General features: G+C 39.4%; 8 protein-coding genes across 24 annotated transcripts in view; 5 read left to right on the plus strand and 3 right to left on the minus strand.

Annotated features, from left to right (window-relative positions):
• Positions 1 to 1053, plus strand: part of LOC121873658 (tetraspanin-2A-like) — a 21138-nt gene extending 20085 nt beyond the window's left edge. For all 4 annotated transcript variants that reach the window (XM_042377305.1, XM_042377307.1, XM_042377306.1 and 1 more), the window contains one exon: positions 1 to 1053. This exon is cut by the window's left edge. The gene's annotated coding sequence lies outside the window, so the exon portion shown is untranslated.
• Positions 1054 to 22961: 21908 nt separating this feature from the next.
• LOC121873659 lies at positions 22962 to 88450 on the minus strand. 3 transcript variants are annotated; one of them, XM_042377309.1, is made up of 6 exons: positions 87508 to 88450; positions 44512 to 44556; positions 35348 to 35542; positions 32410 to 32614; positions 25469 to 25581; positions 22962 to 23305 (listed from the first exon to the last, which is right to left on the minus strand). In XM_042377309.1, the coding sequence occupies exons 1-6, from the start codon at positions 87949 to 87951 to the stop codon at positions 23222 to 23224; spliced, it is 1086 nt and encodes a 361-aa protein (XP_042233243.1). In that variant the 5' UTR covers positions 87952 to 88450; the 3' UTR covers positions 22962 to 23221. The 3 variants fall into 3 exon arrangements, with proteins under 3 accessions (XP_042233243.1, XP_042233244.1, XP_042233245.1); XM_042377310.1 differs by lacking the exon at positions 44512 to 44556; XM_042377311.1 differs by lacking the exon at positions 35348 to 35542.
• Positions 88451 to 89840: 1390 nt separating this feature from the next.
• Positions 89841 to 106709, minus strand: LOC121873721. Of its 3 annotated transcripts, none has more exons than XM_042377423.1 (6): positions 106646 to 106709; positions 106039 to 106104; positions 104795 to 104900; positions 97595 to 97747; positions 94929 to 95057; positions 89841 to 92405 (listed from the first exon to the last, which is right to left on the minus strand). In XM_042377423.1, the coding sequence occupies exons 2-6, from the start codon at positions 106060 to 106062 to the stop codon at positions 92296 to 92298; spliced, it is 522 nt and encodes a 173-aa protein (XP_042233357.1). In that variant the 5' UTR covers positions 106063 to 106104; positions 106646 to 106709; the 3' UTR covers positions 89841 to 92295. The 3 variants fall into 3 exon arrangements, with proteins under 3 accessions (XP_042233357.1, XP_042233356.1, XP_042233358.1); XM_042377422.1 differs by having other exon boundaries at positions 106626 to 106705; XM_042377424.1 differs by lacking the exon at positions 89841 to 92405 and having other exon boundaries at positions 94921 to 95057; positions 106626 to 106705.
• An 11176-nt stretch (positions 106710 to 117885) lies between these two features.
• Positions 117886 to 121575, plus strand: LOC121873661 (zinc finger MYM-type protein 1-like). Its single transcript, XM_042377312.1, has 2 exons — positions 117886 to 118211; positions 118786 to 121575. The coding sequence occupies exon 2, from the start codon at positions 118834 to 118836 to the stop codon at positions 121510 to 121512; it is 2679 nt and encodes an 892-aa protein (XP_042233246.1). The 5' UTR covers positions 117886 to 118211; positions 118786 to 118833; the 3' UTR covers positions 121513 to 121575.
• A 1715-nt stretch (positions 121576 to 123290) lies between these two features.
• LOC121873662 (lipoamide acyltransferase component of branched-chain alpha-keto acid dehydrogenase complex, mitochondrial-like) lies at positions 123291 to 141818 on the plus strand. The gene is made up of 10 exons (XM_042377313.1): positions 123291 to 124121; positions 127118 to 127335; positions 127609 to 127787; positions 128247 to 128398; positions 129084 to 129228; positions 131212 to 131348; positions 131934 to 132137; positions 133362 to 133553; positions 135075 to 135146; positions 136280 to 141818. Exons 1-10 carry the CDS (start codon positions 124038 to 124040, stop codon positions 136445 to 136447), a joined length of 1551 nt encoding a protein of 516 aa, XP_042233247.1. The 5' UTR covers positions 123291 to 124037; the 3' UTR covers positions 136448 to 141818.
• A 1460-nt stretch (positions 141819 to 143278) lies between these two features.
• On the plus strand, positions 143279 to 150489 carry LOC121873663 (cytochrome c oxidase subunit 7A2, mitochondrial-like). The gene is made up of 3 exons (XM_042377314.1): positions 143279 to 143394; positions 148311 to 148412; positions 150155 to 150489. The coding sequence occupies exons 1-3, from the start codon at positions 143380 to 143382 to the stop codon at positions 150296 to 150298; spliced, it is 261 nt and encodes an 86-aa protein (XP_042233248.1). The 5' UTR covers positions 143279 to 143379; the 3' UTR covers positions 150299 to 150489.
• A 4812-nt stretch (positions 150490 to 155301) lies between these two features.
• On the plus strand, positions 155302 to 218558 carry LOC121873664 (RNA-binding protein 25-like). Of its 10 annotated transcripts, none has more exons than XM_042377320.1 (19): positions 155302 to 155391; positions 157237 to 157335; positions 163260 to 163301; positions 163580 to 163617; positions 174510 to 174798; positions 175851 to 175988; positions 176867 to 177141; positions 180068 to 180166; positions 186776 to 187092; positions 189665 to 189785; positions 201512 to 201601; positions 208022 to 208188; positions 209725 to 209875; positions 210574 to 210811; positions 210929 to 211054; positions 214237 to 214299; positions 214417 to 214550; positions 215700 to 215846; positions 216258 to 218558. In XM_042377320.1, the coding sequence occupies exons 2-19, from the start codon at positions 157257 to 157259 to the stop codon at positions 216351 to 216353; spliced, it is 2610 nt and encodes an 869-aa protein (XP_042233254.1). In that variant the 5' UTR covers positions 155302 to 155391; positions 157237 to 157256; the 3' UTR covers positions 216354 to 218558. The 10 variants fall into 10 exon arrangements, 9 of the variants coding, with proteins under 9 accessions (XP_042233254.1, XP_042233255.1, XP_042233256.1 ...); XM_042377321.1 differs by having other exon boundaries at positions 174522 to 174798; XM_042377324.1 differs by lacking the exon at positions 155302 to 155391 and adding an exon at positions 155552 to 155651.
• A 64129-nt stretch (positions 218559 to 282687) lies between these two features.
• On the minus strand, positions 282688 to 283458 carry LOC121873707 (50 kDa spicule matrix protein-like). The gene has a single exon (XM_042377410.1). The coding sequence runs from the start codon at positions 283456 to 283458 to the stop codon at positions 282688 to 282690; it is 771 nt and encodes a 256-aa protein (XP_042233344.1).
• Between the last annotated feature and the right edge of the window lie 4900 nt (positions 283459 to 288358).

A 288358-nucleotide genomic window follows, 5' to 3' on the forward strand; every position in this document is an offset into this window, starting at 1 on the left:
ATTAATTCTTTTGAAAATCCCGCCAAGAAAAAGAGCGCCACCACGGGCAGAAAGGTGGAAGAAGATCGCCTGGTGCATGATTCTTCAAGAGTATGGCTGCGGACTGGAAAAACGAAACGCCAGGCACTGCTGTTTTCTTGTGCTGGCGTTGCTTTAGTGATAAAGGATGAAGGCTCTTGTATTGATATTCACCACGAAGAACTACCAGTATTATTTGAGTTGTCTTAGGACGTTTCTTTCTTGTTAAAATCTCCAGAACTTGTAATCAGAACCATCAGTATTGTGTTAGCGGCTGTAGAACCACTGTACCTTATTAGAAGGTTCAGAACTACCAAACAGAACTGTCAATGTACTGTCGTGTTTGTGTTCGGTCATCGTGTCTTGGTAGAAACTTGTAGAACTAACCGCTAGGAACTGCCAAGACATTTATCTTTGTTAGGACCTCTTCAGAAACTATCACAAGACTACTATATCATTCTAGAACCTCAAGAACTATCGCTACATCTTCATAATGCCTAAAGCAGAACTCAAGAGCATACTATCTTGTTAAGGCCAAGTACTAACCCCCTAGAACAGTTCTCTCTGGCTAGGACCTCTATACAGTACCCTTCTATTTGGTTAGGATCACCATCACCTATACCTGGAACCTCTAGATTAACTTGAAGGGTCCCTGAATCTTAGCTTTGCCTTAGGTCTAGGTTGATAGTCCATTGGAAGTTCTGTATAGATAATGATTTTTTTTTCACCTATGATATGTATGTCTGTAGTGTTAGTAGAATGGTGAACATTTATATGCATCACCTGTAACTTAGTTTTATAAACGACTCGGACTGTTGTGTAGATAATATTATTTAGTTATTAAGTATATGTAGCTAGAATGTTTACTTTAACACCTACAACCGTGAAGGATAACTACAACACTCTCTTGGAGCATCTGCAACTCTTTATCTTGTACCTCGACATCACAACTTGCACTGTTCCTCCTACCTCCTACACACACTGTTACTCTACCTCCTACACACACTGTTCCTCTACCTCCTACACACACTGTTCCTCTACCTCCTACACACACTGTTCCTCTACCTCCTACACACACTGTTCCTCCACCTCCTACACACACTGTTCCTCCACCTCCTACACACACACTGTTCCTCTACCTCCTACACACACTGTTCCTCTACCTCCTACACACACTGTTCCTCCACCTCCCACACACACTGTTACTCTCACCTCCTGTTCCTCTACACACACACTGTTCCTCTTACACACTCCTACCTCCCACACACACTGTTCCTCCACACACACTGTTACCTACCTCCTACACACACACACTGTTACCTACCTCCTACACACACACACACACACTGTTACTCCTACCCCCACACACACTGTTCCTCTACCCCTACACACACATGTTCCTCTCCACCTCCACACACACACTGTTCCTCCAATTCCCTACACACACTGTTCCCTACCTCCTACACACACTGTTCCCTACACACACACTGTTCCTCCCTCCTACACACTGTTACTCTCTACATCCACCTACACACACACTGTTCCTCTACCTCCCACACACACTGTTACTCTCACCTCCTACACACACTGTTCCTCACCTCCTACACACACTGTTACTTACCACTCCCACACACACTGTCTCTCCACCTCCCACACACACTGTTCCTCCTACACACACTGTTCCACTGCCCTCACACACACTGTTCCTCTACCTCCCACACACTGTTCCCCACCTCCCACACACACTGTTCCTCCACCCCACACACACACTGTTCCTCTCCTCCTGCCTTCACACACTGTTCCTCCACCTCCCACACACACTGTTCCTCACCTCCACACACACTGTTACCCACCTCCTCCTACACACACTGTTCCTCCACCTCCTACACACACTGTTACTCTACCTCCTACACACACTGTCTCTCCCACTCCCTACACACTGTTCCTCCACCTCCTACACACACACTGTTCCCACCCCACACACACCACACACACTCTACCTCCTACACACACTTCCCCCACACACTGCCCCACTCCCACACACACTGTTCCTCTACCTCCACACACACACTGGTTCCTCCACCCCCACACACCTCTACCACACTGTTCCTCTCACCTCCTACACACACTGTTCCTCCACCCTCCACACACACACTCTCCTCCCATGCCACACACTGTTCCTGCACACTGTCTCCCACCTCCCACACACACTGTTCCCTCTGGCCTCCACACACACACTGTTCCTCCACCTCCCACACCTCCCACACACACTGTTCCTCTCACCTCCTACACACACTGTTCCTACCTCCCACACACACTGTTCCTCCCCACCTCCACACACACTGTTCCTCTACCTCCCCACACACACTGTTCCTCCACCTCCTACACACACTGTTCCTCCCCACCTCCACACACACACTGTTCCTCCACCTCCTACACACACTCCCCTCCTACACACACTGTTCCTCACCTCCCACACACACTGTTCCTCCACCTCCTACACACACTGTTCCTACCTCCTACACACTGTTCTCCACCTCCCCACACACACTGTTCCTCCTCCCACACACTGTTACTCTCCTCCCACACACACCTGTTACTCTACCTCCTACACACACTGTTCCTCCTACCTCCTACACACACTGTTCCTCCTACCTCCTACACACACTGTTCCTCCACCTCCTACACACACTGTTCCTCTACCTCCTACACACACTGTTCCTCCACCTCCTACACACACTGTTCCTCTACCTCCTACACACACTGTTCCTCCACCTCCTTCACACACACTGCCACACATTGTTCAATAACTTAATCACACTCAAGAGTTTACAGTATAGATTGTGAGAGTTTCCTTGTACTGTACAGTATAGTCACAACAGCTGTGTTATTCTATAATAGTATCACCTCCTCCTCTTATTCTTCGTTTTTATCCTTCATTTTCTTCCATATTCTAATTACTTCTTTTCTTTCTTTACTTTATCTTTACCTTCCTCTTTCCTCTTTTTTATTTAATGTCTTTCTCACATCTTTACCCGCTGCTCTTATTCTATTATTATTCAAGTCTGTCTGAGCTCACATCACTTTACACAATATCAGAAATAATAACATTACATAGCAACAACATGAGATACAGTACCATCTTATATCAGTACACTTTACATTCAAAACGTTTAAAAATGCTAACATTAAACCCAACCACCAAATCGAGTGTGCATACCAACACACACGTAGGTAACCACTCAACTATACTTGTAACACTTCCATTATGCGTGAACTTACTCTGTACCTGTACTCCCTTAGGTTTAAGACGGCAACACTGCTTTGTTGCTGGTGTTGTGAAACTATGTTGTAATGTGTGTTTAGTTTGATAACATAAGGAATATAATTAATGTTTTTTCCCATTCATTATTGAACAAAACAGTTTTTAACCTGCACTCTCTTGCCTTTAGTCTGAGAAATTTGTGGGCGTGTCGGTGTTGTGGTTATATTTAGATATTTTATGTAAAGATTTAAAAAAAAATAAAGACATAAGAGTCTAGCGTCTTTTATTTTCATGGTCAGTTTGTGAGTCAAGCAATTTTTTGTTTGTACTTCCTAGTGCGGCGACCGAGTGGAGAGAGCGCTCAATTCCTGTTCTAAGGGTTACTGGTTCGATCTCGACGCACTCCCAGACCGCAGTCTACCCAAATTAAAACTGGTACCTCATTTAACCAGTTGAAAAGTGAAGGTGGTCGAGTTCAGTGCCTGCCACACTGCCTTGTTGTGTACCAAAAGCTTAATATACTGTACACTGTCCTTATTAGGCCATCATTCATCGTCATTCCATAGTGTTCAAGACGGCGTCCCTGTCCCGAACTCTGATTCTTAAAGGTTAATAAGAATACATTTATTGTTTTTTTGACAAATAAAAACCAGGCCATTGTTGTTGTCAGATCTATCCGCCATGCCTACTCCTTGCCATAGACTGGAGACATCTGAAGCAGGATGAAGTGATCAGGTTGAGGTTATACGATATAGGAAAACACATTGTGACAGGAAGCTCTTTAGATCATAAGAGAGTTTTGGCAGACATAGGTTCTGCAGAATGGACTTTCAACAAAAATATCACGAGATCTCCCAGATGCCCTCCTGATGGTGCATAGTGGTGACCCTACTGAGTATAGCTCGTCACAACACTGACTGAAAATATCTTTAAAACAGAGAAAGTTACAAGATTATCCCCAGGAGTGTGGCAGTGCTGCAGTTTTCTCACATTACTGTTGATTGTTTTATGTTTGTTTTTCTGCACCGACTCGAGGAGGCGGAGTGCTCCAACACCACAGCCAGCCTTCTGTACCCCTACACCACACCCAACCTACTGTACCCCTACACCACACCCAACCTACTGTACTCCTACACCACACCCAACCTACTGTACCCCTACACCACACCCAACCTACTGTACTCCTACACCACACCCAACCTACTGTACCCCTACACCACACCCAACCTACTGTACCCCTACACCACAGCCAACCTACTGTACCCCTACACCACACCCAACCTACTGTACCCCTACACCACACCCAACCTACTGTACCCCTACACCACACCCAACCTACTGTACTGTACAGATAACAGTTGGGTCAGGTTCTGAAGACGAGTCCAAGACACAATGAGGCAATTTTGACCTGAATGCATTAAGTTCTGAAGCGTTTGTTGATATTAATATTTAATTATAGAAAAATTAGGAAGCAACAGAGAGAGAGAGAGAGAGCGAGAGAGAGAGAGCGAGAGAGAGAGAGAGAGAGAGAGAGAGAGAGAGAGAGAGAGAGAGAGAGACTGTTTCCATCCATTTGAAGTTGAATTAATTTTTGATTAGAATAAAAATGCTGGAATATCTTCGGGTCATTAATTAAGAGGAGGTGGTGAGGGTGAGGGAGTGTGAGGGAGGTGGTGAGGGTGAGGGAGGCGGTTACTGTAAGGAGGGTGGGGGAAAGGGAGGGAGATGGTGAGTGAGGGATAGGGTAAGTTACGCACGCGGGCGGATGAGGGTGGTGAGAAGAGTGAGGGAGGAGAGTGAGGGTGGTAGGGAGGGAGCAGAGAGTGAGGAAGGTAAAAGGGTGCAGAAAGTGTGGGAGGTAGGGAGGGAGCAGAGAGTGTGGGAGGTGGGGAGGGAGCAGAGAGTGTGGGAGGTGGGGAGGAGCAGAGAGGGGGAGGGGAGGGAGCAGAGAGTGTGGGAGGTGGGGAGGGAGCAGAGAGTGTGGGAGGTAGGGGAGGAGCAGAGTGTGGGAGGGGGAGGGAGGCAGAGAGGTGGGAGGTAGGGGAGGGAGGAGAGTGGGAGGTGGGGAGGGAGGAGAGTGAGGGTGGTAGGGAGGGAGCAGAGAGTGAGGAAGGTAAAAGGGTGCAGAAAGTGTGGGAGGTAGGGAGGGAGCAGAGAGTGTGGGAGGTGGGGAGGGAGCAGAGAGTGTGGGAGGTGGGGAGGGAGCAGAGAGTGTGGGAGGTGGGGAGGGAGCAGAGAGTGTGGGAGGTGGGGAGGGAGCAGAGAGTGTGGGAGGTGGGGAGGGTGAGGAAGGTGGGAGAGGCGGGGTGGGAAGGGGTTAGAGTGTGTCAATAGCCGTGAGTGGGTGGCGTGATCCCCGGGACGCTCTCAATGGCTCCCTGAAAACCCACTTAACTTTCATTTCTTAGTATTCATTATTTTCCCTTCGTTTCTGTTATATATTGAGTTTTTACTTTTTAATTATTCGTTTTTTACCAATTAATTTAGAGCTTTTCGTTTCTTTATCGATCGTTTCCCGCCCTCTTCACTGTTCTTTATATCACCAAAGTTTATATCATTGGAAGAAGAAGTATTTACAATAACTTAATAATAAAATGAATATCAAACATGGAGGAGAAGATACTTGGATACTCGGCAAGATTTGGAGGAGACAGTTTAGAGAACAGTGAACATAAAGTGATTCTATAAGTTTTCTATTCATTGCATTGTGTTGTATACGACGTGTATCTGTCTGACTACACAACAGGCTGGCGAGGGCCACACAAGGATCGGTATTCTTTATGTACTGAAAGTGAAAATGGATCCCATAGTTTGATGGATCGTTAGGAACAATGCTTACACAGCATCCTGAAACCTAAGCCGGCACTGCACCCGACTGTCTTCGCCTTCTCATCTGTAAGGTTAGGTGTCCGTTCACAGGTGGGGTGGACTGAGTGATTCATTAACCAGGTCGCTGTATGTTTTTTACACATAGACGACGGTATGCAATTGTCTATTTATCAGGTGGTGATCTTGTGTCAGCAGAAGAAATGTTAGATGTTGATTAAAATATTATCTGTGGCAGGAAGCTACACAGAGCAGATAATCGGGATATGTTCTCTCAGGGTCCCAATTGGATGGTGATTGGGGGGTGATGGGTGAAACAACATAAACGAAGCGAACATTATGGTTATCATTAAACTACTCCCTATAAGAGTGAAAGAGAGCGAAGTCGTATCTTAAAAGAGATGGAAAGGTATTTGTTATATATTTATGAATATTGATCCAAGTTGTATTATTGTAGGTTAGGTCGAGTTGACTAAGTACAATCCCACAGCGCAGCCGCCAACCCGAGGCGGGATGTTCGTCAATAAAATAATACCCGATTCTGTGACGAACACCAAGCTCTTGAGTAATATTTTGTCAAGAGTCTTACACAAACACCCCAGGAGAAACTGTAGTGTCAGTGAGATGTTATTCACAGAGCAATACGCTAAGTAACAGACCATTCCATTTGTTGCTTAATTGATTTGGTTTTAGCGACGTTGTCTCTCAAATCCACGTTTTAATTTATTTATATTTATCTTCCATGTTCCTCCCTCCTGTAGCAGAGGAGGCTAAGATGGATTATCTATCAGCGTCAGCGACCAGCCATAATCGTCTTGAAGAGTCTTGTTGAGCCTCACTGACACCCAGGTTAAGAGCCTCTGTGAAGTGCTTGTAAAGAAGGTATCACCTCCGAGACTAAATCACTGCACCCTGAAGAAGTCCTTTAGCATCTCTGGAGTGTGAAGATTTCGTTTATCTCTACCTGAAGAAGTAAGTGTCTTATGCGCGTACAATAAAAACGAACACCAACGGATGGCTACGGTAACTAAACGTTCTCCTTGTACAAAAGTCGTAAACTGCTACTATGGGTAAGCCGAGTAGGATAAGTCACTGTTGATTCCTTACCCTGGTGGTACGGGACTTAACTACAGTGTCTATGACGGTACGCCATATGACCATCCACTTCTGAAGAAATAATTGCCTATAACTTTATTTCTCGTGTCCTTCAGGTCATGTCATGGGTCATTACTGTTCTCAAGACCTGATTAACACCTCCACCGCCAGAAGGATGAGATTTTAATTTTATTCTGGACGTTGTCAATAGCTGTGTTTATATTCAGGACCCCTTAAAGTGTCCTCTGGTGAACAAAAGACACCTAATTATCGTGATATTATCTATGTGAAATAGCTTTAAGCCTCTGAGTCGAGACTGAGTGGGACGAGAATACCGGTTGAGTTTGTAGCTCACTCTCACCGATAGTTTGTTGGTGTTTATAGCTCGAGGTGAGGCGGGGGGGAGAGAGAGAGAGTGGGAAGTTTCCTTACTCTGATTGACACTACCCATCATTACGCTATAATCAGTTTTCATATTATAACAAACAGCAACAACAACCACAGTGGCACCTTAACACAGAACACACAGGAGACAGGAGGCATGACTAAGGTGGAGAGGCGACTGTGTACTTGACGGCGGGAGCATTTCATGTGTGTGTGTGTGTGTATGTGTGTGTGTGTAAGAACGGGGGCTTCGTATGCATTAGGCATATGTAAGGTTCAGCTGAGATTCATCATGAGTTCTAGATCCATACAGGATGAGATACTTCACGTCCTTCTTGACTCAGTAAAGGATGATTCCTTTAGGCACTAACTAAAGTAAACAGACACCTACGAGTCATCAATATTTCTTTTTCTAGTCACCAGAACAAGTCTCTCATACATATTGTTGACAGGGAGAATTCTTCATCGTTTTCTCCACCTTATTGTGTGACACAGGAACCCACGGGTCTCCTGGTCGCCGTCAACAGCCACACGCCACCACCATTCAATTACCGCCAGTCACAGGTAAATTAGTAACTGCTGGGAAGGAGCGACAAGTAGAGTCATTGGAGTGACTTATGAGCCAGGTCGCTGCCCCGTGCCTCTATATCACCAGATATTCGCGCCACTGCAGCATACCCTTTAGCCTACGCTCTAAATGTGGGATATTTGTGCCAGTATAACAGAGAATGATGGAGATTTGCACCTGCATAACTGGAGACGCCATTAAACCACAACCCAGAGAGGTGTTATGTGGTACAGGTCTGTGTGTAATCTAAAGGTGATATTTCTTGCCTGGCTGATGGTGTGTGAGGGTGACTGTGGTTGTAGATAATTAATTAAGTCATTTGTGGTTGTCGTGGTGTGCGTGGGTGGTGAGGGACGGCCACCCGCTACCGTGAGTGAGGTTCTTGGCTTATACAGTGATCATGTGTTTTAGATCTTGATTAATGGAAGAAAAATAAAATCTCTCTCTCTCTCTCTCTCTCTCTCTCTCTCTCTCTCTCTCTCTCTGCCTAAACTAGTAGTCGTAACACATATGACAGACGCATGTACGTTCACCACACACGAGGAGGGGTCGATACTGAGACCAGTAATACACGCGTTAAGCCAGGCAGGAAGACGTTTACCTGTTGACCTGTTGACCTACAACCATGCAGTGTGTTTGTGTGTGTGTGTGTGTGTGTCTCTACTTTTCAGTCACTCACCTGTGGCGTTCCCCAAGGCACCAAGATGAGACCGCTTGATGGTCTAAGAGAAACCTCTGCTCGCTGGAAATATGTCGGCGACTCCACCACTGGGATTAGCGTGAACAACTCGGCTCCCAACTACACCGCCCTCCAGAATATATTGAACAGTCTCCAAAATTGGGCCACCAACAACCACGTCACCATCAACCATTCCAAGACCATGGTTATGCACATCAACCTTGTCCCACCTCCCTCCATTACTTTAGGCCCCAACACACTCCAGGTTGTGGACTCCACTAAGCTCCTCGGCGTCACTATAGATAACAAACTAAATTGGAAAACACACGTCAGTACAGTTGTCAAATCCTCCAGTTTTCGTCTCCACCGACTCAAGTCCCTCGGAGTTCCTGCACACGAGCTCCTCAGTGTTTACTCAACATTCATACTTCCTTAGCCCACCTATGCCTCCCCTGCCTGGTCTTCCCTCCTCGTCCGTGAATTGCTGTTCGACACCACAACCGCTTCCAGCCCATACGAGCACGTATTGATCGTTATAAGAACAGCCCAGTTCCAGCCAGTATAAAATTATCAACAACTCGTAATCAACCAGTGTGTTCACTCCCAGCCATATCTACCTTTTTGCACTGTTACTATGTTCAAATGCCCTGTAGTATGACCTTCTTCCCACCGTGTTAATATATATCATATATGTATCACTTATGTTATTTGTATAATATTTGTCAATCAAGTGTTTCATTCCTCAATTAAGTAACTGTATATTTTCAGCCTTTTGGCTGCCATGCTTTTTCAATAAACAGTTAATTATTATTTATTGTTATTATTATCACACACGCACACGCGCACACACACACACACACACACACACACACACACACACACACACACACACACACTCGAAACAATATCATAGACACATACACAGTTGCCATGTGTGTCTGCCATAAGTCAGTTGAGCGGATATTACCCGTCATTAAGTCGTACCACCTGTTGTTATTCTCACCAACACATATTACCCAGGGTTTAATTTCACAGGAACGATTTTTTTTTATTCATATTTTTGTTCGATATATTATATTCTCTCTCTCTCTCTCTCTCTCTCTCTCTCTCTCTCTCTCTCTCTCTCTCTGGCAGGCCGTGGTCCATGGGAGAGGAAGTGTTACATCTGGATTCTGAAAATGTATTTTATGGGTGAAATATGATAAATTCATTGATGTCTTGATGAATATAAGTAGTAATGAAGGAAACAGTATTAAATCATTACTGACATCAGGAAAGTGTAGTGATTGTAACGAGTTAGTTCAAGGTTAGACAGGGAAGTTAGCCGAGGCTGAGTCCTGTGTTTGACAAAATTTTCAACGAGCGAAGTTGTAAATTGCCATTAAGGTATAAAAGTTAGTAGTAAAGTTATATTAAATATTAGTATGTAGATGATACCGCTCTTATTACAGTCAGTGAAGAAGTGTTACAAAAACTGGTCGCCAAATTAATGGTCAAGATAACCCGAAAACTATTGGTGTGGTGGGCCAAGGTCGCCAACCCTCAGGTGTGAGTAAAGCACCTTGATTGATGACTGTGATTATCCACGTATGAGATATGTACAATATCCACGCATTACTTCTGTAAGGCGTCTTGACTTAGTGTCCTTGTACTCAAACTATTTCTTGACAGTAGTATGCCAGGTGGCATCATTCCAGGTGTGATTGTCCAATGATTAGATTCGTTTTTTAATTATTTATTTTCGTGCTGATGTTTGATGACTGTTTCACTTCTGTCCATTTTTTCAGGTCTTGTTACATCGTGTGTTTTGACTTCTTTGCTATAGATGACACATAACTCTGTATATTCGTTTGTATTCGGTGATGATTCTTCTCTAATAACAAAATTATAGCGTCTCTTCCGTCCCTACACAGTTGAGGCTGTTAATATGCCCGTACACACCTCTCACACCACCCTCAGGAGTATTATGACGTCACATATAAATAACGAATTTCCACGTAGTTTTTTACAGACGATCACTTGTGTAAAGACACTTGCCACACGGTGTGTCTGTGACTGATCAGGTGTAAACAAACAGTTGCCACACTATTATCTGACAACGCTATTTATATAAATAATTTGATTCGTTATTTTATCTAAAGTTTATTCATCACTATTTCTTATTGGATGATACTATTTTGAGATCTATTAAGGTAATTATGAGTTGGTGTTCGCACACGTGTGTGTGTGTGCGCGCGCAAGAAAGAGGGCTTCGTACGCATGAGGCATGACGAAGTAAGGGATCTCACCGCAAATATGTTGAAGGAAATCTGTCATGATATCAGGGTAGAATCGCTCCTCCTTCCATTGGACGGTAAGAATTTCCATCGCAGGACTTTAAACACATCCGACGAAGCCCGTGTGGACGTCAGTGCTCGAGGATTCTGGACGCGGGGACAGCGAGCCTTATTTGACATAAGGATTTTCTATCCCAAGGCTGCATGTCACCGTAACCTAGCTCTCGATGCTGCACACAGGAGGAACGAGAACGACAAGATCAGGGCATATGGGGAGAAAAATCTGAACGTTGATCAAGGCAGCTTCACTCCTCTGGTGTTCACAACCTCTGGTGGGATGGGACCAAGTGCAAGATGTTTCTACGCAAGACTGGCGGAGGTGCTATCCGAACAGAAGCAGCAGCCCAGAAGCCACGTTACAGCCTGGTTGAGATGTCGATTGTCTTTCTCTCTGCTTAGGTCTGCATTGCTTTGCCTCAGGGGAACGAGATCTTCGGCCCCAAAGCCGACTACGGTCGCAGATATTGATTATGAGGCAACAGTCACTGAATGCCGCATAGATCTGAGGCTTAACTAACTCAACACAGCTAAGGTAGCACCTTTTTATTAGTATATTTAATTTTAAGGTAATATAATAGAGGCGAAGGTGTGGCTATTGGGGGAGGCTGGAGGCCACGTTGTTAACGTGGTGGTAGTAGTAGTAGTGTGGAAGGCCTGCCTGTAGGTAGGTATGACTCACACACAAACACACACCATAAAATTACATGGCTTTATTTACTGTGTGTGGGAGTGAAAGGAGCGTTAGGGGGAAGGTTGTGACGCTGTATTACTGCCACTGTTAAATGTTTGTGATACAATGTTTAAGGCACTGTGATGCAGCATAAGTATGTGTGTAATCCAATGTTAAAATATTTATAGTACAATGGTATTTTGTTCATAGTACAATGTTGATAACATTTTAGTATAGTGTTTAAATGTTAATATGTTTGTGGTGTAATGTTGGTATCGTGTGTTATGTTAATACGTTGAAGAGCGTTAACGTGTTTGGTAGATTGTGATGTTACGATGTTGTGGTACAGTGCAATATTAATTCGTGTGAGTAACCTAACATCTACACCTTCACTCCTTGCCTCCCATTTACATCACGCCAACACTATTTTCCTGCGTCCTAATACAAAAATGATGAGAGAGAGAGAGAGAGAGAGAGAGAGAGAGAGAGAGAGAGAGAGAGAGAGAGAAAACTTACCAGGATTCAAACACTCTTTCTCTCGCCAATAAACGTACCCGATCAGTGTAAAAACTATCCCCTTCTGAACCTAAACTACTCGTTACGTTGGTCTCCTAACTGTATCCAACTGACTCACTTCAGACACGGCACAAAGACAACGACCAAAGGGCGCTAAATGAGCCACCCGTCCCCAGTTTGAGGGAAAATTATGAAGCTTGAGACACAGATTCCGTCCTTTATTCTGTCTATTAAAAGGTCGTTGATTTATCTTAGACTGTACGATCAAGAAGCCTCTAGTTCTATTCAATTTCACTGGTGAGATCAAGACTGGTTGACTGCAGGTACTCCGAGCGTCACTCTTAATCTTTTCACTAGATGACTGTCAACCTTTCGGCCCTTACCAGCCTTACACTTGGGTCTTGGGTTGACATGTCTGAAGTCCTGTTAGTATCCCTTATGAGACCTATTGACTGTGAGTCCATCTCAGCCTTACTCCTAAGACTCACTCTAGAACCTGGAGGAAACGAAACAATTCCTGACCTTCTCAACGAAAAAAATTTCTACCCACAGGAATGGAATAACGATACACTGACACTTATGGCCGAGTTCCCCCAAACTCAGGAGATTCCTTGAAATCCAGGGAGCGTGGGAGGGTTAGCTGTTCCCTGAGCTGAGAATGTGTGCTGCGTAAATCACAAAACAAAAAACTAAAATAAAACTGAGATCACGTAATCTCGTCCTGGCTGCGGTATCGTGTAATTTTCCTCCATTACCGACCACGAGGCGTCTCTGACTCGTTCTTGTAGTGTATAATAATTCCATCTGCGAGGACTTCCCTATCAGACCCCGCTGGCTCGTACAAACGCTTTTTGTCATCGTAATTTGATTTGGCTTCAGTAATTTGGTGAGTTTACAATAGAAATCATCAGCGTTTATTCTAAGTTAACTCCGGTAAGGACCCGGTGTTAGCGGCCTGACGGCTTCATGCAAGATTGTCCTCCTGCCAAAAATAGTGACTATCGTCCTTTTGTGGCGGCAGATGGAAGTGTTTGGGGTGAGTGACAGCCTCTATTGATTTACTTACCACTGTTATTAGAGCGATCAGTTTAAATATATATATCGCTTAAGTGGGAGAAGGAGGAAACCCCTCTTTTATAGGGGTTGGCTATGAGATATTGTCACACACACACACACACACACACACACACACACACACACACACACACACTTCCTCCTCCCTATGTATCTATGTATAATATACCTTCATATTTTTGGAGTGGTTTGTTCTAGTTGCCACAAGACGTCATCCATAAGTGTCTCAACTATAAAAAATCTTCGCTTATCAACCTTAGTCTCTACACAATAATAATAACAAAGGAAAAATAAAAATAAAAGAAAAAAGTGAAAAAAGACCAATAATAAACAAAATACAATGAGAGAAACAATATTATGCATTTTCTTCTACCTGTTATGAGAGGTCACAAGCACCTCATTAACCTGTGCGAGAAACATAACCTATGAAGATCTCACCTGTAATTAAGAGCGGTTCCTTTGGTTATGTTCTCTTATCTCTTACTAAATGAATCTTTAATTTATTAGTTTAACTGGATATTTTTGCCTTCATGTGACGAGATTTATTTGGCGTCTAATTTGCGTATATTTGGCGGTACGTCTTTACTTTTAATTCAATTTTTTATTTGGCGTCTCTTTTATATCCATGTCGCGAGGATTTGTTTGGGGTATTACGTTAGGTGAGGAAAAAGAATTACGTTCAATCCAGATGCTTATTTATGTTAATTTTGCAAGTCATTATTATGTTAATTTATCAAAGTATTTTAAATTCATTTACATTTGAAATATTAATCAATACAAATTTTTACATATTCAAAACTTCCCCATCGGTCAAACCTTTCTTTTAGGTGAACATCTTTACAGTAAACTTTGACCCTTGACCTATTACACCACCTCTCCCTCTCCTGACCCACCTAGATCTATCAGGTTGACCCATGATGGTTCTGACGCACCCGGGGCCCCCAACCAATCAGATGCACGACGGGGGTTCTGGCGGGTGAGAGTTCTGACCTCTGATATATTACTTGGTTACTATCGACTCTTCGGTACACCATCCACGGAGCTTTATGGCAGTCACGTGTGTGTGTGTGGGTGGGTGGGGGGGGGTGTATATGTGAACTCGTGTGTGCAAGAATATATGTCCTTACATAACTAGAGTCTATAAACCCCCTACAAAATGTTATACAAACAAGAACTTCTAGAAAAACTACACCTAACCTAATCTAACCTAACCTAACCATCAAGACTAACCACTCAACCATCCACCCACACACACACCTACCTACCCATGTACTCACTCATCCACCCACACTCACCCACCCACCAACCCCTGATCTACCTACACCCACCCACCCATTCACCCATCCACCAATCTATCAACCCACCTATGCACCTACTCACTGATCCACCCACCCACACACCCACCCACACACCCACCCCTTTAATTCACTTATAACATCACTGTGCCTCCACCTTCCATGGAAACCAAGAGAGGAAAATAATGAACACTATGAAAAGAAACCACAGTGTCGCTCCACACAGTCACCCACACTGGCAAAATATGTGTGACGCCATACGTACACAAAGGGGGTATTATCTTTCGGTTTCTTTATGTGTTGAGCTTCGCTAGTGTGGCGTTATTTGTGTCGAATTATACCGGGAAATATGTAGAGCGTGTGTGTGTGTGTGTGTGTGTGTCTGTGTGTGTCTGTCCGTGTGTGTGTGTGTGTGTCTGTGCGTGTGTGTGTGTGTGTGTGTCTGTGCGTGTGTGTGTGTGTGTGTGTGTGTGTGTGTGTGTGTGTGTGTACAGAGAACAGAGTCGTGACCTGTACATGGCCTTCATGGGCCTAACCAAGGCCTTCGACTCAGTCAACAGGAAAGCCCTCTGGCGGACCCTCAGTCGTTTTGGCTGCCCATCAACATTCATCGCCATTGTGAGGCAACTCCACGATGGCATGAACGGGGCGGGTAAAACAAGAATGTGTACTGGCACCAACTCTCTTTTCCATTTTCTAGACTGCCTTCCATACTCGTGCCAGTGCCAATTTAGACGGCGGGGTGGACATCCAGTCCTGGATGAACGGTCTTTTCAACACAAGGAGACTCCAGGCAGGAATAAAGGTGTCGGCAGCTTCCCTTACTGAAATTCACTATGCATACTACCTCGCCCTTGTCGCTCACACTGAACGCGACCCACAGGAGATCCTGAACACCTACACAGATGCGTTTGCACACTTAGGCACTTGAGGTGAATGCACGTAAGACTCAGGTTCTCTTTCAACCTGCCCATGGTTCAGACACACCTCCACCATCCATCCAGCTTAACGGTACTACCCTCTCTAATGTTACCTACTTTCAGTATCTCAGCTCCCATCTGTCCACCACCGCAGACATCGATGAAGAGATTCAACATCGGATCAGATGTGCATCTCAAGCCTTTGGCAGACTCCACTTGGCCCACTGATGTGGTGGTGGGTTATTCATGTGGCCCACTTAGATGATGGTGAGTCATTCATGTGGCCCACTTTAATGATGGTGAGTCATTCATGTGGCCCACTGAGATGATGGTGGGTTATTCATGTAGCCTACTGTGATGATGGAGGGTCACTCATGAGGCCCACCAACTAACCGGGCTGCCCACCACTGCTAGATTTACATAATGTGAAATCTTGCGTGGTAACGTTTCTTTATACTTTCACGATAAACGAGTATAGTAATATTATTTTCTACAGTAGTGGTTTCATAATTATATGCTTATAATGTAAGTGAATCTTGCTCTTACATTAGTGAGTTGTGTATAAAGTCTCCAGGCATGAACAGCTCCACCTGTTAGGACAGTGCCGGCAATTACATCAGACGTCGTGTTGTTTAACTCGTGCTGTAAGAAGCGCCATCTATGGGTTGAAAATAAAAACTGAACCAGAAGACACACAGGGTTCGCTTCAGCGGTTCATTCTGATTGCCGAGGACACGGACTTTTTTGAGGTGACTGTACATAAAAATATTAATTAACGGTTTGTTGGAAAGGGTAAAGCAGCCCAAAGGCTGGTTTCTTGCCCTTCTGTGTGGTGTCACCGAGGCCACGGGCGCTAAGGCGTTCAACAGTCACTCGTTCACAGGTCATGAGGGATTTTATTGATGCCCTTGTGGGAAGGAGAGGTTGGGAGGAAGCAGTAGGGGCAGGGGGCCAACAGCAGCACCGAATAGGTCCTGAGTCTCTGGACTTGTGTGTATGTGTGTTTGTACGTGTGTGCATGTGTGTGTGTGCTTCAATATATGTGTTTATGTATATATACATTATGTGTGGGTGTAAATGTGTATGTTTATATTTGTGTATTTTGTGTGTGTCTATATGTGTGTGTGTGTACTGTGTGTGTTTGAGTATTCAACCTCACCTCTAGGAACAACAAATTTCTGACATGGAATTGTCGCATTTTTGTGAAAATGTGAAGGGATATTTGTACCAGATGCACATGCAATTTGAAGGTAAAATTGCAATATTAACAAAGTAATAAAGTTTTAATGTTGATGGAAAAGCTGATAGAAAAACATTATATAACATTCTTTTCATTACTCTCAAAAATTTGCTGATCTAATCTGTATTATAACGTTGCCTCTGGTGACCAAACACAGCATCACAATGTTAGTCTTAAAGTTACCAAGCCCTGCCACGTGAAGGCTAGTGAATTGTTATAAAGCTCCCGGGTCCTTCCTCTGTCTTAATAATGTTAATGAAGTCAAGACTGGAGCCCTCGGTGCCGGGAGTGAGAGCGGTCCAGGGAAACAAAACCCACACCCTCTCAGCACAGGACCACCACCACGTAGACTCGACCAACCCTGGAGCAATCGACCGCTGAATAGACGAAGACCAGTTCTGTCTGGTCATCTCCCACTCACTAGTAGCGGAAAAGTTGATCCTCTTTTGTTATTATTATTATTATTATTATTATTATTATTATTATTATTATCATTATTATTATTTCCTTGTGGTTATCAGCATATACCTAGATCAAGCGCACCTAGCAGTGTTCGTTAGTTTGAGTTATATATCCAGTATGTTCATCGGGGACAGTACAGCACATATTATTAATACATTGAAGTGGATGTGGACATGTGGGTACATGAGTGTTGTGGTGTTATGGGTGACAATGAATCTGTGTGTGTGTGTGGTGGGGGCGTTGTTCAGTGTTGCCAATTGTAAATGGTGTTTTTTATTTTTATCACTGTATTTGTTAATGATTGTAATGGAACGTGTACTTCTGAGTGTGGCTTATATAAGGGTTATGTATCTCCCTTTCTTCTCTTTCTTCTCTCACTATCTTACCATACCTGTGCTTTGATAATTTGAATAATTTGTAAGCTGCTTTTCCCCTTAGCTTGTAAGTTACACGAGTCACTTAATATCTCTTTGTTCTTGGTTGAGATTGATGACGCTCACACATAGGCAATATGTTCCTTTTCTATTATTAGCATCAAATAATAGACCCAAAGACTATTCCTGTAATGACGAATTAACCGAAAATGGGCTATTGTCTAATTACGAAAGAATTAAGGACTTTATTCTCAGAGTTCCCTTAATGACACATCTATCTTGATACAGGTTTGGACTGAGGCAGAGAAGACAGTTACTTTAATCTGGCCCTTGACCTAGAGGTGTGGGGAAAGTCATGTGAATGTCATTTGATACGTGACAAGAAAGTGATAACCATTGATTCATTGATCATTGTCTAATTAACTTGAGTGATCCAATCTATATAATTTCAAATGTAATTAACCCACATGTATATAATTGTTACTGTTAATATATTTGACAGAGGCTAATACATCGGTGTGGGTAGTTGTGTGTTGGTGTGTGGGTGTTGTGTGGGTGGGGGTACTTCTGTGGGTGCATTAAGATACCGTAGTGGGTGTTGGGTGTCTGTAGTGTGGGCGTGGATAATATTCATGTCATGGATAGTAATGAATATTGACGCCATAAGCATTTTAGTCAGTCTTAACCCCATGAGGACTAGGGATCTCTATGTTGAGTCAAATTTCATCATCTAAATCAAATAGTAATAGTGACGTCCAGTAGTGAAGATGTTAATGGAATCTACAGGTAATCTCATATAATAAAAACTAGAAGACGTAATTCCGCAAAAATATATTCGAAATTAATGATCTTTTGCTCATTCTCCATATTCCCTAATTTATTCATAATTTATAAATCTGTATCTCTCTACTTCTTATTAAGCCTACATCCTCAATCACCTCATAAGCGTATCTCCAAACTCAATTTTGCGTAGGAGAAAGTTTACGCTTCGCACGAACTTCTTAATTAGGCAGCTTGTCGTGGGCAGGTGAGATGAGAGCGAGGCCCCTAAAGAAGGTAGTCATTAGGTCAGCAGAAGAAGGAGCTAATGACGACGAGTTGTGACATGACGGAGTGGTGGAGGGGGGAGAGAGGGAGTAGAGAAGAAGGTAGTCATTAGGTCAGCAGAAGAAGGAGCTAATGACGACGAGTTGTGACATGACGGAGTGGTGGAGGGGGGAGAGAGGGAGTAGAGAGGGGGGAGTAGGAGTACGAGAGAGGAATGGGGGACTAGGGGGAGGAGAGAGGAATGGAAGAATGATTTAGAGAGGGATGGAGTGAAGAGAGGGAAGAACTGAGTTAAAGGCAGACAGACAGACAGACAGACAGACAGGTATAATATGTGCCGCAGTCTTATGTGAGCACCTCAAACCCGTTTCAACTAAATGGACGCCGCCAAAAAGATCATCAAAGAAGTGAAAGACCATATATATATATATATATATATATATATATATATATATATATATATATATATATATATATATATATATATATATATATATATATATATATATATATATATATATAAAATCAACGACCTCACCAGCCAGGACTCGAACCCTGGACCTAATGCATGGGACCAGGGAACGTTACCGACCATACCACAAATGTTCTTGTAGTATGGTCGGTAACGTTCCCTAGTCCCAGGGTTCGAGTCCTGGCTGGTGAGGTCGTTGATTATATGTTCAAAGTCCGCGTGTTATATGGACTAAAAATATAACTCGGGACCCCTACTCAAGGCACTGAAGGCGACCCACCAAGAGGATCTCTCGCCCCCACCCTAACAGGTTGACCGAAAGATGAAAAAAAAACCCACGGAAGTAGATATTTCTTTTTCCTCTTAGCTTAATGATGGCAAAATAGGGGAGAGCTTACCTTCCTCCTTTCTTTGATCATGGTAGATGAAGTCAAACGGGAGAATGAAGTCAGGGAGGATGAAGTCAAACAGAAGGGCGAAGTCAAATAAAGGAGGGGGAGTCAAACAGAGAGGTGAAGTCAAACAGGGTAGGATTAAGTTAAACATAGGGGGTTGAAGTCAAGCAGACGAATATGAAGTGACACAGTGGAGGGTAACGTCAGATAATGGTGGAGGATGAAGTCAAACAACAGAATAGGAGAAAATCAAGCAAAGGACATATCCATACTTCAGGAATGAACTTGTTACGTGGAAAGTGTAGTTTAATAACGAAGAGGAGAACCAGGGAAAACACAAACATCTTGACTAAATTGGGTTTCTTTAATTACTAACATTTCGGAAACAGTTGATAACAATAGATTAGTCGGACATACACACCCACTTGTGAAGTCCTGTTGGGAATCATTGATCAACTTGTGCTTCTCAAGGTGATTTCGAATAGTTTGAAATTACTACTTCAGCAATTTGCCTACAATTGATTTTAATGTGATTGGACAGTAGTTAGAGGATAGTGATCTATCTCCCATCTTGAAAATCGGTATCACCTTCGCTATCCTCCAGGGTTCTGTTACTACGCCCGACTTTAATGACTTGTTAAAAAAATTTGCTAATGGCATACTTAAAGTCTTCCTTACATTCCTTTAATACTCTGGCAAATATCTCATCGGGAACTGGTGACATATTAGGCTTTAGCTTGTCTATTTGTTTAATAATATCGTTACTAGTCACTACTATCTCGCTTAATCTATTTTATTTACTATCTCTGTATATAGTCGGTGCCTCAGGTATCGTGTTTAAATTTACGGTGGTTTTCTTGTCTCGTGTTTTAGTTTGATACATTTGGAAGAATCCCTTGGGGTTTGTCTCCGCCTCCCTTCCTGCTTTCAGTATAATATTCCTCCTTGTGTTTCTTATCTCGGTCTTAACCCTACCGGCCAATACCTTATTATAATCTCGGAGGTAAACTTCACCACGATTTATTCTCCTGCCTATAGCCTTTCTTTGTCAAATAATATGTTTTAGATAACTATTTATCCATTTGGGAGTATTGTTATTTGATCTGAGTTTTCTATATGGTATATTCTGCCTTTGTGCATTAAGTAACTCGTTATTTAAATTGTTATGAAACTCATTAACCTCAGATCTCGTGGGCAGATCACCCTCAACTGTCATATTTTGTGAGGATATCGTTGTAAGGTCACCAGGTAAAGTAAGGTCACCCTCTGTGGGTACATTGTGTGAGGTTAGCTCACGTGAGGTCATGTAATTCACCCCCAAACATAACACTCCTTCTCTCAGCTGCCTTTTCAACCTTTCAAAGTTTGTCCTTCTGAAATCAGGGACTTTAATGGAAATTTCCTTGCGACTGACATCAAGTTCTAATTTGATTCTCACTTCTGTGTGATCGCTATTAGCGAGTTCGATCCCTATCTTGACATTACTAATGAGGTTTTTTCTGTTTGACAGAACTAAATCTTGTATACGAGTATTATTACCCCGGGTAGGTCGGCTATATGTTAGATGATCTTCGTATTTCATCCCAAATAAGTTGCTCATTAACCCTATCCTAGATTAGAGGGTCTATATATTAGTCCTATGATTAATTTGTCCATACCATCGGTTAATTCTATCCAAATCGTTTCTGTATTCCGTTCAGTTTATATTTCTTTTTGATTTCACACTTCAAATTATCTCTGACTATCCCGCCTCCTTTCCTATTCTGCCTATCGGTATGGAATAATTTGAAACCTTTAATTTGGTATTCGACAAGTAACGTGTCAGTTAGCTCGCCGGTATTTGACTGTATTGGTCCAATCTTGTCTCATGTTTTCATTTGATACATTTGATAGAATCCCTTGGGGTTTGACTTCACCTCTATTGCTTCCTTTAGTTCACCATTTATCTTTGTTTTTCTTATCTCGGTCTCAACCCTACTGGCCATTACTTTAAAATAATCTCGGAGGTAAACATCACAACGATTGATTCTCCTCCCAAGAGCCTTTCTTTGCTCAGTAATATTCTTTAAATAACTATTTAACTATTTAGGGTCATTGTTATTTGATGTGAGTTTTCTATCTGGTACATGATGCCGTGTGGATTAAGTAATTCATTATTTATATTGTTATGTATTCGTCAACCTCATACCTCGTGGTCAGGTCAGCATCAGTGGTCATAATTTGTGAGGTTATCGTGGTCAGATCACTTGGTAAAGTTGAGTCACCCTCTGTGGACACATTATGTGAGGTTATGTTATGTGTACCCTCTCATGAGGTCATGCAGTTCACCTCCAAATGTAATGCCCCTTTTCTCAGCTGTCTTTTCAACCTGTCAAAGTTTACCCTTCTGAATTCTGGAACTTTAACGAAATTTTCCTTGCGACTGACATTAAATTCTACTTTGAGTCTCACTTCCTTGTGATCGCTGTTCGTTAGCTTGTTCCTTACATCGACATTACTAAAGGAGTTTTCTGTTTGACAGAACTAAATTGAGTATATTATTCCCCCGGGTAGGTTCGGCTATATGTTTACTTGGAAAACATTCTTGAACTGTTTCAAGGAAATCCTCTGATTCCCACTAAAGTTAAAGTCGCCTCCTACTTGTAGTTGGAATTGACACCGTTGATGGTCGGTGGTGGTCAGAGCGGGACCCCTGAAGGTTGTTTAGGAAAAGATCCGTAATATCCTCCTGTTGGTCTCTTACTCTATTACCTCGAGCGTCTAGTGTGTTTTTCCTGGAGTTGTCTATGGGAAAGGTTTCTTCCTTTTTTTTCTAAACATATCTTTCAGCAACTTCTTTTCTTTCTCACTCACTACTTCACGGTAGAAGGAGTCATGCTGGGGGACTGTTCATTGAGAATCAGCCAATCACTGTATAGTAGTTTGTTATCTCCTTCATCCTCGTGTGTGTGTGTGTGTGTGTGTGTGTGTGTGTGTGCCTGTGTGTGTGTGTGTGTAATAATAATAATAATAATAATAAACGGTTTAGTAATAGAGTTGCAGCCGGTGGCTGAAAATATACAGACTTACATTTGATTTAGATGTGTGTGTGTGTGTAAACATCAGAAATTATATAATATTTCAGGATGAAGTACTTGCACTACGATATATTGATAGTGTCTGACGCGTGTTTAGTACATGTTGTGTTAAGTTGTAGCTGAGTTCTTACCATAAAGGAGCTGGTTGGGTTAGGTTAGGGTGGATAATCTTTAAGTGAAATAAGTTAGGGGCTTCTCTTGAGGTGATCTTTTGGTCGGTCGGAAACATCCAGTAATAAAACAACAAGTCACTGTTAAGCATGATATAATTTGTCATACAATTTACAAAACCTGGAAGTAAACAGTGTGTCAAATTACAGACCAAAATGCTCGAGTCATCATCATCAGTCTATCCTGTAAGGGGAACACTTAATGTATGATACAACAGGATAAAAATAATCATATCCACTGGAGTGTTTTACCCTCGATGGCCTAGATATATCAGGTTTCCCTTAGTACCCCTCCCACGGCTGGGTGTGTTGAGTCTTGCGTCAGGCAGCGGGGTGAATCAACGTGGTGACAGGATGATAACGTCGCCTGAGCGCACCAGGAGCTCAGAGGCGCGAGGCAGACAGGTGGAGTCCCACACCACCTGTTGGAGGAAGGTGTGTGTTATGTTACCTGAGAGAGAAGCGAGTACTATGAAGGGTTTTTATATCTGTTCTCCAAGAATCACTCTTGTAAATGTTAGTTATAATAAAACTTGATTTTATATTTGTTACTCATGTCATTAAACATTAATGATAAAAAGTGGCGCAATTCAATCCCAAAACACCTCAGTTTATTTTCCCTTTTACAATGTTTATGAATAAAGAGGATGACAAACTCAAGCTTGGACGGAGATACGAGAGCTTTTTATCATTAATGTTTAATGAAATGAAAAACAAATATATAATCAAATTTGTTTAGTATATCTAACACACACACGAGTATATGAGATGGTTAGTGAACAGCAGACCACAGTGACGAGGCTTGACGTTGTGAACTGAACACGATAATTATACAAATGAGATGCCGTAGAGTGTGTGTGTGTGTGTGTGTGTGTGTGTGCTAACGAGGACATGATTCAGTGTACAATCATTATTTTCTATCCTCACAATCAATTGATGGGACGGGAAGGAAATAACACAGCCTAATATATTTTAAACAAAATCTTCCTGTGGATAGTTACTTTAATATTCTAAAATCATGTAATGTAAAATCATGTAATGAAGCACATGTTGGTAACCGCATTTATGTTGGTCTGGAGACGGTTCGTATATGAGGTAAAGGCAGTATAATCGACATTCAGGAGCAGCAGAAGCAGTGTGTATTTGTGTGTGTGTGTGTGTGTGTGGAGAACATGACGTCGAGTAATGTCTGAAGAAGGACGTTCTAATATTGGGTGTTGCTGGCTTGTGGGGAGGTCCAGGGGATATAATTGGCCCAGGCGTTGTGGAAGAGAAAACAGTTACAATGAGTGAGTGACAATAAAGGAAAGTCTCCTATGTCTTAGTTCCGGTTGCTTGATGTAGTGACAAATAAAAATATATATATTTTGTTCTTCTTCCCTATATTTATTCTTTATTTCTATTTCTGTACTTATCTATCACCCTTTACTCTGTTGCCTTTGTTTCTTTACTTCCTCCTTCGCCTTTTTATATTTCCCTTTTAGACTTAACTTTTCCTCTCACTCCACTTCTGCATCTTTCCTTCCCTTTCTCTCACTTGCTTCTCCTTCCTTCCTTCTCACGCCCCTGTCCCTTTATCTTCCTCGCCTTTCCTCCTGTCTCCTCCTCCTTCTCTCTCTCTCTCTCTCTCTCTCTCTCATATATCCACATCATCCAAATCCCTCCCTCCCTTTTCCCCTCCTCCCCAGACACCACCTCACACCCACGCCAGAGAATCATAACAAACACGTACGTTCCCCTGTATTGCTTTGGAAGACAGAGGATCCCATTTAGAGCAGCCATTAAGAGCCACAGAACAAGAGAAGGGGGTATGGCGTCCACCTCACACCCACACAAGAGAGAAGACAGACGGACGGCCTTTGTTCACCACGTTCCCTTAACATCAGTACATTGTTCACCGCCTCCTCAATAACACCATAAGTTCTACACCTTACCTGACATTCACGAACTATGATAACAATGATCATCAGTGATAATTACTACTTCAACTGATAACGACAACAATAACATCAACTACCCTGGTCTTTGTAATGCCTCCTACACTGTTATGAGACGAACAGTATCTTCACACTTTAACCTCTAGTGACCTCTACGTATTGTGAACTCACTTGCCCTAGCTGAGTGTCTTAGGAGTAAAAGCGCCTGTGTCTAGGGAGTGACTCGGGCTTTCTAGGTGTTGCTAGTAACACTTATGCTAGACATGTCTTCAAAAGTGCTAGTACTCGGCTCACCTGTTCTAGAGGCCGTGTCTGAGTGACCTCTAGTACTCGGCTCACCTGTTCTAGAGGCTGTGTCTGAGTGACCTCTAGTACTCGGCTCACCTGTTCTAGAGGCCGTGTCTGAGTGACCTCTAGTACTCGGCTCACCTGTTCTAGAGGCCGTGTCTGAGTGACCTCTAGTACTCGGCTCACCTGTTCTAGAGGCCGTGTCTGAGTGACCTCTAGTACTCGGCTCACCTGTTCTAGGGGAATCTAGTCACATAATAACCACCTCAAATACTACACCTGATCTAGAGATCCGCTACACCTGCTGTTGGAGACGATTGGCTTCTAAGGGGCTTAAAAAAAATGGTGAATTTGACTCACCTCTTCTAGAGGTCGTGTCCTGGTAACCGAGATGAAGATGGCCGAGGTGGGCGAGGCCTTCACGTGGCCCACAGACTGTAGTCCAAGACACATCTCTGACTGCATCCGCCGCGCTGTAGGCAAAACAACACTTGTGTTAGTTGTAGTGTTTGTCAGCCTCTGTTTCGTCATTAATTAAAGATCAAAGAATTGTCATGTAAATTAACAGGTTCAGGTCGTGGGTGTTTATGTTTGTATGTAAGATTATATGTTTGTTAGGCCTCGAGATATTCATTACATCTCCACGATAATTTCACAGCTGGTCGGTCCAGACCCAGAAGAGACAGAGCATATTGGATGAGACAAATATCAAGGTTATAAGTCACTGATACAGCTCATTCCATTATGGCAAGCTACCACAGTCATCATTACCCGAACATTGCTACATGTTCACCCATGTCGGGGACCACCTGTGTCTAGCGCCGCGCCTCCACCATAACACTGCAGTAAAGGTTATCACAAGTTCTACCAATACCTCCAACAATAATGCTCCGATTTTTACGATAGTTTCATATTCAGTCATCAAAGGCAATTTATGGTTACTGAAATTCTTTGATCAACATCAAACAAAGGTCAAGATCAAAGGTCACCTGAAAGGTCACATTCATTTTATAATAATTGTAATTACTAATAGATGTTGACTGAATTCCCCTAGCTGATTCCACGAGAGAAACGCTGGTCATCAGTAAACTTCAGTCCACCTTATTTGATGACCACCTTACTCCAGCAACCACCTTATATCAACGATCACCTTACTCCTTCGACCACTTTACTCCAGTTACCACCTTACTCCGGTTACCACCTTACCCCAGGGCTTGTCTGCCTCGATATGCAGTCGGGCAAACTCGAAAGTACTGTCACCGTGTGTGATGCTCCTCCAAGCATTACGGTGTGGAGTGATAGCCTCCCAGGTGAGGGGAATGATTTGGCATTTTTCAGGTTTGTCTTAAGACTATCCTTTTACCTTTTCAGTTGCCCGCCGGCGTTACGTTTGCTATTCATTAGGTGACTGTAAAGTAGCTTCTTTGGTAGTCTACTGCTGTCCATGCGGGTAACATGGCCAGTCCAGCGTAGTTGTTCATGGATAATGGTAGCCTCGGTGTTCCTACAATTGGTGTCAGCAAGAATACTGGCATTTGTTCTCTTGTCTTCCCAGCGAACTCGGAGGATGGAACGTAGGCTACCTTGGTTGAAAGTTTCCGAGTGCCTTGAGGTGCCTCCTGTATGTGACCCATATCTTGCTGCCATATAGCAGGGTGGGGAGGACCACTGCTCGATATATGTACAACTTTTTAGATAATTTCAGCTCCCTACAGCTGAAAACACGGGGACGGAGTCTGCCAAAGGCTTGAGATGCACATCTGAACCTATGTTGAGTATCTTCGTCGATGTCCTCAGTGGTGGACAGATGGGAGCCGAGATACCGAAAGTGGTCAACATTAGAGAGGGTAGTACCGTTAAGCTGGATGGATGGTGGAGGTGTGGCTGAGCCAGGGGCAGGTTGGAAGAGAATCTGAGTCTTATGTACATTCTCCTCAAGACCGAAGTGTGCATACACATCTGCGTATGTGTTCAGGATCTCCTCGGCGCCACTATAGATAACAAACTAAATTGGAAAACACACGTCAGTAAAATTTCGTCTCCAACTCCTCCGCCGACTCAAGTCCCTCGGAATTGCCGCCCGAGCTCCGCAGCGCTTACTCAATATTTTTACTTCCCACGCTCACCTATGCCTCCCCTACCTGGTCTTTCTCCCTGAATGCCACACAACGTAAACACATAGAAAAAGAGTAGAAGAGGGCATGCAAGATTATTCTCTCTTCTTACTCCACATATCAAGAACAGCTCAGCACACTGACCCTCTCGGCTCTCTCTGATCATCACCACGACCACATATGCAAGTTTAGTGAGAAACTTCTGCACCATTCTCAACTTCGTGCTTGAATTGCTGTTCGATACCACAGCCGCATCCAGCCCATATGAGCAAGTATTGATCGCTATAAGAACAGCCCAGTTCCAACTAGTGTAAAATTATCAACAACTCGTCGTCAACCAGTGTGTTCACTCCCAGTCAATCTTACCTTTTTCCACTGTTACTACTTTGAAATGCCCTGTAGTATGACCTCCCCAGCTTGTATCATTTAAGTTACTTGTATAACTATTATCTGTCAATCAAGTGATGCATTCCCTAATTATGTAACTGTATACTTTCAGCCTTCTGGCGGCTATGCTCTTTCAATAAACCGCTAATTATTATTATTATTATTATTATTATTATTATTATTATTATTATTATTATTATTATTATTATTATTATTATTATTATTATTATTATTATTATTATTATTATTATTATTATTATTATTACACACGCTCCTCCTTACACACCCTCACCCACCCTCCTATATTATACGTAAACAAACCATCAATTCACAGACCATTATATGAACACATTCCCAACGTCTCACGTGTCGATAAATAAAAGCGTCGGTGTCAGTGATGGTAAAGGGGTGTTATGTGCTATTATAAGATGTCAAATGACTTGGCTACGTTGAAACCTTGACATACGTATACAAGGCGTTCTGTCGTTATACAAGATTTTGTTATTTAAATCATAAAACAAGATTTATTCTGAGCCTGTCTCTATACGGTATTCTGTTACTATATCAACCCTTTGTTATATAATTTTGCTTACAATATATATGAGTGTGTACCGGAATATCTAACCCGTATAAAGAAGCACAAAGTCGTAGTTCTCCTTTACCAGTAAACATTAAGTGTATAATAATTTCCGTATTTTAGTGACCATTAAAGAACTGACGACTTGTGGTCTACGTGATAAAGGTGTGAGGAGTCGTGTTTGTGTTGATATTGTTGTGACGACTTCGAGACGACCTACTGCCCGAGCTGATAGAGGCGCGGGGCCGTTATGTAGTCATACCCAAGTACCATTAAGTACAGCGAGAGCACGACAGATCAAACAGTGCCTGTCTTCAACCATCCACTGTGTAATGGCGTATCTATGAAAGCTACGGAAAGATAAACGAAGATGACTGAAGTTCGTCCATTTCTCAAACCACATCGCCAGCACGAGAGATGAGACAATGCCTGGCGTTCCCTTCCATCCCGCTCACCTCTCTGCTTGTATTGGGTAAAGATTAATTTCTGGTTGACAGGTGGTGTGAGGAGCTGCCAGTGAGGATTCACAAGAGAGCACTTTTTATCATATGTGATTAATGAAAGGTGTGTGTGTGTGTGTGTGTGTGTGTGTGTGTGTGTGTGTGTGTGTGTGTGTCGCCACCCCTCCCGCACTAGATGTAGCCCTCCACACAGGCAACGTCTGTGGACGACCCTGTCGATCCTGTATCGGCCTCTCGAGTCGCCTCAGAGCTCACCAAAGAAGGTGACATCCTTAATAATTCATATCATTGTATCATAGCTGGATGATCGTCGTACTCGATTCCGATTAACAACAAAGTAGTAGTAGTAGTAGTACAAAGTTGTGTGCACTTGTGACTAGGTATGATACCATTATGCATATCTGGAAGCGGAACCTTTCTAATGTTATAAAAATATCTCTATATATCGAAGCATAATTAATATACATATAGTTAATAGCCCGTATGTCTATTTTAAATAATTTATATCAATATATCAAACTAACATCCATTTATATGGTTATAGTCTTTTGCTTCAGAAATATTTATTTTTACCATCATTCACCAAATCGTAAAAGAAATTGGGTTCTTTAAGGCACCTGAAAAGGCTGTGTCAATCTTGTGATGCCTGGCAGACGGTGAACGGAAGCTGGCCAATGAGGGGACAGGAAATGTGACTCTGGCATATCCGTAGAGCCAGTGAGGAGAGAGAGAGAGAGAGAGAGAGAGAGAGAGAGAGAGAGAGAGAGAGAGAGAGAGAGAGAGAGTGTGTGTGTGTGTGTGTGTGTGTGTGTGTGTGTGTGTGTGTGTGTGATTTAACCACACATAAAGCTAATATATCTTTATAAAACTTCAGGAGTGTTTTATTTACTTTCTAATTAAATAATGGTTCATCTCCGGGTATTTCCTGTCTGCGGTTGAGAACACAGCTAACAACAATTGCCTGAAATACCTCCTTTATAACTAACACACAATCTCTGGTTTGGTGAAAGACACGATCGATCATTGATGAAATATGAATATGTCGAGATATTAAGAGTCACTGACATTACTTGTGTATGTCAATAGGTTAATTGATTTTCTATAGCTTTAGTTTTATATTATTTCTCTATTAATCTGAATTTTATCACGAATCTCCATCAGCAGTGAAGTTAAGAGTCAGGATCGAGCTGAAGATTTCCCTCGTGTGTATTTAAACTTTTCATTTTCTTTCATTGAATACAAGTAACAATCATCTATTACTTACAACTGTGTCTTAATAAATATCGCCGTTTCTTTGGTCCCAACTGACTCCTACTTACTGTACGTGTTAGTGTGGAGACGAGAGTTGTTTACGGTGTGTGTACATGAGGGACATCATCACCTGAGTTTGTGACTAATGGCGCGTCACCCAGCTGGAACAATGATCCTGGGGGCACACGACCACAACATCCATTACCTGTCTCTCGGGCGCTTCCTGCTAAACTAATCGCCAGGGAGGCACTCAATACAATGCCAAATGCAGAAGGGGCCCCCGTTAAAGTATAGGGTATGGATTATCAAACCTTCGTAACTGGTGATGTAAGAATAATGGTCGAATATAACAAAATTATACCGAGACGATGGCCAGATACGTTCATTTAGCACCAATTATGAGACGAGATTAAGATGACAGTCTCTCGATTCTGTTCTCTTATTGTTATAAGTGAACGTACAGTATTTACTTAAGGTAGATTCTCAGTGTAATTCTGATGTTAACGTTGTGTTTTTGTTTCATTCTATCAGTTAGGTACATTCGCTTATCTTCATTCACGAGGTATATTCATTGTTGGAATCTTTGGGAATCTTGACTGAGAATTACATCCAACACGAGTAGTTTTAGTTGTATTCATATGTGTATGGTGGAGTCTTATTTATTTTTGTTACCTACCACTTGTCTTCGTATTATGATACTGATGTGTAAAAATTACCATTGAGACACTATTTGCAGTCGATGATACCGAAAAATATTCCAAGAGAAAATAAGTTTCCAATGCAAAATTTGTTTTAGGCACGTGAAGAAATTATTAGGGAATGTCTCATTCAATTTTGGAAGGATGTGTCACCCTCTTGTGGCCGCCACAACGAAACCTTTTATCCGACGTAAATTACATCGTCACGCGTGAACGCCAACACCAATTCGAAAATGGCTTCGGCGTTTGCTTCCTGACACAAGTGTTAACACACACACACAAAAAAACATACAAAAAACGTACACACAAAAACACACACACACACACACACACAAGAAACTAATGTGGTAAATTATTCTCTGAATACTGAGCATTATGTAACTCAATTGGCTCAGCCGTGTCAACATTATTATTGTTATCCACTCTGTATCTGTATTCTTCTGGCTACATAAATTGTTTCAATATTATTCCAAACACAAAACTGAAACAATAGTAACAATAATAGTAGTAATAATAACAGTAATATTAATAATAATAATAATAATAATAATAATAATAATAATAATAATAATAATAATAATAATAATAATAATAATAATAATAATAATAATAATAATAATAATAATAATAAACAAATAAGACTAATCAGCACACCTTCAGCTGTTAAGCTCTGGTGAGTCATTACAGATAACAAGCGTTAGATCACACTCTTTACTTCAGAGAATTTGATATATACTGTAGCGTCTTTCTTATACCGGGAATAAGATCTATCTCAAGGAATTTCATAAATAGTGTTTTATTCGTATCTTGGAATGCTCTTCGCTTTATTGATGTTTTGGGATGACTTCTCAGGAATTTCATATGCCGAGTTTATTAATAAAAATGTCATGTTTACTGAGTCTTAGTGTTACGGGAGCCTTTAAGCACATGGATACAGGTGCTGTACCCTCATAGATACAGGTGCTGTAGCCAATAAGCTGTGTTACCCAACTTTGTCCGAGGGTTTTGAGATATCTCGGACAACGAGGAGCCATTCACCAAAGTTGTCGAGAGATGACTCAGAGTTGTGAGCTCGGGGAGGAGAGGAAGGAGGAGGAGGGAGCTGCACTGGAACGGCTCTCGCGATACCAATATTGTGGATCAGAGGTCGACTTCTCCTTTTGTGGAATTTCAGTGAAACTATTTGTTTGAGTTACTTCCCATAACGTCAATTATGGGTGAATGTGTGAGATGAAAGTTTTATTATTTTGGTGGGGATAGAAGGATCTGCTTATTTTAGTGAGGGTAGAATGATCTGCTTATATTAACGGGGGTAGAAAGATCTCCAGTCGAGGAGTAATGCTGAACAGTGAGGGTCTGCAGAGTTTGAGCAATATTGCGGTGATTTAGGAAAATATTTATCTACAGTTAGTTTAGGAATGCCACTTGGGCCATGGCCATCCTTCTCATAATTATGAGAGGCGATACTGTATGCTACTGGTGATGGGTACAGGAAGGTGAGGTGAGACTGAAGGAAGAGGCATAAACGTTATTGGTCAAACGAGTGTACTGGATGTTAATTTTCATCTATTAGAAAATATGAAAAAATTCGAAAAGAAATCCTACAGACATGAAAGAAAATATAATTTTGGATTTAAAGTTGTTTATGATATAGAGAATAAAACTATTTTATTACTATAATTAATAAAATGAGATTTGAAATTGACTTCATCAACATCACTTACAGGGTAGGTTACCAGATGTTACTTGTATAGAGACTCGTTATGCTCATAATGTAAACAACGTCTCACTAGTCAGAGTACAGCTACCGTACCTTTGATAGCGAAGGGGTTTTGCAGATAAGGGCCATTTTTGAGAGCGTAGACTGACTTGGCCTCTTTCAGGACATCAAGGAGGGCCATGCGGGGTCCCAGGTCAACCGGGGTTCGTGCCACTTCACTTCTGGAGGCGTCCACCACAACAAGCAGCGCCCGTGGCAGCGATGACACGGGCAGCCCACGTGGCGAGACGGCCGGTACCTAAAATGGCCAAACAGAGGGAGTTAAATGTACTGATATAAAGACAAGGTATACGAATTAAGATTATGCAATCTCACACACACACACACACACACACACTACGTCCTTGACCACCGGAGGGTCAAGATCTATCGGGCGCCCGCTCTTGCTGGGGCAGCTGCCCTGCCAATGTTGGCTCATTCCCCAAGTCCATCTTCACCACCGGGATATCAACATAATCCTGCTAAAAGTGACAATTTCATTTTGGAGAGAAATGGGATCAGTGTTGAACAGTGATGAACTGTGTTTAAGCACCAGTGAGAGTCGTGACCCACCAGTGAGGTCCACACCCAGAGATAAGCGCCCCTGGGAACCGACCACCATCTTCTGACCAGGTGATGTTAATCAATCCACCCTGGGAACAACCGTGGGTCGGCTCTACACCTGACCATAAGATAACACAGTACCACCTAGTAGAGTGAGGTATTGTGACACCACACCACACCACTTGGTGTCTCCATGACCACGTGAGGTCCTTCATGTCAACACCCGAGGACGAGTTACTGCACCACGAGACCTACATAACCTCACACAGTATGGCAACAGACCAGCCCGGGCCATCAGCTGCAAACTATAATAATGTGTATGATCAATTCATGTTCCTTCTTTTAGTAATGAAAGCTTTTGTTAAACGACCCAACTACCCCATGTCTTTGTATATAATAAGTCATTTCTGTCCAGTGTATATTTTCAGCCTTTGGGCTGCTGAACTTTTTTTTCAATAAACCGTGTGTGTGTGTGTGTGTGTGTTGCAGCTGCTCGAAAGAAAAATAATGGTAGAACCTTTAGAGCATAACCAGCTTATGGTAAGCAACTTTTGCTAGGTTATATAAACGGGGTTTCCGGGATAAAGTGGTTATAATGTACTGATGTGTTTTGCATTATAGAAAGAGATGTCACCAGAGAGTGGGTTTCAAAACTAATAAAGTGAACTTGGTTACTGCTTCTTCACACAGACCCGCCCCTGGCAACAGGCCGAGCCTCGCCTCCTCTAACAAGGAAGTGGAGAGTTAAAGTTGCTCAACCTTTTGGAATCTGGAAAAGTTTGGTGAATTATCTGATGATAATATAATTTATAAAGCCATCGTGCACGGCGCTGTGTGCACACGCAGAGTTCCACATTGTCCCCAGAGAATTATTAGTCTATTCCGTAATATAGAGAGACATGAATGTTACGAGTGTGACAATTAGATTCTCGTTATATTGGGAACAAAAGCATTTATATAGGTAAGCTGCGAGACTTTCAGAGTGGCGAAAGAAATTATTCACAGCTAATAAAAACTTTTAAAAAACAAATTACAGTTATGTGCTTTTGATAAAAGAATGAGTTTTTGAAGGATCTTATAGGTCTGGCGGCCTGTACGGGACAGTGTGGATATAGTATATTGTATACTGAACCTTCGGTACACAAGGAAGCAGTATGACCGACACTGCACTCGACCTCCTTCGCTTTCCTGGCAGTGTTTGTGCTCGGGCAATGTTCGTCGCGGTGATGGTCCTCCAAAAGAGAACCCAACCCCTCGGCCCTCCTCTGTGGCTGGGCTAAGAATTTTATCGTCATCGTGCAAGCCGTGTTAAGTCACGCCACCCTTTTCTACTTCTACGACTCACTTCCATCCACCTATTATCCTTCTATTAAACCTTCTTTACCCCTTTCACTTGATTCTTTTGTTTTGTTTGCTTCTCGACCCCTCCCCCCCCCCAGAACACACTCCCATCAGAGTTACTCTCTACCCTCCTCCTCCCTCCTTCAAAAAAAGACTGTGTGAACTCCTCGGGCTAAGTGAGCTTTGTGTATTTTACCTGTATCGTCTTAACAAAATTACTGCTGATACATGTTTAAGTACCCTCCCCATATCTGATATATGAGAATTACTGATGCTTATTGTTCTGAGAATACACTAACTTGTTCACAAGAGGAATTTCTAGTTAACTTCTTAGTTACATATATCATCACTTTGTATTCCTTGGAAGTTTAAAATACTTGACTATATATATAAAAATATATATATATATATATATATATATATCACTGTATATCCAGGTATATGCTGTGATATATATATCAGCATATATATATATATATATATATATATATATATATATATATATATATATATATATATATATATATATATATATATATATATATATATGTATATATATATTCTTCACTTATTTAGTTGCTTTGTATAGAGCCTATAAATAGTAAAGTGGCAGCATATAATGGGGCCACTAACGGTAACAAAGAGACCTGAACAAAGGAAGGCGAGACACATTAAGTATTACACATCAACAATCCAGACCATTAATAACCAGCCAGTCGTAATAAACGGAATTTCAAGAAGAACATTAGCGACATTTTAATAGACGGCAGTAACTAGTGCAAGTAACTGTAGGAACACAACAACTGGATGGGCTCTGTGTTGTACAAGCATGATGATGCGTGTAAACATTAAGAGTCCAGATATACAGTACAACGATTAACAACACCACAAAATGGGAGAACAGATAAACGACAAGGAACGAGGGGGCCACAAATATATGATAAATAGGGGAGGATAGCAGATGCACTATAAATTAGGGTAGGATGACAGGTACACGGTAAATAAGGGCGGGTAGCATGATAACAGACGCACGATTAATTAGGGAGGGACACAAGACTATACACACTGGAGGACATGGCAGAAATACCTCTATGGCCAATGGGTCAAACAATTGCTCGTCTTCACCGAGGGGTTGCCAGCGGCCGCCAAGGGGTGTGTCCAGGCCGTTGGGGGGGCGTCGGAGGTGCAGGAGTGGGCCCTGGGGGGACGCAGCCACCCCCTGGAACTGAAAGTTGCGTAGCGCGTCCGGGGAAGGGGGCGGCAACGACCCCACACGACCAGCCTGGAAGTCCAAGAGTGTTCATTTTATGTACGATGCTTTATTTCGCTCATATACGATCATTTTTGTTACGCCTCGTAATGTTTTTGTTTACATAAAGTTAAGCCCTGTGTAATCTAATTAAGTTTTATCTTCTTTATATCTATGCTTTGTATATAATGTATGTATGTATGTAAAGTCTTAAGGGATAAAACACAAATATTTTACATATATCAGCTAATTTTTAGTAGTTGCCCTTGTGTGTGTCTGGCTGCCAGCAACAGCCATTGCTCTTAAGCCGATTCACTCACAATTATCTCGTGGAAGTGGTATAAACAACAGGGCCGCACGGCATTGCCTATCTTATCCCTCCTCCTAGTCACAGGCCTGGCATTTGACATTATTAGGGACCTGCCACTCTTTGCCATAAACAGATAATATGTACCGGGAACTTTCCCCCCACACACTCATCATTCTCTCACTTTATGTAACTTGACAAAACCTATGACCCTTCAGTCTTTTACGCCCTTAATATACGAGTCATAAAGGCAAGTATGAACTTTTCATACTTCCCTGTTGGGCGCTGTAAACGCTTCTGCGCTCCACCTTGCACAGGATGTAAGGGGGTGCCCAATAAACTAGCCCCCTCGGGGGCAAATCTGAATCTGGATTGCCTATCTTAATAGAATATAGCCTATAAGTTTATAATGGTTGTTTTCTTGTCTTTAGCATTTTGTTTCTTCCTGTTCTGTGGCATTGGAGACACACACACACACTATATATATATATATATATATATATATATATATATATATATATATATATATATATATATATATATATATATATATATATATATATATATATATATATATATATATATATAGTGTGTGTGTGTGTGTGTGTGTAATACATCAATGTGGATCTGATCATTTAAAATATTAGTTTTACATAATGTAGTATTACTGATACGTAATTTGTCTTAGTATGCCTTAATTTGGGTAAAAATAAGTTTATATTAAATGTGCCCCCAAAAGCGTGAATTTGCTACCAGAGTTTAACAGTTAATTCATGTTTAAGATTTATGATAAACTTCCTACGTGCTAATGTTTGAAATAATGAATGTATGTATCTTTATATAATTTAGCTAAATATCTTTCTCGTCAGAAACGGTCAACCCAACGATTATGAATAAACTCATTTAGAAATACATCAATACTTCAGGACGAAATCGGACAGATTTACAACAGCGAATCAGCTGTAACTCTTGAGTGGGGGGGGGGCACCTCCTCTCACTGGGAAAAAACTCACTATAGTTAATTCATGTGCATTATCTTCCTTCTGCCTCGAGAAACTTTTGCTAAAGATCATTTATGAAAAACATAACATTGCCATCATTTTTAATTAGAATCGAGTTAATTTAACGAGCACATTTTGTAATTGGAAATAAATGAGTTAACCAACCATATTTCAGCTTGGTAACGGGTAATTTTCGATTTTGTGAGACCTAATTAGGCAAAAAATTAATTTAAAATTCCGACCTTATCCCAAAATACCTCAATAATTTTCTTTTCAGAACACCCGACTGTTCTACCAGACTGTTCTACCCGACTGTTCTACCCGACTGTTCTACCCCATATTTGTCTCTTTGAATCTAATGTCTTTCTAACACTTACGGTATATTTACAGTCTCACTGAACAACATTTGTCATATTTACACTTGAAGACGCCTTACAACTTTAACTTAAGAAACATAAATGTTTGGAGAAATTTACAACTAAGTTATAGGTACAGGCCACGTTAGTGTTTACTACTATTTATATTATCAGTTATAAAGTAAAAGACATATAAACGCTTTAAATTATTGAAAGAATTAAACTAAAACATAGAGTGATTTAAAGTGAATATCTCATCCCAGCGTGTCGCAATGTTATTCACATCTGTTTTCGACGATAACAAGTTTTACCCATATTCTTTTTAAGTACGGCATATATGTTATTTCAGTACTCTCTCTCTCTCTCTCTCTCTCTCTCTCTCTCTCTCTCTCTCTCTCTCTCTCTCTCTCTCTCTCTCTCTCTCCCATTATCCATCTTTCTTTACCCAGAACACTACAGTATCATCCCCGGACCAATCTCGTCTTGTCAGCAGCTGAGACAGTCAAACCTGGTGTTCCTCCGCTATAGAGTTTCTCGGGTGGCTGAACTAAATCTATATTGAGACCCCACCACCCAATCTCCTCACTCAGCTTCCAATGTATTTTTACAATTATGTTTGCGGGTATTTGCACGTTATTTAAGTCTGAGTATCTGTGTGTATATCGGGTTATCAATATGACGAGAGAGAGAGAAAGAGAGAGAGAGAGAGAGAGAGAGAGAGAGAGAGAGAGAGAGAGGAAAAAAGTGACATCAAGCCGAATATATAACATTGGTGAGATACTTATCTGTACGGGTGAATGTTTCAGTCACCTTTTACCCCAAGAACATACAGTAACTATTAAGCATTAATGAACTATGTACTTATGTCATTAAGCTTTTCATGTGTGTTTTACTAACTGAATAAGTTATTTTTGTATGAAGACTGTCAATTACTGATGTCGGCGTGTGCAACTGTTACTGGTCTGTATACAGTACATGTAAAGGTATTGTGTAATGAAAATGTGCTAATGTAAAATGTGATTCTATGAATGAACATCTTTAGAACACACCTGTGAACTTAACAGGCTTATTAACGAGTGTAATGACATATTCAAAATAATTACTTAATGGTGACGTAGAGACCCAACATCGGACACAGGAAGCAACATCTGCCAACTGGGAATTTTTTTTTTTTTGCAAAGTACCAACAGGTGTCACGATTACGTGTTTATATAAGTATAGCAGAGGGCTGGTGGCTTCACAATCCCGTAGTGTAGTGTACATGAGTGAAACTGTAGTGTACATGAGTGATAGAGCAGTGTACATGAGTGAAATTGTAGTGTACATGAGTGATAGTGCAGTGTACATGAGTGAAATTGTAGTGTACATGAGTGAAACTGTGGTGTACATGAGTGAAATTGTAGTGTACATGAGTGATAGTGCAGTGTACATGGAATTATGTTTGCCTTTTGTTCGTACTAGGTGGCAGTGCCAGGTAGCAGTGCTAGGAGGCAGTGCTAGGTAGCAGTGCTAGGTAGCAGTGCTAGATGGCAGTGCTAGATGGCAGTGCTAGGTGGAAGTGTAAGGTGCTCGTGCCAGGTTACAGTGCAAGGTGACAGTTCAAGGTGCTCGTGCTAGGTGGCAGTGCAAGGTGCTCGTGCTAGGTGGCAGTGCAAGGTGCTCGTGCTAGGTGGCAGTGCAAGGTGCTCGTGCGAGGTGACAGTGCCATATTATAATGTCAGGCGATAACATAAGAACTTAAGAATGGAGGAAACTGCAGCGGGCCTATTGGCCCATACTGAGCAGTCCATCCAACCTATGTTTAAAACTATCCAGCGTATTGGAGTCAATGGTGATATTTGGTAACTTGAATCTCACTTCTTTGTGATCGCTGTGAGCTAGTTCGTTCCCTACCTCTACATTACTAATGAGGTTTTCTCTGTTTGACAGAACTAAATCGAGTATATTATTGCCAGGTTATAATGTCAGGTGTGACAGGTGCTTTCTTGCAATACCGAATGACAAAGACAAGGAAACACTTGACTAGACACAATAACTCGCATCCAACACCACCAGAGAGTTACTGAACGAGGTGAAAACTTTACAATCGTTCCATCATTACTCACTTCCTCAGAACTCTTACACGAACACAACACAGAGGCAAGAGACGATACTAATGGGCAACAGTTCACGAGGCGAGTGATTTGTTATTAGTGTGAGGGAGAGTACCAGGTGCAGTCCTTACACTATGCTCAAGAGCCAATTAGGGTGTTAGTACAGTCAGAGGTGTGATGTCTCAATGGACTCTCGTTATAGTATTGATTCATGTAGGTTATCGAATTACCTTCTCTGAAAATCCTGGCTAAGGCCCTGTTAATACTCTAAAATATTTATGTGTTTTAACAAGTACGACCTTTAAGCAAGTAAAACAAGTCACTTCACACACTAAACAAAAACATTTAAGAAACAAACAAATGACAGACCCAATGGAAATTTTTGAGGATTTAACAACTATAAGACCCCCTGATATTAGACCCCCTGATATAAGACCCCCTGATATAAGACCCCCTGATATAAGACCCCCTGATATAAGACCCCTGATATAAGACCCTGAGCTGATCTGGAGCCCTGATATAAGACCCTGATCTAAGACCCCTGATATAAGACCCTGATATAAGACCCTGATATAAGACCCTGATCTAGACCCTGATATAAGACCCTGATATAAAGACCCTGATAAAAACCCCTGATATAAGACCCCTGATATAAGACCCCCTGATATAAGACCCCCTGATATAAGACCCCCTGATATAAGACCCCCTGATATAAGACCCCCTGAATTATAATGTAACATAATATAAAGTAAATTATTATAGCATATTAACAAACTATACTGAAATTACCAGACAATTAACAGTAAATTCCCTGATTAACAACGAAGTCAGAATTATAGATGACTGTTGTGTCTATAATGAAACAGAATCATAACTTATCATATAGATATAATTAAAGTAGAAGGGAGAAGGAATTATAAGAACACATGTGTTTTACTGAAGAAGAGTCATGGGATAATAATGGAAAATATAGAACTATGAATGAGAAATAGAAAGTGATTAAGAGGAGAGAAAGAAATAGGCCAATGGCGAGCCTCAGATTTCAGTGTGTCTAGAGAAACATTCAGAGTAAAGGGAAGAATAACAGGATACGAGGTAAATCATTTGACCTAGTTTACCCTATAGCTCCCAGTCACGTTTCTAATATAACTGACGTAAGTAAGAACATAACATTAAAATGAAAACATGACATTAAGAAACGTTGGCCAATATAGAGGATAACTAGAGGTCTATTACACCCCATCACAAGGAGATTAACCCACCCAGCACATCGGAAAATAACTAATTGCAAACTAGAGAAAGAAATATCGTTAATCAGGAGGACAGAGAGGATGTGGTAGATGAAGGAACCTGATCATAACTTACTGAAGATTTTGGTTATGTAAACGACAGTAGCGAGGGTGAAAGACGGTTTTTGGTTATTACATCAGTGGGAGCAATTACCAATAGCTCATGTGAGGCAGTTAGTGTGTGTGTGTGTGTGTGTGTGTGGACAGCTGTTATCATGAGAGGTTTAGATACCTAACCTAACCTAACCTAACCTAACCCTCCCTCACACACCCCCTCTCATACACTGAAAAGACGAAAAAGAAATTATGATCAACTTTTTTTAACACGTTCCCATTAAGCGATAAATGTTTTAATACAATTAGGAAATCTCTTTATAAACTTTCTATAACCAATTCATCAGAGATTGCAACAACATTAATGATGATTGTGACTAATTTACTAACAAGTCTTAAAATGGTAAAATAATTTTATTATAGATGTGGGTTCTGAAGGACGTGTGTTGATCACTCTTATTATAGCCTGAGGTGGGACCATTAGCTGCCACACGACCTAAGATGGGTGAGAGAGAGAGAGAGAGAGAGAGAGAGAGAGAGAGAGAGAGAGAGAGAGAGAGTCATTAATACTTTATCTATATGTAAAAATGGACTATTAAGACAAGCTCCCGTCTCCATTAATGAGGTTTATTATCCGTAGGCAATTAACTATTACGGCCCAATTTGTAACATTTCTAAACTTTCATGAACTTCCCTTTGAAACATATATTTTATCATCTCTGGTGTGTGTCAGAACAAGGCGGCTGGGCTTTGCTACTACCATAATTAATTTACTTATTCTCTAGACTTCCTTAATGACACGTGTGAACAGTTAACTGAACACGTCTGGGACAGGTTGCTGAACGAAATCACACGTTGATTACCTGATCTTTAGCACATAAGCACATACACCTTTGGGATTTTGTTGACATTGAACAGCTGATCGATAGTAAACAAAGAGGGGGGGCTCTCAAAGGAATTGTTGATGTGAAACAGCTGACGAATAGTAAATAAAAGTTTGCTAAAGAGATCTTGAAGATGGTTAAGGTGTGTTGGTGAATGACGGCCTTATCCAGGTGGTATTTTTATTTGTGAAAGTTGTGTACGTCAACATGTTACTGCTAATTGTGGTGGTTGTAACAAGTATCGTGCGTGTGTACTTTGTTGGCAGTTAGAAAGTTTGGTGTTAAGACCAGACATACATACATACATACATACATACATACATACATACATACATACATACATACATACATACATACATACATACATACATACATTACATAGCACACACAAACACATATACACACACAGGTAAGTCATTAAACATTCTCGCCTCTGGTCTAGTGGTTATGTTATCTGGCTACCAATAGTGATGACTCTGGTTCGAAACTCAGCACACAGGTGATTTTTTTTTTTACACACCTGTACATACGCGCATACACAAACTCACAACCACAAGCCGACATAACTACAATTACCCACACATACCGTAAGTTTACCAGTGTTGTGTGAGATGAGTAGAGAAGATATTGCCTTTATATTATGGCTGGCATCATTCTCGTATGGTGACACTGGACTAGTACAGAGAAAAATAGATTCTATGAAATTTTGGTTCATATCAGATGGCTCGCGGACAAATTATATTATTGTTATTTTTTTAAGATCTCATACGTCCCCATGAGGAAGCTTCTAACCTTAAATTTCATCATTAAAAAATAAAATCTTAATTTAATATCTTCTGTTCCCCATCAGGCGGGCGATTACCTCCATTGAGAAACTCATCACTCTCTGAGGCCGTCGTGATGAAGGCGTGAGAGGTTCTTTAACGCGTGATGTAGTGTACATTATTATATTATATACTGTACAGACAGACAGACACAGACAGACAGACACAGACAGACAGACACAGACAGACAGACATAGACAGACAGACATAGACAGACAGACACAGACAGACAGACACAGACAGACAGATAGATGGGTAAGGTTGTATACAGTATATAATTATTAAGTGTCAGTCAAGTAACGAATAACGAAGTAATTATAATCTATTACGTCAACGTCTAGCAGTAATCTACTTGTAGCCCATTATATTTTACAACGATTACATTTATGTGTAATTAAGTCGAAGTTCACCGATGAAAACTATTGTGAAAATTTTTATCCCATATTAATTTATCTTTTTTTATTTTTAGTTTTTCTCATGTACTGTACCAGAGCTGCCTATTATGAAGGAGTCCAGCTAGTCAGTACTGCAGTAACCTTACTGTCTGACAAGAGTTTATTAAAATAATTAATAGACTACTTGTGGTCCCCAAACAAGGGGTGGTTAGTGCAGAAGGACCTGTTGACTCAGGCAGCGGGATCTGGGTAGACAAGAGGCTCAGTCAGCGGATCATGGTAGGTTAGAAGCTCAGGCAGCGGATCAGGGTAGGTTAGAGGCTCAGGCAGCGGATCAGGGTTGGTTAGAGGCTCAGGCAGCGGATCATGGTAGGTTAGAGGCTCAGGCAGCGGATCAGGAGGCTAGGAGGCCCAGGCAGCGGATCAGGTAGGTTAGGAGGCTCAGGCAGCGGATCAGTGTAGGTTAGAGGTCTAGCAGCGGATCAGTGTAGGTTAGAGGCCCGGCAGCGGATCAGGTAGGTTAGAGAGGCTCAGGCAGTGATCAGGTAGGTTAGAGGCCCAGGCAGCGGATCGGCAGGTTAGAGGCCCAGGCAGCGGATCAGTGTAGGTTAGGAGGCCTGCAAAGCACGTGCAGGTTAGAGGCTCAGGCAGCGGATCAGGGTAGGTTAGAGGCTCAGGCAGAGGATCAGGGTTGGTTTGAGGCTCAGAAGACATGCGCCAGCAGCAAAGTGACACAGTACATTACTGTTCTAACTGATGGGATTCACAACTGAACTACTGCTACGTGGTCTTGTTCTTCCAAAAGTGTTTTGACGTAATAGCGTTTATGGGGGGGTTGGAGGGGACATGTTGCCTCTCTGCTCATGATTATAGACTATTAAATATAAAAGAACAGTAATATAATTAGTTCTACGGCTCGGATGTTTAGTTATACGGGACTAGACTTGACACTCCGTCGATCACGTATCAGGGACAAGAACTTCAAACATCAGCTGTCGATTATTATACTCGTATATATGTTTACTTATTTATTTTTTTTCTTTATTCATTGAGGCGTGCTGCGGCCGAGTAGATAAAGCGCTCGTGTCCTCTCCTAGAAGTCGGTGAAGGCGGTCAAACACAGTACGAGTTATTGTTTAAGAGTAATATTTAGTTAACATTAATGACTCACATGAATTATTTAACGCTTAGAGAAGGATCTCATTTCAACAGAGGCTATTAGACCAACTTCTACTGTAATATAATTCAGTAAGGTTCAGGAAAACATTGAAGTCAGTTGATTACATCTGCTGACGTGTTACCATGTATTGCCAACTAAGGCTTTTTTTTATCGTGTTAAATCGTATTTTTTTTTCTTTTTTTTAAGGGAAATACTACTCGTAGGCCAGATGACCCATTAAGGGGCAGTGAGGGTAAAAACAATGAAGACCAAAACTGTTTTCAGTACACAAGCAGGCAGTCTGGTCGATACTATACTTGACCTTCTTCATTTCTCCAGCTGTATAGTTAGGTACCCATTCACAACAGGGTTAACTGAGACTGTCCAGGGAGCAAACCAGTAAACCTACATACAGCAGCAAGTACTGTGCTCACTCGGCTTCTGCATCCCTATTAAAGCTCTTATCATGGTGACTAAAACTACATTCATTACAAAGGAAAGACTTCACTTTAAAGACTTCACTTGAAACTAAGGAGGAAATAATAACCTCACCGTTAGCTTAAGAGGTCATACGTGTAACTCTCTCTCTCTCTCTCTCTCTCTCTTTCTCTCTCTCTCTCTCTCATGGCGAATATCTTACCGCAAAGTCTAGCAGAGGCTTCTTCTGGTGGTGTATTTCCTTATCCTGTGGGAGAAAGACCAAGGTGTAAACATCTATAGAATACATTGAGGTTTATTTATCGGAACACCTGAAGATTTAAACCAGTTTATTTTACCTTCAGATAAACCGCACTGGCGTTCACGTAAAGTTACTCAACCTAACATAATATTACCAAACCTAACCCACCCACACCCTCCAAACAACCCACCCACACCCTCCAAACAACCCACCCACACCCTCCAAACAACCCACCACCCCCCTCCAAACAACCCACCCACCCCTCCAACACCCCACACCCTCCAAACAACCCACCCACACCCTCCAAACAACCCACCCACCCCTCCAAACAACCCACCCACCCCTCCAAACAACCCACCCACCCTACAAACAACCACCCACCCTCCAAACAACCACCACACCCTCCAAACAACCCACCCACGCCCTCCAAACAACCCACCCACCCATCAAACAACCACCCACCACTCCAAACAACCCACCCACCCTCCAAACAACCCACCCACCCCCTCCAAACAACCCCCACCCCTCCAAACAACCCACCCACCCCTACAATCATCATGCATCCTCTCCAATTATCTGTTCCTATGTTCCACGTCAATAAAATTATCTAAATCTCTGACCCATTTACAGTAATGAATTCAATTATATTTTCTATTTAATTAAATTTGAATCTGAGGCATTTTATAAAATTTCACAAAATTAGTTAATAATGAATTGTGGAAGTGTTATCATTTGTGTTTAATCTGTTTGTGTTACTCTTTATTTGATGATGTATTTTATTGAACTACGAACAATTTTATTATTATTATTACTATTATTATTATTATTATTATTATTATTATTATTATTATTATTATTATTATTATTATTATTATTATTATTATTATTATTATTATTATTAACTACTTTCAGAAGTTTTATATAGCCATAATGACCCAGCCGCCACAGTCACCAGCACTTTGATCACCACAGTCACCAGCCGCTTCAGTCACCAGCCGCCACGGAGTCACCAGTCACCACAGTCACTAGCCGCCCCAGTCACCACAGTCACCAGCCGCCACAGTCACCACAGTCACCAGCCTCTTCAGTCACCCAGCCGCCACAGTCACCAGTCACCACAGTCACCAGCCACCACAGTCACTGGCCGCCACAATCACCACAGTCACCAGCCTCTTCCAGTCACCAGCCGCCACAGTCACCAGTCACCACAGTCACCCATACCACAGTCACTAGCCGCCACAGTCACCACAGTCACCAGCACTGCTTCAGTCACCAGCCGCCACAGTCACCAGTCACCTGATCACCAGCCACTTCAGTCACCAGCCGCCACAGTCACCAGTCACCTGATCACTAGCCGCCCCAGTCACCACAGTCTGTGCCCCAGTCACCACCAGTCACCAGCCGCTTCAGTCACCAGCCGCCCCAGTCACCGGTCACCAGCCGCCCAGTCACCACAGTCACCAGCCGCTTCAGTCACCAGCCGCCACAGTCACCAGCCACCACAGTCTGATCACCACGGTACCAGCCGCTTCCAGTCACCATACCACAGTCACCAGTCACCACAGTCACCAGCCACCACAGTCACCAGTACCACAGTCACCAGCCGCCACAGTTTACCAGCCGCCACAGTCACTAGCCGCCACAGTCACTAGCCGCCACAGTCACCAGCCACCACAGTCTGGTCACCACAGTCACCAGCCGCCACAGTTACAGCCGCCACAGTCTGGCCGCCACGGTCACTGAGTCACCACAGTCACTGGCCGCCACAGTCACCAGCCGCCACAGTCACCGGTCACCACGGTCACCAGCCGCCACAGTCACCAGCCGCCACAGTCACCAGCCGCCACAGTCACCAGTCACCACAGTCACCATCCGCCACAGTCACCATCCGCCACAGTCACCATCCGCCACAGTCACCAGCCGCCACAGTTACCAGCCGCCACAGTCACCAGTCACCACAGTCACCAGCCACCACAGTCACCTCGTCTACCTCCATCGATTAAGTCGTCACTCAGCCCGTTATTGTAGTCTCCCCTAAGAGCTCCTGTAATTATTCTCCCTCCTTCCTCCCCATTACAGCACCTCCCTTAATGGTAACCCTTAGCCAAACACATCTCCCCTCCCCACCCCTTAGAAGAGGAGGGTAATCAGTCGCTCGCTAGGGGGTGCCACGCCCCCTAGGTGGTAACGAGCGGACCAGACCAGCAATTAAGCGACACTGGCCACACGGAAGAGTTTAACACGCGATTAGTAATGTGTGTGTAATGCTGGCTATACAGTATAACCTCAGTTGCCATCGTTCTTCAGCAAGTGTAATTTGTCCTTCCCATCCACCTCAGTGTCATAACCCCGGGGAAACATTGTGTGTGTGTGTGTGTACGTGTGTCTGTGTGTGTGTACGTGTGTGTGTGTGTGTGTGTGTGTGTGTGTGTGTGTGTGCGCGTGTGTGTGTGTTGAAGAAGCAGAATGAGAAAAACTAAATGTGTTGATTTTTTTGTGATAATTATATCTAAGAATAAATAAAACGTAAAATGTGTTACAGCCGCTGGTTGGTGTGGTCAGCCGGTGGTCCAGGCTACAGGTACGAAGGAATGGGAGGCCTAAAACTTACTTCCCTACTTATTCCCTTGTGTCACTGTTATCGTTACTTCATCTCCGTAAAGTAGACAAAACTTTAAGGTAAATTTTCGACGAATAATAAAAGAAATATACAAGAGAAGTACTTGACAACCCTCTCCACGGGGAGATAGTCTCGGTGTAACGCACTTAATAACAACAATATTCAAAATAACTAACAAACCTCACTGTAACTTTCCGTTATTAACAACATATATAATAAATTCAATATAAAAAAGCACTATATTTAGACATCCATTAAATGCTGCCTTAGCTCATGGTCGACCTAAGGAGCACAAATACGAGGCAGAGACAGAACAGTTAACTCTAATGAGGTCAACACATGAGCAGGCGCTGTTACAATAAATATTAATGGATTCACCGTTGAAGACAGTCTTATGCCTGGCGTGAACCTTAACAACACCTAGTTAATTATAACATCATTTGTACCATAAGTTTAAAAGGTGTACCATGTCATGTGTTGGTCAAATCTGCCAAGTTTAGTCCTATTCCACAAACCCGTTCTCAAGTTATTTACGGGAAGGGGTCATCATACCCACAGACATGGGTGACATATTTTTTTTTTTATGGGGAATAGCCCACCTGGGCACGGGTCACCGACCCACACCGGGGCCTAGGGGCGAAAAAATAAGAGTAAAAAGAAACTGAAAATATAAGAGAAAAAGACTATTAATCTACACCACGAATATGCTGGAAAAACCATCTTTTTAAAATGAGACAGATTATAAGAGTATGGAAACACGGAAGAAGGCAGAGCATTCCCCAGTTTGGCTGTGTGAGGAAAGAAGAATGTACTTGTACTATAACGGGTTATTCTAGTGTGACCGACATCCGGCGAAGATAAAAGGAAGAAAGATTATCAACTAAAGGAGGAGAGTTAATAAGACGAAATGCCATTGATTCCACCCCATCTAACAGATGAACAGAAGAGCCATCCCAGATATGAGAGCAGTACTCCAAGTTAGGACGAATGAATCCCTTATAAACTTGAAGCAACTGCTCAGGCGTGAAGATAATGGTAGCAGTAGTGGGTACAGTATTATTATGATTGTTAATGTTATCATCATTACTACTACCGGTGTTAATCTGTCTTTGTCATAGTGTTTTATTATTATTAGTGTAGTTGTTGTTGTTATTATTATATTAGTCTCGTTTCCCTTCCTCGTGTGTTTATGAACCTAAATTATTTAATCTGCCGGTCAACTGGAGGACAAAGGTACCAAAGGTGAACTTCCTCAGACGACCACGAAAAGAAAGGACCCTTTGAAGCCTTTAAAAGAACCTCTCATCTTTACCCTTGACCAAGCGAAGCCCCTAAGAGACTAAACCTTTCATCGTGGGTCGCGGGAATCGTTTTTATTCTTTACCGGGTATTTTTTCTCTTAGTTATTCACATATATATTCCGTTCAGCATATATCGATTTTTCTCTTTATTTATCTCTCAATTTCTATAAGCAGTATATCCTTAATCACTCTTCATTTTTTTTCTTTTTTCAAATCTTTACTATTTGGTCGAAAAACAGATCTATACGGTTAGGAAAATGTAAGTCGACAGTAAGTCCTAAAGTTCCCAAATTACATGTACACGGTGGAGCGAACCAAGATGGTGGCTCCTGGGAGAGATTGATCATGTCTCGGCCGTTAGATCACTGACGTATATTGTCGTAAATGAGACGTAAATAAGGAGTTCTCTTTGTACTTCAGATAATAATTTCACACCTTGTCGCCTGTGTTCCGCGAGAAAGTGAGATCGCTTGAAGATTAACCCTCCCCAGCTTATTTCACCTGATGATTAAGTACCTGAGCGCTACCTGGGGTTGGGTTAGGTTAGGTTAGGGTGATTAATCTTAAGGTAAGATATGCTGGGGTGGCTAATCTTCAGGTAGTCAAGACAGTGTTTATGATCATCACCTAATTTGGACCTTCATGTCAGATACAAAATGACTGGTGACTCCCAAATAATGCAAAACAATATAGTAGTCAAACATTTCAGGAACCAACATGAAAAATACATTGTGACATTTTATCATCCTTAGAAACTTTGTTCTAAACTGAGAGATGAGGTGATCAGAGATGGTGGAGAGAGCCAATACACTGATCATCTCTTTCTAGTGTCGTGAAGGCCCTCGGTTGGTGTCCATGTTGTGTAGTGGTTAAGGGATAAGACCCAACAGGAGAGGCAAAACTGACTTTAGAGAGTATGAATGTTGTGTAAATATTCATGAGCTCAGACGTAGGAAAAACGAAAAATGTTGAGACGATAACAGGGAAATCTGATATGTACTTTTCAGAAAATTTTGTTATATTATATATAGTGATGCCGAGGTACTTGGTGGAATCCACAACCTGGAGTGTCTTAGGGCCCAGTGTGTGTGTGCGTTTACACAAGGAAATGTGTACGTCACACTTCTAAACAAGTTTGCACCAGCCCCTCATTTGTATACATTGCATACGCGTACATGTAGCTGTGTGCGTATTTTCTACGCACGTAAAAAAATGCGTGTACACTGTACAGGTTGTCGCCAATGTGTGTTCATCATGTAAGAGGAGGTGGTCCCTTGACTCCTATTATGTGTAATTATTATTAACATTAAATTATTGTTGGAACAATGAGGTGTCGGGTACCTCCAGGCCACAAGCTTATTATAGTCCATACATTTTTTATTATAAAATGTTAGTTGGCGATAATAATATTAATAATAATAATAATAATAATAATAATAATAATAATAATAATAATAAAAGGAGGTGTCTGTCTGTCTGTCTGTTCCAGCCACGTCTCCAAAACAGAAGTAGTTAAAGACCTGAAACTGTACACACACATTAGATGGGTCCCCAGGTTGTGACCTTCTTATTACTATTGACCACCGACCTCCGGGTGGTCCGGGCAAGAACCAAAAATTTTATCCGACCGATACATCACCACGGCGGTTGTGGGAGGTTACACGTGTCAGGGAGGGCAAACTGTGACGATCAAAGTTATATATATATGGCCTGGTTCTGTAATTACTTTCATTAATTGTATAATTCCTGTTATCCACTTCATTCATTGATATTTCATATCTCCAATTCGCGTAACAGAGAGATTGTTTTTCTTCTATTTATTCGTATTAAAGTCAGTCAGTCTGTCAGGTGAGTTAATCAATGTTGATACTACTGGACACACACACACAGGCTTGTGTGTTAAGACTTTACTACACAAAAAGAGTACTCGACTACCACCACTCGTCCAACTGTAAAGGTAGATACCCATTTACAGCTTGGTGAACCAGCGACCCTCAGGACAGGAAGTGAGCGTTGCATCACCCCGGCCGTAACACCCGTCATAAAACAAATACCAAGAGAATTACATAAATGAATAAAACAACAACAAATAGTGATGAAAATTATTACCAAAAAGAGTTAAATGGATTAAATAAATTACAAAAACAAAACTTGATTAGTAAAGTAAAAAAGTTAAAAGAATTAAGGATTTTTCATATATGATTAACAGAACCCGGATGTAATTCATAAAACTAAATGTCAGAAGCTTCACAATATTGTAGTGTTCTGTAGTGGATTACAAGATAACACCTACACAGTTATTAGCCGAAACATTTCTAGAGATGTATGAAATATTGAAGAAAATTCACTTTAGAAGTATCATTTAAGGCCCGATATTGATGAAAATATTTCTTATATTATCAAAATAAAGAAACATATACAGTGTTTTATTTGAGCAATATTTAGATACACTCAGGTACACTTATTTAGTCGTTAATACACTTAGGAACACTCTGATACATCTAGGTACACTTAAGTACTCTTTAAAACAGTCTGGTATACTTACTCTCTCATACACTCAGGCACAACTGATACTTTTTTGATACAAGCAGGTGCACATTGGTATTATTTACTATATTCAAGTACATTCAAGTGTGTTATCTTCCACTCAGGTGCGTTAAGTTACACTCGGGAACACTAAGGTGCGTTATGTTACACTCGGGAACACTCAGGTGCGTTATGTTACACTCGGGAACACTAAGGTGCGTTAAGTTACATTCGGAAACACTCAGTGACACTTAGATGTTGATGATCACCGTAGACTTGCGGTCAGTGAACTATGTTGTCTTCTCCCGCATGCGGCTATGGCACAGACCTATCTGATAAATCTCTGGCATTGGAAGATTGCTTTGATCCTCCCACTGTCACAGACCTACCACGAGGAGTCACTATTTACTGAGGGACACTAACCTGATTACACTTTGCTTGTGTGAACTGAATTGTTTATGAATCACTTCCAGGTGCAGTTGACCAGGTGGTGTTATACTGTACCTCCAGTGGGCAGTAATAAATTAATTAAAACTCAGGTAGAATCATATATACTCATATAGTTAGTCCCTTACTGTTCCTGTAGGGGAAGTGTGGGTAAGTTTATGAAAATGTATGTATGTATGTATGTATGTATGTATATATGTATGTATGTATGTATGTACTGTATGGGGAATGTATGTATGTATGTATGTATGTATGAAAATGTATGTATGTATGTATGTATGTATGTATATATGTATGTATGTATGTATGTACTGTATGTATGTCACCAAAAAAAACCTCCAATTATACGATATTGAAAGATAAAACAGTTAAACTTGTCACATACAAGATAGAGTTGGCAGTTTTCAATAACATGACAGAATCGAAAGACCAGTTCACACAGTCAGTTCAGTCAAAACAAAGAAGGAGGTGAGTAATCTTGTTTTAATTATGTTTACTGCCATATCACACCACTCCCCCCCCCTCCGGGTCACTGTCCACCCAATCTTTCTCTATTAAGTAAAAAAAAAAAAAGTTTTAAAATAACTCACATTACCTGAGGTCCAAAATAGACGGTGACATTTTGTTTGATTTTTCTTTTTTGACGCAGTTGAGACCAAATTATGGTAATCATGGGTATTAGTGGTGGGCAGGGGAGCTATTGTTGGCTCTTGGTTAGCGGAAGACCCGGCTATTTATGACATAGGTAAATGGATAGTACGTTAGTCTCTCCTTGTACGTGTGACGGACGATTATTTAGGTGTAGGGGTAACACACACACACACACACACACACACACACACACACACACACACACACGGGTTCAGGACACAGCGCCACCTATCAGCATTACTGTTTCCTTCTCCTCTCCGTCTATATAAACACCAAGGACCGACAACTCCGGAGTCAATCAACCTGTCGAACATAGAGTAAAGGGACGGCATCAGCTACCAAGTCAGGTAAATAGTTTCAAAGAGTCTGATCAGTATCTCTCAAGTTTGATAGCCAAATGTAATACCGTCTGAAAGTAATAAAAGGATAGGCAAAAGAATAAAATAAAATGCTTTACCAAAACTCAAAACAATCTTAAGTTAATGGAAGACGTTTCCCTCGTTTTTCTTTTGCTGATTGTTTACTAGAAGAAAGAAGAAGAAATGTATTCGTTCAGCCACTAACAGACACGAACTGTTGTTATACGCTACCTGATAATCTTCTTTATACAGGTGAAAAAGGGGAGAGAGATCTTGGTGAAGTTATAGTGTTACCTGGGTGAAGTTATAGTGTTATCTGGGTGAAGTTATAGTGTTACCTGGGTGAAGTTATAGTGTTACCTGGGTGAAGTTATTGTGTTATCTGGGGGAAGTTATAGTGTTACCTGGGTGAAGTTATAGTGTTACCTGGGTGAAGTTATAGTGTTACCTGGGTGAAGTTATAGTGTTACCTGGGTGAAGTTATAGTGTTACCTGGGTGAAGTTATTGTGTTATCTGGGTGAAGTTATAGTGTTACCTGGGTGAAGTTATAGTGTTACCTGGGTGAAGTTATAGTGTTACCTGGGTGAAGTTATAGTGTTACTGGGTGATTATAGTGTTACCTGGGTGAAGTTATAGTGTTACCTGGGTGAAGTTATAGTGTTACCTGGGTGAAGTTATAGTGTTACCTGGGTGAAGTTATTGTGTTATCTGGGTGAAGTTATAGTGTTACCTGGGTGAAGTTATAGTGTTACCTGGGTGAAGTTATAGTGTTACCTGGGTGAAGTTATAGTGTTACCTGGGTGAAGTTACATTTGTTACCTGGTGAATAGCTACATTAATAGAGAAAGCTTTTAAATGAAAATAAAATATACAAAAATCTTAATTACCAAAATGTAAACACAAACTGTCTAGATACAATAATTTTGTTAACGTAATCAACAAAACAAAACAATATATTTCATTATTTTCAAGACCGTGTTTAAAGACCTTGACCGCTGAGATATGAATTAATTAAAACACAATCATTATGAAAAAAAAATTCTCCTCTTTCTAAACCTTTTTGTATTGTAGAGAATCTCCTTAAGGCTTACTGAACGATGCTTAAAGAACTGATCAATCAACTAATGCTTTAAACAACAACCATCAATTGTTTTCCCTTTATTGAGAATAGTTGTTCTTTAGCGTTGACCCCCAAAAAAGACTTAGAGTGAGCGGTGTTGATAAACTTTAACCATTGGAACATTTATTTACATTACCAAAACAGCGACTAAAAAAAAATTATTAAACAAGAATCATTTATAAATAGTGGTGGGGACTCCATAATGTTCATCGGTTCATAAAACATTGTAATTGATTACATCACCCAAACTTTATAACACTCACTGTTTAATACGCCCAGTCCTTTGTGCACAATTACCTGAATTAATTACTCGAATAATGGAAATGAAATTGCCGCAATAACTTTTTTTTTCTGAAATTCCAACAGAAGATTAATTTGTCAGCGAGCTGTCAACACCTTCATTGTGTGACACGATAGTTAATAAGTTAGCTTATATGAACCGGATTTCAAGGTCTTTGCTAGAAGGGTTGAGTAGGGGAGGGAATAGGTGAGAAGGGAGGAGAGTGTGGGTGAGAGAGTGTTAGTATGGAGGAGTGTGTGGGTGAGAGAGTGTGTTAGTATGGAGGAGTGTGTGGGTGAGAGTGTGTTAGTATGGAGGAGTGTGTGGGTGAGAGAGTGTGTTAGTATGGAGGAGTGTGTGGGTGAGAGAGTGTGTTAGTATGGAGGAGTGTGTGGGTGAGAGTGTGTTAGTATGGAGGAGTGTGTGGGTGAGAGAGTGTGTTAGTATGGAGGAGTGTGTGGGTGAGAGAGTGTGTTAGTATGGAGGAGTGTGTGGGTGAGAGTGTGTTAGTATGGAGGAGTGTGTGGGTGAGAGAGTGTGTTAGTATGGAGGAGTGTGTGGGTGAGAGAGTGTGTTAGTATGGAGGAGTGTGAAGAGAGTACAAGCAGTGCTCTCAGGATAAGTAAATACATGAATAGATATTATAAGGTATTGGCCAGTAAGGTTAAAACAGAGATAAGAAAAGCAAAGACGAATATTATACTGGAAGCAGGAAGGGAGGCGGCGACAAACCTGAAGGGATTCTTCCAAATGTATCAAACTAAAACACGAGACAAGACTATACAGTAAATCATCCCTTCTCAACTTTTAAAGAAGAATTAGGAGGAGAGTGTGTGTATGAAGCTTGACTTTGGTGACAGATGTGACCCGGAAGATAGAACAATTACCAGTCAAGACTACTCGGACTTAGACACTAGTAAAAACTGTCAAAGGTCAAACGAATTTACGTTGTGTATGTGTGTGTGTGTGAGTGTGTGTGTGTGTGAGTGTGTGTGTGTGTGTGTTGACCAAGTGAGAGGAGGTAGGTAGCCAGCCACAGGTAATTCACACAGGTATGTACTGAGGTAGCGCCGACTATTCCTCGAGATTGCCTCTCTTCTCACCTAAGTCACAACCAATGGACCTTCTATTCTCAGTCGTGTTAATCAATAGTGGAACAATTTGTACCCAGTGGACCTCTCCTTCAATGATACATTTACCTAATCGTACCTGTTGACTATATGTATAACGCTGAAACGAATTAGTGCAGAGTTTATGTTAAAAATAGATGTAAGATTATGACACGCGAGGTAATATGTATTACTTTTCTTTTTATTCGGAGGGAATAAATTCAAATAAAATCAGAAATGACATGTATGTTTTATAGTCACTCTCCACCAAGTGTTTTCTCCTTTAATCTGAGGGATAAAAATTATAAACGAAGGTCAACTAAACATACTAACTAAAAAAAATAAAAGAAACAGTCTTCCTTCACAGCTGCTCCCAGGCAAGAGTTTTCACCACTTAACAAAACACATTAAAATGAGTTAACTCATCTGCCACCTTAAACAACGTAACTTTTATCTTTTTTTTTTTCAAGAATAGACTTTTAGAAACCCCCAAAAATATTTTCAGTTTATTTCTGGAGTGATTTTTGTCTAATAACGTGAAGTACAGAAGAGAGAGAGAGAGAGAGAGAGAGGTGGTGTGTTGTGACTGGCTAGTATTTAATTGACTCATTAAGCACTCAGGTCCCTACTGATTTACCCTGAAATGTCATATAAACAGGTTAACACACAGATAACTTGATTCTTATATTTATATTTATGTTGTGTTTCTTGTACTCCATTCAATAACAATTAAGGAAGAATAAATATTAATAAAAAATATAAAGTTATTCAGGGGTCATAGATATCTAATTAAAGTAGAGATATATAGAAAAAAATTCATTCTTAGAAAATATATTGGTACGTACAGTATTTATTTTGTATTTTTTTCCGTAGAACTGTTGATGAAATAAAAATTACTATTTAGCCGCAAGAAAAGCATTGACTTTTATATTAAGTAGTTTAACCGCCCACCAGTGTTGCTCGGATTCCTGTTTAAATCCAGGCATTATTTTAGGGAGAAAAAGATGGCTACTATTATGTAAGCTAGATGGAACACTACTGTCATCCGTAGGCAGTGTGTGGTGCAGCAAGAAGACCAGAGGCAATAAACAATGATTATCTGACCAGAGTTTTCAGTACTGTAGATTCGTCATATCACTCCCAGGTTAATACACACACACACACACACACACACACACACACACACACACACACACACACACACACACACACACACACACACACACCAGTCAGTCATCAGTGAGACAAGACGTGTCCTGTAGGCAGCCTGGCCAGGTTTGTTTGGACCTGCTCCTCTACTCCACCCCAATTCCTTACTAACCTCACAACACCGTTATTGATCAGCAAAACATTCAAGTGATCAGTGCATTCCAAGGAAAATAACAAAATTAAACGTAATTCAAGCAAATCGCCAGTGAGCAGTGTGGCACTAGACCAGGGTACTGTGTGGTCGACCCTCAAGGTACCAGAGACAAGGACTACCGCGGTGTTTACGACTATACAAATATTAACAGACGTCAACCAGTGAAGTACTCCTACAGCTTAAAGCGAGGGAACGGATATCCTTATGGTAGTGTTATTGCACTACTAAAAATCACGAAACATATTCCTTGTTCATAGCCATAGATAAAGACGTCATAAACAGAAGCTCGTCAAGACTATCACCGCCAGTAGAAAACCAGAGAAACTCACTCCTGACAGACCGTACCAATACACTGAAGCTCGCCGAATATGGTACACATCTCCCTCCGCCGTACAACAAATTTATTTTAAATTAACTTGCGTCGTAAGGATACATCGAAGATTCAAGTTTCAGTGTAACGAACCACCTCGTTTTCTACGAATCTATCTATGGCCATAAATAAAATTCATAGATGGACTGTAATTATTAACTAAGTACAGGGTATGAACTCATAAACCCTTATACCAAGCTTATTCGCCTTTGAGCGGTGCTGGTAGATATTATTCACTCACTATAGTAAACAAACTGTCTGTGAAAGAACTCCGTGTTTCTTTCACTTCGGCTGGTTCAGCACTGAGTCTGCTAGCGGCTAGTCGGCTACCCCCCTCTCGAGTTTCTCCGAGCCTCCTGTCATTTTACACTGACGTCAGTCGAGGATACCAATTACTCAATTAATCATTAAACTATAATAATAAATTATTTTCATATTGATTTATTACTAACAAATATGCAATATCTAATGAGTAATTATTAGTTTTTCTGTAGAGATTATGTAGCTAGATATTATTTATTGTAACTCATGAATTTAATTTAGTGTTCGTAATCAACAAACATGATTGTGTTGGTTACTCATATTTTCGCAGTTTCTGTTCTGACTTAAGGAGTAGAATTTTATATTATGTACACTAGCCTCTCCTGCCAGGGATATTTTTCCCTTAAACATCACCATATCCTTATTTATTATACAGTTTCAGTGCAATCCAATACAATTTAGATTATTTACAATCTTAAACTAATTTTACCCCTTCCTGTCAAAGACCCCTGACAGACTGGGTCTATGCTGATAATGCATGCACCGTAGATCCTCAGTAATTTGGCAAAAGGAAAACTTCCTTCATGACTCATTGTCTTGTCAGCTTTCTCGACTACATATACCGCTATCTGGAATAACGAAAGACTTCTGTGGCTGTCGCCTTCATTGACTTCACCAAGGCATTTGACCCAGTCGACCACAATTTAATCATCAACAAAGCTATTGACCTCGGGTTTCGGAGAAGTCTTATACCATAGCTTACAGACTTCCTCAGTGACCGACGTCAAGCCGTATGCTTCCGAGGGGCTGTCTCCACTTTTCAGTCACTCACCATTGGCGTCCCCCAAGGGAGGATTCCGGTTTAAGGTGTAGGTGCTTTTAATTTTGGTCGATTGTTATGATGTTCCTGTCATGAATCACGGACCATAAGTACATCAGTTCTAGCCCCATTACCCTCTTCTACCCTTTCAATTTTCTCAACCCTTTATACCCTTTCTCACCCCTTTCTAAATTTTCAAGGCAGTATTTCTCCATTACGTCTTTCTATATTGCCTTGTAATTTATATTTCTAAGAGATCTAGTATTGTCAGTGAACATTACAAGGCGATATGCTTGTTTTTGTCTTTGGTTTTAGTGATATAAATTTTTCCGATTTGGTAGAAATTTTCGTCAAAATATCGAGATAAACTATTCAACCAGAAATACACCTTACGAGATTAAACAAATTGGAGGATGGAATTATGTTGAAAAAATATTCTTTTTGTACTTGAGAACGATAACTAACGGGAGAACGGCCTGTGTAAGAAGGTCAGGACAAGAAAATACACAATCAGGGGTCATTCTTAATTGTCTATTGTCATGGTTTGTTGTCATGCGTCACGTCTAGCTGTCATAAGTCACTGTCACGTCATCTTGAAGTCATTATTTTACCCACCATTTGAGTCCGTCTCTGCCGTCAATACCTAGAGTACACCGCGCTAATCTCCTTGTTTATTAGTCACCAGACGGTTCAGCCAAAAGGTAGAAACTCCAGCTCAGAGCCGCTGAGTTTAGTTCGTCACTGTATCAACAGGTTAACATACCAAGACGTAAATGATTCACCCACAAATATCTTCATTGGAGACTAACACTGTGATTTCCTGTAGGTTTGCTCGGCGGCTTAAAACGCTAAAACTAGACCAACATTCATCTTCACATCGGTGTCTTAAGTACTTCTCTCTGTCAACAGGTTAACATACCAAGACGGGTAAATGCAGAGTCACTAACAAAGCCCTATTTAGGTCTTCATTCTACCAACGCTATCATTTCCTTTACGATTACAGGACCGCCGTGAAAGACTAAAACGAGTACAGTAAAGATCCCGTGTACAGGACCTTCCGTACACCCACCAGAGAGGTCTTTATTGAGCATTGTCTGACTAGTCTGTCTGGTTGTATATCCCATTCTTCTCGGGGTTTTTTTTTTAGCATTAAATGAAGGTGTTTATGGTTGATAGAAGGGATGATATTTAGGATGTGCGTGTTTAATGGCCTTGTTCCAACTGGTTACAGGAAAGATTAGCTTGACGATGATCTTAATGTAAACAGCAGATCCCTGGTTGGTGATGATGGATGATGACACACACACACACACACACACACACACACACACACACACACACACACATCAGGCCAGGAACATTTAATCATCAAGAATGTCAAAGTTCTATTCAGATCTTTTGAGACAGATGCAAATTTTTCTAATCAAGGCGAGTCAAGCCCGATCTCAATTACTGAATATGAATCCCTAATTCCTGCTGGCTGACGAAGGGATTCAGGGGAGTGTGGAGGTGGTAGACAGGTGGGAGGTGGTTGGTAGACATGGTAGACAGTGGGGAAGGTGGTAGACAGTGTGGGGAGGTGTGGTAGACAGTGGGAAGGTGGTAGACAGTGGTAGACAGGTGGTAGACAGTGTAGGGAGGTGGTAGACAGTGTGGGAAGGTGGTAGACAGTGTGGGAGGTGGTAGACAGTGTGGGAGGTGGTAGACAGTGTAGACAGTGTGGGAAGGTGGTAGACAGTGTGGGGAGGTGTAGACAGTGGGGAAGGTGGTAGACAGTGTGGGGAGGTGGTGTGGTAGACGGTGGGAGACAGTGTGGGGAGATGGTAGACAGTGTGGGAAGGTGGTAGACAGTGGGGCGGTGGGCAGACAGTGTGGGGAGGTGGTAGACAGTGGGGAGGTGGTAGAGAGTGGGGAAGGTGGTAGACAGTGTGGGAAGGTTGTAGACAGTGTGGGAGGTGGTAGACAGTGTGGGAGGTGGTAGACAGTGTGGTAGACAGGTGGGAAGGTGGTAGACAGTGTGGGAAGGTTGTAGACAGGTGGGAGGGTGGTAGACAGTGTAGGGAGGTGGTAGACAGTGTGGGAAGGTGGTAGACAGTGGGAAGGTTGTAGACAGTGTGGGGAGGTGGTAGACAGTGTGGGGAGGTGGTAGACACACACACACACACAAACACACACACACACAAAGAAACACACAGACACTGCTTTATGCTGTTGTTGGTCGTGTGTGTGGGTTGTGGGTTTAATTGGTGGAGGTTCATTTCTTTTTCCGGTTTGTGGGTTCGAATCTTCCACCTCAGAGGCTGTTGGTCGACGAGGCTCCTTTGATAGTATTTGTGTAGTGGAGAAGAAATGATTTTCTTTATCACCAGAAATCTCCCGTTTCTGTGATAATGATGATAAGAATAGTGATAAAAAGATGATAATAATAATAATAATAATAATGATAATAATAATAATAATAATAATAATAATAATAATAATAATAATAATAATAATAATAATAATAATAATAATAATAATAATAATAATAATAATAATAATAATAATAATAATAATAATAATAATAATAATAATAATAATAATAATAATAAACTATTTCTTATGCATATATGAATTTTGCTTTTATGGTTGAGAAACAGGAAATAACAGCTATTTAGGGGAAACGATAAGTAGGAATCTTAAACCAAGATAATAATGCGTATTTGCTCGAAACAAGGCTAACAAAGTACTTGGATTAATACAAAGGACTGTTAGTTACAAGACTAACGAGGTTATCCTTAAACTATATATTGCGCTTGTGAGACCTCACTGGGAGTATGCAGTTCAGTTCGGAGAGACAAGACTAATCCCGGGCATTAGGAACCCTGAATTTGCACTCCCTAGAGAGACGTAGAGTGAGGGGCGATATGATTGATGTGTATAAATGGAAGTCAGGGCTAAACAGAGGTGATATAACAAATGAACTTAAACTATCCAATCAGAAGCGAACTCGTAGCAATGGTTTTAAATTAGACAAATTTGCATTTAGGCGCGAAATATGGAAACATTAGTTTAGAAATAAAGTAGTGGATGAGTGGAACAAGTTACCAAACATCATCATTATTCGAACACGCTGGGTAGCTTCAAACATAGGTTGGATGGATATAGGAGCAATAGGGGTTGGGTGTAAACGGGACTGCCCAGTATGTGCCATAGGCCCGCTGCAGTTTCCTCCATTCTTATGTTCTTGTACAAAGAATTTTAGAGAATGGTAAATCAGATATTGTTGGTAATGATGCCGACAGTAGAATGGATAGCTCTTTGGTTTGATATGTAGGATTGGTGGCAACGGAGGAAGGAACAGCAGGTGGGTGGTAACAGGCATCTGGGGTAAGGATGAAATTGACTGATGATAGTTAGTGATGGAAGACGAAGGTTGGAAGGCTCAGTGTGGTGAGACCATTTTGTTAGGCTGATTACTGAGATATTCTTCCACACTTCTCCAGTAGAAGTTACACAGTAGAGTTAATAAAATAGAGCCAGTCATGTGAGTTGTTTGGGAGTATCAAGATTGTGTGAAGATTTATTAGATTTGAGTTCTCAGCGTCTCATGTGATAGCCTCACCTGATAATTAACCACCCTTCTACTACTGGAGATGGGAGTTTAGGTTTGCTTAGGTTAAGGTAGAACAGGTTAGGTTAAAATAAGGTTACGTTACGTTACGTTATTTCCAGTGCAGTTGTTTGTCAATAAAAAATCTGACACAGAGGGTGTGCGTTGCTATTCGAGGAGGGACAAGGTTGTTTGATGTATTAATGATCGTGACAACTGGTTTACCGTGACTGATGGTAAATTGATTGACTGTCGCCCAGTTCTGTAGAGTGTATTGGTCCAGGAGGGTTGTATTAAGGGGCATAGTTGACGTCTACACTAATATTTGACCTATAAATGAATTTCTAGCAGCATGGAATCACTGAGGACATTCTTAATAACGATAAAAGGTTAGGCGTTGTAACTCACTCCACAGATGAGTTTCTGGCATAAGGAAATGATCCCCGATACCTGACACCCTGCCGGAGTCCGTAACCCCTGTGATGATATTCAGCCGTTTTCTCAATCGTTCGGGGGCTAGGTGAACCGAACGTGTTCACCTAGCCCCCGAACGTGTTCACCTAGCCCCGAACGTGTTCACCTAGCACCCGAACGTGTTCACCTAGCCCCCGAACGTGTTCACCTAGCACCCGAACGTGTTCACCTAGCCCCCGAACGTGTTCACCTAGCTCCCGCATGAATGAGAAAACGTCTATGCTCTTAGGTCAAGTTTCAGAGTCTTGATGTGTATGGTGAAGTGAGTGAATGTGAGAGTTACTGAAGCACTTCGCTCTTCGAGTTATTGTGTGTGTGTGTGTGTGTGTGTGTGTGTGTGTGTGTGTGTGTGTGTGATGGTAACAACAGTAGGGTGAGGACAGTTTCACCAGACACCACTGTTATCATCACCCTCGGTTACCACAATGGCCCACTTCACCTCCTCTGTCCTGCAGTCACTCAAACTTATTGTTATTGTGACGTGCTCATCCTCTCTCTCTCTCTCTACATAATAAGTCTACATAAATGGTGTGTGTGTGTGTGTGTGTGTGTGTGTGTGTGTGTGTGTTTTATCACATCTATGGAAGTACATAAAATATACTACTGTACACTATTATGTACCTTCTCTGACTATGCCCAATACGTTGTCCCCAGACCATCGGCATTCAATCATCTTTATGGGTGGAGAGCCTCACTTACTTTACCTGATGTGAGGATTATGGTGGGGGTGAGGGGGGAGGAGGGACGATTCTCTCCGTGGAGGGTAGTGGTTGGGTGCGTGATAGAGGTAGGGTGGATAGGGCTTTTAGTAGGGATGAAAGGTAGGAGAGAGATTGGGGTTGAGGGTCGGAGTATAGGGCAGGACTTCCCTTGGAGATGGAAGGTACAGGAGAGTTTAAGGGCTTTTTTTGAGGTATATTTTCCCGGACATTTCCAGTTCACCCAGCGGTCGATTGTTGCTTCTTTGTGTACCGAAAGTGTTAGTATACATACATACATACATACATACATACATACATACAAACATACATACATACATACATACATACATACATACATACATACATACATACATACATACATACATACATACATACATACATACATACATACATACATACATACATACAAACCCTCCCCGACACACACACACACACACATCCTGCTTGGTCAAGAAGAGGGTTGTCTCACCATTACTGTCATTCTAATATAATCTTGTTTAATTTCCGGATTACTTGATGAACTGGAGGGAAGAGGTGAGTTTTATGCCATCCTTTTTTAACCTGTCCCCAGCTGTCCCTGTTATAGGAGACCGAGAGGAGATTATAGGAGACTGTATGATTATCTGACATCGACAAAAACACCGAGTTGCTGAAAATAAAATGATCAACGGAAAGTGATGACTCTAGTCTTTTCCGGGTTTATTATAATACACATCAGGTTGATCCAAGGCGAGCGTTTCGAATCTGAGTCATTCAATCATTCACTCATTCATTCAATCACTCACTCATTTACTCGTTCTTTTACTCATTCATTCACTCACTTACTCACTCATTTACTCGTTCTTTTACTCATTCATTCACTCACTTACTCACTCATTTACTCACCCATTCACTTATTCATTCAATCTCACTCTCCTTACTCGTTCTTTTTCATTCATTCCTTCTTACTCACTCATTTACTCGTTCTTTTACTCATTCATTCACTCACTTACTCACTCATTTACTCGTTCTTTTACTCATTCATTCACTCACTTACTCACTCATTTACTCACCCATTCACTTATTCATTAACTCACTCACTCACTCGTATTTGTTTATTTCCCTTAACCAGATGCCTTAATAATGGAGACAGGTGTTAGGTTAGGTTAGGTGAGATTTAATTAGATAAGATAAGGTTAATTTTAAAGAGGTTACATTAGGTTTGGGAAAGATACGTTACTTTAAGTTATTTAAGAAACAAACAAAAATCTCTTATTCGTGGATAATAATAGTTTATATATTATAGTTGCAGAGAACTTTTTGGTCCGCTATCCTACTGTGCCAGTACGTTCTTGCATCTTAAGTGAGGGATAAAATACGTCCACGAATCTTTCAGTATAGAGAATCACTCATAAGGTTAAGCAAACGTTGAAGACGACGCAACTTACTAAGACATACTCGATAATTACATTGTCAGGAGGTAAGCATTTTCCTGAACAGAGGACAAAGTTAAACGTAGTTGTTGTGAGAGATTTATATGTTCTTGTTATAGCTGACGTAGTTGTGTTTTGTTTTGGAATATTTCACTGGTAGTCCAACTGGAATTCATTTCGTAAATCCACACTCCATCCCGACCAAACTTACATAATTCAAAAACAAATGTCAACAGACAAGAACACGTAAAATTCTCGGACGATTTTTAGCTGCCGTCCATATTTTCTCATTCACTTGACAGTCTTTAAATGTTGGAGCGTTTGAGTGGACAGTGTGTTACCCTTGGCTCTTGTCATTTTATGGGAAAAATATATAGGAAGTCGAATTTGTGTATATATATATATATATATATATATATATATATATATATATATATATATATATATATATATATATATATATATATATATATATATATATATATATATGTGTGTGTGTGTGTGTGTGTGTGTGTGTGTGATTTGAATAAATTGAAATCATTGAATTTTTATTTTCATATAATTGAACCTCAAAAAAGACATGACATGTCTTAAAAGTTTTGACCGCATTATTATTACGTGAAATAAACATAACGATTTTTAGAGTAACAATATCATCCGGGACACCGGGTGTATACGTTCACATTAAAGGAACACGTGAAGCACTGCCCTCACCTACAGTAACCACCTACAACAATGGCCTCCACATGTATTGTGTCTCTGAGCGAAGAAGAGTTTACTTATATCTGCTCTGCACGACAACACGGCCGGCTTGAATCAACGGATTTTTTTACATGAACAAATGGTTGGGGGTTATAATACTTTCCATTTTGTCCAGGATTATAAGTGACAGCGTGAAATATGACTTGTCGTGTCTCGTTTGGGGAGTTGTCAGCCCCAAAGCCTTTAGCCAATCTGAATATTCGAGATTGTGGTCATTTTGTAATGTTCACAGGGATGGTGTCTCCGTGTAGGTGTGGCCTCCGTCAGTAATTCAGGTGGGGACGTACCGGTGACTCCTACACTTATCATTATCTTCTCGTTTATCAAAAAGTACGATAATTCTATTCCTAGATTACAATTCAGTTATTTTCACCTCTGCCGTCCCCCCCCCCCTCCCCCCCACTCTTTGCATCGTTATCAGTAATGGTCAGTTACGAAGTCTAGGTGTGTCCAGGTGCCATTAGAGTACTGCACTGTCGAGGAACACAGTACTTCTGCTCTGAATTGTTGTGGTTTAAGTGATCTAGCAACGCCGAATATCAAACAACAGTATTTTCACGCTAACCTGGCCCGTAAGCCACGCCTCTCTTCTATACTCTTAACTAATTGGTTCATAGAAAATTAAAACTAAATGTGTTCACAATTATTGGTAAGCAGATCTGGTATTATCTAAAATAATGTTAAATATCTGGACTATCAAAACGTACATGATTTCAAGGCATTGGCATTTCAGAGAGGATGTTAGAAAATTTTTAATATTTATCATAAACGGTGATATAAATACGCGCTCAAGGAAACGAGTTTAGATTAAGTACAATATCTTCCCATTCATAGATATGTATATTTTGCAAACAATTGTAATGCTAATATTGTATTATTTTGTGCTATAAATTGGATAACATTGCACTGACAATGAACCCATCCAACATTTATAGGCCTCTGTGTGTACCATATAAAAATGTAGAGTGCAATGTATTGGGAATACGGTTGTTAATTGCAATGAATATTTAGTGAGGGGCGATATGATTGACTTGTATAAAAGGAAGGTAAGGGTCAAACAAAGGTGATATAACAATGGTACTTATATTATCCAACCAGGAACGAACTAGTAGCAATGATATTAAATTAGACAAATCTAGATTTAGGCGCTAGATAGGTAAACACTAGCTTGGAAATAGAGTAGTGGATGAGTGAAACAAGTTAACCAAACATCATCATTAACTCGAACACTCTGGATAACTTCAAATATAGGTTGGGTGGATACACCCCCCCCCCTTCTCCCGGTCTGGTTAGGACAGCTCAGCCCGACGCACAAGTATAAAAAAAAAAATCGGGGAGTAAATTGGAGGCCCACTACCTCGCATTACACATTAAACTTGAAACATTTGGTGGGTGGAGAAAAACGTAATGTGAATTAGGCAGTAAAAAATGTTGGTATTCGGCCCTCTCGACTTGGTGAATTCCTAGTCATGTTATGTGGGGGCGTTTAGGATATTATGTGAACTCCAGTGATGGTAAACTACGCCAGGGTAGAGGTAGGCTAGGGTCGAGTACAGTTAGGGAAGGGGGTGGGCTTTGGGTGAGGGTGGGCTAGGGAGAGGGTGGGTTAGAGGGAGGGGTGGACTAGGGTAGAGTACAGCTAAGGAAGGGGTGGGCTAGAGTGAGGGTGGGCTAGGGTGAGGGTGGGCTAGGGTGAGGGTGGGTTAGAGGGAGGGGTGGGCTAGGGTGGAGTACAGCTAGGGAAGGGGTGGGCTAGGGTAGGGGTGGACTAGGGTAGAGTACAGCTTGGGAAGAGGTGGGCTAAGGTGGAAGGGTTCAGGCTAGGGTATGTTGTTCTTACTCTCTTGTGTTCTCTTGTTTGTGTTCTCTTGTACTCTCTTGTGTTCTCTTGTTTGTGTTCACTTAATTGCATTCCCTTGTTTGTGGTGTCATGAGGTGCTGACCCCTGGCTACCCAAAGCAGTATAACTCTCAACACCAGACACTAATGGTAATAATTGGTGCGATAAGTTATGAGACTCAGAGAGGTTAATGCTCCTTATACTGGCGGTTATAGAGCTCTTGTCTACAAAATACTTATACTTTTAATGTAAATTGACTTTTTGACATAACAAAACTTAAGTTATCTAACCTAACGTAACGTAACCTATCCTAACGTAACCTAACTTAAGCTATCCTAACGTAACCTAACTTAACCTATCCTAACGTAACCTAACTTAACCTATCCTAACGTAACCTAACTTAACCTATCCTAACGTAACCTAACTTAACCTAACCAAATCTAACACTCTTAATTATGAGTTAATTTAAATAATGTTGGGTAGATTAAGTTGGATTTAGGGGATTAGATTTATTAGAGTGCAAAGAAAACCAAAATTAAGTTCGAAATAAAATCCTAAAAATTGTTACTTGAGTGTCATGTATAGGAGGTGTAATAACTGTTGTATCTGATAACAAAGTGAGTGTGCAATTTATTCTTTATGACGATACCCCAACATCAAGCTGCTTAGATGAAGGTGTACAGTCGCCCGCACTTACACCTGGTACGGTGGTTGGCGCGTTTTATGAGATGTGGCACTAAGGAATCTGGTAATTGCAGCTAGACTAAGGACACTAGATAAGCAATAGACAGAGTTGCCACATCTTACAAAACGAGCCAATCACAGTCCCAGGTAAAAGTGTAGGCGACTGTACAAGAATTCTATGAAGGAGTAATGAACTTTCGTAAAGAAGAGGGAGTTAAGCTCACTGTGTTCACGGGACGCAAGAATAACACAATTTGAAAATGTTGGATGTCCACTCCACTTGCAAGGTTAGTGCAGCGCGGTACTACACATATTCACTGCAAAAACAGAATTAAAATCATTCAGTATTTCGGGTATATCAGTAAACTATTCTAAAAGGAGAATCAACAAATTGTGCCGGAATGTTCTTGCATGTTAAATAGCTTTGATGTCAATAAGCATTTGTTAGCATAGTTACTCCAGGTTCTTGGGTTGTTATGGGATAATCGACCATAATGTATTATTACTTACCATAAGCTTAACATACGGGTGTATTATGCGGACCAGTACAACAATTGTACCATTCCTCCCTGAATTATTGCGACCCGAGTGCTACAGCGGCTCAGCCTAACATTGATATTCCATTTTTTTTTCAGTTGAATGAATGATTTGTTTTCTTCAATATTTTCCATGTGAATAAAAGAACAATTATTTTACAGTATTATTCATTACTCTACCTTTTAAAGTATACTACCTTCCACCTTCCCCCTTCCTCCCCTCTCCCCCTACCTCCCCCATCCCCCTACCTCCTCTACTTCTCCCCTACCCCCCTACCTCGTCCCCCCCCTTACTCACCCACCCCTAAAAAAAACGTGGAAAAGGTCGACGAATAAATTGTGAAACCAAACCTGTGAAGAAAAAGACGATTTTCCTTTGAACTCTTTCTTATTTTCTTTTTCCTATGTGTGTGTGTGTGTGATGCTGTACATGTTTATTTCATCATAAAAACAACACAGTCAAAAGAATTGACTAACTTAACCATGTATTTGGAGGGACATTATATTCTTAGCTTACTGTAATTAAAGACATCCCTCTGCCTAATGGCTGGTAAAACATGTTGTCATTCACGTATCCAGTAAAAAATATACATATATTAATTACGATTGAAACTCTTTTGACTCATTGTTTATCCTTTACAAATAAATGCCATGTAAAATTCCGGTAAGTCATCTGCCAGGTTACTGTAGTGAGGTGGCGCGACAGTCACCGTGCACCTGGACTTACACTACAAAACGCGGACCAGTTACTCCAATAAACTACTCTTATATTACTCAGTTTCTTACTTGGTTTTATTCTGGTTATTTGACGTTCAAGGTTATGTAGGCGAACGTAATTCACCGATCTCTAAGAAGCCCACCACCACCACCACCATCACAACAACAACAACTCCTTATGAATGGTAGAAATATGGATGTAGAATGCCCAAAGAAAAGTGTTTGGATATCACGATAAAGTAACTCCTGTAAGAAGCTGTACCGGTATAAGAAAACATCATTTTAGTTGACGGTGTCGCATCTCTCTTCTTCGCTTCTTATCAGGTCTCTGTTATACACTGTTGGCAGGGTCTGGGCATGTACAGTCAGCAAAAGAGGTATCTGCACCTTTTCAGTGTTATATAACATGACACACTGGACCAAGAATGGACGAGTTGTCGGTTCTGAATCAACATAAGAAATACACTCTGCCACGTTCGTAGAGTGATGCGGTATACAGTATACCTAAGACTGTCACTTGATTGTAAGTATTTCGGTAACTATAAGTTAAGTACTGCTGTAACTATCAGTGGCACCACTGCTGGAGAGGTGTACCAGCTGTGTAAGGGCTGTGAGCTCTTCTTTTGTTTACTGCCACTTGAGTGAGTGTTTCGTGTCAGCAGGTCCCGCCAGGTCCGCTGCGTGACCACCGCTACCTCCTGGCCGCCTCCACCCAGCCAAAATGTGTATTTTTAGCGTCACGATCTTTTTGTGTGTAACTTGTTGAAGGAGTTTTATTAACCCAGGAGTTTAAATATATCCTCTGGCCATTGCTCACTTGTCTATATCATGAGTTAGATGGCATGTGGATGGCTGTGTTGACGATGTGTCATGTTAAATGAAAGGCAGAGAATGTTATATGTTACCGGGGGACAGTCTGTCATGTTAAGATCACAAGGTGTTCTCTCTAGGAGTTGATGGTCGAGGAAGGTGGTTGAGATGGTCGGCGTTACTCAAGTATAAAGCTGTATTTACTGACCTCATTCTTCTACCTTAATTCTGTGTGCTAAGTGGTGCCAAGTGAAGCTATCTGGTAGAGTATCAGTGTAATTTTGATACTATTTTTGAAAGGTATTTTTGTGCTTCAGGTGAAGTGAGCCATTTTGGTGCATTCTCATATGTTCAATTACGAGGAATAATCATCTTCCGAACCTTTGAGAACGTTGTCTGTTGTAGGAAGTTTTGGCCAACCACTTAACACTAGTTGGTGCACCAGACTCACTGGAGACATTAAACGTACAAATATTCCTCTCTTTTTGGGGGGGAGGGGGGGGGATCTAAATAACATTTAAAGAAGAAATATCAAGCCAGACCTGGACACAAATTCTGAAAAGTTCTTACGTTAACTTCTAACTGGAGATTTAAGAAGGTATCTAAATAGCCCACTTAAGCTGCCACATATACCTGACCACCAAAATCGCATCAGAAATTCTCTGGGAACCCGTCGTAACTAGATGCGTTTCTCATTCCCAGGTACGAGGGAAGAATTAGCGCACAAATCTTCAAGAAGCGGGATATATACAGTACACGTTCTACATACAAACTGTGGCGCTGTTTAAGGGGCAGACCTTTACCGTATGTCCTTATTACTCTGGTACAGTGAAGCATCGTATCTGACAGAAGATCATCCTTGAGTCGCTTAGGATGTCAGTGTCAAATTCTCATAAATTTAGTTTACAATGAATCATAATATAATTCCCACAACATATTACAAACGTTGCTTAAGTGAACCAGTATTACGTGCACGCATATCACCAGTTAGGTTAGATTAGGTTATACATTATTTGCTTTGAGTTAGGTCTGGTTAGGTTGGGGTGTTAATCTTAAGATGAAATAAGCTGGGGCGCTAATCTTCAGCTGACCCAAACATACCAACAGAATTGACATAACTAAACAGTTAACAGAGTAAACACAGAGGACTGACACATTAAGAAGAAAATAAACAAATTACCCGAGGAAGGAGAAAACCAGGAAAGAGTAAGGAAGAGGAAGACTAGTAAACTATTACCCGGCCGCCAGGTTTAACACTCGCCTCGCCACACGTATGCTCAGGTGATGAGTTTCCAAGCAGCGTTTTCGAGGAGCGACTTCAATAATATATACGGGATTGATCTTATGGTCTTTGGTCAAGGCTTCTGTATAATTCTCCATAGCTGGAATTGTCTGAAATTCAATATTTAATCGTATAGTCGTCCAATCATCCTTGGTCTTTCACTTAGATCATTTGAGCTATTTGTTTACATCTTTACCGTCGAGGCCAACTGGGGATATACTTTTTGTCGCTCGAATCTTAGTATAATATTTCTGCTGTCTAAGTCGTTTGCAGTTTAGCGTTTGGAGAATAGGTAGTAATGGGGGGTCCCACAGACCCCAGAGGAACAAAAAAAAATTAACAGGAAGTTTCATTTAATGAAATTTAAAGGAATATACAAACATTCAAAGGTCTGAGCTGGGCTTCTGACTGAAAAAAAAACAAATAGCTGAGTGTATGAAAATATAGATTGATTTTTATTTTACCCTTCTACACTTATGTTCATATTAGGTCGGCGTGGGGATTTTTGGACCCCGCATTACATATCTCGGGTTAAAGAGTTTTTAGGAATACAAAGGTGGTAAGATGTTATTCTTTTAACTTTATCTAAGTATGTACAGGAAACGTTATTAATGTGTCTAAGTACAGGAGACATTAACAGTGTGTCTATGGACAGGAGACGTTAGCAGTGTGTCTATATGTATGTACTGTACAGTTACCTTAAAAAATCCGTGTCCTCGGCAATCAAATTGAACCGCTGAAGCGAACCCCGTGAGTCCTCTAGTTCAGTTTTGATCTTAAACCCATAGATGGCGCTTCTTACAGCACGAGGTAAACATCACGTCCCTAGTATACTTGTAGTTGCCGGGAGTGTCCTTTACAGGTGGAGCTGATCATGCAGACCGACTTTATACACACCTCACTAATGTAAGTACAAGATTAAATTACATTAAGACATATAATTATGAAACCAATACTGGAGAAAATAATATTTGGTTACTATACTATACTCGCTTATCGTGAAAGTATAGAGAAACGTTACCACGCAAGTTTTCACATTATATAGCGCAGTGGTGGGCAGCCCGGTTAGTTGACATGAGTGACCCTCCATCATATCAGTGGGCCACATGAATGACCCACCATCACATCAGTGGGCCACGTGGGTTCTACATCAACGAATCAGGTATTTGGTAAATTCAAAGAGAGAGATACTGCACAAACGAAGTCTTCTCACAGTAATGAGACAGGTTCATTAAATCCCATGAAGCTCCGATACCTGCTTCGAGATGTTCATGAATCAGTGTCATGAACCGTGATGATCAGTTCCGTTCCTGCTGTTGCCGCGTTAAGAAGTGCTACAGTGAAGTGTTAAAGTGTATCGTTGGTGAGGAATATAAAATCAAAGAGGTAAGTGGTGGGCAACACAGATCGTATTTGTTGAGGTTAATGTGTTAAATAATGTACAGTTACAGTGAGGAGTGGAGCTGACTCGACCTATAACAACCAACTGCTAAAGCTATATATAACATTCCCTTATTCCCCGTCACTAAAAACTATACTCAATCAGTCCACGAAAAAAAATAACTCATCACCAGGCTTGTACTGACTGGACCAATTGTACGACTTAAATTGATTTGGGAACTGTTTGCTTCTCTGGCAGCCTTGAGGGCAGGAAGATGATGCATTCAAAGCTCAGGTATTACATCACCCTACTTACTGGAGTGCATCAATACATTCCTGGAGGTCATACAGTGCACACGTATCATACTCCTTTCACAAGTCTCTTTTCAGTGTTTGCTTTTGACATTGATGATTTTTTTGGCAAATTTGAATTAAGATCACCTGTAATTGCGTGAACAGTGCAGATTAGGAAAGACAATCATCTTTATTTGGGTTTTAAGATTGGAGAGCAGGACAAGAGCTGCTAGCGTGTCCGTCTGTATTAAAAAGAAAGATCAATCATAATAAATCACAAACATTAAATACAAATACTTTTAGTTTGAATTAATAATGAAAAACTAAATTTTAAAAATCCATCAATCTCAACCTATTTCTTTCATTTGTATTTTTTTAGTCTCGATTTGGCTTTAGAAATTCTTCCCAGGTTCCCGGAGGTTGAGGGGACCCGTGCCTCTCCTGGCTGGCGTGACAGTGAAAACCTTTAAGTCAAGTGAGTCATTATGGAGACAGGTCTTCGTCCAGCCGCTCTAGCGAAAGGCTGTCAGTTAGAAAGTTGAGAGTTTTAAATATTTATCTCTGGATCGTGTGTGTGAGCCTGGTATGACAACGTTACCCAGCTCCAGCTTGATGCAGGACTGTGTTGCACATAACATTAACTCCTAAGTTCACGCTGTCTTTGACATTCTTCTAACAGAGGGAGAGGTTCTATAATCAGAAAGCACATTTCTGGATTTAGTACCCCGTGTGCAGGCTGCATAAAATGAGATCTGGTTATTAAGTGAAGCAACAGCGATACGAGTGACCACGAGCGGTTGCCAGAAGTATTTGTGTAGCATTTGTGCTTCAAGATTAATGAATAACAACAAACATTTCATCTTAAGACTTCCATGCTGGAGATGACAAGCATGACACCAACACTTTGACAGAAAAAATCCCTGCCTCAGGTTGTGTTTACCAGCTAACACCAAGGTAGAGGAGAAGGTGAGGGAGGATGTGATGACACCGATGCATACAACCCAACAATGAGAGTGGCTGTTGTCAACGTGACTTATTGTCCTTGTTTACATAACGTCAGATAAGCGTCGCCTGCTACTCTATTATGTGGCTGGACTGTATCATAGTCACGGCCACGCTGGTAATTTAGGGGGACTCAACTGCAGTTAAATGAAAAGTTGAGAAGATAGAAGTTCCAAAACATAACTAAACTTACGAGAACTTATTGATGACGTGAATATAATACTCTTAGACATCTTACTTGTAGAACTATGAGACTTTTCCCCTTAACCACCGTCCCTCACAACTCCTTATATTCGAGACGCTAACCCACCTTTACCCATCTTGATTCCATCTCAGCCCATGTTTGGTTGCTCTTGGCCACACATCCTACCTACTCATATACAGGAATCAGTCTCGGTACCAATAGTGTTCACCGTCGTTGTTTATCTACGGTATACAGAGGAAAATGTTTACTTGCAGATCTTGCGAGAAGATTTTTATACAAACTTGTTTTTGTCTTCTCTCAAGCAAATCCCGAATCCATGTATGCTGGTTTTTTTTGTTCTGTTTTGTCTTTTATTTTCATGGTGTTCGCCGAAAATGGAAACAATCATCGTTCTTTAGTTACAGTATTTTATCGCATCGGGTCTAATGAGGTGCATCCATCAGCGGTTTATATCTTACACAATAGATGGCGTTAATGTCCAGGTAGCACCATGTGTTATTTTGTTACGGAAATAAACATCATGTAACCAGATATTCTGTGGTCTTGGATTCTAAAATTGTGTTTAATAAATATCTCTACACGACTATGGATGGGTAAGAGACTGTACCCATTTATTGCAGAGTTTCGCTGTAAAGTTGACTTTGTATTTCCTTCTCTACTTTGCTGTAACTTAACTGAACCAATAATTACGTTTCAATACCTCTAATGAGGGGAAAAACTTAATATACGCGTCCCTAACAATCCAAACTCTGATCATATTAGTTTAGTCAACATTCGCCAAGTCACAGCAGATCACAGTTGCCAGATAAAAACACTATTTACATCAACATTCGTCAGGTTACAGCACACCACAGTAGCCAGATAAAAACAATAACCCACTAACTCTAAAAGACTCAGAATCATCCCAGAGACACAAGGACACCGTTGTTTTAGGTAGTATCATAATTATTGGTCAGGTAAGAGTAAAAAAATAACAATAAGACCATTTTTTACTCTACTATGTCTCAAGGGAAATAAATCATCAGTCCGTAGATACACAGCTGTTAGCACACATACTGTATGAGGCAACTTAGCTGGGATAGATACTTTTGTTTTCGGATAGTTAGGTAATAAAATGGTGGAGACGGTATGGCTGTCATGGGAGGTAGGAGCCCCCCAAAATTAGCAGTAGTAGTAATAATAATAAGAGCAGTAATAATAATAATAATAATAATAATAATAATAATAATAATAATAATAATAATAATAATAATAATAATAATAATAATAATAATAATAATAATAATAATAATTCCGTATTTTCCAGTCAACATAGTGAAAGGTGGAAGGAAATGCTCTTAGACTTAACCCCTATTAGATAACATATCGCTTGTACAGAAGGAATTTATATTTATTTTAATAAATATTCCGTCTATTTCCTTAATTATACCTGGAAACAATAGTAGTAGTAATTAGGGAATCAGTTTATGGTTGATTATTTAAATGTAGAGTTTAGTGGAATTTTCCCTGGGTCTTCTGTCACTATTATTACGACAAACACACACACACACACACACACACACACACACACACACACACACACACCATGGAAGTGCCACAAAGCAACACTGACATATATTTTACATCACCTTGACAACTAGATCATAGACCACTTAATATGGCAGACATCATCCATAATTCTCAAAGGTTCCTACTCCAATATATTCCTATTAACGGGGGATAAAAGACACCCTGATTTAAGCAGGAGTCTCAGGGCAATATCGACGCCATTTTGAAGTCAAGATTGCGCCTCTGGGATATCTGGTTATAACACACGTTCTCATATCTCCAATTAGGGGTATAATGTTTGATGAGTCATCTTTTGATAATATGAATCCAGAGCTTTGTGTGTGTGTGTGTGTGTGTGTGTGTGTGTGTGCGTGTGTGCGTGTGTGTGTGTGTACATAAATAATGTCGTAAGGTACATATATTGCCATGTACTGTACACAGGTTAAGTGTGTGTACGTATTTACAGTATATACGTACATATATCTTTTGACTAAGCGCTCATGGAATAACGTTCAAGCTTTTCTCGTTCAGCTAACACTTCACTTTTAATATGTGTCAGTGTATTCATATCATTAATGAGTCCAAAGACAAGCCGTAAATATACCAGCAAGGTCAGCCCGTACCTGATAGTTCCTCGATAACACCTTTTTAATTACCTGTTTCTAGGTCAACTCTTCAATTGCCGTAATTACGTGAATGTAAACGCTTCAATTTTTCCGATAGATTTCTCTTTTCAAAAGCTTTTACTTTAATTGGAGTAAATTATTATTTTTCTTTTCTTTAATTCGGAGTTAAATATTTATATCATAACATCGTACTTTTAAGTCTCTAACTTCTCATTATATGATATATATTTTATATATATGTTGTTCATTCAATTTTTTTCTTAATCATCTTATTTGTAAGCAATTTCAATATTTCGAAACAAGGAAACTTATATAAAATATCACTATTTTGCAATTACCCCTATTTAGCAACACACACACACACACACACACACACACACACACACACACACACATCACGTTGAATTCGAAGACGTCAAAAAGTTATTATTGAATACCTTAAATGAAGAAACCAACTTACAATTAGAGAAGCCACGAAGACATTTAAGAGATGAGTGTATGACTTTAACGCTGCTTAACTTAACCTTCATTTTGTTGACTTGTCTTTTACTGCCTCTTGTAATAAAGACTCAAATACGTGAAGTGGACGGAAGACACAGCCAATGGTATATTACTGGCAGGGTATTGAAGGTGTGATGGAGGAGGGGTGATGGAGAGGGGTGGTGGGGTGATGGAGGAGGGGTGATGGAGGAGGGGTGATGGAGGAGGGGTGATGGAGGAGGGGTGATGGAGGAGGTGGGGGTGTTGGGTGCTGGAGGAGGTGGGGGTTTTAGGGTGATGGAGAAGGGGTGCTAAAAAATTTACGGTATGATTCTGGTTGAGAAAAACTCATCTGCTAAAGTCTTGGAAAATCTATGAAAATAATGACACAAATAATCTATCATATTAAAACGTATTACAATTATGAGACGAGTGAGTATATTTATTTTATCACAAGAATTTTACACTTCAAGATTGACGCAACAAAACGATCCTTCATTAACCGACAAACAGCATCATAGGGGTTCAGAGCCTCCTTCTTTAACGACGCTTGTGTGTTGTCCCCTGATGCTTTTAATATGTTAAAGAATTATAAACCTTTCTGTCCTACCCTTTTTCAGCCTTCAGTCATTCTAATAATAGTCTGGAAGGTTCAACTAGTCTGTTGTTATTTGCTAGTCTTTGTATTATGTCATTATACTTTATATAATGTTTTCCTCGGTTGCTGTGTGAGCCGCGGGTGCCCTAGTGAGCAACATAATCTAACGCTGCTTTAATATAACACATGAACACGTACACAGTCTCTCACTTAACCTAAAATTTTGCCGCAATTTAGATCAATTTTGGTGTTGATGATTTACCTGTAGTGTGTTTCATGTGATCAGGTGATGTACCTCCACTTGGTCGGTGTTAACATGGGTGGATGTACTCGCTTTCTTTGTCGGGAGATGAACACAGCCTCACTTTTTATGAGTTTCAGATCATGTTAACTAATTTAGTCGTCTTCTGTCTGTGTTATACAAGACTTTGTTGACTGTCAGTGGTAAAATTGAAACAGCTTTGGTGACACTAATGGGAGTAAGATCATACACAGTGTTAGTGGAGGTGAGAGTGTCTCAGGAGAGCTTCTTCACCAGACAATATAAATCTGAATACAGACGGGTACTTCGTGCCACTCTACAGGCAATGAACGTCCCATCCTGGTAGAAAATATTGTACTGTGCAGGCGACCTGAGAGGAGCTTTGAACAAGGAGTCACAATGGGCGACATCGAGTCAATATAACTCCCAGACAGCAATATTATGTTCTCGAGTTAATATTTGTTGCCCTCTAAAAAGCAAGTACATGATTTCAACATTGTCGAGTGCCTCAGTGTCTGTTCAAATGTTTAGTCTATAATGTAGACAATACCGTACAGCTGACAGTCTCCTCAGGTTACTGTAACTTAATGGAAGTTATCAGCATCTGGTATGAGGTTTTCCACAACACGCTGCTACTCATTATATCAACTTACCAAAGTCCGGAGTTTAGGATTATTGGACGGAACTGAACCATCTCAGTTACTGAGTTTAACGGTAATTAAAGGCTTCTGCAAGAACACCGGTTATATCACTGGTGATTTTTATTTGTAACTATATTAGATACACCATCGAGTGCTGATGCCTTTTTGACTAGAATTTCCCTGACTCCATAAATAACATGTAAACAATCGTTCTTGGGGCTGGATGACAAGGTGAGAGTACTGGAAACTGTACTGGTATTACCGTTAAATATTCAGTACATATATTAATGAAATAGGTTTGAATGGTTACAGCTACACCATTATCCCTAACATCACCTCTTTCAGGGTAAAGTAACCTTGACAAAAATTTTATTATGGTCTCTGTGTGTGTCTGTATCACTTAACAAACTGTTGTTTATTGTGAAGTATTATCTCCATACACCCGTATGTTGTTCCCTCAAGAAGTTATCTCATCGCTAACTTGACATAAGCAATAACTCATGGCTCTTCACCTGACCTCACGTTAATATTCTTTTGTTGAAAACTGCCAAGGTATTAATTCACTGAGGAAGGCTTTAACGTGTAACAGGCCATGTTGACGTCCATTTACCAATAAATTACGTCACTGCAAGTCTTACACCATCTAGTGAGCTGAGTGTCACAGTGAGTCCAGGTGTGGCGGTGGTGCTCTTACACTATTGACTGTACACACACACACACTTATATATATATATATATATATATATATATATATATATATATATATATATATATATATATATATATATATATATATATATATATATTATACACACACCACTGCAGTAAATTAATTTCTATCCGATATTTGGGAAGGTTAGGTTAGGTTAGGTTAGGTTAGCTTGAATTTCTTACATGGTAGGTTAAGTTAGATTTTGCTATGTTAGGCTTCATATTTCCGTCTTTCCCTCTATATTTCTAAACTAACTCTTAACCTTAACTTCATAACAATATTTCAACAATTCTCCTTAAGTTAATGTCTATATTCTCAAAGATTCGTGACTTAGTTTGTCTCTTATTCAGTGTAGGAAAACACACCTAGTACGGTAGTCTCAGTGTAATTGTTCTGCCAAACCTACAGTATTGTATGTTGTGTTTATCGCTGTTGCAAGCGTTCTCACATTCTCAGATGAATTATTACCGTAGTCTACGCGATTAGGAACTTTGAAAATCCGATCCCAAGCCTGAAATATGATTCTCAGAGGTTCGTTCGTTAAAACATCGCCAAAAGTGCACTGAGACTCAATCATGATTTAAAGCTGGGTGTTTTTTTTTCACCTCTTGGTACGAATTTTTTTTAAAGTAAACAGTTTTAAGGATCCTGCTCCTAGTAGTATTGGTCATCCCGTTTACGATATCAAATTTTCATTTTGTAAAGGTCATAATAATAATAATAATAATAATAATAATAATAATAATAATAATAATAATAATAATAATAATAATAACGATGTGTTCTTTTCGAAGACCAGTGTTGGACTACCGTGTCTGGGAAGAGGCAAGGAAGCCGGCAAGTTGTCCCACAATTATGTTTGGATATTAAGAAGTTAGACACAACAACCTCTGGCCCTCCTGTGTGTGAGAACTATTGAGTAGTTATTGGTGTGTTATTTATACACACATAACGGTGCTAAGACATCCCCGTTAGCATCAATCAACTCTCCTAGTCAAAGCGATGATTTTTTCAACCAATAATATTTTTTTACATACATATTCATTTATTTGCACACTTTACCCATCACTATTCAGTTTCGATTGAAGTTTGATAAAGTGTCTGTATCACAACCCGGTTTTAATATTTCCTACAATATCCATCTACACAGCAGCGATGGCTCCAGGTGCCCTGTGTTATTTCAGCAAAGGGTAACTGTAAACTTGTTCGTTTCAACCTTTTAGACACAATATATTGCCTTGGTAGAATAAACGAGTGAAACGTGAGTGAGAGAACTTATGAGAGACAGTGTGTGATGAGAGACAAAGACAGAAAGATGGTAGAGTGTGTGTGTGTGTGTGTTGAGATAGACAAAGAAAGATGGTAGAGTGTGTGATGAAAAAAAACAAAGAATGACTTAGACCTGGAAAACGTAGATAGACAGAATTGACACCGACAATAGAAGAAAAGACAGAAAAAGATATGAGATGTAATGAGAACGACTCTAAAGGTATATGAGAGGAGAGTGAGAATTACTAGCAAGAGACACATACGAGACTGAGGTGAAAGTGAGAACTACTAGCAAGAGACACATACGAGACTGAGGTGAAAGTGAAAACTACTAGCAAGAGACACATATGAGACTGAGGTGAAAGTGAGAACTACTAGCAAGAGACACATACGAGACTGAGGTGAAAGTGAGAACTACTAGCGAGAGACACAGATACCAAAAAAAAAAGTGAATGATTAAGGAATATAGAAACGTAGAGAGAATCACACCCAGTAGAGTCAGTATAGCTGTGCACATATCACAGAACACACAGGCAGATTTTTACTTTGTCTTTGAGGTAAGAGAGAGGGTGACCTTTGACCTGACTCTATCACAGTTAATAATTTTATTTATCTTTCATCGACCAATCCATCTGTTAAATTTGATAAAAGTCCTTCCATCCATATTTCTGTGAGTCGTTGTTTCCTCGTCGCTTTTGTTGTTTTAGGATCGTTGTTGTTTTAGGGTCGTTGTTGTTTTAAGATCGTTGTTGTTTTGGGATCATTGTTGTTTTAGGGTCGTTGTTGTTTTAGGGTCGTTGTTGTTTTAGGGTCGTTGTTGTTTTAAGATCGTTGTTGTTTTGGGATCATTGTTGTTTTAGGGTCGTTGTTATTTTAGGGTCATTGTTGTTTTGGGATCGTTGTTGTTTTAGGGTCGTTGTTGTTTTAGGGTCATTGTTGTTTTAGGGTCATTGTTGTTTTAGGGTCATTGTTGTTTTAAGATCGTTGTTATTTTAGGGTCATTGTTGTTTTAGGGTCGTTGTTGTTTTAGGATCATTGTTGTTTTAGGATCGTTGTTGTTTTAGGGTCGTTGTTGTTTTAGGGTCATTGTTGTTTTAGGGTCGTTGTTGTTTTAGGATCGTTGTTGTTTTAAGATCGTTGTTGTTTTGGGATCGTTGCTGTTTTAGGTCTTTGTTGTTTTAAGATCGTTGTTGTTTTAGGGTCATTGTTGTTTTAAGATCGTTGTTGTTTTAGGGTCGTTGTTGTTTTAAGATCGTTGTTGTTTTTAGGTCATTGTTGTTTTAGGGCCGTTGTTGTTTGGGATCGTTGTTGTTTTAAGATCGTTGTTGTTTTGGGATCGTTGCTGTTTTAGGGCCGTTGTTGTTTGGGGATCGTTGTTGTTTTAAGATCGTTGTTGTTTTGGGATCGTTGCTGTTTTAGGTCTTTGTTGTTTTAAGATCGTTGTTGTTTTAGGGTCATTGTTGTTTTAAGATCGTTGTTGTTTTAGGTCGTTGTTGTTTTAAGATCGTTGTTGTTTTAAGGTCATTGTTGTTTTAGGCCGTTGTTGTTTGGGATCGTTGTTGTTTTAAGATCGTTGTTGTTTTGGGATCGTTGCTGTTGGGTCATTGTTGTTTTAAGATCGTTGTTGTTTTAGGGTCTTTGTTGTTTTAAGATCGTTGTTGTTTTAGGGTCGTTGTTGTTTTAAGATCGTTGCTGTTTTAGGTCATTGTTGTTTTAAGATCGTTGCTGTTTTAGGTCTTTGTTGTTTTAAGATCGTTGTTGTTTTGGGATCGTTGCTGTTTTAAGGCCGTTGTTGTTTGGGATCGTTGTTGTTTTAAGATCGTTGTTGTTTTGGGATCGTTGCTGTTTTAGGTCATTGTTGTTTTAAGATCGTTGTTGTTTTAGGTCTTTGTTGTTTTAAGATCGTTGTGGTTTTTAGGGTCATTGTTGTTTTAAGATCGTTGCTGTTTTAGGTCTTTGTTTTTTAAGATCGTTGTTGTTTTAGGTCGTTGTTGTTTTAAGATCGTTGTTGTTTTAGGTCATTGTTGTTTTAGGGCCGTTGTTGTTTGGGATCGTTGTTGTTTTAAGATCGTTGTTGTTTTGGGATCGTTGCTGTTTAGGGTCATTGTTGTTTTAAGATCGTTGTTGTTTTAGGTCGTTGTTGTTTTAGCCGTTGTTGTTTGGGATCGTTGTTGTTTTAGGTCGTTGTTGTTTTAAGATCGTTGTTTTAGGTCATTGTTGTTTTAGGATCGTTGTTGTTTTAGGTCGTTGTTGTTTTAAGATCGTTGTTGTTTTAGGTCGTTGTTGTTTTAGGTCATTGTTGTTTTAAGATCGTTGTTGTTTTAGGTCGTTGTTGTTTTGGGATCGTTGTTGTTTTAGGGTCGTTGTTGTTTTAGGTCGTTGTTGTTTTAGGGCCGTTGTTGTTTGGGATCGTTGTTGTTTTAGGTCGTTGTTGTTTTAAGATCGTTGTTGTTTTAGGGTCGTTGTTGTTTTAGGCTCATTGTTGTTTTAGGGTCGTTGTTGTTTTAGGCCGTTGTTGTTTGGGATCGTTGTTGTTTTAGGGTCGTTGTTGTTTTAAGATCGTTGTTGTTTTAGGGTCATTGTTGTTTTAAGATCGTTGTTGTTTTTAGGTCGTTGTTGTTTGGGATCGTTGTTGTTTTAGGTCGTTGTTGTTTTAAGATCGTTGTTGTTTTAAGGTTGTTGTTGTTTTAGGGTCGTTGTTGTTTTAAGGTCATTGTTGTTTTAAGATCGTTGTTGTTTTAAGATCGTTGTTGTTTTAAGATCATTGTTGTTTTAGGGTCGTTGTTGTTTTGGGATCGTTGTTGTTTTAGGGTCGTTGTTGTTTTAAAATCGTTGTTGTTTTAAGATCGTTGTTGTTTTGGGATCGTTGCTGTTTTAGGGTCGTTTTTGTTTTAGGGTCGTTGTTGTTTTAGGGTCATTGTTGTTTTAAGATCGTTGTTGTTTTGGGATCGTTGTTGTTTTAGGTCGTTGTTGTTTTAGGTCGTTGTTGTTTTAAGATCGTTGTTGTTTTAGGGCATTGTTGTTTTAAGATCGTTGTTGTTTTGGGATCGTTGTTGTTTTAGGGTCGTTGTTGTTTTTGGGTCATTGTTGTTTTAAGATCGTTGTTGTTTTGGGATCGTTGTTGTTTTAGGTCGTTGTTGTTTTTAGGTCGTTGTTGTTTTAAAATCGCTGTTGTTTTGGGATTGTTGTTGTTTTAGGTCGTTGTTGTTTTAGGTCATTGTTGTTTTAGGATCGTTGTTGTTTTAGGTCGTTGTTGTTTTAGGTCATTGTTGTTTTAAGATCGTTGTTGTTTTGGGATCGTTGTTGTTTTAGGGTCGTTGTTGTTTTGGGTCGTTGTTGTTTTAAGATCGTTGTTGTTTTAGGGTTGTTGTTTTAAAATCGCTGTTGTTTTGGGATCGTTGTTGTTTTAGGGTCGTTGTTGTTTTAGGGTCGTTGTTGTTTTAAGATCGTTGTTGTTTTAGGTCATTGTTGTTTGGGATCGTTGTTGTTTTAGGTCGTTTTTTTAGCATTGTTGTTTTAGGATCGTTGTTGTTTAGGTCGTTGTTGTTTTAAGATCGTTGTTGTTTTGGGATCGTTGCTGTTTTAGGTCGTGTTGTTGTTTAAGATCGTTGTTGTTTTTAGGGTCATTTGTTGTTTGGGATCGTTGTTTGTTTTAGGGTCGTTGTTGTTTAAGATCGTTGTTGTTTTAAGGTTGTTGTTGTTTTGGGGTCGTTGTTGTTTTAAGGTCATTGTTGTTTTAAGATCGTTGTTGTTTAAGATCGTTGTTGTTTAAGATCATTGTTGTTTTAGGGTCATTTGTTGTTGTTTTGGGATCGTTGTTGTTTTTAGGGTCGTTGTTTTAAAATCGTTGTTGTTTTAAGATCGTTTATTTGTTTGGGATCGTTGCTGTTTAGGGTCGTTTTTTTGTTTTAGGGTCGTTGTTGTTTTAGGGTCATTGTTGTTTTAAGATCGTTGTTGTTTTGGGATCGTTGTTGTTTTTAAGGGTCGTTGTTGTTTTAAATTCGTTGTTGTTTTAAGTCGTTGTTTTAGGGTCATTGTTGTTTTAAGATCGTTGTTGTTTTAGGATCGTTGTTGTTTTAGGGTCGTTGTTGTTTTAGGGTCATTGTTGTTTTAAAGATCGTTGTTGTTTTGGGATCGTTGTTGTTTTAGGGTCGTTATTTGTTTTAGGGGCAGATTTGTTGTTTTAAAATCGCTGTTGTTTTGGGATTGTTGTTTTAGGAACCGTTGTTGTTTTAGGGTCATTGTTGTTTTAGGATCGTTGTTGTTTTGGGGTCGTTGTTGTTTAGGGTCATTGTTGTTTTAAGATCGTTTGTTGTTTTTGGGATCGTTGTTGTTTTAGGGTGTTGTTGTTTTAGGGTCGTTGTTGTTTTAAGATCGTTGTTGTTTAGGGTCGTTGTTGTTTAAAATCGCTGTTGTTTGGGATCCGTTGTTGTTGTTTTAGGGTCGTTGTTTTAGGGTCGTTGTTGTTTTAAGATCGTTGTTGTTTTAGGGTCATTGTTGTTTTGGGATCGTTGTTGTTTTAGGGTCGTTGTTGTTTTAGGGTCGGTGTTGTTTTAAGATCGTTGTTGTTTTAGGGTCATTGTTGTTTTGGGATCGTTGTTGTTTTAGGGTCGTTTTTGTTTTAGGGTCATTGTTGTTTTAGGATCGTTGTTGTTTTAGGGTCGTTGTTGTTTTAAGATCGTTGTTGTTTTAGGGTCGTTGTTATTTAGGGTCTTTGTGGTACCTGAATATAGTATCTCAAAACGAGGTGATTAATTTTTATGAAACCCTGCAGGCGGGCTCAAAATTTTTACCAACAAACTATACAGAGTCAAGTCAATTATTTTACTCTTAATCAAGTCACATGAAAAGCGATTGAATCAACTTAATGGAACTTAGTAATTAGATTAAAAGACAACTACCTGTTTATGCCAAGGTTTTATTAAAGTGCAAGGTAAAAAAAAGGATTTGATTTGAAAGACACACATACATAATATTACTTTTGCAAAATATCTTTAAAATTTTCATGTAATCAACCCTTGACAGTTCAATTTTAACTATCGGATATAATGGAAGTTGCTAAAAAATTTACACTTAAAAAAATGTTTTCTGACAAAATACAGAATTCATAACATCGATATCTTAAAATAAATAAATAAATATATATATATATATATACATATATATATATATATATGTCCTCAATTTAGTAACCATGATAATTAATGGAATCTGAAGGCACAAAACAGCGGTACCCTCTCTACCCTCCCTCTGGTGACGAGAATACACACCTGTTCCCACACATTTCATTTGCAAGATTCTTCTTTTCTTTTTATTTACCTGATGTTGATAAAGAGGTGTCAAAATATTCTTAAAGTGAATGTATTCAATCAAACTTAGACCTTTGATTGTTAGGTGCAGTATTTCCCTATAGAGATGTTATTTACCTTCAGTTTCTCTTAGATGGTTGATATTTCCTCGACTTCCAACACGATTCAGTGTTCAAGTCTTCAGCGAACATCCCGTCGACCTGAGCTGAAGTACCATAAGCTTACTTAGGTTTAGTGTTGTGATATTAGCTTCACACACACACACACACACACACACACACACACACACACACAGTGACAATGATAACCTCTTTACGCTGCCAAGAATGTTAATAATTCGATATCTTTCCCCTATTAAGCCTCCTACTCCACCATAACCGCTAATACTGCACCATAACCACTCCAACTGCACCATAACCACTCCTACTCCGTCATAACCGCTAACACTGCACCATAACCACTCCAACTGCACCATAACCACTCCAACTGCACCATAACCACTTCTACTCCACCAGAACCACTCCTACTCCGTCATAACCACTAACACTGAACCATAACCACTCCTACTCCACCATAACTACTCTCCTGCTCCATCGCAGCACTAACGCATAACCACTCAACCTGCACCATAACCCTCCAACTGCACCATAACCACTCCAACTGCACCATAACCACTCCTGCCTCCGTCATAACCACTAACACTGCACCACCAACCACTCCAGCTGCACCATAACCCCACTCCAACTGCACCACCAACACTCCAACTGCACCATAACCACTCCTACTGAACCATAACTTCTCCTACTACACCATAATCCGTCCTACTGCACCATAACCACTCCCATAACGCAAGCCGCTCCTACTCCACCATAACTACTCCTACTACACCATAATCCCTCCTACTGCACCATAACCACTCCAACTGCACCATAACCACTCCAACTGCACCATAACCACTTCTACTCCACCAGAACCACTCCTACTCCGTCATAACCACTAACACTGCACCATAACCACTCCTACTCCACCATAACTACTCCTACTACACCATAATCCCTCCTACTGAACCATAACCACTCCTACTCCACCATAACTACTCCTACTACACCATAATCCCTCCTACTGCACCATAACCACTCCTACTCCACCATAACCACTCCCACCGTACCATAAACCACTCCTACTGCACCATAACCCCACCCACCACACCATAACCCCACCCACTACACCATAACCCCACCCACTACACCATAACCCCACCCACTACACCATAACCCCACCCACTACACCATAACCCCACCCACTACACCATTACCCCGCCCACTACACCATAATGTAGCTACTCCACCTACACAGGGGCGCGGTGTAGTGAGCCTCAACACGTAATATGACGACCTAATGATCCTCTTATACTCGAGGTTTTTATTTAATCCCGTGAAACATTGTCTTGTCTGGAAGGAAAATTACAAGCTGGTAGTGTGTCGTCCCTATGAGTGAGAATAGCAGCGCTCATCCTTACTGACTGTTGGGTCATAATAGGGCCAGGTTATAGTCCCTCATCTCGTGTGATATTAGGTTAGGACTTGTGCCTTCCCCAAAACAAAATCCGAGTTAATGATAATATGTGGAGAAGCGACGAAGGTTGGTCTTTAGAGTTTGGGTATTAAGGTGACAGCGATGGTGATAGGTGGTGGTGGTGAGGAGATGAAGATGTTGATAAGAGATGTGATGGTGATGAGGTAGTGATATAAGGGAGGTGGGGGGTGATGGGATGGTGGGGATGGTGATGAAATGGTGATAAGGGAGGTGATGGTGATTGGGGTGGTGAAGTGACAGGGCTGGTGTGGTGAGAGAGATGATGAGAAAGTAGAATTGGTGAAAGATGATATAGGAGCAGGGATATGAAGGAGCAGTGAAAAATGGTGATGTACAGTGCAAATAGTGTCTGGGTGAGGATCGGTGTGCTCTTACCAGTTCTCTCTCTCTCTCTCTTATAATTCACACACACACGTGTAAATTTGCTTGAAAAGTTCTCACATGTCTATTTTTCTCGAACTGCTCGACGTTATGATTCAATATGTTTTTCTTTTTATTTAGTTAGTCCTATCTATAGTACCTGTTTTAGTGTAGCGCATCTAAGAAATTAGTCTGTAAAATCGTCGAACACACAAAATAATGATTCCATCTCTTGACTTGTGTGTTTCACAGAATAATATCAGGTCTCCCATTCCTTTTGTACTATTTTCTGTCTAACGCTAAAGTTTTAAATTAGTTTCGCCAGTAACAAATTACATAACTTCCCTCGTGTCCTCCCAGCATCTCCCATAAGGAAATTCTCCTTTCCTCTAGTTTCCTTCACCACTTCACTAAGGCGCCAACAGTCACAAAATAAAACACAAAAATCAATATTATTTTGTTTATCGAGTTTATCCTTACACTGTGGGTCAACTTTTCAGGTTGAGTATACTATACAGTCAGGTGTCTGTTGCGTTTGTTAACTTTGATACCAAAACATGACAAATATCATAATTATCATCCTCTGTGCGTATGAACTAGAGAGGAAGTGACTTACCTTGAGGTGTAGGCCGTGCTTGATAGCCAGCTTGAGTAGGATCTCCTTAACGCTCTTCCCCTCCAGCTTCGACACAATCCTTATCACTTTGTCCAAGTCCTCCATGTTTAGTATACTTGCTATGTCTTCTGCAGTACATGTGAGAGAAGGAGAAGAGGAGGAGGATGACGACTGTGGATATATAGACGAGGATGATGATGAAGAGGAGGAGGAATCTGAATTAGGGACAGGGAGGTAGGTGGACCTCGTGGCAACTTCCATTCTCTGGTCGTCGTCAAGACGCGGGTCCTGGTACTCGACCAGGGAGTTGTGTGGGAGATACTGTACGGAGGGGAAGTCGTACAGAGGGTAGTCGTTGCCTTCAGGAGGGAGCAGGATGGCTAAGGAAGAAGGAGGAGGTACCACCGCCACTAGGAGGAAGGGTAGGATGGCGGACAGGAGCATCGTCAGATGAGTTTTCCTTGCGCGAGGTAGGGGGAGAGGGCTGAGCTGTCCCTGCAGGTTGTTGTCTGTCTCTCTCGTACGATACTTTTCAGTTCTTCCTCTCTGATATACCTTCAAACTCGCAACGCCTCCTGCAGCAATGTTGTGCCTCTATTTGTAATCACTAGCGGACGTTTATTGCATAATGCAGACATAAAAACATTAACCGAAACTTGAGTAATAGTTTGTAGTGCAGTTTACAAAAGAGGCACTACCACTCTTCCTTACAGTTAAGATCTAGTAAACAGCAACCGACTACTTTTTTGTATCCATATACCCAGAGTAACTTTTATGACAGTATATTAATCTCAAGTCATAGAAGCTCCGCCCGTGTGAGCCATCAGTAGCAGCAGCAGGAGTAGCAGAAGCAAAGTGGCGGAGGTCGGGGGAAGCGTATCAGAGGCAACAACGTGACCGGGTTACACCTGGCGCGTCTAGGCAGTCCACCGCTCGCGAGTGCAGTGAGTAAAGGCCTGTGAGCGGGTGGCTCCACCTGTATATATAACCCAGTCTCCACCCACACCAGCGTGCGCAGGTAGCCAACTGCCTCCATTCTTACCACTTCCATTCATTCAGGTCCCCGGGTTGGCCAAAATTACAAGACCACATTTTTTAGCATGTAAGGGATTAGTTTTTGTTGAATCTTTTTTTAACTTGATGAAATGTTTCCTTCAAAATAATTTGTTCTGTTTCTTGACTCATATTTATAGATGGAAGAGTCAATGTGTGTGTGTGTGTGTTTGTGTAGAGCCGCCGATATGGTCAATAAGGGGATTGATTAATGAGGAGAGAGAGAGAGAGAGAAGAAGGGGTAGAGGAGAAACGATGGGAGAGAGAGAGAGAGAGAGAGAGAAGAACGAACAGAGACAGTGGGGGAGAGAGAGGCAAAGAGAGACGGAGAAAGAGAGAGAGGAACGGGAAGAGACAATGGAGTTTCTTTTTTAGTTTAACAAATTTATTGACAAAGCTTGGAGTACAGTTTGCCTATTCTGAGTAATGCCGTCAGGTCTTGACACTGAGGGTGGTATCACTTAGATAGAGGGAGACGCCTGGGAGGAAACAGAGAGAGACGAGACCTAATCTTACATAACCTAACCTCACTTAGTTTAACCTAACCTTATCAAACCTAACCTATCCTAAACTAATCTTACGTAATACAACCTAACTTACTTGGGTTCATACAAAGGAGTGTTAGTTACAAGACTAGCGAGGTCATCCTAAAACTATATCTTGCGCTTGTGAGACCTCACTTGGATTACGCAGTTCAGTTCTGGTCACCGTATTACAGAATGGATATAGAATCCCTAGAAAGAATTCATAGGAAAATGACAAGACTAATCCCGGGCATTAGGAACCTTGAATTTGCACTCCCTCGAGAGGCGTAGAGTGAGGGGCGATACGATTGAGGTGTATAAATGGAAGTCAGGGCCAGACAAAGGGGACATTACAAATGTACTCAAACTATCCAACCAGGAGCGAACTCGTAACAATGGTTTTAAATTAGACAAATTTAGATTTAGGCACGAAAAAGGTAAACATTAGTTTGGAAATAGAGTAGTGGATGAGTAGAGCAAGTTACCAAACATCATCATTAACTCGAATACGCTGGATAGCTTCAAACATAAGTTGGATGGATATGTGAGCAATAGGGGTTGGGTGTAAATGGGACTGCCCAGTATGGGCCAATAGGCCCACTGCAGTTTTCTCCATTCTTATGTTATGTCACCTTTGTTTAGCCCTGACTTCCATTTATACACCTCGATCATATCGCCTCTCAATCTACGTCTCTCGAGAGACTGCAAATTAAGATGCTTTAATATGTCTTTGTACTCAAGTTTCCTAATGCCCGGGATTGTCATCCTCCCTCTGTCTCAGACGGATGGGGGATGGCTGGCTGTGGTTGACGGAGGTGGGGCTTGCCTGTGATCACTCCCCCCACCAGAGGGTAACCGACATGAGGGGACACTGAGAGAGAGGATGACTGGGGAATAGGGATAACATGCGATAACCGAGACACTAGGGAAACAGGTGATAGGTGTGTTGTTACTCAGGACTCAATATATCACTGCATAACACCAAAGACATGTATGACAATGTTTACTCAGCACCAAGAGGGGGGGAGGGCAATTTATAACACCCCTTAGCGGTTCTTTGTTTATTGAACACCTTCTATTGAGATTGACAATTATACTTCAAAACAATAAACCTAATTTCCTAGCTAGTTAAACAGGTGTCACATGAATCACAACACATTTCGTGAAACAGATAAAACCGGCCGACCAGTCGTACGTCTACACTGAACCAATTTTAACCAGACTCTGTGTTTGAAAACAAAGACGGCCTACAAGGCACCACATCTTCATGACGTCACGTCTTACAGGCTCTCCTTATTGGTTCAGACCTAAGGCATTCACACTCACAGGTCACTGCGATTGGCTCATACTTGGCGGGATATACTCACTAACTCGTGACATTGTTACAACATCAAAAACTGCCATTATTAACATCTCACTGGGGTTATTTACATTATCTTGGTATATATTGGGATATATTAACATCTTCATGGAATTATTAACTTATGACTAAAGCATACATATAATCATCAATACAGGTATAGTTAGATCTAATTTACATCAAGAGAGTCGATATACAGTACAAGTAAATATATAGAAGGAACAAATTAATAGTAGCCATAGTGTGATCTATAAAAGACGGGGTGAGTTTTTTCTCGCCCAAAACGTTTTATTGACATGTGTGCAGTTACCAATAAGTTCAGCCGTCGATCTAAATATTATGTTCAGCTCACCCAGTGCTAAAAATAGTTAGAAATACATATATTTACTGAAATCCGATACTCTTATACGTCAGTCAGCATATGTAAGTAGAGAGTCGAAGGCGTAATTTATAAGCATCGGTGTGACTGATGTTGTTGGCACCCTTTGTGGAGACTTTGTGAGTATCTGGGCGATTGAGGGGCGTTATGATAATGGTGGTGGGTGAGAAGAGCGAAGGAGGGAGACAGACAGAAACAAGTAGAGAGGAAGGAAAAGAGAAGGACATAACAAGTGGATGGGAAAAGATGAGATAAACTTAAACCAAAAAATAAAACCGATAAACAAGGAAAAAGAAAACAGAGAGAGAAAGAAGGAACCATACAGTGCATCTAAACAGTTAAGAAGACATACGACTAAAATATGACGGAGGAAGAGGGACATACAGTACATAAGGATATTAAAAAACTAGAAAAAGTCACAAAAATATATATTGTTTTATGTCTCAACCTGACCGTGACATTTTCAGTGCTGTGGTCACTACCGAAACACCGTGAAAGGTCAGCACAGCTCAAATGACCCCCACCCCCTCTCCTCCCGGGGTCTTACTCTGAGCACTTCACCCAAGTTTTGTGAAACAGACTTTAAACAAGTAAATTCTCCTAGACACACTAGCACTAAGGCGTCTCATCTCGTCTCAAGTTGAAGCAAAGGAACGGAGAATAAATAAATGATGTGTGAAAAATCAGAGAAACAGGTAGAGTGAGGATAAGAAGAGCATAATGTTGATGACGTCACAGTGTGGGCGAGGCCCGAGTGTAAAATCTCACTCACTCTGTTTACAAAGGGTGTCAACCGTGACTTCACAAGCCTCTGGTATCACCCCTTCACGTCCATTTTACTATATGGTGATAGATATAGTGATAAAGGAAGTCGGTGATACAATAAAGCAGTCATACAGTGAGGCAGTCATACTGTCAGTCATACAGTGAGACAATGATACAGTCATACATTCATACCGTGAGGCAGTGGCAGTCATACAGTCATAATATAATTCTTAATGTTAAGCGGCCCTCTGGTGAGTTTCCTGCCATACTCTGTGATCCTGTTAGTTCTTTAATAATAATAATAATAATAATAATAATAATAATAATAATAATAATAATTAGAAGAAGAAGAAGAAGAACGGAAAATAATTTCATATAAAGCACTTGTGAGCCTCTAGAGTGTCTAGACTTTTGTCTTCTGAGACGTCCTCGCTGCATCTGGTATTATTACACACACACACACACACACACACTTCCATATTGGACAAATCCAATATGCCCCCCAGGGTAAGGAGTGTGTTAAGGGTAAGGAGTGTGTTAAGGTATATTTGTTTCATTCACCACATCATTATCTCTCACTTATGCCGTCATTCTATTCTCTTTTATTTCCACCTCCTTCTCTTTCTCCCCTTTCCTCTTCATCCCCCTTCGACTTCCTCTTCTAACTCCGTCTTCTTCTTCCTCCTCCGCCTTCCTCTTCCTCCTCTTCAGCGCTTTAGCTTGTGTAAGGCACCCGTTATAATGTTGGAGACTCGCCCCTTCAGGTTGGTGATGGGGCCCTCCGCTGTAGCAAGGCGCAGCTCCTCCAGTGATACTCCTGTCGGGATACAGTGATTTATTGTAGCCGTAATACAGTGAATACTCCTGTCGGGATACAGTGATTTATTGTAGCCGTTATACAGTGAATACTCCTGTCGGGATACAGTGATTTATTGTAGCCGTGATACAGTGAATACTCCTGTCGGGATACAGTGATTTATTGTAGCCGTGATACAGTGAATACTCCTGTTGGGATACAGTGATTTATTGTAGCCGTGATACAGTGAATACTCCTGTCGGGATACAGTGATTTATTGTAGCCGTGATACAGTGAATACTCCTGTCGGGATACAAGATGGTAGTGACACAGTATTGAACGTGATAGAAAAATGTGTAATACAATAATGATTCAGTGGAATACAGCAATATAGGAATTGTGATAGACATACAGTAGGATACGGCTATATTGGAATTGAGTATGATATAGTTATATAGTATGATACAGGAATACAGTGAGATGCAATTATGCAATGAAATACAGTAATACAGGGGTAGAGTGATACAATAATGAAGTTGGGTACAGTATTGCAATAATTATTTAGTGTTTTATGATAATAAAATTTACAGGAATACAGTAGCATACAAAAATACAGTTTGATACGAGGATAAAATGATACATGAACAGAGAGATACAAAGTAGCACAGTAATATATAGATACAGTAATACAAAGATACGTAAAGATACAGTGTGATACAGGAGTGCAGTGAAATAATGATGTTTTTCTCTGTTAACTCTGTCTTCGTGAGTATGTCAGTTTGGCTGTCAGTGTCTGTGTGGGAGGGGCGCCGTGATATACACAAGGCTGGAGGTATCCCCGGCACACACACACACACACAATGGGGGGCGGCATTATATTGCTGAGCCTCTGCCAGGTTGGTGTGGCTCAGACCCCGTGTGGTGACGCAGTGTGGTGTGAAGAGGGAGGGACGGAGGGTAGGAGAAGAGAGAGAGGTAGTGAGGGAAAGGTGGACGGTGGAAGAGGGAGAGAGGGATGGAAGGGAAGACGGAGGGAGGCGAGGAAGGGAAAATGGAGGGAAGGAGGGAGAGCAAGAATCTTTCAAAGACTCCCACCTGACAATGAACAACAACAATAAATGATTCTCAAAAAGTTATTAAGCCTCAAGAAGTCCCTTACCACCCCTGATCTATACAGCCAGGCATAGATTCTTAGACCAGCATCCGCCAGTAGGGACGGCGGGAGGGAAAGAGAGGGGCGAGACAGATTAAGATGTCCTTAGGGAAACAGCAATTGTTTACAGGCGCCTTAACCCCAGCTCACATGCCAGCATCACAAGATGTTCTTTAAAAACCAGACATCTTAAAAAATTATATCATAGAATACACGATACTGTGACCACCAAGGTAATTATGTTCTATTGTGTATCAGTAAAAGTATTTACCCTTAACATAACTTAACATAACCTAACCTAATCTAAGACTAACCTAACCTCAAAATAGAGCTAGGGTGGTTTATCTCCAGGTGAATCCAAAAGGTGACACAACATTAATATTCCTTATAAACATGTATTATTTTCTTCAGTATGTAAAGTTGTGTGTCTGTATAGACGTTTGACTACCGTATCTTAATTATCACTTGAGGGACGATGGAAGGTAGTGTCTACTCAGCAGCGTCAGACTGGACAATGGCGACTGGCCAATCAGCGTCTAATGGGACAATGGTATAACATCGTAATGGGTGTCGGTCTTTGATGTTCGGTCAGTCAGATATGTCAACAACAACACCAAGTATATCCTGTGTCCTCGCTTTTGGAAATTGTCTCTCTGTATGTATGTACTGTATGTATGTATGTTTGTATATATGTATGTACTGTATGTATGTTTGTATATATGTATGTACTGTATGTACTGTATGTATGTTTGTATATATATATATATATATATATATATATATATATATATATATATATATATATATATATATATATATATATATATATATATATATATATATATATATATATATATATATATATATGTATGTAATGTTCGTGTCTAATGTGTGTATGACTGTAATATACATAATACACAAAGCTTAATTAGCATTTACGAACACTTTTTATGGATCTGAATCCTCAATTTCTTCAGTTAACTAAAACCTCGAATTATCCTTAATCGAGGCTTCTAACTCTTTATGAAACTAAAGCCTTGATTATTAAGATCACCTGCAGATTAGCGTCCAACTTAAGCTACATGATGATTAAACACCTTAACGCTACCTGGGGGTAAAATTAGGTTAGCTTAGTTAATGTTGGGTTCCGTTAGGTTAGCGTTAGGCTGTTAAGAAAGTGCAGTTCACTGAATGCCCAGTGGTGAGAGTGTGTGCAGGGTCCCCAGTGGTGAGACAGTTCACAGGTCCCCAGTGGTGAGACAGTTCACAGGTCCTCAGTGGTGAGACAGTTCACAGGTCCCCAGTGGTGAGACAGTTCACAGGTCCTCAGTGGTGAGACAGTTTTAAGTCTATATTCTGGTGCAACATCAATAAAAATAATTTCTACTCACCAATGTGAAGTTCTGAACCCTTCCTGTAGGTGGGGGTGCCGGTGGGGGTGAAGGAGAGAGTAGAGAAAGCTTCAGACTGCGCCAGGCTTCCAGAGTCTGCTCGAAGCTCTGCCCTCAGCCGCTCCAGGGCTGGCATATGTGAGAACAATTGAGTGATAATAAGAATAGTAATGGTAATACCAGTAACAATATCCATAATAATAATAATAATAATAATAATAATAATAATAATAATAAACTTCTTCCTTCATAAGTTACCAGTAATCTTACACAAAACACCTTGGTAATTCAACAGGTCACACATGGTAAAAATAGGAACATAAGAACATAAAAATAGAGGAAACTGCTGCGGGCCTATTGGTCCATACTAAGCAGTTCCGTTTACACTCAACCCCAATCGCTCATATATCCATCTAAAATATATTTGAAGCTACCAGAAGTGTATGCATGAGGCATGACGAAGTAAGGGATCTCACAGCAAATTTAATGAAAGAAATCTGCCACGACGTCACGGTGGAATCGCCCTTCCTTCCATTGCACGGTGAGAACCTCCGTCACAGGATTTCAAACACATCCAACGAAGCCCGTGTGGACGTCAGTACTCGAGGATTCTGGACACGGGGACAGCAAACCTTCTTTGACATAAGGATTATCGATCCCATGACCGAAATGTCACCGTAACCTTGTTCTCGATACTGTACACAGGGGGAACGAGAATTACAAAATCAGGGAATTTGGGGAGAGAGTTCTGAATGTTGATCAGGGCAGCTTCATTCCTCTGGTGTTCACAACTTCTGGTGGGATGGGACTAAATGCAAGATGTTTCTATGCCAGACTCGAGGAGGTGTTATCTGAACGGAAGCAGCAGCCCAGAAGCCACGTTACAGCCTGGTTGAGATGTCGACTGCCCTTCTCTCTGCTTAGGTCTGCATTGCTCTGCCTTCGGGAAACGAGATCTTCGGCCCCAAAGCCGACTACGGTCTCAGATATTGACTATGAGGCAACAGTCACTGAATGCCGCATAGATCTGCGGCTCATCTAACTCAACACAGCCAGGGTAGCTACTTATGTATTAGGATATTTAATCTTAGGGTGATAAATGGCGACGAAGGTGTGGCTATTGGGGGAGGCTGGAAGCTTGTTTAAAAAAAATTATACATTTGGCAGAATCCCTTGGGGTTTGACTTCGCCTCCCTTGCTACCTTTAGTTCATTAATCCTCTTTGTTTTTCTTATCTCGGTCTCAACCCTACTGGCCAATAATTTATAATAATCTCGGAGGTAAACATCACAACGATTGATTCTCCTACCAAGAGCCTTTCTTTGCTCAGTAATATTCTTTAAATAATTATTTGTCAATTTGGGGTCATTGTTGTTTGATCTGAGTTTTCTGTATGGTATATGCTGCCCTTGTGCATTAAGTAACTCGTTATTTAAATTGTTATGGTACTCGTCAACCTCATTTCTCGTGGTTAGGTCACCCTCTGCTGTCATGTTTTGTGAGGTTATCGTGGTCAGGTCAGCTGGAAGGGTGGGGGTACATTATGTGAGGTCACGTTATTTACACCCTCTCGTGAGGTCATGTAATTCACCCCGAAACATAACAATCCTTCTCTCAGCTGTCTTTTCAACCTATCAAAGATTGACCTTCTAAAATCTGGAGCTTTAATGCAATATTCCTTGCGATTGACATTAAATTCTACTTTGAATCTTACTTCTTTGTGACTGCTGTTAGCTAGTTCGTTCCCTACCTCGACATTACTAATAGATTTTTCTCTGTTTGACAGAACTAAATCTAGGATATTATTACCTCAGGTGGGTTCGTCTATATGTTGATTTAGGAAACAGTCCTGAACTGTTTCAAGAAAATCCTCTAAACCTGAGTTACCCGTAAGATAACACATTTTTTCAACAGCAAATGAAAAGAACGGGAAATTGTATTGAGACTTCATGAATAGGGCGGTGCGGGAGAGTTCTGAGATCACCTGAAGATTGTTCCCCACTGCTTATTTCACCTGATAATAATTAAACACCCTGGCGATTGTATTGGTTTTGATTGGGTTAGACTAGGTTAGGTTAAGTTATTTTATTATAGGTTAGGTTGAGCTTGGTTAAGTTAGATTAGGATAGGTAGGTTAGGTAAAGCATTAGGTTAGGCTAAATTAGGTGAAATAACTTGGGGTACCTAATCTTGGAGTGACCCGAGATATGTGTTGTTAACCCCTAATTACATTTTTTTTTGGGGGGGAAAGGACATTGGCTTATAAAATAAACATATCATTAAGGAAAACTGGAAATATTAATGAGTATAATCAGAAAGTCATTAAGGGTGGTAAACACAGGCTAAGAGAGGAATGATTAATTACTTTGTTTACTGGTAAGCTTTGACTTCACCCATGATCCCAGTCCTTCTATGGCCTCTGAGCTTATCCTTGACCCCTGACCTTATCCATGGCCCTGACCTCATCCATAACTCCTAATCTTACCCATAACCCTAACCTTATCCATGACCCTTCTTTAAACCCTTTACATTACCCATGACCCCTGACATTATCCATGGCCCCTGACCTCACCCATAGCTCCTGACCTTACCTATGACCCTGAGCTTACCCGTGACCCCTGACCTTTCTTTAAGCCTCTAACCTTACCCATGACCCCTGAACTCACCTTTGAGAAGATCCATTTCGTCCATCTCAGAGTTGTTGATGATGTTCAATTGGCGACGGAACTTGCGGGCCAGCTGACGTCGTATGTAGTTAGCCTCTATCTCCTGCTTGGTCCTGGGAACACGACACTTGAACACGCAGCAGAAGAACATGGCTGAGGGCAGAGACATATTAAAGCATCTGAGTCTGCACTCCCTCGAAGGACGTAGAGTGAGGGGCGATATGAATGAGGTGTATAAATGGAAGTCAGGTTTAAACAAAGGTGATATAGCAAAGGTACTTAATATTATTCAACCAGGAGCGAACTCGTACAAATGGTTTTGAACTAGATAAATTTTAGATTTAGGCTCGTGACCACAGCCTGACAACCTAAATTTATTGATCCTGTTAAACAATGTGAAATTTCTCTGACCAGTAAATTTTATTTTACGGTGTGCATGGGACATGTGCTTAGGAAGTGTACGTAGGAGGTGTACGTGGGTGGTGTACATGGGAGGTGTACATGGGAGGTGTACTTTGTTTCTGTACGATAGAGATATTCCTAGCAAGTATAAATGACAGGTGCGAGTAAGAGGTGAACCAGGTGAACCAGGGATTAACAAACTTTGTGGGAGGAAGATCAGGTAATTATGTTTACCTAGATCGTCTTTATCATTATTTTTATCTCATTAAAGGATCTTATACGAGCCAGAAACTATATACTAAAGTAATAAAATTAACTTCAATTTAGGCTTAAGGTGGATGGCAGGTGTTTCCACTAAGTTAACCTATAGGGATCACCTGAAGATTAACACCCCAACGCTACCTGTCGTGGTTAGGTTAGTTTAACTTAATGGTGGTTAATCTTAAAGTTATCATGCAGAACGAACATAAGGAAATATGTCTTCACACAGAGGGTAGTATGGAACAGTCTACCAGCCCAAGCTGTGGAGTTGAGAACAGTACTGGGCTTCTAAATAGACCTTTACAAAACTATCAAGAACAATGGAGGGATCCTGCACAGGCCACTGACCTTCCCTCTGCATGATCGCCTCTAGTGAGTAACCACTAGGTAAATAAGTTAAGTAAATAAGGTAATTTGCCTGTTACATACCTGCAGGCTTTAAATACGTTCTTAATTTAACACTAATTTAACCCTTATATACGTGTGCGTTATATCTTGGATCACGTCACAAATATTTGTTAATCAACTGTGTGTCTGCTTGTGTTTTTAATCTTGACCAGTGCCCAATTATACCTATATTTCTTTCCTTTAGTTCTTCCTGTTCATTTTTCCAGTAAAGTTAATCATTATATGATACTAAACAATTTGGGATGGTGATTGCTGTTTTCAGTGTTGTTTATGTTGTTTATATTGCATTTCGTTGTTATGGTGGGAAATATAAAATCCCACAGAAGTATAACTTCTCGTCACTAAAAGAAAACAGATCTATAAGGTTCGATAAAAGTGAAACAAACTGAATCCATTGAACCAATTACGACAGAGGTGGCGATACTTATGTATATATGTAAATAATTGTGTATATTTTGGGTTTGGTACTGTAAGTAATTAAGAATTACTTGGCTTAGTATTATTAGTACTAATCACAACAATATGTAAGAACATGACGTGGTGTGTATTCCTCCACGTACTTCATACCAACAACGAGGCACGGAGACGTGGGGCTGAAAGTTGAAACTGAAAATGGCAGTGTGAACCCATAATCCGAGGAGTGTGGTACCCAACGTTGAGTGTAATCACAAACCGCCGTGAGACGTAGACCCTCGAGTGTACCTAATTACAAGGCCAGCACGGAGTGATTATTTAGAAACTTAACATTATAAACTTTTTGAGTGATATACATAAACTTTATGGCAATTAATATAATAAATACGAAATATTTACAACATACACCGAGACCTGGATCCACCATATGGGCGTTACTCCAGACCCAGTAAGCAGGAGAAGAGGCTCGCTGTCCACCAAGGCTAAGTACCCTATATTATAACTTCTGGCCAGTAGTATATATTATATGGGGAAATTATAGGATAACGTTATGTCGTATGATAATCACACAACATCTAGCAATTTCTCATTTTAATTCAGTTATTATGCCATAAAAACATACGAAGAAATATGGTCAGTATTTTGGTTAACAGGCAGGCTATAATTATCTACAGTCCAGTATTTACCTTCTTTCAGTGAATGATAAATGCCATCACGAGAGAGGTTATTACAGTGAGTACTTGTAATTCAATTTCGATTAGTTAAGTTATCGTGAATTATACTCGGTACTCTAGCCCATCTCATTTTACGTAGGTGTGTTAATTTTTAGCGTACGGAGGGGAGTAGGTCAGTTGCGTCGAATATATAACAGTTATTGTTGTCATTGTTATTATCGTTGTTTTTGTTGTCATTATCGCCTTTGTTGTTATTGGAGTCACTGTTTACTGTCTTTTGTTAATGTTATTGTCGTCTCTGATGTCAACCTTCTCCTGTTTCCCTTTCAATAATTGTGTTCCGTCTGCCTCACGTCCTTATCAATTTACCACACGTTACCTTGTTGTGGTTCTACTCGGTGTTGTCCACCAAGGGTTCAGCGGTCAATTAACTGGTATGATAGGATTTATTTTCCTATTAAAGCTGACGTACCAAGACGGGGCTGTACCGCGATAAATCCCATTCTGGATTAATCAGAGATCACTCTACACGGAGGAGATTAATTTAGGCCAGTTCCCTCAGGATCTCATTACCCGTCCGAGTATCACGTGTGCCCTCACTCTCTGCCTCAGCTGATTATATTAAAAATCTCATTTCCTTCACATTCGCGTCTGGCGGGACTTCATGAATAGTTTCATTGACGTCTTTCACGTTCATTATTACTCACAGCTCGACTATTTCCTCTCTAACTGTTAATTCTTACTTTATTGTCATATAATGTTCGTTTGTTTTTCATTATTTTCATCACAAAATAATCATCGCCCCCATCTTCCCCGTATTTGACTGGAACTGATACACATCTTATGATTCTACTTTAAAATTATTCAAATCTGGGTGTCACTTATACAACATCTTTCCGTTCTTAATAAGCGACTTGATAGCTTTACCAAGTCGTTTGTTGGTCACGTCTAAAAATAAATAATTCATTCCTCTCTTTATTGGTTAGCGCTAAGAAATGGAGCACTAAGAGGTGTTTACCTGCGGGTCTGGAATACTCTGAATATATTAACTCGGTTTGACTTTTTTTTTCATTATTTTGACTTCGCTTCAGTACGGGATATGAGGGTGATCGTTCGACTGACATAGTCACCTCAGACGCTCTTCCTGCGATGGGCCTAGTGCTAGCGCTGCTCGTACTGGCGATGGTAACTGTTCGACTTAGCGTTGATACCTGCTTGTATTAACAATATATTTTCTCAAGGTATGGGCTGTCTGGTTGAGACCCTGGTTGACATTATTAAGCCTGGCTCAGCCTCCTCCTACTACCAGTATCCCTCCTCCGCCGGCTGACACAGAGACTGACTCGGGATTGAATTCATGAGATTAACAAAATTAACTAACGGTGAGGATGACAACAACGAAAAAATCATTAACACAAATAAACAAACGCAGACAACCACCAATACCACCAAAGAAAACTAGAAAACCACAATAATTAACAAACAAACCTATACAACCACTCACACAACCAAACACACCCACACAACCACTCACACAACCAAACACACCCACACAACCACTCACACAACCAAACACACCCCCACAACCACTCTCACAACCAAACACACCCACACAACCACTCACACAACCAAACACACCCACACAACCACTCACACAACCAAACACACCCCCACAACCACTCACACAACCAAACACACCCCCACAACCACTCACACAACAAACACACCCACACAACCACCACAACCAAACACACCCACACAACCACTCACACAACCAAACACACCCACACAACCACTCTCACAACCAAACACACCCCCACAACCACTCACACAACCAAACACACCCCCCACAACCACTCACACAACCAAACACACCCCACAACCACTCACACAACCAAACACACCCACACAACCAATCACACAACCAAACACACCCACACAACCACTCACACAACCAAACACACCCACACAACCACTCACACAACCAAACACACCCACACAACCACACAACCAAACACACCCCCACAACCACTCACACAACCAAACACACCCACACAACCACTCTCACAACCAAACACACCCCACAACCAACACCAAACACACCCCACAACCACTCACACAACAAACACACCCACACAACCACCACACAACCAAACACACCCACACAACCACTCACACAACCAAACACACCCCTACAACCACTCACACACAACCAAACACACCCACACAACCACTCACACAACCAAACACACCCCCACAACCACTCACACAACCAAACACACCCACACAACCACTCTCACAACCAAACACACCCCCACAACCACTCACACAACCAAACACACCCCCACAACCACTCACACAACCAAACACACCCACACAACCACTCTCACAACAAACACACCCCCACAACCACTCACACAACCAAACACACCCCCCACAACCACTCACACAACCAAACACACCCCCACAACCACTCACACAACCAAACACACCCACACAACCAATCACACAACCAAACACACCCACACAACCACTCACACAACCAAACACACCCACACAACCACTCACACAACCAAACACACCCACACAACCACCACACAACCAAACACACCCCCACAACCACTCACACAACCAAACACACCCACACAACCACTCACAACCAAACACACCCCACAACCACTCACACAACCAAACACACCCACACAACCACTCACACAACCAAACACACCCACACAACCACTCACACAACCAAACACACCCACACAACCACTCAAAAACACACCCACACACCACTCACACAAACACACCCACACACCACCACACAACCAAACACACCCCTACAACCACTCACACAACCAAACACACCCACACAACCACTCTCACAACCAAACACACCCCACAACCACTCACACAACCAAACACACCCACACAACCACTACACAACCAAACACACCCACACAACCACTCACACAACCAAACACACCCACACAACCACTCACACAACCAAACACACCCCCACAACCACTCACACAACCAAACACACCCACACAACCACTCACACAACCAAACACACCCCCACAACCACTCACACAACCAAACACACCCCTACAACCAAACACACCCACACAACCACCCACACAACCACCCACACAACCACTCACATCCATCACTGGACACCCAATAAACGTATCATATTTTCGTAACATAAAAATATTATGTTTACAACCTTTGTGATATTTGTGTTTATGATTGTGAAAAAAAAGTGGTGGATGGTAAAGGAAAATGAAGGAAAGTGAAAAATGTTGAAACAAAGTGGAGGACGGTGAAGGAATGCTGAAGATGGTAAAGGAACGATACTGACGAATGATATGAAGCAAAAATGGACGAAAGGAGATGGTGAGGGGCATTGACGGATACAAGAGAGGGTTGGGGGGGGGGTGAGCCATGGTGAGAAATAGTGAGTGATGGTGAGGAATACTGTAGTAGAGGTGAGGGTTATTGAGGGAAGAGGATGATGTAGCATCACCACCTAACTGTTTGTAATCTAGGGATAATGGTTGAGTGTATTGTCTAAACTGGATCCCATAACTCACCACACCTGTCACCACCACCACACTCCACTACACCTGTCACCACTAGCACACTCCTTTACACCTGTCACCACCACCACACTACTTTACACCTGTCACCACCACCACACTCCACTACACCTGTCACCACCACCACACTCCTTTACACCTGTCACCACCACCACACTACTTTACACCTGTCACCACCACCACACTACTTTACACCTGTCACCACCACCACACTACTTTACACCTGTCACCACCACCACACTCCTTTACACCTGTCACCATCACTAGTACACCTGGCACCATCACTACTACACCTGGCACCACCACCACTACACCTGGCACCACCACCACTACACCTGGCACCACCACTGGCACCACCACTACTACACCTGGCACCACCACCACTACACCTGGCACCACCACCACTACACCTGGCACCACCACCACTACACCTGGCACCACCACCACTACACCTGGCACCACCACCACTACACCTGGCACCACCACCACTACACCTGGCATGCTTACGTAATTATTTTGATCCCAATTATTTTAAATGATTTTCTAGAAAACAAACATTACTTAAAACTACTTGGAGACTACTGGGGGCTGCTAGGGGTTACTGGGGTCTGCTAGGGGTTGCTGGGGGCTACTAGGGGTTGCTGGGGGCTGCTGACAACTACTACCAACTTCTGGGAAATATTAATGACCACTTCAAAACTACTTGTACTACTCGAGACTACTGGCTATCTATTAGGACTACTAGACACTATTCAGATTTCTTGGAGACTATTTAGAGCTACTTGAGAAGGCTGAGGTTTACTGAGGACTACTTTTTACTACTGAAGCCTCTACAATTATAAGGAATTTCGGGGACTACTGAGGACTTTAGGAAACTCTTTGTGACTAATGGGGACTTTGGAAGATTAATGAGACTCTCGGGAATTAATGGGGACTATTAGGGACTGTTAAAGACTACTTAAAACTACTGAGACCTATTGATTTCTACTGAAGACTACTGGGGACTACTGTGGACTAATGAATACTTCTTGTTACTATTGGTGACTACTGAGGAATACTGACGACTACTTGGGACTACTGACGACTAATGAAGTCTACTGGTGACTACTGGATACTTCTACGGGCTTCTAAGGACTACTGGTGACTACTAGAGACTACTGGTGACTAATAGGGACTACTTGTGACTACTAGGGACTACTGGTGACTACTAGGGACTACTGGTGACTACTGAGGACTACTTGTGACTACTAGGGACTACTTGTGACTACTAGGGACTACTGGTGACTACTAGGGACTACTAGGGACTACTGGTGACTACTAGGGACTACTGGTGACTACTGAGGACTACTTGTGACTACTAGGGACTACTTGTGACTACTAGGGACTACTGGTGACTACTAGGGATTACTAGGGACTACTTGTGACTACTAGGGACTACTCACTGACAGACAGACCAGCAAGGCTTGTAAGGAGCAGGACGTGCCATCGTCTGAAGGATCCCCACACTTCTTCCTCCTCCCATGGTCTAGGGACCTCCGTACATACACCCTGCGAGAGATAGTGAGAGATAATGAGAGGTACGTGAGAGATGGTGAGAGATAGTGAGAGACAGGTAAGAAACATCGTCAGAAGCAGACGAAAAGGTTTTGAGACATAGATGAGAGAGATATTGATGGACTGGTGAGAGATATAAGACAGGTGAGAGAGATAATGGGGCAGAGACAAGTGGGAGATATATAACAAAGTAGAACTAGATATGAGAGGATTTCAACCCAGATCAAAAGTTTATAAATAACAAAAGAAATGATTCAAAGACACAACGAAGTGTGAGAGACCCAGGAGATATCTTGAGACACTTGGCTGGGAAGAATTAAGATATTTTTAGATATATTTTATTGAACCAACTTATTGTATTAAAACCATGGACTCAGATTTCAAAGGAACTTATGCTGGTAAAGATAATTCACTACACATAGTCTCCTTTAATAGTTTTCATTATTGAGCAAATGGACAGACGGATTAACTGACAGACGGACAGAAGACGATTAGACAGATATTAATGAGGAACAGGCAAATGCACGGGGAAATAATCAGACGGAGGTGAGTAACTCTTCAATATCACGGCCACACTCCACCAGCATATAGAAAAAAAAGCCAAGGCCACCTTTTACCTTATTATGAGAGTCATTGTGAGGGGAATCAGGTCTGGTGGCGGCAGGAACGTCATTACCGAGACACCACTACAGGTTTGCATATATTAAAGACGCTACCATGAAGAATGGCGTATACACAGTCACAGGCAGTCTCACAGACAAACATTTACAGAGATATTTGCGTATAGTAATAATAATAATGAGAATAATAACACGAAAAAAGAAAAGAGTAAGAAGAAATTTATGATGAAGGTAATTAGGTATTATAATCAAGGGTGTCACTTGTCACGCTGTATACTGGACAAACTTCTTGGAATAAACCAGTAATAATTATATCTGGCTCCGTGAGGTAATGACCACATCCCTCGTCCCTTATAAGGCAGATTACACAAAAAAGAAGTCTTTTATAGCGGTTAGAACATGACTACAGTACAGTAATAAAAAGGACTTCCAAACTTACCTCAGTTTTACTAAAGAAATACAAAAAATCTAGTTTTTGGTGAAAGACAAAGGTGCCCCATTTTTCATATTACCTCACAGAGGGTGGAGTTGTCCATCTTAGATGAAGTTGGTGCACAAACTTCCCGCCAAGTGATCACCTGAAAGAAATATGAGCGGGACTTCTTGACATGTCAACAATACATCTAACAAAACAAGTAATTTGACTTTTAAGATTTACAAAGTTGTGTTATGACTGCCTGATGCACGATATATTAGTATTTCCAGTGATGTTATGAAATGATACCATTTTCAAACTACACTCGCTTCTTTAAATAAATACAGTATAAATTAACATCGGCAATAAATAGCAGACAGGGCTCTTTGAATTTATTATGATTATATCGATAAAACCACACAGGAAAACGGATATAATGGCGCACCTTAGCTTTCGTCTTTATTCAAGACATCTTCAGAGGCAACTGAATAATGACGAAAGCTAAGGTGTTCCATATATATAAATATATATATATATATATATATATATATATATATATATATATATATATATATATATATATATATATATATATACATATATTCTAGTGGGTGTTATTGTGGTAACGGCCAAAATATTAATTTCCAAAAGTAGTATCTAACATTAGGTGTTTTAGCCACTCACTCATATACTGGAATATTTACACTTCACAGACAAATAGATGAAAGCCGCGACGAGTAACGTCACCAACACCCCTCTAACACTCCCTGCTGTACTGAGCCCTCACCCCTCACCTCCCAAAACCTCCGGACCTTATTTCTAACCCCCGTTACCCCCCACCTCGCGTGTGTTCCGACCCCAGCCCCTCTCCACCCAGCACCACCAAGCCGCGCCCCACACGCAGCACCCCACGCAGCACCCCACCCAGCACCCCACCCAGAACGACTCCACCCATCACCCACCCAGAACCAACACCCAACATAATCACACACCGCAATATCATCATACCATAAACCTTCCTATCTTTCTTTTTTCGAATATCTTACAGCTTTACGCCTTACCTACCATGAATTGTTTATAATAAATATCTACTGAAATAAATTTTCCACCGTCTTCATCAGTTATACAATATGAGACCGTCATTTCTTCCATTCCGTTCTTCCTATCCCTCGTCACCTTCCTTTCTCCAATCTCCTCGTCTCCCCTAAGCCATCCTCGTCTCCCTCCCTTTGCCTCTCAACCTCTCTCATCTTCCTCAAATTTCTCCTGAAGCCTCTCTCGTATCCCCTACCGCTTCCTTACCTTCCCATTTCCCTCTCACTTAGCTCCCCACCCATCCTAGTTCACCCCTCAGCCCCCCCCACTCCTCAGTTATCCATGCTCCCGGGTTATCCTCACCCCCCCCCTCCCCTAGGGTAAACAGCCACGCCCAGCCACCCAATCCTCTTTAGTGATACACGCAACAGGTCCTGAGCTTGTTAGGGGAGTTTGACACTTAAGCCTGTAGGAGTTTGTACTTGTTGGGGTTCATTTGCATATCTGGAAGACTATGATGACAGAGATGAAGATGATGACGGTGAGGTAAATCTTCTTCTAAGTCTCCTCTTTATCTTTTATCTACTTTGTTATTCATTTCTCTCCCGTTTTCTTTCCTTACATATCAATGTCGGGTTTTGTTTTTATATTTCTCTCTCTCTCTCTCTCTCTCTCTCTCTCTCTCTCTCTCTCTCTCTCTCTCTCTCTCTCTCTCTACACACGCACACACAATACTACTACTACTACTACTTTTGCTGTCACTCGGAATCGAGTATGACGATCATCCAGCTATAATACAGTAATATAGGTTATTAAGGTTGCCACCTTCGTTGGTGAGCTCTGAGGTGACCCGAGAGGCCGACACGGGACCGGCAAGGCCATCCACAGATGTTGCACGTGTGGAGGGCTACAACTAGTGCGGGAGGGGAGGAGGCAGCGTCTTTCTGGTGGTGGTGCTTGTCTGCCTCGGTATGCAGTCGGGATAACTCGAAAGTATTAACACCTTCTTGCGTGGTGCTCCTCCAAGCGTGTATCCTTTCGTCTTTAATTTGTGAGTTACCAGCGGATGAGCGGAGGGGGGCCGCGGCATGGGTAGTTTGGTCATGCATTGCTTTAGTTTTAGTAGAATTGAAAAATTCGCATCTCTTGTGTTGATCCGCATTTTTTTTTTTTTTTGTTTCACGCGATTTTTTCCACCAATCAGGTTTTTTTTTAGGCAAGCTATGTTTAGGGCAAATTTTCTAGCCCCCTCCCCATGTGGGGTGAGCAGAGTGGCAACTGGAAGGGGCTAGATCCCACTGCATAAACTACCATCATATTTATGCCGCCCATGTGAAGAGTTGTGACTTGAGACTCCCGGCAGTCATCTCTTCCTGTCCCCGTCACCACTCATCTGTCGCCATAGGACTTTTTGGGATTTAGGGGTTCTGATGATGATGGAAAGTATATGTTGAATAATTGCTGCGCGCGAGTTGATCCAGTGGTGCAGGTAGCTGCAACAATTGGGGAGAGAGAGAGTTGCAATGGAGTGCCGATTGCCCAGTTTGCTGGGTTTCACCTTAGTAGCTTGTTCATCTTGCATTACCTTTATCCGCCGGTGTAGTCGTTGGGTTCCCGTGTCGGTCACCTCTTCCGCCTATTCCGCCGTTGGGGTCTTACTGGACCTCTGTAGGCATCTCTTCCTGATGCGGGGCTCCACAGCAGAGTTTTCTTTCAGGTTTTAATCAGCAAGACAGCGTGGCAGTGGTTGGTATAGTCACCAGGACGTGTCCACATGCTGGTCTAGCCTGCGTGGTTCCCGTGTGTTGCCACTTACCACGAGGATGCACAGTAAGTATCCCATGCGATAACTCACCTCCATCCTGACACTACAAATACCAGAATCAAATATATTTGGATTTTCCGCTAAACACCCATTGTCACACTCCAATTAACAATATCTGTATGCCTCAGCAAGACACACATGCTAACTGATCTATCAAGGAACCTTTACCACTTCGGAGTTTTTAACAACTTCTCCACCTCCCTTTTTAATCTTTGGCAAATGTTAACAGCTTATCTTTTCATCCTAAAAACTCAATACACCAAAATGAAAGAAATTGAAGGTGAATTCATCAGTGTGACAAGTGTTTAATCTACTTGACAACAAGCAATTAATCAGTGCCCCTCAACTGTGACAGTTTCTTCAGTCGCCTTAGGTAATGTGGAGGTTAATCGATGGGTCAAGTGAGTCGCGCACTATAAACTTTGCTTGGTATATCCTGTGTCGGGATCCACCCCGGTTAACCATCAGCGAGCATCAGTTTTTCAGCCAAGACTATTAGGGATAGGTCATATGAAAACCAAAAGCTGCAAAGACAGTCAAAAAATTGAAAAGGTGAGACAAAAGAGTTAAGAGGAGGCCACGTGAACAGGTGGAGGGACCTATATGCTTAATCATTTTAATTAACTGATAAATCTAATGATATGATTGGGCCTGACTCTTATTAATAAACCTGCCAATCCGAGGCGTGTAATGGGGAGCGAACAGCGTATGTCCTCTGCAACTGACAATGATTCCTATAACTACTGTCCAATTAGTTTAACATCAATTGTAGGCAAATTACTGGAAGCAATATTTTCAAACTTAACTTGAAATCACCTTGAGAAACACAAGTTGATCAATGATTCCCAACATGGCTTCACAAGTTGGGCGTTCATTCTTTTCAATTGTTTTCGAATCAGTGGATGACGGACACGATTATGATGTGGGTTACCTCGACTTTAGCAAAGCCTTTGACAGAGTACCCCATGAAAGATTAATACATAAAGTGAAGGCCCATGGAATTGAAGGAGATATTTTAAACTGGAATAGGGCGTGGTTACAGGACAGGAAACAGAGAGTCAGCATTAAAGGCACTAAATCCGATTGGGGTGACGTCACTAGTGGAGTACCTCAAGGCTCAGTACATAAACGGCATAGATATACTGTAGGTGTAAACAGCAACATAAGTATATTTACTGATGACACTGAACTAGGGCGTATAATTAAATCTGACGAGGACTCCGTAAAACTACAAAAAGTTCTAAAGAAATTTTTTGCATGGTCTGAAAAATGGCAGAAGAAATTTATTGTGGACAAATGTAAACAACTTAGCCTTGGAGATGTAAACAGAAAACAATTATCAGATGAACAACGTTGATATAAAGAAGTCCGATTGTGAGAACGATTTAGGGGTAATGATGAGCAGGAATCTTAAACCAAGACAACAATACGTATTTGCTCGAAACAAGGCTATCAAAGTACTTGGGTTAATACAAAGGAGTGTTTTAGTTACAAGACTAGCGAGGTCATCCTAAAACTATATCTTGCGCTTGTGAGACTTCACTTGGATTATGCGGTTCAGTTTTGGTCACCGTACTACAGAATGGATATCGAATCCCTAGAAAGCATCCAAGGGACGAAAAGTATAAAAGTACCAAAATGGCCCCTAAAATGGTCCCTTGCCCTGAGCTCCTTTTATCTTAAGTTCAACCCTGACCCTTAGGCCACAGGGGTAATATTAATAATAACAATAATGGTAGTAAAGAGGTTCAGTTCGCCACATATCTGCACATTAGAACTTACCAACAAAACACAGTAGAAGATGTTTAGCGTTGAAACTAAGACTCAGGGAACGGATTTTAATGAGCTACCCTTTAAACATTGTTGCTGTTGCTGCCTCGTATGTCAGTCAAATGCGTGTTTAAACCATTAGTGTCGTTTCGTATGTCAAATGAATGTTTAAACCGTCAGTGATCTGAAGCACCTGAACATATTTATACAACATCAACACACTCGTAAAAAATATTAATATCTGTTGTAAGAAAAAGGAGTTAGTAAATAGTGCAGTTAAAGCGTTAAAAAAAATGAAACAGCAACAAAACAAATTTAGAATTACAATCTCTCTCCATCAGATTTTACCCTGGAAAGGACGCAGGTATAGCTATAATATCGAATAAAGTAGGAGAGAAGAGCACGAAAGAGTAACAGCGAGAGAGAAGAGGATAACCAGAATAAAGGAGGGAGAAACAAAGTGGTGTAGGCATCTAGAGTGAGCGGAGGAGGGAAGAGGCATAAGAGCAAATGATGAGTGAGTGGTGGAGGGGAAGGTGTAAGAGGAGAGGTGACCAAACACAACACAAGAGAGACAGAAAATGTGAGAGAGGTGTGGAGAATTAACAGTGGAAAGTCTCATCGCAAACTCGCTCGCAATTATAAGTCATAACCCTGATCTGGACGACTTCGGCGGGTCTTCCCCTTGTTCTACCTGAAGCTATTACAAAGGTCTGATATCAAGCTCTCCTTCCCGAACTTCCATCTTTTTGTCTCCCTGAGTCTTTAATCTCCTGGATCTCCTCCTTTCTTTCATCCACCATATTCGTGCGGTTGGGGATTATGCATACCACTAAACCTGGAGTCTTTCGAGGCTCAGTTTTTGCGACAAGAACCTGCACAACAGTTTATTCATCACTCTAATGACCAAGCCCATTCAAGTCATAAAGTTAATCGCTGAACTACTTTATTTCATTGAACGATAATAATGGGTTCATAAAGTCAATGGTGTACATATAATTACAGTCAACACCGTTCAGACACAAATTCTTGCTATATATATTACACTAACAAGAATATTTCCAGTCTTATCACTTTTATTCCGTGAACGTTCTCTTTACTTTACTCGAATTTTATTGTTATTAACATCTGTCATTTCTTGTACTTCTCGTTTATAGAATTCCTTGGCCACTCACCTTTACTCCTCGTTAAATAATAGTGCACACATCTCTTAATAACACCTAAATGAGGGACACAGTACCTGTCAATTACAACTAATTCATGTATTTACTTTTTCTTATCGGTTATGCACTGTACTAGGCAAGTGTAGCATCAATATACTCACACTATATAATATTACAGTTAATTACTCCGTGAACATAATATACAATACTAAATGTTCATACTAGTACAGTACCTAAGTGGTCGTTCATACAATACACCATTACAATACTTAGGCACCCACACTCTCCTTCAGCTACAGATAAAGGTAATGTTATTTATATTACTTAATAGTCATGGTAATAACATTAAGGATTATAGTATTACATTTAATTTATCACGAAGTAACATTTGGCCCAAAGTGAATTTATACTTCAGCAAACTTTCCAAGACCCATTACTGCTCAGTGCTCATATTTAAAATATTTCATTGAGGCGAGGGAGTTGATTTGTGAGAGGTGAAGTGTGTGGTGAGATGGGTGTTTGTGTGGTGAGATGGGTGTTTGTGTGTGGGGAGATGGGTGTTTGTGTGTGGGGAGATGGGTGTTTGTGTGTGGGGAGATGGGTGTTTGTGCTGTCACTCTCGGAGCAGATATTCAAGGAGGCACACCACCGGAGTATCCACCTGTCCGCTCACCATGTCCAGGGAATCGAGAACGGCTGGGCCAACGCTCTCTCCCGCTTCAAGGGGACGTCAGTAGAGTGGAAACTAAGCCAGAGTGTGTTTCAGGGTCGGCCGGAGGTGGACCTCTTTGCCTCTCCGATATCCACCCAGCTCCCAGCGTCTTGGGTCGGTTGACGCCGACACCACACGGGGGCCCAGACGCCTTCACGGAGGACTGGAACAGGTGGACCTCCATCTACCTGTTCCCGCCCAAGGTCCTTCTACGTGTCTGCCACAAGCTTCGCAGCTTCAAGGGGAAGGTCCTCCTCCTGGCCCCCTACTGGCCGGCTCAACCATGGTTCTCAGAGCTACTTGGCTGGTGTCCGCATCCACTGATGTTGGGGAACGCCTTCCTCTTCAATTCTCTCGTTGCCAGGCTACAGAAATCACTTAACTTACACACGTGGAGTTTCTCCGTGCTTCCCTGATCAGACTGTATTCGCCTAGAGTGGTGGAGGACGTCTTGTCAGGACAAAGACCCTCCACTACTCGACAATACAAGTCCTGCTGGAACGCCTTCCAGCAGTACCTCAAGGAGCAGGAAGCTCCCACGCCCAGTGAAAGTGTAGTACTTGAGTTCCTATCATCCCCAGCACACGAGCGAGGCAGGTCTATCCCAACCCTCTCCATCCACCTGGCTGCCCTCACCAACCCCCTGGATTACGGGTGCGGGGTGAAGGTTAACAACAGGTCGGTTACCCTGCTGAAGTGGGGCCTGTTCCACCAGCGACCACCTGCTAGACCACCCATTACCTTCTGGTTCTTGGAGAAATTCCTTACCCTTCTGGGCTCGGATCCATTCACCATCCGGCCGTCAAAGGACCGCCAACTACAGAAGACCCTCTTCCTCGTAGTGCTGGCCACGGGCTTCAAGTCCTCCCAGCTCAAGGCACTCACGACGTTCGACCACTGAACCTTCTTCGCCCATTGAGATTCAGCAGTGTCCCTGGCACCTTCTCCCACCTCCCTGGTGAAGAATGAGTGGGAGAACAACAGGCTCCAGCCAGTAGCTGTTCCGGAATGGAAGGTGGGGGGCAAGCACCATCGACTCTGCCCGGTCGGGACCCTCCGTCAATACCTCTCCGCCACGGCTGAAAACACCACCAGCCAGCATCACCTCTTCGTCCATCCTCGGTCGGGACCCCTGCCTGCTATCAGTCAGAGGACTGGCAGTCAGGTTGTGGCAGGTTATAGAGGAGGCCGGCCCTGGGAAGGCCCCACGTCCCCACGATGTATGGAGTGTAGTGGCTCCACTGGCCTTCCTGAGGACCCACTCCCTCTCACAGGTCCGGGAAGGGGGTCAGTGGAAATCGGCCTCCTGCTTCATAGCAAGATATCTGTCTCACCAGGTGTCAAACACACCCTGCGTGGCAATGGGTTTCACCAACTCGACACACAGACAGCACACAGCTAAAAACAAATTAATGTAGCTTAATCTAAGAATAAATAATATTCAAATGGTCCTGCGTGAGCTCATTGCTCCCCTTACATCCTAGCACCCTCCTTCCTGTGGAATGTAGCAAGTTGACTAGCAAGCTCATCTCACTAAGATATGGGCTTTGAAGCTTGCTGAAAAGCCTATTTTTGGTGAGTGAGCAAAGCTGGTGCACGCACTTAAACCCCCCCCCCCTTTTCTTCAGCTCTACCCCCCTTCTTTTCCTGATGTAGGTTTTGGAAAGGCAAGACCCCTGAAACAAAGTCAGGTATGCCGTAGCATGGCGCAGGCAGTAAGGAGTCCATCCGTGCATTAACCATTCTCTCAAGTTTCCCGTTTTCTTCAACTGCTAGTTGCAGCCTAGCTTAGTCTAGAGGTGTTAAAATGTTGCTCTGTCACCTTCTAGGTTCCCATCTAAGGTGATATCTTATGAGGTCTAATAGCAAGTGCACTAGCTTCGCTCACTCAGCAAGAATAGGCTTTTCAGCAAGCTTCAAAACCCCTATTTTGAGTCAGTAAGTTAGGTATGCGTTCAAGAGCTTTTACTTCGGTGGTATGTTGGAGCTGGTAAGTGGGCATTGTGATGATACGAACTGGACACCGAGGTTGGTGGAAGAGCTGTTGTGATTCAGCTTTAAGCAGGATGAAGAGCCCAAACATCTTTCTATGTGTAGCTGTAGTTTGGTTCTCATATATTAGAGAGTTATATGGAGGTGGCGTGAGGGCTGTTTGAGGTGGTGTGTGGGGATGGTGAGAGGGCTGTGTGGATGGTGAGAGGGCTGTGTGGGGATGGTGAGAGGGCTGTGTGGATGGTGAGAGGGCTGTGTGTGGAAATGGTTGAGAAGGCTGTGTGTGTGGGGGATGATGAGAGGAGTGTGTATGGGGATAGTGAATGGAATGTGTGGGGATGATGAGAGGGCTGTGTGGGGATGATGAGAGGGGTGTGGGGGGGGGGTAGTGAGAAGGGTGTATGTGGAGGTGGTTAGAGAGGTGTTCTTCTATTCATGTGAACCTAAGCTGATCACAGTGAAATTCGTAACTTTCATATGTAGAATTAATGTTAGTAACTTGCAGGTGCGCGCGGTGAGGGTAATGTGTGAGGACACAGGTAGGGTGGATGGTCACCTGAACTGCCACTCTGCGTCTCTTGTTTCCTCAACCTTCACACCTTGGTTTGGTATACACTAAGATAGAGCATGTAATTAAATCAGATGTGGACTCCAAAAAAATCACAGGAAGTCCAAAACAAGCTTTTCTCGTGGTCTGCAAAATGGTAGATGAAAGCTAACGTGGAAAAATGTAAAGTACATAGCCTAGGAAATGTAGATAGGGAAACCAGTTGCCAAGACCTCAGTTACCCAGAGAGATCAGAGCGCCTACAACTGCCTAGCTTATACTATCGACGGGCAAGGGGTGGCCTAATTGAAGTTTGTAAACGTCTTAGAGGGCACAACTCAGTCGAGTGTCCATACTCGGAGTACCTTTGTTATATCACCTTTATTTAACCCTGACTTCCATTTATACACCTCGATGATATCGTCCCTCACTCTACGTCTCTCGAGGGAGTGCAGATTCAGATGTTTTAATCTGTCTCCATACTCATGGTTCCTTATGCTTTGTCATCCTCCTCTGAATGTTCTCTAGGGATTTGATATTCATTATGTAGTACCTGTACTCAGGACTGAATTACATAATCCAAGTGGGGTCTCACATATGCGAGATATAGTTGAAGGATAACCTCACTAGTCCTGTAACAAACACTCCACTCCTTCATATGAACAACAAGCATCTTGTTCACCTTGTTTCGAGTAATTGAGAGAAAATTAAGTTTAGATCTTCATTAAGATTAATTTTAAACGTCATGCGAAACCTATGATATGTTAAATCTTAGCAGTTTTCGTTTGGTCAAGACAAGAATATGTATTGAAATCGCAATTACTGATGGTGATAGTATTTATTAATTATTAGTATACAATATCCCTCAGTGCAAGAAGGGGTCATTGTAGTCATGATACTGATAGTAAAATTTAATATCACTGCAGTAAATTCGTTATTTATGTTGTTAACAGTAATATGAAAACAGTACATGATGCATTTTGAGAAAATATTGAATTGAATTGAATTTTGAATTGAATTGAAAGTTTATTTAGCCAGAAAAACACAGATACAGAGTTGGTAATAATAACAATATTAACATGGCTAAGCCAGTTGAGAACCTGAGTTATCTTTTAGGCACCTCATTTATACTAAACATTTAACTCAAGGAAGTATTATGTAACATTTAGTATCATCTGGAATAGTACAATAGCATGGTGGTAATAAGAACATCTCATAATGTTACCACGGTTATCACTTCAATATTTATTAATTTTATTTATTTATTTTTATTGGGAAATGAAAAGGATAAAGAATTTGATTTAATAAGCATCTTTATACACATAAAAAACCCAATGCTATACATGTAATTTTTAGCTACATTAATTTTTAAAAGAATTTGTGGTATTCAAGCTAAGGGTAATTCTACAACGAAACCAATGTTAATCTATAGTATTTTTCTCTTCTATCCAATGGTATATGTCTCTTTTTGAGATCTCTCTCCTATAGTCTACAAATTTATGTTCACTTGACAGTGGGCGATGTCGAACTCAATCTTCAAAGCACCGACTGTTTCTTCTCATTTTTTTATAATTGTAAACCCCTTTAAGGGGGGTGCTGCCCCCTTCCCCCGCTAATGCTTCATTGTTTTTACCTTGTATATTCTGGCAAGATAAAGCGCAAAAAAACATTTAAGATTGTAAACTACTGTATAGGAGGGAGATCTCAAAAAGAGACATTGTATATATATATATATATATATTGTTTTTTTTCCATTTCTATATTTATAATATATTTGTGTGTGCATGGATAAGATTGTTATGGTAAATCAGCTCTTTATGTATTTCTTGTTATTGTTATTGTATATAATAAAGTGCATTATATCATTCTTGTTTACCTTTATACCTCTACAATCCGACAAAAGTGATCTTGTAAAAAATGTGTTATAAATGAAAAAGATACCCGACGCCGTTATTTCATTTATTTTGGTATGAATGGCGTTTTACAAATGATATTGAGGTTAGGTTTTCTTTGTGAATGAATAAATGAAGTATAAATAAATACATAAATATGTAAATACCAGATTATATATATGTTAAGGTTAGTGTAGTTAGCCGCAATAAGACATCTTTCGTTTTCTATAAATACTACCTTAGTTATGTCGGTCAGCGATAGATGACATGACGTAGCCAACGGTGGCACTGAAAAACACACGCAAATTAAAGGGAGTTGAGCTTCCTTGCTCTACCTTCCTTGAATGTGTCTATTACTTAGTGTTCAAGACTTTCAAGCTGGAATTTGTTCTCGCTAACGTCTCTGTTAGCAGCTGCAACGTTTGCTAAATCCACTGTATTTTGTGGGTGTGATTTAAGATGCCATTGTTTATATGGCGCTCACCCCCCCTTTGAGTGTAAGGTAGAGCGGGTGGAAGGTGCCTAGCTGTCCCCTGGTTCTGCACTGGAGTGCTTGCCTCCACTACCTTCCCTTTGTATATAACCCATGTGTATATCGACACCATCAGATGCCTCTCACCGTTGAACGAGTTCTCCTTCCTCCTCAAGGAATTCAACGAAGTTTTCTCACCCCGAGTCTCTCCACCACCACCTACGTCGGGAATCTTCCACCACATCGAGACTACAGGACTGTGGGGAACGGGTTGTTTGGTTCACACTCAGGATGGGATGGAGAAAGGAAACTCACAATGTGCTCTCTGTATACATATTGTATTGGATGTACAGTGCAGCTTGGTGTTGGGAAGGCAGCATGGTTACAAGCGTGATGTAGAGAGAGCTGGTTGGTGAGGGTGCTCAGAGGAGGACAGCTTGTGGGTCGCCATGCTCGCCGGCGGGAGCGAGGGCCGCCAGGCAGCGGCGGAGGAGGTGATGTTGCTTGCTGCGGCTGTAGCTAGAAGAAGGCAGGGCCGGTTTTAAGCCTATTTGACCAATTTAATCAAATTGGGCCCCGCGCCGCAAGGGGGCCCCGCACACACGTGTGTTAGTTTTAAACTGTATACGATATTGGTAAAAAAGCTAACGTTAGACACAAAATCATTGTTATTGTCATCAAAATAATAGATCCCAGTCACGTGCGAGAATGTTCTGTTTTGTCAAAAGTCCAAGGGAATTAACTCTGGTGTTGGTCCACACGCCCTGACTTTCATAATAATTTACAGGAGCGGGAAGGGTGCGAGCCAATCAGAACACAGTTTTCACTCTCTCCCAACGCGTGGACGGTGTAAGTGTGTCGGGTCTGTATTTTTGGCTGTTTTCAGGGGGAAATACGAGTGATAACGTTGTGCTGTGTATATCAGCATGTCCTGTAATAACCAGTGATCATCGTCAGACAGTGACAAAACTCCGGTCGTTGCCATAGACATGATTTGAGATGAGTTTTGCAGTGTTGACCTTGAAAATGAGAAGCATGGCCACTGGGTGGCGACCGAGGCGTGGTTTGTTTATAATTTTTGTGCTGGACAGTGATGATAATTGTTGATCCTGAGTACATGATTGATAGCGACAATAGCGATGATGAATCAGAAAATGACTTGTGATTCTGAGCACATGCAAGCACATACTATAGCTCTATGTAGGTAACCGAATCTTTGCGTACGTAGCGGTGTGCTATCCATGCCAAAGTGTTATATGTCCGGTTAAAGCTTTTTTTGTCCGGTGAAGTGGTGATAAACATTGTGTGGTTTTTATTTTATAGGATCAGTGTTTCGATTTTTTGTTTTAATTATAGCATTCATATATGCACATACTTATTTTTTAAGTGCCAGGGACTTCTCATTGTGAATAATTTTGTTCGTTTTTTCATTTCAGTTTATTATATGTCATTTCTGAAAAGATAATATAAAAAGCCCTTTCATCATGGCAAGCACAAGCAGAGATAGAGGCAGAGGGCGTAAGTATTTAAATGGCAACCAGAAGCGAGCACTGGCAAAGGCAAAGGTGCTTGAAAATGAAAAACATCGAGGTGCTATCAAAAAATTTCTTGTCACTCCACCTTTGAAACGCCCATGTATTGAAGATGAAGAAGACAAAAACGATTCAGAAAATGACAATACAGCCATTAGTCCAATTACAGTTGATGAATACAATGAAGAAATTGATATTCAGTTTGAAAAAGTTCAAGTTGACACACAGACACAGTTGAATCAAACTGAAGACGATCTTAATACAACAGAAGACAGTGCCAAAGTGAGAAGTCCACTTATAGCTAAAGAAGAGTCAGAAGGCCAAGCCCAAACATCAAACAGTGATGGATCATCCACAAGTACAGTTGTAATTAACATTAATGATGACCCGGCAAGTTGGCCATCGAATATAAATAGAAATATAAGAGATTATTTAACAATGAAAGGGCCTCCTGATATTCCAGTGAACAAGTTTCCACGAAATGAAAAGGGATTGTGTTTTTCTAAGTTTCACTGTAAGAGAAAACTTCCAAATGGGGAGTATGTTGATAGACCTTGGATTATTTATTCTCAGTCTGCTGATAGAATTTATTGCTTTTATTGTAAGCTTTTTAGTATGAACAAAACCAGTGCATTATCAGCAAGTGGATTCAACAACTGGTCTAATCTTCATACAAGGTTGTATGAGCATGAAAATTCTAAAAACCATTTGGAAGCCACATGGCAATTCTGGGAGTTATACCAAAGACATTATAGTGGACAGACTATTGACAAAGAACGTGAACTAACTATTAATAAACATGCAAAGTACTGGCAGCAAGTATTCAAAAGGCTAGTGGCAATAGTGCAGTTTCTTGCTGAGAGAAATCTAGCGTTAAGAGGGACAGAAGAAAAAGTTGGTAATGAGAGTGTACACAATGGAAACTTTTTAGGTTTAGTGGAGCTGTTTGCAAAGTTTGACTCTGTTCTTGAAGAACATTTACGTAAAGTCAAGGCCAACGAAATTCATAATCACTATTTAGGAAAAGATACTCAGAATGAACTACTAGACATTATGGCTACAGCTGTTTTGAATGAGATACTGAATCGCGTAAAAGCAGCTAAGTACTATGCCATAATTTTAGACTGCACACCTGACTTGAGCCACCAGGAGCAAATGTCTCTAACGATCAGGTATGTTTCTGATGGCAACTTGGCTCCTTCAGGTGTTTATGAACATTTCATACAGTTTATGCAGGTTGAAAGTAGCACAGGAGAAAATTTATATAAAACATTATTAAACACACTAGAGGAATTAAAATTGGATGTGAAAGACATTCGAGGCCAAGGTTATGACAACGGTAGCAATATGAAAGGTCACACATCGGGAGTACAAGCACGGCTGTTGCAGGATAATCCAAGAGCCTTCTTTGTACCCTGCGCATGTCACAATTATAACCTGTTACTAGGAGATGTAGCCAAGTGCTGTCCAGATGCTATAACATTTTTTGGGATCTTGCAAAGGATCTACATAATGTTCTCAGCATCAACAAAGAGGTGGGCAGTTTTTAAGAAACATGTACCTGGGTTATCAGTGAAACCCTTGAGCGACACAAGGTGGGAGTGTCGGATTGATAGTGTTAAAGCTATTCGTTATCAGGTTGGAGAAGTATATGATGCACTTGTGGAAACATCAGAGATAACAGATGAGCCCAAGGTAAAAGCAGAGACAGAAGGTTTAGCAAACCAGCTAAAAGACTATAAATTTTTAGTTTCTTTGATATTTTGGCATGATTTACTTTTTAAAGTTAACTATGTTAGCAAGGAACTACAAGGTAAAACAAAGGACATTGATGAAGGCATGGAGTCATTTGAAAAACTATTATCATGGCTAAGAAAATATAGAGAGAGTGGTTTTAATGATGTCCTAATAGGCGCAAATGATTTGGCTGAAGCTGTTGAATTACCACTAGAATTTAGGAAATTTCAAGATAAACGACTACAAAGAAGGAAGAGAATGTTTTCATATGAGGCAAAAGATCAAGCTTTTGATGATCCAAAAGAAGCATATAGAGTTCAGTGCTTTACCTTAGTGCTAGACAAAGCTATTCAATCTCTAGAATCTAGATTTATGCAGCTTAAAAGCCATATAAAATTATTTGGATTTTTAAATAACTTTCAGGGCTTACAAAAGGCAGAAATAAGGAAACACACAGTAGACCTTGAAGCAGCTTTAATTGACACCAAACTAAAACAGAACACTGATGTAGAGGTAGGTACTGTAACAAGTAAAGATGTAGATGGTTATCTGTTGGCTGAAGAACTTGAAGCTCTGAAAACTTTTCTGCCCACCAGTGTCGCCAAGCCCCAAGCCCTGTTTGAATACCTGGTAGTAAACAATCGATTCACTGCATTTCCTAATGTTTTTGTTGCTTTGAGAATTTACTTAACAATGCCCGTAACAGTCGCATCGGGTGAGAGAAGTTTTTCTAAACTAAAACTGATTAAAACATACTTACGGTCAACAATTTCACAAGAAAGACTAAACAATTTGGCGATGCTATCTATAGAAAGTGACATTACCAAAACCCTTGACTTTAAAATGATTTTGAAAGATTTTGCAAATAAAAAAGCCAGAAAAGTGTGTTTCTAAAAGGTCCGTGCATAAACAGTTTGTCTGTAATTGTCTTAACTTGTAATAAAAAATCAAAACTTTTATACTGTTTTTAAACTTTTAGTATATCAAGTAATTAATGCTTTTTGGCTAAGGCGGGCATACTACACGAAATATAAAACATCAATCTTCGACTTTGTAGAGTAGAGGGCCCCACTATCAATTTTCTAATTGGGCCCCGCAATTCCTAGCACCGGCCCTGTTTGTATATAACCCATATCGACACCATCAGATGCCTCTCACCGTTGAACGAGTTCTCCTTCCTCCTCAAGGAATTCAACGAAGTTTTTCACCCCGAGTCTCTCCACCACCACCAAAGTCGGGAATCTTCCACCACATCGAGACTACAGGACTGTGGGGTGCGGTTGTTTGGTTCACACTCAGGATGGGATGGAGAAAGGAAACTCACAATGTGCTCTCTGTATACATGTTGTATTGGATGTACAGTGCAGCTTGGTGTTGGGAAGGCAGCATGGTTACAAGCGTGATGTAGAGAGAGCTGGTTGGTGAGGGTGCTCAGAGGAGGACAGCTTGTGGGTCGCCATGCTCGCCGGCGGGAGCGAGGGCCGCCAGGCAGCGCGGAGGAGGTGTTGCTTGCTGCGGCTGTAGCTAGAAGAAGGAGAGGTCACCACGAGGTCAGGTCTTAAATAGCGGGGGTTGGCGTGGCTTAGTAGTTGACCTCCGTGATGTATGGCGGCGCTGGTTGACCCAGACCACGAGGCATACACTGGGGAATTCGCGGGGTCGGCTACTCAGCGACAAACAGCGTTTGTAGGGGAAAAATCCACTACAGGACCTCCAGTCTTCTCACGCCCTCGCTGCCTTCGCCCTGAGCTCTTGAACGCAGCCAAGGCGGAATTCAACAGACTCCTGCAAGACGGCATCATTCGACCTTCAAAGAGTTCCTGGGCATCTCTTCACGTGGTTGCAGAGCCACCGTCCAACGACTGGAGGATATGCTGTGACTACAGAGCCTTTAACCTCGTCACCAAACCTGACAGGTACCCAATCCCGCGTGTCCAAGACTTCCACCACAAGCTCCACGGCATGACCATCTTCTCGAAGATCGACTTGGAGCGTGCCTTCCACCAGATTTCAGTGGCATCTGCAGATATCCAGAAGCAGGCCCGTCCTTTAGGGGGGGCGAACAGGGGCGACCGCCCGGGGCCCCCCAGCACTTGACCCAGCGACCTCGGACACATTACCTGTTGACTGGTTATTCTGACCTGACGGCTTACGCCACCATCGCAACCGTGACCTTACCATTCCATCAGCGACAGTCCCATGGGGGTTGGTGGGGCCCCGCAGTGGCTGAGTTGCCCCGGGCCCTGCACCCTCCTGGGGAATGCCCTGTTCAGAAGACTGCCATCACCACTCCGTTCAGTCTTTTCAGCCTTTAGGATGACATGTTCTTTTAATACGTCGTTCTTTAGTAAATAATTATCATTATTACACGCGCACACACGCACAATGGTTGCCCCCTCGTGTAACGAGGATGGCCGGCCCTAGGGCCACCTAGGCGTGAATTTGTTTAAGGTGTAGAAGCTGTCGCCAACACAACAACCACACCCTGATTTAACGAGCTGCATGACCCAGTGTCAAGGAATAGTCCGAGAAGATCGGAGTTCGGCCGAGTCGTCAACTGCACTGGCTAACCATTACCCCGGAATACGATTCGCAAATCGATTAACGTCCAGGTCCCCAATTACTGCTGGGTAGACAGAGTGATTAGCAGAAATGTGGCCAAACGGCTAACGAGCCGATCAGTGGCGAAGAGGATAAAAGTAAAAGTAAAAAGTATACCTGTACATTCGAAATTGTATACATGCAGGGTATTTGTATACGGTACTGTACCTGCGTTGTTTATTACGGATGCTGAACTGTATGCAATACTTGCAGTGTCTATATACATGCCGTATCATTTGTAAATTGTATGACAAATTTAGTGAATAAGTATTACTATCATTATTATTATTATTAACTCTACAGTAGTACACAGTCAACCTGCGTCCTTCACTCGTGGCTATGAAGTCTGTTAGGCAAATAATTTAGAAGATAATTTTACTTTGTCAATTACCTAAGAGGTAACACGTGAAAGCAAAAGCAGGAAAATTTTGTTGATATCGAAATTGTAAGAAGTTTTAATTGAAATAAAGAAAATATGTCAAGACTTTTTATGTGGAAACCGGGTGAAGAGTTGACCTTAGGTAATTAGGCGACAAAAGCAGGTAATTAATTTTCAGGTAAACGTTGCCAGCAAATATACAAAGCAACGAACGTTTACTTGAGCCTATGGAGGAGAGATATCTTTATAGGTTTAGTCGAGATAATGGTGTTTTGTAGAATTATGAAAGCTTAATTAAAACTTCATTGATCATATATGTAAGAAATCTATGTTGTGAGTTGTTTAATCAATAAGTGTTCGCCAGAAAAAGTTGTTGTGGAGGAGTGGCAGCTAACTGAGGCTAGCTGGCAGCCCTGGGTGTAGAGACTAGCAGCTTACCATGGCAGTAGCAGCGGCACTAAGTTGGTCCCGTGTCAGTTTTCGGCGATTATATTTGCAGTACTCCAGAACAGCGGCTATAAATGTAAGACATAGTATCTCTTTTAACCTGTAAATAATAAGGGTAGGCTGTTACACTTTATTTTTTTAACGGATTAGAATGGGGACAGAGGTAGTTCAGGCTCCTAATTTATCCAGTGAAAAAAAAATGCATTACCATATATTAACAGGTGTACAATTTACTTTTACAGTAGTTTGTTGCATTTATTTTATATCAAAAGATGTTACTGTGGAGAACAGTGCAGTATTTTGAGTTAAATGATAAAAGGTAAGGTAAAGGGGGAGGAGACGGTTATCACCAGAAATAACATATGGAATTGAACCAAAATATTTGGTGATATTAGTTGCAATATAATGAACAAGAAAATGGAAGCGAGAATGCACAGGACCTATTACAACGTGACCTAACCTTAACTTAACCTAACCTTAACTAACTTAACCTAACCTAACTGAACCGAATCGGTATTACGGTATTATCATTTAGGTTAGGTTGAAATTAGGTTATTCCGATGGTTGTTGATGTGTTTTGGGTAATTATTGACGACTGACCCACTGGCGATTTAGCAAACGATTACAAAAACGCCGGATTGTCACTTATTTTATAGTTTACACTGTTGTAGTTTGTAGAAATGTGTTAAAAATTTGATATTTTTAAAATAAACGTTACTTAACATTTGTGGGTATGAACAATAGACCTAACCAAACAAACCTACCTAACCTTAAATAGCATTCTTACCAGACTCCTCGGTATACTAAACAGAAAGAACTTACTATGATATGGTGAAATTTTAGGCATTTTCTGGGGGTCCGACTAATTACCCAAATGTAGCCGCAATGAAGTCAAATAATGGTCCTACATGAATAAATCGGACTGCCAATCACTTCTCGACTGGTATTTGGTGTCACGAAGTCACAAAAAATTGGTAAACTTAATTTAATCTGAGTTAATAGATCGAGTGCATGTACCTAACCTAACCTAACACAACGCAGATTAAATTAAGTTTACCAATTTTTTGTGACTTTATGACACCAAATAATAATCGAGAAGTGATTCACAGCCCGATTTACGCTTGTACGACCATCATTTGACTTCATTGCGGCTACATTTGGCTGCATTTAGGTACATTTGGGTAATTACTCGCTCCCTCGGTACATGCACGCGATCTGTTAACTCAGATTAAAGTAAGTTTTCCAATTTTTTGTGACTTTGTGACACCAAATACAAGTCGAGAAGTGATTAGCAGTCCGATTTATTCATGTAGGGCCATTATTTGACTTCATTGCGGCTACATTTGGGTAATTAGTCGGACCGTTTTCTGGATGTGAGATGATGTGGGCGCTAAGGAGCCTAGACGGCGCAGTGATTTACTTTGATGGCGGGAAACGTCAAACCACGGCGTTGAGGAAGTGTTACAGTATCTCACAATATTTCTGTAAAATACTTTTGTAAAAAAAAATCATAAATAAAATCAAAACACTGGGCTGAATCTTGGCATTTTCAAGCCAAGTTCCTTTATATGGAGCTGTAGCCACAACGCTCCAGCCGCTTCCTCTTCTTGTTTATAACTTTCTTATTACATTGAAACACATTTCTTTCCTGTTGGAAAGCACAGGGATTCCCACTGTGTGGACAGTCTTTATGTAAAGGAACAAAGCCGTGGTCTTTAAACAATTGAAGGGTCTCGTTGTCTTTACCCATAAATTCGCAAATTACGTTCATTAAGACTGGCGACAACCTTCACACGACATACTGAAAAACAAACTGACCTTATTTCGAACATTAACGCACTGTTTTCTAGGCCGTAGGTCCACTGAGTCATGCTCTGCTGATCTTGCTCTAGCTATGTAATGATTTATGCTTAGCCATGCCCATGTTTGTGTCATTCTGAGCATACAGTTTCATGATCGTGTCTTGGTGCCTGTTGATATCATGGATTGGTATTTCCAACACAGCTCTTGAGCAAGATTGTTCACTGAAACACCCTTGTCTATCGTATTATGTTCACATAAACTTTGCAACCAGAGGCTAGAGCAAATTTTATCAATGCAGTTGACTGGCTGGTGGAATGAGGTCTGTTAGGTTAATGTAGAACTCTTCATAATTAATTTATTTTTCAATATATTCTGTAATTGCAAGTAATTTTAACAGTTAAATGTTAATCTAGATATTCTAAAGTGATATCCAGAGCTAGGAAAGTAAAAATTATAACATGAAATGCATTGATAATGTAGATATCTTAAAGAGAACAAGTAAAAGTTAAAATCCATCAGCAACACCCACCTACCCAAGCATTTGAACAGTTGTTAATGGCAAGCCCTGCATTTGTTCATTCCCTTGATATCATAATTGTGTCTTACTCATCTAAGTTTACAATACAGTCTACTGTACTGTACTGTTGGGTGGTCCAAAAGTTTAAAATTGTAATTTTCATTTACACACATGTTGCCCTAATACCTTTACCCCAAACATGCCTTCAGGCAAAATTTCAGTACCTTATCTCAATATTCAGGGGTCCCGCATTTCGTAAGCAGTGAGGGTGAACTGCTCTCTGAAGAGAAAGGTCTTAAGGGCATTATGGCCTTTGGCATCCATCTGGCTTGGTGGAAAGCCCCAGGTGCCATGATCTTCACACCTCCCTCTGCAATTTTCCCCAAGAAGGTGTACTGTATGACAAGACAATGAGTTCCTTGTGATCATCCCTGAAGTAAGCTAGAATTTTTATGAGACTAAAATAACTAAACGTTTTGCGGGACCCCTAAACATCATCCAATTTTCTTCAAATTTTATACGAAGCTAGTGTACATGAAGTGCAATGAGGGCACCATGTGCTCGCTTGGTTCAGACAACTTTCAAATTTTCACCCAATAATTTGGACCACCCTAGCGTACTGTACATTACAGTCTACTGTACTATAATCGGTTTATGTACTGCAAGCGATGTCATTATTTGAAAAATATCTTATTACAGTAGTTAACTTTGTCAGTGTTAAATTGCCAACCTCATTTTCATGCTATTTTCAGAGATACTCTACTCATAAGAAGTCTTCAGGTAGAACACAGACCCACTTGACTGTCCAATGGCAACCTTGTAGCATCTGTGAACCAGGAAGTAAATGGATATTATTACTGCAATGTCAAACAAAAAAGTTTCTTCATACAACACCCACAGCTCACAAGCTTGTACCATTCAACCTGGCTGATATTGGTGAAGGCATCCAAGAGGTGGTCATCAAAGAATGGTAATTAACTTGTGGTATTCTACACAGTGATGTAGTCAGTGAGATGCCAGTGTTGTGTGGGAGGTGACTGTAAGTGTGGAAGAAGTTGGCAGTTTGTCAATAGTGCATCAGGCAACTCTGCTGGTTAGGCCTATGTGAGTTTAAATGTCCACCACACAACCTCCTCTGCTGTAAGTTTATTTTATCCTCTTTGCCACTGATTTCAGCTGTGATATATCAAGTACAGTAACCATATTATTAATTTGATTTTCATTACATATTTTTTATGAACAGGTTCATCAATGAGGGCGATACAGTTGCACAGTTTGATAGCATTTGTGAGGTGCAGTCTGATAAGGCGTCCGTCACCATTACTAGCCGCTATGATGGGGTCATCCGCAAGCTGTATTATGAGGTTGATGACACAGCACTTGTTGGCAAACCTCTAGTGGACATTGAGGTGTCCAAGGAAGGTAAGTAAGGATGGTTTCATTCATATTTTTAAGGTTGTTTCATCAGTAGTAATATGTGGAAGCCAAGTGATTACAGCAATTGCCTTCTGTCTTCAAGGTTGCTGGTTTAATCCTGGGGAGCTCCCAGTCCATCCAGATATAAATGGGTAACTAACATCACTAGTTGGGGAAGTGAAGGTGGCCGAGTGCATTGCTGGCCATTCTGCCTTCTTGAGTAATGAAGGTTGAGTTTAATCTGTGCTGTATCCACACTCTCCTTAATTAGCCTGGTACTAATTGAATAAGTATCTATAATTTTATTGACTAATACAAAGTTCGATATCTGTATGAAAACACCTGACGGCTCTGAGGTATTATGTCAGCTCTGCCACCACAGACTACACTCACACTCCACTCGGGATGAAGCCTAAAACTATCCACACTATTTCAAATGTCTATATTTTTTGCTATTCATTTCAGATGTCTCTGTTGGAGCAGAAGTACAAGAGGGAGAAGCTATATCTGTAGGTCGTCCAGTGGAAGGTACAGCCATCGAGTCGGGTAACTTCACACTTCCCAAAGGGAAAATCCTCACAGCACCAGCAGTACGAAGAATTGCTATGGAGTATAAGGTTTGTAGATGAGGAACTGTCTTTTGCATTAATTGTGGAATCAAAATGTGAATGAGAACTCCCATAAGTTTAGGATTATTTTAAAATGTAAAAACTGGGTAGAAGGGGACCTACAATACAATTCAATAAAGTTAGAAGGAATTGAGTGTGAAGAGAATAGGGAAAGAGATGAGAATTTGCCTTGATAAACTTTAAAGACTGAATGCTAAAAGTGTTAGGTTCTGGATAATAAGTTCAATATACAGGAGAGAACACAAACACCTGTATAGTTTTGTAGGTTCGATTTACTGGATGAGAGATATGTACACAAAGGGGAGTAGTGCTTTCCTCAACCTGGCTCCTTGTCAACTGCTATAGACGACGTATGGCAAGTGATACATTAGCAGCTTCCATACGTCGCCAGGCACATTAATTAAGCATGTGGGATATGGTAATAACATTGCCACACGCTGCTAGCTAGGCTGAATAAATAATACATAAATGGAGCACATACATAATATACATACATAATATATAATCCAGCATACATAATATACATACAAAAAGATACAGCAAATAAAGATGCAAAATGCAGTACAGTACTGTAATTTTTTTAGGTACAGTTTATTATTAATTTTTACACACATGGGGCATAAATATGTTACAAATGCAACTCGAGCCTTTTTGTTTGTTTCTTTACATATAGATTGATCTATATGAGGTTCAAGGCACAGGAAAGGATGGCAGGATACTAAAAGAAGACTTGCTGCAGCACCTGGAGAGTAAGAAGACTGGACATAAACCTGCAGTACCTTCAGCCCTGCCTCCTACCATAACTCCATCTGTGTCAAGTAAGAAATACTTTATTATACACTTCTTATGTCCATCAGTATTTGGCCTGTTTAATCCAATAACTTCTTCCTGCATGCCATCATTTATTGCTCCACAGGTACAAGACAATTTAACCGGCAAACTTGGGACTTGAGGGTATCCAGTTTCCTGGATTAACACGAACGCATACCGCAAACACACATACCGGTATGTGGAATCCTGGCTTTATTGTATGACATAAAATTGTGTGTGGTTAACTGAAGCACAATGTGTGGTGGCGGGTTGGAGATCAGCTGCTGAGGAGCGCTTGGTAACACCAGGTGTGTGTTACCACTCCTTTTCACCCCACTTTTTTGCCTTTTCACTCCATATTTTAAAATGCCTGTGTCAACACCTCGGTCTCTTCCGATGGTGTGAAAGATTATGGAAATTTTTTTGTTTCCTTTAATTTGTTCTACGTAAATTGAAATGGAAGACATTTTTTTATTTTTTATTAATTTTTGTTTTTACTTTAGATTTAAAAAAAATCAGCAATCACATTAACATTAAATTGCTTTTCATGTTAATATGAAAGAATGTCCAGTTGGAAAATCCTTCAAATTTAGAAAACTGTCAAGGCTGGGACCCAAGTACCATGAATTAATGAGGTTCATCCCATAAACAACAAAAATTATTTCGAATTAAATCTTTTCCAAGAGCTTTTATGTCTTCTGTTTATCATTTTGAAATATCTGTCTCATGTCTGTATCTTTTAACCAAAGACAGTTTTATAGTTTTTGGCTGTGAGAGATTTAATGAAATAATTGTAGATTGTACAAAGTGCTTGTATTTGTATCCCTAATTTATATAATAATAAGAGGAAGAAAAGATGCGATTAAACTGTAATAGTACATAGAAGTTTTCCTTTATATTTTAAAAACACTGAACTTGAGTGTTATTTACTGAACACAAACTAAGTCATTTTGTGCAGTGTCAGTTGGGAAACTTAAGAGATTTTACTGGATTTACAAGAACAGTGCCAGTAAATCTTAGAATGCTGCCTCTTGGAACATTTTTGTTATAATGCAAATTAATCTGGAGGAATTTTATACTAAAAGCAAAAACAAATACCTCTACCCTGTATTGAAAAAATTAATTCTGAGCATGACCACATTACACACAACACACGCGTATATTCTCTGAGATGGGTTCTCGATGAATGAGTTTACTGCTCAGTCAATCAACACTCGCTTGCCAGTTTTGAATGTTACCTGTTCCGGCTCAATGAGTTTTCTCCCAGGGCACTAACTCTCTAACTTATCTTTGACCCATAATGTTGGGAAAGCAGGCAAGGAAAAGCATCAGTATGAGTGTAATAATGACATCAGCCCATAAGGCATGTGGAGGTGAGTGAATGTCAGGATGATATTGGTCATAGCTGGGTTTGATTGTGTCATTTGAACCTTTGCTAACAGGAACCAAGTTAACTTGTTGAACCAGCATTTTACTTGTTTCTCACCACTGCCATGTAAGAAGAGTAGCATCATGTTAGTAGCAATGGCAGATGGTGGTTTGATGTATGCAAGATGTGATGTAATATGCATTCTTGGTGATTATGTATCTTACTGGATTTTATATGTCTGAAGAAAGAAGTTTCTTTTTATTTATAAAATAATAAACTGTAATACCTTCTTCACGTGTACCATATTATTAATAGTGCAATTACCAATTACCCAGGGTAGCCCTCATACTGGTCATAGGAAAGAACAGTGGTGATGCAAATACATCTCTTTTGGAACCATGTTGTAAAGTTGTTTCTGTGTTACTCCATTTTCTAGGAATGCATCTAGAGCACTATTAAAGGTATGCCAAATTAATTCTAGTGTTGAGGAGTCTTTTTCAACTCCTGAAATATTTGCTGAAAATTTTTTTTGTGCTTGTTAGTAATCACATAACTAAGTGGAGCAGTCTCCACTGGTGTTGTGGGTTGTATGATTCCTAAAGTGTAGTCATCATTTGTACAGGAAAACCAGCATCACCTGCACCAGCAACTGCTCCACGTACTCTACCACCATCCGTGCCAGTTTTCTTGGGAGAGGACAAAAAAGAGGGAATCAAAGGTTTCCAGAAGGCTATGGTTAAGAGCATGTCACATGCCATGGTGAGAAAAATTATCAAAATATCTTTTTATGTTTAGAGTAATACATATTTGTGTATTAAAATTTGTATGTAATAAAGGGTATGTTATTAGTACCGTACTGCACTGTACTGTACCAGAATGAAGGGAGATGAACACACATGAAGCAGCACTGTGCATTTGGCATCACATGGATTACAGGGATGGATGTGATGCTAATGGGTGATGGTAGGTTGTGTTAAATGGTAGGGATAAATGAAAGAGATCATGAAAATTTATTGTGGAGCACCAAATCAGAGACCACTTTTGTTATAGTAGCAATAGTGAGTGAAGGGGGTATGGTTTGGTCTTAATTCCAGCTTCTGTACATTGCAGTGTGAAAGGGCTAAAAGAAGGGGAAAAATTTATTGATACTTTTGGAATTGAAGATGATTTGTATTATTAATTATTATTATTATCATTAATTTATTTATTATTTTTTTTTTTGTCCCTATGATGGACTAGTGGATGTCCATATCAATGTATCCATAATCAAATTAGGCTTACCAACTGCACAGTGGATATTATAAATGCTTTTAATCTAATTGTAACTTCATTCTTCATCTCCAGAAAATCCCCCATTTTGGATACTACGATGAAATTGACATGACTGCCCTGGTTAAACTACGTAAAGAGCTGAGATCATTGGCTGAAGCTCATGGAATTAGTTTTTCATACATGCCGGTGTTCATTAAAGCAGCATCATTGGCTCTCTCACACTTCCCCATCATCAATTCCTCAGTGGATGAAAAGTGTGAAAACTTAACATATAAGGTGAGTTTGCTTGCATCATGAGTCTGTTGTTGAGGTTAGTGTTTTGTTATGATTTATTTTTTTTACATTATATTGAGATTTTTCTTTTATATGTGTTTTTAATTATGTAGCATGCCCTTAAAATTCGCAAATATCATTTGCTGACCATGGGGTGGGGAGATACATTTTTACTCGTGTGCAAAGAAATGCACTTAGCGGCCATTTTCTGCTTGCCTTTGTGTCCGGGATGGCCAGTAATGCATATACAGTATGTACTGATCATAATACTTTTTTCCGATAAATAATTCTTTAAGAATATTTTATTTGCATTATTTTTCATAAAAAGTGCTCGGCAACACGCACGCAGTCATTCGCCTGGCTGTCCGGGATGGCCAGTGATGCATATTTTTCCTATAAATAATATTTTTAGAATATTTTATTTGCATTATTTTTCATAAAGAGTGCTCGGCAACACACACGTACCGGTAGTCTGTTGCCAGGCTGTCTGACTGTCTTTGTGTTTGGTAGAACAAGTAATGCATATAAATAATTATCTGAATAATAATTCCACAAGTAAATATATAATCATAGCATTATTTTCCAGTAATACTACACTATAATACAACTACACTACTTTTAGCAATATTACTTTGATACAACATGATAAAATGGACAAACAAAGAAAATGAAACAAACAAAGGAAGGTACATACATTCAGGAAGCTTCCCTGTGGGCGAGCGTGTGGTGTGACACGCAAATAGTCATGCTGGAACCTGACAACCCGCGCTGGGCATTCAAACAATGCCACAAAAAGGCGCATGTTCCAGAACGTCAACTCGGGCGCCCTAGATGGACGTTCCGGAATGTCAACCAGGGCGTAGCAGTTAAAGAAAAAATGTAACAGAGGTGCTTGCAATGTGTGAACGAATTATCATGACTCCACTTAAGAATTTTTGGATAAACCAATTTTCATATAGTAATGAACACTTGTATAGCAAAGGATAATTTTGATATCATATTCGCCACTTATCAGCTTACTAGCTGTTAGGTGGTCTATCCAGTGTTAGTACCGGAGGAAACCGGGGACCGGGAAACCTGTGGTGTTTGGTAGTGAGGGTCACACTGGATAATACCCTTCTCAGGTGTGTCCGGGCCGAGGCTCAAACCCTTGACATATTGGTGAGTGTAGCAATATTTCCTGTAAGCACATTTTATTACAAAACAATTTATTTATTTTACACACAGGCAAGTCACAACATTGGTTTTGCTATGGACACCAGCGATGGGCTTGTGGTGCCCAATGTCAAGGGTGTGCAGGGACTGACACTACTTGAAGTAGCTGCTGAGCTGAACCGTCTGCAGGACCTGGGAGCACAAGGGGCCCTCAAGACACAAGACATCACTGGTGGCACCTTTACACTCTCCAACATTGGCTCGGTAAGTTATATAGCAATTGTTGTCTCCTGTCAACTGTGGTAGGGGACACAGAAACAGAATCCCTGCTTATGTGTTTATTGATAATAAGTAATAATAATTTGTGGTTTATACTGTACCTGTTTCTGAAAATTGGATACATATGCCAATGCATCTCCCAGCACGCTATTCTATAATACAGTGTGATTCAGCAAAGAATACATTAAATTGGAGGATGAAATCCTTGGATAATTCTAAACCACAATGTCTCTATCGTAAAATGTCAGATTCTGCATATGAATTAAGATATGTTTTTAAAACCACATTTACAGAACCAAGGAACAAAGGCATAGCCAAAACATAGACAATAGTAACCTTACTATACTATCCTACATGAGGATGTATTGTACCAAGTTTGAAAAAATAACAATTTATATTTTCAAATCTTATTCCATTTTAGAAAATTGTTGAACGCATTATAGTGTACTAGCAGTATTTGAGCTAAAAAAGCTTATAATAAAATATTATATTTTAGCTAATTATTGAAGAGTGCAATATAGTAGACTACCAGTATTTTATGAAGAAAAGCTTATAATAAAATAGACAGGGACATTTTCTGGAATTCAATGTTTCAAACAATCAATTTGCACAAGACACTCAAGGTTCTACATTTCAGTTTCACTGGAATGTGCATTGGTATGCTCACACTCTTCCTCCTCTTGTATAGCTTGCTACATCTTCTCAAGATAACTGACCATTGCACTCTGTAGGTTAACTTCATGCAAGTTAGACGTTTCATCACCTTCAGTTTGATACAAGGTATCCTGGTATCCTTGTATCTTGGATCAAGATATGTTGTCACTCTGAAATCTGTCCTCCACTGATGACACTGAACGTACTGCCAAACCCCCAAAATCGAGCATCTGCTGATGCTTTAGTTATAAACATTTGAAGGAACTTGATTTAAGGGATTATCTCTGAAATAGTGCATGATCTTTCACTCAACTGAACAGTGGTCTTGTGGAAAATTTTAATTAGAGTAGAAAGCTTCCCAATCAAGTTCCATTTGTTTGGATCAAACAAACACAGACAGGTTGGGAGCTTCAAGACAGTAGTTTGCAATGGTAATATTTATATTGTTTTTAAATGCGCTCAAACATGAAATACATGCTGTTCCAACGAATGGGGATTCTTGTACTGTATTAATATTGTACATTGAACAAAGATAGAATACATTTATTGACCCAAAATATTTAATATTGTACGTATATGTTAGAGAAAATACTACTGCTAGTTGTATTACAGGGCTGTTCACTCCTGGTAAGATCTACCATATGTGTATTAATAGAAATATATAGTTTGGACTGCCAGAGACGAAAATTGAGGAACTAAAATTAAGAAAGTATCGACAGTATTGGCTGAAAATTGTTCAATACCAATGCATTGGTACATTCCCTAGTATGTAGAAAAATAGAATACATTTAGAAAAATATTGTTTAGATAAGTCTTCAGTAAGGTGTAATTTTTTATTTTTTTTTTTTCCAGATTGGAGGCACATATGCCAAGCCGGTGATCCTACCCCCGGAAGTTGCCATTGGTGCTATTGGCAAAATTCAAGTAGGTTTTTCACAACAATTTATTTAGCGTTATCATTTTTATTCTTTTTTTAATAACTGAAGAATCTCCACCAGAGCTTATTTCACCTAAAGATTGACCACCCTAATGTTAACCGAACCAGTATTAAGGTGATTAATCTTTGGGTGAAATAAGCAGAAGTATGTTATTTAAAATTATGACTTTTTCACAGGGAAAAGTCTGTACCTCCAGTGGTCAGGATATTATGGTATCCAATGTTCCAGAGTATTTCAAATATATTCTTTGTTTAGTTCTGTACGTAGCGACTGGTAGAAACTGACCACACACCCCTAAAAAGATTGTCTACCTCTGTCATTCTTAGTGGGCAAAATATTGTTTATTTGTTATATATTAACTAGTAAAGGTACTCCACTAGTTACATCACCCCAATCAGATTTAGTTTCATTAATGCTGACTCTTTGTTTAGAATATCTCCTCCAATTCCATGTGCTTCCACTTTTTGTATTAATCTTTCATGGGTGACCTTGTTGAAGGCTTTGCTGAAGTTGAGGTAAACCACACAATAATCGTGCCCGTCATCCACTGACATGACTACCCACTTATTAAGTCATGCTGGGAATCATTAATCAATTTGTGTTTCTCGAGGTAATTTCGAATTGAGTTTGAAATTATTGCTTCCAGTAATTTACCTACAATTGATGTTAAACTAATTGGACCATAGTTATAGGATAGTGATCCATCTCCCTTCTTGAAAATCAGTATCACATTCGCTATTCTCCAGGATTCTTGTACTACTGTACTACACTGGTTTTTAATGAAATGTTAAACAAGTTTGTTAAGGGCATACTTAGCTCTTCCTTACATTCTTTGAATACTCTGGCAAATATCTCCTCGGGACCTAGCTCAGCTAATGATAGTCAACAAAACCATCAGATTCTTATGTAATTACAGTTTAATTACTAATTACTCACACTCCACTAGTTTCTACTGTACTGTATTCACTGATGATCTTAATCATCAGAGGATTCTCTCTAGGAAATATTTTTTTGCATGAAGTTAATGTTGTGCCTTTCAAAATAGTTCTTGTTGGAGATTTTTTTGTGATCATTAAAAACATAGATGGTCATAAAAAGCCTTGTTTTTTCCTCTTGCAGGTATTGCCAAGATTTGATGCCACAGGTAATGTAACCAAAGCACACATAATGCAGATTAGCTGGTCAGCTGATCATCGCATTATTGATGGAGCCACAATGGCACGTTTCTCTAATTTGTGGAAATCATTCCTTGAAAATCCAGCAACAATGATTATGAATATGAAATGATGAGGTTGAATGTGCTCGACATTTTTAATGGACTTATGTAACCACAGACTTTGATACTTAAAAGGGTTATTATTACAGTACAGACCCTCATTACTATGATTTAATTACCTAAAACTGCTAGGGTCACTAGACCACATGTAAGGGAGCAATGTATTCTTGAAGCAACATAGAGCAAATTAAAGAGATTACAACCACCGTTGGTTCTTATGCCCATTGAGTTCTTTTTTGCAAGGACTGACCACCTGATGAATATGCAAACTTTTTCCAATCCCCCTGTCTCCTAATGGAATTTGGGCAATAAAATGGACCTGGGTTACCTCTATGAATTAAAGCTTTCTGCAAAATTCATTGAGGTTCATCTCCTTCTGCCAGAGTTATTTTTTATCTAAAATACACATTTATCCACAACTTAATTGCAGTTACCCAAATTACCTTCTAAAAAGAAGAGAGAGAAATAAGTGAGTTGCTAACTGTATAAAGCATTGTGACTTACTGTGTTTGACCATAGCCTTTCATACTTAGTGAGGTAACTCATAAATATGAAAGGCTATTGTCAAACACAATACTGTACTGTATTGTATTGTATACAGGTAACAACTCTTTTTCAGGATTACAGAATGTATTACTGTTATAGATTAATTTTGATTGGAGAAAATTAAGACAAGGGGTGGCATACATTCTGCTGTATTGTTCATTGTGAAATTTTTTTGGCCCAATACAGTATTATTAAATAAAAAGTTTATTTTAACTTGAAGTTTGATGAAAAAAAAGTTTTCCTAATTTTGCATAGATTTGTTTCGGCTTGCATATTATGTGTTGATCAGTGTGTTCTTGAAATTGATATTTCATGTAATATGGTTTGACATAAGTTTGTTCTTGCTAAAATGGTTCAACCAGTATTAGGTAGCTATACCGTAGTTCCTAAAATAGCCCTTTAGATTTAATTCTCGGTCATGGTACAGTCTCACCCAAAAGTTGGTTAACTCTTCCAGCCAGCTATTGCTGCACTGCCTGCTTCAGATGTATGAACTTGAGTCTGTTACTTCAAACCTTTAGATTCATCCGTTTCGGTTTCATGTTCTGGTTGGTACGGAGACAGTTTCAAACATCTGAAGCAGGCAGTGCAGCAATAGCTGGCTGGGAGTGTTAACGAACTTTTGGGTGAGACTGTACTACAATAGTGGGAATGACTACCAATTGTCCGGTTGGAAGGTGATGCCTGGTGTTGTGGTCAGTGGAGTAGATAATCATTCCTCTGACTATTTATAGACATCCTTTGATATCCAGTTCCCTCTAAGGGTGTGGACTTATGTATGCTCTTCCACAAAATTTTCATGCAATTGTGTTGTTAAAGATTCTTGAATTGAGGAATTCTGTTTGATCATCTGGCTCTCATTTAAGTTAAAAACATGCCATTGATAAGCATTAAGGATAAATGCATGGTAAGTGTTGTTTAGTCAAGAAGTACAAGTGAGAAAGTAATTAAAGATAGAAAAATGTTGAAGGGTTATTCTAGTATTGGCAAGTTTTATATCAGGGAAATTAGACATATAGTATGTCAACCATGAGGTTAATAAATTTCTTGAAATATGTAAAGTCAACATTCGAATTATGTTTGTCAATTTTATTAATACAATGTCTATTTTTCATCTGTATCCAGAATTTTGGGACAGCTTTATAACAGCTAGTGTACAGGAGGAAATCTAGTCCTTTCTTGCTGGGGATTAAACATGGAACCATTCACTTGTGAGTTGAACATTTACCTCCAAGTTTAACTTTAAATTGGCTGAACACATCAATCCCTGTTGCCAACTTCAGGTCTCTCAGTGATTTTGAATCTTCTCTGTTTATTTAATAAGATTATTGGTTTTAGTGTCTTTGAGGTTAACTCTTTATCTCCCAGTAAGTGAATGTGGATAGATTTAAGTGCAGTATACTTAATGACAGCTAATTTTGTGTCAAAGCCTCCAACTTGCTGCATTATATAAAGATTTTTCTTATTTATTGGAAAAATTTAATAAATGTGATTGGGTAGTAGGTGATAGGCATTTAATTTATATCAAGGGTTTCTACCAATAAGAATACAGTAGTGAAATCCTTGACCATACCACAGCACAGTCCAAGGGGTCATAACACTGCACAGTAATGACAGAAAATACTGTTTTTGTCAAGCTTGTCTATGGCTCATGATTATGATATACAGTATCTACATGCAGATTTGGTTAAAATGCATTATATTTTGTGTGAAGTCTGATAAATTAAACACTCGGATAAAGCTATTAGTGTTTTTTAGCTAATTATCTGTTTTGTGGGATGACAACTCCCAGGTTAGAAGGGTCAGCATTGTTTGAGGCCTTGATATAGTGTCAGTGTGACTTGCTCACTGACAACCATCAGATGAGAAAGTTTAGTTGGGGTTCTTGACATGGCTATGTGACAGCTATCAAATGGGAAAAGTCTGTGTCTGCCTCTTTGCTCGTCAGAGGCAACTGTTTGTCTATCTCTTCCCGGTTGTAGGTCTTACTTGTATCTCTTAGGCAGGTCTTCAGAAATATTGGTAATGATCCAGAGAGGCCTGCCTCTTATATGTTTATCATAATTACCGTATGTTACAATTTCTGTTACAATTGCTAGAAAGTTCTGTAGTAATTCATTATAACATCAGATTTAGTGGTAAAACTTTAAAATTTTATGATACAAGATTATCACCATATGACTGGTCGTGAGTCTGTTCTTGCTACGTGTTTATGGTATTCTGTACAGTACTTAGTTACATAATTTTGGTCATATTTTGGGTTTTGTGATTAATTCTAGGAAAGTATTGTTGTATAGTGTATAGATTACAGTTAAGCCTTAGTATGAATTGTAGTTTAGGTAATATTAATTGAATAAGAACTAGTGATGATGATCGCAACTGTAATCTTGTCTTGTACAGTATAGGGTAAGAAGCAAGATATTTCAAGAATATATATTACTTATAACATACCAATTCTTTGCTGGTGTATTATACAATACTTACTTTGTAAATAGCATCATTCCTTCTGCATCTCCTGATCCCATGATTTTTTATTCTTAAAATTTTATTTTGAGAAGTAATGTGATTGCCATACTTTTTTTATTGCCCTGTAACAAAGAAATTATTTTTTTAGATGTAATATACAGTACTACAGTACGGATACTAGTCATGACATGACTTGATATACCCTGTATATATAATAATAATTTTTAATTGCACTGAATGAACAATGGGATTTTTTCCACCAATATTACAGCAGTATACACGTATATACTCCACAACAATGTACATAGGTGTTTTCCTGCTTAAAATGGAGCAACTGTTGATTATGCAAAGTATTTGTACAATATGCCCTTAAAATTTGCGGGAGTTTGTTTCTTAAAATGGCTGCAAATATCATTTGCTGACTGCGGGGGTTCATTTTTACTCATGTACAAAGATATGTATATTCCCTTTATGTGTTTGCTCTTAGGACAATTATTTCTTTTACCTGTATTGTATATTTGTGTGTGTAGACATGCACACAAATAAATAATAATGGGAAAATCCTCTCACAAATAATCAGAAACAAGACCGTAAAATGTATCGAAATGTAGAAAAAAATGTGTGAATCTACCCTCAAGTCAACTCCGTGCTTTGTTATTAAAGTTGAGTTAATTTTATTAACAAAGCACAGAGTTGACCTGAGGGTAGACTCTCACATTTTTTCTACATTTTGTTGTCTTGTTTCTGGTTATTTGTGAAAGGATTTTCTCATTATTATTTGTGTGCGTGCGTAGGTAAAAGAAATTACTGTCTCTAGAACAAATGGCTTCCTGTCCCAGCCACGAAAATGTTTACAACTTTAAAACTACCCGCAGACATTCTTGGTGTACATCCAGCGTGTCATCTGTGAATAATCAAGTTCCGCGAATTGTCAGGGCATGCTGTAGTATATGCAAAGAATTGGGATAGAGGCTATGTTAGACAAATAACTAAACATTGTGTTTGAACCTTTCCTCTTTTGGGAAGGTGATAACATGGTATCCATGCATGTTTGTCAAATGTGACCAGGGTTTGATTCTTCCTTGGGCTGTGTAGTTATTATATACAACAAATCACTGATTTATGTTGAGTCTATTTGTGTTGGTTTTATAGAATGGTGTTAACAAATTAAGGAACGGTATTCTCTATAAATCTCACTAAAGTGACAAAGTCGTTTAATTCCTGTGCTAAGTGTGCCAGCTTTGCCCGCCCACTTATCAGTGTAGAAGTTACAAAATTGCCTGTTTTCATTGGACATGATGTACAGTTTTCCTTTGTTTGGTTTAATCTCACATGTTTTGTTTCATGGTCAAAGTCGAATGCTTTTTCATGTGTTTACTGAAAAGTATTTTTGGACCAAACTTTCAAAAACCCTTAACCATGAGTAAAGAACATATTGCAAGTGCTCCAGCCAAGAAATCCTGTCAAGCCATCTTTTTTAATTTGATGTTGGACTTTCTTAGTCATGTGGAGTGGGTTGAGCATTGAATGGACAGAGTTCATGCATACTCTTGGTAAGTGGCCTACCACAGTCAGAGCCATAGTATGAAACATTGAAAACTAAAGGTAAGTGTGCAGAATTTGACCCAGGAAGTGCAGTATGCACTATGAGGAGAATATGAGTTGGAAGACCAAAATCTGCAAAATATAGTTCCTCCACTCCACACCTACACCATATCCTGACAAGCAAGCTTGATCCTATATTTTGGTGAGTAACCAGCAATTGGGTTCATTAAATTGTTTATTTATTTTCATATTTTGTTCATGTTATGCGATGATGTGTTTAATTTTTGTCTAATGTGTAAATCAGTTAAGTTTGAATCAGGGTATATTGACTGATTATAACAGGAGATTCTATGGTAAAAGTGTCTGATTAATGTTGCTTCAACAACGATGCAATTCTCAGGAATGTATTCACAATGTAAATCAGTGATTTGTTGTGCTCACAATATAATTTTTTTTTTTCTGCTCAAGTTTTTTCCTGTTGTACTGCAAAGTTTAGCAGCTATAGGTTACCCTTCCTCTTGGGAGGATGCCAGTCCATAGAAGGGTGAGTGCACCCAACAGTGTACTCATCTATTGGGGAGTGTGCAAGGGCTAAGTATGAGCATAATGAGGAAAGAGTCCTTCACTCTGGCTAGGAATCAAAGTTAACAACCCTTTGCCTGTGAAGCAAATGCTATGTATGAGTATATGAATACACACAGTGTAACAACTTAATGCAATATAATTGTAATATTTCCATTTGAATTTCATTCAAAAGAGTGTATACCTAGTATAGATTATACTTCTTGTAAGTTTGATAGAGACTGTAAATAAATTGTTTTAGTACTGTTTGTTTTGTATTCCTATTATTGTTTATTTTACAAAAATGCTAAAGGTAAGGCAAATTGTGGATAGAAAGAAGAATGTACACCAATTCCCCCATTAACGTCCTTGTTAGGTTCCTGAAAACTACGACGTTAAGTGAAAACTGTTTTACCAGAGACACACTGATGTAAATAGGGGTTATGTTCCTAGCTTTTACTTCAAATGGGGAAGGGGGGGGGGGCCTAATTGTGGTGTATAAACATCTCAAAGGGCACTGCTCAGTTGAGTGTCCTTACCTGGAGCTGGCGGACGCTCGCCCCCACAAGGGGTCATAGCTCAAGGTTGAAGATGCCACAAGTCCAGAAAACTGTGAGGGGTAACTTTTTCAGTGTGTGCTAGAGAGTATTATGATGGCACTGAGTGTGAGCTCTTTCAAGACCAGACTTGATAAGCACTGGAGCAGGTTCAGATACATTCAGGAGCCAATGCATGCCCAGTACTTGCCAGCAGTGTGTGACCGATCGCCCAAGCGGCTAACAAGCTGATCAATGGCAAAGAGAATAACTCTGGAGTTTTAAACACCCTCTTCCGTTGAAGAGGGTTATCGTGTTTCAACCGAGTTTTAAAAAAATGAGTCGTGAAGGACACCGCAGTACGTACAGTACTTGACGGGGTGGTGTGGAGGTAAAATTAACGAATTTCAATATTATAAATTAATTTTCTTGGAATTAGTTAATTTTACCGCCACACCTCTGTAAAGTACTGTACTGCGATGTCCTTCAGGACTCATTTTTTTAAAACTCGGGTTGAAACACGAGAACCCTCTTCAACAGAAGAAGGTGTTTAAAACTCCAGGCGTAAAAGTCTAAAGTATCTGACAATTTAGGGCATTTTAAGATGCATGGAATAGCTAACGAGCCGATCAGTGGTGAAGAGGCTAAAGTAAGTTAAATGCCTCCAACTCTTTAATATTAATGAAAATATTCTCCATAATCGGCCATGATCCGCTTATTTTCTCCGGGAGAAATCGCTGATTGGTTGCTACCTATTTGTGCCGCTTGGGCCCTGCAACGGGTTAACACCTGCTCGAGGTGTTAACTAAAGTGTCATGCACACAAATCAAAAGCAGCATCGGGGCACACAGAACAGCTAACGCGTTAGTTATTCTGTGCACCTTACAATAACCACCTTTAGTAAAGCAAAGAAAATTACGGTATATTAAATAAAAAATTAATAGAGAAATCATTGAAAATTTATTTAGAAATCTCCGAAATCTACTTATATACCTATAGAAAAAAATGCTGCGTCATTATGTAAAAATATTAGTGCCAGGTATTTAAACTTCCCGCTTTATATTTACCTCATTTAATTTTGCAGATATAAAAAACATGGCATAATTATTTGAAATAATTTTGTTTTATGGCATACGATATTTTACATTGCAATTTTTTCAAAAGTAAGTTCTCATTGGAGTTTGTGCTTTAGCTAATACTGTATACGAATTATACCCTACAGCACGGCCGCACGGGTACAGCCACGGCCATCTTAACAGCAGGAGAGCAGCAGACGTATAAACTTCAAGATGAATACAGCTCGCGTGAGTACTTTTCTCGCTCTAGTTGTATTTCGTATTATTAGACAGGTCTACTAGATATTTAAGTATTATATATCCCCGAAAAAAAGCCTAGGAGTGGGAAAGATGAGAATAATGGCTGTCCAGCCTCGCTCTAGTGACGGTGATGCAATCCGTTCACGGGTCAGCTGATGGAGCTCTGTGTTGGGTGCCGAGAATACTTGGATGCTTTATACTGTAGTCCAGCACAAGATCAAACTTGTAAACACAAGTTTGATCAAAAGATATTCAAAGATCTTCGGAATATTAGGTGTGCAGGGGTGACCATAGATGCCTCTGATCAATCGGGTCCACTGGTGCATTGCGGCCATATCTCACGTCCAGAAGTGCCTCAAATTTCACCATATCATAGTAAATTCTGTTTATTATACCGGGGAAGTTAGGTAAGGTTAGGTAGGTAGGTCTGGTTGGTTAGGTCCGTTTTTCATACCCACATATGTTAAGTAACGTTAATTTTTAAAATATCAAATTTTTAACATTATTTCCACAGACTACAACAGTGTCCTCTGTAATATACTGTAACAGTGAAAATCCGGTGTTCTCATAATTTGTTTTCACTCAGTATCGCTCACTGGATCGTCCTAAATAATTACCATAACAGTCGGCCGTGTGTATTGGCTGAAACTGCAATAATACCAAATTGTCGTTGCGGTCATCCATCGATATTTAGGATTTTAAGTTTTGGAATCGGTAGTTTAGATAATTCTAAGACACTGTTCTTCAATGGCATTTCTTCCGATCATGATTACTTTAAGAGAAAATCACACACAAAAAGAAGAAAAATCGTCGTATATTTACTAAGTCTAGCAAGAGACTTGTTGCAGTCCAGTAGTTAGTGTAAAACGAAAATAAACTAATACCCACCATCAAACTGTTTCTTCTTGTTTATTTTAGTAGTTACAGAATACTGCACTGTGTTGAGTTAGTGGATATCATATTCATAGGTTATCATTTCTTTCACTCTTTTGTTTTATTATATTGTATTATCTTTAGGATTATTCTACTTCCTAATAATTTTAATTATAGGTTCCTTATTTTCCTACAGTCTCCCATCATTATTAGTCTTGACAATATTTATGGGCAGTTTAAAAAAACAAAAAACATGACAGTCTTGTACAGTACAGTAAACCCTTGTTATTCATGGGGGATGGGTGCCAAGAAATGGCATGAATAGGCAAAACTGCGAATAGCAACTTAATACTACCTTAGTGCACTACTGTATACCCATACCAAACAACCAACCAGCCGTGGCACCAGTCATCCCCTCTTTTAACTTATCTAATAATTCAACTTTCTTTGTCAGGGTCATCACTGACTTCTGCCTTTTACATTTCACTCCACTAGCATCACTAGCACTAGGCAGTCTTTTAGGGGCCATTTCACACAGAAACACTAAAGTTTTGAGAGTACAGCACGAGATGCTGCGTGGGGTGACTCGTGCTGTGGGAAAAAGCTTGCAAGCTAGCTACCATCTGCTTACTGCGAATTGTTGAAATCGCGAATCACAAACCCAAAACTGGGAAGGGTCTACTGTACTGTATGGTTTTATAATTTATCCACCATTATAAATCAAAAGATCTCTCAAGTGGTAATTGTAAACAATTAAGTTCAAGGGACAATATATTTTATTTAGGATTACCTGTACTGTATATAACTTTTCATTAAACATGTTAATGCTCAGTTAGCCCATCAGAATTTCAAACGTCCTCGGCAGACGCCTCCACTGAGTTGATAACACAAGAAGGTTGCAGGTTAGTATGAACCTCTCCTATGGAAGTTGGTTACCGCTCATAATCCCTGCTTCATTGTATAAAATTGCTGGGCAAGGGAGAGTTTGTCTTTATGAGTGAGTCATGTCATTCTGTGACCAAGTACCACAGAGTGTTAAAACAGCATAAAGCTCTTCATATGACAGCATGTCGCCAATTTATGTCTGTTTATAGATCTAATTTTGATAAAAAATTAACAAATTAGGGAACAATTTTCTGAATACAGTAAGTCTTGCCTGTCCAATATAATGTAGTTTTTGCCACTGTGGTCCTAAAAGATTCAAACCACGTATAAGGAACAATGGCATGTGGCACTGTTACCAACAGCAAAGCAGCAACAAACCTGCTTCAGGCACAGAGCTTTAAATAATATTCACTGTGATAATTTTTGCACTCGTCTTTCAAATTACAGTACTGTACCTTAATCATGAGTGGAAAATGCTCTGAAAATACTGTACTACAATTACACCTGCCAAGATGTATGCAGTCTTGGTTTAATTTTGGTGAGTACTGTATGTACCAGTGTCTTGCCTGTGTTTATTACAGTACTGTACTGTAATTGTCTTCTTATTTCATGTTTTTTTTCTTATATCTACTTAATTGAGGTTGAGTGCCCAGAAATTTTACCCAATAACAACGTTGTTTGGAAAAAAGTGTCCTATTTGTGGTACTTCAGTCCTTTTTATAGTTTCTAGGAACATCCCTGATGTAAATTGGTGACTGTATTGTTATAAATTAAAACTGGAATTTAGGCTGCGTATGTTAAATCTATAAGTCTTGTAGACACTATTAAGTAGAATAGATATTTTTTATATTGTTTGGGCCCCCCATAAAAGATGGAGGGTAGGGCTCATTATATACAGTATGTGCTGTTTTGATAACTCAAACACAGGTTTGTGGTTACAATTCTTGAGTCTTGTATTTTTACAATGTAAACATTGTCCCCAGGACAATGATGAAAACACAGGACTTCACTGATATGTATTGAAATAGTTTGTGGACTAATTGGCAACCCAATTCGTTGTACATATATAAATATGTATAATTGTGTGTATTGACATGCATTGTCTTATATTTTTCCTGTTGGTATTTTATATTAAAAACTAAAAAATATATATACTGTATATCTAAATTGAATCCTTAAAAAATAAAAAAAAAATAAAAAAGGCATTTGAGAGTCCAGACAAAGTGTGGACCATACTGTTAACCATGACTCATTTGTGAAGGTGATTTTTGCATTGGTGGCTTTGAGCTTTGACCAGTGTCCGTGTGAGTGTTCGGTGCTTTCACCATTTGCTGATAATGCCAAAACCCAATTCATTGATTATACTGCATTTGCATACACTGTACTGTACCTTTAATGTACCAAGAATTATTTTACTTTGAAACCGTTTATAACGAACTTGGATACAAGTAGCTATTATATTACGGAGCACTGTATTCTCAGTGTTTACCGCCCTCATTTAGTGATAATTTTGCTTAACATTAGGTTTTCAGGAATGCAACCCTATTGTTAAACAAGGGATACCTGTATACCATAGCTCTCAGGTCATTGAGTGACATGTGAGATACCTCCACCAGAACTCCCCTGTCAATGCCTGCCATGATCAGGGGACTTGGCTTATACTGTACTGGTAGCTGTATTCATTGTCTAGTAAAGCACTGTAATAATGCTGCAACAATCCTTTTCACCAAATAAATTAGGACTGGGGGTGAAAATATAATAATAATAAAAATTGTAGAAATAGATAAAATTTTAATAAAAAAATAAAAATGATATACCCCCCTGTATTAATAATAATAATAATGTAACCATGAATAAATACAAAAATGTATGTATGTTGCATTGTCAGTAGTAAGAGAAATAATTGAAAGTCAGATGAGCAACCTGGGACTTGGTCACAATTTTAGTGATGCCATATGGCAGCAGAGTCTACCATTAGACAACATATTATGCTTCCAATATATTCCCAGGCAGTAGTACCTCCCTGTTTGATAGCTGCCTACTACCTACTTGCTGGGGATCCATCAACTATAAATGAAAGATTGAAGACAAGTAGCCTGGTTCCCATTCCTTTAAGGCAGTAGGATTTGTAAATGTTGAATCATGTGTCTCATGTACAGTATAGTAGTGATTCAGGTTACGAGGTTAATCTATCTTAAGAATTTAGTGTGGTGAATCTACAGGCTTACTGGCTCAAAGCAGTCATCTAGATAAGAGATTTAATACATTGCTTCAGTCATTGACTACTGAGTGAGGAGTTTTAAAGAATACTAGAACAGTGTGATGGTGTGCTGAGCTGTGTAGCCTGCCCATGCCAATCCCCTCTGACTATAGTAGGCACTTCAGGGGAGTTCAAGTGGAGGTATCTGACAAGTCAATTGTCATCTCCCTTTAGTTAAACAGTATCTTTCTTAAGCCCTCCATTTTTTATATTGTATTATATTACCATAGCTCTTAGTGTTTCATTTATTTTTGCAAATTTATATTTTATTTAATACAATTATTTAAGTAATATCAGTTAATACACAGGAACATTAATGCCATGATTGGATGTTTTGGCATTTATTGGCAAGGCACAAGTGTTGAAGCTTCTGGGGCTACTAATTGATTGACCTTTCATGTCTTTTACTGTAGTGTATATATATAGAACAGTTCCTTACCCAAGATGTTACAGTACTAATATAAGTGTGGTGAAAGATGGTTTTGATGTCCCCATCTAGGAACTATAGTGTGACTTTTATCCTCCATACAGTAGGGGACATAGACTAATTTATAGATCAACTATTTACAGTATGAGATTACATCAATTAATAGGTCAGCTATTTACAGTATGTTTCAGTACAGTACCATACTTTTTGTGAGATTAAATTTGTTATTCTTGTGATGGTTGAGTTGTATTTTTGAAGCCAAGTTCTACAACTGTACATTACATTACATTTGTTGAATTATGGTGCTCAGTCATACAGACTAGTTTTGTTCTTTTGTTAAGCTTCAATGTTATTAATTTTATAAAGATACCGTACTGTATATGTTTTTAACATAACAGTATGGGAGGCTCTGACTTTCTGAAGGTTATGCCACATTTTAATCTTGTACTTTTTTATCAGACTCTAGTCCGAACCTTTGCAACTGGCTCAGCACGCAGGGCAGTTAAAACTGAGACCCACCCGGGATACCAGAAGATGCGTACCAAGATGTTTGATTACCAAGTGAGTAAACCCCCCCCCCCCCTTTTTCCCACAAAGTAATCGGTATACAGGTACTTATGCAGACAATTTACTTACTTGTAGAAGTTAATGATCTAGTATGTGAGGAAAAAGTCAAGCAGGTTGTAATTTTAATTGTGCCAAAATTTAGTTTAAACACTGGACTCACTGATTCATAATGTGCATTTCCATTTTGTTACTTAGGTAGAATTAGAGGAGCATTATTGTGTAGGGAATGTGTAACAGCCAAGTGGGTACTGTGCTTATTGCTTCCTGCCATAAGGGTTAAAATTTTAAATCTCGGGCTCTCTTTGTCCATCCATTAGTAAATGGATGCAGTACCTAACTTTACTAAATTAGGGAAGTGAAAGGACAGGTATTTCATATTTAGCATAAATTAACTTAACGTTAATTTCCTTTAGTGAATTTTTTTTTTACACCCTTTCTCTCAACATTAGATTAAAATTCAGTTTAGTGATGTTTAACTCACTGGGAAAGGGAAAAAACTGGGGATTCTCTGCTCCAATTGTGCATCTCTACTCTAGTCATGTATCTGAGAGTATACAGTACTTTGAATTCTTTTGGAAAGCTGACATTTTGATAAAGCATCGTGAAAGTTGTGAAGTACTGGTGGCATTGAGCATCCCGTCTCGGCCACACATCGACTGGTGTGATACATGCAAACTTGAGCTCTGGCCAGTCTGACTAGTGGACTTGCTCCCCCAGGCTGGAGTGGAGTTGCCATTTGTGATGTATTGTTAGAAAAAAAAATTGATATAATTTGCTTTCTTAACATCCCTCGTTTAGGAATAATTTCACAATGTTAGGTTTTCTGGAACCTAATTCCATCGTAGAATGAGGGATACCTGTAGTTGAATGCAATGATGGTCATGCTGCCTTGCATTCAGAAGGCCTATGTACTGTATCCACATTGTCCGTAATGGGCAGTCATGCCTATGGGGCCCACTTTCATTATAGGAATTGTCATTCATGTTTGGGCTTAAACTTAATCTAATCTAATCTTTTTGGTTACTATTTTGTTCTACAAAATTTGCTGTTCTTAAATATATGTAGGGGAATTGATATTGTGATTAAAACAGATAAATTTTTATGGTAAGACTCCAGCTGTTGGAGATGTCTAGATATTTTATAAGATTATAACTTAGATAAAGCAACTCTACGTTCAAAAAGCTTATGGGTCAAAATCCCAGGGCCCTGAATTGTGTGATTGGATTTTACACTTAAATAGATTAAAAATTAAGAATAGTCATCCGCTTCATACCAGGTTCTCTAAAGATAACTGCATGGTGAGGTGGTCTCCAAAAGCATGAGAAACCTTGAATTGTTTTGTTACCGAGTACTACCCAGACAAAATAGCAGAGGAAATGTACTGTGCCGTACAGCTGTCTCACCTTTTTAGCCTTACAGCTAGATTTTACATAATGAACCTGTATTATTCTTTTGTGGACTGTCACCACTATTTATAGTATAACATTGTCTGAAAAATTGAGTTCCAAGTTTGTTTTTTTTTTTTTTTTTTTTTTTTTTAGTTCTATTGTATTTAGTTTGGTTGTATATGATTGCAAGAGTTTACTGTTAAATGTTGTTTGTATTATGAACCAACAGAAGCAAAGTAAATTTTTTAGTTGATTACTATGCCTAATTGATAAAAAAAATAAAAAAATTTATTCAGTGCTATTTTGGTCTGTGAAGCAGTTTGGAATATCTTTTTTTTTCTCTTTCAGATTGACAATGGAGTGCCAATCCACCTTAAGGGAGGTGTAGCAGACAATATGCTCTTTCTCAGTACCTTGATTCTCAATGGTATTGGATTTGGCATGTGCTTGCATTTCTTCTATGGCATGGCATTCCCTAAGAAGGCAACCTAGTGAGACTCACTCACTGGTAATGTGCATTCATTCCTCATTCCTTAACTTTGTAATAGCATTACTATGGGTATTCAATGCCAGCTCATTATTTAATGGTTTAGTGTCTGTACATAGAAATAATTTAATTGAAGACCATCAGTTTATTTAGTGAAAATGTATATTTCCGTCTAATAAATTATAATGAACAAAGATTCTTTTCTTTATTTTTGCATCCTTCATAGTTCTTAAGTGACTAAAATGCAAAATCGATTTAGACTGCGCTAGAGTATCAATAATTAGTTCAATACTTTCTCATGGTTGAGATTAGTTTGTTTCTGCCATATTTTAAGAGTTTATGGTGCCCAGGTAATAAACCAGTTGAAGTTGGTTTGGCATGGATTTTGCAGGTGTTTATAAATAATCCTGAACCATTTCCACTGTCCCAGTCTGCCTGATCCTCCTGTAGATGAGGATTTTATGATGTGTTCCATGTTGACAGCTTGAGTGTATTGTCTGATTCCATGCACTCTCCATCAGGCTTACTCATATGTCCAGTGAGTTCTCCGGCCATTCGAGCTTTCAAATATTCTTGTAATCACTTCATGATGAGTTTTGGTGGGATAACAAGATACCAGATAGCATCTTCAGCTCATTTTGCAGTAGCTGTTGATCATTCCGACACATCTTGAAGGATGTTGTGGTGGACTTACTTCATATTTGCTGCAGATATTGTCAAATTCATTATCTCATACATCTCATAAGCATGTCACTGGCCTTGGACACCTTTCTGGGTCTCCCTGGAGATGATTGCTAAGGTGAAACATAATTGGCAGGAAAATTGCATACCATGCACTTCAGTCCTAATTGTAGCTGTGCCTCATCTTAGATTTCCCTCAGAGAAACATTTACCCAACAAGGCAAGAATATGAGGATTTTCCTCACCAAACATATGCTTGGGAACCATAGTAATGACTGTTCTGAGAAAACTTGGACCAGTATGGCAGTGTGTACAGTACATATTGTGATCAGAATATGGTAGAAACAGGTGCTTCCGCCCAGGATAACTGCTAAACACACTGGCCATGTGGGAAGTTTGTACAAAGGGGCAGACAAATTTTTTTTTTACATAATTTAATTGGGTGGACTATAACCAAGCTCTAAATTTAACATTAAAATACCTCTAAAACAAGGGTAATAAATATTTGGTAGTTATTGATGACATATCCTTCCCGACTTTTCAAAGAAAATGAATTTATAAAATGCTGCAATTTTACTGTTTTGCAGTGGACACTGTCGTGCCTTGGGTAACTGTGCAAGTATTCCTGGATTGGTTCCATAAATGCTTCCTCCCAGAAGTGGAAAAGTACCTTGCTTCCAAGAAGATGGAATTCAAGGTGCTATTATTGATAGATAATGCACCAGGCCACTTAATATGGCGGGTGTGAGGCACTAGTTACATACCTGAGATACGATGGAGGGAGCGTCAAAAAGTGACACACTATTATATACTAGGCTAACTGGCAACTCAGGCATGCCGAACAGGCAATTCATGCATTGACATACATGTTATTTAATTCAGTTGCTGTACATTTGGCAATGAAACTCAGTACCATGGGTCAGATCAATTTCTTACATCTATTGTTACAATCTAATCGGTGTTTGAGCTTGCCAGGCAATAGTGAAATGGACATCAAATGCACAAGCTGATAACGCCTTTCTTACGACCTCATCAAAATGCAGACAAGGGCCTACTGAGAGTTTCCCGTTAGATCTTGGAGGCTATGTTCCTGAATACGCGACGTTATATGAAACGACATTAAGCAGATCAATTTTACCCATAAAAAATAGCAAAAATATGGGAGTTACATTCCTGAGCCTCCCTTTACCCCATGAAAAACATTACATATACAGAAATTCAATGGCATTTTTATAAAAAATAGTAAATATAGTATATATAAATAAACTAAATAATTTTGTATTGTATTCACTGATGAGGGAGGTGGTGGAGTGAGTGTGTGGTGGGTAGAGGAGGAGGGTGGTGAGTCACTGAGACCCAGTGGGTGGCTCCTTTTCCCGGTTTAAAACATCCATTTTCGTAGCAAGGTTAATGGTCTTATGTTACTTCTTCATAACACTAGCATCAGTAGCACTTGATGGGTGCTTGGAAGCCATTTTGAACGGTTAGAGTACAGTATTTAGAGCAAAAACACATAAGCACACATGAATGATGTGGAAGCGTAACAGAGACTGGCCTGGCATCGCTTGGGGACGCTGTGACGTTCCGCTAGTGAGAGGTAGCGTGGCCAGACAAGAGAGGGTGATGTGCCGTAAAAAGTAGTCCGTGACGACGCAAAAACGACATTAAATTGAGTTGTCGGGACGTTAAACGAATTATTGGTATCTAAAGAGTAGCGACGTAGTACCAAAACAATGTCAAGAGGGGCGTCGCTATACAAGAACTTGCTGTACCTAGATTTTGCCAAGGCTTTCGACAGCTTACCCCAAGAAAGACTGAGAATTAAACTGGAAGGGTACGGGATTCGGGGAAATGTCCGAGCGTGGATCGGAAACTCTCTGCATGATCTCAAGCAGTGCGTGGTGATTGATGGTATGAAATCGTCATGTGTACCCGTAACAAGTGGGGTACCACAGGGCAGTGTATTGGGCCGGTTGTTATTTGTTTGTTTCATAAGTGACATGCCGGAAGCTATACACTCCTCCACACAAATGTTTGCGGACGATACTAAGTTACCTGTATTCAGGAAATTAAGAGCTAAACAGACTGTGAAGAGCTGCAGAAAGATCTCTGTGAGGTTCAAGAGTGGTCGAAGAAATGGCTGCTAAGATTCAATACCACGAAGTGTAAGAGGCTGCACCTGGGATGCACCAACGGTAAGGAGGCGTGTCATATGTTCCAACGGGATGAAGAAACTGCATTAATAGAGACTGAATGCGAAATGAACCTGGGTATGCATGTTGACAATGAACTGAAGTTCTCGGGCCATTGTGAGAAGAAGGTGAATCAAGCAACTAAATTATTAGCTCTTACAAGACGGTCGTTCAGATATCTAGACGGTTCGTCCCTTGTAACGATCTTCAAGAGTGAGGTACTTCCCCGCCTGGAGTAGTCATCCTGTCTGGTCCCCGAGATATGCTAGAGACTGTCAGTTGAGTGAAAATGCATTCCCAAGTTGTAAACTTATAGGTACCCATTTACAGCTATGTGAACTGGGAGTGCCCAGGAATCGATCTACTGATCCTAGGAACAGGAGGCTAGCGCTGTATCCACTTCAGTATTACTGGCTTTGAAATTGTTAAGTAAATTGTTCCTATGCTGTATAGCTGTAAAGAAGAAATCGTTTTTCATTTGACCACGTACTCAAGGTATTACAAAATTATGTTCACTGCCCCTATGGCCTTGCCGTCAATTTATATTATACATAATCCTTACAGTGTTTGTGGCATGATACTGTATCCAGGAAACAAACTACTGTAGTGGTAGACCCTGCTGCCATACGGCATCACAAAAATTGTGACCCAAGTCCTAAGTTACTGATCAGAGTTAGTTTCTCAATTGTTTCTGTTTCTTTTACAACACAACAAATATATCGTTTCTCACTCTTTATTTGTTTATTTTTTCCATTTCTGAATTTATTTTGGGTTCTTTTTTTTGGGGGGGGGCCTCAGGCCCTGATGTGGGTCGGTGATTTGTGCCTGGGTGGGCTAATCCAGGGGGGTCAAGGGGGTCCCGTTCACCCTTTTCATCATAAAATTTCATTACTTTGTCTTAAATGCAGTATAGTACTCAGGCATTTTTGTATAATACAAAGTAATTACTATTGACCTCGAATATCTCCTAATATCAAGTGCACATGGCTTCTAAATGGCCTCAAAATGCCCATAATATTGGTCAGATTAAAAAAAAATGCTAGCCATTGTTCCACCACCCACAACTTATTGGACCCCCTTTGATATTCCTGTAATCCCCGTAAAAAAAGTGACAACCTTAAAAAACCCAATGGATGGAGGAAATGGGAAGATAGGTAAAGAGCAAGTTGGGATGCTTGTGAACGAATGAGGGAGGATTCATTTTTTTTAATTTTGTCACTTACAGCAGCTAGTTAATTGTGCACCCCAAACTCATCCTGTGGGCGGTAGCTCAAAAGGATTACAGAGTAGAGTTCCCAAAGGGTCTGTATAACTAATCCCCCTTGGTTAGGATATTATGGTTATTGAATATTACAGAGTATTTCAAATAAATTCTTTGTTTAGTTCTGAACATAGAGCATAACATATTCGCAACTGCGTGAGTACAAGAGTGTGAGGAAATATTAGCATGAGAGGTATTCAAGCACATTGTGTGTTTGGTTCTATACATGGGAACTGATATAACTAATTAGCACAAAAAAGCTATCTTCACACAGTCGAGGAGCTTATGATGAAGGGATGTGGGGAGGAGGGAATATGAATGGGGCAGGCTAACTCAGATGTGGATAGTGGAGGAAAGGAGTGAAGAACAATCAAGAGGATAAATAAAACATATCAGGAGGAATGCGATCAGGGAAGACAGCGAAGAAACAAGAGTGGGGAAGTAGAGGGATGCAGTGTTCAGAAAAAGAGAAGGATACAAGAGTTGTGGAGGAAGAGTTGGGATTGGGGAGAGGAAAGGGAAGAGAGCAGGGAGAGGTATGCCGGAATGGAACTTGTTTTTATTATTTCGTTATTACTGCACTTCAACAACTAAGGTCTTTAAGCACATAACAAGGTCAGCAATTCCACCATAAGCCGGTGTTGGTGTGTAAGGGGGGGGGAAGACATGTGTGGTAAGACAGAGTTTTGTTAGTGGAGGGGGTAAAGGGGGAGAGGAGGATTTACCATTACAGTACACTCTATTGTATTTAAAATCTAATCTATAATTTATCAAGAAAACTTACGAATAATTACAAATATAATTTATTCTATAAAATTAAATAAGTATATTGTGTTATCTACCAAAACACATATAGTTTATATTTTAACTCAAACACGCAGTGACTGAACGCCATTTTCTCAGAGTGGTATTGAGTGGTTGAGTTGTTCCAGTTTTAACCTGACTTTCTGGAGTTCTCATTGATGTAAGTATTATTAATTGTTCACAAGAAGAATATAACTAACAAAACGAACTAGCTCAGATAATAGAATATTCGTGGGTTGTATATTAATCGTGTATTGGGAAGAAATATTAAGTGTTTTTATCGAGTAGGAAAGATGGAAGTCGGTGAGGTATAGTGTTGAAGTATTGACGTGGACGAGCCAGGTATAGTCCATGTGTTCCTGATACTATTGCCTTCCTCAAGCTACTACTCCACACACACTCATTGGAAGAGTCAAGTTGGTAGGTTTTAAGAACTATGTGAGGCAGAAATTAAAGACAAAAGGTGTGGCTGGTTGGTAGATGCACACGTTATAGAATAGTAATTGCAGACAGTTTGATCATGGATACACATTGGATTTCACGTTATGTTTAGAAATTTACTCAATCCCAGTCATGAGTGATATGCAAAGCCTCACTTGCCATATGAGTTAATCTTGTGTATTGGTGTACAGTACATGTATGTGTGTGCAAACTTATAGTGTCTCCTTTACAAGGCCATTCACAAGGAGCTTATCTGTATACAGTATTATTGTTTTATATGTATGAGTGAAAGAAAATTGAGAACATGTTAAAAGTTACAAAATAAGGTAAAATTATCATGCCGGTCATGCACCTATCTAACCTAACAAAACCTAACCTAACCCAACCTAACCCCCTAGCCTGGGGCTCTGCCTCTGGGCCCCCGGTAGGCCTAGCTTAAACTAACCTAAATGTGTCTGTAGTAAAAACCTTGGGGGCGCGCCATGTCCGAAAGTACAATACCTTGGTTAGAAGTGGAAGGACCAGGGGTACATAAGAATTGGATAGAATGATTGTCGTTCTCGTAAATCTCGGCAATAAACTTAAAATAGTCGTAGGAGCACAAATGACAACCAACCTCCACCACGGCCATTGTGAGACTGGTCAATGAAATTACCCAGGCTGCTTCCTTTGAAAAAATCAAATGTGATTGGTCGAAAAAAATTTGCATGATATTGATACATCATTGATCACGACTGGATGACGTCGGTCAATGTTGCGCATAACATCTCTTCAAGGTAAATAAGACAGGGCGACACTTGTGACTGAGCGAATTTAATAATATTGAAAAATTAATATCTCGGTTATACTTAATTTCTGGCTGAAGTGTCACAGATGAAAATGGTCTTAGAATTGTCTAAACATTATAAACTACATATTAATAACAGCGAGAGAAAGACCGGTGCATATAGAAAAAATCACCAAAAATACCGATAAATTGTATTAAAAAGGGTTAACTCGTATCCACACCAACTTGTACCTAAGATAACTCGTACCCAACTCACGAGATAATTCGTACCCAAGATTACTTGCACCCAATTCAAGAGATAATCCATACCCATTAGTATATACAGTAGTTTGTTTGAATGGACGAATCTTAATGTGTATTTTCCTATATATCATGTACACAAGGATCATAGTTACTGCCCTCTTAAGTTATCAGATTCATTCGCATCCAACATATCCACATGAAATTCTTGTTTTGGACTGCTACCGGTTTTCTAGAAGTGTTTAGTTGTGCATCACTCTAAGACAACTTGATGGATACTGGGCATAAGTTAAAAAAATCAACCTTTCATATGGTAGTATGGAATGGTGCCAACAGAAGAGATTTATAACCTCAGCTGCTCATAAGAGTGTGCATACATATGGTATACTGTGTACATCACACCCATAGAGTACAGAAAAAATGCTCTCATATATACAAGATATCAGTGGAAGGGTTAATTATATGTGCATTATTATTTTTTATTGTTGCATTTTATATCATAATTTGAAAGCTTAATTGAATTTTTGTTTTTTCCAGAGACTGGCAGGCTAGTTGAAATGGCGTTCAATCCTCGTCCTCCACTCATGCCGGGCGTACCATTATCAACCATGATGGGGGCACCTTTCACTCTAGCAAGTATGTAATTATCTAATTTTGCATCAGTCATTCCTTGTCACTAGTGCTTTGTTTGGGCTACTAATGTTCTTGAGAGCTTAAAAGAAATGTTGTCCTGGTTGTAGTAGAGCACACAGTTTTTACGCACTTATATTTGCATTTTTATATTAGTACATCATAACATAAGGGTAGATTTGATTTTTTCCCATCTTTTGTCAAGATTACAATCCAGTACTTAGGATAAATGTAATGATTCACCCTTGTGTGTTGACAGTTATTAACATACTATACTGTATACTGTAGTAGCTATATGGATATTTATGATTTGTGTGTCAGCCTATTTGAAGACTGTTTTAAGTGTGAATAAAAAAAAAGATGTACCAGTTGGCAGTAATTAATGAGATTTGCATAAACTTCATTTATGTTCATAACCAACAAGGCCTTCACTGTTTTGTGATTAGCTTAATATTGGTTAATTTCGCTGAAACCAATGGCTTCAGAGTTTTCACCTGTTTTTAATCTTGTCAAGGAAAGGAAAACTCAAGTTTATGAAAAAATAAGCCTATTTCATCCTGGAAGAGAGAGCTAAATTCTGTGGTCACAGTAGTGTATCTCACAGAACTAGAGGCCACTGGTTTGGTTCTGGGTGCTGCACAGATTTATCTGGGCTTCACATTGATACCTGTTTGTTTATCATATATAACAAAGTCATTTGATAATAGATTTTATCAGTGTACAGTCAGCCACAGGAATAAGTATACACACTAGCTGTAAGGTCCGAAAATGGTCTGGTAACGTTGAAACTGTGCATCCAGATGCATGATGAAACTCGGTTCCCCCCCTCCTGTTATCTCTAACTATTTTCTGTTTTCCCTTCTTTATTCTTCTATTTACTCCCCTTACTTCATTTACAAATCCAAACATCAGTAAAAAAACTAGGTAAGAGAAAAAATGGGGGAGGAGGGAGTTGTACGATAACTGCAATCCCATTTGGCAACAAGTTTACCACCATTGGATACAATACTGTATATTACTTGTAATATAAACACAAGACACTAGTAAAAAATTCACAACGAATGTATTTATAACATATATGTAGGAATAAAACATAAATTACAGGTCATTTTGTCTGTTCTGTTCAGGACAATGTTACTAGATATTTTGTCTCAAACACGAACCGTAGATTTATACTTATTCATGTGGTCGACCGTACCTGTCATTATATATTGATAGATAGTACAGTACTGTATAATCATTTTGATAAGACACCTTATGTTGCACATGATGGAAGAAATGAAATAAAGATAATGCAAAATTAAACAAGAATGTCTGTGTTGATCACAATGCTTCATTTGTGCTACTGCTGCTTATTTACTTGCTGGATATTTTGCAGCTCTGAAAAGCACATTATTATTGGCTGCTGTTAATAATAAGTTAGTGTTAATGTTGCATGGCCAAAAACAAAACAAAACAAAACAAAAAGCTAAGTTAAATTAAATGGTAACCTTATTACAGTACAGTACTCAGATATTCAACTGTTAATGTTGTTGTGCAGTATACAGGGCTGTACTGTAATTCTCATGGTGAACCTTGACTCATTTTTGTTTGGGTACCTGTAATTGCTCTTAATAATCCGAAGCTTCTCCATTTCATATGCTGCACAGTAATGTAGCCCAACTTAACAAATGGGTTCAAAAGCTCATGTCTACTCCTGGTTTTCAACTAAACTTTTTGTGTTATGCTCAGACCAGCAACTGAATAGAATGGTAAACTAACTTTGTTGTAGATGGGTGTGGTAGATGATAATGCAATGTAAATGTCATAGATTGTTTCATCCCCTTCCCATGAGTTTGTATATTGCATGAAAATGAATTTAAAGCTTTTAGATTCATCTCAGGGATCTGTCAGTTGAATGAATAAAATAAATAGAGCTGTGTTTTTTTGAAAAGAAAGTGCAACTATACTGTACTTAATTGTGGGTGTCATGAAATACTACTACAATTACAAGTACAGAATCTGATATACTACTTGTCATGGACCCAAACTATCACTTGTATTTGTATCAGGTTCTCTTGCAGGATGGAAACTGGCTTCTTATTATTAGAGGTATTATTTATTCTGATCTGTCTTCAAGTTTGTTTTGGAATTGATTTCATTTTAGTTTTTCCATTGATAGGCCTAACCACATTTCTTCTATTTTTGTCACAGTATTCTACATATAAGGATTTACAATTTCTTTAAATAGCTGCATGATCAAACCTTTGTCTTATCTTTTCTTTTTTCTTTTTTTTTCCATTTTGGTTTTTGTTTAATTAAAATTTTGGTTTCATTGGACCTTTATGTTCACACAAGCTGTCTTCTTTGGAGAAAATTGCTCAATCATAAACTTAACATTTTTATCTGAATTGGGCTAGCACATAACATTACAATACAGTACACTGAAATTGGTTACTGTAGCTATTGTACTGTGTCCTGTTGATAGCAGTGTAAATTTCTCTTTATGGCTTAAGTCATTGAGTGACTTGAGAGATGTGCCTTCATGGTCCAGGTTGCTGACTACTTTCTAGGCAGGGACACTCACCTAGTTGAATTACTGGTAAGACTATGTAAACAACTACTCCCTTGGTGATTCCATGGTGAGTGAGGGCAGAGCTGTGGCCATGATTGCAAAAGTGTGCAAGTCTTAAGGCCACTGGGATGAAACCCTGAGGTGTGTCATGTGATTCTAAAAAAAAATTGCGAGTAACAGTGATGATGTTGCACAAGCTGCCGTCAATTTATATAACGTTATCATCCCATATTATTCAAGATATTACCATGAGAAACTTGGTCGAAAATTAAGCCAAAATTGCTTCATTGGAGCTCGGCATGTTGAGAGCCGGGCTTTCTTACTTTACTGATGAACAGTTAGCAGATACCAATTATGTATGTCATGGTGCTCTTAGATGGATTACTGCTGCCACCTGTAGACTGGGGCACTTAGCTCTATTGGTTTCGTGCAGAAAAAACCATTTAAGCAACATATCGTCATTATCATCATCGTTTTGTGGCCATTTTCCATGCTTGCATGGGTTATCCGTAATTACATAATGGCAGAACTGTGCTGCACGGTCTCTTGCAAGGTTCCTAACTTGAATGTCATTTCTTACCGCTCCCCATGGCCTCCACCTGGCTCTCCTCTCCACATTTAAACTCGTGCACTCTAAACCTAATTAATTTCATCCATTCACTCCATGTATCCAAACCATCTTGACCAATATACTGTACAATGTACTCTCAGTACTCACCTGCCCACTTGACTCTAAACAGGGGTTCCTGTCTTTGTTTTGCATTACACATTCACTCACCATTCTTATTTCAGCTCACGCAAGTCTACTTATGTCATCCTTTTTAACCGACCATGTTTCACTGCCATACAGCCCAACACTTCTCACGTCAGCCACACATTCTTCCTTTCCTCGGAGAGAAGGTTTTCTTGCAGTCAATAAAGGCAGCAGCTCCCTAAACTTCCTACAGCCAGTCTTGCAACTGAGCAGGCTTCAGCACCCCCACCCAGGTAACAGAACTCATTGTTGCAGTCCAGGAACATATCCCTAATTTTCAGTTCTCCAGCCTTGCGGTGGGCACATGGTTACCTGCACATACAGAACAATTAAAGTCAGCAACATCCCACTGCACTGCACCTCTTCCACAATCATTGCAATATTATGGAGTTGTTGCCAACACCTTTCTTGCAGACCGTGGTCATTTTCCACTTTTCAGCACGGGTCCCTCTCCCACACCACTAATTAATACTTTTGATTTTGTCACAAACACACACTGGTCCTTTGCTTCTATTCCATCCTTCCATTTCTCAAATTTCTCCACTGCCTCTCCAGTACTGTATTATCTGCTGTCAGCACTAAGTCAGGAGTATTCTTAGGAACTACTGTCAGTAGTGCCACCAAAGCACTCAATTGATCTAGGATGTCCACTGGTAGAGTGACTTTTCTGTTGAAATTATATTTTGTGGAATCTTTGCCTACCAAAAGTTATTTATACCAGGACTAACACACTGTTCAACTCCCTACATCAGCATAGTTTTCCTGTTTTATATAACCTCTTGTCAGCTCAGATGTGTCTTTCAAATATTTTTCATGTTCGACAAGGGCATGTCTCTGTGAATAGATTTGACACTTGTTTGATCTCACTGCTTTTTGTTTGCTAAAGAGAAAACTTTCGTCTAAAGTTCAGTGCTCACATTTTTTTCCTGCCTGCAAACAATCAATATTTATGGCTTTCTCTCTTGTTCTCATCACAGTTTTTAAGGTTCATTGTTATTCACCCTTTTTTTTTTCCACTGGAATTATGACTTATACAGGGATTGGTTGTGTGCATTTAACTTTGGAAAGGTGTCTTTGAGTGGCATTCAACTAGTTTAATTTGCTTGACAAGTGGATTTTGCAAGCATTTTACTGCTCGCAATAAGTGATATGGGGCAGATTTTACCCGTATTTTCAGTCTTTATGTATACCGGCCCTGCTCTGGCAGTTAACACCCTCAAAGACGATGATCGTATCTCTGAAAGTTTGTAAGAAGGGTTAATTGAAGAGATTCTTATTTCAGACTTTTAAATATTAAAAGGTATTGAAGTGTTATCCAATGATTTAAGAGCAATCTTATCCTTTGTGGTGTGACTCCTGCCATTAGGCCTATACTATATTGTGGTTTGTTATTATTGGTACAGTATGTTGAGATTTGGAGTGATGAAGCTTTATTTAAGCTTAGGAAAGTTTTTAGAAAATATTCTGTGGTGTTTATTTCCTTTGGGTTGTGTGAGTTAGTTCTCAAGACATGATCTCCATCCCTTCTTCCTATAGTATTTTGGAATCTTATAAATGCAGAGCTAAATCGTAAAACAAAGATTAACCCGTACTTTGAAATCACATTTTATATCTGAGAACAGTTGAATACCCTGGAATCCTTCCATCATCTTTTGAGTGGCTTTCAAATCTGCAGGAAAATGCTAGGATAGTCATATTCTTGAGTGAGGGTTTTAGATCACATGAATCAGTTGAGGGACTCAGCTTGATGGCCTGTAATGTGTTTTTTTAAAGCACTGCTGGTTCATGGTTGGGGTTGTGCACTCACTAACTACTGATTTACCAGGAAGGTAGGTCTTTATGTAGCTTTAGCATTGACCTGATTGAGACAGTGTGTCTGCCTAAGAGTGCAGTTAACCCCTTGGACAAAACAGGCTCTGCCAGGGTTGTTCTTATGAAGAGAATTTCATTGGTCACTATTTTCTTCCCTTCAGCCATAGTGTATCATTTGTAAGTGTATTTCTTGGGTTTTCTTTCATTATCAAAGCAAATGTGTTTGATTGTTACAAATGGGCAATATTTTTCTTCTCCATAATTTGAATAAATGCCATGTGGCTTTTATTGTTGTACAGTACTGGTATTAGCTATGCTGAAAAGTTTGTTGCTATTTTGTGTATAGGGGTTATCTGATACTATATATACAAGTACTTCTGATACAGTATTAAGATTTTTTACTTAACCCAGTTTTTGTAATGCTTGTTAAGTACTGTGCAGTACAAAATTTTTGCGCAAAATTTCAGTTAGAAATTGGATAAATTTTTTTGTTTAATTTAATCTTGGTAACTATTTTAAGCTTTTTTTTTTTTTTTTACATTCTTTTAAAGTTTTCATCTTAGATTAAATTTTATATTCATAAAATTCGTTAGGTATTAACCTATGATCCATTTTGTTAACTTGAGTGTTCACTATCTTGAATGACAAATTTGCAGTTTCAATTGTAACGTAGCGTATCCAATTATCGTCAAGAACATTTGTTTTGCCGTCCACAGTCTCCCATTAAATTTCTATCATCATACCCCATAGATATGAAGAACTGATTCCGAGACGGACCCTTGTGGCATGCCACTTTTCACTTTCTTTCAGGAGGACCACTTACCATTGATCTGCGTCAAATATCGCCTATTGGTAAGCCAAAAAGCAAGCCAGTTTAGTGAAATATACATCTTCATCTGACTGGCTTCTATCATCAGTTTTTCTCAAAAAAAAAAAGGTTTCATATTGGTCATGACCTGTTACAGGTAATCCTTGTGCATTTGTAGCCATAGATTTTGAAAGAATGAGGGTCGTTTTCAGGCAGCCATTTGGAAAGCCAGCAGATGTAAGCTCTTTCTACGGTATAAAAGAATAGACTAGGGTTGTTCTGCATATTTTAGATTTACTAAGATATTTTAATTATTTTCCAGCCAATATTGTGCAAGCAGTTGGCATCCCTATATCACAGGTATGTACAGTTACAATATATTAATTAATGTACTTTTAGTGTTCTTCCTTTGGCTGCTGTACTGCCATCTGTACAGTACAAGGTGGCCTAAGCAGATTTCTCTTAAAAGTGTTCCTTGTTTGATCTTCTGAGTTGTCACTTCTTTCCTTGCTTTCTCATTTGGAATTTAGAATGCATTTTCTTGTTAAACTTTTTATTTTCTTTATTTTATTTTTGCCTCATCCGCTTTGCTTGTGTTTTAGTAACTTGAGTTTTTTTAGTTTTTTATTTAACAAGACTAATTTGAAAACATTCTTCGCTCTGGTTCATCAGAGCAACTATGTTTATACAGTAGTACTGTATATGTTAATCTTGAGTACTTTGTATAAATTTTTTTAATACTTTTATCTAACTTCTAACAACTTCTATTTGTAATAGCACTAACTTTGTTAGATTTTTTTTGTGCATGTTACACCTTTTTTGTCAACCTTATATCACACTTTGTAACTTGTTTATCACTTTAGCTCAATGCTATTCTGCATCTGTTTAAATCGCCTGTTAAAAGCAAACATTTTACATTATGGGCTCATTATGTCTCTGGGTGTCCATAAACTTTCCTGGTGTGGAGCAACACCCATTTATTGATGAAACATTACAGTACATGAATTGACAAAATGCAGAACTCCAAAGAGGTCAAAGTTACAGTTGAAGATCAAAGGTCAAATATGGCATTGGGCATATTGTTTTATGTACTTTTTTCTCAGTGAATTCTTGATTCCTTAGATGAGGGGTTCTGAACTGGGGTCCCATGGACCTTCAGGGGGTAGGTGCAGCCTCATCATGGGTACATGTACATGAATTAACATTTCAAGGATCCAAAGGTATATTGGGCATATACAGACTATGCCATATATATAATTTTTTTACTTTATGATAAACCTAGTTTATTAAAGGAATGCAAGCAAAAATGGAGTCACCATCTCATACTGAGACAAAGAGGAATGCTGACTAAAAAATGTTCAGAACCACTGCCTTAGATTTTCCTGCAGTTCACTGAAACTTCATAGAGATGGATGCAGTTCTTTGACTGTCTTTTAGATGAGGAGTACAGTATATACTATATATTAGTCAGATGTAATATTAGTATGGATATTATGAGGGATTGAGAAAGTTCAAATGTGATACAGTAACTATGTCTGTTTGTATGGAGAGAATATTAGATGAATATACAATATATATAAAAAGAGAAGTAAATTAGAATATATATATAAAATGAGAAGTAAATTAGTGAAATTAGAGAGACCACAAGTGAAGTTATGGGATTGAGGGAGAAGGTATCCCATGGCTGAGAAAAGGCAATTAATAATGAGCACAGGACTTGGTCTGAAAGTCAAGGTAGATTGAAATGGACGACACTGCTTTTTCTTTTTTCACTCACAAGCCCTTCTCATTGTGATGGAGTATGGACAGATTCAAGGTCAAAAAGAGTCTCCTTTTATTTGCCTTCATCCATTCACTCAAAACTGCTGTGACATGCCCAGAAACCATTCAGCATCATGCTTTTCTTTCATTCACATGCTCTGCTGCTTCCTTGATGTACATCTACCTTTTTTTTTCAGTAATGAATTACCTTCACATATCTTTCCATCTCTAATGTCTTCCACCTCTCCCTTCTACTTTTCACCGATCAATCATGCAACTTTAACCAATTTTTCACATCCCATTCTCTATTTGTCTGCTACTCTATCAAACTCGGGGCAATATTTGCAAGACATTTTAAATATTCAGCAGTATTAAATATTCATGATACGTAATTATAGAATGATTACTCTTCAGTTTACTGTATTAAGGACAAATCGTCTGATAGATAATAACAAGGAATTAGTGGTGTTGCAAGTTGTGGAAATATGAAACGTGGTTGTACCAAAAACCTTTCTGAAACTTTCATAATTCTAGTTATTTGGTGACAAGGTATACACACGATTCATCAACAAAACATAGTGTACAGGCAAACCGTGATTTAAGAGTTATGTTCCTGGAAAAGCCTCTCGTAAATATGTTTTTCATAAAGTGCTGCACATTTACCCATTGACTCCCATTATTAAAGCTGAGATTTTTTTCGTTAAAGAAATTTCTCCCAAACATATTAGAATGCCACAAATTTTTAACAATGTTTTTAATTACAATTTTGGTGTACACAATCATTAAAAGATGATGATAAACAAAAGACAGTACAGGTATATGAAATACTGTATGTTCAATAGCTACAGTAAGAACTTTATACCTGTTCTTAAAGAGAAACCGGACGAGATTTGAAATAAATTGAACAACATGAAACTATCCTGACATCAAAATACTCCCATTACATATGGCTCCTATTACATGATTCAAGATGTTTTCTGAGAAAAAATTCCAGGCTCTACCCCTGATGAGTTAATGTATCATCCTAAATTTCCAATTTGTTTAGATAGTGTGAATGTTGCTGTCACAGATGTCTTTAGCTATGACAAACACTGATTAAAGGATCAGGTCTTGTGTACAGTACTCTGTACTCATTCTTTAATATTAATTTTGTTTTGCTTTTGGTTTCCTCAAACACCAACGTGATAGAAATATGTTTAACAGCACTGAAAGGAAACGTTAAGTGTGTGTAAAAATAAATAAAAATTAACAAATACTGCACAGCAATATCCCCGATAGCCGCAGGCAGTTGGAGAAAAACATTTCTGTGCTTGAGAAATTTCTGAGTATTGAGATGAATTCTTATTTCCTGAAAAAAATTGCATACTTACAAATACTTTCTGTGAATTGGTGAATGTTTCAGGGTCTAAACTACATGTCTGGTATGGAGCACTGTTGCTAGGGAGGTTTAGCTACAGTTGGACAACTACAGAGCTGTATTTGTTTATATGCAATCCCGACTATACAGGTACAGTACAGTGAATTAAACAAAATACTGTACTGCATGTTTGATTTTTAATAATTATGTTTTACTTTAATATCATTCATTAATACTGTAGAATAAATAAGAAAAGGAAGAAAATGCGAGTTACTCCTCGCCCAGTGCTCGGAGTTGTAGTTGTCTTCCAACTTTTGCTAGACACTTTAAATATCTTGCAAAGCTGAAGACAGAACATCTGTTGAGAGTTCACACAGTGGTGGATCTTCTGGGTCATCTAAATCCTCACATGCTGCAATTGCTTCAGCACCCAGTTGTTGCAATTCCTCCACTGAAACTTCCTCCCTATGTGACTTCAGCAGCTCCTCAACATTTCCCTTCTCCTCTTCATCGAATTCTGCTTGTCTTGCTACGACTGCACATTGGCATTGGACTCGCTGCAATTGTTCAGTCTGCACCACAAAACCCTGAATGTCATAAACAACATGAGGATGGAACTTACGTCACACACCATTTAAGCAGATTCTGTGACATCTTACCGTGCTTCAGCAATAATGTTGAAACACTTCTAGAACTCCCTCACAATGGGCTTATTGTCTCTGTTGGTAGCTTCTATCAACCTGACAAGGGTGCACTTGAGATAGAGTAGTACAGGCTTTAGAGGCAGCAATCACTCCTTGGTCCATTGACTGCAACTAGGAGGTTGTGTTTGGTGGCAAAAACACCACTTTAATGTTTTCACCAAAATCAGTAGCACAAGGTGGATGGCTAGGAGCATTGTCTAGAAGTACAGTAATAAAATCTTGAAATCTTGATTTTTTTTCTGACAATAATATTGAAGGTCAGCATGAAAAGTTTCCAACACATAATCAATAAAAAATTGACCAGTCATCTTACTTTTCTTGCTGGATCGAAAATGAATGCCAAGATTAGCCCAATGAAACCCTTGAGAGCACATGGGTTTGCCCTGGTGATACATGCGCTCAGGTTTCGGCCAATCGCCGCTGCCCACATTGGCTCCCAGCATGATGGTGTATCGGTCTTTGGCGACTTGAACCCTGGAGCTTTGACATCGTCCTTAATGATGTAGGTCTTGGAAGGCATCCTTTTCTAATATAGACCGGTCTCATCTACATTGAAAATTTGGTCTGGAGAACAGTCCCCTTCCTCAATCACTATCTTGAGAAACGCGGGGAATGCAGTGGGATCATCTGCATTCACAGCTTCTCTACTTAGCCTAACATTATGCAAGTTGAAGCAGATCTTGAACCCTGCAAACCACCCAGTGCTTGCAGTAAATGGTTGGACATCATCTTCAGGCTCATACCTTGAGTCTTAAGTCCTCATAAATGGAGATTTATTTATTTTTTTAATGGTTAAGAAATTTTTCCCAAATTGTTTTAGTCTGGTTCTTTATCCACAAACTGAGATCTGACTTGCACTAAGTTGTGATACACTAGTACAACTTGCCTTAATTTTGTCAGCATTTCCATGAATAATGTAGAGAGTAGATTTGGTAAGTCTGGTGGCATTCATAGTGTGTTCTTTCACTTCATTCATAACATTTTATCTCGTCTAATTTCTGCTCGAGCATTATGGGTTTTCTTCGTTTCACTTGCTGAACATTACCACTACCAGAATGCTTCACACTTTTGCCACTTATTGACACAAGGCAAAAAAAATAATAAGCAGAAATAATGTCCACGATCATATGACCGATGCTGAAGTAATGTAAAGAACACTATGGGTTTGCAGTGTCCCCTCTTGTAGTGCTACATCCCAGGCGACCATGTAACCGCTTTGGTCATGACACGCATTTTCTCAAATCGGGTTACTGTACAGTATAGTAAAATCGCAGTTGCACTTTGGAAAAGGTGTTGCCTAATAAATTTATCATGTTATAGCCAAATTGTGCCGTGAAAAGTCGCATTAGAGAACTTACTGTACATAAGCCAATCATAGGCATCCTTTGGTACAACTGCTGCACCACTATGCAGCCATAGTACGTATCCCAGGTAGCTCACAGCTCCTGGTGTACTGTTTACATGACACTCACCACAATTATGTCATGGCCTCACCAAGCCCAATGTTCCATGTTCCTCTTGACACGTCTCATGAATAAGTCCCTCTGTAGACCAAGACATCAGATAACACACTTGTATGTTCATCCCTGTAGTCGTCCCCACAGCAAAAATTGCATGTTCAAGCAAATCCCACGGAGTCCCCAAACAGGGTGCTGCACTAAGGGCGAGCCAGCTGGCCGTCATGGTGCGAAGGTCTAGGACCGCCTGATAAATGCTCCGTATTTGTATTTGGATGCATATCAAATTACAGACTACATGATAAAAGTTTGAGGTTTCAACGCTTTCCAAAGGATGAAAAACAGAGAAAAAAAAGTGGATTATATTGTGCATGCAGCAAATTATAGGGTGCAACAGGAGGAAGGGCATTACTTTAGAGCCGTTGGCAGATTTAAATATAAATTCTCTAAAGTCTAACATTCAGCTAGTAAACTGGATGTGGAGAGAGAAGTACCCATTAGTTGCTTGAAACTGTTGAATAGCATTGTCATCTGTAATATATCAAGTGGCCATATTGATAAATTGAAAACCTCTACATATATACTACTTGTATTCTCTGATTTACTGCAATAGCTTGGGTTGTGAGAGAATGATGATAATTATAATTAACAAGTTTTATTATTTTCTTTAACTATTTTATTTCATTCTTGTATTCCTTCTGTCCCCCCCCAAGTAAATAGCTAGCCCATATGCCTGTGATTACTTAATTGCTTTTACACTGATACTGGCAACAAAATCATTAGAGTTTAAATAATAATAACTAGAGGAAGAAGAGGATTGTTAAAAATAAAATAAATTAATAATAAGAATAGGAATATCATAAAAATAATCATTACATGAGAAGTTCAAGTGGCCAACTGAAAGATAGTGTGCAAGTGGGGTGGGTCTCACCTGGGATCCACTACATGCCAACAATGTCACATAATAAGGTCTTCTCATGGGTAGACTTGGTTTATTTAGGGGGGAGGAGGGGGGGGCTCTAACCATGTGGAAGCTAACTTTTAAAGTAAACAACAATCTCTGCAATTTATTCTCATTTTATTGGATTAGAGCCACTTGATCTTGCTTATCCACCCATTTGTGTAATACAGATAAATTAGTCATAGACTAGAATACTGTACGTGCACTGTATACACAACATTGATCTAATCTAGGGGGGCTCTACCCCACTTTGTTCATGTAAGGGGGTTGCAGTGCCCCATAGATTCCACCACCAGTGACCACACCTAAGTGTATTTTAGCTGTGCTGGGAACATTTTCAAGGTTTGCACTTGATAAGCTGCAATAAATAAGAAAATTCAATCTAAAGTCTTGCCTTGGTTACAAACATTAAAACAAGGTAGAAACACAGCACAATCTGGGTAGGTGGAGAAGGTATCCATACATTGTCTGCCATAGATTGGGTGAGTATTATTCATTTATTTTTGTGCATGTAATATTATAGTTTAGTCCTATTATACATATAAGTAAAATAAAATGCCATTTTCTTGGAGAGTAGAAGGAAGGACAGTTCAAAATCCCTGATTAAAAAAAAAAAAAATGATAGCGAGGGAAACGGGTAAAATATGGGAGCAATTATCCATGAATGAAGTAAAATGTGTTTCTGTATAGTGATGGGCCATTATGCACTGTGATTTTGCTGAACAGAGGAGAGTGTATGTTTGTATATACAGTATGTATGCATGCATGTGCTTGCACACTGTGTGTATATGAGAGGGGTGCCAACATGGTAGTCAGACCATTGTCTCTGGGACTTCCAGTGGTTGGAATGAGAGATAAATGATGTGAAGAAAAGTTTTAAACTACTGTGGGCTACTCATCACACAAGAACCACAAACCTACTGACCCCACAACAAGCACCCAGATGGAATCATGTTGGCCCCATGGATGATGCTAAATTGTTGGATTCATATTACACATGTGCTTCCTGTGTGGCACCTATCTATTTCTCTCAGAATGTAGTTGGAACAGGGAGGGTGGCAAGCTCCAAGGGAAAACCAGGAGGAAAGGTACATTACCCTGAACCATGAATATTCCTGAGTCCCAGTAGGGTCTTGAGAACCATGAATATTCCTGAGTCCCAGTAGGGTCTTGAGAGACTGGAAGCATGTTGTACCAATACTCTGGAGTTCCTAAAAGAGTTAGGCTCCAGATCCTCTAGTTTGACTGTTACATGTTCCAGTACCTCAGCGTAGTAATCAAGAGGGGAATGCCTACTACATATGGGCTCGCAGCACTTGAGAGAGTCTTGCAATTATGATTGCAACTCTTGCTACAACATAAGTACAGTCGACCCTCGTTAATTCGGACTAATAGGGGGGGAGGGGTGTCCGTTTTAGCCGATTGTCCGAATTAACCGATTTAGGGGTTAATATTGCATTATATTTCAAAGTCATTGTTTTCGTCACGATTTTATCCCACTTTCCACTGTAATACGTATGTCATTTCAGCAAAAATATTACATTTCCGTGAATGCATTATATCAAGCACAGTATGAATAGAATACCATTGTAATATAACCGTATTTTAACCAAAAATTATTAAAAAAAACGAGTAATTTCTCTTGAACATCGGAAGGTTAGGTAAAATCTTTTGTTTTCGTCATGTATTTTATCCTATTTTACATTAAAATACATCACGTTTCAGCAAAACTACTATTTATTTCCAAAAATATATTCATTCAGGCACAGTTAAGGTAAAATATACATGTGATGTAACAGTTTTTTAACTGAAAACGATTCGAAAAACACGTGTGCCGTCTAGCTGATACTCAACAGCTGGTGGTGCGTCATGCATCGTTGTAAACAAAAGGAGGTTGAAGTAGATTACCGGGTATTATATTAAGTGTGAAATATCAAAAAGGTTTTTATTACCGGTAATTTTTGTAGATCAATGAGAACTGTTATACAGTATATGATATGATAAGTTAGCCTATGCTAAGAACTTCAACATAGACTACTGAAAACACATTGTTAGGTAATTTAGCCTATTGTAGGTTGGTGAGCTTCATTTGCTGAAGAAACTGCACAACTATTCATTACTAATTGGTACATATTTTACGTTTCCATTGTTTACTGGCAGTAAATGGTAAATATTTTTCATGTCTGAAGCTAAAAGTTGCATCCCCCCACACTAGTGGTGGAGATGTTACATTTAACCAAAAGGACGCTGGTGTTTTATCCCAGCAGTGGGTGGACCAGCATTTTAGCTTAAGGTCCGCGTAGGTAATATTCCTACAAATCTATAAAAAAAAAAAAAAAAGTTCGTTCAGATTTTGTCTGAATTATCCGAAATCCGGATTAAAGGGGTCCGAATTAACGAGGGTCGACTGTACATGTGTAAAAACAGAAAAAGTAAAGTCAATAAAAAATATGTGGTAGAAGATTACAATATCTCTACTCACATTTTGAGGATAATGATCCCAATTTTTGGTTAACGAATGTTCTTCTCTTTTCTGAGGAAAAGGATGTCCCTAACAGAAACTACCAGAAGTGGTGGATACCTCTTCTGCATATGCACCTACCAAGACATGTATGCTCTCAGCCCTTTACCCTCTTGTGCAAGAGATAAGATCAAAGTTTTCAGTTCCAAGATCACATCTCTGAGGCCCCCAGGGCAGGCAAGACAGTGCACCGTGAATTTTTTTTTGCTTTATCAGTTTCCTCCCAAAACTTGTTTTTAATGGTATAACCCATATATCTTTGGCTTTGAAACTGATTGCTCTGCAACATAAGCCGAAAAATGAATAAAAGTGTATTGCAATTTTTCGTCACTTCTGATAAACGTGAGAAACAAAATACACACCAATACGATCATAACCTCCTAGCTCAAAATTGTCTGAGCCAACTGCTATAAGTGGAATTTTATGAGCTTTCCAATGCAGTAATCAGATTTCTAATATGACCAATAGTTTTTGAGAAAATAGCAAAAACCCAATTCTCAAATGGTAATTTTTTCTATTATTTTTGTGCCAATATAATTTATATTGCATCTTGTAGCCAGCACTACAATGAAGAAAATGGTACTGATAAAATTCATGTAGATCTAGAAAATCATCCTCGGACTTTTTTCGAGACATTATCACTACAGTATAACGAGGTTATATAGCCTGATAGAGTACTTAATGGCTTTTAAAAAAATAAACACCCTCTGTAAATATAAACAAAATATTACATTACACATCCATCACTTAACTTCTCTAACACTAAAAATAAATTATTTCATGGAGTAGGGTAAGCACTGTGATCAAGGAGTTGTTAGCCCTCACGGAGTTATGGAAATTTAAATGGACACGGCTCACACTCGCGGTCTGATTGCTGAGATAATACTGTGCATTTATCCTTCCGGTCTTCCCTTTGTATGTGCCTCGAGGGTTGCCAATTAGCTTCTTTGATAGAACTCACTTGCTACTATGATACATCAAAATTTGATGCAATTCTGCTGAAAACTTAATTTTTGGCAAATTTTTTAAAAGTTTGGGGACTCGATTTGTGTCACCGCGAAGTTGGTCTTACCACGAATATGATGTGAATCGCGTCATCATGCGCGAGAGGTGTTAACAGAGTCAATACCCCTTTCTTCCATTTTTAGAGGCTATTAAAGGAAACACCCTAGTTAATGAATGTGAATGTTTGGGTTACAGCACTTTCATTAGAGCTTAACCGGCCATATATGAAGGCTCCCTTAGATTTGCAATCGTTATACAGTATACTGATGATATAATAGAAACAAACACAATCCAGTAGAAAATAAAAAAATCGGTTAATACTAGCACAGTACAGTATACTGTAAATATTCCTGCATAAACCTATCTTGTGTATAGTTTGGCCCCAGATTTTTGGGTAAAAAAAAAAGAGTTTTCATAAACCTTGTGTGTAATTCGACATTAGCCTTTGAGAAATAAAATGTTTAAACCTAAACAATGTCGGGGATGATAGCTGTTGGCGCTTGCCGTAACAACGCAGCCCCCCCCAGCTGGGACACTGTCACTGCCACCCCTAGCAACAATAATTAGTGTTGTGTTAGGTGATGTGGGATGGCACTCAGAAGTGCATATTTCTGGAATATTTTGTGTGAATTTTAAGGTAGTTGTAGGTGTCATGAGAACAAATATGTAAAACTGTCCAGTACAGTACAGTATATACTTTGTATAATTTTTACAGTACAGTGCTCCTTAAATAATGTTAATTTCGTAGGCACTAAAATTATTATACTGTACAACACAGTACAGTACAGTACTGTGCGTATATTTATTACTGGTAGAGTTGCGGAAATGTTCCTACACCCCTTGTGGTAACTCGTGTCTCCAAACGGCCAACCTATAATTATGACTAACAGCAAACCTATCCACCAATCTCGTCCATCAATACATTACCAATACCCATTCATTCATGAATAGTGAACTGATACTACTACTGCGATGCTTCCGTTTGGAGATGGGTTACCACAAGGGATGTATGTCCGGGTTGTCGTAAGTTGAGGAGTACCTGCATTTAAAGAGTTTTGGGGAATTGTTATTTATAAAATTTTTTTGTAGGAACGTATCTCGGCTTTTATTATGGGAGTCTATGGAAAATGGGATTCATTTTATAAAAAACTGGTTTATGAAAGGTTTTCAGGAATAGAACCCCTTCGTAAATTGAGGACTAATTGTTTTGAAGGGATTTATAAATCTGTTTTACAAATATCCAGTTTACAAACACATTTTCAGAAACAAAGTTTGTAAATGGGACTGCCTGTAGATTGATAATTTATTTTAAGTAAAATGTTTATCAATTTCAGTGTACTGTACAGTATTTACTATTTATCTTTATTTTTAGCCTCGTATGAAATAGTAATGAATCTGAAGTTTTTTTATGGTGAAAGTTTGTTTATCGAGTACAGTACTGTACTTCTGTAAATGCGTATTGAGGTACTGTATTACTGAAGAACAGTTATACTTGCAGGCAATCTCCCAAATTCCAACCCCTGTATCAAGCCGGCCACCTGTCCGTACTATCACCACAGACTCCTCCAACAAAAATACACAGGGCCCTTCCAACAATCATGGTATGAAACCTCCAAGCTATTCCAAACGATTAGAATCATCAGGTCCGGCGGTGACTGTGTTTGTTGGCAACATTACCGAGAAGGCGCCTGATGTGATGGTTCGACATATTCTCAACACTTGTGGCAATGTGCACAGTTGGAAGAGAGTTCAGGGAGCTTCTGGCAAATTGCAAGGTAAGGAAATATATCCTAATTTTTTATGTGCATTATTTATAAGCTTTACTCATGGTTTTTGATGTAAAATGACAGCATAAATGTATGGTGAACTGGTAACTGCTGTTTAGTGCTGAAAGAAAGTACAGCGAGAATCCAACCGAACTCGGGGGTTATGTTCTTGAAAAAAGGTGTGTTCCATGAATTTGTGTTAAGTGGGGGTTTAGTCATGTATTTGAAATGGCGTGTTAGTTTGTAAGGTTAACTATAAGCCGAAGACAATTGATCAGCTGAAGGAAACCTTATGTTTTCCCTGCCTTCACTAGATGGTAGAACTGCCGTGATACCTGCTGACACTGGCCTGCAGCATCTACACAAATCACTCAAGATTCACTACACCCCCAGTTATATTGCCCCATCACTTACCTTGAGTATAAGCAACTGCAGTCCAGGAAGCAGTTGTTCAGACTCAAGGCAAGATCTAATTTGTTAAAAAGGGTTTTGAAGTAATGGAATTAATGTTGAAAGTGAGACAAAGTGGTGTCTTAGGGATTTTTTTGGGGGGGGGGGTTGGTCCTCCTGTGCTGTACCCCATTTTTCTTATTGAAATGTTGCATGATAATTCTTGGTCCCATATTTATATTATATTGAGATTACTGTATAGATTTTGGAGCACCTCCCCCTTTTTTACATCAGTTTTATTGTTTGCATTTAAAAAATTTACATTAGTTTCAATAGTACAATACGTACTCTATTTAAAAGAATGCTCGATAATAAATTAATGTGGTAATGACAGAATGCAAGAGTAATGTTTCACCCTTGGTGGCCTCCTGTTCATTAGTCAATGTCATAGTTATGGGTGAGACACAAATTTCTACTTATTAATCTAAAAGTTCCATCTTCCTCATCATGCATAAATGAATCTGGTTGTATACACAATTCTTGTCTGCTGTGCTGGTTTGCATTATATATGTATCGAGTAATTACAAAAACTACCATAAGTTTAACTTGCAAATGATTTGGATAATTGAGTGTCTTAATGAAACACTGATGATAAATTTATATTCTTTCAGCATTTGGGTTTTGTGAGTTTGGGAACCCAGATGCAGCCCTGCGAGCCATTAGACTGCTTCATGACTATGAGATTGCTGAAAAGAAATTGGTTGTCAAAGCTGATGCAAAAACCAAAGAAGTTTTAGATGATTATAAAGGTAAGTATTGACAATGGAATAATATAACAGTTGTTTAATGATGTAATAAGTAATGGTAGATCTATTTTATTAATTGTAAAGGAAGACCTAAGGGGTCCAGTCTTGTCTGAGTGTACTTATTTAACATCTTGTTCACTCCTTATGTTAATAAATATTGAATTAGTAAACTACAAGTATCACCACCTATCCCTTCTACCCACTGGTTCTTAGAAAATAACTATTGTAACTCGCGTGCCTAGAAGCTCGCTAGCACGCTACCTAACAGTTCAATGAGATATATTATATTCTAATAAGTGTTATAGTAAGAATGACATGGTTTCCAAGATTAATCCATGGTATAGAATATAACTAAAATGAGATATAATTGAGAGAAAGTAAGGACATAAAATTCATAAAATACATTAATACTGTCTATATATATGTATATATATATATATATATATATATATATATATATATATATATATATATATATATATATATATATATATATATATATATATATGTGTATATATGTATGTATGTATATGTATGTATATATATATATATATATATATATATATATATATATATATATATATATATATATATATATATATATATATATATATATATATATATATATATAACAGAAGGAATAAAGTCTAGAAAAGAAGAATAAATGCGAAATATGATGAGGGGAAAAACAAACTCTTACAAATGGTATTAGTCTTTAGTACACTTATGTTTGTATCTAATGAAAACTTGCATTACGCATTCCTTAATTTCTCAATAATCTAAAGTAAGTATAAGGCAGTGAAAATTACTGTTTGTTTCCCTCCTTGAAAAAAAGTACTGTACATATATATATATTTTCACAAAATACCTTTTCATGACAGAGAAGCGAAAGAAATCCAAACAAAATGGTGATTCTTCACCTTTACAAGATGAGTTAGATGAAGGTGATGATTACATGGATGAGGATATGCGATTAGAAGATGCAGCAGCAGTGAGGCGTATTAACGAAATCCTCTCCGATCACAAGAAAGACATCATGAACTACGTCCCACCTCCTAACAAACATGACATGAGAGAAAAACGCATGTCTAAAGTTCAAGAAAAACTAGTTGCACTATCAAGTGGGGCTGATATTGCCAACATCCCTACCACAACAGTAAGATCTCTGGTTTTATATGTTCTGCACTTAGGGACACTTAGAGTATTGGTAGAAACTTACAATCTGATGTTCTGTGATGTGATTTACTTCATAGTTTGAGAAGGTGTGTTTTGAATTGAATACAGGGTATCTAAATGAGAGTACCGTACAGTAAAACTAAGTGTTGAATGTAAAATTTTAAGGGAAATATGTAAAAATCTTAAGCTGCCACATAAAAATTGGTCTACATTTTTATGGCTGATAACATCAGGCATAAATGTGTGTCATCTGACCAACTTTTATTTTTGACATCAGCTATAAGATGCTGACACCACAAGCAAGCTGTCAGATTTGGATGGGGTTGCTCTGACTAAGGATAACTAGTTGTTTTGATTTCACTTTTTTCAGACACTTATATATACTATATACTGCTATCACATTGACATAAATGTTTTATATATGTGATAGGTTTGTATTGTAATAGTGCTTGCTTAGCTTAATGACGCATGTCTTTAGTTAGTTACCACGTTGGTTATGGGATCAACAGAACTTGTCACAGTTCTATAGATCAACTTTGCTTTATAAGATAAAAAGAATTTCAGATATGGGGGTCTGGCTTGCTGCTTAATATGAAGATATTTTAGTCCTCTGGAAGAATTTGTGTTGATCTGGAATTTCAGTCAAGTTCCACATCATATCTTGTCTTGGGTGTTATCAAATCTGCAGGCAGTATCAACTTATAAGGTTTATTTCATGAACCTTTATGTTAGTAAATTTTTTTTAGATGATTTGAAAACGGACTATCCCGATGTAAGTTGTTCAGTTTGATCATTTTCATAATGATTTGTACTATTTCCCATAAAGTTTACACTAAAGATTTTTCCCACTGGGACCTTGCTCAGAGGCCTCTTACATAGGTAATGTAACTCAAAGGCACATTACCTGGGTATTACAGCTCAAAGGCTTATTTACTAGTTAATTTACCACCCCAGGAAGAATCTTAGTCATACCTTGCTACTTATTTCTCATTAAATCACAACTACATTTACAATGTAATCTTTCTGAAGATATCAGATTTACATGGTTGAAATATAACATGCTGTTATATATACTGAATGTGAGCAATATTTTCATTACTGTCAGGGACTTGAGATACACACTGTTTTCTGTCTGGTTCCAACCAGATGAGGTTGGCTGGTTCACTTTGTCGCATGTCAGAGATAGTGGCACTTTATAAATGAGGGACACTTATTATTTATATTTTTGTCCTTTGTGATTGAAGGTGCCTAGATTATAAGTGGCTGTCCTTTGCTTTGGAGATTGATCATAACTCAGTTTATAGTGACATAGAAATAACTAGAATGAGCTGTGACATCTTGGCATTAGGTGGACAAAGCCTTGAGGATTTTTATGGGTTGGACTTGGATTTTAATGAGTATTTCAGGGCTGACACTAAGGTGCTGGATCCAGGTCTAATAATTTTATGAAGGGTTATCAGGTTTATTGCTTTGTAATTGAGAGTATTAGTCCAGCAGGACATGGAGCAGTGCTCACACCTTCTAGGGGTTGATGGTTTGCACCCTGGGTTTCCTCAGTTGATTAATCAGTTAAGGGTACCTGACTTAGTTGGTGTAGTGAAGGTAGTCGAGTGCAGCCTCAGCCCCTTTGGCTCTTTGGACTTTCAGGGCTTATAGGTGTATAAGATGTAATAACCTTAGGGTTATTCAATCAGGAATGAGAGGAACTTTATCCTGCAGGTTTATGCAACTGAAATGAAGTAAAGTGTGATTCAACTTTCAGAGCACAAAAATATTTTAATATATTTTGTGGGTAGCCTTTGATTACATCTGTAATTTGTGACCATGCCTTGCCAGCTGTTCCAACCTTGTGGTTTAGTGCTCGGAAGGGCACAGCCATAAAACATTTCTTCAACATGCCTGATGGCAACTGGGTCATCGGAGCTTTGCCCATCCTCTGGTCTCTGTTGCTTTATCTGGGCTGGCATGCATAGACAGTGTACCAGTGCCTTGGTTTCCAGTGGTGATTGGTGTGGTGGGGACATTTTGTTCTGGTTTTACTCAATACCTGCTATCAGGTAATCACAGCTTGCCCACTCAAGCTTGGAAAATTGCTATAAAACATCAATGGTGATGCTTTATCCTGAAATCCTAATTCATAACTAGCATGGGTTTGAGTTACTAAGATCCTTCTCTTCCTCCCTATGGCTGTTGAAAAGAGCTTAAAACTGAAGCCTTGTTGAGTTTACATCATATTTTGTGGCCTTTGTAGATTTCTGAATGTATACACAGAAATTTTGTACAGTAAATTCTCTGCTCAAGCATCCTTGCAACTAACTTCACCAATGCTACTCCCTTTCCAGGGGCTACAGCTCAAATGGGAGAGAGACTTACCCCAGTTTGCCAGTTTTTTACTGGATATCTGGCTGGAGTATAGCACATTCACATAAGTAGAAGGGTTCTGGGAACCCTGTGCTGTTACCCCACAAGCTTAGTGATGCAGTGTATGAGTTAGTCAATAAGTTCTAGTTGTAAAATGGGGTTTTAGGATCAGTACTGTAGCTCATTTTTTTACTATCTTTATTTGAGCTGCTTATTTTTAAATTTTAATGTGTTTCATGGAAACTTGCTGAAAATTTTTTTGGGATTTTATAAAAGGAAATTTAACTGCCTTGATTGATACTGCTTCCTTTTTTGTTAATTGCTGATAAATACCTCTAGTGACAACTTCAGTTTCCTATGGATTTTATACCAAAAATAAGCGATGATCTTTTTATTTATTTATTTTATATTTTTTTATGGAGAGTTGCAAGATTATCACAGAAAAAAAAGGATAGAATTAATATTTTATACTTTGTTTTATGTGTTACTGTTGAATTTACCGAGAACCATAATATGTTGTAAACAGAATACTGTTTTTTTGACAGATGTCCATTTTGCAGAATCTGGATGACATGGAAGATGTGGAAGAGGGTAAAAAAGAGCTGATTACACGAGAGATTACGCAGTTCCGGGAACAGATGAAGGTAGGGTATCAAATTTTATACCTTGATCATCGCTTTAGGACTGTTGCAGGCAGGAGACAATGGGCATTTTGCATCAGAGTAAGACCCTTAAGGGATTAATTGAAACATGGTAACTATATTGTTTCTTTATGTTCATGTTAATTTAATTTTTTTACTTGGCTTTTAGAAATACCAAAAGAGGTCAGGTAGAAGGACAATGGCTGTTGTTTCCTGCTCAAAGTCTGATTAAGATTATTTATACATTTTGTTCATTCTCCTTATACATTAACAGTATGTGTGACATGATCAGCAAATATGATAGTGGGTCCACATAAAGATCTTTATCCTTATTGGGATAAAAACTTGATGTGGATGCAGCCCTTATGAGTTGTTCATGACTCATGTTTGTTTCATCTGTGGCATATCAAATATTCATTAGCTGTAGGCTTACACCATAATTGTGCTCAAATTTGTAATCAGTGGATAGATACAAATATGAGTCATTCTGACTTAACATGACAAAATAGTTACTGGTTGACCAACTTCAACTTGAAGTTTAAAATTTGACAGATGTTTACTTGAATATCAGCAGATTCTCGAACCTTGGAGTCTCATAAATCAAAGGTTTGTTGAGGTTTTGCACACATTAGGCTCACACATCAGTGTCAGCTAATTTATGCAAAGTGAGGAGGAAAAGCACTTGATTAAAAAAAATTAGAGGCTTTTCAAAGCAATATTCATTAAAATGGTAGTGTTTGATAATTCATTAAAAATGGTAGTGTTTGATAAATTTTTTAACTGACCAAATTAAAGGGGCTGTGTTGACAGGTTCTGGCTGACATATACATATTAATATATTACCATATACTGTAATTAAAACGATAAGATTTCTGTATGGCTATGCTATGGAGTTCATTTTATCAAAGCTTTGCTATCTGTAACTTTCCATTCAGTTACTGAACCATGTATGTACAGTACTATTAGTCTTTCAATAAAAGTAATGGGAAGTACAAAGTTAAAATCTATAAGTTCACTTTCAGAGTTCATCAACTTGTGGTCTTTCCAGAAGTTGTCATGTTGAGGCAGGGTTACTTGTATCATACACTTTAAAAGCACAGTTATAAATTCATCAGGGTAAAGTACACCAGTTCATTGCATATGTTCATTAAACTACAAAATGACATAACAGCTTAGAACAACAAAAGAATATGGATGCAAATCAAAGCATATATGGCTGAAATTCTCTTTGTTTCTATGGAGATGTTTTGTGTGTCCCAGACATGCCTAGTCATACCTCCAGATGATTGATGATAGAGCTAATACTATCCTCAGGCAGTTCCCTCCCCTGCATCTTTCTATTGTCATATTCTGCCATTTTAAGCTTCCAGTCTGTTAGAACTTTATTTTTTCATTGCTTTGTGATGATTAAATACTAAATATATAGAGAACATGAATAAAGATTTTTTGTAACTTTTATAATCACTTTGTCACTTGTATTTTTTAAGATTATTTCGCTGATTATGTGAAATTGATAACCTAGTGTTTTTCGAAAAGAAGACACAAACATAATGTGTAATTCTCAAACATAGGCAGTCATAGAGTTCACACGCGGGCAGACGACAACTGTCATGTATGTTTTGTGCCAGCGACGGTGAGTACTGCATCTAATAAAGCACTTTAGTTTGTAACAGAAACAAAAGTTTATTTGGCCTGGGGCAAGGTAGTCCAGACAGTTTTTTGAATTGATAATCAGATTTTACTTTTCATGGGATCTCTTTATGTAAGAATCCACATGTGAAGTTTAAAGTCTGTTTTTAATTCAGTACAATATTTATACTGTCTAGTGACTACCAGTTTTCTTACTCTTGAGATCTTATATCTGGTTTAGATACCAAAGAGGACAAGTTCAGTGAACATATGGTTGGAATTGTCTCTTGTTAGTTGGAGACAGTTTCAACCATATGTGTGCACCTCCTCGGCGGTGGTGGTTTTTGAAGCGGACGTGTTACCTGTAGTCAGTCATCTACCTGCTTGGTCCAGCAACTTAACCTGCTATCTCCTTGACCGGCTCCTGCCAGCACACTGACGCATCTCTCTTGTTCAGCTTTCTTGTTAAGCACTCATGATTGTTGATAGCTCTTTTCATATACCTTAACACCAGTTTCTTGATTACCAGGGGAGTTCAGCACTGATTTAGTGATTTAATGCATCATATTTCAGTTTCTTGGTCCATTTCATGCTTTATTAAATCAAGAAATGTTCCAAGACATTGGATGTTGATAGCCAGGATAATTCAAATTATTAAAACGGGCCCCTGATAATAGAAGTAAAGGTATTGGGATAGGACCAAGTTTAATTGAAGCTGATGGCAGTTTTTCCAGTCTTCAAATAAGAAAAATAACTGATTGATAGACCCTTCAGTTTTAGTGCCAGAAGGCAGTTTGTGCTGGATATTGATGCTCTAAAGTCTCCCTTAACTGGATGAATTGATGACCAGCTGTTCTGGTTAATGGAAAATTCTGGTCACTCATGAAAGTCCATTGAATTAGACCAAATTTCTGGTTTTATGCAACCATTAAAAAGGACCCCAAATAAGGGAAATTTATATATATATATATATATATATATATATATATATATATATATATATATATATATATATAGAAAAAAAATGAAGAAAATGGAATGAAAGTTAAATTAAGTATCGGGTATAAGTGAGTGTTGTACTCACCACTAGAACTTACACAACCAGCCTGTACTATCACTAAAGTCGACCACATTCATTTGCATTGTACATCTTTGAGCAGCATCATGTTTCTCACCTCCAGGCACTGCCTCGATATTGTTTGTACAAGTCATAGACTGCAACATACTTTTTACAAAATGGATGGTACCCAACCTAATTTTAAATAGAAATACTAAATTCTGTCATAGTCTTAATGATTGTTGCCTTAGCTTCTCATTGCTGTATCTCACATTATATATGATGGCTCTTTCCACTTTATATGCCTCCATTATGACTTATGGGTGGGCACTTTTTTTTATTATTATTTTAAACTTGTACCTCAATAATCAGTCTTATTTTCTTCTTGCTTCTCCTCCCAGAAGGCTTGATTGACACTTTAGGCATGGTTCAAGTATTAATTTCATGCACAAAATATGCAAAGAATTAAAGTAAAATATCAGTGCATCACTGTTGTGTTCATTAGCATCAGGAGACAAAGGGACTGAGGATTAAAGTGGGGGAAATGGGCACAGACCACAGCAAGAGGAGGGGTTATATGACAGCCTCTCTATGCTGAGGCGTGACCAGCACGTAACACTCGTGCAGAGGAACAGTGAGGACCAGATTTTTTCTTTAGATTAATTGCAAACAAGGGAACAGCTCAGAAATTTTTTATCTCTCACAAATCAGAATATTGCAGGTATTTGGTTAAGAGACATCCGGTTAAGGAAGACTTTACTGTACTTTGCTGTGTGTGTAGTAGTAAAGTATCTGTCTTGGGCAAGTTGAGAATGGAATTGGTTGAGTAAGTTCTTAGCAGCTTCCTTGACATGAAAGAGAACTGTCATTAGTTTATTATTTTTCCTTGGCCTTCCATATCTTATGTAATATTACTTCTATATTTTGTCCAGAAAGTAAGATTTTAATTTAAAAGATTTTGCATCCATTTTTTTTATTTAGAATATGAACTGGAATAAATTTTCTTAAAATTTTATTTTATATTTATTTGATTACCTTTTGGCTATAACCTAAAGAGAGAAAGAAGTCAGTGTGACTGTTGTGTGAGGCATTTGTATTAAGGCTGTTGTTTAATTACATGGTTTTATTTTCTTTCCTTTTATTATTATTTTTTGACATAGTTGTGGAGCGTAACATTAGTTTTGAGGATGTATAGCACTTGGTAACTCCATGCCTCATGTTAGTGTTTCTTTGGTGTTCCGGGAGGGAGGGAGATGGGATCAAAGAAGATGGTAAAAGGTGCTGATGGCAGGTAAGGATTACTATTCCACACCACATGACAGTATATTTGAATCACAGTTACTTGATGAATTAAATGATGAAGGGAATACTAGGTATATTTATTAATTTCTTCAGTCAAAAGCATGTTATGTTGAGGTAATGTTGACAAGTGTGTGCAAGAGGAGAAAGATGATTGTCTTTGGGCATAAGGATGAATGTTGGAAGTTCTTTCTATAAAATTTGTATAAACTTAACTGTTATCTCCCAGCAGTGCCATATCATAAAACACTCAAAATGAATTTGATGTATGGTAATTGAAGAACAAAGCTCAGATAATGTATACAGGTGATGGAGTATTTTTTGTTGTTTTATGTTGGAAAAATAGCTAAATTGAATCCTTGATTAAATTATTTCTCTGGCTGTAACTTGATAAATTCTTACTTGAAATTTCTTAATAATTTTAACACAATATAGATTGATTCACAGCTTGTTGCAACTTTCTTTAGTATTATATGTTTCAGAATTTCCAGGAGCATTTTAAAATACAGTAATTAAATTTGTGTTTTTTACTTGTCCTGTTGAATTAAATCTGAGAAGCGTGTGGAATGTTGGAAAGGAAAAGGGGATCATATCTGATGCTTACTGAACTTTGTACTTTGCCTTGTATCCTTGTTGAATGGCTTGCTCAAGAACATTGTGACAATAAGTAAAAGAATTTCAGTTACTCTTGGATTTTATTGCATTTTTATCCAGAAGTCATCCAGGTGCCAATAATGTTTGATTGTTGGGGGTTTCCGACACAGACGGGCTGTCGTCATATAATTCATCGCTTCTCGTCTTGTGTCACTGCCATACACTTGGTTGGAACCCTGTTGTGACTGATGGTGAAAGAGTATAGGAAGGTTCCACGGACTAGGTCAGGAGGATTTGAAGAGGCTTTCCATTTTTTAATAAGAGTTTTTTAAGTTGAGTCTACTTCACTGCATTTTGGTCATGTATTGATATTAAACAATTGGTGAGCAAAACTCAACTCCTGACTTCTGGTCAAGCGCATTTTAGGGTGGAACTTCCCCACAGAATCTGTCAAGGAATTGCATCTGAAGGGAGAGATCGAGGCAGGATGTTTTTATAGACTATCCCTTCGTTCTCTCCTCCCATCTCCCCACAACCCCGGGCTAGGCTTGCCTGACAACGACCCAGCAGTTGAGCCTTTCGCCCTAAAGCACAAGGCAAGTCCTGTCTGCCAACGGTAGCATCTTGTTCCAATTAGGGAAGGAACGTGATGGGAGGGTCGGGATTTGGAGCTGAGCTCAGATTCAAGGGATATTGTGCTAAAGCTAGCCATGAAGAGCTTCTCACTCACACTTTTCACATTCTCGTGGGTTCATCCCCTCAATTTTTGTTTTTTGTTTTTAATTTTTTTTCTCGCGTTTGCCAATAATAAATTACTAGTGCTTTCTGATCCAGTTTAAGTTTGTTTCTTAATTTTTTACAATACTACTGTTGTGGACAAACTCAGAAACATTGCTCTTGGAAAGTTTAAAGGATTTCTTCAGTTCATTAAATGTATTATGGTCAGTATAAGTAGTGTACAGTATATCTTGTCCTAATTTTCTCTAGTCAGATTGGTGCTGATTTTAAAACAGGGTGGGTGGTGCCACATGCAGAAACCTTGCAAACATTTCAGCTGCTGACTATCTACAAATCATCAAGTGTCAAAAGATTTATTGCAGTGTTTGAAACATTTGCTGAAGAGTTGTGCATGTTGGCATAGTTGTCAGATAAGTAAAGGAATCAACATTTCCTTACACCTAAAGAAAAAAAAAAGGGTTGTATTAGCAAATATACCCACAAGGGAAAGTAGAAGCAAAGCAGTAGGAAAATGGGAGGAAAGTAAGGGAGGGATTACAAGATAGATTTGAAACTAATATATTAAGCTTAGTGTAGAGTTTGAGAACATGAACATGTAACTAAAGAAATTGAACCATCAGTGGGAGAATGTACACATTCCTCAGGCTACCAATTCCCACTCAAGTGAGTCAATCTAGTACTAGTTAAGTATAAATAAAAATCAATTAATGATAGCAATGAAGCACAAGAAACCAGGGAGACTTAATTATTGCTTGATTCACAATTTATTGCCTTATGCTTAATGATGCTACATGAAAGCCAATTAGGAACTGGTTACAATGTAAGCTTTTGGGTTATATTTTCCACCTTTGTGCATCTGTCAGGAGTTAATATTTTATTCTCATTTGTGGAGACTTAGCCTTGAGTTGTTTGTTAGCTTTATAAGTGGTAAATAAAGTCTTTATGATTTGTTTTTCAATGCATGAACAAGTTTTGCTTCAGGGCATACATACAGTATATATTCATATATGAATATGTATCTATATATCTCTTTTTATCTCCTTTTAGGCTCATAGCTACTTACATTTTGGAGGAAATTTCAACCATTGCTTCACCTTAGAGTAGGGCCAATAATATCGTGGCTGTGAGTGTGTGAGTGTGTATGTGTGTGTGCAACAGAAAAGCCAGCAATCTTTGTCGGCTTCTGCCTGTTGTTCTGTGGTCTTGAATCTTTGTTAGACTTGGATGTTATTCTATGTACCCTGATGATTGTGTTGTTGCTGTTGATATTTAATTGTTTTAACATATCCTTACAGAAACAGGAAGAAGAGAAGGAGAGGGAGAGAAGGCTAAGAGAGAAGGACAGAGAGCGGGACCGAGACCGAGATAGAGAGCGAGAACGGGAGAGAGAGCGGGAAAGAGACAGGGAGAGGGAACGAGAGAGGGAGAGGGAACGTGAACGAGAGAGAGAAAGGGAAAGAGAACGTGAACGGGAGAGAGAAAGAAGAGAGAGAGAGGAGAAGCTAAGGCGGCGATCACGCTCTGGGTCTCGTGGTGGCAGCATAAGAAGATCCCGATCCCAATCGGTTGATAATCGTAGATTAAAGAAAGAGAAGAGATATTCCAGATCTAGGTGAGTGATTCAACTTTCCTCTTAGCTTGGTCTTAACATAAAACTTAAGCTCAAGCTTTATTTGTTTCTTGAAAGATACTCTACAGAGACTGGCAAGTATGTGGTCAGCATATGAGTAAACCATGAAGGCCCTTGGCAAATTCATCAGTGCATGAACTGTTCACTTATTTGATTTCAGACCTTTTGAATTTGTGACCACTATATTTTACAGTGACCTAGACCTGTTTCTGATTTAATTTACATTGTGGAAAGGTGTAGTTTCCTTTCTCTTCTTGCTCATATTACTGTAGGGTTTAACAAAGTAATCTTTCATAATTTAACCTATTGAGTGGGAGGGATTTCTCAGCTGAATGAAATTGTTGTCAAGTGATGAATGTGATGGTCTAATTGCTTTTTTTTCTTACACTGCACATCATTGAAGTTTGACTGGGCAATAATAAAAAGTGGGAGTAATTTAGGGTGCCACATTTACAAAAGTACAACACCAAATTGTGCTTTTTTGAGGATCTGCTGTAAAACTTTATAAATAGTGTATATGTTGACTCATTACTCCAACAGGGCAAATACAGTAGTAGTCCAAATAATGAATATGAGGGACTAAACAATGAATAACGATAAAGTTTTCCTTAAATTGATGAATGACGAATACAATATGTGAAACGACAAATGAAGGGGAAATGAGTAACGGGGACCACTTGTAGTGGGAAAAAATCTGAAGTTTTATATGGCCAATCCATTAAAGGGCATGTTGCCTGTATACTAATGTGATGTCTGCTTGTTATCTCCCTCCTTTGAATTGTGACTTGATTCTGATGTTGCTTTTTAATCTGGTCATTGCAATGGGAAGGTTGGGTACAGTTGAATTATATTTAATATTTTTGGGTGGAAAAAATGTAATTTCTCATGATATCTAATGAAAATGAACATGACTCACATTTTAAGCAATTTGACTTCCTACAGTACATACCGTATATGGCGGTGTATAAGTCGACCTTTGAAGCCAAATTTTTAGTGTCCAAAGTAAGGGGGTCGACTTATACGATGGGTATAAAATCATGACCGTAAGTGAGATTATTTTGTATTACAACCTTCATATTTACCTTTAATATAATTGTTCTATTTCTATTATGGATGAAATAAAGTTTTTCTCAATAGTTTTATTTAAACACCTTTTGTTATTGATGGCTGTGTGTGGACTGGTGGAATGAGCAGGAAGTCAACTGAGTTCAGTGTTGTGATTGTTGGGTCAGTCACTAATGACGTTGTGCGTGACGTCATGCATAGAGCGGCTTGTTTGACTGTTTACCTGTTTATGTATGTGTGTTGATGGTTGACTTGGTCCTTCACAACACTTGACAGCTGCTGGAGTTGGGGAGTCGACTTATACGGTAGGTATACCTCTATGACCAAATTTTATTGCTTGAAAAGGGGGGGTCGACTTATAGGCCGCCATATACGGTATATATTGTAACAATTGTTTACAGGCCAATGGAAGCTTTTCAAACCAGTTCCAGACTTTAACAAAACACTCCGGTGAATTTCTCATTTTCAAGGCATTTTCCCGATTTCGATTTATTAGGATTACAACCAGGAAGTGAAATAAGCTGTGGTAACGAATTCCACAAAGTCGACACATTAGATGTTAAGTTGGAGGTACAGTACTAAGGTACGCTGGCAAAAAGTCAGCAACACCAGTAGGACTGTTTTGGACGACTTTGGCAACTACAAAACAAATAAGTTTTATTTTTCATAAACTTTTTGCTTGTACAGTATAGTCTTCATTTACGTGGTCAATTGAACCCGTGGAGGTCCGCATAAAACGAGAAACGCATAAACGAAATAGCATATGGGATTAATTGAAATAGAGACTGGGCCGACCCCCAAACTACACTTTTACCGACACAATACGTACGTTGTAGTAAAAATAACATTTAAATTTTATGATGGTATGCACACACAGTTAGTAGAAAAGATGGCTGGGCACATGGGGATGAGGGGTTAGTTCCGAGGCAGAGGGCAGATTATTGGCCCTCACCTGTATCAATTGTAACACTATCCACCACAGAGGCTTGCAGGACCTCTTTGTCAAACCCCTCAAAGTCCACATCCTCACTATCACTGACTTGGGCTGGCTGTGGTGGGTAGCGGGTGAAGAACTCGGTAATGTTTTGTTGACTGGACGACCTTGTGCTCACCCTGCCCGCGCTACTTCCCGCGTAAATGATGGAATGAACTGTGTAAATAAAAATTGTCGGGTCTGGCAAGGTGCCGTGTAATTGACCAAACGTGTAAACCAAATCCGCATAAATCGAGACTATACTGTACTGTATTATACTGTACAGAGAGAGAGAGAGAGAGAACTGTATTGTACTGTACAGAGAGAGATTTTTATGGAATGCAACCCTTTCATGAATCAAGGTACAGTATACCTGTACATTTACAAATTTACATAATACTCTCTATGCTTGGAACTTGCCAAAAGTGAACTCGTTAGCATGCTGTGTACATGTCTACCTGCATGTGTTTGTATGTGTCAATTATCTCTGAAATGTTCTTTACTTCATTTCTACAGATCACCTTCACCCATACGTAAAAGTGAGAGAGATGTGTTACGAGAGAAAGAGGAAGAAGCTGAAGACAAAGAACGGAAGGAACAAGAGAGAAAAGTTCGAAAAAAGGAATTGCAATATCAGGTAAGAATTTTCAGTATCTGGTCGCACATAGTTTACAGGTCAACATTTTGCTGGCAGTCAAAGATGAGGAGTAATGGCGAGAAAAATATAAAAATTAATTTTTTTTGTCTTCAAAACAGTCTTAAGCCCACTAATAGGATTGCCTTTTTTATTAATCTGTCAGGGATGAAGGTCATTGGTACCAATAATGGTCATGTGAAGAGATTAATGACGTGAATAAATTTTGGTAATTTTTTATTATAATCTTCATTATTATGTGGGAAACATGTAAAATGTTAATACCGTATAACCTCACATACCTGAACTGTATGAGACAAACTCGTATTTGACAATGTGAAAGAGGCACCTTGTTGCAATTTTTGTTTTGTTTTACATTAAAAACCCCGAGAACTGGACTAATTAAGCCACAGCGACGTCTTTACTCAGACGGAATCCGTTATTCGGGCGTCTATATCAGCAGGGAAGCACAACAGTCACCATATTGCACTAACACAGATTGGCTTATTTAAACTCACAATAAATTATGTTCAAGTAAAATAAGCATATGATATAATTTCAGCATTTTTTTTTATAATAAATATTAATACCCCCATAGACGTAGGTAGGGTTCTAGATTCTGGAAGCTTTCAGAAACGCAAAGAAGATTTTTGAAGGTTCCCGGGTCCCAACATACGTGGTATGGATGGCTTTGTACAGTATGATATAAAGTGGATCATGTGAATGTGTACTGTATAGTATACCTCTGGCAATGATGTGCAAATGTTCACAAAAACCACTTCGGTCTTGGGAATTTCATTATCATGGTTAGATTTAACATTGAGTAAAATGGAACAGGTTCCAATACTTCGTTATTCTATATTTCACATACACCCAAATTTAGCAAAAGTTGCTATAATAGATACAGTATTGAAAGTAATACATAGTACATAAAATACAATAGCACATTTTATGTAAAAAAAAAAGAAGCTACTTTATCCCTTGAACCATCCTATGGATGATGCCAAGGTTGGACGAGTTCAGCCAGCCAGCTGATTGAGACACATAGCTGCTATGCCATGTATGCCGTGACGTTACATTGGGGAGACTGTGACTCATCCATACATAGGTTCACATCCCACACAGAATACTGTTCACTCGTGCTCTTCATTTTTTTTTAATAGTTTTATATTATATTTCCTTTATGTATCTAAGTCACATTATAGTGCTGAAATGATTTTTCCGCAATTTAAACAGTTTCATTTCATGAATCAGTGGCACTATAGCCAACTGAAGGCCACAGCTGCAGTGATGTGCGTTATGTAGTGAAGATTATGTGGGTGTGTATGGGACACACACTTCCAGTGGAGATGAAGTGGATCCCAATTACAATATGCTTTCTTTATATTTAGAGTTCCAAATTTTTGCATTTTCTCAGGAACAGAGCATTTATTGTTGACCATGGCTATAACTTCAAGTTTATCCTTCATGGTAAGGCGCTTTCTGCTATTTGGCTATGCAAATGTACTATCTTGGGCATTGTTCTCATAATGTGTCATTTATATGTCACGAGAGAATACACAAGTCTACACTGTGTAATAACCACACATAGACCGAGTGCAGTGCAGCTGTGTTTTTGTGATGGAGGCGGGACCATGCAGTCCATGCCGCTTCACTCCACAACAATAACAGTGACCCTCAAGATTTTCCAGATATATTTTTTATTTATTTTTTTCCAATCTTCGTGTCGCTATTCAGACAAGTTGTTATTCAGGTGTCCGGTACTCGGGGTTTTAACTGTATTTGGAATATTGTATTCTTTAGGGTGGTCATAATGTGTTGGTAATAATTTCATATTGAAATTTTGACTACAATTATGTATTGTTCAAAGGAACTTCATAACTTTGATTTGATTTTTGGGCAGGGAAAGGTAACATACAAATTATAGTACAGTTTGTCAGACATGTTTGATTGCATATATTGCATATTGAACACTCCATCAGAAAACGAAGCCCCCCACCCCTGATATAAAAGTGTCCATTTCATTGATTTCCTTCTTATTACCTAAGCAGGCTTTTCATTAAACTTGTACTATTCAACAATTTTCTTTTCTGTTCTTCTTTCTCTTTTATTGTCTCTTCCCAATTTTCTTGGAATTCATTGCAAGACAAAACTGAAGAGATGAATGCCTGCAATATAATACTGCCAATCAGCTGCCACCACATTGAACGATTAGGAGAGAATGAGCAATTCAGATTGTTTTACCTTTATTAGTGTGTGCATCTATGCCACCACTCCTTTCCTCACTTCAGTCAGGGCTCCCTACCTCCTGCCTCTCATTTGTATGTTTCCATTGTGATGGAACTTTGACTTCAAAGGTATGTCTGGAGTATCTTGCTTGAATGCTTAACCATACACAGATTTACCTCTGTTTTGAAATACAGTAATATCTTCGTTAGCCGGATTCCCTCAAACCCGGAACTCTCTGATAGCCGGGATTTAAATTTTCTCGGAAGATCGTTCCCAAAGCCGTAATTTTCCGGAAAATTACAGCTCTGGGAACGATTTTCCAAGGGGCACATTTTCTGGAAAATTCCGAGAAAGTTTTCCCAATACCCGGAAAATTCTAGGGATGGGGGAGTTTTTTCCGGGTTTGAGAGGTGAAAATCAGGCGCATTTTCCGGAAATTCCGAAAAAAATTTCCGGTGCCCGGAAAATTTCGTGGATGGGAACATTTTTCCTGGTTCAAGAAATTATGTATGCGCAATATCTGAAGGTTCCGAGAAGATTTTTCCATTACTTGGAAAATTCCGGGGATGAGGGATTTTTTCTGACTTTGATAGAGTTATCTCGTTACCCGGAAATCTCTCATTCCTTGAAGTGCTCTGCGCCAATTGTTCCGGCTAATGGAGATGTCACTGTATACTGTAGTAACATAACTTCTATGCACCTAAGTGATACCTTACTTCCTCATTTTGCAACCAGCCAGCATTTACATAATGGGATATTTTTCTAGCCATTTATCTTTAGTGAGGTTTTCAATCCTTATGGACAGGATAATGAACCATTGCTTCTATGAGTTAATGATTCCTTTTACCATGATAAATACTTAAAGCCATAAGCTAAACTTTTATAGAGGATGCATGTCCGTATGTAAAATGGGGAAGTATTACCACAGCACTTTATAAAAGGGATGCATTCATTTATAGTAAGGTATTTTGTGTGTGGCCTTGACTGCAGAGCTGCATTATCTAGTTGAATTTAAGATTTTTTAATTACTTTTTTTCTGAGGATCCTTTTCACGTATGCCCAAATTCTGGCTTCTGGCATCCAGCTATTTGGGGGTTTTCTGTAAATTAGTTTCTCAATTTTCAGAATTTTTCATGGATACTGTACAGGTCATTGGTACCAAAAATATACAGTACAGTTTTAAGAGTGTGAAGTAATAAATGACATAAATCAATAGGGAATTTTTTTGCATTTTTATGCCATACGGGTGTTTTAACAAGTGAGCTCGGAGATAGCTGTAGGAACACCTTTTGGTAAAGCCTGCTTTATTTAGGTGGCTACCTGCATTCTTGAGGCAGGTGCACTGACCTATCAGATCAGTACAAATGTTGTATGAACACCCACCCTTCATGTTGAACCAAGGTGCATTTAGTGTAAGCTACAACATTTCCCAGTGTTGTCAAAAGTAAAGTGAAATCAACATGTACACTGAGTGTTTTTCTGGGTTATATATTAGTTGATGGTAATTTAAGACTACACAGTGATAATCCAGCATTTTCATGCAATACCGAACTGCCTTTGATAATTTATAGTTTGTGTGTGTGTGTGTGTGTGTGTGAACACAACGTTATGGAAATGTCGTAAATATATATGTATTTACTTGTAAACTTAATTTTATAAATGGGGAATGCGTTCTGAGGGGATGTGTGTGGTTTTTGGTCATATTTAGAAGAAAAATATTATGTAACTACCAAAATATAGGCAGTATTGTAACAAGGCTAAACAAACACTAATACCATATAATTATGTGCACATAAAAATAAGTAAGTATTGAAGAATTTATTAGCTTAAGTCAGAGTAAATATACAGTACTGTGACACCCTTGCTATAGTGCTGTGTACAGGAGCTCAGGTGTACATCACACACTCAACTGATGCATTGTGGGGTGAGTGGCTACAGCCAGTTGGGAGAGATGCAACTTACTGCAGTTATGTTCTTGGCTTAATATTATTACTGTTAACCGGGAATTTAAATATTTCAAGTTAGATTGTTGAACTGTAATGCATTTATCAAAGGAAGCAGAGGTGAAAAACAACATATTTAAAAAAAAAAAAAATCAGATTCGAAGAGTGGTGCAGTAACAACACATCCAGTTACAGCAGTTTGTAGAAATGTAACCACAAGCAAAGGTTTTTTTTTTTACTATCTTATTTCTTATTGCATAACAATAATTCAATAAAGCCTAGTTGTCTGCACTTATAGATCAGTAGGTACATGTATTGGTAATTTTTAATTTATTTATTTATTTAAGTCAGGGTAGTTGTGTGACATCCTTGCTGTAATATTGTGTACAGGAGCAAGGGCATGCTCGCCCTCTTAACTGATGTATTGTGACTGATGTATTTTGTCGGACTATAGATTGTTGGTAGAGATGCCACCTAATTTGACCCTTAGAATATTTTCTTGGCAATTTTCTTTTTCTTTTTGTAAGTTAACCAGGAATCTAAACATTTCAAGATGGATTTTTGAATTGTTACACTTATCAAAGTAAGCAAAGGTGGACAATAATTATGAATTGTGTTTTTGTGCCTGTTAGTAACACGATGGCTGATCACAGCAGTATAGCAGAGATGCAACTATGAGTAAGTGCTTCTTCGTAAATCTCTTGCTTCTTATTGAATAGCAAAGCAAGTTCAACAAACCTTCATATATTAATGGAAATATGATATGGACTGAATAAATAGAATTTAACACTCACCAGAGATAGCATAGAAAATTATTTGTAGAGGCTGCTCAGAGTATTCGTGTTGGCATGCAAATTTTTACTTTTTATAGTGACAAATCATAAACAACAAATTAAATTGGAATTTGTTTGTTAATATGTCTGTGGTGTAATTAGGAATGACATAAACAGTGGATTTACTGTACATTATTTTCTACTTTTTTATGTGTTCCCTTTGTTTGGATCCCAGTTCTAATTATTAGGTACAGTTAAACATTCTATCCTCTTTCTTGGCTGTTTTATTTGCCATTAGGGGAAGAAGGTGGGGGGGGGACTGGCCCATATGATGTAAATAGTAAATTTCCTAAGAGATCACATTCAATTTTAGAACAAACTTGGTTTTACCATCAATCTTGGCTCTTGAAGAGAAATTGTGGGGCCTGTATCCACTAGTTGGAAAGAGAAAAACAATATTCTTTTTCAACTAATTCTTGTCTAGGGAGTTTTAGAGACTGTCTGTCTGTCTTGAAAGTAGGGCATGAATGTTTTGAGTGATGAATCTTTCATTTTGGAGTACTGTACTTCAAGTTTGTTCCTTGACACATGACAACCAATCCCTTTCTTAACTGTTATAGAACCATTCAAGTCACTTTTAAATGACTCATAGAGCATCCCATTTTATGGCTAAGGGGATGGGACAAGTGACCAGGAATTTGTTATTCCTTCTTGGATTATTGGCAAGAAAATTTCTGATTTTATTTCAGAATCTCAAGTTTATAGAAAAATATTCAAGTTTAAATACGCAGTTTGGGTTCTCAGTGTACCCGTTGTCTGTGTCCTTTTAGAGGAATGCTGAACCAGCATCAAATCTTGCACTATTAACCCAGGTTTTACTGGAGCACTGGCTTTTCTTAAAGTATTTACACTGATCTGACAGAGTGGAGTACGTGCCTCAAGACCATTGATAGCCTGCTAGTTAAGGCAGGTTCTGCCGAGTCTTAGCAGCTAAGGGAATGTTACGGTGGAGATCTTGTGGGGCACTTGGTTCTTTCCAATGACCATTAAATGAGATTTATACCTTGGTGTGGGTGCAAAGAACCATATGTAGTTGTTCATAAATTCTGTAATTTGCAAATTAGGTTAATTGGTGACATAAGTTACTGGTTCTAATTAAGCAATTAATGAAACTTAACTATTACAACCCTAACCAACAGAGAATGATGTAGCTGATAGTTGACCACGTAAGGCTGAGGGCTGAGTGAAAGTTAAAAGCTTTACCAACCTGTTCTTGAAGACCATCTTATGCCCAATGTCAGCCATACTGGATTCTCAATACTAAGCCTGAGTCCAACAGTCTCTCTGCTTGAAGCGGGTCACTCTCTGGATAGCTCCTCTTCATAAATGAGTTACCTTGTGTTTACACTCCATATAAAACACAACAACTGCATCAATCATATTAGGTGAATTCCAACCTTTATTTAATTTGGGTTGCTATAATTCTATCTGTTCTTAACAATCTGTTTGTCTTGCTCAGCTAGAAAGATAGCATTTGGCCTCAGTGTGAATAACTCGGCCTCTCCTTTGGAATACTGAACAATTTTGTTAACCAGATGGGTGTGTGTTCCATATGGTAAGAATGTATGGTTTCAGATGAAACACAACATTGTAATAAAGCCTATTAAGGCTGATGGTTGTGGGGGATAGCATATACTGCAATTACTGAATTAATTTTATAGGATTACACAATATTTTTGTTCTTATTTATTGGGTGATTTATTGAAAAATCATAACTTACACAACAAAGTACAAAATGGGTAAAACCTTTAAAAGTATATATATACTGTAGTGATATCCCCATTAGCTGGAATAATTGGTGCAGAGCTGTTCTGGGATTGAGAGATTTTTGAGTATGGAGACAAATTTTATCATGCCAGGAAAAAAATTGCACATTACAGAATTTTTCCAGGCATTGGTGAATCTTTCCACTTAATTTGAACCCCCTTGCAAACTGAACTGGGGTCCAGCACAGAACACGTGTATCCCCAACCTGGAAAGACACGACCAAAATCCAGTTAGTATGGGGGAAAGTTCGTGTAACCCGGGACCTCTGCTTGTGAACAGGGACCGCTACCATGGCACCACAAGGGCTTTGCTGTATTTCACACAAAGCCTACTCTTTTGTCTGATTCTTAAGCAGCGGGAGCCTGCACCTAGGACAACCAATACCAACTTATGTGGTCATAGTAGCATTTCACTGACTCGGCTATAAAGTGCGAGGCTACAAATATATCTCAACAGTATATATATATATACACGCATACTTCAATATAGTAAGCCCTCCTCCAATGCAGGGATTAGGTTCCTCGAAAACGGCGTGTTAGGGGAATCCGCGTTCGAGGACCTTAATATTTAATGAGAGTAATAAGAATTAGGGAATGCCACTGTGTAAATTCTCATCAGCCGACTCACAGACGTGTGGCTCCCACTGTGCCGTGCTGACTCTGTGTGTGCCATGCCACATTGAGAGGAAGTGCCACCACATAGTTACATACAACCATAACCCAATGCCTCGACACATCCACTTCCCACATAACCATACCCATGCTCTTCATTTTTCTTATTTTATAGTTTTATATTATTTTTTCACAACTTTTTTAGTTTCATTACAAGTAATAACATACGAGGCGGGCGGACTGGTGAATCGGTGCCGTAGCTATACCCTGGGCCTTGACCACCTCAACTCGTGCATTTCTCATATATACACACCCATCCTCTTCATTTTTGTTATATTATAGTTTTATATTATATTTTATTTATGTCTATCCCTTGGGTTTTCTTGAGTTCAGCTGGACAAGCTTGGTACTTGAAATCCGGTATGGCTGAGGACAAAGGTAATGCCTGTGTATGTAAACTCCTGCAGCACAAGGACTCGCTTATTTCTGAGTCTTAAGTGGAAAACCTTCATCCCTTAGACCCTTCTCTGAGGGTTAGATTTGTAATTGGAGAGATGTACCAATTATGTCATACTGTCATTAGCTGCTTCCTGTATAATTGACAGGAGTTTCATCCCAACTACAGTAATCCCGTGTTTTTCCCGGGAATTACGTTCCTGAAACCCCCGTGAAAAGCCAAAACCGCGAATTCTCTTTTAGGAATCGCTGTACTTGTGGCCACCAAACAGCTCCAGTAGGTCATGCACTTAACCATGCCATGCTTTCCACTCACGGCCCAGTGGTCACACTGATCACTGATGCACTGTAACGGCATTTACTAACACCATTATTTGAAACTAATCATATTGTAGTATAATAATGGCAAAATGTAAACAGTTATTTCCAAAAAAATATATATTTATTTACAAGTAAATAAATTTTTTTTTATTTCGCTGAGGTCGGCAACACCCGCATTGCCAGCCTCTCCCTGCTCTCCCGGCGTCTGCCCTCCCTCACGCAGTCATGCCAGCCAGCCAGTCCTCTTCCACCCACATTCCTCCACTTGAAGACTTGTATTCTGACATAAGACACAAATGAATTGTCAGTCTTCACCACATCTCGAGCCATAGCTCATACCACCTCTGAGCTTGTCCAATAAAACTGTTTTTTCTGTTAAGGTCATCACTATTCTTGATCTCTTGGTCACTTTAGAGTCTTTGCTAGTAATATTTGCTTTTGATGAGGCTGGCTTACGTCCCGGAGCCATGTGGAATGCACGTGGGAGGACAAACAGAAGAGGTAATCAAGGTAGTGTTTACAGTACGGTAGGCACGTGTGGACTGAGGCTTCTCGGAGCAGCGGGTGTCTGAGGCAGGAAAGGGTGGCGTCTGTTTGCCGCACCGCACAGGGGAATATAAAAAATGGCACAAAATTGAAATTTTTTTTTAAAATGATATTTTATATATATAGGTATATAACTTTTTAGTAAAAAAAACGTGAATGGTCAAAACCGCGATAAAAAAAAAAGTGACAACACAGGATTACTGTATATGAATTGAGGTATCCAGGATGACCTTGATTTTTTTACTTGGGTTTACTGTATTGTTTTATTCTTTTAAGTTGCCATATTTTTTTTTTTTTTTTTAAATATTATTTTTTCTGAAGTATGTACAGGGTATATGAATGGATATTGGCTTGAACCATATTTTATGTCTGGCAATTTTTATTTAATTTGAATTTGGTATTGGGTAAATAGGCAGAACAATTTAAAACTTGGGGTGTTCAAACACTGATCTTGGATAGGTGCAGGACCATTCTTTGTTTACTGTGATCATAGTTTTGGGGAATACCGGTAGATGAATTCCAGGCATACACTTTAGAGGTCAAGTGCCAAGAAATGGGCCTCACAGGTTTTTATACCTGTATGTTGAAGGGAACTGAAGAGACCTGTATAAAATCTAGTGATAGAATCCTATTGAGGGAGAACATCCTTAGCAGGCAGTCATTTGCCTTTCTTGACACTCAGGGTTTTAGTATACAAAATTGCATATGAAGTAAAACAAATTAGAAATTTATGTTTGCTTATGAATGCTGACATGCAAGACGCACATTTGGTAATGTCAGCACAATTTGACTATGTAGACTGCACTCCAAGGTCACCACACAGTCTCCCCTTTGTTTTTAAAGGGCCCAGGATATAACGTTAATTTACATTTCCCACATTTTCTTGTGGCTTGTGCTGATTTCTTGTGTATCACAGTAATTTCATTTATTCATAACTGTGTTATGAGAGTTTTGAGCCATCCCTTGTGTTGCTGGTGAGGGTAAAAGGTACAAGGAGATTGCACCACGTGGTGATAATGTGGTGCCTCTCGATGCCTCTCCCTAGCGGAATACTGTATTATTTTTTTAAACTTTTTTAACATTTTTCCTAACGCTTTAAATGGAATTAGGTTCATATTGCAATCACAGTGTTGTGATGATAACCATATTGATTAATGCAGTTATGATGGAATGTAGTGTTCCAGCTGACTGGCTAAAGAATGTGAATTTTTATAAGGGAAAAGGTGATGCACTTGAATATGAAAACTTTAAGAGCCTGAAGCTCGATCAGGTTAGGAAAGTTGTGAAATGCACTTTGGATTCATGCCAGGCAGGAGATTACAGAGGCCGGATTTTTGGCCAGGCAACTACATGAAAAATATCTAGGAAAGGAGAGAAAGCTGGACTATATATATAGACTTGCAGAAGGCATTTGACCATATGACGTAGTGCAGTGGGCAGTGAAAAAGAATAGGTTTTAGGGTCGTCTCACTTGAGTGGTTATGGCATTGTATGTGGGTTCAAGAACCACTGAGAGTAAGTGGAGAAATGGGGTGAAAATAGGGGTCCATCAAGGCCCTGTATTAGGTGTTCTGTTTTTCATGGTGCTGGAGGTCCTGTCATCAGATTTTTGGGCTGGTTTGTCCTAGGAGTTGCTGTATACTGATTACTTAAATGTCGATAGCAAATAATATTGAAGAGATTTAAGAAATAAAAGTTTGGAATGGACTCAAACAATATGATAATGAATATGGAAAAAAAGCAATGATTAGTGCTGTAGGGTAAGGAGCTGTGGTGGAATGTGGAGAATGGCCATGTATTGAATGTGGAAGTAATTTTGTGACATTGGCAAAGCTAGAAAAAAGAAAAATGGGGACTGTGTTGAGTTTGCTACTTGGGTGACATGATCAGTTGCTGGAGGTGGTCCTAAAGTCGTAGGAGTTGGAATTGACTTGAAGAATTTTTGGGAGCTGTTGCCTTTATTAATGACAAGATGGATTATGCAATTAGTGCGAGGAATGTGATGGTAGGTTGTATGTTGTATGTTGTAGGGTTGAGTGAGCTGAAATGAGAAGATTGATATAGATGTATAATGTAACACTGAAAGATAGAAAACCCTCTTCAGAGCTAAGAGGGTGACTTCACATTGAGTTTGCATAGAGGAAGAGTGAGATTGTTTGGGCATGTGGAGAAAATGGAGGAGACCACCTGAATCGAGAGGTGCACGAATTTGAAAGTGATAGGCCAAGAATGATAGGGGTGTGGTTGTAAAATATGATCTCAGAGATAAGAACCTGATGAGAACAGCTGCAAGAGACCTTGCAGCATGAAATCCTGCCATCAGGTAATCATGGCTAACCTATGCAAGTGTTGAAATGGCCATAAAAGATTGATCATGATGATATTTACCATTTTCTTGGCTTGAGAAAATTTTGACCAAACACCCACTGACCCATTCCTGATTGTGCTTATGCTATTTTAGCTTGTGATTCATTTCCACTATTGTCTTGACCACAGAAGTATGAACATTCTTTCCACATGATTATGCCAGACCAAAAGAGAGAAAGAAAGTGTGTTTGGCAAATTTAAAGAGACAAGGTGGGATTTTTGGTTTAGATATTTTCGTTCAGTTTGCCCAATCCTACTGGAGGATGCCTGTGACGTCTTCATACATCATCTAACATAATCATACTCACATCATTCTCTTCGGTGATTGGTGGCTGTATTCTCACCTGGGGATGTCTGTTTTTTGACAATGTGTCAGCATCTGCTTGCCATTTCATACCTCCCCTTAACATCCTTGCACTTGGCCAGCCACCAAACATGCACCTGTATTCCCATTTTGGTTTATTTCGTGCATTTCGGGACAATCTTTTCTCTCGCTCTCCCCATGATTTATGGTATGTCGGGTTTCATTTACTTGTTCATTCATTCTTTCAATTATTCATCCATCCATTCCTCTTCATCACTTCACTTACCCCACTTGCCCACTCAGAGACTGAGTTGGTCCTATACACTCCTATTTTCTGTCTGACTGTGGTTAGAGTGGAATGCTGTGGAAACTCGACCATTGCCTGTACTTTGGACATTCCCATGGACTGTTACAAGCAACACGCATCAACTCCAGTTGGATGGTGAGTACCAATACCCTTTGTGAGCACACGGTTAGATTTTATGTATTTCCCATCAGCCTTTTCCCTGCTAAGTTTTGTTAACTTTATCTAACATGCAGGGGGGGTGGGGTGAACAAAAGGAAAAACTAATTATCTGTAACACAATAAAACACTGTTGGTAATCTATGTATTTTTGTGGTCAAAAGTTATCGTACATTCTACTCTTGTTGTTGAAGGAAGAGGAATGGTGAATGAAAAGAAATAAACTAAATCTCTGTAGCACACACAAAAAAATATTGTTATTATAGACTGTACAGTCTGGCTCAAAAGTAATTATTCATCCCTTTCTGTTGAATAGGAAAAGGGGGATGATTAGTTTTGACCCTGAGTGCACATGTAATTGTGACTGGGCCTTTGAGTGATCAGTCATCTTTAGTGTGAAAAATGACACTTTGTGCTTCTTGCCAATTCCATGAACTTTGGTACAGATGATGTGACAGCTAGTCTTAAAACAATGATGGAGTTCATTGGTGATGCTGGAGCAGTATTTTTTCTTCACAAAATTCATAGTGGAGCAAGCAGACTCACACTAGTAAGTGGAGCCAAACATTGTGAGAATATGTAATGTGAGTTTGTGAAGATGAGGGGAACTAGCTTGAGACACCTACTGTGTCCAGAATGTGATGGAATCACAGTTATAAACCTCTTTTTTCAAGGCCATATTTTCTTGGAGATCACTTAGTTCCATTTGGATTGATGCTGCACATACTCATTTGAATGTGTGTGTTGTTTCTTCTGAAAACTTGGAGACATTTGTGAACAAAAAGGGGTTCTGAGTGAACAGCACTAGCTGTCCTCCAAAACGAGCCTTGAAATCATCAATAAGTTTCTCGAAGAACTGAACATGTATATGGTTATGATATCTCATCCTTTGGTATGCTCCAAAAATTTGGAGAATTTCTCCCTGGAAATTGTGCTTGAAAAGTTCCAGTTTCTTCTGGAAAGCTTGAACAGTTGATATCAGATCACACGTTGTGCTGTTTCCTCTTTGCGGCTTGACTTTGAGAGCATTGAGATGAGATTTAATATCTGGCATTGACTTCTGTTAAAAAGCCATGAAGCAAGCAATGCTGTAGTGATGTTGCTTGCAGGAAGTTGACAAGTTTCACCAACTTTTCCGTGACCTCAGCATACTCCTTTCCTAGACTAGCACACAGGATGGACTGGTGGATTTTGCAGTGGTACGATAACATGTCAGGGTGGTCCTCTTTCAAGGGCCCAACCAGTTCCCTCCCACTTTCTATTATGGATGGAGCTCCATCTGTAGTGAGTGACACCACTGACTTCAGATCTGTCGCCCTTTTTGTTAGCATCGCTTTTATGGCATCATAGATATCCTCTCCCCGTGTTCGTGCTTCAAGATTTGTGATGCCTAACAGGTCCTCACACAATTCCCTCTTTGCTTCATCATAAAACCTAACATATACCACAAGCTGGGTATCTGTTGACTCATCTACAGCCAAAGAAATGCATGGTGCATTTTTTATACCATTATCAAGTTGTGAGGTCAGATCTTCGGATAATATTTCAGTCCTTCTCATTGTGGAATCTGACAATGGGATCTGTTTTATCTTGTCTTTGATCTCCTCTTTTTGTTTACCCTCTAATAGTGTCCCCATAACTTTCGGCATACATTCCTTGACTATATCTGCATCAGAAAATGGCTTTTTGTGTTCTCCCAAAAGCCAAGCTACTTTCAGAGAGCATTCCATTGCTCTTTCTTGAAGGGTCAAGGAATTAATAAGGACTCTAGTAGACCTCTCAAATTGTGATTGAGCCAATTTATTTTGATCATTCTTGCTTCAGTGTTCTAGGGATAGGTCTTTTCAAAGTGACTGTGTTTAGTTTCATAGTGGCATTTAACGTTGCCACTTTTTACAACAGCAATGGATTCATTGCGTATCAGGCAGATTGGTTTTGGACTCGTTTCAAAAGGAGTGAATGCATATTTTTCTGTCAACTTACTCAGCGGCATGCTTGCCTCTGCCTGATTGCAGTTAAATTGAAATCAAAGTCTTTTGTCCCTCTCAAACATTGTTTTCCTGAAAATGATAGAAAACCTTGTGTTCCCCAAAATAATAGAAAATAGATGTTGACTGCCATTATTACATTCATCACTAAAACCACCACCACTGCAACCTTTAGCACCACTAACATCCCTCACAATCACCACCATTACCATACCGTAATCACTACCACCACTATTAACACAACAATCAACACCACCACCACTACCCATTCCACCCCCCCCCTGCAACAAGGCACCCTACAATACCCCTTCCACCCCATCACCACCACCACCAAGGCAGCCTACATGGCCCCTGAAAATAGGATATAATTAGAGAATACTGATACAGTGATATCCCCGTTAACCAGAACAATTGGTGCAGAGCACTTCTGGGGATGAGAGATTTCCGGGTAACAAGACGACTTTCTCAAACCCGGAAAAATTCCCTATCCCCGGAACCTTTTCCGGTTACTGGTAAAAGTTTCTGGGTGTCTAAACTAGACCTCTTGCACATACACACACTGGCCCACTTCCCCAGAATGTTTCTGGATGCTGGAGATGTTTTCCTTGAGTCTAAACTACTGGAGTCCATAAATACAGTTCTATTTAAGTTATAAACTTAATTTTTTTACTATAATACTCCAGAATAATTTATCTAAAAGTTTGGTTAAATAAATATATTTAAAAATTAAAAATCTATAGGATATGGGCATGAATGAAGATGTGTCACAGCAAAGACTGTTATTTTCCACTTCTATGAAGCTGTGGGGGATTAGTGGGTCTCTTGTAACTGACCTGACCTGATGCAATGTCAGGTGGAGGTAGGATGAGGGGTTAGTGGTCTCATATTACTGACCTGATGGAGTGTTAGGTTACCCTTTCTTGGGTAGAGGATTAGTGGGTCTCATGACCTGATGATGTCTTGAATAAACACAAAACCTGGAGGCACAGCTTGAAGAATATATATATATATATACAGTATATATATATATATATATATATATATATATATATATATATATATATATATATATATATATATATATATATATATATATATATATATATATATATATATATATATATATATATATATATATATATATATATATATATATATATATATATATATATATATATATATATATATATATATATATATATACATATTCGCCACTTATCAGCTTACTAGCCGTTTCGGCGGTCTATCCAGTGTTAGTACCGGAGGAAACCGGGGACCGGGAAACCTGTGGTGTTTGGTAGTGAGGGTCACACTGGATAATACCCTTCTCACGTGTGTCCGGGCCGAGGCTCAAACCCTTGACATATTGGTGAGAGATATGCGCGTTACCACTGTACCACCAACACCCCTAGGTGCTCAATCTTTGCACAGTTTCAGGAAGGTACCACAAAGATGAAAGGCATCAGTGCTGCCATCTCTTGATAAAAAGGTTTTTAATGTTTTTGGGATGATGAAACACTCCTTGGTACTGTACAGGATTAAGAATATTTAATGCTTCTCTAAGAAATAAAAAATTGTTTGGAATTAGTTAGAATAAAATACCTGAGCTTTACCTTCTAAAGGGTTAATGTTCTTACACTAAAGGTGCTGTAAAAGATGTGCTTGCTTGTGTTACTATCAATTGAAGGCAGGGGGAACTGTGTTTTCATCAGGTGATCGATTGTCTTCATTTGATATTTACCCTGTATTTATTAAATCTTTAAAAACTTGTACATTCTATGAAACATACAGTATTAAGAATATTTAAGCTTTTCTAGAAATGAATATTCTTACACAAAAGGGAATGAGGAAACATTGAATTGAAAGAAAAACTCGTGAGGTAAAGCCGACGCTTTATCATGGAATGCATCTGCACAACAGTGGGAGATCCCTGTGGTGTCCACATACCACATGCCGGTGCATGTGCAAATTGCTGTCAAGCAAATAATTACTGTATACATGAGTGCCGCGATTTAAGACACCTCGATTTATGAAAACTTGCATACAATTTTTTAATGTCCCAGCACTTAGGTATACGAACGAAAACTCTGCTTTAACGAAACAAAATTTACTGCGTCCGAGAGTATTTTGTGCTGAACACGTACAGTAAGCAATTTATTGTAGTGCAAGCTAGTGTGTGGCAACATTTACAGTACTGTATGTACTTATATAATTAACGGAAATTAAAAACTGTTTTAATTGCATATGTTTATATTGCTGGTGGCACGTTGCCAAGTTAGACTCGTCACAGTAGCCACATCCCGCCCACGAAGAAATGTCTATTCCTTTTATGTGTGTAGTGAAACAATTAACATATGGCAATGTACAGTAGTATTTTTTTATAAGTATAATTATATTTATTCCTCACATTTACTGTTGAATGAGGGTACAATAATGTTGTAAAAGACCGCAACATAAGTGTTTATCCTAGCCTCGTCGGAAGTATCCTTATGAAAACAAGGCAGAACAGCAACTGTTTACTGAGTGCGTCGGCATTGTCAGAGCCCCGCCAACCTCCGTGCGCATTTGTAGAATTTTTAAAAAATTAATTGTCATACATTTTTATAATATTATGTACTGTATTTGTTATTTATAATTCTCATATGAAGGTGCAGTATTTATATGATAAGTACTGTACGTGTTTGTACTTTTTATTTCAGGTTAACCAACAAATGTAACCTAACTTGACCATTTGGAAATATTTGCTTCACTATTCATATCGTTGCTATATGTATGGACTTTTAAGCACGGAAACCATATGAATAACGAAAGACCCACTGTCTTTTGATTCTGTTTATTGCTTTACCTGTTGTGGGGCCCAAATGTGAGGGATGAACATCAGAGACCCAAGTACAGTAATATCTCCATTAGCCGGAATCCCTCAAAACCCGGAACTCTCCGATAGCCGGAATTGAAATTTTCTAGAAAAGTCGTTCCCAAAGCTTGAATTTTCCGGAAAATTTCAGGTTTGGGAACGATTTTCAGAGGGGCACATTTTCTGCAAAATTCCGAGAAAATTTTTCCGATACCCAGAAAATTTCGGAAAGTTCTGGGGATAGGGGTGTTTTTATTTTTCGGGTTTGAGATCTGAAAAATCGGGCGCATTTTCTGGAATTTCTGAGAACACACTTCTGGTACCTGGAAAATTTGGAAAATTCAGGGGATGAGGGTTTTTTTTCTGCTTTGAGAGCTGATGTAATGTGCAATTTGCGGAACTTCTGAGAAAATTTTTCCGTTACCCGGAAAATTCCAAGGATGAGGGATTTTTTCCGGCTTTGAGAGAGTCATCTCGTTACCCAGAAATCTCTAATTCCCGGAAGTGCTCTGCACAAATTGTTCCGGCTAACGGAGATATCACTGTACAGTCAGTCCTTGACTTAAGACGGGGTTAGGGACCGACGACCAGGTCGTAAGTCGAATTGGTCGTAAGTCAAGAATTTGTAAATAATACTTGTACAAAGAAAATCTAAAATGGATCTCTTTTTCTTCTCAGGACCACGAGAACTCTCACTTTTACGCTTGCCAGCCATTTTAAAGGGTATTACAAACGAAAATTTTGTCAGTACACAGCGCTATCACTAACGTCGGGACTCGAAAATACGTAATTTGAAAACTGTTTTATACGACTGCGGTGGTCGTATGTCCGGGTGGTCGTAAGTCGTGGAGTACCTGTATATGATCTTTGGGTTTGAATGATGTTATATGTCAAGATGATGTCCTGGTTACTGTCTCACTTGCTTCATTTTCAAAGCAACAGCTGGAAAAGTAGTTTTTTTGTAAGATGACCATTGACTGAAACATTTTGGATAATTCTTCCTGTTTCAGAAAGCAGAAATCCCCTCCTGGACAAGGCAAGCTTTACCGGGGGAGTTCTGAGTGGGCTTTCTCACGAGTCACTTCGTTCTTCCTCGTGGCCATAAAATGAGATTTAAATTTTTTCTTTAACTTAAGAAACATTACACCACTTCTTGTTTTAAGAGTTGTTCAAGGTAACTAAGCCAATTGAAACTAGCGTTAGATATTCTTGGTATTGCTAAAAATATTATTCCAGATATTTATAATTTGAGAAAATTCAAAATACTGTATTGTAAGGTTTCATATATTTCCCAGACTTACTGTAAAAGCATGTTAGTTGTTCCAGTTTTGTCATTGACCTTCTATAGAACTAGGCAAATGTGGTGTAATGTTTCATAAGTAATTTAAATTTCTTTCAGTCAGTCTGTCTCAATAGACATTTGTTCAGAGGTGTTGGCCGCTATTGTGTTTGCTTAATGATAGATAATTTAATTAATAGTTTATGAATTAAACTGTGTTTTTTGTTCATCTTAAGATATGGAAGATGAGGTTACCAGAAATGATTTAATACTTTCAGGAGAGGTTAAAAAACTGGGAGACCCGCGAGCACAAGAAACAGAAAGAATTGGACCGAGAGAAGGAGAAAGACAGGCAGAAGGAACAGGAGAGAGAGAAGGAAGCCAAAAGATTGAAGGAGTTCTTAGAAGACTACGATGATGAGAGAGATGATCCAAAGTACTACAAGTGAGTAATAGTTTTGTCATTAGCTTTCTTTTGATCTGTATTTGTTTATATTTCCTATGTTTCAAAACCTAACCTAACCTAATCCTTCTCAAACAGCTTTAGGGTGGTTAATCTATCGGTGAATTAAGGTGGGGCGGAGATTATTTAGTTGATCCTATTTGCATATTCTTCAATGCCAATTACTCATCACTCTAGAAATTATCATCATTATTTGGGAGATAATTTGGCTGCCTTTCACATACAGCAAAACCTCGATAAAGCAGACTTCAATACCCTGTACGTATATCGGAATTCACTTTTTTTGGACTCTTGAGGTGCTCTGGTCACCAGAAATGCTGACAAAAAATAAATACATGTTTTAAGAAATGGTGAATATTAAAAAAAAAAACTTATGAAAACCACACTTAATCACACTTACTAAATACTGTACGGTGGTCAAATAAGATTTGCTATTGCCTTACTGAGAACTAAGACACTTGACTATGTAAGCAGGCTGGGGCTGATTAGGTATTGCCACATTCATCAGGTTTATGTATTTATTGATTCAGTATTATATTCTCATATGATTGGCCTCTTATGGTTCATCATGATTAATATAACATCTTCTGTAATAAAGAAAAAATACAATAGTACTGTATGTACTTTGATACTTACCAGTACAGTATTGTACTGGTAAATTTTTATTCACTAATGTATGTCAAACAGGTTTTATTCCAACTATACAGTAATAAACAATATGAGAGGCAATTATATTAAATGTCTAATAAGCATATACAGTATTTATATAAGTTGCTTTACACCAGTAAATTTATGAAATTGTACAGTACTTCATTTGTGTGTTTCTGATATTTGATGCATTGTAGTAAACTCGTCCTTTATTAATAACAGGTAGTGTGTGATGTAAAGTATTAATGTGTGTACTAGAAAGTGTTTTATTTTTATGATAGTGTTGTGAGGGGAGGAGCAGCAGGAGGCCACCTTAATAGAAAGATGATTACACATTTTAATCATTGTACTGTACTGATGAAACTTTTGGCTTTTTTCATTGTTGTGGTAAAATATAGGTATAGTATAGGTCTTGGGAAAATAAAAATAAATCCAGTGACTTCGTTCATTATTACAGCAGCTAACAGAATTTTTCAGCAAATATTTTGAGCATTGTTGGTTGAAAACTTATGGCAGGTTCCAATTGTGGCCACCAATTATTAAGAAGAGTTTCATTTTGATAATGGTTTACTTACCAAGATGTAAAGCAGTTATTGCCTTATCCTTGAGATACAGGATGAATTGAAAGACTGAAATGAAGTTCTGGATGTATGTAGAGGAAAATATACATAAGTGATGGTACTGAAAAATTTGTAAATATGGAACCTTGCAAGTTAGAATACTGAGGAATGCTGATGAAAACAAATCTAATTGTAGTCTCAATTTGCAAAGTTAGCTCAACATTGTAGTCACAGTTATTTGATTCTGTAGGACATTACCTTCTACTTTATTTTCAAATTATAGCTTTTAAACCATATAATTTTTAACTAGGGGACATGCATTCCAAAGAAGATTAGTGGAGCGAGAACAGGAGAAGGAGATGGATACACGAGATCGAGTTAAGGAGAAGGAGGAACTAGAGGAACTGAGAACAAAGATACTAGCTGAAGGGCATGATAACCCTGATGCTGCCTTCGAGAAGGTGAGTTAATGTTTCTTTAAGTTAATGTAAATTATTGGCTTTGAATTCTTCTTTGTGGCACCACTTTAACTTTACTATAATTGTTCCATTTTGTGTTTACTTATCAGTTAGTATCCCAACTTTGTCCCCTTTGGTGAAAATTCTAATTTAGTCCAACAATCTGAAAGCAACTGAAGTCATTTATACTCATGTCTAACACCAGTAGTGCTATCACCTCTTTTTTAAACAAGAATTGCAATGATAAACAATAAAATTTATACATAGCATATCATAAAATACAATAGCACATATTTTATGTGCAATAAGTAGCTCCTTCCACACTCAAACCATCATCTAAGCATTGCCACAGTTCAGCCAGGCAGCTATCCAGCAGACTGAGATGTGTGTGTATATTATATTTTCTTTATTTCTAAGCCTTATTACAGTACTTTAAGTTTTACTCTTTTGCGTGAGGGGGCGTTACTATGGCGACTTGTGTTGACGCAGCCAAGTCTGTGCATTGCGGTTGTGTTAAACTTTCTTTTAGCTTTTCCTTTATGGTTTTAGCTGCATTATTTTATTTTATTTTTTTCATTTAGATTGTATACAAATGTTGTTTGAACTAGCACAATTGTAAAAAAACATAAGTAGGTGGTATGGTTTATGGATGCTGGGAAAGAATGATACTTTTACATAATTGGTACATTTATTAACTTCAGGCTTGTGCAGAGAGAGAGGAGCAGTACAAGCCCAAGCTGTTGGTTAAGCCTGCAGAACGTAAGATTCCACCTCCTGCTCCTGTACCGGCAGAGCCTCCGCCTGAACTTCCACAGATCCCTGAGCAGCCGCCACTTCCTCTGACTGTAGCAGAATCAGACTCTGACTCAGATGGCCATATGTCTGATGCTCCTCCAGAACCTATGCCAGATATAGAGGAGGAAAACTCTCAGTCCAGAGGTGTGTACGCTTTAGCTTCTCTAATTTAACCTCAGACTTTTGTAAATTATATCAATGCTTATGTGCTACAATATTTACATTGTGATGCAGATAAATCAGTTTTAATATTATTTCCAGATGCATTCATGTCATCTGTGGATACTACACCTCAACCACCAAAGAGAAAAAAATATGACGTAAAAGATGTTTTTAATCAAGATGATGATGACCTACCATCAAAAAAGAAGAAACTTCCTTTGCCAGGTGAATTTTTTTTTCATAACAGCCTAGAGTATTGGATCTTATAGACTATTTTCTTTGGTAAGGAGGTTCCATTATACATTATTCCAGAAAGTTTCCATACATTACCTTTCATTCTGTTAAGTCTTTCAATTTTGTTGGGTGTCTGCCCCCAGGCAAGAAAGTTTGCATGGTCCAGGAAATGGTAGTGAGACCAGCTCAGGGCACTTCATACACATACAGTATTATCTCTATATTCCAAAATAATTGAACACCCAGTTCGGCATAGAGTTTCTTGGTATAAAACAAATCTAAAAACTCGTCCAATACCAAACTTTGTTCGGTAAACAATGATATCCCCGTTGGCCAGACCAATTGGTGCAGAGCTCTTTTAGGGATGAGAGATTTCTATAACGAGACGACTCTGAAAACTGAAAAAATCCCACATCCCCGGAATTTTCGCCGGGTACCATACTCGGAAAAGTTTCTGCGAGTCTAAACTATGTACAGTATCACACGGACAGACATTATAATACATCTCCGGAATGTTTTCTGATATTCTAAGAGTCTAAATGATGCATCTCATCTTGACTCTAAACTACACATCTCATATCTCCTCTTTCTCAGACCAACACACTCCCATTACATTTAGACTGCAGGCACAAGCAAAAATATTTACAGCAAGCAAAAAATTTTATAAACTATTATTCGCAGCCTCTGTTCTAATACTTTGGTGTTAGATGAATTTAGTACCATAATGATCTTGAATAATTTCTCTACAAGAATGTTTCAATAATAAATCCTTCAACAAAATATTTGGACAATGTACAGTGATGGGAACTCCATTCTTTTATAAAAAAAGGAAGAAATGTTGATACTGAAGTCAATGAAATCAGTTCCAATTTAGATTTTTTTTTTGTTTTTTTTTACTGAAATATTCCCCTATAGTTTGTCTAAAAGTTTGGTCAAATAAATATATTTAAAAAAAAAAAATCTTTGACATTGGCTTGCAAGGTGTGAATGGAGCTGTTTGTCACAGCCAAGACATTTCCTGTGTCTAAAGAACACATTTCACATTGAGTTGTATTTGTTTAAGCAAACACCATTGTACACGTCCAATATATTGTAAATAAACAAAATGTATAGTGTAAGTTATACCTCCATTAGCCGGAACAATTAGTGCAGAGCACTTCTGGAAGGAGAGATTTCCGGGTACGGTATTGAGATGACTCTCTCAAAGCCGGAAAAAATCTCTCATCCCTGGAATTTTCCGGGTAACAGAAAAATGTTCTCGAAAGTTCCAGAATACAGTAGTGCATAATTTCATCTCAAAGCCGGAATAAATCCCCCGTCTTCGTAATTTTCTAGGTAGCGGAAAAATAGTCTCGGAAGTTCCAGAAATTGCGTATTACATCATCTCTTGAACCCGGAAAAATATCCCCCATCCCCAGAATGTTCCGTAATTTTCTAGGTAAGAGAAAATTTTTCTCAGAATTTCTGGGAAATGCGACCGATTTCCTTTTTTCAAACCCGAAAAAAACCATCCCCGGAATTTTTCTGGTACGTTCTGGGAAAAATTTCTTGAAATTTTTCAGAAAATGGGATGTCTTTTTAGTAGCTACAGTACTTGAACAATCAGCACACTTGACACCACCTCTTCTATCATAGTCAGGTTTATCTTCCATCATTGCTTCACTTCCTAGCCAAAGCTATTGACAGTGGACACTCTAACTGATCTGCTTCTCTATCCAATACTTCTTTTACTGCCACATTACCTTGTTTCTGTGTTTCTATTTCTCTGTATCCTATTTACCCTAGAAACTGCTTAAAGCACACCTTTCTCTTCTAATTTCTTTCTGCCCCCTTTAATTCAGAGCCCAGGATTCACACCCATAGAATGTTGGCTTGTCAAATTCCTTCTGCATCTCCAGGTTTGCATCTTTTGACATCGTCCTCGCCCTCTTACCTTGCATATCATAATACACTTATTAGATCTATTCTACTGCTCCTTTTCGCTTTAATTCATCACTCGTTGGTCCATGAGTTTACACCTCCACTCCCAGGTATTTAAGACTACTTCCTGTGTTAGCTTTCCATTCACAATAAAATATATTTCTCCCTGGCTCTTCCTATTTTTATCATTACGCTTTTGTTCGCATCCATTATTAACTTTCTTGTAGTATTGTACACACTTCCACACCCATTAAAAAATATTTGCTAATTTTATTCTGCCCATCCCACTGGTGCCACAAGCAGCAGATGACTTGCCTCGCATTTGTATTATCATTATTCACCAAACTTGCATCTCTCTACTTTTGTTTTTCTTACTATCCCATCCATAGTTAAACAACTATGGTGGCACTGTATTATACCCCAACTTGACTCTTCTTCCACCCCCCCCCCCTTATTTAACACATTTCTTTCTACCCATTAAAACATGGGACTGTATTATCATTTTCCCATTTGCTGCTTGTATTTTCAATATTTTGCACAGGCTTTCCTGTCTGTTACATTACATGTACTTTCTTAAATCCATAGTTACAACAAATTTTTCCCTTCTCCATAAAATTTTCTTCCAATTTTGTAGTGCAAACATTTAATTTATACATTATCTTTTCTGAACCTGCTCTGCTCTTACTCAAATACTCTTATACTGTACACTCCTGTTTTTGCTTTTGTTCTCTCAGTAATAACAATAATACATTCTGACCACTTTTTCATAATACAGAAGTTAGGTACATGCTGTTATTCCTTTGGTATCTTCATTTGTCATACATAGCTTGTACACTCTTGTTCTCCATTCTATCACTTTTCTACTGCCTGTCTATAATGCTTACTAGGTGGATTAATTCCACCAAGTACCTCCTTATGTAAAAAAAATGTGGGTTGAAATATCATATGTTAAAGGGTTAAAGTTTCAATGGTAATTTTATATACTCATGGTGTCTTTAATGTACAGTACTCAAGAAAATTATTTTTTAAGATTATATCTGTATTTTTCAATTTATTGCAAGTACTGTACAGTATAATGATGGTTAAATTAAAAGATTGGTTGTTTGGCTTTGCTTGGCAAATTACAGCTTGTTATTTTACTTGTTTCATTATTTAGTGTATACTTATTCTAGTCATTAGTACCTAATTTGTATTTTGGAAGGGTGGATTGTTAAAGTGTAAATGCAGATAATGCATCTTTTCTAAATTTTCAGAACGGACTCTGAGTGCGAAGGAAGATCCTTTGCAAAAATTGCTTAGAAATTCAATAGAACCAGGTAATATGACATTTTAGAAGTTGTGTATGTTACTTTAGAGTAAGTGGAACTATGTCCTATATGAAATGCATAGATCATAGAACATTAATAATAAAATTGCTTTGTTTCTTTACTCAGGGAAAGATAAGGGCAACAAAGAGAAGGGCGGTGGAGAAGAGAAACGTAAACATATCAAGAGCATGATCGACAAGATCCCTACTAGTAAAGAGGAACTTTTTGCATACCCAATCGACTCGTCCCTTGTTGACAATGTGAGTGGCTTGTGGATTATTCAATAATAATAATAAAAATAATTAGCAGTTTATTGAAAAAGGTTCAGCAGCCAGGAGGCTGAAAATATACAATGGACTGAAATGTCTATTACATACATTAACCATGGAGGGAGGGGTTGTTTAACAAAACTATTCATTAGAGAAAGGAAAAGGAACTTACAGTGAACATAGAAATTAATGTTTACAGTGGAGGTCACATAGGTCATGTGTGCTGAGGTGTTGAATAGCAAACACTTAATGTAGTAGCTCCCTATCGCGGGACTGATTAACACATCGCTGCTTGGCTTGTTATTGGGTCTCATGGGCAGTTATCACTGGGTGCATAAGACCTCACTGTCTAAAGATCAACTTGATCACAAGTCAGCTTTTACTGTTTAATGTTGCTTTTACTGGATTAAGCAATGTTCATCACTGTTCAAAACACCGGTTCCATTCCTTTCCGAAATGAAATAGTAACTTCTGGCGAGAACTTGCTGATATTCTGGTGGGGAGGAGGGCTTGAGGGAAGAGAGTTTGGGGTATGTGCCAACATTACAGTTGGCCGGGCTGCGGGAGCAGCACCGGATAGGTCTTGACCCTTTGGTGGCAAGGGTGCGCGCGCCCAAGATTTCAGCAGTAGAGTGGATTCAATGCTTACCTAGTTCATGCCTGGGGCACCTCCAGTAGACCCACCTGTGAATGGGGATTTAAATTTACAGTTAGATATGTAAAGGTAGTCAGTGCAGTGCAGTGATGGCCACACTGCTTCTTCACGTATTGTAGCTTAATATTAAGTGTGCGATCAGGAATATATAGGCGAAGCTGGACATTGCCTCTGTGCTTAATAAAATCCTCTAGCATTAGCTAAATATAATATTAAAAGTGATGTCCTGTAGGGAAGAAGTTACAGTCCAGCATAATTTGTCACATTTTGCTTACTACACCTGTATTATTAATATAAATCTAGATTTATAATTATTTGTCCCATATTATATCACTCTTATAATTTTAGTTGTTTTAAACATTGTAACTGTTTAGAAAGGTCTGTTACATTCAGGTTGCCTCATACGTGTCTTAAGGTATTTGGTTTTAATTTCCTATACCGGCTAAGCAATATGAATAATTTATAATGGTCGAATAATATTACAGGTTCTTATGGAGAAGAGAATCCGGCCATGGATAAACAAGAAGATCATTGAATATATTGGAGAACCAGAGCCTACTTTGGTAGATTTCATTTGCTCAAAGGTTCTTGTTGGGTCGGAACCACAGTCTCTACTAAATGATGTACAGATGGTAAGTTAGTGCTAGTTTCTTTTTAGTTTTATTGGTAAATATTATAAGCTTTCCCAGCTTATAGTGGAACAATTTTTATATCACATAATTTTCCTAAAGCACTTTATGCTTCTGATTGCTACAGTGCTGTAGATCACATCATTGGACATTATGGAAAAATGCTGATCACATTAATCCCCACCACCTACACTCCCCAGCACTGTAATAAATGTATTTATTTGACCTTTTATTTTCTTCTTAGTTCTTAATTTTTTTTTTCATTTCACATGGAACTCAATCTTTTTATTTTATATGAGTAGAATTACTAATTCTTTTTAACAAAATATGTTTTACTGGTAAAGGTAATCTGTATATTGTCCTTTGTTAACTCTTGAATACCAGAATAGAAATTAATTTGTCATTCTTCTACAGGTTCTTGATGATGAAGCAGAAGTTTTTGTTGTCAAGATGTGGCGGTTATTAATCTATGAGATAGAAGCAAAGAAATTGGGAGCTGGGAAGACCTAATGTGACATTGCTGGCCAATGTTAACAAGGAAGTGCCAGCATCACAATTATTCTTGGCTGAAAGATTAAAGTGAGAATTTTATTTTAACATTCAGGGTACTCTGTTCTTGTAAATAATAATTGTTATATATAATTACAAAATATTTGACGACCCACTTTGCTTATGTTGCTAAAAAAAAGTTTCTTGCAGAGCAAAGCACAAAACTGTTCAATAAAGTTACTTAGGGTTAAATGAAGTTTAAAGAAGTTGAGTGAAAGTTGTTGAAAGTTTTTAGTACTGTATAAGGAAAATTCCTTTCAGTTGTTTTGTGCAAAGACTTTCATTTATAATTAACCCTTTTGCTGGTCAATGACGCTCTTTGTGTCACTACACGGACCATTAGACGTGAGAAGTCTCCCAAGACCCTGAGCACTCACACTGGCGCATAAGATATCTTCACACTCATTTTCAGTCATCCCATATCATTTGTACAACTATTTTGTTCTTTTATCACTTAGTCATATTGTTTATCTTTATAACTCAATAAAAAAAATAAATAAAAAGTTTGCATAATTTTACCCCTGAATGGTAAATGAAAAAATTAATTTAAAAGAAAAATTATGCATTTTAGGTGATGCAGTTTGCCTCATCGGCCTGCTTACGGGTGAGAATTGGAGCAGATGGTCAGCCGGCGAAAGGGTTAAATTAAAGCAATATCAAAGAAAATATCTGAGACTTAAGGTTCAAACTTCATTTTATACCATATAACTTCAAGGCAAGTTGAATATTGGTGGAAGGGTTGAGAGAATTTGTTTTTCAACTTTTGTAAACCAGAATTGTCTTATGTTTTTATTCAAAGTATACAATAAAATACTTTTGAGCATTGTGGTAGTTTTGGGTTTTTAGGTTTGACACTGAATATTGACATTAATGTAATGTGAAATTGTCTACTACAACTTTAGCAATTAATAAAATTGCCTATACAACCAATTTAACTTGGACTTATGCAGTGTAACTTTCTTTCAAAAACCTTAAATAATTTCCTTACACTAAACTTCAGTGTAGTATATCAGTTAGGAACCTAATATTTTGTGTAAATGTAGCCTAATGTTACAGAAAGACGTGATATGATCATGAGAATTATCAGGTATCACATGATTTATCACATGACCCGTTAGTGGCGTTTACTGGTTTTCATTGTCATGCCCTGGCACTCACTGTGTTTGTGTGACTGAGTGAAAACCGCTAAAGGCTACTGATGGATAACACAAAGCACAACCCACAAACACAATCCACAAACAATAAGCGCCACGGCGTGACTTAAGGAAAACTGTTAAACATCACTGACAGGTCATGTGATGCCCAATAACTCTCGGTGTCATTCCATGTCTTTCTGTAACATTAGGCTACATTTACACAACATATAAGGTTCCTAACTGATATTGTTTTTAGTGTATGGAAATTATTTAGGGTTCTCAAATGAAAAAACAAAAACACTGTATATCTATGATATTTATATCTTTTAGCCATTCCATGATGAATGGTAAGAAAACAATAGTGTATGGGGCTGAAGAATAGATATTGCTAAGAATGACAAGATCATTGAATTATACAGTATTTTGAATCTAGAGGAAACTTAAAATATCAGTTCATCTCGTGGAGTATGTGTAAGTCTCAGTTGAAAAATATCTTGTAAAGAGAAGGACAGAGCCCTTCAGTTGGAAGTGATCTTGTTACATATTGACACCTGCACGTATACTAATATGTAACAAAGTGTTGTCCACAGTTTTGTGGAAGTTGAGGTAAGCCACAACAATCAGAGAGCGTGTGTGAATAGTACCTGCTTTCCACTCATCATTTTATTTATTCATACTTTGTTTTTATTATTATTATTATTATTATTATCTTTTTCTCCTTAGGTTAGTGAGGATTTTGTAATTTAATATTTTTGAATGCCATCACTTATAATAAGAGAGCCATTCATTTATATGTTTAAAATTGGCAACATCAGGTTAATTACTTAAATGTGCTGCAGTAAATTGGAATATATTATGGAAATATACCCAGTTAATTGGCTTATACATAATGGTCTTTAATTACACATGATGCCAATTTTGTAAACGGATCACCCATGGTGCAAACTTGTGAAAATCCAGGTCTGTATGTTTAGTGTATGGTGTGTGGACCCACCCTGTGATTGTAAATAAATAAAGATTTACAATTTTTTTTACCATCCTTTATATACTGTATATGCACTTAATGGTAAATAGGCATCATGGGTAAAACAAATGATCTTGTTTACAAATATTGCCTTAAAAACTTTCATAAGAATGGAGAAGTGAAGCAAGGACTTGCATCTAACATGAAATATGATGTCGGTTACAAAACAATTTACTTGTTTTTACTATAAATGTCCACTTGCAACTCAAAGCATACTCATAATATATCCTAAGAATCAACTAAATTATCTTTAATTGAAAGATTAAATGATTAAATATTTTATATTCATTGCTGCTCATTAATCTTAACTGGCAGAGCATGAAGACAAACCTAATCTTCCTGCAAATATAAAATTTTGATGTTAATATAGTTAGTTGTAACCTGGATAGATGCAAATAGTGAAGGCTTCTCTCATGAAGCTTGTACCTGTGAGAAGGAACAGGAGACAATGTACAGTGCCTTGGCAACAAGTATGCACATGCAGCTTTACAACTGGAACTGCACATCCAGATGAATGATGAAACTGTACCCCCCTCTTTATTTTTCCCTCTTGCGTTCACCTTTCTGACTCCAACTATCTCCCACCCTCTTAAGCACGTTCCCATATGCCTAGGCATAAGGAAAGGAGGGAGCTGTAACAACTGCCATTTCATTTGGCAATGAGCTAACCCCTTTGTGCACACTAAGTTTCTAAGTTTGTGACCACAGTAAAAGTCACATGGGACCACTTACATGTGGTATAGTCAAATTTATTCCACAAGATAACAGAAAAATAATTTTGCACTCCCCCAAAAGGGTTCCCAGCATCATATCTAGGTTATTTTCTCAAAAACCTACCATGGTATTATCATAGTTATAGAAGGGGAATTTTATAAGCTTTCCAACATTGGCTTTGGAAATTTGATAAATAATAGTGGGGAGAGAGAAGGATTAGTGCAACCTACGAGCATGGCTTATGGTAGGAAACTGATGGACAGATGAACTCCATATATGCTTCGATACTTTCTAGAAGCTTCCCACGCAAGATCATGCTGAATTTTAAAACTGTTATAAATCCTGTCACTACAGTAATGCAAATACAGTAGTGCTACCCATTGATTTAATGTGATTTGTCATGATGCGTAAGAGGGTTCAAATCATGATTACAGTATATTATATACTTGTAATATAAACACAAGACAACTAAAATTTTTGCAGCAAACCATTTAGGACAGTTATCATACATTTTGTTCCAGCCATGAATCATAGATGTACACCGTATGTACTTCTTCCTGAGGCCGACTGTACACTGTGCAAGGATCAGCAAGTCTATTGACTAGGCTACACCTTATTGTTGGAGAATTGTTAAATTATCCACATGTTTTATTTCTCATGTGTGGATATGTTGCAGTTGGTACCTGTGACCCGACACTTTTTGATGAACCCTGTAAGGCCCAATGAACATATTGTCCATATTTCACCTTAAATAGTTCCTGATCATTATTAAATGACCTACTAACTCACGGATTGGTTGTGTGTTTTTATTGTGTTCAGTAAAGGTGTTGGTAAGTTTCTTTAATTCAGAAGTTATTCTCTGGTGAATGAGCTTGGTTTATCTGTACCTTTCACCTTTGAAATCCTCACTAAAAGTTGAGTCTCCCCCTGTGTTCACCTTCACAAAGAAAATGTCATGATTATAAAAAGCAAAGTTTAGTGTGTTGCCGATGGACTGATAATATGAACAGTTAATGGAACTATACATCAGACATACATTCATCCCAGTTCATGTCAGTGAAGATGAATAAGTATATTCCTATGTAGGTGTTCTGCTAAGCTGTTGGAAGATGGGTGATGTGCTGCAATGTTGCATTCTTTAATGTGAGACAATTAACAATTTAACTAGCAATTCATTATTGAATTCACCTCCATTATCGGCGATTAGAACGCCAGGAGTGTCATGCCTATCGAGAACTTCTCTTAAAAGTGTTATGGGACATACTTGTCTAGGGATTATTAAAAATTTCCACAACATGAAAGCACACGAGAAGATCAACGGGGAATGGGAGTACGGTATTCAGTGCCGGTCAGAAACAACCACCTCAGGAAGCTAGGGAAGTGAGTGGCAGCTGCCGGTTGATCTACCAACTAACTTAGAGTTGTCAGGTTTTTTATTACTTGCTACAAGGATGTAAACATTGACACAAATAATACATAATTTACAATACAACAATATACTATGTATCCTACAACTATACATACCACAGGCAAACATAATACAAACAACACATTTAAGACGAAAAAGAATAAACAAACATAATGAATAATTTGTTCCTTGAATGAGCTGACTACCTAGCCCATCACACCTTCCACCTTAGAAATTACTGGGTTAATTTAATTAAAATTAGTACCCAGGAAAGCCTCCGATAACGATTGTGCTACTAGACGATTCATATTTAAGACCCTGGTAATTTAGGACCCAATTCAATTTACACCATTATTTTCTTTGTATTTACAACGAAAATAGAATAAAAAATAAAATAAAATTAAAATTTCATATAAATACTAACTTAATCCCGGTATGTATTATAAAAAATAAAAAAAACGCCTTGCGCACGGAGGCTGCCTGGCTTGTGAGTGGTCACTGTTCAGTGGTGACTCCAGCCAATTTACTAGTTTAAACAGTTGCAGCTGGCGGGCCTCTTGTTTTCACGCATCTGAACAGGAAAAGGAGAAAAACTTTCAGGTTTCTTGCGGCATTTTTGCATCCCTATTCAACATGAGCAAGTGTTAGTGCTGGTTCAAAAGCTAAAAGGAAGTGTATATAAGCTTAGTAGAAAAACTAGATGTGTTAAAACTATATGAAAAGGTGAGAGTTTTGTGGATATTATATGGAGCAAGCAATGAACATATTTTCTGAAGTGGATCCATTAACAGAAAGAAGCATTAAAGTTAACAGTTACGTGAAAAACGCATATGACCTCTACATAAACATGTACAGTATATGAGAAAAGAAGGCAGCTGTGCAAGGTTCTTTCGACTGCTTCATTATTCGAAGGCCTAAGCCACCAACTTCAGCTACACCATCAAATTCAGCATCATAAGCAGCTTCAGCAACAACTTCAGGTTCAGTAACTCGGCAACAGCCATAATATCTTTTTGGAAAGCTACAGCTTCAGCTAGAGTTGAACCTGATGACTTACTCATCTGAGTAAAAACTCGCACAACATTGGCTGTCCTTATGTTTAAGACTTTACCACCATTGGTGAGTAGAATTTTTGTTTTACCTAAGTAAGTATTATTTAAAACATATATAAACAGTAATAATTGTTGCTATCATATTCTTATGTAGAGAAATGAGGATATGTTTTCACATGTACGCAATTACAAACGTTGGCGGTCCCAATGTCTCGCTTTTTTTCTTTACCATTAGTGGTTAGCTAATTCTATTGTTCCATTTATTAAAATTAAATATTATATGTATATATATTATATGAATATATATATATATATATATATATATATATATATATATATATATATATATATATATATATATATATATATATATATATATATATATCAAAGGTACTCAAACTATCCAACCAGGAGCGAACTCGTAACAATGGTTTTAAATTAGACAAATTTAGATTTAGGCACGAAATAGGTAAACACTGGTTTGGAAATAGAGTTGGATGAGTGGAACAAGTTACCAAACATCATCATTAACTCGAATACGCTGGGTAGTTTCAAACATAGGTTGGACGGATATATGAGCGATAAGGGGTTGGGTGTAAATGGGACTGTCCTGTATGGGCCAAGAGGCCCGCTGCAGTTTCCTCCATTCTTATGTTCTTATGTTGAATGCGCACGTATACGTTGGCGTTCCCAATCCATCTCGCTTTTTTCTTTGCCATTAGTGGTTAGCTACTTCTCAGGCCGCAAATGTTGGAAAAATGAAATGTGAAAGAAGCCGATCCTCCAGCAACCGCTGTGACATCAGTTGAGGATGTCGGTCACACTAGAATAACCCGTTATAGTACATCCTTCTTTCCTCACACAGCCAAACTGTGGAATGCTTTGCCTTCTTCTGTGTTTCCATACTCATACAATGTCTCACTTCAAAAAGCTGGTTTTACGGCATCTTCGTGGTGTAGATTAACATAGTCTTTTTCTCTTCTGTTTATTTACTCATAAAAAATCACATAAGATCAGTTTGTTGGTGAAAAATAAGTAATTGATTTCCCAACTGTCAACCTGTACGCTGTACACTGTACATCCTCATCCACTACAATGAGCACGTGTGCCTCAACCCTCATGTACTGACTGTGTCTCATGTACTGACTGTGGCTCATGTACTGACTGTGGCTAATGTACTGACTGTGGTTTCACTTATGTATTAATATTTTTTACCGTTATTTCATTTTCAAATCTGTGTAATTATTTTTAATCTTAAATGTAATCTCCATTATCTGAATATGTTATCACTGGGAATAAGATGACTCTTCTATAAAACAGATAAGAAAGTCGAGGAACAGGATAATCATGTAACACAATCACAACTTTCTCACTTAACCAACCTCTTTCCTCTCTTCCCAAATCTCACTTGAGAGAGAAAAAGTAGAAGAGAAAGCAGGGAGAGACAGTTCTTCCTCTTTTTCCTGTCTCCACCCTAGAATGAAAGGGAGGAAGAAAGTCTCTTATTATCTTCTCCTTTCCCTCCTCTTTCTTTACACTCTCTTCCCTAATGTAATGAACTATATGTTAACCACTTGAAAGTAAATTTGGCAACCCAGCTGAATCAACGGAAAATGGTTCGAGTTTGTGGGCCGGGAGTGGAGGGGTGGGGGGGGGATGTCGCTGCTGTAACATCCACACGTTTTTAGTTGTGGTGGGCTGGTTCTTTACCAGAGTAAGGTATTGGGCGGCCTCTACATCCCGTAGTTAATTCACTACCTTTTTATCCTCTCTAATTAATCTTCTTGTGAAAAAAAAAAGGTTTGGGACATTCATTCTCATTAACCTCATCTCTTGCCCCTGAACAACAATGGGCAGACAAAGTAAACGATTCTCGGGTGCTGTTGTTGGAACATCATCACTAAAAGGTCCAACCGTATTGCTTCCCGTGTTTGCGGGCAGTGTGTCACCGAGAGCTAGCAAGTACTGTCCAAGCAAAACATTAAACACGAAGGAATGCTTAAAAATGAACAAACACAACATAAAGATTGGAACATGGAATGTGAGGACGCTCATTTGTGCCAGTATCCATGAGGGTCCTGACTTTCTATGCAGCGACCATAAGAAGTTGTATAGTTTGTTTTTGCTTTGATCTGTGATTATATTTATATTTTCGACCCCATTAGGAATTAGAAATCAGCACGGAGGAGATACAAGTTAGAAAAGATATTCTTAAGATAGAAAACAAAAGAGTGACTTAACCTGTGATCATCTCTTTCTTTTTCCTGTCACCTGAAGTCGATTATGACAATTATCCAGCGACGAGAAGATGATGGGATTCTTTTTAATGGTGAGAATCATCGCTGCGAACTGTGAGGTGGCTCGAGAAAAATGTTTTTGCCTAAACTGAGAAAATTTTTATATGGGTCAACATACTGTAGGTCCGAAAGTGTTCATAAGAATCACTAATACTGGACAATGAAAGTCGTAACAAAGATCAGACAGATAGACACACAGACAGACAGACAGACCGATAGACAGACCGACCAGATGGCTAGTAGACTGATAAATATCATAAATTATAAATTAGAATGAACAAATATAAATATGGTTCTTAATGATTAACTAGTAGATAAAAAGCAACTGTCGTTTTACGAGAGAATATAGGAGGTAATTTACAGAGCTCCTTTAACACGACTTGTTGCGTGTGAGATACCGGGGTCAAGTACACTGAGGGCTGGGCACTTCGTGACTACCTGTGTAAATCAGAGGTGCGTGGAGGACATGGAAACAGAAAGGAACACGCGATGTCTTACTGAATTTCTTACGCATATTGCAGGAGAACCATGATAAAGTATTGTTGTCTCAACATGTTCAGATAGATGCCAGTGTTATAGTTGATTCAATGGATCATGAAGCACATCTGTGAATCTTGAGGACAGGTCGTGATAAAGTGTACTTCCGTGACATATCAAGGAATTACTTGTCTAATAAAAAATGAAAAATATTTTGTATTCTTTCAGTCATATTAAGACTGTCATCTCTGGTGCACCTCACGTCAATGCACTTTGGCCTCTTTTACTTTTCTTTTACAATATAACTTTATTATGATGTTGATAATACCTTGTTGGTCTACTTGAATGATTATACTGTATAATACCAGCTCATATCATCTTTGCAGAAACAAGAGCTGTTGTTGCTACAAACCTCTGTGAAGGTCTTAATACAATTCAATCAATTGGTGGTGTAAACTAGGGGGTGTGAAGCTATCTGCTAGGTCCAGGAACTAAGAAAGTCAGAGTGCAAATGGGCTGAAAAAGAGTTCCAGAGGCGGATTGTAAGCGAAGTCAAGTCGAACCCAAAGGCTTTCTACCGTTATGCAAATCGAAATTAAAGACACATGTGGGCGTATCAGATCTCAAGCTTGAAGACTGTAGTTATGTAGACTCAAATCAGGACAAGGCGGAGGTGTTAAACAAATTGATTTCCTCAGTGTTCACAAGAGTGGATGCGAGTAATTTCCCTGCGTTTGAGGAAAGACGGTTTGCCACAGCTCTTACGCACATTATGTTCTCAGAGGAATGTATTAGGAGCAAATTGTCAAGTTCAAAGTTCGTATGAGTCCTGGCCCTGAAAGTGTGCTTCCCAGAGTGCTGAGAGAGTTGCACAACGAGCTAGTTGAGCCCCTTCAGATCCTGTTCGGCAGATACTTGGATGATCAAAAGGTCCCCAGTGACTGGAAAATGGCTTATGTATATCCTATATTCAAACAGGGAAATTATTCTCCACGAATAATTATAGACCAGTGAACCTGACCAGCATAGTGTGTAAAGTACTAGAGAGCATGATAAGAGATGCCATGATGGAATATACTGCGAATCAAAATTTAAAGGAATGCCAACATGGTTTTATGCTCCCATTTGACACAATTACTTAAGGCGCTGGATGTTTGGACTTAGATCCTGGAACGTAGTGACAAATTCTCAAGCATCACTGGCAAAGTGTCTTCAAGAAACTGTGTGGATGTTTCACCTGTTACTCGCTGGGGTAGTAGATATGCGCCAATAAGGTGGTCACCAACAATGCCGGCCCGAACATTGATTGCGAATCGTACCCGATGAGATGTACTGTACACCCACCCAAAAAAAAAAAGGCATGTCTATGAACCCTAAGACTCATGAACCTGAGAATCCGAGACATTGTACACAGTTCAGCCCATAGATGGCGCACTGTGTGATGTCTCGGATTCACAGGTTAATGATTCTCAGGGTTCATGGATGGGACGGAAGACTGGTAGGACTTTCTTTGGTAGGCCTACGTGTAACTGTATGTGGATTGTCAACAGACCTATTAGACTGTTACCACTTACTTTAGATAGGGTCTAATATTTTATGTTTTAAATCCATACACTTGATGCAGTCCTCCCTTACTATTACGGCAGATATGTGAACCAATTGTGGGTTTTGACGTACACGCGTGAAACTTGGTAAAATTGTAGACCATGGCCTAAATAATGTTTCCAGAAGTAGAACTACAGAAAATAAGTCCGATGTTGCCCTTGGCGCCCATTTTCCAAAGTGGCTGCCAGGAGCCATTTTCGGCATCGGGAGTTTTGCATTTTATTGTATTTAGATGAATTTAAAGGTGTTCATAATATATCAGAAAATTATCCAAAAATGGTAAAACCTTGTACTTAAGATGCAATCAGTGTACATTATAACTCCACCAGCTGGCAGCATAACTGCTGAGTCAGCAACATTATATATTTGCACCATTGTTATGGCTCGGATTTTCAACATGTTCTTGCCAGTCAGCAGCTAAAAAACTGTTATCCCATATGAATTATATTAAACCTTGCTGATAACATGCAGCCAGTGGACTCAACGGCTTAGGAAGCTAGCAGAACAATAAATGATGAGTCAGCATCGAAGCATCCATCGAAGGAAAACACAAGAGAATGGGATCAGAGACACGCCACCACGAGCAGACAGAGAGTACTTAGATGATTTTTGCTAAGCATGTGAGAAGCCTGGTTAGAGTGATGGAAGAAATGGGCAAACCATTCGTGGAGGAGAGACAACGACGTGTTGAGTCTGGACACACGAGACATCCTCGACCCAGCTGTGGCGTCTTCTGTTCGCCAGGCTGAGGAGATCGGGCAGCAAAAGTATCAGACGTTCATGACTGATCGACTGCTCGAACGATCAACACATATTTCAGACCCGATCAAGACGAGCAAGCTGTTATTGTGCAGTCATCATCACCTGAAAGACTATTGCCTCATAGGCAATATCTGTGACTTGTTGGCTTAGGGGCCGACGAAATCGTTCCCCCGAGGCAAAGCATTGGGCTGTTGCTTCTGTTCAGATAACAAATCTATCACTAGCAAGTCTACGGACTTGGCGCACCCACATTTAACCACAACAAACCTCGGCCAGAAGCATCTTGCACTTGGTCTCATCCCGCCACATGTTGTGAACACCAGAGTATTAAAAAAAAAAAACTATAAGACTGCCCATAGGTAAGTTAGACGCTATCATAACTGATGCAATCTATCACTCATATAATGAACAAGCCAGTGGATTCCTTTTATAGTAAAATCGCTAAAATAAAGAAAAATATTAACGTACAAATCCTCGCAAATCTGGACCGTGGTTGTCAAACGCGGTGAAGATGAACGGCAGACAGATCACGTACGACTTATCGGTGGCTCCTTGCTGTCACCCCACCCTGGTGACGTGTGTACCCCGGGGAGTGCACACCCAGGTGGGGAAGGTGGGAGCGGGGAGGAGCGTGAGGGAACAAGAAAAAGAGGAAGCGGAAAGGAGATAAAAGAGAGACGCAGGGGGAAAGGTGGAAAGGTGAGGAAGGAAATGATGGAAGGGGGAAGAAGGATAGAGCATAATATATATATATATATATATATATATATATATATATATATATATATATATATATATATATATATATATATATATATATATATATATATATATATATATATATCATCGCCTCCAATTCTCGACCAAAAGAGTTCAGATATTCAGTGGTGATCACCTGACTTCAATAAATGTGTAGTGTCTCTAGAGAGATGCGAAATCTTGGAGGATTGGTAAAAATAGGAGGAAAACGTTTAGAGTGGAGAGCTGTAATCGCCAACTCTGATTGAGTGTAAGGCAGAGATATGGAAAAGGTGAAACAATGATGTTTATATTTAAGTTCACATGATCCTTTTTTTTCATGAGGAAGATTTACGTTTCCTCTTAGGCACTTATTATTTTTTTTTAAAGAAAACATGAACTTGATTTACGTGAAAGGCGTGTTACGTGGAAGAAGGGTCTCTAGCCTGGAAGTACACCAACATGATACTAAAACTGTAAATAGAAAATTAAACTCATAAGAAACTTTTCCTTGAAACAATAAGCGTAGTAAAGAAACTAAGCTTTGACAATGAGAAATAATTAAGCTTTTGTAAGCAGTAAAGCTCTTGAAGGACAGAACTATTGTCTTACCTCGGAAGAGTTCTGTTGAATTAATATAATGTGCATAAAAATAGCCTCTGAGAATGTAGGTGGAGCTGGAAATGTTCCCAAAAATCCCAATAACAGCGATTTTATTATTTTCTAAGAATTTATCTTAAAACTAGCTGTATACACCCCCCCCCGCACACTAACCCTTCATCTCACTCTAAAAAATCCATGAAAGAATATTCCACATGATACTCTTTCTACCCGGGTAACTTCTCCTTCTCTCTATATATTTCTCCCTTCCGCTCTCTCTCTCTCTCTCTTCTTCCTGAACCGAGACTGCACATCTCTGCTGTCTCCGTGTACTCGTTAGCTCTCAATCTATCTTTAACCAACACGTCAGACAGCGATGACTACACGTCCCTCCTGTCTCACCAGGAGGAGCTAAAAGGATCTCGGGTCCTACCTAGGGGATGGTGTGAGGTCCTGCCCAGAGGTGAGGAGCTGGTGAAGGTATCTTACGAGGCTGATTGAAGATGAATCATGACAGGCGAGAAACGAAAAGAGGGAAAAAGAAGAGGGAGATTCAAAAGGCGAGGTAGAAGAGGATAAAAGAGGAGAGTAAGAGAGAAGAGGAGAGGGATATATTCATAAGAATATATACTGTACATATAACTCAGTGAACATTCACATCTCGGGGAAATAGTGGATTTGAAAGTAATCTGGCCGGTTATGTCCAAACATATTATTGGAACACAGGACGGGACGGGAGCAGTTACTTTATAGGATGGAGAGAGTGGAAGCACGTATGATCCAGTCAGTTCTGCCAAAGTGACACAGTAATCTGTATCTACTGCTTTCCTTGGAGGATTTTTTACAGGTGAACAGAGCCAAAGCGTACCTCCTGCATGGCGTTACATTGTGCTGTAAAGAAATAGTGGACTGGCCAAGAGGTTTACCTTGTATTCTACATCAGCTGTTAATGCATTTTGTATTAGGCGAGTCAGTCAGGAGGGGTAACGCATTGGTTGTTTTTATTAATGTCTGCCTCCACAAAGTTGGCGCAGATAACAGGGATGAGCAAATGGAATTTATTGCAGAAATCACTTTTTATTGTAGATGATGCTCAAGAAGCCAATGCTTGTATTTTAGGTGATGCCATCGCTGCTCCTGACTCAGACATATTCAAGGAGATTAATGCCAAGTGCCGCGATCAGGGGCCTCGTATTAACTTGCCGTTAAGAACACGGTTGGACCATATCAACATGTTCCCGTGACAATGTGGTGCCATGAGTGACTGTGGCATCTTCCTATAGGAGTGCCAAGTATGAAAATTTCCTGTAATTACCAGACTAAATGTTAGAGGAAAAATAATCATGACGGAGAGAGTGATGATGAGACTCACAATTTTGAGGACGTTAAGTGTATGGTAGAGTCCATCTATATTAACTCTGCAGAACCAACCATCTTTGTGGACATTAACGATACTAACAAATCATCACATAACAGCACACAGGTATTGTCATCTGTGAGTTAGTTGCTCTCCGGGAAATATTTGGTGATATGAGAAATAGATGGCGTCAGGCTCTTGGCTGTTAATGATGGCCATAATGCAGCTCGTATATCACTCTTAATGTGGCATTCTCGTGTTAGCCCAAGAGTGAAGCCTCGGCTGAATATATGTGGCACACAAGAGCCCGGTGTAAGTTGTTCTTCCTTAGTATAAGTTACACGGGTAACAGTTGACGGTACTGGCATTACCATCTGAACTCGTGAGTGATTACTCTTAACAGATATCAGCAGCACCATTACACCAGTGTCTCTGCACACTACCACTACTCGTTTATAGTCCTGGGACGCTGCATCATATAGGTGAAGGATAAGCCTGGTGTCCGCTTCTTCAGTGTTGCTATGCAGTGGAACGTCATGTCGCCTGGTTGACCAGCTCACATTTTTCTGGAAGATCTCTGCTCTTCTCAGTGATAACGTTAGACAGGACCAAGGCTAGGTCAGTCTTGCTTGTATCGGGGCCATGAAGTTTTTCCACACTTCAGGCAGTGGAACTTGTAGGCCATCAATGACTTTCTGAATCGGTTTCTTCTTGCTTGTTCGCATTGTTCTGCGGGTAACTGCTTTGATCGATCCTCCCTCTACGTACCGATCGAGGATGACATCAACTCTGGTTGTGTGTTCATTGAAATAACTCGTCACGGCCTTGAAGAACACAACCATAGTGGCCGAATGTCCGACAGCCGCCAAGCTTGCCAAGAGCTTGGGTGAGTGCATAGCCATCTATCGCCACACAGGTCTTCAGATGTGAGGTTGGAACCTCTGAGTTTATGGGCTGTCGAGCCATCAGGATTTTCATCTGCTCAGACTTCGATGTCGAATTCATCTCTCCTCCTGCCTTCGCCAGACTAAATGGGACAAGGGACAGTTCATGCTTCAAGACGTTGACCATCTCCACCATGCGACCTGCGGTCACGGCATTCAGGAGCTGCTGTAGTAGCTTTCTGTTAGCTTTGATGGTCTTCTGCATGTTCTGCTTGGTGGAAACTGTAGCTTTGTATACATCAGCGAAGGTTTTCAACTGATGTTTCTTTATCGTTTCATGGAAGTCTACTGTTTGTTCAATCAGTCTCTCCTTCATGTAGTCGATTACATGGCTGCTTTCCTCGATTCTGAGCTGTCAGCTGGTTCTTCCCAACATCTCTGGGTGCAGAGTCTTTGGTTGTCAGTGAAACAAGTGGGATTTCAGTGGGAGCATCTGTATCTCCTGCTTCACTCATGTGAACTCTGAAAACGTCAAACTGCTTCAACTGCTGAACAAGCTTCATGACATCATAAGCGTCACGCGAATCGTCCTTGTTCACACTGTGAAGCTACAACAAAAGATCATCGTTTCAGAGAAAACTCCAAGTATTACAAGTAGTCTCTGATGTCTGATGTGGGTCAGTGACCTGTGTCCGGATGGGCTAATCCCCGTTGTGTATATATATATATATATATATATATATATATATATATATATATATATATATATATATACTGTTATACTGTTTAAGCACCAAACATTCAGAGAACATGAGGTTCAAATGAAATGCAGGAAACTACAAGAAATCAGAAACACGAAAATATCCAAACGTTTTCTTGATTATTGACACCTTCAGCGCACGTTGAGGGAGTTACCTTCAGTACTGTACTCCCTGAAGGTGTGGATAATCACGAAGAGGGGAATTTCTTACTTCATAGTGGGATACTGTCCTCACCTGAGGAGCTCGAGGGAGTTGAAATTGTGATATTCTTGGTTAAAAATAATTTTTTGCATTGCTTGCAATGCAAAAAATATAGCCAAGAATATCGCAATTTCAACTGTGATATATATATATATATATATATATATATATATATATATATATATATATATATATATATATATATATATATATATATATATATATATATATATATATATATATATATATATATATATATATTTCATTAGCCCAATAATGAAATATATATGGATCCTCGTGTTTCGAAGCCGGATTTGGTAAAACGTTACTCTGACCACCTACGTGATACGGGTAGTCCCCATTAGAGGTTCACAGCGCCATAAGCTCGTTGAACAGGCTTTGTGTGAAATATAACAAAGTCTAGGACTGCATTTAGTATCCTGGTAGTCCAGCGGTTAGCGTTCCCCGGTCACAGTCATGGGCTCGTGGGCCGTGGGTTCGAATCCTGGCGGGTTTCGTGTCAGCTGTGGTAAGATTGCGAGGATCCCAAATGAATTTTGTTTTTGTGAGATGTTGCAAGAAGAGGTAATGATGCCGGAGATGGTAATAGGACGAAGGGCAAAGGAAAATTCTTACTTATTAAAAGAAGAAAGAAGATAAAATTACAACAATGGAGAGAAAGATAGGAAAATTGATGTACAGTACAACCATTCCGCTGATTCTAAAAAAAATGAAAAGAAAAAAAAACGATCACATTCTTCTGTGCTTAATTAAGATAGGATTCTAGTGCAATTTTGATGGCATTCATACACCTTCTCTTTGTGTGTGTGCATCTCTAGTGAGCTGGCCAGTCAGATCTCTCACATCACCTGTTACGAGGGAAGACTTATCTGTTCATTGTTTACATACTCGTTCCCTGTACTGTTGATGTGTATGTCTTAAACTGTACTCTTTTATATTCCGATTTATGAATGAATATATATCTATCAATCTATCTAAGAGCCTTTAACAATACAGATCTTGATAGGTGCTTTTTTTTCTTCGTATTTGAGATCAGATGGGAAGACGGGGAGAAATGATGATGATGATGATGACAGCTTTAAGGAGGAGAGAAAAGAGGTGAGAATTCGAAGGGATTTAGGTCAGAGATTCTGTGTTTTCGAGATCTAGGTGGGAGGAGCAGAGTGATGATGATGGTAGCAGAGAGAGAGAGAGAGAGATACGCACTCACTCACCCCTTGTGTCCTCAACATGATTCCAACGGACACCTTATCTAAAATTCATGTTACTCTCTGGTCGTACCCTGAACCTGCCCCCCCCATCTCACTCACCACCATCCTCTCTCCTCACCCCCATTTTTCTCTCCCTTTTTGTTCCTCCTTCTATTCTCTCCTCCTCCTCCATCACATCATCCTTGTATTCACTTCATCCCTAGTTCCTTATTCCCCGTTTCAAATGCCTTTTACATACTCTCTCTCTTCCCTTATCCCTGTTCCTTCTCCCTCATACGCACCACTCCACCCCCCCCCCCCAAGAGATCATACTGAGTAGTTCGCTCTGTCACAAATACTCATTCATATGTATGAGCCTCACAGGGGAACTACGACACTAAGTCACAAGCTACTCTTTCTTCCTCCCTCCTGTGTACATTACACTTGCTGGGGGTGTGAGTTCGTCTTCCTGTGAATGCTGTACGAACAACGGGATCACGTAGAGATTAGGCACCCCAGTTCATATCACCTTATGATTAACTACCCGAAAGTTAACCTAACCTAAACTAACCTAAACTTTCAGGGAATTTTTGGATTTATATATTTTTTAGTTTCGTGTTAATATTTAAAGAGACTCTTCTCGTTAACTATGAAAAGAATACTTAATGGAAGAACCTTTGAGAAAACCACCATTGTGTCGTAGCTTAAGGGGATAATCGCATAGGAAAAGTATATTACTAAGTGACGTCCACAGGTTATAAGTCTGATATTTATGATATTTTCCCGCCAAAAATGTCATTGAACACATAACCACATATTTAGTTTTTAATATTAATTATAATAGCATCCAACTTTATCCTGGTGACTGATAATATTACAGAAAGCTTTAGCTCTTTATTGGTGGCTCAGATGATTGGTCTAGAGTATTTTTTAATGTAAATCATTTGGTATTTCTGAAACACTACACTAACTGCTCACTTCTTACCAGGCTGTTAAATTGATTTAGGATCCTAGATCAATCCTGAACCGATTTACCTGATGAAATTATTTGTGTAAATCTTAATATTTCGTGAACATTACAAATAAATAATAAATGAAAAAGAAATTTCATGTTTTAAATGTAAGCATAACTATTTTATAACGTTAATAAAGCATCTCTATATGAATATGCTTTTTGATTTGATTATCATATTGTTTAGCAATTATTATGTGCCAACACTGATATACTGTTTTTTATACGCAAAAATCTTACTGGCTAGATAGGTAACTGTTCAGGCTGGTTCAGTAATATGAAATTTCCGATCACTAGTTCATTGCCTTCAAGTGGAAATGAAAGAAAGCTCCCTTCCATACATCAGGACCGAACTAAAGTCGAATTAACTGGAAATTTAGGAAGTATATCTGGCCATCAGTAATATATTAACCGATGTTTGGGTAAGAAAGTTGCTACTTTTTAAGCACAGTTGACTCAGGTCAAGTGTTTAATAATGATGCAACGCTGCTATTATTACCAATTAATTTGTTTGAATATACGTAATAAAAACATCTGAAGTTATGAAATTAAACTTACATAAGTTAAGAAAGAAAATTATAGTTCTGAAAACATTTTGAAGTTTTGTTTTGTAGACTGAGAAGCGGATCATACAAATGTTTTGGTCGTCAGCCTTAAGGTACAGGTCAACAGTGATTAAGTGATAAGCGCTCACTGTATCGTGGCGTTGTTAGTCCATCTCGACTATTGCTATTATATGCCATTCATTGTCTGTCTGTCCGTGAACGTTTTACATTGTTTATTTCTCAAAACTTCTGGCTCAATGCAGTTTAAACTTTCCAGAAATGATTTTTGGATGACCTTCATATACAGTAAATTGTGCTGGGCAGCAGATGGAGGTCAAGGGTCCATGGTCATCATTATCGTGTGTGACGGCCGGCATTTGGGTCTCAGTTTATTTAAGTTGTTTCACCTATCTCTTTAAGAAACATAATCTACGACTTTTTTCATTTTTTAAAAAAAAATATTATGAGTTTTGGAAATAATTTGCACATAATCATAAGAAAATAAAGAATAGCGTCGTAACCAAAGTGAATTAGTCAAACATTCCTACTTCTCCAGTTTGGGGGGAATATTACCCTACGAACCTTTGAGACTTTTATATTTATCCCGTAGGTTACGTAAGTTAGTTCAATACGTTATCACATCCTCTCTTTTGGGAAGTTTAACGTAAGATGTCACACTGTACAGTATAAAGGTAGATCCAGGTATTGGGGTGCTGGTGGTAAGGCTGTAACGGCAACAACTTTGTCATGGGTTCGAGTCCTAGCCGGGTTACATTGTGACCCGACCAAACATGGCAGGTTTTCTTCAGGTATACTTTGGGGTGTGGTTGATAGGCCCTTGTGGCCCACTGCTGCTCCGAGATCCCCTGCTGGTCTAGTCTGGGGTCGCGAGGCACTCAGTTACTGGGTGTTGCCCCGAGGAGGCACAGCAGGAGTCTTGATGGTGAAGAGACTGTGTACTGGCAGGGGAAGACTTAGACAAGGCTGATTCCCTGTTCCTCACGAGGTAACTAAAAGCGAGATTAAGCACACATACACACACACACATACACACACACACACCAGGGAGCAACAAAAATGCTAATTTGGAAGGTGGGTTTAATTACTCTTGGGCAATGTTACGTGACCCTAGATAGATGAACCTACTAACCACGTAAAAAAAACGAAGAAAAAAAAACATACAAAATCTAATCTTGTGGTTCGTCAGAGAAAATCTCTGGTGGTGTTGGTGTGGTGCCAATGATAACGAGCTTTCAAAAGTCCACTTGTTGATTACCATGGTCAAACATTTACATAATACCTAACCTAACCTCTCCTCTTCTAATCTAATCTAACCTAACACAACCTAAACTAAGCAAAACAAACATAACATAACATAACAAACACAACACAACATAACATAACATAACAAACACAACACAACATAACATAACATAACAAACACAACATAACACAACAAACGCATGCCTCAAGCTCTTCATGTTCTCCAGATGTTTCTCTAAATATTTTATGAATATGAAGTTAGAAAAACATTCCAAGTGGTAAGAGACATATTGAGGTTGTTATTATGATGGCCGAAAATGAATATGTGAAGATGACGTGTGTCTGTCTGTTTGTCCGCCTCTCTGTCTCAATGTGTCTATCTGTTTTTGTCTATGCCCGACTGCCTTTCTCTTGCCACATGTGTAGGCTAGAGAGAGAGAGAGAGAGAGAGAGAGAGAGAGAGAGAGAGAGAGAGAGAGAGAGAACTGATAAAGGCGATGTAACATACGCCACTATAATACTGCCTCTCCCCTTCTCTCTCACATTACCTTCTCTTACTCATCTTTCTCTACCTCTCCTTCTATAAATATTTTTATTCTGCTCTTCCTTTTTCATTTCCTCTTTCATTTAATTCTCTCCCTCCATCTTTTATATATTTCCTTCCTCAAAATGTCCTCTGCCTTCTTCTGTTCTTCTCTCTTTTATCTTTTTTTTTTGCCCTTCTTGTCATTCTTCCTTTCCCTCCCCATTGTTTTCATCAATTTGCTCTCTCTCTCTCTCTCTCACTCATATCTATCCTTCCTCATACCATCAAACCCCAAAATGCTGTCGTTTGCTCTGTACATTTCACTAAGGACGACTTCATTGATGATATGAAGAGTCGCTTACTTGGGATTGAAAGCCCTAACAACAAAAGGCCCCTAAAGGAAGCAGCTGTACCAATATCGTTATGATTTATTAGTAGCAAATATATGACGAGGTAGATAGGTAGAGTGTGTGTGTGTGTGTGTGTGTGTGTGTGTGTGTGTGTGTGGTGTGTGTGTGTGTGTGTGTGTGTGTGTGTGTGTGTGTGTGTGTGTGTGTGTGTGTGTGTGTGTGTGTGTGTGTGTGTGTGTGTGTGTGTGTGTGTGTGTGTGTGTGTGTGTGTGTGTGTGTGTGTGTGTGTGTGTGTGTGTGTGTGTGTGTGTGTGTGTGTGTGTGTCTGTGTGTGTGTGTGTGTGTGTGTCTGTGTGTGTGTGTGTGTGTGTATGTGTGTGTGTGTGTGTGTGTGTGTGTGTGTGTGTGTGTGTGTGTGTGTGTGTCTGTGTGTGTGTGTGTGTGTGTGTGTGTGTGTGTGTGTGTGTGTCTGTGTGTGTGTCTGTGTGTGTGTGTGTGTGTGTGTGTGTGTGTGTGTGTGATAATGAATAATAATAATTAACGGTTTATTGAAAAAGTTCAGCAGCACGAAGGCTGAAAATATACATTAGACAAAAATTACTTATTACATACAAAGACATGGGATGGGTGGGTCGTTTAACAAAAGCTTTCATTACTAAAAGGAGAAGGAATATAAATTGAACAGACAAATTATTATAGTTTACAGTTGATGGCCCGGGCTGGTCTCTTGCCGTACTGTGTTAAGTCACGTTGGCCACGTACTGCAGTATCTCGTCCGTAGATGTTGACATGAAGGACCTAACGTGGTTCTGGAGACACTGGGTGGTGTGGTGTTCACGTGGTGTAGTGACTCGTCCTCGGGTGTTGACATGAAGGACTTCAACTATATCAACTAATATTATATGGTGGTCAACAGACTCCAGTAGCACGTGTCTAATATATTCACTTCCCAGCAGGCACACGACCTTGTTTTAATGTTGAATCGACGCTGGGTCTTTTATCTCAGTGTAAGTTTTACGTTATAATTATGATGAAAGGACATTCTTTCAACATCAACTTAGTGCTGAAATGACTTTAGGTAAGTCAAGGTAAAATTATACACACGTCAATATTAACGTTTAGAAAGACGCTGAAATAATACACAACGTCAATTTAATGCTTTGTGTCCACCAAGTTGAAGGTTCTGCACTTCGTAGACTTTCATTCTACGTCCCGGTACAATACTCTCTGCAATGTTGTTCCTTTCTCTCTAAATGTATTTCCCGTTTGGTGGGATCCTTCATCTCTTTTGTGAGTAAACGCAGCTTCACCCGGGCACCGCCAGATGACATTAGCATATCAGGTCACCACATCAACGCAGGCCAGGAAACCTGCCTCCTCCACTCAACCTTTTTTCCCCACACTCTACAGAGACGAGATGGATAATGTATCTTAATGTATTTATTTATTTTTATCAATTCGTGCTAATCTACTTTTACTTTACCTGTATGGTTATGTTTGTATATAGTAATATGCATGTATTTTTTGTATGTTCTCCTTAGCCATATACAATATACAACTACATCAACTACACACACACACACACACACACACACACACACACACACACACACACACACACACACACACACACACATATATATATATATATATATATATTCAGTAGTAAATAATTTGACAACGACAAGAACAAATAATTAAATTTTGGACTCGGGTTGACGTTCTCTACAAAGGTGGAAGACTTCAGGGAACACAATGGTCAGTTCTGATCCATTGTGAACGTATTTACGTGATGTCTTGTCTCAATCGGTTCTTATTCAGCATTTCACACAATTTAATATCAAAGTTTACGAAAAATTTCTCAGCTAGTTAGACTAAAATGGACGCGGAAATTTTGTTTTCGTTAACTCAAGTCAGATGTTAGTTATATGTTACCCCCTCACAAAATGCTTTCCACCATCTAACTCTTGTGACCAGTTATCAGTGATCACCTTACTTCAGTGATCACCTTACTTCAGTGATCACCTTACTTCAGTGATCACCTTACTTCAGTGATCACCTGTCTGTGAACACAAATTCATGAGTGGGTTTGAAAGTGAAGCTATGTATTCTGGGGGTTAACATTGTACAGGCACCAATAATACTACCAATATTATTTCCTATTTATTTATCCTTTCTTAATACCATTGCATATCCTATCAAATCTTACTACAATTCCCGGCTTTAAAGTATGGGCCTATCTTGTGTGACCTTCATTTCAACCAAGGCTCCTAATACAATAATAATAGAACTCATAATAAAGAGCCGATCAGTGGCGAACAGGATAAAATAAAGTAAAGATTAATTAATTTATAATTTACCCTAAAATTGCTATATTCACCTCTTAGAATATATGAGGAAACTATGATAAATAAGATGATTATATCTAACTTTGTCTTTTGGCAAATAATACACTTTTTTCTGCCGTGTGGAGCCATATTTTCCGATAATCTTGTACTATGGTGCTTGAGTTGTCCCGCGCCTCCTGTCAAATTTGTAAACATAGCAGCCGATAAGCAGAAGACATGCTTGCGACAGCGCGTCACCTCGTGCCCGAGTAGCCAACTAAATTGGTCAGTTCTGGGGAGTGATACTTCCTAAATAGATATTCTTTGATTCATTGTGAGCTGATGAAACCTATGAATAAAAATGGAGATTAACAATGTACCCGACAAATGTGTGGAGTGTGTTGGTAGCTTTGGTTTAGTCGTCCTGAGACAACACTCACACGCCTTCGAAAACGTTGACTTTCGGAATATGAACATAATTTAGAATGTGTTCTATTGTTATTTATTATGTTTAATATAGTTATATCTTATTTTTGTTTGTTTACCGTTTGTTTGTTTGTTTTATTAAGCGAATAAAACGGGATACACAATATAAACAATTCTACATACTTTACACCACTTGAGACATTGATGACGCAAGTGTTTCGAGGGTTCAGAAACAGCTCTGATCTGTTGTCGACACATCAGACTCAGTCATCTAAAAACGAGCCATTATGAGAACTAAATTATTAGCATACAATCTTTTGTAAATCATTGTCTTATACTTTATAACTAGAACAGAGAAAGACAGATCTGTAAAGCTACATATTTGGAGAAATGAATGAGTAAAACACGACCATACTCAGTCCATTATAGTACTGTACTGGGGCGAGGTTTAGCCGGTTTGCTCAAATCTTGAATCTGCCTCGGTTTGCGGTTTCAGATTTATGAGAATGTCAACAGAGGCCTCTTAACAACTAACAAGCGCTACGCAGTGCAGTCTCTGCCTTAGTGCCGGTAAGGAAGTACACAAACGCTCATAGATAAACAAATACCCGGTGAAGAGATTGAAATTGACGAGGTCTGCAATGTATTATAAAGTGTTCGTCAGTATAATAAAGTGTTTGTAAGTGTCATAAAGTGTCTACAAATGTCACAAAGTGTCTCAAAGTGGTCTTAAATAAAAAAAAGTGTTTTTAACAGCCGCAAAGTTGTCAAAAGTATTGTGAAGTGATCACATTGATAAATATTGCTATGGAGTGTCAGTGGTGTCAAAATGCCCTAAAGTGTCATGGAGTGTCCTATGGTATCAGTGTTCTAAAGTGCTACAAAAAGCCCAATAGTTTCGTAGTATAAAGTGTCTTAAAGTTTCGAATAGTTATAAAAGTGTCCATGCAATATACAATAGTGTCATTTGGTGTTTAAACGTGTCTTAAGGTGCTGTGATGTCTCTCAAAGTGTAGTAAAGTGCATTTTATGATGTAAAGTGTCAATTAAGGCCCAGCAATGCTATTAAGTCTCGCAAAGTGCTGTAAAGTCTTGTTAATGTTATAAAGTGTTGCAAATTATCTTGAACTATCTCAGGGTGTAAAGTGTGTCAATAGAATACAACAAGGTGTCGTCAAGTGACATGAGGTGTCATAAAAGTGTCAAGACAATGCCAGAAGGTTGACCTTGAATGGCGCCAGGGCTTCCGCTACCACCAGCACAAGGTAACTGATAATAGCACTACTGTTGTCTTCTTAACATATTGAATAAGTTCTCATAGTCTTCCACTTGGCATAAATTAATGCTTAAGATCATTGGTTCTGCCTTAGTTGTTCTTGTAGGTTAAGTAAGTGTGTGTGTGTGTGTGTGTGTGTGTGTGTGTGTGTGATAGCAGGTAATCTCAACTGGATATTTCCTTTACTTATTTCAGGTAAGTGTGAGCTAAAACAACTGGTCGAGGGGGCACACCATAACTCAGGTAAAGTCAACCAAAAATTTATCTCTCTTCTTTCTGTACTTTTTATTCTGGAACAACGAATAAAATGTTTAGTTACCCAGGTATGTTGAAGTGTTGGTATGTTTGCTCTACTTACCAGATACTTCCTTATGATAGAGATAGGAGTCGTCTGATGAAGCGGTTCGTTTGCATGTATTCGAATAACATTGAGTTTTAGAACGATTCGCACATAATACTACTTCCGTTTGTATTCCTGGATTATAATGATGTTTACTAGTGACTGGGGCGAAAGCATAACATCTCATACCTATTATTTAATTCGATGTCATACGGACGTCAGATATTTAAGATAGAAACATTGTTGAGAACACTGCTGCAGACATAACCACAGGAATGTTTTTATTAATATTGGAAGACGTGTGGGATTGAAAGCCTCGTCCACACCACTATTGACACTGCTACCAACATGTTGATTACCAATGTTACTAACATATGCAAGAAACTAGTGTCGCTAACATGCCAGTTACCTTGTTCACGGCAAGGGTGTATCAACATTCACACTGAAAAGAAAGATGTAACAATCTTATCAATGGTGAGCTCGACTATAACACCAAGACAGGTGAAGTGAGTGTGTGTGACCACTTGTGGGGGAATTGAAGATGACTGCTTCAAGCCATCTATATTTATATTTATATTTATATTTATATTTATATTTATATATCTGTATTATCTATGAGCCAGGCTTCCTTCCTATTCAGACTATGGGGTTTTTCCTATGTTATTGTGTCATACCACATGGTCCTCTGTGCTTGAGTTGCCAGATAGCCATTTTAGCACATATTTATAAACCTGTTGCACTCCGATAAATATTCTGCCTTTCCATTGTAAAGTTTGTCTTGTAGTACTGTATATGTTAGCTTGTAAATTAAATAACATTCATCTGGCATGTGGTGATGGGCGGAGCTTACTGGGCAGCCAGCCTGGCATGACCAGGCTGGCTGTTCTGTTTTGTTCTAACTCTGGCCTGAGCAGCAAGTCTGCCTTTGTCCTTCTCCAGCCTCTGGCCTGTAGAGATATCTGTATCTACTGTACCTGTCTCCTGTGTCTGAACCACGTGGTTGAGGGTCGTCCTTCTTGTCCTATGGATTGTTAGGTAGGAAGGCAGTGGTGCTTATGTTAAGCTCCCAATTAGGTAGGAAGGCCATTTATATTATGTCTTGCACCTTTTATTTGTATATATATATATATATATATATATATATATATATATATATATATATATATATATATATATATATATATATATATATATATATATATATAAATAAGGTAGATTTACCTTCTTCGTGTGTCTGTTGGTTCTTGTCGACCAGAATTTTATTCTTCAGTTATGACTGAGTATTTGGGAACACCTAAAGAGTATTTAACTATCACTGTAAACCATCTCTGTGTCGTTTGGGTTATACGTGGGCAAGATGCGGGCTGTGATAGTAATGAAGTTTGTAATCATGTTAACCAGTTAAGGGGGCTATTACTCTACCTAACCTAACCTAGCCTAACCTAATCTAACCTAACTTAACTTGATTTAACGTAACGCAACCTAACGTAACCTAACGTAATCTAACCTAAATAAATATAACCTAACCTAACCTAACCTGACCTATTATGGGTATAATTTTCCTATATTATGAAGGTAATCAACGCCTTAAATTCACTTGCTTTTTAAGGCTTCAGCTTGATACGAAGGCGCAGGCTTTGTGTGAAATACAACAAAGCCTAAAATAGCTTTTGCATTACCCTTCTGGTCACGTGGTAGCTCTGCCTGTTCACATGCAGAGATCCCGGGTTCGATTCGTGACTAGTGAGGTACTGTACTGAAGTCCGCAGATATTTTTTTACACTTTCCAGATCGTATACACACCTCCCAGCTCATAATATTAATAAAAGTAAGAACAAGGAGACCACAACAAAAATAATAATAATAGAATAACAATAACATTGAAAGAAAAAAACAAACAACATGCAATATGCAACTGTCTACTTCTCGCTCAGGCAGACTTGAGTTATCTGGAATGGACTATTTTTTTTTCATTTTATTTTGTTATTTCTAAATTGTTTTTGAAATTTGAAAGATATTACGTTTTTCTCTGGAGGTGTGGAGTGTTGGAACAGACTTACATTAATATCATGCGCTGTAATGTTGGAAATAAGTTTTAAAAGACTTATATTATGTAACAAGAGTTTTTATAAAGGCTTAGGCTCTTCCTGGATGGTATAAAGTGCTTCAGCTAAGTATAAAAAACTTACAGTTTATCCGGGTCGTGAAAAGTGTTGTAACTAGAGATTTCCAAAGACTTTCATTACCTCCGGGTGGTGTAGTGTGTTGGAACTAACTTTTAAAAAGATTTGCACTGCCCTGGGTAGTGTAGCGTTGGAACTAAATTTTATCAAGATTTACATTCTTCCCGGATTGTATTAAGTGTTGCTACAAAGTTTTAAAAGACTTCCATTACTCCCAGGAGGTGTAGAGAGTGTTAGAACTGGTTCTCACATCAACAGGGACTTTTTGGTCAGGCGGTAAAAGAAACGTTGACACATTACCGAAAAAATAGTTTTACGGATGATGTCCCGAAATGATCAGTCTGTGTATGTCTAGGTCCAGCTGGGATTAAAACACGACTATATAAATCCCTCATGACAAAATTACAAACACCAAGTTCTCCCGGAGAAGAAAAATCAAACAGGTTTCCATTTTTTGGTGGCTACAATGCATGGGTTTAACAGGTTGAGGTCCCCCTGTTGATCAATGCAGGGTGGTGGTGTAAGGCAGGGTTGTAGTGTAAGGCAGAGTGGTAGTGTAAGGGAAGGTGCGCATGTAAGGCAGGGTGTGGGTGTAAAGCAGGGTGGTGGTGTAATGAAAGGTGGTGGTTTAAGGCAGGGTGATGGTGTAAGGAAGGGTTGTAGTCTAAAGCAGGGTGGTGGTGTAAGGCACGGTTGTAATGTAAGGCAGAGTACGGATGCAAGGAAGTGCGGTGCGGCCTAGATGGAAAATATTCTAGTCTCACACATGGTCCATTACACAGCGGCTTCACACAGTTCATGGATCATTTGGTGCTCTCTCTCTCTCTCTCTCTCTCTCTCTCTCTCTCTCTCTCTCTCTCTCTCTCTCTCTCTCTCTCTCTCTCTCTCTCTCTCTCTCTCTCTCTCTCTTTCTCTTTGTTATTGGTGCTCGATTCAAGTGTTTGGTTCTCTCTCTCACTCTTGTTCTTTCTCTCTCTGTCTCTGTCTCTCTCCTTCTCTTTTGACGTCATTCATTATAAATTACATTATGATGGGGTGTTGCAGCAATAAACAGTTTTAACAGGGAGTTTGAGCTGATGACAGGATAAATAGTGTAAATAAACTAACCTCCAGTCAGTTTTACATTTAACTATTATATGAGGCAACTCTTTAAAGGGCAGTGTCGCACTTAGGCTCTGTATTGTACTCTAACTAACGCCAGACGATTTTATTCAACTGAGAGAAGCCCCTACCCCTCAAAGGGTTAACAGTAGTAGAATATGTCGTCGCCAGTGGTAGCAACTGCCCTCGCTTGGTGTGGGTTCATCTGTGAAGTTGTTCCATCGGCTGGCCACCCTAGTGCTGGCTGGTACCTGACCCGGATACTTGTAATATCAGTTGCCTTGACATTATAGTTATCATGTTCTGCTGTACAGGTCGTGTTGAGAGACATAGCTTAGCCAAGTGAGGCACGTGTTGGACTTGGTCTTTAAATCAGTCTAGGTGGGGAGACATCGGGGAACCACCAGCCAACCGCAGAGCTTGTTTTTGAATTTGTTTTTCCAGTTCGACAGTCAGACCAAAGTCGAATAGTCCAGGTGCGGTCGAATTTGTGCCGAGTACAGCAACACGACCCCCTGCTGGCTGAGGAGGCGAGATATCCGATTCAGGATAACGCTCTAACATTGTTAATGTAACTTTTAAATCTCAACTCACTGTAAACGTCCGTTCCTAATAATGAGATGTAGTTAAGGAGAGTTGAAGTCTGTACAGCATGGCAGCACCAGCTGTAGAGGAGTGAAATAACACTGTCGCCTGTGTCAAGTCCGGAGTAACATTTCAACTGTCAACAGACTCCAGTCTTGTGTAATATTAATTTGGTGGTTGATTCTCCTTTCGTCTGTAGGAGTAAGTGAGGGTGTAGTCCTCTGCGTAGCCTCACACCTGTGGCAGTTGTTGGAGCAGGTCTTCTGTGTATTGATATTGAAACAGTTTAATTAGCCAGAAAAATGTAGATAGAGAGTGGATAATATTAGCAATACTGACATGGGTGAGCCAATTGAGAGCGGACATAGACACTATATGATCTATTAGTTCGGTGGTGCTAAAGTGTACCATAACATGGGACTCCCGTCGTCTGAACCAACTGCTTTTCAACACTGACTTCTTACATGAGTTTCTATACTTTCATCTCTCTCCTTCCTTCTTCTTCAAGCAGAGAGAAACCATAGACAGATAGATCGATTTCTTTCTATTTTTATTTTCTATTTCACTCTCTCTTTCATCCTCTCTTTCATCCTCTCTTTCATCCTCTCTTTCACCGTCTCTTTCACCCTCTCTTTCACCCTCTCTTTCCATCAAATTGAAAAAAAAAATACATAGATGGATCGATTCTTTCTTTCTCTCTCACACCCACACGACACATTTACGTCACGCTCTCTCTCCCTCTCTCCCTCTTTCCCTCTCTCCTTCACCTCTCTCCTTCACCTCTCTCACTCACTCCAACATCCATCTCCCCGATTAACATCTTCATTGCGTCACCTCCCATGGGACCCCCCCCCCATCTCGCCACCCTGACTGGGACGTGAGATCATGGGAACCTTTGTAAGATTATGGGAATTTATTGATGAATATTTTTGTTGGGAGAAGCAGGTACTGATGCCTTTATTGATGTTAGTTAAAATATATTGCTGAATTTATTGATGAATTATACAATATATTGAGGAATTTTGCATAATAAATTTATATAAAGTGAAAGATTTATCTATCTATCTATCTATCTATCTATCTATCTATCTATCTATCTATCTATCTATCTATCTATCTATCTATCTCTCTATCTATCTATTTATCTATCTATCTATCTATCTATCTATCTATCTATCTATCTATCTATCTATCTATCTATCTATCTATCTATATATATATATATATATATATATATATATATATATATATATATATATATATATATATATATATATATATATATATATATATATATATATATATATATATATATATATATATATAAATTTATATAACGTATTGATGTGGGTAGATAAATTAATATATTGATGTTGTGGATAATAAATAATCGACGAATTATGGTTATGGTGTGTAATATAATGAAGATTTAATTGATACTTAGTTATAATTACCTAACTAAATCACGAATTGTATCATGAAGTATGAAGTATGATAAATTGATAAATGTAAAGATATAGTGTATACTTAATTACAGTAATCCCTTCATGTGTTATACAGTAATTGATGAATGAATTAGTGAAATATAATGCAATAGAGAGATTACGTTAACGACGTCATGAGATGAATTTATACATCTATTTGACGTAATGTCCATCTTATTATGGCATTGAAGATTGATGACAGATAGAAAGCATAAATTGTTGATATCAGATACTTATAAATTCTTGATGATATATAACAAATTGTCATAAATTGTCATAGCAGACTCACAAAAACAATTCCTGGGATAAAATTAACCTTTCGATGTCCACTGGCTCAAGACGTCTCAAAAATATATCTCAGAATAAATGTATCTCAGATCATTGTCTCAAAATATGTCTCAAACCAAGTTTGATTAAATTCATGTTTGTTTCCCAGCTATACATCTCGAACTATGTATTCTAAACCATAAATAAAACTATGTCTATCTCAATTCACATGTCTCAAACAATGCCAGAAAAAAAACATATATGTCTCCCACTATCTCACAAAGTAGGTATGAGACTCCAGATTTCTCTCTTATAAAACCTATTGTATGTATCAATCGTCTCGTCTAGGTTCCTGAAACACCCACCTCACTGCCTCGGGTAACGCTGGATACACTGACAGTAACTTGATATGTTTGTTCATCCTCAATTATGGCGAAAAACCCAAATATTATCGTGAGTAATTTTTAAGACTCGGGGCTCGGGGTGTTAAACGATATTAGTGAAGTTTTTACGGCAGATACCAATTGAAGATCTGAATCACGGGAGAGAACTAGAACAGAGAAAAAGTTTCCTGTGCCAGAATTTTTATATAAGGAGATGGAGTAAGTGAGGAGATGGTTATTGGGGGTACTGTGGCTTCATATTCTCCCTGTTTGACGTACACTCTCTTTGTAACTCTGTTTCTCTCTTTCGTTATCTCTCCCTCTCTTTCAATTTATCCGCCATTGACTCCCTGCTCCACGACCTGTGCCTAGCAACTATGAAGACTGACAGCCGGTACCTCCATCACCCTCGATCTGCGCGCCGCGATCCTCACTTGTCCGCCATATTTTGCAAACAAATTGGTTCTGGTCCGTCATTTCCCCTCCAATCTAATTTGGATTTATTATCTTTCCCTGTGCACGGTGGAGCTAGTATGCATCCCATATGCTGATTTTCTAGTCGAAATGTGCACAGCTCTAGCTAATGTTGGCTCTCTCGCTGCGGCTCGAATGTAAAACAAAAAACAAAAACAAGAAGAGACGCACACCAGGAGTCTGCCTCTTAATGAAATCCATTCTGGACTAAGTCTTCAGGTCTGTATTATCAGAGATCTGTTTTAGTACTTAACATCTCCAGCACTCGGCGCTCAGGGAGACTAGTTTTTGTTTGATCAAAACAACACTCTCAATACAATGTAAAGCTACTCACTATTGCGCTAATTAGGTAGTTACACAGGCGAGCGAAAACCTGGATGAACAAGTCTGAACTCTGAAGCCTTCCTCCAAACTGAACCTGTGGTTTGGTGGTCATTGTTGACATACTTGATGTCATTATAGCTGATATCGTGAGCAATCGTTTCCGAATCTAAGAATATAGTTTCATGATGATAATTTATATAATAAGTTCAATATAACTCTCACAGTGGCTAACAACATTCTTTCGAACATATTGTTTTTATAACTCTGCTGTAATTCTATAATGATTGTATTTTGGAACATTATTCTAACTATAAAAAACAAAACAAAAAAACATCGCATTGAATCCGGACAAGGAGGCCAACATCGTCGGTAACTGACCTTATGATTAGGTCACAACAAGTTATATGCTAACTGGCTGGGTCGTAGGGACGTCATGTCTGTGGTTACGATGTTCGGCTCTGGTCACAGCGGCTCCGCCAGACACCGAGAAGTGGTCTGTTTGAACATCTTTACGGGATGTTCAGTAACACTAAGTCGCCGCTGACGGTATCTCACCTTCATCTGTTTTCATACAAACTAATCTTACTTTATTTCGATTTTACGTCTGATGCGCAGAAATAAGTTAAGTTTATTTATTTAAGTAATGAAAAAAAAAGCAATTAACGTGTGAGTGTTTGTGAGCTGAGACACAAGGCAGATGAGAAAGACAATGAGGTTATTGGGTTAAGATTAACAATCAAGTTCTAACGGTGATTATTCCTCACAATTAAAGACGTAAGGATGTATCTTAAGCTTAAACAATATAATAAAACCCAAAAGTGGCATTGAAGTTACATCTGAACTCCACGTTAACTGGATACTTTCACTTAACACCAACGAGGAGACAGAGCTAAGGTGTGGAATATTTTTTCAAAAGGTATTAAGGTATAAGCCTACCTGTAGAGTGTTATGATCTGTAGTATAAGGTGATATATCATGTCGTACGATCTAACACAATCAGCTCTCACAGACATCGTAACATATTCCAATTATTTTGAAACATCCTCATGCGTATTATAACATCCTCACACACGTCATAACATCCTCACACATGTCCTAACATCCTCACACACGTCCTAACATCCTCACACACGTCCTAACATCCTTACACACGTCCTAACATCCTCACACACGTCCTAACATCCTTACACACGTCCTAACATCCTCACACACGTCCTAACATCCTCACACACAACATCCTCACCTACATCCTCACACGTCCATCCTTACACGTCCTAACATCCTCACACATGTCCTAACATCCTCACACACACGTCCTAACATCCTCACACACGTCCTAACATGCTCACACACGTCCTAACATCCTCACACACACGTCCTACACACGTCATAACATCGTCCTAACATCCTCACACATGTCCTAACATCCTCACACACGTCCTAACATCCTACATCCCACGTCACACGTCCTAACATCCTCACACACGTCCTAACATACACACGTCCTCCCTCACACACGTCCTAACATCCTCACACACGTCCTAACATCCTCACACACGTCCTAACATCCTCACACATGTCCCTAACATCCTCACACATGTCCATCCTCACACATCCTTACACACGTCCTAACATCCTCACACACGTCCTATGTCCATCCTCACACATCCCTCACACACGTGTCCTAACATCCTCACACATGTCCTAACATCCTTACACACGTCCTAACATCCTCACACACGTCCTAACATCCTTACACACGTCCTAACATCCTCACACATGTCCTAACATCCTTACACACGTCCTAACATCCTCACACATGTCCTAACATGCTCACACACGTCCTAACATCCTCACACACGTCCTAACATCCTCACACACGTCCTAACATCCTTACACACGTCCTAACATCCTCACACACGTCCTAACATCCTCACACACTTCTTAACATCTTTACTTGGTGAAAGATGTAACACAGGAGACTTTGAGAGGCAGCACCCAGCTCACGTCAAGCACAGGAGGATGCGGCTGTATTTACAAAGTCAGAAATTCCGCTTGTCAAGTCTCCACTCCGGGCAATATTCTGGTGGCAGACTCTCAGAGACTCACACGTTAAGAATTCAACCTTAGTGAGGACAGGGGAAACTTACTGGCTAATTCTGTCAGTCAGGAACAGAAAATTTTGTAGCCAGACATGGTATAAATTTTGTGTCAAGACTATATCGTAACTGTTTCCGTGTTGTTATTTTTTAGATAAGGAGGAATAAAGATAAATTTATAGATGTTTGAGAGCCTAGGGCCTTGCTTCTTTGGTATCCATGGCAACGAGAGAGAGAGAGAGATTTCCTCATCCGGATTTAACGCAGAGATGAGATAAGAGGGGAAATACCGTCAGCTACACAAGCCGGAGATAACGTGCCTTATGGCTAGTGAGGGCAATCTATTGGACGGGAATATAAATCAGGCTCGTGTTGTAGAGAAATATAACAACTAAAATGTTTCTCTTCGTGTGTTAAATTTTGTTGAAGTTTGTGATACTGTTAATCCATCCAAGCTACCACTTATTTGCTTTTAACCGAGATGATATATAATAATTGACTATAGGCTACAGCTTTATTGTAAGATGCTACTTTTGAATGCGTTATATTAAGGGCAAACTTAGGGTAAAGTAGAAAATGACATAAATATTGTTCCTATGTGGCGATGAAACAGTTATGAACACTGAACAGAATATCGACATTTAAGACCTAAAATGAGGGCGCCAGATATATGGAATTTTGAGATTGAGAATCCTGAATCTTGAGAAAAATCGTAAGACAAAAATTTCCTCGGTTATATCCAATAAATGGGCACAAATATGTGACTATGTGAGAACTTTGTTTCCTGGTAACAAAAGAAACATGTATAGAAAACACACACACACACACACACACACACACACACACACACACACACACACACACACACACACACACACACATTGATTTTCGTTTTGTTTTGTCTGAGTTGCGGTGTTCAGTATATTAGTTCCACAACTAGTTGGTTACATCACAGGATTTGCGAACATAAAGGTGTGTCATCACGAACACAATATCTACTTAGCTGACCTTCTCACTCTATACCACCAAAGTGAGACTGACAGACACACCCTCTCACTTCACCACAATTTTCACATACTAGGATCTGCACTGTCCAGGACGGACCTCGTAATCCTGGAACCTCTCTACATTTTTAAAAAAGAAACCAGAACTAAACAACACAACCACAGTACAACATATTTACACCCAGTAGGCGGTTCTCACTTATCAATACGTGGGTGGTCCTCTCGTGGTTTAGTATTAACATATCTCTCGAGTTCATGGTTATATTATTAATTTTTAAGTTTTGTAAGTTCACTGTTTTACTTTTATATTATTTTATCCGCATCATTTAAAGTTATTCTTAATCCTTTCATTTGACGTAAACTACAGTATTTTAACAACAAAAATATATGTGTATTTTAAATAAGAAATTTTGTATTTAACATTTTATTATGATTTGTACTGATTTTGTTTCTTTGTGGCATTGATGATGAAAATAGTGTTCTTCCAAATACCTCATTGGAAAAAAAATGTGTCTACTCTTTGGCAATAATTTTCTTTTTGCGTCTGAGATTCTCTAAGAGCAAGCCCATTAATGATTAAATGTCTACATAAAACATAAAATTGAATTGTAAATATATAGAAGACAGATAAAATTCACTCTATGTATAAAACGCTTTAGTTGAAATTGAAACCCAGATGTGTGGCAGATAGTGTAGAGCACCGGCCAGCTGCACCTCATAACCACACCATATAGAAAATGCTGTACATAGTCACGTGAACATTGCCACACTGCCTTTTCAACGACGAAAAATGAAAAAAAGATCAAAGACCAACTGAGATTATCAATCTGACTCTCCATTGAAACCTTGCAGCGCAAATTGCAATAGACCGAAATTAGGAAGTATTACATGTTGCAACTGGTGAGTATATTGACAATGACTTTTTCATGGTTGTGCGTATATATATATATATATATATATATATATATATATATATATATATATATATATATATATATATATATATATATATATATATATATATATATATATATTCTAGGGGTGTTTTCCTAAGACACATAAGATAAACGACTTCATGACCACAGTGTCAAAATCTCATAGTTACGGAGTTATGACACGTGACTATGAGGGTTAGAAAAAAAATCAATGGAGTATAAGTGAAATATCCAGTGTTACTAGTATTATTTAGTGTGCATTCAGGTAGAGGGCCAAAACCTTTAACATGTAAAAACCATATCAGATTGTATATGATTGTAAATAAATTGTCCTAGCAAAACTGGATATTTCATTTATACTCCATAGATTTTTTCATAACCAACCCCAATAGTCATGTGTTATAACTTCTGTTACTGGGAGTGCCAGCGCCGGAAAGACTCTGCCGCCGTCCATAGGTGTTGCACCTGTGGACGACCCTCCCGATCCCTTTCGTGTCACCTCAGAGCTCACTAACGAAGGTGACATCCCTATTAACTCATATCATTTTATCATAGCTGGATGATCGTCATACTCGGTTCGAGTGACAGCAAAGTTGTAGTAGTGCCTAGCCGTGTGTAGTGGTACCTGGCAGTGTGTAGTGGTACCTGGCAGTGTGTAGTGGTACCTGGCAGTGTGTAGTGGTACCTGGCAGTGTGTAGCGGTACCTGGCAGTGTGTAGTGGTACCTGGTAGTGTGTAGCGGTACCTGGCAGTGTGTAGTGGTATCTGGCAGTGTGTAGTGGTACCTGGCAGTGTGTAGTGGTACCTGGCAGTGTACACCAGTGCCATAGTGGGTAATACTTTGTTTTAACTCTTTCTTTTGGTTCAATACATGTCAGGTTTGACCCTCACTTGCTATATTAAAGAGGGATATACCCTCCCCTTTGAGGTCACCTAAGGGGGTCGCTCCTCTCCTGCTTCCCTGAGTTGAATCATTCTACCTTTATTTGACGAAACTCCGCTCATAATGACACATAATATTGACTCTTCATTCATTCTGTACATCCAGATTATGGGAAGTGGGTCCCATTAACCTCTCAGCAGTGGTATACTAAGTCTCAGTATACCAGGGCATGACTGACACAGACATCAACCACCTTAACTTTCTCAACTACTGTATAGTCAGATACGTATTCACAACCGTGTTAAGTAGGGGTGACCCGTTCACCAACCAACAACCCTTGAATAACATTGTACTCGTAGATAGCATGTTTCAACACTCATACAAGAAAAACAATAATTACAAAAGTTTTAGTCCATTATCTGATTCCATGACTCTCTCTCTCTCTCTCTCTCTCTCTCTCTCTCTCTCTCTCTCTCTCTCTCTCTCTCTCTCTCTAAGGATCACGGCTTTATAATTCACCAGGTCTTGTTGCAGGTCAGTTACCTCCTGCTTGACAAAGCTTTTAGAGGCTTCTGTCAACTACATTAGCAATAATTGGCAGTAACGTACCATGTAACGACTTGTATATACACATTTTGAAGACTAACTATTAAATATTCTTTTTAATCACATAGCTGGAATAGCCAACGTTGGGACGATGTTGGCTGCTCTCTATGGACATGAACAGCTGTGAAGCTTGTTACTATATAATGACAATAAATGGGTCATATATTATGGCTTGATATATTAAAGGTTAATATAAGTTACCCCCATTTATAATTCAGTTTAGAATACAACAATACAGACCATATATAGTATTTCAGTGATTTTTTTCTAGAAATGAAATAAATTTCCCTTTTTACCAGATATCTGCTGTTTTTGTTTAGTCTAATATTGTTTACGTTTCTCCTGTGTCTCATCACACGTTATGGTAGTTGACAAATACACAATATATCTGCCTCTTCTGTTAACTTCTATTTCTTCCTCACTACTCATAACTTTTCTCAATAATTACAAAATACACTGGAGATAACTCTTGTTTATATCTCTCCCTACACCTAAAACCATTAATCACTACAACTCCCTCTTACCACTAAGTAGTTTTAAGGTTTATAATACTTGTGTCAATAAAACCTATTTTTTCCAAGACATCTCCAAATATATTGCTTTTTTTTTACCCAGTCAAATACTTATTAAAAATCCTCCCCCACCCCCCACCTCTAAAAAATATATATATGCAAATTACTATAAGTCTCTAAAGTCCTTTCACTAAAAATTACCAAGCCACAGATATCTTTCCCAAGTTGCTCTTCCCTTACCACACGTTATTATTAAACTGGTCTCATCTGGGTACACACTAACGCTCCTGGTTTTCGAGTAATTACATATAGAAGATTTTTCGAAAGCACTGAGAATTTTTTTGTTGTTTTTGTGATTCGAAATACTGTACGTAAGTAAAAAAAAATACACTATAATTACGCTGAAAACTAACAAGAAGTGTGTCGAATATACACGGAGAATAAACTGAAAGAAATACACCAGTTATACAGGCCGTTAAAATACTAAAGAAGTAATAATCGTTTTCCCATAATACTTGAACGTTGTTGTCAATATTACATAAAACTGGCCAGAAATATTACCCAGATTTGTTTACATTTTATCTGCGGGAATCATACACGTCAGGTTGGCAGATTTTCACCCACAGCTGACAATTAATTTAACACCGGAATTTCTCATTAACAAATGCCGACGTTGAGACTTTTATTTTGACGATGAATGTCCCTCTGAAAAATATTATATTCTTTGTTACCTTAACCTGGAATTGAGAGAGAGAGAGAGAGAGAGAGAGAGAGAGAGACCTGATTTGGTACACACCCGCGCGTCACCTTTTTATAAACAAACCAGAGGAAAAATACCAAAAAAATTCGCACTAACGTGATATCAAAACACCACACACACACACACACACACACACACACACACACACAGAGACATAGACACACACACACGCACAGACACACACACACAAGGGTGAGAACCCTTATCCCAGCATCTTCAAGACACCTTCCTTCCCTCTTCCACCCTCACCCTTCTCACACATCGTTCCAAGAAATTTATGACCCTAATTACAACCTAAACTACCTAATGAGGCGATTACCGACGGCAGATTTTCCTCTCAGAGGCAAGTTAGTGTTGGCACTTGTGATTTCCAGATGGTTATTAAGGTAGTTATTATAATTACAACCAATGGGCGCTGAGAATGGAATGTTGGTGTTTCCTGATTGGACGATATCATACGTAAGTTGTGTTTCGTGTCATTAAGAGTGTCATTCGAGTGCTGTTATTGGTGTCATTCGTAAGTTGTGTTTTGTGTCATTTCGTTACCAAGTGTCAGTGTGCAAGTTATTCTCTCCCCTCCTACTCCACATATCAAGAAGCGTTCAACACTTAAGGTGAAATAAACTTGGGGGTAACCACGTTAGGGACCATACTGTAACCTTTAATCAAATGAAAGGTGTATTAGAGTCTCAATGAGATTTTAATACCATTTGGAACACCATTAATGCCATTTTAGTGACATGTAACTCATTAGATTCGTCTCGTATCTCTATTCTAAAATTCCATTGGCAAAAAGTTCCAGAGGCGTATCCAGAATCCTGTGTTTTGTTTCCATGTCACTCTTGATATAATTTTTACTCTGTAGTCTTTTTTTCAATAAACATTTTGTCAATAAGTGTAATCTATGTTTTATTCTGTTTAATGTAAGTTAAGGTGGGTGTTTGTGTTCGTTAGTCAGTTTTTTCTATGTTTTTATGTCAGTATGTGTGTATGTTAATGTGCTTTCAGTTTGCATGTCTGCTTTTTTCTGTTAACTTATGTCTTCATCAATATTATATGTCTATCGGTTTATTTCCTCTTTGTGTTACATTTCGTTTCTGTCTGTCTGGTCATATTTCACTTCTGTATATCTACTGTCTGTCTCCATGTCCGTCTGGGTGTTTGTACTAAATCTGATGAAGGTGTTTGTATATCTGTCTGTCTCTTCTGTCTCTTTTCATATATTCTTTCTCATTATCTCTCCTTCTCTATTTGTCACTCTGTTTCTATTCCTTTCTTGTTTTTCTCTTTAAATCCTCCCCCCCTCTTTTTCTCTCCTTTATTAATTGTATCCCATCCATTCTCTTCAATTCTCCTCCTTCCCTCCCACTTCTCTCCCTTCCACACTCCTTCTCTTCCCACTATTCCCCACTCTCCCTCTCTCTCATCCCCTTTCTTCCTTCATTCTCTGTCATCCTCTTCCATCCCTCTCTCTCATCTCTTCCTACCTTCCTTCCTCCCTCCCCCTCCTCACACAATCCATAAGCCCAGACTTAGTCCTTGTGTTGAAATGCTAAATCCTCTTCTATCAAATACCGATTGAGCAGTAATCTGAGAGTCCGCCAGAGGCTCCCGACTCTAATCTAATATATCGCAGCTTCCACAAACTCTGAACCAATCACAGTGTCGAACAGAATCGTGATAAACCATGATAATAATGAAACTGTAAGAGAAAGATGGAATTAGACTGTCTTGAAGTAAAGAGTGGCTAAGAATAATCTCACACATGAAAATCAATCACAGTGACCAGGGTAAATGTGACAAATGGGTGAAATAACAAAACTGAAAGATAAAGGATAACAAAAATGATAATCTCTCAGTGTACGTGTAGTGACTAAAACTTCTGTGACGTCACTGTAAATTATTTATTTGGGTTCATGTTTACGTCAATATAAATACATTGTTTTTGTCTTAATGTTTTTCCGATGTAGCTGTTATTGGTGAGTAAGAGACGGTTGTGGGCTCAGTTGTAATGTGTCCTTGGGGTGAGCAGCTGTGTTGTGGTGGTAGAATTGAGTGGCTGTCAGGCTCCCCGCCCCTCCACCTAACTTAACCTAACCTAGACGAGCCTGACTTGACCTGCTGAATGATATATGGAGGTAAATATAAAATGGCTGGTGAATGATATATGAAAGACCATCGTTGAGTGGAGGGAGGGTGTGTGAAGGGAAGGTGTGTGGTGGGAGGGTGTGTGGAGGGAAGGTGTGTGGTGGGAGGGTGTGTGGAGGGAAGGTGTGTGGAGGGGTGTGTGTGGAGGGAGGGTGTGTGTGGAGGAGGTGTATGGAGAGAGGGTGTCTGGAGGAGGTGTGTGGAGGGGGGTGTCTGGAGGGGGTGTGTGGAGGAGGGTGTGTGGAGGGAGGATGTGTGGAGGGGGGGGGGTGGGGAGGGAGGGTGTATGGTGGGAAGGTGTGTGGAGAGAGGGTGTCTGGAGGGAGGGTGTGTGGAGGGAGGGTGTCTGGAGGGAGGGTGTGTGTGGAGTGACTATGCCCGTATTATAAACTAGCCAATCAGTGAAAAAAAAGAATGAGTAAAGAATGTTTGAAAGATAGATTCCGATTGGATGACCCGGAACACCTTCCTCACGTCTACAGGCAAAGGTTAGCTATGTACAGTACAAGTTAGTTTAGCTTGGGGTGAGGTTAGGGGACAACAGCAGTTCTAGGGCAGTAAGCTTGACAACTGTAATTTCTCTTTAACCGTTCGGGTATATTGTAAAGCTTGATCACGTTAACAATAGAGATAAGACATAATTATAACCTTTGTCTGAATGAATTAAGAAACCCATATATATATTTTAGATGTCCCCTTACTAATATAATAACAATAAGGAAATCCCAGTAATAAAAAAGAATGAGTAATTATTTATGGGAATGAAAAGAAAGAATTGATTATAGAAACAGGTTGTGGTACGTTCAATATACCCCTCCCTCCCCCCACAACCTCAAGCCATGAACAAAATATTGTGTCTAAATTTGATCTTCCTTGCTCAAACAGTGCCCGAGGTGCCGCCCGGAGAAGCAAGCATGAAATAAAATTCAAACAATCAAACGAAAACAATCACTGAAGTAACCATTGGGTGACTTTTTTAAAGCACTTCTCGCGGCACCAGGACACGGGACGTTGATCTCCGTGACCTCCACAACGGGCTTCACGTTCGGTGGCTGAGTGGATACAGTGTTCACATCCTGTCCTTAGGGGTGCTGGTTCGATCCCGGAGCTCTTTCCGCCTACCCAACTGTGAAGGGTTACCTCACTGTACAGTTTGCGAAGTGAAAGCGGTCGAGTGTGGTTCTAGCTATGCTTACCGAAGGTCCAGTACACAGTGGGCAGACATACATTACTGATCCACTCCATATTACCTTCGTCAGTTAAACATAACGCACCCATACTGGACACAAACATACAGTATGTGTAATGGCACACTTCAGTATACGTATACATGAAGATGACGGTCATTATTGTTTTACATACTGATGCAACAACACTTGTTATGTTGCTTCAAAGACGTGTGTGTGTGTGTGTGTGTGTGTGTGTGTGTGTGTGTGTGTGTGTGTGTGTGTGTGTGTGTGTGTGTGGATGCGAAGCCTTGTATGGTGTTTTAATGACTGTAAAGGAAATGAATGGTCAAAGCGGATTTAAAGGAGCATAAATTTATTTAAAACATAATAGGAAACGCACGCATATAGTTACACCTAATTATTAATACACAAGTACGAATGAATACTCATGCACATTCACATAGGAATACACAAATACATGAAAAATACATCCATGTAAACACACACACACACACACACACACACACACACACACACATAAGACGTCAAGGAAATAAGGGTGAAATAAGCACAAAATACAACACACATATATTGACAATAATACCCCATAGTCTTGTCTTAGTCTCTACGAGATGTAACGTACATTACTGACTCCACTTCCCCCGCCGCACTTGGCTTAATGACGTCACTTACTCATCCTACGCTGATAGGTTATTATCACCTAATCCCGAGAGTAAGCGGGTTGCTTATCGTCCCTAATTGCCGCTTAATTACACTAGATTAGTCCCACCAGTACCTGCAAGAGCTCAGTATACAATATATATAACCCATTAATGTCGAAACGGTGTGCGGCTTATCTTTTTCTTGCAGTTTGTGGGTGTAAATAATGACACCTTAAGACACCAAAAAAAAAAACAAGTTTACCCATTCAAGAAATCCTCTACAGATTTTTTTAAATCTAGTATTTTCTAGTAGTTAGGGATTTATTCGTAACCAATATTCGAACAGAAATGCGTAACTTGACACACACACACACACACACACACACACACATATATATATATATATATAGCCTATATATATATATATATATATATATATATATATATATATATATATATATATATATATATATATATATATATATTTATATATATATATATTTGTTTATTAAGGAAAGAAAGGAAGGGGCGTGTAGTCGAAACTTAGTTAAATTAATGTACACTGTTAAAAAGTGTTGGTATATCTTTTCTTTCTGATAATAAAACATTTGATATTATTGAAATATTCCAGTTGAGTAACTTGTCTACCGGCTTTCTGCTACAACTGAATCACTTCATGTTTCACAAAATCATTTTTAAAATGAAGTTTTACTCGACGACAAAAATGTTATATTATGCAATCAGGAGGAAAATTTGGACATAACGAGACAACAGCTCACTGTTTTGTTTAAATAATAATAATAATAAAAATAAACGGTGTATTAATAGAGTTGCAGCCGGTGGCTGAAAATATACAGACTTACGTTTGATTTAGACATTGTGTGTGTGTGTGTGTGTGTGTGTGTGTGTGTGTGTGTGTGTGTGTGTGTGTGTGTGTGTGTAGTTTATTTCCTCGAACCTTGGACTTAGGCTTGGGGTCAGTTTATTACTCGCAAGGTAGCCTGATTAGCTAGGAAGAGTTCTTTATATGATAGCTTAATACCAGAGCGTTTTACATGGTGCGCAAATTATCAGAGATAAACAAAGAATAATTTTTATCTCTCTAAATATCATAATACAAATACGATAGATTAAATAATAAAGAACTGTAGCGACTCTGTCCAGCCAATGAGATGCCTCGCTACAAACTGATCCCAGGCTCGAGGAAAGAGACTATAGTAGCAGTCAGTCTTAACAAAGTATTAACTGTTTCTAGAGACATGGAACATAGTAATTGTTCTAAGATAACTGAGCGTGAACATCCGAAAACAACTCAGGCATATAAACAGAATTTCCTTTTTTAATATACCAAGCTCCAAGGTATGTTTGGTACTAGTGGTTCACGTCCTCTTGAACAGTCTCCGTCTCTCTTGTAAGTGTCCATCGAATTCTTTGCTTTTCGTTTCCTGGGCAGCACATCACCTTTCTCACATCACAAGATATACTGTATGCATATTTGATTGATGGATTTGCGCTGGTTATGTTACTTATCATGCTATAAACATCTGTCGGCCATGACCACTCACTAGAGGAGCACTACCCATGACCACTCACTAGAGGAGCACTATCCATGACCACTCACTAGAGGAGCACCATCCATGACCACTCACTAGAAGAGGACCATCCATGACCACTCACTAGAGGAGCACCATCCATGACCACTCACTAGAGGAGCACCATCCATGACCACTCACTAGAAGAGGACCATCCATGACCACTCACTAGAAGAGGACCATCCATGACCACTCACTAGAAGAGGACCATCCATGACCACTCACTAGAGGAGCACCATCCATGACCACTCATTTTAAATATATAGTAAATGTTCACTTGTTTCATCCTGGGTTGTTGCATTATACTAATAACTAGAACCATAAAGGACAAACCCATTTCTTTTATGGTCAATTTTTGCATCTTAGTGAAATGGGGGGGGGAAGTTTCTTGCGCTCTGATAGTGGGAATGAATAAGAATGTTTGTAATGCGCTTAAAGAAAACTAAATATGTTTCTCCAAACTCTGTTCTTTTGTTTTCTTATTATTTAAAAGACAAGGCCACGTCCTCCATTCATTGATACAAGAAACAAAACATAGAGACTATTTTTTTTTGCTTTTATCTGTTGTTTGTTGTTTATTACTTATATTTTATTTCGTATTGTATTTTTAAAAAGCGTAAACTCATTCTCTTACCCTTCCCATCCACCCATCACAACAACCACCGTACATATCAACCTCCACCTCATTCACCAATCAGCTCTCCAGTTCCACCTTCCTCCTCTCATACTTAACTACCACTCCCCGACGATCACTTTGCCCCTCTCCTCTCATCTTCTGTTCTCTCCTGACTCCTCTATATCTCTCTTCCTCTTACTCTCCACCCCCCCTCCACCGACACACCCAGACCATAACCACCTCTCAACAATGGTTTCTCTCCCTAACCCTTCAACCCTCCCCTCCCTCTCTGTCTTCTGTCTTCTTTTCATTCCTGTTCTCTCTTCCCTCCTCCTTTACCTCCCACACCATGTCCTCACTACCCTCCTCTTCCCGTACATTTCTTCCTCCTCCTTCACAACCTTCTCCATCTCTTTTTGTCTTCCCTCACACTGTATTCTCCATCGCCCCTATCCTCTTTTCCCCCTCCCATTCCTCCTACTCCTTCCACTCTCCAACCACTTCCCTCATCAACTTCTCTTCCATCCAACTACATTCCCGTCAACTCCCGTCTCCTCCTCCCCCACCCACCCCCCCTCTCCAACCCCCATCCATCAAGCTGCCGACACAAAACACAGGAGACATGCCGCAAACTTTCAGAATTATCCAGGATAACTTAAATAGATTGTGGTATTGTCGCCAGCAAGGAATCTGGTCCAAAATATTTGTGGTGTGAGAAAACTCAATTACGAGAGACAAGGAGTTGAAGTAATTTGTCGAGGCTAATTCTAGGATTTATTTTTTTGTCGGTTTTCGAAATTTATTTTTTGGTCCTAAGGTTTTTTTTGTTTCTCAAGAATTGTTTGTTTCTTAAGGCTTTTATGTTTTATTTTTTTTATTAAATGTCTAGGTAGACAGAGGCAAAAGGATTTAATGAACTTGCCCATAGTTTCCCCATGCCCCCCCACCCCCACCCGCCCACACACACACACACACACACACACACACACACAGATCCAAACAATTTCTTCGAGTAATTCTTTTTTTTTCCTCCAAACATTTTTTTAAACAGAGACAATGGACCTTCGTAATAGGTTTAATTCAGCAAATGCACCGACTGACAAAATTAAAGAAAAAATAATACCTTTTTCACAAAGCAAAAGATGGCTGCATTATTACTGATGATGTTGTAGATATGACAATAAAAGAGAGAGAGAGAGAGAGAGAGAGAGAGAGAGAGAGAGTTTGTAATAGATTTTTTACTTCGTTTCTATTTGTTTGTCTACTCCTGTCTCTGGTTGTCTTTTTCTCTGTCTCTCTGTCTCTCTGTCTGTATATTAATCCCTTTAACCCTGTCGTAATATCCATGTACTCTCTTTCTCTATGTTTATTTCTCCCTTTATCTTTCTATCTTTTCTTTATACTGTAGATCTATCTCTTAAGAGCATAGAATATATGTATCTAACTATTATTCTCTATCTGTCTTTCTCTCTTTATCTCTCTACATCTCTGTCTTTCTGTTACTTTCTCGTTTTCTGTTTCACGACCTTCCCCGAGTACGATAAATCAACCCCTTGAGTACAATGAAATATCCCCCTGAGTACAATGACTTTGCGCCTTCAGTGTGATGACTTAACCCCTTGAGTACGATGACTTTGCGCCTTCAGTGTGATGACTTAACCCCTTGAGTACGATGACTTAGCGCCTTGAGTACGATAACCTTACACATTTCCCCTAATCAGACGTCCGGCCAACGTGGTCATCTTAGAACAGACATCAGTTACACGTTATTTCATGGAGATGGTCACAAACATCTTCAGATACAAATATAAAAATATTCTACGAGGATGCTGAAGGGAGGCGAGGCCATATATTTGTCTAAAGTAAAGGTTACGGCTCAGTGACTCCTTAGTTCAATTCAACTTTGAACCAGTAAACTTCGGACCAGTGAACTTCGGACCTATGAATCATTGTAACGCGTTGAGTTACCTGGCTTCCCCTAGGTGCACGACCATCCCCAGGGTCATTTACGTCTTTCCACCAAAATTCATTTCTATATCTGCAAATGTGTGGACCAACGCGCCTCTAGTGGAGGAACAGGAGATAGTACACGAACATTCCCTAGTCTACCCGCACCTCCCTACCAAATTTCAATTATCTCTCTTCAAAAATGTGGAAATACATAGAGCACACACACACACACACACACACACACACACACACACACACACACACTTGAGAGACCACTGCATATCCCTCCTAATCCATGCTGGGATTACACAACGGACACCTAGTCATAAAATCCCCCAGTATCAGTACCTCCCAGGTCACCTTCCTCCACACCCAGGGATTTTTTTATTTAAGGGGATTTGGATTTAATTAGACCTCTTCACTGTTGAGAGTTCTCGGATTTATCGTCGAAAATTTTATAAATATAATCTTGGATGTGGGATTTATTGCAGACATTATCAGAATAGGTTTGTGGGATTTAACATATAAATTTTATTAAGGATTACTTCGGTATTGTAGGATTTATCATAGAAATTTTGTTTAGAATTGTCTTAAGAGTTTATAGGAGTTATCGTAAAAGTTCAGCAACATTTCTTGTTTGTAGTATTTTTTGCTTTCATTTTCTTGAGCAATATTTCGGGTTTGGAGGAATGTCACTATTTTACCTGTGGTGGTGACTCCTTCACTGCTCCTCTGTCGCCTATTAATTTCTTCTTCTTTCTTATATTATGATCCTCGGGTGAAGAGACGCACTGGGTCTTTCTACCTCTCGCTCGACAACAACCAAAGACAGGTGTTTACGTTCTTCTGAGGTTCCTTGGTGGACTGTTGTTCGGACTATCGATCACTGCTCTTCAAGCCAACTTCCTGACGCTGATTCCCTCCTTTAACAACTGTCTCAAGCAGCAATCTACTCATCTTGACTTGACTTATTGACTTTAAGCTTATTTCATATCGTACAAAGCAATTCTATCTTGGTGTAATGCGCTCAGTAGTCGACAAAGACTCTCTCCTCCCTGATTCCTTCATTAATTCCTATTATCCTATTACTCCTCTCGCTCGTTTCATGGATTCCCGGTATAAGATGATCAGTGTCAGTGTTGGATCCCCCTCTATTAGTTTCCAATACTTCTCCGTAAGCTCTTCTGATCTCTATATACCTGTGTAGTGTTGTATATTGTGTCCTCAGTGTGGTTGTGGGTGACTTCCTGTAGTTGATGTGGTTCGTCTATATGTGGTCTCTACTTTGGCGTCAGGATCGTGTAAAATTAATTTTCCATCTTCCTTCTAAATAAGTTATCTGTCTCTTTATCGCTTTCTCGATGTTTCTCTATATTTTCCTATTATTTTATCAGTCTTTTTATCTATTATTAATCCATTTATCTCTCACTGGCGAGAGAGAGAGAGAGAGAGAGAGAGAGAGAGAGAGAGAGAGAGATAAATAATAATATCACTACACTGGACGCTTGGGGAAATTGCTTGCTGAAGGTCGTCTTATGCATGAGACTAAAATATATTGAAATATATCATGTGGCAGCTGGGCGCTTCAGACTGGTCCACCTCGAATATGTTAACGTTTTTCTTACTTTCTCTTTCACACACACACACACACACACACACACACACACACGCACACACACTCACACACACACACACACACACACACACACACACACACACACACACACACACACACATTCTCTGGTTTATTTCTTTCTACTCTTTTCCTTCTATATTTCCTCTTCATTATCTCTTTCTATCTCTGTTTATCTCCCCTCCTCATCATCACCACTCCTCCACCTCCAGGGTTCACAGGTAAGCATATTCTAATGTAATTTCTCTGTACACCAACTTAGTCCATAATTTACACCTCAAAGCCCCGCCACTCCGCTGTTTTAGATTACGTTCACCTGAAAAAGTACAGGAGAGAGAGAGGGAGAGAGAGATAGAGGGGGGTGTACGATAGTTTATGCGTATGTGTACGCAAAACCGATGAATTACTTGCTCCTGACATGGCTTAAACGTGTTGTTAAATGGTAAGGAATGTTGCCAGCTAGTCTAAGGGCGCCAAGAGAACTCAATTTAATACTTGTTTTAATTATAAAATGTATCTGGAATTATTTATAATACTCTAGTGTAGTATTCATAGCACAAGTACACGACACAGGTACAGGTGGTGAAAACTCTCGGAACAATAAAACACAACAAATACTACAATGTTTGTGCGAAGTCAAAATTTCTGACAGAGATACGTTGCAGTTACGTTGCCTTACCATGGCATACAGGGGCGGTTCCTGGGAGGGTAGGGGTGGGGTTCTTTAGGTGTCCATGAACCCTACCATCACCTGTAAGGTTAGCGTCTTCATTTTAGATGCCAGGTGTGGAGACAACCTAAAGAGGTCGGGTTGAAGGGGACTGGTGAGGATGGTGGAGGGGGGAGAAGGAGGCGAGGTCTAGGGGAGTCTGCAGGGAGGGAGGAAGCACAGGGGGGACACTAACGGTGGTCTCCTTAATATCAAGTTATGCCAGATGTCAAGTCATCACAGAGACACTACCTGATTGCATTATTAGAGGCAACCTGTCGCTGGCACAGAGATTTATCAAAGTTATCAGCGCCGACACGACAGAGTGGTGTCATGGGTCAGGTCATATATAACAGGTCTGGTGTTTACAAATCACTTCACTTTTGGCTTTAAACTCAATCATGAAAACTTACGTCGTTGGACTTTGGGACTTGTTAACATAAGGTAAAAATACAATTAAAAATTACTTTCTACAGAATATGATGTTTGAGAATTATTACTCTTCCAAGGAATTCTGCGACTCTCATCAGTTCTCTCATCAGTTACCAAGTATTAGAAAACAAAGACAAATATCACATTAATTGAAAAAACTGGTCAGAGCAAGACGGCTTACATACCCTTAGTTACTTACAACCAGTGTACTGTATTTGTAAATGGGGTTTAGACACCTACAGTACACCCAAACTGTGGCAAAACATCAGACCTTTTTGAGAATGTATCATTGTAACCCCTGTTTGACTTCCTCCTCAGGTTCTACATTAACGTAAATGTATACCTTGTGACATTTTGCCTTTCCAACACAGCGAAATGTTAATTTTAAATCGATATTGTTATTCTGTACCTTTGTTCCGTGTCCTAGACAAATTAGTTTGAGATAGACGTTCAAAATTCCACATTAGGCTTCGTGGATAATTCACTATATTGTTCAGAGAGTAATGTAAAAAACAGTTGTTCTTTCTCTTGACCTGTAAGAAGGCGACCAAGACAAACTGCTGATGTTAGCACTTGAGTCAAAGCGTCTGTGTAATTTGTTATGTTTGATCTTCTTAACAATTGTGTTATCAGATGTGTTGGTGCAGCCTTTGATGACACAAGTAGTTGGTGCTCTTATACGTCAGAAATAGGAACACCTTTCTTCCTGTAGATGGTGGCAGATGTAGTTTAGCATTGTAGGATATGTGGCGTCATTTGTAACTCACCCATAAACAACGTGGTGGACTTGTTACCCATGGTTATAGCTCAGCTTTCTCCTCGTCTATCGTAGTTTTCTTTGAAGTCTTTCCCTTCTCAGCAGGCCTTTTTTTCTGGTTAGTGAGATCCATATAAAAATAAGCCCTTAGTGAGTGTGATATTTGTAAATTTACACATCTTTCGACACGTTCTGAATTGTAGGAAATATTTGCCAAAATTTGGTTATCTTTATACATACTGTAGGTGACCTTAAACGAAAAAAAAAATCTAAATTAAATTGTACTTCAAGAACGTGATAATAAATTCCTCTGTATTCCCCCAAAATAATAATTTATGTTGACAGAATTGCGTACAACCAAGACACAGACACAGTGGGTAGGTATATTATTATTATTATTATTATTATTATTATTATTATTATTATTATTATTATTATTATTATTAATATTATTATTATTATTATTATTATTATTATTATTATTATTATTATTATTATTATTATAATTATTATTATTATTATTATTATTATTATTATTATTATTATTATTATTATTATTATTATTATTATTATTATTATTATTATTATTATTATTATTATTATTATTATTATTCAGGAGATGTTGTGGACGAAATTAGTGGGCTGAGGAAGTAAGGAGCTTCCGCTAAGCACCGAGGAAGGGCGACCTAAATAACACACTTAACATCTCTCAAAAACATACAAAGATCATTAAGTGTCGAGGTTGTGTTATTATACAGAGTTTTATTGTTTAAGACTCTCTCTCTCTCTCTCTCTCTCTCTCTCTCTCTCTCTCTCTCTCTCACTATTAAAGTTTCAGAGTCCCGATGGGTTGGTCATGGCGAAGAGTTATATTGACCGTAAAATGATGTCTTATAATGATCCTCTATTGTTGACGGTCAGGTCTAAGCCCAGACTCCAGACCATGAACCCGAATCCTGAACCCGAACCCTGAATTCTGAACCTGAACCCCGAACCCTTGAATCCTGAACCCAAATCCTGAACCCGAACCCCAAACCCGAATCCAGGGCTCTTAAATCCTGAACCTGAACCCGGAACCCGATCTCCCTGTAGAGATGACGGGGTTATATTTCTGTATCGAAATCTAATTATTTTGATAATATGTAATGTCTACATTACTTATGGCTAATTATCTGTGGGTCTTTTTATTGCAATAGTAATTAAAAATAGTATATCTTTCTTCTGTGATTTTTTTAATGTTTGTAGAATTTAAATAGTTATACCTAATGTAATAAACACAAGGAATTAAGAGACAATAATGGTGTATTCTCATTTAGTACTGTGATTTTGTTATGTCCACTAGAATAATAGATAGATAGACAGATGTAGTTAGAGAGAGATAGAGATTGATAGATAGTGAGGGAGAAAGAGAGAGAGGGGGGGGGGAGATATCTAGAGATATTTAGAGAGAGAGAGAGAGAGAGAGAGAGCCCTCACCAATACCATATTTTCAATGCGACTTTAGTATTGAAGCGCCCATTGACGACAAACACACGTGACGGTTATCTATGTAAATAAGCGATGGAATCCCTTTTCAATGTGCTATATATCGACCCTCTACCACACACTTATAGGCAGTCGATCTCCTTTCATGAAGACCGCGAGTCTTGCCAGATTGACTCCTATTAAGCGTCTCTGTTCCTGACACTTGAATACATCTGTGCCTCAACCGCTGGCATTTCTACAAAAGTTTCCTCTTATAAATCAAGTCTCCACCTATTCTGTTTTTTCGGTGCAAGTGTTGATTTTTCGTGGTGGGGTGGGGTGGGGGTGGGGGTGAGGTTGAGGGGGTTGAGGGGGGTTGAGGGGGGTAAATGAACACAATGGTGACAATATAATGTTAGTATCAAGTCTTATTTCAATATTTAAGAACACTTCCCACAGTATAAATACATCAGAAAGTAATATATTGACACGTTATGGATACCAAGCAACTGATTGATTCTATTAGTCTCCCCCGTAGGAACTCTTAGTCTCCCTCCCGCTAGAGTGTGGAAGAGGTGTGTTGAGGGTAGGTGTCTTTGTGGGGCGTGGGGGATGGGGCGTGGGGGTTACTAGTATAGGGGTGAGGATGGTAAAAACTATATCATTTAGGAGAGATCACAAAGCAGGATAACACTGGCAATTCTGACGGGGTTTCCTCAGCTGAGTGTAATCTCCTAGCGCTAACCAGATGATAATGCTAAAGTTACAATAGGATGAGAGGGGGATGAATACACAGTCAACCGTAGGTATCACTATGGGTGTCTTACGGTACTCGAACCCATAAAGCTCTCGAACAGTCTTCTAGCAGTACGATATTCCGTTTTCAATAATGTTACCGTGTATATGTTGTAATATTATCAGTTATTAATATATGTCTTATTGACTCACTTATTTTTATAACATGTCTGTACAGGTACACTTTGTCTAACTGTTATGAAGTGTGTCTCGAGTATTGTTTCACTGATATTCCTTTTATGAAACTGATTCGAATTTATTAAGAATTGGGGCAACAGAAGACGTGAGATGGTCATCAGTATAGATATTGTTTTTTACGTAGATAACAAGTTCCAACCAGCAGAAGGTCAGCATTTCATTAGCTGATTCGTTAGCCACTGATTGATGAGTCATAATTAAAACAAACATGGGGATCGAAAGGAAAAAAAAAATAGTTTTCTGTCATTCACAAAATGTTCATTCTTGTGTGCATTGTACTTTTTGACCTCAACCCACCGCCATCACGTGACTCCCTTGGTTTACAAAAAAGCCAGACAGACACAGTAGTTCTGCCAATAGATACTTTTTGTTCATACATACTGTACGGCAGCAGGGGCCAGTTTATGGTGTAGACTCTAAAAAGACACGAATAATGACGTTGTCCTGTTGAAATGTTGATGTTTACAGAATACAGAATAAATTATTAACAGGATTTTAAAATATAGTTTAATAAAAAAAAGAAGGTACTTGTGCCTCTGTTATAAAAACTACATAAAATACAACAGTAAAAATTGTGGGAGAACAAGGAGGGAAAATATCATTTGGTCGTGTTTATGCGTTCAACATTTTATGATGAAAATGATTTCTGGGAATGCTCGTTCGGGAACCACAACACATGGTTCTGAACCCTGGTGTTATTAGTATCAATATCATATTTATCAGTGTTATAATTTTTCTCATATTAGTAAAATTCTTTTTGATTTAATTACGTTATTAATAATTTGTATTACCTGTGAATGTGTTAACTATAATAATGGCGCCATGTTGCAGTTGGTATGTGTTCAACAGTACAAAATACACCAGTATTTAGGGACTGTGTAGTTATGTGCAGCTGTGCCACCAGTCTTTATGGAGCCTTACGCCACACCCACACTAAATATGTTTATAACTAACGTATTTGTTATATATTATTTATATAATTCACGCCCACCTTAATGAAAGTATGCACATAGAAACTGATCTCATCGATGAACACACACACACACACACACACACACACACATACACACACACACACACACACACACACACACACACACACACACACACACACACACACACACACGCACGCACACACACACGCACACATACACACACACACACACACACACACACACACACACACGTATAAATTCATATGTATATTGTATATATAAACAAACAAACAAGCACACACACACACACACACCAACGAGTTCATAGTTCAGTAAATAAACAAGGTTGTGTGCCGGGAACACCACAATATTGTTTAGGTAAATCTTCATCACAAAATTGTGTTTGTGAAAACTATTGTAAAAAAAAATATTGCATTTGTACGTCCATCTTTTTCATGAATTTATTTAGTGTTGTGGTATTTGCACTGTTATTTCATTGATTGTTTATTTGTCTGTTAGTCCACTGCTTAATGAAGGTAAACACTGGACAGAATTTCGAAAACGAGCCCCTGTCTCTGTCTACACAATAATAATAATAATAATAATAATAACAATAATAATAATAAGCCAGAATGACACTATTAATAACTATTTTCATAATTATAATAGTAACACCACGCCTACTACTACCATTACTGCTAATAATATTTATAATACAACAGAATACTTTACTTAACGATGTAATTACTGTATTACCTCCTACTTAGAAAGAATCAGGTGTCGTAATAAGAGAATCAAAATGAAAACAAAAATAATATTGAAATTGCACTGCCAGTTTCAGCTCAGAGACGAAGAGCTTAGTTCCAATAATGTGAGGAATTCTTTAAGTTTGCCTCTGTCTACCCAGCAGTAATTTTAACGTATATACTCCGATCTTTATTCCATTTTCTTGTACTGAAATAATGTGAGGTGGAATGCAGCAATAGTGTATATTAACCAATAATATATATATGACCCAGAAGTAGATGGCAGATATTACCAAGTGTTCAGATCTAAACGCAAATAGCCGTCATATGTCCGGAACGCGGTAGGTTCCACAAATCGTACATATATGCGGCGCTCAGTGGTGGCGTCCCGGGCTGTTTTATTCAGTATTTTTGTTACTAATTAAGCTAATGGATACATGTAGCCCCTTCCTACCTCCCACCCATATTTTCGTTTTAATTAACGCTCATCAATAAGGGCAAAATACTATCAAGCATATAGACTGGGTCGTTAATTTTTATAATTACTCAATTCTAAAATTGTTTCATTCCAGGCAAAATATTAATTATGATTTGCTATTAGTATAATGAAGGTTTGCGTGGATTACTCAGGATGATGTGTGCCATGAAAGAACTAGTAGCATATAATTATTCAGTTTACACCTGTTAAGTGAATGAGCTTGACTTTATAAATAAATGTGACAAAATGTATCTTGTGTGTGTGTGTGTGTGTGTGTGTGTGTGTGTGTGTGTGTGTGTGTGACGACTCTTAGAGAGATGATGTTGTATCTGCTCGGTCGTGTTGTGTCTTCCCAGGGAGTCACCAACACATGTGTAATGACTGAGTGTTATGGAGAGGTGTGGTGAGATAACCCCACTAGCTGCTACGGTGATGAACAACACTGTTGGAGCCAGATGATGTGTCGGTCATACTGTGTTCTCTCAGCTCTATAGCGTGTAGTAAATTTACTCAGGTGCCTCCCGTCATCCGGTCGCCAAGCACAATAGAGTAGATATTGTTTATTAGTTATTGTGTTACCTGTGGAACCCTTAATTACATGCAAGGCGCTGGCGAGGGTTTAGGTAAACATTTAGTTAAAAAAAATAAACTTTATATTCACAATAAGAGTTACTGTAACACACACAAGGACCCAAGTCTCGAGAGGGGGAACAGACCCAACTTAGTCTCACCTTGGCCCAGCTTCCAACTGACTGAGGGTGTCTATGGTTAGTTGTAAAAGACACATAACACTGGAGAAGTGGGGTGTGGCTGGATTCTTCTAGAAGTAATGGTTGAGAACATACTTTATATGTATATTTATGAATACGCCAATTTTATTGCGTGAGTGCGTAAGTTAAAATATACAGATGACATAAGTGGTACAGTTACAACAAATAATGATATGGGGAGAGTAATTTAACAAAGCATTTTAGCAGTTACAGTACCAAATTGTGGTTGACAAAGAGTGAATAATAAGTAATCTACGATTTGAACATATTTTAAGTGGTTGAACTGGGGTTGTTATTATAGCTATCAGTACGAGATTGTTTGGGACTGTTACGATAGTCGCCATCTATTGGTCAAGTAAAAAGGTGGTGAGGACTGCCAAGAGTCACCACACTGGACTGTCTTAATGCTTCGACTCATTCACTCGAGGTTTGGTGTTGGGTTAAGTCAGTTAGATTGTGGACAGTATGGTTGCCGGCCATGGGTCTCACCTCCTTCTCCTCCATAGTGATGAGTACATTGTTATTTGTACTGTGTCAACTGTCTTCACTTATAAGTGTCCCTGCTCCGGTTAGGTTAAGTACTGTACTGTATATTGTAATTGATTATATTGTAGGTTTAATAGTGCTGTTTTGTCAATGACTAAATTATCGAACTGAGCAAATTTCCTATGTAGTTATTTTGTCATTATTGTTTCTTGTTTGCATTGTAAATAGTTTATTTGGTGTAAGCGAGGGAAATAGCTTACTCGCTGTCTCCTGTCCTGTACCCACGCCCTAATCCATTTTAGAATGTCCCCTCCAGTTCCATGAGCCTCCACTTTTCGTATTAGTCTTTCGTGGGGGACTCTGTCGAAGGCTTTGCTAAAGTCGATATCCCATATCATAATCGTGCCCTTCATCCACTGATTCGAAAACAGTTAAAAAGAATGTTAATAGATTAGTCAGACTTGAACGCCCACTTGTGAAGCCATGTTGGGAATCATTGATCAACTTATGCTTCTCCTGGTGATTTCGAATAGAGTTTGAAATTATTGCTTCCAGTAATTTGCCTACAATTGATGTTAAGCTGATTGGACGGTAGTTAGATCTATCTCCCTTCTTGAAAATCGGTATTACATTCGCTATCCTCCAGGATTCTGGTACTACACCCGTTTTTAATAGCAAGTTAAACAAATTTGCTAAGGGCATACTAAGCTTTTCCTTAAATTCCTTTAATACTCTGGCCTGGCGACTAATTAGGCTTTGCTTGTCTATTTGCCTCCTAACATCGTTACTAGTCACTACTATCTCGCTTAATCTATTTTCTTCACTATCTCTGTATATAGTAGCCGGTGCCTCGGGTATCATGTTTAAATTTTCGGTGGTGAAAACTGTTGAAAAATATCTGTTCAGATTATTGCTCATTTCTCCGTCGTTATCAGTTAGCTCGCCGGTATCTGACTGTATTGGTCCAACTTTTTCTCGTGTTTTAGTTTGATACATTTGATAGAATCCCTTGGGGTTTGACTTCGCCTCCCTTGCTACCTTTAGTTAATTATTCCTCTTTGCTTTTCTTATCTCGTTCTTAACCCTACTGGCCAATACCTTATAATAATCTCGGAGGTAAACTTCACCACGATTTATTCTCTTTCCTACAGCCTTCCTTTGTCCAATAATATTCTTTAAATAAATATTTGTCCATTTGGGGTTATTTTTATTTGATCTGAGTTTTATGTATGGTATATTCTGCCTTTGTGCACTAAGTAACTCATTATTTAAATTGTTGTGGAACTCGTCAACCTCAGATCTCGTCATATTTTGTGAGGTTATCGTCGTCAGGTGTCCAGGTACGCGCAATATCTTAAACAGGTAAATAGTATCGTACATAATTAATAAATAAACTAGATATATGATGATGATGGTAAAAGGTAAATGAGACAAAGATAGATAATGGAGGAATAAGATAATACAAAGTGATTAGTGAAGTGGATAATATCTTGATCATTAACGTTGGATAACTAAACAAGTCCTAAACCTGCAACATGAACTGGATGTCTGACAGACAGACATTAACACGTAATAAAAAAAAGTAATTCTCAATATAATCATCAGGATAAAAGGGTCTGTTTCCTTTTTCATATGTCGGCTTTTGACAGGTAATTTTTACCCGGCTCGGGCCACACTGCCTAACAAAAGGAAAGAATTCGTTGTTAAACACACATAAGGTTTAGTATCATTAGCGTTTATAACCGTTGCTAAAAAAATAATAAAATTTTAACAGAGAAAAAATCAAAACAAAACAGAGTGAATGGCCTGATTATTTCCACAGCATTTTTTCCCCTGAAATTCATTATAATTCACTCCAATATTTTGGAAACTTCATTATTAAGTTAACAGGCGGGCTTCATCAGTGAACTGTTAATTACATCATCCTTTGTTATGAAAAAAAGGCAGGGTATTCATTTGCATTGCTGCATTAAAGTCATACTGAATAAATAAACATACAATCTGCATACTAGCCATCGGCCTCTGTACTGTAAAATACAAAAGATATGGCTCAGAAGTGACTTACCTCTGACGTCCAGCAGATAGATGCCAGACTTATTATTCAGCCTAGTGATCTCTCCGCCGATGACTTGACAAGTAAACTGAAGCCTTATTACGAGAACAATTTGTCTTAATGTTCCACTTATCTCACCTGCTTGCGCCTTGTTACCGTGGTCAAGGCCTTAATGGTAAAAGATTCTTACGTTATTTTAACACTAGTCTACTACAGTACACCCTGTCATAATACTACTCTAGTACACTGTTATAATACTAGTCAACTACACCCTGTCATAACACCTGCCTACTAGCATTTTGGGTCCATCTCAATGCTTCACATTAGTGTCATGAGACGTATTCTTGAAGATATGTTTACTTCCTATATATTGATATCGCCTGCCATGTTGTGAGTGTCTCTCGGGCAGTCAAGGGGTGGCTAACCTCAACTCAAAGACGGAATCGATAGTTGCTAGCATGACAAAAGCTCTTAATACACTTCACCTTTATCTTTACATCGGTAATGTCACATTTATGGACATTTATGGTTATTACTTTGGCACAGATTGTTTCAAGAAGTTAGTTAGTTTGCAATTGACATGTACAGGGTATGTAAAAACAGTTAATGTGCTCATACTTTGGTGGTACTTAATAAAATTCATTAGTCCATGTAAAAATTCAGTTAATTAGCAAATAATAGTAGAAAAGGTGGATATTTCAGGTTTACGTTTTCTGTAAATAACTTGGTAATGGTTGTGGTGATGAGTGAAGCTATGACTACCATACACTCTGACGACCGCTCACGTCTGTATTCAAATCCTCAGTAGCATTTCAGAATTTTACATCTTTTAAACCTTCACTACACGTTGGGTCAAGCGTAGCTGGTTGATACACATAAATGAGTGTTGCTGTTTAATTTATATCTAATGTTTGATGTTTTTCATTAATTGTGAGATTGTAAATAACTTTTCTTTTAAACATTTACATATCATATCCAGTGTAAATATTGGAAAAAAATTAAAGTTATTTACTCTAATAAATAAGGTTCCTCAATAATGAATTTATATTATTATAATTACCTAAAGCCTTACATCAACTATTAAACAATTTAATTTGAATTTTGAAAAGATGGTAGTAATGAGTTCATCATGATCACTACAGCTAAAATGTTTCCTGTTCGCTGATTGATTTATAATAAAACTCTGAACTGACTTTCTCATTCTGTTCATTTTAATCTTCAATATTTACGTAATCTCAATATTGAAAAATAGTATAACGTGATATAAAGTTATACCACGGTCCAGCATATATTCATTCAGGTATAGATCATTAAAATACTGAACTATATGGCAGACTCAATATCCTCGAAGCAAAAAATAATATACAGTTTCCTGGTTCACATCTATTGTAAGTAAGTTTCTTCTCTGATCAATTTAGCGTTTATATCTCTTAGTATCCATAAATTAGGGGAAATAATCTGTTTTTAAAGACTTTCTCTAATACATTTACTTTCCAAACATTTATCATTAGTAATTTGTATTTCACCATGAGGCAGCCGCTGAACTGTATATATCTGTTAACGAGTAAATATATCATTTTATTGTTATGTCATAGTCATAGTAATTCCACAAGATGTCCTTATAAATAATTTATGTTTAGTCTATGGCGTGATTGTTAACACACATCATTAAACTTGGTTCTAAAACAGGAATGAGTTTCCTTCGTCTGAGTCGGAATTGACAACGACTCGCCCACCTGAACAGCGCTAATTACGCGTTGATTTATCTGTTGTAACTACTAATTAAAACACTTTAGTCACTATTGCCACTACAATATTTATGTTTTTTCTTTTATTTCGATCCAATCAGCTATTGGCTAATTCTCGCCTCTCTATGTTGAACGAGAGACGGATGTGAAGCAATAGAGATTTAGTGAGGCCAAATGAAGCAATTAACACACAAAGAGAGTTCATTAACCGGCACCTGGTTTATTAGCGGTCAAACGTTTCACTAGATAGTCAGTCTTTTAAAAGCTATTCATGAAAACGTTCCATACAGCCATTTTGCTCTATATTACTTCACAAAAACCATCACGTGAAGCATTAAACGAACTCGTGAACACCGTCCACACCAGTAATATCCATCACCGGGTCCACTGATCTCTCTCACTCACAGTACTTCTACGTCAAGTCTCGAACATTTTAAAAATTCAAATATATTGTATTCTTAACGACGGCATATTCTTAAACACGTGAAACAGTGAAGCACTTTGTATAACTAACGACACTTAAAAGCTAAGAGCATGAAGCACTATTATTTTTGTTAAGCCACCGTAATCTCATATAATGAAGGCATGGAATCTGTTCACATAAACTTGAAACAACAAAGCGGCACCAAATGTTTACATGTAACCATCATATACAATAATGAATCATTTTACCCAATTCAAAGCGTCTAGTTTTTATATAAATTTGATCCTGTCTCATTCAGATATAGATGAAGAACCTCAATGTCCATAACAAACATAAAATAAACTATACTGAATCTAAAGGGACATGACTGAGGGGGGAGGGAGTGAAGTAATGCGCAGATGTAATAAACAGTGCGGGAAAGAGTTGAACTTGTATACGTAAGTGGTCTTCAAGGGTCGCTGATAAGTGGTGAACCTCTACACAGACGTTTCTGGCTGACACCACTTACACCAGAACAAGTTGATTACCTTTTCTTACATTTAAATTTTTTTTTATCTACAGTCAAAATAAACCTTTCCCAGACATTCCTCCTGGAAACACTTAACATTATATATCTTATGTCATTAAGGTGGAATATACGACCGAATTCACCATGTGACTTCTAACAACCTCTCTCTCTCTCTCTCTCTCTCTCTCTCTCTCTCTCTTTCTCTCTCTCATGTTTTTTTACCTCTTCTTCCCATCTGTCTACTTCTTCCTTCTTCCTTTTTCTTCCCTTCTGTTTCTTTCTTTAACTCTTCCTCCCTCTCTTCCAAAATTCTCTCCAATTTATTTCTCTCTTATCCTTCATCCTTTCATTTTCTATCTCTCTCCCTCCCCTTCCCACCTCTCACAATCCTTCCTCTCCCTCTCATTTCTTTCTTTCCATTCTCAATCTCTCTCAATCTATTTTCCTCTCCTCTGTTCTTTCTACCTCCCTCTTTTCGTTTATCCTTCCTTTTCCCTTCTCTTCCATTCCTCTCCGTTAACCTCCCCTTCCTCCTTTTCTCTCCCTCCCTCTCACTCCTCTCCCAACTTCTCCTCCTCCTCCTCCTCACACGCCCTCTCCTCTCCCCTTTCTTCAACCTTCTCTCACCCCCACCCTTTTCAGCCTTTCACCCCTCATCCACCCTCCTCTTCACCCTTCTTCTCCCTTCACTCCTCCCCCTTACCTACCCTTCCCCTTCCTCTCTCCCCTCACCTTCCTTACCCTTCCTTTCTTCTCACCCTCCCCTAGCCCTTCTCCTCCCCTTTCACCTTTTCTCTCTCACTCATTCTCTCCCACACCCCCCAACTCCCCCCTCTCTCACCATTACCTTAACGAGGCAAAGTCAGGAGTCGGTCACATCATAAAACATTTTTATATAAACAATGAACAATGGTCTGCACTAACGAGGTAATATCAGATACAGCGACCACCTCATTAACTGTAACCCCTCACTGTAACCTGGCCTGTACCTCATGTTGGGAGGAGTTTTGTATACTCTAACTGTACCGAATCCCGATGTTATATTCGAACCGTAGTGAAATGAATCCTTTTGTACTCCTGGCGTATTTAACATTTATATTCGAATGTGTACCGGATCTGTGTTGAACTTTACTTGTATCCGAACTTAGGTGTACTTGATATTATGAAAAAAATAATATATGAATCTCTACGCGATATTTAACTTTGCATTTGAAACACTACAGCAGTTAAGTCTTTGTATGAGGTGCTTCACTGAGTCTGTATCGCTGTAACCTAAACTGTACTCAGCTTTGACTTTGTTATCAGTAAATGTGTTGAACTTATCTCTTTGTTACTGTATTGAAGTTGAATTTTGTATTTAAATATGTATTAAACTTTAGTATCCGAAGTCGTATTCACAAGAAAAATAAGGAGTATGTTATTATTACATAAATGGACATAATCGGCAGACGTAAAGAGAGACTACGGCAGGTATGGGACACTTAACAAGGAAGGTAAATTGACATAATTATAAAGACTCATCAACAGACGACGAAGGAAAGTTATCAGTAAAAGTTAGTTGCTCAGCGCTGACCTTCACGCCCTTTCAGACAACTGACTGGGTTGACGGTCTACTAGACTCAAATATCCGATATTTCTACTTCTTAAAACCTATCTCTATTAACCCTTTCACCGCGTTTCCCGCACTTGCCATCTTCCGGCTACCAACAGACGATTTTATTCAGCTTGGGGTAACCTCCCGCAGCCAAAGGGTTAAGTTTATTTACTGTGGCTGTGAGACTCTCCTGTGACCAGACTCACACACCAGACAAAACGAAAATGGTTACTGCTCTTGTAGTGGCCGTGAGTTCCTCCTGTGGCCAGACTCAGACACCTTTATGACCCCAGAAATTCTTAATGTTGTTTCCTTCTTGTATTTTGTGTTCAGTCGTTTGAATATTTATTTAAATTGTGTATATTTATTTTAATATTTAGGACGTGATATACAGGATGTGTTTGTGTGTATGTGTGTGTGTGTGTGTGTGTGAGAGAGAGAGAGAGAGACGTAACAACACAAAAATGACAGTCATGGGAAAACTAAGTGCCACACCAACCATACCTCAGCCACACCACACCCCAGCCACACCACACCCATACCTCAGCCACACCACACCCCAGCCACACCACACCCATACCTCAGCCACATCTTTCAACCATACTGCAATTTGGTGTCCAGTCACCCGTGTTGTGGCGCCATCCAATAACTAGCAATTACTACATGTGAGTTTTCAAGTGTAGTGATGGTGTAGTGAGGGTGTAGTGAGGGTGTAGTGAGGGTGTTGTAAGGGTGTAGTGAGGGTGTAGTGAGGGTGTAGTGAGGGTGTAGTGATTGTGTAGTGAGGGTGTAGTGAGGGTGTCGTGAGGGTGTAATAAGTGTGTAGTAAGTGTGTATTAAAGGAGTTATGAAGAATTTTGTATGGAATAAAAATCATATAACATTCGCAGACCTTGAAGGGGATGGAGAACTGTGGGGCCAAATACGTCTATACTCGCCCAGCTGGTCGATGTAAACAAGAGCTGTGGGGAGGAGACGAGGTAAATGAGGAATGATTACAGGTGAAGGAGGGAAGGTAAGGAGGTAACTGCAGGTGAGGGGAAGGGGGAAGCTAGGCTAGGAGTGACAGGTGGTGGGGAGAAGATTGGGGATGTGAGGGAGATGATTGGAGGTGAGGTGGGGCAGGTGACGGGTGACTGTTGAAGTGAGGAGAGAGAGAGAGAGAGAGAGAGACAGAGAGAGAGAGAGAGAGAGAGAGACCAGCGTTGAGTGGTACCTGTCAAATAACTGGTCAGGGTACACACACTCACACCGATAACCAATATTTTTTTTTCCGTTTGACCATTTTAGGTCCGTTTTTGCTTTCACATCACAAATACATACATGCATACATACAAACGTGTGTGCAAAAATGTACACACACACACACACACACACACACACACACACTGCTACATTGTGTGTATAATGGTTGACCAAACACGAAATATAGAGTTTTGGTGACGTTCTTTATAGTCTGATTATAACAACCATGACCTGACATACTGTACGTGTGTTACCCACCGATAACACGAGGTTGTTCGAGGTACGATAAAACAGCCTTAAAATACTTCTATACACAGGTTTATTCTAACATTTAACACATGTATCTATATAATTTCTATAACCATATTAATCTCAGCGAACTCGGCTCTAACAGTACCACTAAATATATGTGAATGAGTTGTGTACGTGTGGAGTAAGTACACATAAGTCAGTACCACACAGTTAGTAGACCGTTTTGACCACAGTGCACCGTCTTGGCCTAGTGGTCAGTCTTGGCCACACCGTCAGTGGACAGTCTTGGCCACACCGTCAGTGGACAGTCTGGGCCACACAGTCAGTGGTCAGTCTCCCTTGTGCCAAAACCTTCAACCAACAACAAAACATTAATTCACTTGGTTTCCTCATCTCCTCAGTTACCGGTGTATATTTTTTCTCGCTTAATTCTTGGACTCTTGCCATACTTCGTTTATCATCAGTCTCTCTGTCTCACTTCCCTCTTTATTTCCTCCCATTATCGTTTTCCCTTATGTGTTACCAGGAAAACATCATTTGTTTCTAATTATTCACAATTAATTTTCCTATTAAGATCAGATTTTTTTTCAATTGTTTATTTTTCTGATTATTGTTGTTGTGTTACCGTGTTCATGTCTCTCACTCACTTTATCTTTTGTTTCTGTCTTTCACTCACTCTCTTTTCTTGTCTCTCATTCAGTCTCGTTCTCTCACTTTCTCACTCTGTCTCTGTCTATCTTTATATTTATCCCTCTCTGTATCTCATTCGCCTTCTCTTTCTCTCTGCCTCTCTGTCTCTCTCTTTTCTCTTCGCTTGTTTATCTCTCTCTCTCTCTCTCTCTCTCTCTCTCTCTCTCTCTCTCTCCAGGTATTGATTGGATATCTGCAATCTCTTATATGACTGTCTGTCTGTCTGTCTCCCTTGTCATTCTATCTTCCCTTTCTTTCTGTCACCTCTCTCGTTCCTTCTCTCCTCCCTGTCTCTCTTTTATTTGTCTGTTCCTCTGTTCCTCATACGTTATGTATATATTTCACGTCATATTCACTGGAAAATAAACATCAAGTTTATATACAAACGACTGAACACAAAATACAATAAATAATACAATAGACAGTTTTTAGGCCATAAGAGTCTGGTCACAGAAGAGCCTCACAGCCACTCACAGACGCCTTGTTATTGTCTGTTCTGGGAGTCTGGTCACAGAAGAGCCTCACAGCCACTCACAGACGCCTTGTTATTGTCTGTTCTGGGAGTCTGGGTCAGAGCCTCACAGCCACTCACAGACGCCTTGTTATTGTCTGTTCTGGGAGTCTGGTCACAGAAGAGCCTCACAGCCACTCACAGACGCCTTGTTATTGTCTGTTCTGGGAGTCTGGTCACAGAAGAGCCTCACAGCCACTCACAGACGCCTTATTGTCTGTTCTGGGAGTCTGGTCACAGAAGAGCCTCACAGCCACTCACAGACGCCTTGTTATTGTCTGTTCTGGGAGTCTGGTCACAGAAGAGCCTCACAGCCACTCACAGACGCCTTGTTATTGTCTGTTCTGGGAGTCTGGTCACAGAAGATCACAGCCACTCACAGACGCCTTGTTATTGTCTGTTCTGGGAGTCTGGTCAAGAAGAGCCTCACAGCCACTCACAGACGCCTTGTTATTGTCTGTTCTGGGAGTCTGGTCACAGAAGAGCCTCACAGCCACTCACAGACGCCTTGTTATTGTCTGTTCTGGGAGTCTGGTCAAGGATCTCACAGCCACTCACAGACGCCTTGTTATTGTCTGTTCTGGGAGTCTGGCCACAAGAGGATCTCACAGCCACTCACAGACGCCTTGTTATTGTCTGTTCTGGGAGTCTGGTCACAGAAGAGCCTCACAGCCACTCACAGACGCCTTGTTATTGTCTGTTCTGGGAGTCTGGTCAAGAGGATCTCACAGCCACTCACAGACGCCTTGTTATTGTCTGTTCTGGGAGTCTGGTCACAGATCTCACAGCCACTCACAGACGCCTTGTTATTGTCTGTTCTGGGAGTCTGGTCACAGAAGAGCCTCACAGCCACTCACAGACGCCTTGTTATTGTCTGTTCTGGGAGTCTGGTCACAGAAGAGCCTCACAGCCACTCACAGACGCCTTGTTATTGTCTGTTCTGGGAGTCTGGTCACAAGAGGATCTCACAGCCACTCACAGACGCCTTGTTATTGTCTGTTCTGGGAGTCTGGCCACAAGAGGATCTCACAGCCACTCACAGACGCCTTGTTATTGTCTGTTCTGGGAGTCTGGCCACAAGAGGATCTCACAGCCACTCACAGACGCCTTGTTATTGTCTGTTCTGGGAGTCTGGTCACAAGAGGATCTCACAGCCACTCACACAGACGTAGTAAATACACGTTATTGGCTGGCGGAAGAGTCTCTGAAACTCTGGGGGGCAAATCAGCCAATAGCAAAGCTCGGTGGGAAACGACGCTAAAGGCTGCCAACCAATCAGGAGGAAGATAGTAGTCCGGGAAGATCGTATTTCTTACACTACCACTCTTACAATGGACACAAGGATGGTGATTGGTGGCATTAATGATGATAGGAAAATCGTTAACTAAACTCACTATCACCATACAGTGTGATCATCGCTATCCTTCTTCTTTCCTTTTCCCTCCTTATTTCTTCTTCTTCTTCTTCTTCTTCTTCTTCTTCTTCTTCTTTTTTTCCCTTCCTTTCTTCTCCTCCACCTCTTCCGCCTTCTCCTCCCTCTCTACCACACACCACCTCCTCCTTATCCTACCTCTTTCACCTCCTTCACTTCTCCTGTTCCCTTTCTTCCTCTTCCACCACCACCACCACCACCACCGCAACAACAACAACATCAGCAACAATATCAACAACAACAATCACTACCAACATTACCACTGTCATCACTACCACTTCCAACCACTACTACGAATCACCACTAACAACCACCATCATTCCCTTTAACCACCACTATTACCAACTATTACTATCGCCTGCAACCACCATCACGGCCAGAATAATTTACCCTCAGAAGGTCATTATCAGCCAAATTCTCTCATTGACTTCTCCATTATCCCTGGGTCCTGTCCATCATTCTTGGGTCCTGTCCACCATCTTTGGGTCCTGTCCATCATCCTTAGGTCCTGTCCACCATCCTTGGGTCCTGTCCACCATCCTTGGGTCCTGTTCATCATCCTTGGGTCCTGTCCACCATCCTTGGGTCCTGTCCACCATCCTTGGGTCCAGTCCATCATCCTTGGTCTGTCCACCATCCTTGGGTCCTGTCCACCATCCATCCTGTCCATCATCCTTGGGTCCTGTCCACCATCCTTGGGTCCTGTCCACCATCCTTGGGTCCTGTCCACCATCCTTGGGTCAGTCCACCATCCTTGGGTCCTGTCCACCATCCTTGGGTCCTGTCCACCATCCTTGGGTCCTGTCCACCATCCTTGGGTCCTGTCCCACCATCCCCACCATCCTTGGGCCCTGTCCATCATCCTTGGGTCCTGTCCACATCCTTGGGTCCTGTCCACCATCCTTGGGTCCTGTCCACCATCCTTGGGTCCTGTCCACCATCCTTGGGTCAGTCCACCATCCTTGGGTCCTGTCCACCATCCTGTGGGTCCTGTCCATCCCACCATCCTTGGGCCCTGTCCATCATCCCTGTCCAGTCCACCATCCCAGTCCACCATCCTTGGGTCCTGTCCACCATCCTTGGGTCCTGTCCACCATCCTTGGGTCCTGTCCACCATCCTTGGGTCCAGTCCATCATCCTTGGGTCCTGTCCACCATCCTTGGGTCCTGTCCACCATCCTTGGGCCCTGTCCACCATCCTTGGGTCCTGTTCATCATCCTTGGGTCCTGTCCATCACTCTTGGGTCCTGTCCACCATCCTTGAGTCCAGTCCATCATCCTTGGAGGGGGGCTGCGCCATGAGTGATTGGCCCGTAAAATGTTTTAGTGGAACTGAAAAATTCGCGCATCTTGTGTTGATCTGCAAGTGTTTGCGTTTCACATGCTTTATTTTTAAACCAGGTGTTCTTTAGATTGTGAAGTTCACCTTGGGCTGCCACTTTCATCTTGCAGAAGGTATCAACTTTTGTCCGAGACTGAGGGTTGTTCTGCCAGTCAGTTAAAGCAGTATGTTTATTATCAATGAGTCCATTGATTTCTGGGTCATTTTCATCAAACCAGTCCTGGTGTATTCTTTCCATCTGGCCGAGGGTCTCTGCAAGTTTTTGTCATGGCAGTGTCGAGAATACCCCATTCGGCACTGGGATTTGGGTTGTTTGTTGTCAGGTTGTTTATCAGCCCATGTTCGAGCTGCTCTCTGAAAGCATGTGTTACCGCTGAACCCTTCAGACGCTTAGTGTTAAAACCTCTTCTGGAGGCTTGTTGCCTTCACCGTTTTGGGGCGACGTGAAGTGAGAGCTTGGCTCTGACGAGCCGATGATCAGTGTTGCAAGGATCTGAGGCACGCATGGCTTGGGTGATGAGGACATCTTGGCGAGATCCGCCGCTGGTCTAGCCTGGCCCGCGAGGCACCCAGTTACCGTGTGTTGCCACGAGGAGGCGCAGCAGGAGTCTTGATGGTGAAGAGGCTGTGTACTAGCAGGGGAAGACTTATGCAAGTTGCTTCCCTGTTCGGCACGAGGACTAGCCGGCGGCGGTAGTTGAAAGAGAGAGGAAGCAAGCAGTGTTTGCACTTTAACACTTCCATAATGCAGCCACACTAGACGCATTGCTCCACCTTGTACACACACACACACGGCAGTCCTGCCACATATCCACCTACTTCACTAACCATCCTCTGCCTCTCGTCACCAACAAGTGATCTCATATACATTAATTACATCATCAAGTTTCTCATATGAAAGGAAAGAAAAAGTCTTTGACATCTTTGAATGGTCGACTTCTTCTATCTCCAAGCCATAGGGATTCAGCCTATACGCGGGAGTATATATATCCCCTCTCCCTTGCCTCCCCCGCCCCACTCCCTCCGCCCCCCGCCCCACTCCCACCGCCCCCGCCCCCCTCTCTCATCCCTTGAGCCTAAGTTTATTGACCATTGAACCTATGAGAGGAGTGATCACAAGGGGGTTTTCATTGACCTTCTGGGGTAAGGTTACAGTCTCAACAAGTACCTGGGTCATCACTGATGTATGAGAGACGAGAGGGAGCAACACACCATAAGGTAACATGTAGAGGATAAGACTCACATCACAGGTGTTCCCTGGAAACTAATTATCACACATTGAGACAAAGGCAGAATGGACAGCTTATCTGGCAGACAAAAGCCCAATATCACTTTAAAGATAATCCATCTACTTAATTCACTGTGGCTTATACAGTGACCACCAGACCTGACTAATCATACACAAATACACATAAAGAGGCTGGACTGATGAATGTGTCGATCATAGTTGCTGGGGATGACTCGATTGCTTATTAGAGTGACGATGAAGACTGGGGATTATACCGTAGAGTTGTCACTATGAATAGTTTTAATGTGGTGTTTATAATGTGGGAGTGTGTACTGTGCATACCTGCTAATACCTGTAACGGCGGAAAATGTGGCAATAAAGCTCATATGTAAGCTTTGTGCACCGAGTTATTCACAAAAAAAACACATAAATTCACGTAGGTTTATTTTTCCATCCACCAGATTTGTTTCAAGCATTATTCAAAGAGACCAAACCCAGTTTTACATAATTTCAAAGCTACTGTAATTATTAATTTGATTTATTGTAATATAATGTTACTGATATCGTCATGACTTCATAATGTCAGCTGATTAAACATTATAGTGACTTAAACAATAGATACATCATCATTTATAGAGTAACCCACTTACACAATGATCTATAATTCTTCCTTACGAGCAATATGAGAACAATATGATTTACACCTACAGGTATTCAGAATTACTGTAGGTATTTACAGGTTCATCCATGATTCATACAAGTGTTTAGCTCTGGTCACTGGTGGACACTGATGCTGGTCAGCCACTACCTTTGTCCTTCTTCATATCTTTATTTCTAACAACTGATGAGTGCGGTGGTCCAGCGGGTACAACGCTCGCCTCCTGTTCCAGGGGACGGTGTTTCGATCCTCGGGCGCTCCCAGTTCACCCAGCTGTACGTGAGCTCCTTAGTTTACAAATTGGGGAAAGTGAAGGTGGTCGAGAGCAGTACCGGCCATGCTGCCTCCTTGTGTACCGAAGGCTTAGTATACAGTGTGCTGTATCCACACTGCCCCTAACGGCCAGTCATGCATTAGATAACTATACTATATATACTCATTTATATTTATCTACGTAACCTCTATTATTACTTGTAACTCTAATTATCTCTCTCTCTCATCCTCTTCTTCCGTCAGTCTCCCCCTCCCTCTCCATCTTCTTTTCCCCTTTCCTCCCTTACCATCCCCCCTTCCCCCTCTCTCTCTCTCCTTGTTTTCCTTTTCCCCCCTCCCCTTTCCTTTCCCTCACCCTCTCTCTCTCTTCCCCCCCCCGATTCCCTCTTTCCCTTTCCGCCGACTTTCCCTCTCTCACTCATTCTCCCCGCCCCCTCCCTCTCTCACTCACCAGACCCTCTCCTCCCCCCCCACTCCCTCCCTCTCTGGCTCACTCACCGACCATTACCACAAACATAAAAATCACCACAACTAGAGCGACAAAAACCAGCCGGCCATTGTTGTTATTCCTGACCTCCATCATCCCTAATGAGGGATTATGACCTGCCCCTTGTTACGCCCGGGCTAATTACCCCCATTGTTATTACGGAGGCAGTTACGTGTTCGTCTCAGCCAACATGGAGGAGCAAAAACCGTCATGTTTAGGAGCGTTAAGACACGTAGTTGCCAGTGTGGGGATGAAGATATGTTGGTAATTTCTTTTGGCTGAGTAGTTGAACCGTACCAGATTGTAAGGTAAATACGGTAGATGTGAACAGTGATTGGGTTTTATCATACTCTAATTCAATAACTATCAAATAAATGTAGATAGAGATGAAATTGGAAGGTTAAAAATGTTCACAATTTGAATTCAGAATTGTCTCAGTCAACACGATGAGACATAAAAGGTGTCTTGTTTGGAGCCGTACTGCAAGACAGCTCGGGGTGAAAGAAATGTTACGTTTTTTACAGGTAGTTGAACGGAACGAGATGGTAGAGTAAACACAGAGGTCAGGATAGATAGTTGGAAATTATCAAATAATAATTCAATAAAAAACAGAATAAGGTGATTAAAAAACTATGTTGAAAAATTAAGGTAGGTCCGTGGACCCTGGCGGACCATAAGGGACAGTGAGAACACACCACGCTGAAGACCAACCAACCCTTCTCTCGGTACACAAGGAGGTAGTGTGGCCAGCACGGCACTTGACCAGCTTCACTTCTCCAACTGAAAGGTTAGGTACCCACTCGCAGCTGGGTGGACTGGAGGATCTGTAGGCGTAAAAATTTTTTCCTTAGGACAGCAAGCGACTGTTGGTGAAATTAATGTCTGTGCAGTAGTGATGGAAAGTTTGGAAATATGCAATTAAAAACATACGTTCTATATGACCCCCCCCCTCAAAAAAAACAAAACCAAACAGTAACTTATTGTGCTGGAGGTGAGGCGACAGAGCAGCAGCTGTGTGGATTGTATATAAGATACTTCTGCCATGTGTATAAGAATGCATTAGAAAATATATGTGTATAATTGTTAGGACATATCCATATAACTTATAAACATTCTCAGTATATTACGTGGACCACTCACTAGTTGATTACCTACAAATATGAAAAAAAAGCTATTGTAGAAATTCTGAAGTTGGTTTTGGTTTTATATCAGTAACGAGTGTGGTGACCTAATGTGTAAGTGTTAGCCCTTGTCTAACACACAGTTATACTTATATAAATGTGGGTTACATACATTAGGTTTATATAATTACATCACCTACGGTAACTTTCCTATAGGCCGTGAGTAGTCATCAAGTGGACAGGTGACAGCATATTCCCACTTTTCCCTCACACCTTGGCTTCAGAGTTATCAATTAAGTAGCCGGCTATCACCAGTTCGACTCCCGTCTCTGAACCAATGAGTTGTGTGCTACATTATTAACGCTCACAGCTCATAGAGGTGATATCCCAGTTATTGTGCAATAGTTTATTTTCTTGATAAATTGAGAAAAGACCATTTGGGTTTGATAACTTAACCCATAAACATTTGTGAATGTTGCTTCCAGTTTACCTCTAATTAGTGACTCCGACAGGTAACCGGAAGCTTGCCTCCTGTCGTTAAGGTCACTCGTTAGCTCCTAGGGAACCACCAGTTTATTCCTCGGTGAATGATACTTAACTTTACTGGAGGGAATTGAACACGGTCAAGTGCACTACCGGTAATGCTGCCTCCTTGTGTACCGAAAACGGGCATGCATTTTACACCATCTTGTATACCGACATGTTAATAAAACAGCGAGAGTTGGGTTACAAGGTGATACAAACTACCTGCTTGTATGTGTATTGGTTTTGTTTTTATTTGCATTCAAAACTAGAAAGATGGTTTAGGAACAGCCCGAATAAGATGCGTCCTCCACCTCCAGGGGACCGTCATCACCCTCACCAACACACAATCGCGTAAGTAATAGTTCTTCTCTCCTGTTGGTACTTTATAGAGTTAGCCGTTGACGCAATATACCTGCAGGTGTGAGCAATGCGCCGTCCTCAAAC

This window comes from Homarus americanus, unplaced genomic scaffold (assembly GCF_018991925.1).
Source record: "Homarus americanus isolate GMGI-L3 unplaced genomic scaffold, GMGI_Hamer_2.0 scaffold43895, whole genome shotgun sequence".
Classification (NCBI taxonomy): Eukaryota; Metazoa; Arthropoda; class Malacostraca; order Decapoda; family Nephropidae; genus Homarus; species Homarus americanus.

Bases quoted from the DNA above. Each gene is read 5' to 3' on its own strand.
- LOC121873721 (XM_042377423.1), bottom strand. From the start codon at position 106,062: ATGGACAACTCCACCCTCTGTGAG. The intron at 97,748-104,794 runs GTGAGTAGTCCC...CTCTGCCCTCAG, and splicing joins CCTTGCTGGTCTGTCTGTCA to CCATGTTCTTCTGCTGCGTG. The intron at 92,406-94,928 runs GTGAGTAGAAAT...GTATCCCGACAG, and splicing joins GGGTTCAGAACTTCACATTG to GAGTATCACTGGAGGAGCTG.
- LOC121873661 (XM_042377312.1), top strand. From the start codon at position 118,834: ATGGCAAGCACAAGCAGAGATAGAGGCAGAGGGCGTAAGTATTTAAAT.
- LOC121873664 (XM_042377316.1), top strand. From the start codon at position 160,693: ATGTCATCCTTTTTAACCGACCATGTTTCACTGCCATACAGCCCAACA. The intron at 163,618-174,509 runs GTATGTACAGTT...ACTGAAGAACAG, and splicing joins TTGGCATCCCTATATCACAG to TTATACTTGCAGGCAATCTC. The intron at 208,189-209,724 runs GTGAGTAATAGT...ATTTTTAACTAG, and splicing joins GATGATCCAAAGTACTACAA to GGGACATGCATTCCAAAGAA.
- LOC121873659 (XM_042377309.1), bottom strand. From the start codon at position 87,951: ATGCTCCTGTCCGCCATCCTACCCTTCCTCCTAGTGGCGGTGGTACCT. The intron at 32,615-35,347 runs GTATTTCTGCCA...TGGCCATTTTAG, and splicing joins TTGACCCATTGGCCATAGAG to GTACCGGCCGTCTCGCCACG. The intron at 25,582-32,409 runs GTACGGTAGCTG...TTTTGCCTACAG, and splicing joins AAACCCCTTCGCTATCAAAG to CGCGGCGGATGCAGTCAGAG.
- LOC121873707 (XM_042377410.1), bottom strand. From the start codon at position 283,458: ATGGTGGACAGGACCCAAGGATGGTGGACAGGACCCAAGGATGATGGA.
- LOC121873662 (XM_042377313.1), top strand. From the start codon at position 124,038: ATGGCAGTAGCAGCGGCACTAAGTTGGTCCCGTGTCAGTTTTCGGCGA. The intron at 124,122-127,117 runs GTAAGACATAGT...TGCTATTTTCAG, and splicing joins CCAGAACAGCGGCTATAAAT to AGATACTCTACTCATAAGAA. The intron at 127,336-127,608 runs GTAATTAACTTG...TTTTATGAACAG, and splicing joins GAGGTGGTCATCAAAGAATG to GTTCATCAATGAGGGCGATA.
- LOC121873663 (XM_042377314.1), top strand. The intron at 148,413-150,154 runs GTGAGTAAACCC...TTTCTCTTTCAG, and splicing joins CCAAGATGTTTGATTACCAA to ATTGACAATGGAGTGCCAAT.